Consider the following 288,358-nt stretch of genomic DNA (forward strand, 5'->3'; position numbering starts at 1 on the left):
CTTTATAAATTGCCACACAAAAAATGTAGTCTATGAAATAGAGTGCACTACATGTCAGAAATCCTATGTGGGCTGCACATCGCGCAAATTAAAAACTCGCATTACAGAGCACCTGAAAGATGTCAATATATGTAATATGACTAATAGAAATATATCAATGGCTGCAAAACATTTTCATACGATGCATAATGGTGATACTTCATCCTTTAAGGTGCATGGCATAGAAAAAATCTATCCGCCTAATCGAGGAGGAGACATAAAAAGACGTCTACTCACAAGAGAGGCGTTCTGGATTTTTAATCTCAACACTCGATTTCCATCAGGGTTAAACAAAAGAAACGAATTATTATACTACTATTGCTAATTGTTTAGTGTTATTGTTTTAAATTGTATATTATACTCACATATGTGTTTGTAGGACCTTGTAGGACCTTTCACTAGAGATCATGTGATGTGGAGAGGGCGGAACCTTCTGTCTAGGAACACTATATGTGTAGCTTTCACTTACAATGTAACACAGGCATGAGTAAGTCCGATTCAGGTTCGAAACGCGTAGCTTTATCTATTACAAACACCTGTCTGGTCCACCACATGTAAGGATTGTCTATTTTAACCATTTGGATTATTAAAGATTTCAAGTTTTTATCGGAGCTGGAGTATCTATTTTCTGTTGGATTTGCTGTTGCTGGACGTTGGGATCAAGACGGACTCTCGTGCTCCATTACTGCTGGTCTGGTTGGTGAGCTGGCTTAGGCTTTTTAAGCCGCTTTTCGTATATATGTGCTATTACTATTTTGATCCTGCCGATGTCTCCCAACCTACATCCTACTGTTGAATGAAGGTGGACTTAGGGTGTTTGTTTATTCGTTTCTTTTTATCATGTATTCCCAAGAAAGACTGGCCAAAGTGGCACAGGTGTTCAGAGATGCTGGATCTGACCCTATAGGGAATGGTGATTTCACTTCACATTTAAATGAATCTGAGAGACTTTTGAAAACTGAAATGAAAAGATGGTGGAATCTCACCACTCTACAAAATTATGTAGCGAAAGAGATGGTCCCAAGAGGTCTTAGGATCAAAAAAATCTCTCGTACAATTTACTCAAATGAGTTTACGAATGAATGGAATCAGATCCTAACCAATTGCTCTCTGAACCTAATGAAGCTTATAATAAAAAATGAGGAAAACAAGCTGAAGGAAATTCAGGAAAATGTGGAAAAAATAAAAAATACTTTGGAAGAATTTAAATCATTACCGAATTATGAGTTATCTATGGATAGAGTGAAAGGCAATGTCAGCACATTGGAAGATGACATAATGAATTGCAAAAGACGGAAATTTGAAAGAGATCTAAAAGATTACTCCACAGACAGTGTGTATGACTGGAGTCGATGGGAGAGGAATTACAAATCTCCGAAATCCATCTTAAAAAATAGCCATGCTCGTCATAAATCTAATACCAGACCTCAGGTGAATTTCTCATCCACGGAATTTGATTCATCCGATACTAATGCCAGTATGTCAGATACGTCTATACCAAATTATACATCGGAAAACAGAAGAAAATTTGGAAAAGTGTCAAAAAACGGAAGAGAAGAGCTGGGAGAAAACATAAAAAATCCATCAGGAATAATGACCCGCAACAAAAAGAAACACAAACAATAAAAGGAAGTAATGTGGTCAATTTATCTGCCCAAACATTGACACAAGATCAACTAGATGTATTGGCTCTGGGACTTAATTTTGTACCAGATACCGACTTTAATCTGTTTATGACCATTCTAGACATCAACAAATTTGTAAGAAATCTGACTCTAAAAAAAACATTTCTCTGCAGATGAAATAACAACTGTGAATCAAGATCATGATATGGAAATTAATGAATTTGAGAACCTTACCTTTAAGGAACAAGTTAAGGCCCCGTCACACATAGCGACGCTGCAGCGATACCGACAACGATCCGGATCGCTGCAGCGTCGCTGTTTGGTCGCTGGAGAGCTGTCACACAGACAGCTTTCCAGCGACCAACGATCCCGAGGTCCCCGGTAACCAGGGTAAACATCGGGTAACTAAGCGCAGGGCCGCGCTTAGTAACCCGATGTTTACCCTGGTTACCATCGTTAAAGTAAAAAAAAAAAAAAACGCTACATACTTACCTATCGCTCTGTCCTCGGTGCTCTGCTTCTCTGGTCTGGCTGTGAGCGGCAGGCAGCCGGAAAGCAGAGAGGTGACGTCACCGCTCTGCTTTCCGGCTGCCCGGCGCTCACAGCCAGACCAGAGAAACAGAGCGCCGAGGACAGACAGCGATAGGTAAGTATGTAGCGTTTGTTTTTTTACTTTTAGGATGGTAACCAGGGTAAACATCGGGTTACTAAGCGCGGCCCTGCGCTTAGTTACCCGATGTTTACCCTGGTTACCAGCGAAGACATCGCTGAATCGGCGTCACACACGCCGATTCAGCGATGTCAGCGGGACCTCAACGATCAAAAAATGGCCCAGGCCATTCCGACACGACCAGCGATCTCACAGCAGGGGCCTGATCGCTGGTACGTGTCACACATAGCGAGATCGCTACTGAGATCGCTGTTGCGTCACAAAACTTGTGACTCAGCAGCGATCTCGCTAGCGATCTCGCTATGTGTGACGGGGCCTTAACTCTGAACTGTCTAATGAAATTATCCAAAGAAAATGAGGATGAATCAATGGAAGGAACTACAAACGCATCTAAGAACTTTAAGACTAAAAACCCATACTTCTACCCTATACAGACTAGAGTGGAATGTATGGATAAATTTCAAGAACTAGTCGAAAAAGACCCAAAGAATTTAGAACATAGTTTGAATAGTAACAATAAAATGCAGAGGAACCTTTCTTATTGGCAGCGGAAAGCACTTAATGAACTAAAATCCTTTAAAAATATTATCATTAAAAGAAGTGATAAGGGGGGTCTAATAGTTATCTTAAATGAAAAGGATTACAAGGACAAAATGTATGAATTATTATCAAAAAATTAATTGAGGAGGGTGCATTTTTAGCAGTCCTAAGTAAAAAACAAGCCGAATATTTATATGTAGAAACCCCAAAACTGCCTATCATGTATGGCCTTCCTAAGGTACACAAAAGCACAGGTTTACCAGCCATGCGACCGATAATTTCGGGCATAGGCTCCATGTCAGAACACCTATGTGAATGGGTTGACTCATTATTGCAACCTTTGGTGAAAAAAATGCCAGGATATGTGAAAGATTCCAGAGAAATTTTAAAAACATTTAAAAATCGTAAATGGGAGGTTAATCACACCTGGCTCAGTTGTGATGTAATCTCGCTATACACAAGTATACCCCATAATGTAGCCATGAAAGCGCTAGAGTTCCATTTAAAAGATTATGGTCAATACTCTCAAAACCTGATAGATTTTCTACTGAGAGTAACGTACTTTCTTATGGAACATAATATTTTTTCATTTGATGGTGAAATATATATTCAGAAGTCGGGAGTCCCAATGGGGGCAAAATACTCACCATCTCTGGCAAATTTGACAATGGCTTATTGGGAACAAGAATTTATTTATGCTGTTGAGAACCCCTATGTTGACCACATCTCCTGGTATGGCAGATACATAGATGATACCCTCATTATTTGGGGAGGTGATGTGTCTGCCATACCGGGATTTGTGGAATGCATTAATTCTAATAATTTTGGTATAAAATTCACTTATGTTCAGGACAACAAATCCATTTCTTTTTTAGATCTGGAGCTGAGTGGTACTGTTGGCGAAGAAATTACTAGTCGAACTCATATAAAACCAATTAGCGGCAATACAATTCTACATGCTAGTAGCAGTCACCCATCTCACACTATAAAATCCATACCAGTGGGGGAGTTCACCAGGCTGAAACGAAATTGCAGCAAAAAAGAGGATCAATCAAAAGAGTTCCAGGAACTAAAAACCAAGCTAAAAGCTAGAAATTATCCAAATTGGACACTGAATAGGGCCATTAACCTTCGTCCGGCTGAGTAGGTACAATTGTAACTATTCCGTTTTAAAATTGTAATTATTTTTTTTTCCGAAAAGCCGTAGAGGGCTGAAATTTCGTGACATATCTGCAGTTTTGGTCCAGAATATTTTGGCCAAATTTCAATAAAATGTATATGAAGGTACAATTGCACCTCTGCAGCCTGTTAACGTTGTAAAATTATGCAGCCTGACGAAGGTTAATATAGTGGAGAAAAAACAAAGGGAGGACCTTCTAGTCCCTCCTAAAATTAAAAAAGGTGCTAATGACAATAAAAATAAAAACAGAAAATATGCAAATAATTTACATTTATGTTTACAATTTTCCCCACAGTTTAATTTAATCAGAAATATTATTAATAACAGATTACCTATTCTATATGAAGATGAAGGGCTATCACATTTATTAAAGGATGGTGTAAATATAGTTGCTATAAGGGCACAAACCATTGGTGATATAATTGCCCCTAATTCACTTCAATCTAAAACTAAATCTAAGTCCACTACTTGGTTAGACTGCAAGGGTTTCTTTAAATGCGGTACCGCAGCGTGCAGCACTTGTATTCATGCAAAGCTGGGAAATAAATTCTGGAACTCTGATAAATCTAAAAGCTATAATATAAATAGCTTTATAAATTGCCACACAAAAAATGTAGTCTATGAAATAGAGTGCACTACATGTCAGAAATCCTATGTGGGCTGCACATCGCGCAAATTAAAAACTCGCATTACAGAGCACCTGAAAGATGTCAATATATGTAATATGACTAATAGAAATATATCAATGGCTGCAAAACATTTTCGTACGATGCATAATGGTGATACTTCATCCTTTAAGGTGCATGGCATAGAAAAAATCTATCCGCCTAATCGAGGAGGAGACATAAAAAGACGTCTACTCACAAGAGAGGCGTTCTGGATTTTTAATCTCAACACTCGATTTCCATCAGGGTTAAACAAAAGAAACGAATTATTATACTACTATTGCTAATTGTTTAGTGTTATTGTTTTAAATTGTATATTATACTCACATATGTGTTTGTAGGACCTTGTAGGACCTTTCACTAGAGATCATGTGATGTGGAGAGGGCGGAACCTTCTGTCTAGGAACACTATATGTGTAGCTTTCACTTGCAATGTAACACAGGCATGAGTAAGACCGATTCAGGTCGAAACGCGTAGCCTTATCTATTACAAACACCTGTCTGGTCCACCACATGTAAGGATTGTCTATTTTAACCATTTGGATTATTAAAGATTTCAAGTTTTTATCGGAGCTGGAGTATCTATTTTCTGTTGGATTTCCAAGATCAGAAGCCAGGACGGTACATCATAAACAGAAGGAAGAGACAAAATCGACTCAGGTAGCGTTCCGAGGTCAGAGTACCGGGAGGATAACGGATTAGAGCTGAAGGGGTTTAAACAGGCAGATGGTCAAAACGAAGTCCAAGGTCAGGCAACAGATCAAGCATGCAGAACTAAAGGCACAGGAAAGCACAAACCTCATAAGCTGAATGTACATCTGTCAGAGTTTTGGGAGACACAGCTCAATTAAGAACAATGGCAATTACCTGGAATAATGAATACTTGGAGACAGTCGATGCCTCACAGTCTCAGATTGGATAGCCGTGCTTTCAATTGACACACTGACAGCTCAGCATGTCCCTGCACCAGATTGGATGGCCAAGCTGTCAGTAACTGCATCTCTGTAACACCCCAGGGTCCTGGTTGTTACAGTGGCATTGCTTTCCTCATGGGGAGAGTGATGTCACGCTTGGAAGCAAGGGAAGATCTCTTCTATCAGGTAACACAAACATGCAACATGTTCACACTCCAGGCCAGAGAGAGCAGTCAGACAGTGAGTGTCGGAAGGACTGAAGGGGCTATGCAGCCAAAGGTACTGCAGCTCCTGGAGAAAGAGAACACAGAAGGAAGAACAGATTGTAGAGAGCGTGCAGGAGACGGAAGCACAGGAGAGTGGCAACTGGGGAGGATAGCTGTGACTGGGCTACCTCCCTGCAGAACGCAGATTCCAGTAGCCGAAGACCGAAGTGTCGGACTCTAGGAGGCACAGCAGAAACTGGCAGGACAGCTGGACTACATGTAACCTGTCCGCCCTAATACCTAGGAGACACAGTGGCGCATAGAGCCCAGGTCGTGATAGAGACCCTGTAAAAAGGCTCGAGCCACCTGTCATATGGGTTTGTGTCCCACCTTTATGGAGGACAGAGAGAACTATGAGAACCTGAACAAAAGCCACAGTAAGGGACTACACCAAAGCACTGGTAGGAATTCTTCCATCTCCACCTGGTAAAGAGGACTCTGAACTTGCTTCCAAGCCGGCCGGACCCTGCCTGTACCTGTGATCTGGTGCCCTGGACTACGGATACCTGAAGTTTTCATTAAACCAGGTAAAGAGACTTCAAACCTGTGTCCTCCGTTTTGTTACCGCACCACCCACCATCTTCATCTATTTTTTTGTTTGGTCTACAAATGGTAATGAGACAGCAAAAGAGTAGACACAGAGCAGACACAGCTGTAGAGTACACATAGTGGCTTATGGCAAAGTACTCCCACAGATATGGGTTGCAGAGTACACACAGCGGCTTATGGCAAAGTACTCCCACAGATATGGGTTGCAGAGTACACACAGCGGCTTTTGGCACAGTACTCCCACAGGCGAGGTTGCAGAGTACACACAGTGGCTTTTGGCACAGTCGTCAAGTGCTGAGTACACACAGCAGATTTGTGGCAGAGTGCACTATCTAACACTGTCCCTCACTCCAGCCGCAACCTATCCCTACACTAAACAGAGCAGAATGGCAGTGGCAGCCATGATCCGGCATTTTTGCAGGCCGGTTCTCGTGCTGTGCCGGCCAATCAAAGCCATACCAATACTTTGTATGGCTGTGATGGCTTTGGAATTGTCCACAGCCTAAAAGCCTGTTGAATGGCTGTGCAGCAACCATTAAACAAACTATTCTGCAACCGAACCCGAACAGGAAACCAGACGTATATTAAAAAGTCCGTGTTTGGGGTTCGGTACAATACGGTACGGACCCCTAACTTTACAGTTCAGGTTTGCTCATCCCTACTCTTATTGAGTTAGACAATATACAAGTGCTTCTCACTAAATTAGAATATCATCAAAAAGTTAATTTATTTCAGTTCTTCAATACAAAAAGTGAAACTCATATATTATATAGTGTTATTACAAAAAACTGATCTATTTCAAGTGTTTATTTCTGTTAATGTTGATGATTATGGCTTACAGCCAACAAAACCTCAAAAGTCATTATCTCAGTAAATTAGAATAATTAAAAAAAAACACCTGAAAAGGCTTCCTAACCGTTTAAAAAGGTCCCTTAGTCTCTTTCAGTAGGCTCCACAATCATGGGGCAGACTGCTGACTAGACAGATGTCCAGAAGGCAGTCATTGACACCCTCCACAAGGAGGGTAAGCCACAAAAAGTCATTGCTAAAGAAGTTGGCTGTTCACAGAGTGCTCTATCCAAGCATATTAATGGAAAGTTGAGTGGAAGGAAAAAGGGTGGTAGAAAAAGGAGCACAAGCAACCGGGATAACCGCAGTCTTGAAAGGCTTGCTAGGAAAAGGCCATTCAAAAATTTGGGGGAGATTCAGGAGTGGACTGCTGCTGCAGTCATTGCTTCAAACCCACCACACACAAATGTAAGAAGCACATGGGCTACAAGTATCGCATTCTTTGTGTCAAGCCACTCATGACCAATAGACAATGCCAGAGGCGTCTAACCTAGGCCAATGAGAAAAAGAACTGGACTGTTGATCAGTAGTGATGAGCGAATATACTCGTTACTCGAGATTTCCCGAGCACGCTCGGGTGTCCTCCGAGTATTTTTTAGGGCTCGGAAATTTGGTTTTTATCGCCGCAGCTGAATGATTTACATCTGTTAGCCAGTATAAGTACATGTGGGGGTTGCCTGGTTGCTAGGGAATCCCCACATGTACTTATGCTGGCTAACAGATGTAAATCATTCAGCTGCAGCAATAAAAACTAAATCTCTGAGCACTCAAAAATACTCGGAGGACCCCGAGCGTGCTCAGGAAATCTCGAGTAACGAGTATATTCGCTCATCACTATTGCTCAGTGGTACAAGGTGTGGATTTCAAATGAAAGTAAATTTTGCATTTCATTTGGAAATCAAGGTTCCAGAGTCTGGAGGAAGAGTGGAGAGGCCACAAGCCAAGCTGCTTGAGGTCTATTGTGAAGTTTCCACAAACAGTGATGGTTTGGGGAGCCATGTCATCTGCTGATGTAGGTCCACTGTGTTTTATCAAGACCAAAATCAGCGCAGCCATCTACCAGGAAATTTTAGAGCACTTCATGAGTCCCTCTGCCAACAAGCTTTATGGAGATGGAAATTTCATTCTCCAGCAGGACTTGGCACCTGTCCACACTGCCAAAAGTACCAATACCGGGTTTAAAAACAACGGTATCACTGTGCTTGATTGGCCAGCAAATTCACCTGACCTTAACCCCATAGAGAATCTATGGGTTATTGTCAAGAGGAAGATGAGAGACACCAGACCCAACAATGCAGATGAGCTGAAGGCTGCTATCAAACCAACCTGGGCTTCCATAACACCTCAGCAGTTCCACAGGCTGATCGCCTTCATGCCACGCCGCATTGATGCAGTAAATGATGCAAAAGGAGCCCTGACCAAGTAATGAGTGCATTTACTGAACATACATTTCAGTAGGCCAACATTTCGGATCTTAAAATCATTTTTCAAGCTGGTGTTATAAAGCATTCTAATTTACTGAGACAATGACTTTTGGGTTTTCATTGACTGTAAGCCATAATCATCAACATTAACAGAAATAAACACTTGAAATAGATCACTCTGTTTGTAACGACTCTATATCATATGAGTTTCACTTTTTGTGTGAAGAACCGAAATAAATTAACTATTTGAAGATATTCTAATTTAGGCTATGTGCACACGTAGGAAATGTGGTGCAGAATTTTCTGCACAAAATCCGCATCTCCTGGCAGAATCCGCAGCTGCGGATTTACCACGGTTTTTATGCGGATTTTGTGCGGATTTTCTGCAGTGTTTGCCACTGCTGATTTTTATCATGGAGGGAGGGGTGCAGAAACGCTGCAGATCCGCACAAAAGGAGTGACATGCACTTCTTTTAAATCCGCAGTAATTCCGCACTGATTTTTCAGCACCATGTTAACAACTTTTTTTTTACCCATTGATTTACATTGTACTGTACATCACAGTGTGGATCTGCAAATCCGCTGCGGATCCACAGCAAATCCACCTCGTGTGCACATAGCCTTAGTGAGAAGCACTTGCATGTTTGAAGACTACATTTATTTAAAAAAATAAATCATTATTTATTTACTAATGAACAAATAAAAAAAATAAAAAAAAGGTGTCTATATGTGAAAAATTAGTAAATGTGTGTGTGGTGAAAGGTGGGCTAGAACTAATGATCGTAATTCTATATAGGAGAGAAGCAAAAATGTTAAATTTAGAGGTGAAATAAGTGAGACACAGGAACAGAGTTAATGTAGGGATTAAAAGACAGAGATGTACTAATATTGGTGAAGTTGGTAAGAGTACATAAATGGGATGCACCTCACATGCGTGTGTATAATTAGACAATGAAAATCTACTATATAAAGCTGAATGTGTGTGTGTATGTGTGTATGTCCGGGATTGGCATCTGCACCGTCGCAGCTACAGCCACAAAATTTTGCACAGTCACACGTCTGGACCCCGAGAGCGTCATAGGCTACGTTGTGATGCGAAATTTTAACCCCTCGCTTTCCAATTCACCAAACAATTTTGCCCCTATCTACATAATGGGGAAAAAAGTGAAAGGAAAAGTGTTGGAGGCGTCGCTGCTACAGAAACAAAATTTTGCACAGTCACACGTCTGGACCCTGAGAGCGTCATAGGCTATGTTGTGAGGTGAAATTTTAACCCCGCGCTTTCCAATTCACCAAACTATTTTTCCCCTATCTACATAATGGAGAAAAGTGAAAGGAAAAGTGTTGGAGGCAAATTGACAGCTGCCAGATGTGAACAAGGGGGACTTAAAGAATGAGAGCGATGGCGCAAAAGAGTATATACCGATCAGTTGCTAAGGTGGGGCCCCGACATGGGATACTCACCACACACGGGGATATGAACACACACACAAAATGCGCCACACACTACCACGTGCTTGAACACATAGACCACCCTCAGCACACATTTCACCACACATACACCAACCTCGCCACATAAAAGTCGAAACACAAAAGTCGCCGCTCAAAACTCGCCACGCGCAAAACTCGCCACATGCAAAAACTAGGCTCCCGCAAAACTCGCCACAAGTGCAAAACTCACCTATGGAAAACTCACCACACGCAAAACTTGCACACACGGAAAAATTGCCACATGCACAAAATTTGCAACACATGCAAAAGTTGCCTCACACAAAACTTGCACATACTCAAAAGGCACCAGATATAAAACTCACCACGCGCAAAACTCGCCATGCGCAAAACTTGCTGCACACAACTTGCTACACTAACCTGTCACATGCAACTCGACACACAAAAAGTTGCTACACGCATGTTGCCACACAAAACTCAGCTCACAAAAGTCGCTACATGCATGTCGCCACACACAACTCAACACACACAACTTGACAAACGAAACTCGCCCTAAAACACACACAAGTCTGGTATTAGCCTTCAAAAATAAAAATCTGATTAATAAGCAGACAAACTACAAGAGCAACAAATGTACCATATAGGAAATACAGCAGCTGTCAGTCACATGACTTGTCTATTATGTGTATGTGTGAGCTAATATATACTGCCAGGGGGAGGGCTTCCTGTTGGCTGGGGATTTATCAGGCTGCCAATTTATCTTACAAATACTGAGGTAAAAATACTGAGCAAATAACGTGTTAACGAGGTCTAATACAGGAGATCACACAGGTATATACTATATACAGGGGAGATGACACACAGATATATACTATATACAGGAGAGATGACACACAGGTATATACTATATAGAGGAGGAGATGACATACAGGTACATACTATATACAGGAGGAGATGACATACAGGTATATACTATATACAGGAGGAGATGACACACAGGTATATACTATATACAGGAGCAGATTACCTACAGGTATATACTATATACAGGAGGAGATGACATACAGGTATATACTATATATAGAAGGAGATGACATACAGGTATATACTATATATAGGAGGAGATGACATACAGGTATATACTATATATAGGAGGAGATGACATACAGGTATATACTATATACAGGGGAGATGACACACAGCAGGTATATACTATATACAGGGGAGATGACATACAGGTATATACTATATACAGGAGATGACATACAGGTGTATACTATATATAAGGGAGATGACAAACATGTATATACTGAGGTGAAAATGAGAGGTGTGAGGTGAAAATGAAAAGGTGTAAGTTCAAAATGAGAGGAGTGAGGGAAAATAGTGTAGTGATCGGAAAATGACAGATGTGAGGTCGAAATGACAAGTGTTAGGCGGGAATGAGAGGAGTGAGGGAGAAAATGAGAGGTGTGAGGGAGAAAATGAGAGATGTGAGGGGGAAAATTAAAGATGTGATTGGGAAAATGAGAGGCGTGATGGGAAAATAAGAGAAGTGACGTGCTATAACTAACCACAGATATTTACTATGCCCAGGCAACGCCGGGCTCTTCAGCTAGTAAAAATATAAAAATAAAGCTACGGTATTTAGAAAGTGAAACAGTTTATAACAGAAATAAATATACATTTTTTGTTAATTCCACTTCCCAAAAAGTGTAACAAAAATTGTTAAAAAGTTGTACCAATCACACAATGTTGAGTTTTATAGATTTATTATAATATGTATTTTATGCGACATACGCAAGACAAGTCATAGTTTAGAGGACATGGTATAGTCTGAAAGACTGAATTAGCTATATGCTGCCACCTCATGTGTATTAATGGTATTGCAGTTAGTGTTTGTAACTTAAAATTCAATTTTTTTAATAATTCAGGGTCAAAAGATTTGCAATTATGTGAAAAATAGAGCAGAAAGTAAACTATGAGCAAATATGTATCGTCCAGCTTGAAAATCCTGGGATATATTTATCAATACTGTCTAATTTCTACACAATGTAAACTACAGAGCCTTAAAATTCAGCAGATTTGTCACTTTCGCATATATTGGGTAATACATTTAATTTATCACTAGATTGTCTAGCCTAGGTGTATGCTTACTTTATGCCGAAGACTTGCACCCAACTGTTGGGGCATAATATTGCGTATTAGTCCACACCCTTGCCACACCGTATTTATGTACAGCCATGTCCCAACTGTAAGAGAAATCCCTTATTGATCGATGGAATCTGACCGTTGGAAACTGCACCAGTTGGAAATATGGGGAACTTTTGTCCCTGACAGGAAACTTTTATCCCCATTTTAAAATGGAGCAGCATGTGGGATGTCTGACTGCAGCTCCATTCATCCACTTTGAGGGCTTCCCGAAAAAGTCAAGTGCAGCCCTTTAGGGAATGAATGGATCAGTGGTCGAGTCGTACGTGCCGCTCCATTGTAATGGGGATAAAAATTGGACATTCTGCAGATCGGTGCAGCGCCCAGCAGTCAGACAGCCAACAATCAATAACTTATCATTTATCGTTTGGCCACGTTAATACGTTCAGTATTTGGTTAGTAATTTACATCAGAATGTGTCAGCCAAAACCAGGAATAGAACAATCAGAGAAAAAGTATAAGGCTATGTGCACACGTTGCGGATTGTATGTGTTTTTGCCATGTTTCTTTCGCCGTGAAATCGCGGCGAAAACACATGCACAACACGGCCCATTGAATTCAATGAGATTCCGCAATGCTGTGCTAATGCTGCGTATTTTTCCGCTGTGGAATCCCATTCTGGAAAAATATGCAGCATGCTCATTCTTTGTGTGGAATCGCGGAGATTCCGCACACATGGAAATGCATTGATCCGCTTCCTTTCTACATGGGGCTATGACCACCATGCAGGAAGTAAGCGGATCATGTGCGGTGGTACCCGGGTCTGGAGGAAAGGAGACTCTCCTCCGGGCTTTTGGGAACCATATTTCTGTTAAAAAAAGAATTAAAATAAAAAATATTGATATACTTACCTTCCGATGGCCCCCGGAGTCCTCCTGCCTCTCAACCATGCACGCTTCCGTTCCCAGGAATGCATTGCGCGAAGGACCTGGGATGACATCGTGGTCACGTGACCGTGACATCAGAAAGGTCCTTCGCTCAAAGCATCCCTGGGAATGGAAGCCGCCGCGTGCACTGCTGAGGAGATTGGGGGCCGTCGGAAGGTGAGAATAACCATTTTTTTTTTAAATCATTTTTAACATTAGATCTTTTTACTATTGATGCTGCATAGGCAGCATCAATAGTAAAAAGTTGGTCACACTTGTCAAGCACTACGTTTGACAAGTGTGACCAACCTGTCAATCAGTTATCCAAGCGATGCTACAGATTGTTGGATAACGCTAGCATTCTGCAAGCTAGTTACGCTAGCAAATCGCTAGTGTTTAGCGGGAATACGCATGCCAATTCCGCATGCGATATACCTGCGGCAGGGAGTTCCGGAATTGCCATGGAAATTTCAGCTGCAATTCTGCAACGTGTGCACATAGCCTTATAGAAACATGTGCACCACTTCTGTATTTATCACTCACTCCTGGTTTTAGCTTACAAATACTGAGGGAAAATACTGACCAAATACTGAACGTGTGAACATGACCTTAGGATAAGTGATTACTTGTTTTCACCGTATAACTCCTGTAAGTGCATATTTGCTACTGTGTAATAGCCAAAGGGCAGGGAGGGGTTAACCCCTTCACCCCCCGGAGCTTTTTTCAGTTTTGCGTTTTCGTTTTTCGCTCCCCTCCTTCCCATAGCCATAACTTTTTTATTTTTCCATCCATTTGGCCATGTGAGGGCTTATGTTTTGCGGGACAAGTTGTACTTTGGAACGACCCCATTGGTTTTACCATGTCATATACTAGAAAATGGGAAAAAAATTCCAAGTGAGCTGAAATTGCCAGAAAGTGCAATCCCACACTTGTTTTTTATTTGGCTTTTTTGCTAGGTTTACTACCGTATTTTCTGGTGTATAAGACGACTGGGCGTATAAGACGACCCCCAACTTTTCCATATAAAATATGGAATTTGGGATATGCCCGCCGTATAAGACGGGGGTCATCTTATACGAACAGTCATCTTATACAGCGTGTGGTTCCCAGGGTCTGGAGGAGAGGAGACTCTCCTTCAGGCCCTGGGATCCATATTCATGTAAAAAATAAAGAATAAAAATAAAAAACATGGATATACTCACCCTCGGACGGCCCCTGGCTCACAGCGTCTCCCTCCGTTCCTATGGAATGCAGTGAGTGAAGGACCTTCAATGACGTCGCGGTCACATGAGCGGTCAGGTGACCGGTCACCTGACCGCGACGTCATCGAAGGTCCTTCACTCACTGCATTCCTTAGGAACGGAGGGAGACGCTAGCAGCACTGTGAGCCAGGGGCCGTCCGAGGGTGAGTATATCCATGTTTTTTATTTTTATTCTTTATTTTTTACATGAATATGGATCCCAGGGCCTGAAGGAGAGTCTCCTCTCCTCCAGACCCTGGGAACCACACGCCGACATGCAGGATAGCTCCCTGCACACGCCGTACCCGGCGTATAAGACGACCCCCGACTTTTGGGACAATTTTTAGGGGTCAAAAAGTCGTCTTATACGCCGGAAAATACGGTAAATGCTAAAACTGACCTGCCATTATGATTCTCCAGGTCATTACAAGTTCATAGACACCAAACATGTCTAGGTTCTTTTTTATCTAAGTGGTGAAAAAAATTCCAAACTTTGCAAAAAAAAAATAAATAAATAAATAAATTGCGCAATTTTCCGATACCCGTAGAGCAGAGGCGTAGCTAGGGTTTTGGTTCTTGGGCGAAGCTTCTGGGTGGGCCCCTAACCAGGTAACCTTGGTTACAACTGGGTGATGCACCCTAATAGTGGAGGAGAACCTCAGCAGATGACCGCGCTGTTACTGAAAACAATCTCTATATAAAGACCAATATTGATATGACCGCCATATGGTTTGTGGTAGATACCAGCCCTACGGAACATATAAGAGAATACTGCATAGTTACAGATAATGACTTAGCGCTGACATTCTGTCTGATGGAATCGTTCACTTTGCCCGTCTTTTCCATCTGGCCCAGACCGACATGACAACTTCTTCCAGCCATTACTCAGCTGCAGAGAATACAATAAACACTCATTTCACTTCTCACATTTTCAGCCCCATCACCATCTATTCCCAGCCTGCACAAACACCTCATCCTGGTGATATCCCAATACTGAGCCGCTGCTGTCGTATGTGTCCCTATTACTGCCCCTGATACCCCAATACTGAGCATCTGCTGCCGTATGTGTCCCTATTACTGCACCTGCTGTGTGGTTGTCTGTGCCCTCCAAATTCTAAAGTAACCCTCTATAATATAGTAATGCTGGGTGCAAGTCCCCTAGAAAACAGTGCCCACATTTTGCTCCCTAGAAAGTAATAATGCCCTGTGTGCCCCTTTGATAGTCACAGTAACCTGAGTTCCCCTATAACAATAAGTGCCCACTTTACATTTAATAATGTCCTGAGTCTCCCCCTGTACAGCTCCCCTATACACAGTATGATGATCTCTTATACACAGTATAATGCCCCCTCACTGTATATATACTTACCCCTTAATATCCCCAAAACTATTTAATGGCTCCAATACTGTATGATGGCCCAATCACTATCATCTCCACACTGTATGATGGCCCCCTAGATAGCCTCCATATAACATAATACACCAGATACTCAATACAGCATAATGCACTCCTCATAGGCAGAATTTATAGTACAATGCACTCCCCATAGGTCTCCATATAGTATAATGCACTCCCCATAGGCCTCCATATAGTATAATGCACTCCCCATAGGCCTCCATATAGTATAATGCATTTCCTATAGGTCTCCATATAGTATAATGCACTCCCTATAGGCCTCCATATAGTATAATGCACGCCCTTTAGGTCTCCATATAGTATAATGCACTCCCTATAGGCCTCCATATAGTTAAATGCACTCCCTATAGGCCTCCATATAGTATAATTCACTCCCCATAGGTGTCCATATAGTATAATGCACTCCCCATAGGCAGTCTATAGTATAATGTACTCCCTATAGGCATTTACTATATTATAATGCATACTCCCTCTCATAAGCAGCCTCTGTAATATAATGTAGCCTCCCTCTCATAGGCAGCCTATATAGTATAATGCAACCCCCCTCTCATAAGCAGCCTTTGTATTATGATGCAGCCCCCATCTCATAGGCAGCCTCTGCATTGTAATGCAGCCCCCTTCTCATAGGCAGCCTCTGTATTGTAATGCAGCCCCCCTCTTATAGGCAGCTTCTGCATTATTTGTACCTGTATGAGCAGGATTCAGAAAAGGTTTTACTGTGCTTTTTTGTGTTTTCAAGTCTCTTGGTGGTGTGAACATGTCTCTACGGGCTTGTTCACTGTGCATGCAGCTCATGTGTTCTGGTTTCATATAATTGTTTTCTTGTCTCCACAAGACTGGGGAGGCCTCCACCCCTCTTTTTTTGAGCTGTGCGCTCAGGAGCCGTTCTGTCCAGCGTGTCCACATGGACATTCCTTTTCTGAATCCAGCTCATACAGGTATTGTACATATGACCAGGTTTTAAATACATCAGATAGGGATTACATACATTAGTTAGGACTGTTCTGATATGGGTATACCTTGACGTTTGGTAGAGCGGCTTAATATACATTTTTTGCAAAAAACGAATCAACCAAATACCCTGTTTTTTCCACCTTTTTACTAGCACTTGCTGTCCACTGTGATTTTTTTGCAACAGTGTGTTTTTGGTTTTACTGTGCTTTTTTGTGTTTTCAAGTCTCTTGGTGGTGTGAACATGTCTCTATGGGCTTGTTCACTGTGCGCGCAGCTCATGTGTTCTGGTTTCTTGTATGGAGCCTAGCAAAATTATGTACCTACCCTCTTTATCTGTGAAGGAGTTACTAATTTGGAGGGGGAAGCTGTTCTTAAGTAGGAAAGCCACTCCCTTTGTCTTGTTCAGCCCCGATGATGTATAGGCTCGAGTGTAAGTGGAGTCGAAATATTTTGGACATGAGGAGGTGGAAAAATTAGTCTCCTGAAGACAGATAATGTCAGGGTTCTATTATTTGTAGTCTAGAAAGGCTTTCTTACGTTTGATAAGGGAGTTGAATCCCCTCACATTGCGGGATAGCACTCTACACATCAAAAAAGTGGTTCAATTTGCTATAATAGGGCTCACCCTTGGTTCTTCCCCCATTCGTAGGTATCCCAGTACACGGTTCAGCATGAGCTCTCGGGACTTGGATGTTATGGACGAGATAGATAAGTACATTGCTGTGGTAAATAAGTATGAGAAATGGGGAGGGAAGGAAGACAAAAACATTCAACAAATAATAAACAATTACACTCATATGGGCACAAAAAACAATTAACATAATGAACTGGAAACCTATATTATGAAAGGAATCCAGGAGTCTCTAGGGTTAGAACTTTATGGTTGACCACGAGGATCATTAACTAAACACAGCTAATACCATTTGTTACAATTGGTCCCCATGGAAAATTATGCACTGACCGCACTTTTAAAATTATAACTTGATCAGTCAAAAACTAAAGCGCCGTATATTTCCTTTCCACCAGCCCATAAGCTGTAGGAGAAGAAAAAAAAAAGGGGGAGGGTGGCAGGAGGTCATATCCGCAAGTCCGACCCAAATAACTTGACTGGCAGACTCAGGAGTCACCAGCTATTCACTCAGAATTTCAGCCATCAAACCGGAGATCCATCAGGTGGTAGTCACACGTTGACTTCTTGTCGATCTAGGGACGTCTTTCCAATCTCTAGTTGGTCTCATCTTTCGCTGTGGTAACGATTGATCAGAATCTGGTAATGTAATGCCCGCCTGATCGAGAGCATGTTTCCCCTAATCCAAGGAGCGGCACATAAATGACTTATTATTATGGGAAAAGGATAGAACAAAGGGGAAACCCCATCAATATTTTATTTTGGCAGCTTGCAAAGCTGAAGTTATTGGTTTAAGAGCTCTCCTTCTATTAAGTGTGGCAGGAGCAATGTCGGCATATACAATTGGACAGAGACAACACTTTTCTAATTTTGGTTATAGACATTACCACAATGAATTTTAAACAAAACAATTCAGATGCAGTTGAAGTTCAGACTTTCAGCTTTCATTTGAGGGTATCCACATTAAAATTGGATGAAGGGCTTAGGAGTTTCAGCTCCTTAACATGTGCCACCCTATTTTGAAAGGGACCAAAAGTAATTGGACAATTGACTCAAAGGCTATTTAGTGGACAGGTGTGGGCAATCCCTTCATTTTGTCATTCTCAATTAAGCATATAAAAGGCCTGGAGTTGCCTCTGCGAGACCAGTTTTCATAGTCCTCGCATTTCAGTTCCAGATCATTAATGAGGTCCATATGGTGTTTCATAATCCCCATGTCCTCCTCTAAGGCGTCAGCCACTGAATCCATTTTTTCCTCTATTGTGGAGGTACGTTGCATGATATCCTGCAGCTGTTCTCTAACATTCTGCATAGCAGAGGTGAGCTCTGATTTCAAGGTCTCTTGGAGAGTTTTTATAAGTGCTGCGTTGGGCACCACAGTGTCTTCCTGAGAGGAGAGATCATCACTATCTGCTGTAGCGTTCATCTGCACAGCAGGAAAGGGAGAAGTGGCTGAAGTTGGTGTAGCAGCGGCCATTTTGAAGCAGGTGCCGTCGGTGAGGAGATCAACAATGGAGCGGCTTACCGGCTGTGCAGAGCCTCCTTTCTTCGGCATTTTGCAGCGTGGCAGTCTCGGGTGAGTGAGGAGGTCCCCGGTGTCAGCTGAAGCTCGGTCAGTGTGCTGCAAGGGGTTATTTTTAGCTCATCGGGGAGCGGAGCTCAGTGGCGCCAGACTGCCGACATCAAGCCCCGCGCATGTGCCCCAGAAGTGCTTGTTAAATGCCGCTGTCAGAGTTTAACAGCAGCATTTAATTAGTTAATAGGCGCGGATGGATCGAGATTCCGCCCGTGCCTATTGCGTGCACACGTCAGCTGTTCAAAACAGACCAAGACCAATAATGCCATATACCAGATCACATATTACCACCGCGCAGTGACTGAATAATAACAAATGCAAGGGACAAATACAGTCACACCATGACCAGACCACATACTACCACTACATAATGACCGAATAAAACCACATACAGGGGATTAATGCAGTCACATCATGACCGGACCACATAGTAACCAAATAAAACCACATACAGGGGATTAATGCAGTCACATCATGACCAGACCACATAGTGACTGAATAATACCACATACAAGAGAGAAATACCACCACATCATGACCAGATCCTATATTACCACCGCATAGTGATCGAGTACTACAATACTGACCATTGATAAGAAAACTACAATGCTAATAAAATAGCACTAATATTACCACTAGTGACATTATACACAGGAGCTGTATATATAGTTTCATTGCACAGATAATGTAGTAATCACCAGTGACATTATACACAGGAACGCTGTATATAGTATAGAGTATATAGTGTCAGTGTACAGGTAATACAGTGATCACCAGTGACATTTTACACAAGAGCTCTACATAATGTGTCAGTGTACAAATAATACAGTGATCACCAGTGACATTATACACATGAGCTCTGTATATAGTGTACAGGTAATATAGTGAACACTGGTAACATTATACACATGAGCTCTGTACACAGTATACACAGGGGCGGATTATCAGAGGATCAATGTGGGCGGTAGCCCAGGGCCCAGTGGTCTGGGGGGGCCCTGGGCTACCGCACAGATTAACCCTCTGATAATCGTCTGTGAATGCCCGCCGGGCGGCGTTTATGTGCCCCCGGACCCGGTGGGCAGAGAGAGGGGGCCCGCATTGGGCCCCTTCTCATCTGCTCACCGGGCCCCTTCCGGCGCTGCGGCGGTTTCCTATTGATGTGCGGGCGCGCGCCCGCACGTCAATAGTTAACAACAACAGCCGCCAGCCAATTGGAGGCTGGCAGCTGAAGTCGGCCACAGCACACACGTCGCCGGCATCTGACGCTGCTGAAGGGAGCTCGCCGCCGGGAGCGCGGACAGGTGAGGAGACTGCTTGTTTTTTTTTGATCAGTTAAATGGTGGACACACTGGGGGGCAATGCTGGAGGGAGGACACACTGGGGGGCAATGCTGGAGACACTGGGGCAGGTTGGAGGACACACTGGGGGGCAATGCTGGAGGACACACTGGGGGGCAATGCTGGAGGACACACTGGGGGGCAATGCTGGACACACTGGGGCATGTTGGAGGACACACTGGGGGCAATGCTGGAGGACACACTGGGGGCAATGCTTGAGACAGTGGGGCAGATTGCTGGAGACAGTGGGGCAGATTGCTGGAGACAGTGGGGCAATGCTGGAGACAGTGGGGCAATGCTGGAGACAGTGGGGCAATGCTGGAGACAGTGGGGCAATGCTGGGGACAGTGGGGCAATGCTGGGGACAGTGGGGCAATGCTGGAGACAGTGGGGCAATGCTGGGGACAGTGGGGCAATGCTGGGGACAGTGGGGCAATGCTGGAGACTGGGGCAATGCTGGGGACAGTGGGGCAATGCTGGGGACAGTGGGGCAATGCTGGAGACAGTGGGGCAATGCTGGAGACAGTGGGGCAGATTGCTGGAGGACACACTGGGGGGCAATGCTGGAGGACACACTGGGGGGCAATGCTGGAGACAGTGGGGCAGATTGCTGGAGGACACACTGGGGGGCAATGCTGGAGGACACATTGGGGCAATGCTGGAGACACTGGGGCAGATTGGAGGACACACTGGGGGAAATGCTGGAGACAGTGGGCAGATTGCTGGAGACAGTGGGGCAGATTGCTGGAGACAGTGGGGCAGATTGCTGGAGACAGTGGGGCAGATTGCTGGAGACAGTGGGGCAAATTGCTGGAGACAGTGGGGCAGATTGCTGGAGACAGTGGGGCAGATTGCTGGAGACAGTGGGGCAATGCTGGGGACAGTGGGGCAATGCTGGAGACAGTGGGGCAATGCTGGAGACAGTGGGGCAGATTGCTGGAGACAGTGGGGCAGATTGCTGGAGACAGTGGGGCAGATTGCTGGAGACAGTGGGGCAATGCTGGGGACAGTGGGGCAATGCTGGCGACAGTGGGGCAATGCTGGAGACAGTGGGGAAATGCTGGAGACAGTGGGGCAGATTGCTGGAGGACACACTGGGGGGCAGTGCTGGAGGACACACTGGGGGGCAATGCTGGAGACAGTGGGGCAGATTGCTGGAGGACACACTGGGAGGAAATGCTGGAGGACACATTGGGGGGCAATGCTGGAGACACTGGGGCAGATTGGAGGACACACTGGGGGCAATGCTGGAGACAGTGGGCAGATTGCTGGAGACAGTGGGGCAGATTGCTGCAGACAGTGGGGCAGATTGCTGGAGTCAGTGGGGCAGATTGCTGGAGACAGTGGGGCAATACTGGGGACAGTGGGGCAATGCTGGAGACAGTGGGGCAATGCTGGAGACAGTGGGGCAATGCTGGAGACAGTGGGGCAGATTGCTGGAGACACTGGGGGTAATATGCTGGACACACTGGGGCAGATTGCTGGACACACTGGGGGCAGGACTGGAGGCATGGGCAGAATGTAGACACGGGGCATGATTGGAGACACGGGGTAGAATGAAAGACATGGGGCAGGATTGGATCATGGGGCAGGATGGATACGATGGAGACAGATGGGGCAGGATGGGGAGATCATATGGGGCAGGATGGATACTCATGAGTGCAGGATGGGAGAACATATGGCTGGAGCGAGGAATGAGATACATGGGGTGGGGAATAGTATTACCATAGGGGCTAATTAAGGTATATTATTACTGCAGTGATGTATTTATTTTATTTTTTGAGTATACTGTTTTAAATGGGGGGCGGTCCTGTTACTGTGCAGAGTGACACTATATCGCCTTTTTTTCTCCATGTGGTGTAATGTAGAAGTTGTGAAAAATTAAGTAATGTGTTCTACAAGCGGAGCTCGAGATAACTGTGTTATTTCCTGCAGAAACGAGTCCTGGCTGGGAGAAATGATGGCGGTCTGTGCTGGATGAAAGATGAAGGACTTCACCTAGAGACGTCACTGGTGAGTCAGTGTTATCTATACACTGACACTATACACTGTACACTATATACAGAGGTCCTGTGTACAATGTCACCAGTGATCACTGTATTACCTCTACACAGACACTGCATACTAAGTACAGATCTCCTGTGAATACTGGCACTTATGGTGATAGTATTGTGTTTTTTTTTTACTGATCAGTATTGTAGTATTCAGTCACTATGTGGTGGTAATATGTGGTCTGGAAATGGTGTTGTGGTATTTGTCCCTTGTATGTGCTATTTGGTCACCAAGTGGTAATATGTGGTCTTGACATGGTGCGGTGGTATTTGTTCCTTGTATGTGATATTATTCGATCACTGTGGTTGTAATTTGTGGTCTGGTCATGGTACGGTGGTATTTGTTCCTTGTGTGTGATATTATTGGTCAAGATATACCTAAATTGTATTGCAGATTTTAACAAATATTGAATAGGTTACAGTAGAGTAGGGCCCGGCCATTTTTCTGGAATAATCTGGTTCGGGTATATCATGACCCCCGTTGTTATGTAGGCAATCCAGTGACACAGTGTGCCAGCAATCAGAGCACATACAGTGATCTGATAATAACCCAAAAACAATAGAACGAGCTCTGAGACGTGGAATCTCTGTAGACCGCAATACCTGAACCTATCCTAAACACAACTAAAGGCAGCTGTGGATTGCGCCTGACACTACCTATGCAACTCGGCACAGCCTGAGGAGCTGACTAGCCTGAAGAAAGAAAAACAAGCCTGACTTGCCTCAGAGAAATACCCCAAAGGAAAAGGCAGCCCCCCACATATAATGACTGTTAGCAAGATGAAAAGACAAACGTAGGGATGAAATAGATTCAGCAAAGTGAGGCCCGATATTCTAGATAGAGCGAGGATAGCAAAGAGAACTTTGCAGTCTACAAAAAACCCTAAAGCAAAAAACCACGCAAAGGGGGCAAAAAGACCCACCGTGCCGAACTAACGGCACGGCGGTACACCCTTTGCGTCTCAGAGCTTCCAGCAAAACGAATTAACAAGCTGGACAGAAAAAGTAGCAACAAAAGCAAAGAAGCACTTATCTAAGCAGAGCAGCAGGCCACAGGAAAGATCCAGAAGCTCAGATCCAACACTGGAACATTGACGAGGAGCAAGGAAGACAGAATCAGGTGGAGTTAAATAACAAAGCAGCCAACGAGCTCACCAGAACACCTGAGGGAGGAAGCTCAGAAGCTGCAGTACCACTTGTGACCACAGGAGTGAATTCAGCCACAGAATTCACAACACCCCGTCACATGACCCCCGTCACATGACCCCCGTCACATGACCGGGGGGCCCACAGTGTGTGAACAGCCCGGGGCCCTGGCTACCCTTAATCCACCCCTGAGTATACAGTATATAGTATCAGTGTGCATGTAATGCACTGACTCACCAGTGACATCTGTAGTTGAAGTCCTTCATCTTCATCCAGTGCAGACCGCCATCACTTCTTTCAGCCAGGACTCATCTCTGCAGAATATAAGACACAGTTATTTATAGCTAATCGCTTCCAGACCACATTCCCCACTTTTTACCCTGATTTCTACATGTCAGCTGAAGAAAAAAAGAGACATTGTACCGCCCTGCACAGTAAGGCTGGAGTCACACAACGTATAAAAATATGATATGTTTTTTACGGACCAAATACGCAGAAATGTTCCCTGAACAGTGATCCATATGTCATCCGTTGGCAAGGTGTGGCTGCGTATTTTGCACATGTAAAGCTCCGTATGGCATCCGATTTTCTCACCGGCTTGCAAAATGGACATAGAATGGATCCATGGGCTCAAATATTCATGAAAGCATATATACAGTCTATATATACAGTATATATATATATATATATATATATGTCAGTGAGACACATACAGTGTATATATATATATATATATATATATATATATATATATATATATATATATATATTTAATACAGAGCTAGATAGCAGAAAAGCTGGTAATTCAATTGCCGGCTTTTGCTATCTCCTTATCAAACCCAACATGATATGAAACATGGAACATATAAACCAGATCAAACAAAGCACCATAAATAAAAATAAAAAGTATCCAAGGTGCGTGGATATAAATCTAGGGTTCAGTGCAATAACCAATAACCATATAAACCAAAAGAGAGACAGCACTATGAAGAACCAAGTAAAACATGAATCAATCTTTATTAAAGTATAACTCCAGAGGGTAATAATAAAAAACAGTAAACAAAAAACAAGGAGAACAAAACCAGGCAAGGACAATGATCACCAAACTCCGACAGTGTGGTGGCAGCAGGTAATAACTATAATACAGACTGTTGTGATGCTATACCATATAGTAAATAATCCACCAGTAAATAACAGCACTGCCTGATAAAGTGCAAGGGTGCATACTAAAAAGAGTAGCCGAATAAGTGAATAGCGTTAGTGCAATGTATAGCACCTTAACCTGCACATCAGTGCCAGTGATAGTAAGTATCAACAAGTATAACACCTAAAATAAGTCTATCATGTTACCTGCAAATGAGACCACACTGCCAGGGACCCCAACGCGCGTTTCGGCGCGGTGCCTTCTTCCGGGGGTGTGGCGTGGATACAAACATAGGGATATTTAAATAAAATGTCCACCAATCAAGAAGCATCTCACATTGCGGTGCGTCGCTGAAAAAGGATCTGCGCATGCGTATAGCGTAGTGCGGTATGTATGAGCCGTTGGGATAGGTCAATCGGAACCCAGATGTCAAACTAATAAATCTGACCGCGCATGCGCAGTATGCCCATACAAGTAGCGGTAACCTGAATATATCAAGCATAGACCCCCCAGTGATACCGGTCACGTCATGAAAAGAGAGAAAAGACGGCACGAACCAAAATGGTTCAGTATAATACAGAAAAATACAACTAAGCCGCGCGTGCGCACTGAAACGTGTAAGTCACAGGCTTTTTTATTCTGTCTTTGCTTGGGGTACATGTATGTTTTTATCGCGCTACCTTACGGTGGTGTTTTCGTCCTCTTTGAGCTGTGTATGCGGGGTTGTTTTCCCGACTCGCGCCTTACCGGTGGGCGTGACCCGGGTTGCTCCTCGTGTCCTTCTCTGTTGACGTTTACATCGGTGTCTTGGTGACGACCAGCGCATGCGTGGTGTAGTCATTGTGACTTACACGTTTCAGTGCGCACGCACGGCTTAGTTGTATTTTTCTGTATTATACTGAACCATTTTGGTTTGTGCCGTCTTTTCTCTCTTTTCATGACGTGACCGGTATCACTGGGGGGTCTATGCTTGATATATTCAGGTTACCGCTACTTGTATGGGCATACTGCGCATGCGCGGTCAGATTTATTAGTTTGACATCTGGGTTCCGATTGACCTATCCCAACGGCTCATACATACCGCACTACGCTATACGCATGCGCAGATCCTTTTTCAGCGACGCACCGCAATGTGAGATGCTTCTTGATTGGTGGACATTTTATTTAAATATCCCTATGTTTGTATCCACGCCACACCCCCGGAAGAAGGCACCGCGCCGAAACGCGCGTTGGGGTCCCTGGCAGTGTGGTCTCATTTGCAGGTAACATGATAGACTTATTTTAGGTGTTATACTTGTTGATACTTACTATCACTGGCACTGATGTGCAGGTTAAGGTGCTATACATTGCACTAACGCTATTCACTTATTCGGCTACTCTTTTTAGTATGCACCCTTGCACTTTATCAGGCAGTGCTGTTATTTACTGGTGGATTATTTACTATATGGTATAGCATCACAACAGTCTGTATTATAGTTACTACCTGCTGCCACCACACTGTCGGAGTTTGGTGATCATTGTCCTTGCCTGGTTTTGTTCTCCTTGTTTTTTGTTTACTGTTTTTTATTATTACCCTCTGGAGTTATACTTTAATAAAGATTGATTCATGTTTTACTTGGTTCTTCATAGTGCTGTCTCTCTTTTGGTTTATATGATAGGAAACATGGTTTACATACAGTAAACCATTTCATATCCCTTATTCTTTTACATATTCCTCACTAATAATGTTAGAAGTGTCTGTGTGTAAAATTTGGGAGCTCTAGGTGTTAAAATAAAGGGTTAAATAACGGAAAAAAATGGCGTGGGCTTCCGCGCAATTTTCTCCGCCAGAGTGGGAAAGCCAGTGACTGAGGGCAGATATTAATAGCCTAGAGAGGGACCATGGTTATTGCCCCATCGGCTAAAAACATCTGCCCCAAGCCACCCCAGAAAAGGCACATCTGTAAAATGCGCCTATTCTGGCACTTAGTCACTCCCCACTCCCGAGTAGTGGTGGGATATGGGGTAATAAAGGGTTAATGTCAACTTGCTAATGTAAGGTGACATTAAGCCAGGTTAATAATGGAGAGATGTCAATAAAACACCTATCCATTATTAATCCAATAGTAATAAAGGGTTAAATAAACACACATATTATGAATAAAGTATTTTAACGAAATAAATACACATGGGGTTTTAATATTTTTATTGTACTCTCAATCCAACTGACGACCCTCGTCTTCTGAAAAAAAATGGAAAAATAAAAAAACACCAATATCCCATACCTGTCCACAGTACAGTCATGTCCCACGATGTAAATCCATCTGAAGGGGTTAAATAATTTTACAACCAGGAGCCTGCTAATGCAGCCACCCCTAGCTGTAAAAACTGGGGAATGAATGGAATGCAGCTTCGTTGACTTGTGGTGCTGCACCCCCTGGTGGCATAAACTCATATGAACTCTAGCGTGAGAAAATATTCAGAAAAATTCCCACTCTAGAGTTGACCAGGCTCCTGGTTGTAAAATTATGTGTTGTATATGTTGTATATCATGGGCTCCATATGATGCTCCTCCATGCAGTATATCACAGGCGCCATATAATGCTCCTCCATTCAGTGTATCATGGGCCCCATATAATGCTCCTCCATACAGTGTATCATGGGCCCCATATAATGCTCCTTTGTACAGTATATCATGGGCTCCATATAATGCTCCTCCATGCAGTATATCACGGACACCATATAATGCTCCTCTATACAATATATCAAGTGCTCCAAAGAATGCTCCTCCATACAGTGTATCATGGGCGCCATATAATGCTCCTCCATACAGTATATAATGGAACCCGTATAATGCTCCTCCATAAAGTATATCATAGGACCCATATAATGCTCATCCATTTAGTATATAACGGGACACAAATAATGTTCCTCCGTGCAATATATAATGGGCCCCATACAATGCTCCTCCATGCAGTATATCACGGGCCCCATATAATGCTCCTCCATACAGTGTATCATGGGTGCCATATAATGCTCCTCTATGCAGTGTATCATGGGCGCCATATAATGCTCCTCCATACAGTATATAATGGGCCCCATATAGTGCTCCTCCATACAGTGTATCATGGGACCCATATAATGCTCATTCATTTAGTATATAATAGGACCCAAATAATGCTCCTCCATACAGTGTATCATGGGCGCCGTAGAATGCTCCTCCTTACAGTATGTCATGGGCACAGTAGAATGTTCCTCCATACAGTATACTGGAGCGCCCCCAAGGGCTAGGGGAACTCGGTACCGGGCCCTTTGGTTCTCAAAGGGGGATGTCACGGTGGCTGACCCGGTCCGTGGCCCTAGGGACGTCCATATTAAAAGGGGGAAAGGTCTTTAAAGGGATAATGTTCATGACGCCACCTGTGGTATTTGGTCAGGGTGACCGACACTGCTTAGGGGTCCGCTGGGGTGATGTTATGGCAGCTAGATGGTATACCTTCCCACAGGTGAAGTATGTCCCCAGGGATTCCCAGAGTGTAGATGGTGGATGGTGAGAGGCGCAGTGAAGAACGAGGACACAAGGTTGCAGTCTCTTTACCTTTACTGAAGGCTTTAGCGTCCACAGTCCAAAGCACCAGATCACAGGGTAGGCAGAGTCTGGCCGGTCTGAAGGCAACTCCAGAGTCCCCTTATCCAGGAGGAAATCAGTAGCCTTCTTCTAGCGCCTGGGTGTTGTAGTACCTCCCTGCTGAGCTTCTCGGTAAGGTCCTCACAACTGGATAGGACAAACCCATATGACTGGTGGCCTCAGGCTTTTTACAGGGACTCTAGCACGCCCCGGCCCCCACAAGTTGCCACCATGCCTCCTGGGTATGGGTCGGGCAACTAATATGGAATTAGCTGTCCTGCCGGTCTCTGGAGCAAGGCTTGGAGACGACTCCCTCGGTGTTCCGGCTACCGGATCCTGCGCCTCAGAAAGGAGGCAGCCTTTTACAGGGCAGAACTCCTTCTGGTTTCCTCTCCTTTTGCTATGACCTCGTTTCTCACTCTCTGCAACACAATTCTCCTTCAATGTCTCTCTCTTAGGATGCTGCCGCACGTTGGGCCGATGCAGTTCCATGGCCTTCTGTCTAGGCCTCTGAAAGGATCTCACCCCTGTCAGGGACCCACTATCTGAGTCGAGCTCAGATAGCAGCTCACTGGGTGAAGCCCAGCTCGCTTCTGCCTAACTTCCTGTCCAGACCACCAGTTTTACCTAATTGTGAAGAATGCCCTAATAAATAGGAGCATAGCTCCCCCTGGTGGACTGGAGTGTGAAGTGTGTTGTGTGGTTTGTGATACCTGGTAAGGTGATCTCCTTTATTGCCTTGAGACGTAACAGCACTCCCCCTGGTGGAAGAATGACATTACTGCAACGACCAGGACCCTGGGGCGCTGCAATACCATGGGCACAGTAGAATGTTCCTCCACACAGTATATCACGGGCCCCATATAATGCTCCTCCATACAGTGTATTTTGGGCACCATATAGTGCTCCTCCACACATTATATAATGGGAACAATATAATGTTCCACCATACAGTATATCATGGGCACCATATAATGTTCCTCCATAGAGTATATAATGGGACCCATATAATGCTCCTCCGTACAGTATATCATGGGCCCAACGTAATGCTCCTCCATACAGTATATAATGGGCCCCATATAATGCTCCTCCATACAGTATATCATGGGCCCCATCTAATGCTTCTTCGTACAGAATATCATGGGCCCCATATAATGCTCCTTCGTACAGTATATCATGGGCTCCATATAATGCTCCTCCATACAGTTTATAATGGGCCCCATATAATGCTCCTCCATACAGTTTATCATGGGCCCCATGTAATGCTCCTCTATACAGTATGCCAACGGCCCTATATAATGCTCCTCCATACGGTATATGAGACCCATATAATGCTCCTTCATACAGTATATTATGGGCCCCATATAATGCTCCTCCATGCAGTATATAATGGACCCCCTAGACTGCTCCTCGATACAGTATATCATGAGCCCAACATAATGCTCCTCCATACAGTATATCATGGGTCTCATGTAATGCTCCTCCATACAGTATATCATGGGCCCCATATAATGCTCCTTCATACAGTATATAATAATAATCTTTATTTTTTATATAGCGCTAACATGTTCCGCAGCACTTTACAGTTTGAACACATTATCATCACTGTCCCCGATGAGGCTCACAATCTAATTTCCCTATCAGTATGTCTTTGGAATTTGGGAGGAAACCAGAGTACCAGGGGGAAACCCACGCAAACACGGGGAGAACATACAAACTCCTTGCAGATGTTGTCCTTGGTGGGATTTGAACCCAGGACTCCAGCGCTGCAAGGCTGCAGTGCTAACCACTGAGCCATATATGTATGGGGGAGCCTGTTATGTTTGCTAATGACAGGTGTTATGAAGGCAATCCAGAAACACAGTGTGCTTAGCGATCAGAGCGCACACAGTGATCTGACAAATACCCAAAAATACAAGAACGAGCTCTGAGACGTGGAAACTCTGTAGACTGCACACCTGATCCTATCCTAAACACAACTAAAAGCGGCTGTGGATTGCGCCTAACAACTACCTAGGCAACTCGGCACAGCCTAAGAAACTAGCTAGCCTGAAGATAGAAAAATAGGCCTGACTTGCCCCAGAGAAATTCCCCAAAGGAAAAGGCAGCCCCCCACATATAATGACTGTGAGTAAGATGAAAAGACAAAACGTAGGGATGAAATAGATTCAGCAAAGTGGGGCCCGATATTCTAGGACAGAGCGAGGACAGTAAAGCGAACTTTGCAGTCTACAAAAAACCCTAAAGCAAAACCACGCAAAGGGGGCAAAAAAAAACCACCGTGCCGAACTAACGGCACGGCGGTACACCCTTTGCGTCTCAGAGCTTCCAGCAAAACAAAAGACAAGCTGGACAGAAAAAAAGCAACCAAAAAGCAAAAAGCACTTAGCTATACAGAGCAGCAGGTCACAGGAACAATCAGGAGAAGCTCAGATCCAACACTGAAACATTGACAAGGAGCAAGGATAGCAGCATCAGGCGGAGTTAAGTAATGAAGCAGTTAACGAGCTCACCAGAACACCTGAGGGAGGAAGCTCAGAAGCTGCAGTACCACTTGTGACCACAGGAGTGAATTCAGCCACAGAATTCACAACAGGAGCCATAAAATGCTCCCCCATACAGTATATAATGGGCCCCATATACACCGTGTTCCAAATTATTATGCAAATTGGATTTAAGTGTCATAAAGATTTAATTGTTTTGTTTTTCAAATAAACTCATGGATGGTATTGTGTCTCAGGGCACAATGGATCACTGAAATCAATATTAAATACATGTGATAATTAGTTTTCCAGGTGATTCTAATTAAAGGAAAACTACTTAAAAATGATGTTCCACATTATTAAGCAGGCCAGTTTTCAAGTAACATGGGAAAGAAAAAGGATCTCTCTGCTGCCGAAAAGCATCAAATACTGCAATGCCTTGGTCAGGGGATGAAAACATTAGATATTTCCAGAAAACTTAAGCATGATCATTGTACTGTTAAGAGATTTATGGCTGAATATGAGCACAGACGTGTTTGTGCTGATAAAGGCATAATGAGGAAGGTTTCTGCCAGGCAAGTTCATCAGATTAAGATAGCAGCTGCTAAAAAGTGATTACAAACCAGCAAACAGATATTTGAAGCTACTGGTGCCTCTGGAGTCCCTCGAACCTCAAGGTGTAGGATCCTTCAAATGCTTGCTTTGGTTCATAAACCTACTACTCGGCCACCCCTAAACAGTGTTCACAAGCAAAAACGGTTGCAGTGGGCCCAGACATACATGAAGACTAATTTTCAAACAGTCTTGTTTACTGATGAGTGTCGAGCAACCCTGGATGGTCCAGATGGATGGAGTAGTGGATGGTTGGTGGATGGCCACCATGTCCCAACAAGGCTGCTACGTCAGCAAGGAGGTGGAGGAGTCATGTTTTGGGTCGGAATCATGGGGAAACAGCTGGTAGGGCCCTTTAAGGTTCCTGAAGGTGTGAAAATGACCTCTGCAAAGTATATAGAGTTTCTGACAGACAACTTTCTTCCATGGTCTAAAAAGCAGAAACGTGCCTTCAGGAGCAAAATCATCTTCATGCATGACAATGCACCATCTCATGCTGCAAAGAATACCTCTGAGTCATTGGCTGCTATGGGCATAAAAGGAGATAAACTCATGGTGTGGCCATCATCTTGCCCTGACCTCAACCCTATAGAGAACCTTTGGAGTATCATCAAGCAAAAGATCTATGAGGGTGGGAGGCAGTTCACATCAAAACAGACGCTCTGGGAGGATATTCTGACTTCATGCAAAGAAATACAAGCAGAAACTCTCCAAAAACTCACAAGTTCAATGGATGCAAGAATTGTGAAGGTGATATCAAAGAACGGTTCCTGTGTTGACATGTAACTTGGCCTGTTAGGAAGTTTTGGAGTTAAATATCTTTTTTGTTCAGTGAGTGTGACCTCCTAATGCTGCAAATTCAATAAATGAGCATTTTCAGTTCTTTAAAACATATCAAATGTTTAGAAATTCTACTGTGCCTAATAATTTGGAACAGTGCATTTTGAGTTTTTATTAATTTTGATTATACTGTTATCATTGGGAGGTTTCTTCAATAAAATTTGATGTATAACGGGTGATGACTTTTATTAGACTGACTGTCATTTGCACTGACCATTTAGGAAAATCCTAGAAAAATGTAATTTGCATAATAATTTGGAACATGGTGTACAACCGTTGGCCCATGTCCCAGTTTTTAAATGTCTGGGCGTCATTACCATGGCCAAAAGATCCAATGTCAACGGCGACAAACCTACAGTCCGCAGCTGCAATCGCCATGAGCACTATGAAAAAATATTTTTTCTTATTAAAGTACTCGGATCCAGAGGAGTATCTACGTTAGGAGGAACAAGACGGACCTCTTTGACAGGTTGTGGAACCCGTGGCTTGAATCAATGTGATCTAAAAGACCTTTTGCCCCATTGGGAGGATTATTGACAAGTCATCTTCCTTTTCTTGTACTTTTATATATGACAAAGTAGGGGGGGTCGACTCTTGACAGGTCTCTAGAGGGGGGAAGGGGGTGGGAGTTTGGTTTGGGACTAAATATGTTTTCTGTAAAAAAGTATTGTACACTGGTATATTGCTGATAACAAAGTATCCCTTTTATTGTTTATGTGCAACATTTATGGTTTAATAAAAAATATCTGATTTAAAAAAAAAAAAAAGTACTCGGATCCAGTTCCAGCCGGTTTGGTAATCCTGATATGTTTTCAATCCACTGCTCCCAAGCAGTTGGGGAAATTACAAACTTCAAAAAATTGGTCTGAAGTTTGCTGCCAGATTTCTTTGGTGGGTAGGGGGATAAATTCCGGACGGAGAACTTCCCACAAAGCCCGACAGGTGTCTGCAATAATCCCAGAGAGTGTGGAAATTCCTATCCTGAACTGGAAATGGAGCGATGATAGGCTCTCTCCGGTAGCCAGGAATCTTCCGAAAAGAGAAAGAAAAAAATAAATCAGAACAATAATTTTTATGACTGGGGTTTTGCAAAACAGAAAGAAAGAAAAAAAAAGAGAAAGAACATGGCTTTTATAACAATAATATTTAGGACAGTATTTTAGCAAAACAAAAAAAGGGAAAAGTATTAAGTACATTGCAGAACAATAATAATTATGACAGGCGTTAATGTTTAAATATTACATACCTTAATGTCACCAGCAGACGTTCCTCAGCAGGAATCGCTCTACGGAGCTGGGTGTCCTGCCTGCTGATGGCTCCTTGTACACGGTCCAGTAATTCCATAAAGCTATCTTTACACATCCTCGTGTACTTGAAATATTTCTCTGGGTTTTCACGGAGCTCACTGAATAAGGAGTAGTAGGCTCCACGGCTCTGTCGGAGTTCAAGAATCGAGTGCTGCCAAAAGCGACGACGCCAACTTCTCTGATTTTCTCTTTTCCGTTCTTGCTCACAAGCAAATGCAAAGGGACTAAACAAGATGACTTCCAAAAACAGATTCCGATAGAAACTCTCCATGCGAAGATTCATCTTGACACAGGATACAGGAGCAAAATGTGAGGATTTCATCTGTACAAGGGTCTATATACAGAAATCCCGTGGGACACACCCATTTGGCGTGTCTTGTTTCAAGGAAATTCTCCTTGAAAATTTTTTTACTATCAAACGCATGAGCATAAAAAACGTGAACGCATGCAAAAATGCATGCAAATGTGTGCAAGCGTTGCGTTTTTTATACGTCATGCAGATAAAATAACGCAGCGTTATCATGCATTTGCATGCGTTTTGCAATGCGTTAGAGGTTGCGGATGAGACGCTGCGGACTCAACCGCAAATCTGAATCTAGCCTTAGCTGGTTATTATAATAGGGGAGACCCCATGCTGTTTGTTAGAATTACCCTCTTCATCTATTTATGAAAGATAAAACTCCCACGCAGGTCCGCTGTAGTCCAAAGGATTTGCCATAGTCCACATTGATGTCCCACAGCGAGCCGCGTCTAAAATTCCAGCGTATGGAGCCACGTTCAGAGAAACTGAACAGTAACACAGATTTTTGTTTATAACTCCGTGTTTGGGGTTCGGTACCAGACACTAGGTGTCCTGTAGCAACCCCGAACTTTATCGTTTGGGCTCACTCATCCCTAATTACAGTACAGTCACCTATATACCGTATATACTCGAGTATAAGCCGAGATTTTCAGCCCAAATTTTTGGGCTGAAAGTGCCCCTCTCGGCTTATACTCGAGTCACGGTGGTCGGCAGGGTCGGCGGGTGAGGGGGAGAGGGCGCTGAGGCATACTTACCTAGTCCTGGCGCTCCTGACGCTGCCCCTGCCTGTCACACTGTCTCCGGGTGCCGCAGCTCTTCCTGTCAGCGGTCACGTGCGACCGCTCATTAGAGAAATGAATATGGACTCCACTCCCATAGGGGTGGAGCCACATATTCATTCCTCTGAGCGGTGCCAGTGACCGCTGACAGGAAGAGCTGCGGCACCGAAGACAGTGTGACAGGCAGGGGCAGCGTCAGGAGCGCCAGGACTAGGTGAGTATTTTATATTCACCTGTCCGCGTTCCACACGCTGGCCGTCGCTCCATCTTCCCGGCGCCGCTCTATCTTCCCGGCGCCGCTTCGCTCTGACTGCAGGTCAGAGGCCGCGATGACGCATATAGTGTGCGCGCCGCCCTCTGCCTGATCAGTCAGTGCGGAGAGACGCCGGGACCGGACGCTGGGAGCTGCAAGCAAGAGAGGTGAGTATGGCTTTTTTTTATTATTATTATTATTGCAGCAGCAGCAGCAGCAGCAATGGCACAGCTTTATAAGGAGCATATATGGGGCAAGAATGAACGGTGCACAGCTTTATAAGGAGCATATATGGGGCAAGAATGAACGGTGCACAGCTTTATACGGAGCATATATGGGGCAAGAATGAACGGTGCACAGCTTTATAAGGAGCATATATGGGGCAAGAATGAACGGTGCACAGCTTTATAAGAAGCTTATATGGGGCAAGAATGAACGGTGCACAGCTTTATAAGGAGCATATATGGGGCAAGAATGAACGGTGCACAGCTTTATAAGGAGCATATATGGGGCAAGAATGAACGGTGCACAGCTTTATAAGGAGCATATATGGGGCAAGAATGAACGGTGCACAGCTTTATAAGGAGCATATATGGGGCAAGAATGAACGGTGCAGAGCACTATATGGCACAGATATGGGGCAATAATGAACGGTGCAGAGCACTATATGGCACAGCTATGGGGCAAGAATGAACGGTGCAGAGCACTATATGGCACAGCTACGGGGCAATAATGAACGGTGCAGAGCACTATATGGCAGAGCTATGGGGCAAGAATGAACGGTGCAGAGCACTATATGGCACAGCTATGGGGCAAGAATGAACGGTGCAGAGCACTATGGCACAGCTATGGGACAATAATGAACTGTGCCGAGCACTGTATGGCACAGCTATGGGGCAATAATGAACTGTGCAGAGCACTATATGGCACAGCTATGGGGCAATAATGAACTGTGCAGAGCACTATATGGCACAGCTATGGGGCAATAATGAACGGTGCAGAGCACTATATGGCACAGCTATGGGGCAATAATGAACGGTGCAGAGCACTATATGGCACAGCTATGGGGCAATAATGAACGGTGCAGAGCACTATATGGCACACCTTTCTATGGTACATCTATGGGGCAATAATCAACGGTGCAGAGCACTATATGGCACAGCTATGGGGCCATAATGAACGGTATGGAGCATCTATTTTTATTTTAAAAAAAGCTGTGCACACTTTGCGGAAAATCCGCTGTGGAAAGTAGCATGTCACTTCTTTTTTGCAAATCTGCAGCATTTTTGTACCCATTCCATTATAGAAATCCGCAGGGGTAAAAAACGCAGCAAAAACGCACAAAAAACGCTGCGGATCCACACAAAAAACGCGATAAATCCGTAGCTGCGTTTTCTGCCAGGAGAGGCAGAATCCGATTCCTAAGGCCAATCCGCAACGTATGCACATAGCCTAAAGGCAAAAAAAAAAAAATTGCCAAATTTCCATTTTCTTCATAAATAAAAGCAAGTCATATTGAAGAAATTTTACCACTAACATGAAGTACAATACATCACAAAAAAACAATCTAAGGCTAGAGTCACATTGCGATAACAGCAGCCCGTTCAACACATGCGTTCAACACACACGGGCTGCTGTTAACGCAAGTGCCGATATGTCATACCGCTAGCGCAGATAGAGCTAGCAGATGCTCTATCTGGGCTAGCAGTGACGGACCCGGAAATGCTGCAGCCCGTGTCCCAGGGTCCGTCACTCAATGACGGCACATCGCTAGAGCACGCCCATTTTGGGCGTGCGATGCGCCCGAAATAGAGCTAAACAGGGTCTGACTATGGGGGTGCTGCCTCATTACAGGGTCTGCCTATAGGGGTGCTGCCTTATTACAGGGTCTGACTATGGGGGTGCTGCCTTATTACAGGGTCTGACTATGGGGGTGCTGCCTTATTACAGGGTCTGCCTATATGGGGGTGCTGCCTTATTACAGTGTCTGCCTATGGGGGCTGCCGTATGCTATAGAGTCTGCTTATGGGGAGTGCATTATACTATATTGTGGACTATTTGGTGCATTATGCTACTGTATATGGAGGCTATCTAGGGGGCCATCATACAGTATGGAGATTACAGTGTGGGGGTCATTATACATTGTTCGAGCCATCAAACAGTTTGAGGCCTACTAAGGGGTCGGTATACTGTGTATAAGAGAGCATCATGCTGTGTAAAGGGGAGCTGTACAGGGGGAGACTCAGGACTTTATTAAATGTAAAGTGGGTACTTACTGTTATAGGGGAACTCAGGTTACTCTGGCTATCAAAGGGGCACACAGGGCAATATTACTTTTTAGGGGCAAAATATGGGCACTGTTTTCTAGGGCACTTGCACCCTGAATTACTATATTATAGAGTGGTGCTTTAGAATTTAGAGGGCACAGAGAACCACACAGTAGGTGCAGTAACAGGGACACATACGGCAGCAGCAGCTCAGTATTGGGGTATCAGGGGCAGTAATAGGGACATATACGGCAGCAGCGGCTCAGTATTGGGTTATCAGGTGCAGTAATAGTGACACATACGGCAGCAGCGGCTCAGTATTGGGGTATCAGCAGGATGAGGAGTTTGTCCATGTTGGGAATAGATGGTGATGGCTGGAATATGAGAAGTGAAACGTGTCTTTGTTGTATTCTCTGCAGGTGAGTCGTTGCTGGAAGAAGTTGTCATGTCGGTCTGGGCCAGATGGAAAAGACTGGAAAAGTGAACGATTTCATCAGAAAGGACGTCAGCGGTAAGTCATTATCTGTAACTGTAGTTTGATCTCTTATATGTTCAGTAATAGTGCGGTCATCTGCTGAGGTTCTCCTTCAGTATTAGGGCGCGTCACCAAGTTGTAATCAAGGTTACCTGGTTAGAGGCCTGTTATGATCTGGTGGTTTAGGAGCAACATGGAACGAGCTCTGACAGAAGTGGTATCTGTACTGACCGCAGTCCCTAAGCTCAACTGTTGTGAATTCTGTTGTCGAGCTCCCTCCTGTGGTCGTGAATGGTACTTTGGTGAGTTCTGTCCGTGGGCTCCCTCTGGTGGCTGTGAGTGGAGCTGCTGCTTCTGAGGTTCCTTACACAGGTGACGGGGTTTATCCTTTGGTTTGCTGCTCTATTTAACTCCACTTAGATCGTTACTCCATGCCAGCTGTCAATGTTTCTGCATTGCTTCAGTTCGCTCTTGGATCTTTCTGAAACCTGTCTCTTCCTGCAAGAAGCTAAGTCCCCGTTTGTTATTTTCTATTCATGGTTTTCTAGTCCAGCTTGCTTTCATTATTTTGTCTTGCTAGCTGGAAGCTCTGGGATGCAGGGTGGCGCCTCCGCACCGTGAGTCGGTGCGGGGGTCTTTTTGCACACTCTGCGTGGTCTTTTTTAGTTTTTGTGCTGACCGCAAAGATACCTTTCCTATCCTCGGTCTATTTAGTTAGTCTGGCCTCCCTGTGCTAAAACCTGTTTCATTTCTGTGTTTGTGACTTTCATCTTAACTCACAGTTAATATTTGTGGGGGGCTGCCTTTTCCTTTGGGGTAATTTCTCTGAGGCAAGGTAGGCTTTATTTTCTATCTCTAGGGCTAGCTAGTTCTTAGGCTGTGACGAGGCACCTAGGGAGCGTCAGGAGCGCTCCACGGCTATTTCTAGTGTGTGTGATAGGATTAGGGATTGCGGTCAGCAGAGCTCCCACATCCCAGAGCTTGTCCTGTTTGAGGTTTAACTATCAGGTCATTCCTGGTGCTCCTAACCACCAGGTCATAACAGTACAGCTGGCCCAAAGTATTAATGCATCTCAATAGAGGGATAAGAGAAGTTCTGAGACCATTTTTTTTCTTTGCACTGTGTTTTGTCTTTCTTTTCCCCTATACCTTTGGGTGGTTCAGGACACAGGTGTAGACATGGACATTCAAGGTCTGTCCTCTTGTGTGGATCATCTCACTGCAAGGGTACAAAACATTCAAGATTTTGTGGTTCAGAATCTGATGTTAGAGCCTAGAATTCCTATTCCTGATTTATTTTCTGGGAATAGATCTAAGTTTCTGAATTTCAAAAATAATTATAAACTGTTTCTAGCTTTGAAACCCCGCTCCTCTGGTGACCCTGCTCAACAAGTAAAAATCATTATTTCTTTGTTGCGTGGTGACCCTCAAGACTGGGCATTTTCCCTTGCGCCAGGAGATCCTGCATTGCGTGATGTTGATGCGTTTTTTCTGGTGCTTGGAATGCTTTATGATGAACCAAATTCCGTGCATCAGGCAGAGAAAATCTTGCTGGCATTGTGTCAGGGTCAGGATGAGGCGGAGGTGTACTGTCAGAAGTTTAGAAAGTGGTCTGTGCTTACTCAGTGGAATGAATGTGCCCTGGCGGCAATTTTCAGAAAGGGTCTTTCTGAAGCCCTTAAGGATGTCATGGTGGGATTTCCTGTTGTGAATTCTGTGGCAGAGCTCCCTCCTGTGGTCACAAGTGGTACTTCGGCTGGTTCTCTCTGTGAGCTTCCGTTGGTGGAGGAAAGTGGTACTGCGGCTTCTGAGTTTCCTTCCTCAGGTGATGTGGTGAAGTCGGGTGCTGCTCTATTTAACTCCACCTAGTGCTTTGATCCTGGCCTCCAGTCAATGTTCTTGTATTGGACCTGTTTCCTCCTGGATCGTTCCTGTGGCCTGCTGCTCTGCATAGCTAAGTTCCTCTTTGCTATTTGTTTGCTGTTTTTTTTTGTCCAGCTTGTCAATTTGTTTTTTACTGCTTGCTGGAAGCTCTGGGACGCAGAGGGTGTACCTCCGTGCCGTTAGTTCGGTACGGAGGGTCTTTTTGCCCCCTTTGCGTGGTGTTTGTAGGGTTTTGTGTTGACCGCAAAGTTACCTTTCCTATCCTCGCTCTGTTCAGAAAGTTGGGCCTCACTTTGCTAAATCTATTTCATCTCTACGTTTGTCTTTTCATCTTAACTCACAGTCATTATATGTGGGGGCTGCCTTTTCCTTTGGGGTATTTCTCTGAGGCAAGGTAGGCTTATTTTCTATCTTCAGGCTAGCTAGTTTCTCAGGCCGTGCCGAGTTGCATACAACAACAACAGAGTTCCCACGTCTCAGAGCTCGTTCTTGTTTTTGGGGTTATTGCCAGGTCACTGTATGTGCGCTGACCTCTATGTCCATTGTGGTACTGAATTACCTTTCACAACAGTACTGGAGGCCTAAAGTACTAATCATTCCCAATAGAGGGAAAAAAGAAGTTCTGAGACCATTTTTTTTTTCTTTGCACTGTGTTTTGCCTTTTTTTTCCCCTAGACATTTGGGTGGTTCAGGACACAGGTGTAGCAATGGACATTAAAGGTCTGTCTTCATGTGTGGATCAGCTCACGGCAAGAGTACAAAGTATTCAAGACTTTGTGGTTCAGAATTCTATGTTAGAACCGAGAATTCCTACTCCTGATTTGTTTTTTGGAGATAGAACTAAATTTCTGAGTTTCAAAAATAATTGTAAACTATTTCTGGCTTTGAAACCTCGCTCCTCTGGTGACCCAGTTCAACAAGTTAGGATCATTATTTCTTTTTTGCGTGGTGACCCTCAGGACTGAGCATTTTCTCTTGCGTCAGGAGATCCTGCATTAAGTAATATCGATGCATTTTTCCTGGCGCTCGGATTGCTGTACGATGAGCCTAATTCTGTGGATCAGGCAGAGAAGAATTTGCTGGCTCTGTGTCAGGGTCAGGATGAAATAGAGGTATATTGTCAGAAATTTAGAAAGTGGTCCGTACTCACTCAGTGGAATGAAGGTGCGCTCGCAGCTATTTTCAGAAAAGGTCTCTCTGAAGCCCTTAAGGATGTCATGGTGGGATTTCCTATGCCTGCTGGTCTGAATGAGTCTATGTCTTTGGCCATTCAGATCGGTCGACGCTTGCGCGAGCGTAAATCTGTGCACCATTTGGCGGTATTACCTGAGCTTAAACCTGAGCCTATGCAGTGCGATAGGACTTTGACAGAGAGTTGAACGGCAAGAACACAGACGTCTCAATGGGCTGTGTTTCTACTGTGGTGATTCCACTTATGCTATCTCTGATTGTCCTAAGCGCACTAAGCGGTTCGCTAGGTCTGCCACCATTGGTACGGTACAGTCAAAATTTCTTTTGTCTGTTACCTTGATCTGCTCTTTGTCATCGTATTCTGTCATGGCATTTGTGGACTCAGGCGCTGCTCTGAATTTGATGGACTTGGAGTATGCTAGGCGTTGTGGGTTTATCTTGGAGCCCTTGCAGTGTCCTATTCCATTGAGAGGAATTGATGCTACGCCTTTGGCCAAGAATAAGCCTCAGTACTGGACCCAGCTGACCATGTGCATGGCTCCTGCACATCAGGAGGTTATTCGCTTTCTGGTGTTGCATAATCTGCATGATGTGGTCGTGTTGGGGTTGCCATGGCTACAAGTCCATAATCCAGTATTAGATTGGAAATCCATGTCTGTGTCCAGCTGGGGTTGTCAGGGGGTACATGGTGATGTCCCACTTCTGACTATTTCATCATCCACCCCTTCTGAGGTTCCTGAGTTCTTGTCTGATTACCGGGATTTATTTGATGAGCCCAAGTCCGATACCCTACCTCCGCATAGGGATTGTGATTGTACTATCGATTTGATTCCTGGTAGTAAATTCCCAAAAGGTCGACTGTTTAATTTATCTGTGCCTGAGCACGCCGCTATGCGGAGTTATGTGAAGGAGTCTTTGGAGAAGGGGCATATTCGCCCGTCATCGTCGCCATTAGGAGCAGGGTTCTTTTTTGTAGCCAAGAAGGATGGTTCACTGAGACCTTGTATAGATTACCGCCTTCTAAATAAGATCACGGTTAAATTTCAGTACCCCTTGCCATTGTTATCTGATTTGTTTGCTCGGATTAAGGGGGCTAGTTGGTTCACCAAGATAGATCTTCGTGGTGCGTATAATCTTGTGCGTATTAAGTGAGGCGATGAGTGGAAAACTGCATTTAATACGCCCGAGGGCCATTTTGAGTATCTAGTAATGCCATTCGGACTTGCCAATGCTCCATCAGTGTTTCAGTCCTTTATGCATGACATCTTCCGAGTGTACCTGGATAAATTCCTGATTGTGTACTTAGATGACATTTTGATCTTTTCGGATGATTGGGAGTCTCATGTGAAGCAGGTCAGAACGGTGTTTCAGGTCCTGCGTGCTAATTCTTTGTTTGTGAAGGGATCAAAGTGTCTCTTTGGTGTTCAGAAGGTTTCATTTTTGGGGTTCATCTTTTCCCCTTCTACTATCGAGATGGACCCTGTTAAGGTCCAAGCCATCCATAATTGGACTCAGCCGACATCTCTGAAAAGTCTGCAAAAGTTCCTGGGCTTTGCTAATTTTTATCGTCGCTTCATCTGCAATTTTTCTAGTATTGCTAAACCATTGACCGATTTGACCAAGAAAGGTGCTGATTTGGTCAATTGGTCTTCTGCTGCGGTGGAAGCTTTTCAAGAGTTGAAGCGTCGTTTTTCTTCTGCCCCTGTGTTGGGTCAACCAGATGTTTCGCTTCCGTTCCAGGTCGAGGTTGATGCTTCTGAGATTGGAGCAGGGGCTGTTTTGTCGCAGAGAAGTTTTGATTGCTCGGTGATGAAACCATGCGCCTTCTTTTCCAGGAAGTTTTCGCCTGCTGAGCGAATTTATGATGTGGGCAATCGAGAGTTGCTGGCCATGAAGTGGGCATTCGAGGAGTGGCGTCATTGGCTTGAAGGAGCTAAGCATCGCGTGGTAGTCTTGACTGATCATAAGAACTTGACTTATCTCGAGTCCGCCAAGCGGTTAAATCCTAGACAAGCTCGTTGGTCGTTGTTTTTTGCCTGTTTTGACTTTGTGATTTCATACCTTCCGGGCTCTAAAAATGTGAAGGCGGATGCTCTGTCTAGGAGTTTTGTGCCCGACTCTCCGGGTGTATCTGAGCCGGCGGGTATCCTCAAAGAGGGAGTAATTGTGTCTGCCATCTCCCCTGATTTGCGGCGGGTGCTGCAAAAATTTCAGGCTAATAAACCTGATCGTTGCCCAGCGGAGAAACTGTTTGTCCCTGATAGGTGGACGAATAAAGTTATCTCTGAGGTTCATTGTTCGGTGTTGGCTGGTCATCCTGGAATCTTTGGTACCAGAGAGTTAGTGGCTAGATCCTTTTGGTGGCCATCTCTGTCGCGGGATGTGCGTACTTTTGTGCAGCCCTTTGGGATTTGTGCTCGGGCTAAGCCCTGCTGTTCTCGTGCCAGTGGGTTGCTTTTGCCCTTGCCGGTCCCGAAGAGGCCTTGGACACATATCTCTATGGATTTTATTTCAGATCTTCCCGTCTCTCAAAAGATGTCAGTCATTTGGGTGGTCTGTGATCGCTTCTCTAAGATGGTCCATTTGGTACCCTTGTCTAAATTGCCTTCCTCCTCTGATTTGATGCCATTGCATTTTCCCTTGCGCCAGGAGATCCTGCATTGCGTGATGTTGATGCGTTTTTTCTGGCGCTTGGATTGCTTTATGATGAACCAAATTCCGTGCATCAGGCAGAGAAAATCTTGCTGGCATTGTGTCAGGGTCAGGATGAGGCGGAGGTGTACTGTCAGAAGTTTAGAAAGTGGTCTGTGCTTACTCAGTGGAATGAATGTGCCCTGGCGGCAATTTTCAGAAAGGGTCTTTCTGAAGCCCTTAAGGATGTCATGGTGGGATTTCCTGTTGTGAATTCTGTGGCAGAGCTCCCTCCTGTGGTCACAAGTGGTACTTCGGCTGGTTCTCTCTGTGAGCTTCCGTTGGTGGAGGAAAGTGGTACTGCGGCTTCTGAGTTTCCTTCCTCAGGTGATGTGGTGAAGTCGTTGGGTGCTGCTCTATTTAACTCCACCTAGTGCTTTGATCCTGGCCTCCAGTCAATGTTCTTGTATTGGACCTGTTTCCTCCTGGATCGTTACTGTGGCCTGCTGCTCTGCATAGCTAAGTTCCTCTTTGCTATTTGTTTGCTGTTTTTTTTTGTCCAGCTTGTCAATTTGTTTTTTACTGCTTGCTGGAAGCTCTGGGACGCAGAGGGTGTACCTCCGTGCCGTTAGTTCGGTACGGAGGGTCTTTTTGCCCCCTTTGCGTGGTGTTTGTAGGGTTTTGTGTTGACCGCAAAGTTACCTTTCCTATCCTCGCTCTGTTCAGAAAGTTGGGCCTCACTTTGCTAAATCTATTTCATCTCTACGTTTGTCTTTTCATCTTAACTCACAGTCATTATATGTGGGGGCTGCCTTTTCCTTTGGGGTATTTCTCTGAGGCAAGGTAGGCTTATTTTCTATCTTCAGGCTAGCTAGTTTCTCAGGCCGTGCCGAGTTGCATAGGGAGCGTTAGGCGCAATCCACGGCTGCCTTTAGTGTGGTTTGAGAGGATTAGGGATTGCGGTCAACAGAGTTCCCACGTCTCAGAGCTCGTTCTTGTTTTTTGGGTTATTGCCAGGTCACTGTATGTGCGCTGACCTCTATGTCCATTGTGGTACTGAATTACCTTTCACAACAATTTCCCACGCCTGCTGGTCTGAATGAGTCTATGTCCTTGGCCATTCAGTTCGATCGGCGCTTGTGTGAGCGCAAAGCTGTGCACCATTTGGCGGTGTTCTCTGAGAATAGGCCTGAGCCTATGCAGTGTGATAGGACTTTGACCAGAGCTGAACGGCAAGAACACAGACGTCGGAATGGACTGTGTTTTTACTGTGGTGAATCCACTCATGCTATCTCCGATTGTCCTAAGCGCACTAAGCGGTTCGCTAGGTCTGCCACCATTGGTACAGTACAGTCTAAATTTCTTTTGTCCGTTACTCTGATTTGCTCTCTGTCGTCCTATTCTGTTATGGCATTTGTGGATTCAGGCGCTGCCCTGAATTTGATGGACTTAGAGTTTGCCAGGCGCTGTGGTTTTTCCTTGGAGTCCTTGCAGTATCCTATTCCATTGAGAGGAATTGATGCTACACCTTTGGCCAAGAATAAACCTCAATACTGGACGCAATTGACCATGTGCATGGCTCCTGCACATCAGGAGGATATTCGCTTTTTTGTGTTGCATAATCTGCATGATGTGGTCGTTTTGGGGTTGCCATGGCTACAGGTCCATAATCCAGTATTGGATTGGAAATCTATGTCTGTGTCCGGCTGGGGTTGTCAAGGGGTACATGGTGATGTTCCATTGTTGTCAATTTTGCCTTCCACTCCTTCTGAAGTCCCTGAGTTTTTATCAGATTACCGGGATGTATTTGAGGAGCCCAAATCCGGTGCCCTACCTCCTCATAGGGATTGCGATTGTGCTATTAATTTGATTCCCGGTATTAACTTTCCTAAGGGCCGACTGTTTAATTTATCTGTGCCAGAGCACGCTGCTATGCGGAGTTATATAAAGGAATCCTTGGAGAAGGGTCATATTCGCCCGTCGTCGTCACCATTGGGAGCAGGGTTCTTTTTTGTGGCCAAGAAGGATGGCTCTTTAAGACCTTGTATTGATTACCGCCTTCTTAATAAGATCACAGTCAAATTTCAGTATCCTTTGCCGCTGATGTCTGATCTGTTTGCTCGGATTAAGGGGGCTAGTTGGTTCACCAAGATAGATCTTCGAGGGGCGTATAATCTTGTGCGAATTAAACAGGGCGATGAATGGAAAACAGCATTTAATACGCCCGAGGGCCATTTTGAGTACCTGGTTATGCCATTCGGGCTTTCTAATGCTCCATCTGTGTTTCAGTCCTTTATGCATGACATCTTCCGAGAGTACCTGGATAGATTCATGATTGTATATTTGGATGACATTTTGGTCTTTTCGGATGATTGGGAGTCTCATGTGAAGCAGGTCAGAATGGTGTTCCAGGTCCTTCGTGCGAATTCCTTGTTTGTGAAGGGGTCTAAGTGTCTCTAAGAGTTCAGAAGGTTTCGTTTTTGGGTTTCATTTTTTCCCCTTCTACTATCGAGATGGACCCTGTTAAGGTCCAGGCCATTTATGATTGGACTCAGCCGACATTGGTGAAGAGCCTACAGAAGTTCCTGGGCTTTGCTAATTTTTACCGTCGCTTCATCGCTAATTTTTCTAGTGTTGCTAAACCGTTGACTGATTTGACCAAGAAAGGTGCTGATGTGGTCAATTGGTCCTCTGCGGCTGTAGAGGCTTTTCAGGAGTTGAAGCGTCGTTTTTCTTCTGCCCCTGTGCTGTGCCAGCCAGATGTTTCGCTCCCGTTTCAGGTCGAGGTTGATGCTTCTGAGATTGGAGCAGGGGCTGTTTTGTCGCAAAGAAGTTCTGATGGCTCGGTGATGAAACCTTGTGCCTTCTTTTCTAGAAAATTCTCGCCTGCTGAGCGCAATTATGATGTTGGCAATCGAGAGTTGTTGGCCATGAAGTGGGCATTCGAGGAGTGGCGACATTGGCTTGAAGGAGCTAAACATCGCGTAGTGGTCTTGACGGATCAAAAGAATTTGACTTATCTCGAGTCTGCCAAACGGTTGAATCCTAGACAGGCTCGATGGTCGCTCTTTTTCTCCCGTTTTGATTTTGTGGTTTCATACCTTCCGGGATCTAAGAATGTGAAGACTGATGCCCTGTCGAGGAGTTTTGTGCCTGACTCTCCGGGTGTTCCGGAGCCGGCGGGTATTCTTAAAGAGGGGGTAATTTTGTCTGCCATCTCCCCTGATTTGCGGCGCGTGCTGCAGAAGTTTCAGGCTGATAGACCTGACCGTTGTCCTACGGAGAAACTGTTTGTCCCTGATAGATGGACTAGTAGAGTTATCTCTGAGGTTCATTGTTCGGTGTTGGCTGGTCATCCTGGAATCTTTGGTACCAGAGATTTGGTGGCTAGATCCTTTTGGTGGCCTTCTTTGTCGCGGGATGTGCGTTCTTTTGTGCAGTCCTGTGGGACTTGTGCTCGGGCTAAGCCTTGCTGACTCGTGCCAGTGGGTTGCTTTTGCCCTTGCCGGTCCCGAAGAGGCCCAGGACGCATATTTCCATGGATTTTATTTCTGATCTCCCTGTTTCTCAAAGGATGTCGGTCATTTGGGTGGTTTGTGATCGCTTCTCTAAGATGGTCCATTTGGTACCCTTGTCTAAATTACCTTCCTCCTCTGATTTGGTGCCATTGTTTTTCCAGCATGTGGTTCGTTTGCATGGCATTCCGGAGAACATCGTCTCGGACAGAGGTTCCTAGTTTGTTTCAAGGTTTTGGCGGTCCTTTTGTGCTAAGATGGGCATTGATTTGTCTTTTTCTTCGGCTTTCCATCCTCAGACTAATGGCCAAACCGAACGAACTAATCAGACTTTGGAAACATATCTGAGATGCTTTGTTTCTGCTGATCAGGATGCTTGGGTGTCCTTCTTGCCTTTGGCTGAGTTCGCCCTTAATAATCGGGCCAGCTCGGCTACTTTGGTTTCTCCTTTTTTCTGCAATTCTGGTTTCCATCCTCGTTTCTCTTCAGGGCAGGTTGAGCCTTCGGACTGTCCTGGTGTGGATACTGTGGTGGACAGGTTGCAGCAGATTTGGACTCATGTGGTGGACAATTTGACATTGTCCCAGGAGAAGGCTCAACGTTTCGCTAACCGCCGGCGCTGTGTTGGTCCCCGACTTCGGGTTCGGGATTTGGTTTGGTTGTCGTCTCGTCATGTTCCTATGAAGGTTTCCTCTCCTAAGTTTAAGCCTCGTTTCATTGGGCCATATAAGATTTCTGAAATTCTTAATCCTGTGTCATTTCGTTTGGACCTTCCAGCTTCTTTTGCCATCCATAATGTGTTCCATAGGTCGTTGTTGCGGAGATACGTGGCGCCTATGGTTCCCTCCGTTGATCCTCCAGCCCCGGTGTTGGTCGAGGGGGAGTTGGAGTATGTGGTGGAGAAGATTTTGGATTCTCGTGTTTCAAGACGGAAACTCCAGTACCTGGTCAAGTGGAAGGGTTATGGTCAGGAGGATAATTCCTGGGTTTTTGCCTCTGATGTTCATGCTGCCGATCTAGTTTGTGCCTTTCATTTGGCTCATCCTGATCGGCCTGGGGGCTCTGGTGAGGGTTCGGTGACCCCTCCTCAAGGGGGGGGTACTGTTGTGAATTCTGTTGTCGAGCTCCCTCCTGTGGTTGTGAATGGTACTTTGGTGAGTTCTGTCCGTGGGCTCCCTCTGGTGGCTGTGAGTGGAGCTGCTGCTTCTGAGGTTCCTTACACAGGTGACGGGGTTTATCCTTTGGTTTGCTGCTCTATTTAACTCCACTTAGATCGTTACTCCATGCCAGCTGTCAATGTTTCTGCATTGCTTCAGTTCGCTCTTGGATCTTTCTGAGACTTGTCTCTTCCTGCAAGAAGCTAAGTCCCCGTTTGTTATTTTCTATTCATGGTTTTCTAGTCCAGCTTGCTTTCATTATTTTGTCTTGCTAGCTGGAAGCTCTGGGATGCAGGGTGGCGCCTCCGCACCGTGAGTCGGTGCGGGGGTCTTTTTGCACACTCTGCGTGGTCTTTTTTAGTTTTTGTGCTGACCGCAAAGATACCTTTCCTATCCTCGGTCTATTTAGTTAGTCTGACCTCCCTGTGCTAAAAGGATAGATTAGCCCCCCCCCACAAATAATGACTGTGAGTGGAGAGGGAAAAGACATACACAGAATGAAACCAGGATGAGCACAGGAGGCCAGTCTAGCTAGATAGATAGGACAGGATGGAATACTGTGCGGTCAGTATAAAACACTGCAAAAATCCACGCAGAGATTACAAAAATCTCCACACCTTACTAAAGGTGTGGAGGGTAAATCTGCTTCCCAGAGCTTCCAGCAACACAGAGTTAATTCATACTGTTAAGCTGGACAAAATATAGAAAGCACAGAATGGATAAGTCCACAATCTGTGGACAGAAAAGAGCAAGCAAGAACTTAGCTTTGCTGAACTGGTCAGGATAACAGGGAAATCCAAAGAGATGTGAATCCAACCAGGAACCATCTACAAGTGGCACTGGCTGAAGGAAAGAGCCAGGCATAAATAGCCGAGCAGAAAAGACAATCAGTAGAAGCAGCTGCTGACAGCTAAATCCAAGGAGCAGCCATACCACTTGAAACCACAAGAGGGAGCCCAAGAGCAGAAATCACAAAAGTGCCACTTACAACCACCGGAGGGAGCCCAAGAGCGGAATTCACAACAGTACCCCCCCTTGAGGAGGGGTCACCGAACCCTCACCAGAGCCCCCAGGCCGATCAGGACGAGCCAAGTGAAAAGCACGAACCAAATCGGTGGCATGGACATCGGAGGCAACAACCCAAGAATTATCCTCCTGGCCATAACCCTTCCACTTGACAAGATACTGAAGCCTCCGCCTCGAAAAACGAGAATCCAAAATCTTCTCAACCTCATATTCCAACTCTCCCTCAACCAACACCGGAGCAGGAGGGTCAACCGAGGGAACAACGGGCACCACATATCTCCACAACAAAGATCTATGGAAAACATTATGAATGGCAAAAGAGGCTGGAAGAGCCAAACGAAAAGACACTGGATTAATACTTTCAGAAATTTTATAAGGACCAATAAACCGAGGCTTAAACTTAGGGGAAGAAACCTTCATAGGAACATGACGAGAAGACAACAAAACCAAATCCCCCACACGAAGCCGGGGGCCAACACACCGATGGCGGTTAGCAAAACGTTGAGCCCTTTCCTGAGACAACGTCAAATTGTCCACCACATGAGTCCAAATCTGCTGCAGCCTGTCCACCACAGAATCAACACCAGGGCAATCAGAAGGCTCAACCTTCCCAGAAGAAAAACGAGGATGAAAACCAAAATTACAAAAGAAAGGTGAAACCAAAGTAGCCGAACTAGCCCGATTATTAAGGGCAAACTCGGCCAACGGCAAGAAAGACACCCAATCATCCTGATCAGCAGACACAAAGCATCTCAAATAGGTCTCCAAGGTCTGATTAGTTCGCTCAGTTTGGCCATTAGTCTGAGGATGAAACGCCGAAGAAAAAGACAAATCAATGCCCATCCTAGCACAAAAGGCCCGCCAAAACCTAGAGACAAACTGAAAACCTCTGTCAGACACAATATTCTCCGGAATGCCATGCAAACGAACCACATGCTGAAAAAACAATGGAACCAGATCTGAGGAGGAAGGCAACTTAGGCAAAGGTACCAGATGGACCATTTTAGAGAACCGGTCACAAACAACCCAGATAACAGACATCTTCTGGGAAACAGGAAGATCCTAAATAAAATCCATGGAAATATGCGTCCAGGGCCTCTCAGGGACCGGCAAAGGCAAAAGCAACCCACTAGCGCGGGAACAGCAAGGCTTGGCTCGGGTGCAAGTCCCACAGGACTGCACAAAAGCACGCACATCGCGCGACAAGGAAGGCCACCAAAAGGACCTAGCAACCAAATCTCTGGTACCAAAAATCCCAGGATGACCAGCCAACACTGAACAATGAACCTCAGAAATCACCTTACTTGTCCATCCATCAGGAACAAACAGCTTCCCCACAGGACAGCGGTCAGGCCTATCAGCCTGAAATTCCTGAAGCACCCGCCGCAAATCAGGGGAGATGGCAGAAAGAATCACCCCTTCCTTAAGAATGCCAACCGGCTCAAGGACTCCAGGAGAATCAGGCGAAAAACTCCTAGAGAGGGCATCAGCCTTAACATTCTTAGATCCCGGAAGATACGAGACCACAAAATGAAAACGGGAGAAAAACAGGGACCATCAAGCCTGTCTAGGATTCAGCCGCTTGGCCGACTCGAGGTAAATCAGATTCTTATGATCAGTCAGGACCACAATGCGGTGCTTAGCTCCCTCAAGCCAATGTCGCCACTCCTCAAACGCCCACTTCATAGCCAACAACTCCTGATTGCCGACATCATAATTGCGTTCCGCAGGCGAAAACTTTCTAGAAAAAAAAGCACACGGTTTCATCAAAGAACCATCAGATTCCCTCTGAGACAAAACGGCCCCTGCCCCAATCTCAGAAGCGTCGACCTCAACCTGAAAAGGAAGAGAAACATCGGGCTGACGCAACACAGGGGCAGAAGTAAATCGGCGTTTAAGTTCCTGAAAGGCCTCAACAGGCGCAGAGGACCAATTCATCACATCAGCGCCTTTCTTCGTCAAATCAGTAAGGGGCTTAACCACACTGGAAAAGTTGGCAATGAAACGGCGATAGAAATTAGCAAAGCCGCAAAATTTTTGAAGGCCCTTCACAGATGTGGGTTGAATCCAGTCATGAATAGCTTGGACCTTAACTGGATCCATTTCTATAGACGAGGGAGAAAAAATAAAACCCAAAAAAGAGACCTTCTGAACTCCGAATAGGCACTTAGGTCCCTTCACAAACAAAGCATTATCACAAAGGATCTGGAACACCATCCTGACCTGCTTCACATGAGTCTCCCAATCATCGGAAAAAATCAAAATATCATCCAAATATACAACCATGAATTTATCAAGATAATTGCGGAAAATATCATGCATGAAGGACTGGAACACAGATGGAGCATTAGAGAGCCCAAATGGCATCACAAGGTATTCAAAATGGCCTTCGGGCGTATTAAATGCAGTTTTCCATTTGTCACCCTGTTTAATACGAACAAGATTATATGCCCCTCGGAGGTAAATCTTAGTAAATCAACTAGCCCCCTTAATCTGAGCAAACAAATCAGTAAGCAAAGGCAAGGGGTATTGGAATTTGACCGTGATCTTATTAAGAAGACGATAATCTATACAGGGTCTCAAGGAGCCATCCTTCTTAGCAACAAAAAGGAAACCCGCTCCCAATGGTGACGAAGACGGCCGAATATGCCCTTTCTGCAAAGATTCCTTAACATAGCTCCGCATGGCGGCATGCTCTGGCACAGACAGATTGAAAAGTCGGCCTTTAGGGAACTTACAACCTGGAATCAAGTTAATAGCACAATCACAGTCCCTATGTGGAGGAAGGGAACTGGACTTGGGCTCATCAAATACATCCTGGAAATCCGACAAAAACTCAGTGACCTCAGAAGAGGGGGAAGAGGAAATTGACATCAAAGGAACGTCACTATGTACCCCTTGACAACCCCAACTAGTCACAGACATAGTTTTCCAATCCAGCACCGGATTATGTTCCTGTAACCATGGAAAACCCAGTACAACAACATCATGCAGGTTATGCAACACCAGAAAACAGCAATTTTCCTGATGTGCAGGAGCCATGTACATGGTCATCTGCGTCCAGTACTGAGGTTTATCCTTGGCCAATGGAGTAGCATCAATGCCCCTCAAAGGAATAGGGTTCTGCAAAGGCTGCAAGGAAAAACCACAGCGCCTGGCGAATTCTAAGTCCATTAGGTTCAGGGCAGCGCCTGAATCCACAAATGCCATGACAGAAAAAAAACGACAATGAGCAAATCAGGGTCACAGATAAAAGAAATTTAGGCTGTACAGTATTAATGGTAACAGACCTAGTGACCCTCCTAGTACGCTTAGGGCAATCAGAAATAACATGAGCAGAATCACCACAGTAAAAACACAACCTATTCTGACGTCTGAATTCCTGCCGTCCTGTTTTAGTCAAAATCCTATCACATTGCATAGATTCAGGACTCTGCTCAGAGGGCACTGCCATATGGTGCACAGCTTTGCGCTCGCGCAAACGCCGATCAATCTGAATGGCTAGAGACATAGACTCGCTCAAACCAGTAGGCGTAGGGAAGCCCACCATAACATCTTTAAGGGCTTCAGAAAGACCCTTTCTGAAAATAGCAGCCAGAGCATCCTCATTCCATTTAGTAAGCACAGACCATTTCCTAAATTTCTGGCAGTATAATTCTGCCGCTTCCTGACCTTGACACAAGGCCAACAGGGTTTTTTCTGCATGATCCACAGAATTAGGTTCATCATACAATATTCCGAGCGCTTGAAAAAATGCATCTACATTCAGCAATGCCGGATCCCCTGATTCAAGGGAGAATGCCCAGTCCTGAGGGTCACCACGCAGCAAGGATATGATGATTTTTACTTGCTGAATGGGATCGCCAGAAGAACGGGGTTTCAAAGCAAAAAACAATTTGCAGTTATTTTTAAAGTTCAAAAACTTGGATCTGTCTCCAAAAAACAAATCAGGAGTAGGAATTTTAGGCTCCAATGCCGGAGTCTGGACAACATAATCTTGGATACTCTGTAATCTTGCAGCAAGTTGATCCACACGAGAAAACAAACCCTGAACATCCATGCCAGAGCACAAATCCTGCACCACCCAAAGGTCAAGAGGAAAAAAAAAAAGACAAAAAGAGAGCACAGAAAAAAAATGGCTCAGAATTTTTTCCTTCTTTTTGAGATGCATTTAATTCATTTATGGCCACTTGTACTGTTATGATCTGGTGGTTTAGGAGCAACATGGAACGAGCTCTGAAGGAAGTGGTATCTGTACTGACCGCAGTCCCTAAGCTCAACACAACACTAGAAGTAGCCGTGAAATGCTCCTAACTCTCCCTAGGCACCTCGACACAGCCTAAGAGCTAACTACCCCTAAAGATAGAAGCAGGAAAACTATCTTGCCTCAGAGAAAATCCCCAAAGGATAGATTAGCCCCCCACAAATAATGACTGTGAGTGGAGAGGGAAAAGACATACACAGAATGAAACCAGGATGAGCACAGGAGGCCAGTCTAGCTAGATAGATAGGACAGGATGGAATACTGTGCGGTCAGTATAAAACACTACAAAAATCCACGCAGAGATTACAAAAATCTCCACACCTGACTAAAGGTGTGGAGAGTAAATCTGCTTCCCAGAGCTTCCAGCAACACAGAGTTAATTCATACTGATAAGCTGGACAAAATATAGAAAGCACAGAACGGATAAGTCCACAATCTGTGGACAGAAAAGAGCAAGCAAGAACTTAGCTTTGCTGAACTGGTCAGGATAACAGGGAAATCCAAAGAGATGTGAATCCAACCAGGAACCATCTACAAGTGGCACTGGCTGAAGGAAAGAGCCAGGCATAAATAGCCAAGCAGAAAAGACAATCAGTAGAAGCAGCTGCTGACAGCTAAATCCAAGGAGCAGCCATACCACTTGAAACCACAAGAGGGAGCCCAAGAGCAGAACTCACAAAAGTGCCACTTACAACCACCGGAAGGAGCCCAAGAGCGGAATTCACAACAGAGGCCCACTCAGAAGCTTCGCCCCCTCTGGACCAAAACCCTAGCTACGCCTCTGGCGACCGCTCTCCAAGGGCTCTGGTGATACAGTGACAAGAGGTAATCCTAGGAAGATGACCCTTTTATTCAACTTAACATAGGATGATTTTTGTGACCATATGCAGGGCCGTATTTAGAGTTTCTGCTGCCCTAGGCACTTTTAGTGCTGCCTCCCCCTTTTCTGAGCATGACACTATCGGCAGTGACTTTGCAATAAATCACTGATGTGAAAGTAGCCTTTTGCAGCAGATCCGGCAGTTTTTCCGTGGATCGCCCCCAGACACAGGGCCACGAGTTCTCGGTACCGGTCCTCTCTGGTTCGGTTCTGAGGCTGTCACAGTGGCTAGACCTGGTCCGCGACCCTGCTAAGGATTCGTCCAATAAAGGTGGTACAGTCTGTCAGGGATTCGTGACGCCACCTGTGGTGTTCGGTCAGGGTGACCGATGCTGCTGTGGGGTCCGCTGGGGTGATGGAATGGCACCTGGATGGTATACCTTCCCACAGGTGAAGTATGTCCCCAGGGCTTCCCAGTAAGGTAGATGGTGATGGTGTGAGGTGCAGTCAATAACGAGGACACAAGGTTGCAGTGTCTTTACCTCTTTACTGAAGACTTCAGGATCCTCAATCCAGAGTACCCTTAACAGGGCTGTCTGAGACCGGCCGGTCCGATGGGCACATCCAGAGTTCCCTTTGCAGGTGGAAATCAGTGCCTACCACTAGCGCCCGTGTGTTGTAGTGCTACCCTGCTGAGCATTCAGAATAGTCCTCACAACTGCTGTTCTTGTTCGTTCGTACTTTCTAGTTCTCTTTATTTCTCTCTCGTTAGTTCCAGATGTTACTAGTTTCTCGTCCCCCAGGTATGTTATGGCTAGGACGCACCCGTATGACGGGAAGGCTCGGAGCTCTTCCGGGACCCTAGAGATGCCCCTCTCCACGCGTTGCCCCCTATGTCTTCGTAGGAAATTTAAGGTAGACAGCCAACCTATAATTAACTGTCCTGCGGAGTTCGAAGTAAGGCCTAGAGTCAGTTACTCCCACGGTGTTATGGCCACCGGCTACGCGCCTCAGTAGGATGTTGCCTCGGTCTCACGGCACGACTCCTACTGGCTCTCCTTTGTGCTTGATCTCGTTTCTCACTGTTCCACAATATCCTTCTCTTCGTGTCTCTCTCTTAGGATACCACCGCGGGGTGTGCAGGCGCGGTTCCGTAACGTTCTGCTCTGTTCGCTAGATACCTGCCAGGTTCCCACGCCTGACAGGGACCCCATGTGTCTTCAACCTGCAACACCCCCTGCCATGGGATGTTGCCTGAATCCAACCCAGTCAGCTTCTGACTAACTTCCTATCCAACCCCTAGTTTTACCAGTGTGAGGAGTGGCCCAATAAATAAAGCCTTTTTCTCCCCCTAGTGGCCGGAGTGGGAAGTGTAATGTGTGCTGGTGATACCTGGTCAGTAGAATTCCTTCAGTGCCATCAGAATTCCATCACTCCCCTTAGCGGCAGAGTGTCATACTGCAACGACCAGATCTCTGGGGCGCTGCATCCGCATCTGTGGTGTAATGGATCACTTACAGCAACACTGTGTTCGGCCTCTTTCATTCCCTATGGGACTTGTGGACATGTGCAGCACTTGCGGTTTTGCCGCGATCCGGCAAATGCGGTACTTGCAGCAATGGAAAAAACACTGCTAAGTGTTTTTTGTATCATCGCAAGTGCAAAACCACGAGTGCCGCACATGTCCGCAAGTAGCCATCACTACCTGTCCCTGCACCTTCCTAGCTCATCCCTAACCATCCCTTTCTGACCTAAAACTGCACTATAAAGCTTTAGGAAAACAATTTATTAACTGACATATTCCTATGATAATGAGGGCTCCAGGCTACAGCGTAGACTGGGACGGGCAGTCTCCGGGTCTCCACTCTCTCTGTGCACACCCTTAGTCCCTGCCTCACTGCCTGTGCACAGACATCCCTCCACCGGACCCGGTGATCACAGCTCGCAGTAGCATACCGGCAGAGGTGTATCTAGGGTTTCTGGCACCAGGGGCAAGAATTCATTTTGGTGCCCTCCCCCCACAGGACATATGTGATTGTGATTTGCACACTTAGTCATGTACCTGGAGCGCCACCAGACACACACAGGGCCACGGGGTACTCGGTACCGGGCCTCTTCTGCTTCTGTTCTGAGGATGTCACGGTTGCTAGACCCGGTCCGTGACCCTGCTAAGGGGCGTCCAATGAAAGGTGGTGGTTTCGTGCGTGGTGCAAGGTGCAATGAATAACGAGGACACAGGGTTGCAGTCTCTTTACCTCTTTACTGGAGACTTAGGGATCCGCAATCCAAAGCACTGCTAACACGGCTGGCTGAGACCGGCCGGTCCGAAGGCACATCCAGAGTTCCATTTGCAGGTGGAAATCAGTGCCTACCAACTAGCGCCTGTGTGTTGTAGTCCTTCCCTGCTGAGCACCACGGGATAGTCCTCACAACTGTCGTGTCTGCTTCTGATGTTCTTTCCTCTCTCCGTCCCCCAGATGATATGGCTAGGACGCACCCGTATGACGGGGTAGGCCTGGAGTTCTTCCGTGACCCTAGAGTCGCCCCTCTCCCACACTTGCCTCCTTTGTCTGCTTAGGTGTTTTAGGTGAGACAGCCAACCTAGAGTTAACTGTCCTGCCGTGGTTCAAAGTAATGCGTAGAGTCTCTTACTTTCTCGGTGCTCCGGCCACCGGCTACGCGCCTCAGAAGGATGTTGCCACGATCTCAGAGGCACGACTCCTTCTGGTTCTATCTTCTTTGTGCTGTGATCACGCTTCTCACTTCCCCACACTATACTTCGCTTCGTGCCCTTTCTTAAGATGCCGCTGCAAGGTAGTGCAGGCGCGGCTCCGTAACGATCTGTCCTCTTTCTAGGCCGCTGTCAGGATCCCACCCCTGACAGGTCCTCTCCCGAACTCTCTTTCTGCCAAACTTCCCGTCCAACCCCCAGTTTTACCAGAGTGTGAGGAGTGGCCTAGTAGATAGAACCACTCCCCCTGGTGACCGGAGTGTGAAGTGTAATGTGTGTTTGTGATACCTGGTCAGAGGAACTCCTTTAGTGCAATCAGACATAACATCGCTCCCTTTAGTGGCAGAGCGACATTACTGCAACGACCAGAACTCTGGGGCGCTGTATACCCACAAGCTGCTCTCCCTAATGCTTTCAATGTTCAGTGAAAAACAGAGAAGCAGAAGAGAAGTTCGTTGTCACAGGACCACAAGTATGAAAATCACATATGAGTGACGTGTCCATGTGATGACTACTGGAACCTGCAGAGCTGAATCCTGACATCGCAGGCTTCTGAATTCTCACAACTAATGCACTGCACACTTTTAGGATTCTTCCCTGCCGGTGGACAGTCATGTCAGCACAAGCATGCGATTTGTATACTTCTGACCACATTCTGACTAGACGAGCCCGGCCTCGCTCAGTTCATTTTCATTGATGGAGGCCACATATGTCTAGTCAGCATGTGACCGCATTAATGTAAATCCCCAGCACGAAAGAATCCTGACAGTGTGCAGTGTGCACTGTGAGAAGTCAGAAGTCTGCAGTCACAAAGATTGACTGCAGACTCATCACAAACCTGGACATCCCCTTTAATGCTCCTAACATAAATAAAAACATGAGAGTTAGTTAGTATCACAAATAACATTTACATACAGGTACCTTATAGTTGACGTCGTCTCTGGAGTCATTCTTTTTTTTCATCTTGTCCAGACCCCATAATGAGTTTTCTCATCCACAGCTGTCTCTGCAGACTTACAACTTCTCCGCTCTTTTGCAGAAAATCTCCACATGACGCCCTTAAAGATACAAGTGTCATTATAATGCTCCTCACTATATTGTCTGCACAAAATATGACCCCCACACTGTCCCTCTTATGGTACATGCTCTTCACACTGACCTCTCCTTTCCATACCGACCCCCTATTCACATTGTCCTCTCACACTGTGTCCCCCTATAGGGCTCAGTATTTATACTGTACTCTCTCATCACACTCCCCCTCCTTGGTATACTGTCCCCTCCTGGCTGTGCCCTTACACTGTCCCTCCATGCTACGCCCCCATTACTCCGTTTCTATTCTGTGTCCACTCACTTTTCTGCCCCCATACTGTCTCCTCACACTATTCCCCTCCCTCCTCATACTGTCTCCTCTCACATCCCCCCTGTTCACCATCCTGTCTCCTCATATATTTACCCCCACACTTTCTGTACTGCCTGCTCACCTGACTCCCCATACTTTGTCTGCACACATCCCACCACCCTCACTCCCCGTACTCTGTCCACATCCATTTTTCACATCGCTACTCATACTGTGTTCACACACATTCCCTTGTTCACTCACCATACTGTCTGCATCCATCCCCCCATATTGTTTCCTCACATATGCCCCCCATTCCCCAGTACTGTTTCCTCATACATGTCCCCCATCCTCCCATCATGTATGCATGGCTCGGCTCCCCCATCTTGTATGCATGGCTAGGTTCCCCCATCCTCCCATCTTGTATGCATGGCTCGGCTCCCCCATCCTCCCATCTTGTATGCATGGCTCGGCTCCCCCCATACTCCCATCTTGTATGCCTGGCTCAGCTCCCCCATACTCCCATCCTGTATGCATGGCTCGGCTCCCCCATACTCCCATCCTGTATGCATGGCTCGGCTCACCCATCCTCCCACCCTGTATGCATGGTTCCCCCATCCTGTATGCATGGCTCCCCCATCCTCCCATCCTGTGTGCATGGCTCGGCTCCCCCATCCTCCCACCATGTATGCATGGCTCCCCCATCCTCCCACCCTGTATGCATGGCTCCCCCATCCTCCCACCCTGTATGCATGGCTCCCCCATCCTACCATTTTGTATGCATGGCTCGGCTCCTCCATCCTCCCATCCTGTATGCATGGCTCGGCTCCCCCATCCTCCCACCCTGTATGCATGGCTCCCCCATTCTCCCATCCTGTATGCATGGCTCTCCCATCCTGTATGCATGGCTCCTCCATCCTCCCATCCTGTATGCATGGCTCCCCCATCCTCCCATCCTGTATGCATGGCTCGGCTCCCCCATCCTCCCGCCCTGTGTGCACGGCTCCTCCATCCACCCTGTGTGCATGGCTCCCCCATCCTCCCACCCTGTGTGTACGGCTCCTCCATCCTCCCACCCTGTGTGCATGGCTCCCCCATCCTCCCACCCTGTGTGCATGGCTCCCCCATCCTCCCACCCTGTGTGCACGGCTTCCCCATCCTCTCACCCTGTGTGCACGGCTCCCCCATCCTCCCACCCTGTGTGCACGGCTTCCCCATCCTCCCACCCTTTATGCACGGCTCCCCCATCCTCCCACCCTGTGTGCACAGCTTCCCCATCCTCCCACCCTGTGTGCACGGCTCCCCCATCCTGCCACCCTGTATGCACGGCTTCGCCATCCTCCCACCCTGTGTGCACGGCTTCCCCATCCTCCCACCCTGTGTGCACGGCTCCCCCATCCTGCCACCCTGTATGCACGGCTTCGCCATCCTCCCACCCTGTGTGCACGGCTCCCCCATCCTCCCACCCTGTGTGCACGGCTTCCCCATCCTCTCACCCTGTATGCATGGCTTCCCCATCCTCCCACCCTGAAAACATGACTCCTCCATCATCCTCCCCTGTCTTCCTCCGTCTTCCTCCATCCTCCCCCATCCTCCTCTTTCCTCCTCGTCCTCCTCTATCCTCCCCTGTCATACTCACCTTTCTCTCACCGTGCGGCGCTGAACTTCCTGGCATCTCTGTCCCCGCAGCGTCTTCCTTCCTGTATGAGCGGGCAGGTGGTACCGCTCATTAAGGTGATGAATATGCGTCCATATTCATCACCTTAATGAGCGGTACCACGTGACTGCTGAGGACAGGACGAGCTGCCGGCGCTGAGACGGAGTTGCAGCAGGCACCGCTTGAGGAGGGTGAGTATGAAGTCTTCAGGGAGGGGGCAGGCGCTTGACCCCGGACTTTATTAAAAAAGACAGAAAAAAAAAAACCTTGCTCAAGTGCACCCGCCCCCCCCCCCGCATCCTGCTGCCCTAGACACGTGCCCTCAAGTGCCTAGTGGCAAATACGGCCCTGACCATATGTATTAAAGGGGCAGTATGGGAGAGGAATACTCAGAGAAGATTCTACAACAGCCGCTGGGCTATATTGATTAATGTCCTCCCTCCATTAACCTTTGGGAGCAGGTGAATGGACATTGTAGGTGATGGGGTCCTTAAAATATCATGTTGATTGAAGCCCTTTAGTATTACATTTAGTACTAAGTGCGGCCAGTGTTGGTGTCCTTTTTAATCACGTCTTTTAAATCTTGTTTGTTAATATATGTTTGATGGTCTGTTTCAATAAAGGTTGTTATAGAAATTTTGTCAAAAACTCCAATGTTTCTCCTTTTTGAATACCTTTACTTTCAGTGCAGCAAACTCACTCCAGAAGTTCATTGTGGATCACTGAATGCAGGGCCGACTTCAGATATAACATGCTCTCTCCCCCCACAAAGTCACTGCTGGCTGCGTTCTCTTAACCCCTATGTGCCAGCTCTGACACAAGCATCTTCTCACTCAGTCAGTGCAGCCAGGCAGGCACACATAGGGGTTAACAGAAGGCAGCCAGTGTGACATTGTGGGCGGAGAGAGCACTTTCTCTGCTCTCCCCCCTTGGTGGCTGCAGACAGTGCTGAAGTTTATCAGGCAGATTCCAGAGGAGCTCTGTCCTACTAGTGCCTGAGTGAGTGCAAAGGTATCCAGCAGTGGTTGCAGTTGTGGCTCAGTCTGCTGCTGTCTCCGCTGCCTAAAAATGTGGGTGATGTCGGGAGGAGCAGCTGGTGGGGTGCAGCCTGCAGCCTGTAGCCGCTCAGCTCACCCAGAATACATGCATGCTGCACCAAACCTGCACCAGTGGGGTAAGGAAGAAGCTTAACCCCTTCCCATCTGTATGAAGGTTATTGCTGAACCTTAAAGATAACAATCCGACCTGCATAAATGGGGTTAACCAGATGCCAGGAGGAAGGGGAGCTGCTGCCATGGGTAATACTGAGCTGTGGGCTGTAGGTTGGGGCCCCGTGGCCCCAGGCTGGTGACTGGAGGGACTCTGCCCAGTGCTGGCATGTGGGTGATTTCTGCTCCGGAGTCTCAGCTTCTCTCCTCCAGGTCACACTGTGCAGTCACAGCAACATTGGTTGTCTCTGTCCAGGTCCCAGCAGCTGCCACTGCTCCCACCAAGGACATGGCATCACTTAACCCTTCCCCTGCAGCCACTGGCAACAAATCCACATTATTCCTTGATTAAATCAGGTTCCAACCCAATAGAGGAGCAGACATTTCCTGCTGCCATTAGGGTCCGGGAGGGGGTGACATTGGCTGCCCTGCTACTCTGTAGTGGGGGGTGACAAGTGTAACATGGGGTAACGATGACGGAGAAATGCACAGGATAATAGTGAGAGCGACAGAGGGCATTGTATGGTATGGAGCAGTCAGGGGGTGGGCTGCAGGATCCCCCCATACTGTACATGACTGCTCGGGACGGAGGCGTTTAATGAGCTTCTAATGACGGGGCACTAATTGGGTCATTAGGGTTTGAGGAAAGGATTCAGCATCAGGTCCCTCATTAATGCCCGAGCCGCCTGTTACTTTGTAGCACAGATCTGTTGGGGCCGCAAAACCAAACGTTGTTTATGTAGAAAAGTCTTTGTTTCATAGAAAAACTCAAAACAGAAAAGCACCTCTCCTGTATATATACACTGCACAGCACCTTTCCTCCTGTATATATACACTGCACAGCACCTCTCCTGTATATATACACTGCACAGCACCTTTCCTCCTGTATATATACACTGCAGAATTTACAATAGCTGTCACTCATGTAAGAAGTGAAATCTGGCATTGTACTATACATTTCTCTGCCGTATCTGTGCATCATAAATCGGGGTATGTGTTAAAGGGGGGGCCCACTGAGACTCTTTCGCCCGGGGCCCTCGAAAACCTGGAGCCGGCCCTGACTGAATGATCCAATGTTGTCCTAAATGCCTAATGATGATAAATATAATCTACCTGTGTGTAATCAAGTCTCCGTATAAATGCACACGCTCTGTGATTGTCTCAGGGTCCTGTTTGAAGCACAGAGAGCATCATGAAGATCAAGGACTACAACAGGCAGGTCCGTGATACTGTTTTGGAGAAGTTTAAAGCCAGATTTGGACACAAAATGATTTCCGAAACTTTAAACATCCCAAGGAGCACTGTGCAAGCGATCATATTGAAATGGAAGGAGAATACCACTGCAAATCTACCAAGACCTGGCTGTCCCTCTAAACTTTCATCTCAAACAAGAAGACTGATCAGAAATGCAGCCAAGAGGCCCATGATCACTCTGGATGAACTGCAGAGATCAACAGCTGAGGTGGAACAGTGTGTCCATAGGACAACAATCAGTTAGACACTGCACAAATCTGGCCTTTATGGAAGAGTGGCAAGAAGAAAGCCATTTCTCAAAGATATCCTTAAAAAGTGTCGCTTAAAGTTTGCAACAAGCCACCTGGGAGACACACCAAAATGTGGAAGAAGGTGCTCTGGTCAGATGAAACCAAAATCAAACTTTTTGCCAACAATGCGAAATGATATCTTTGGCGTAAAGGCAACACAGCTCATCACCCTGAACATACTATCCCCACTGTGAAACATAGTGGTGGCAGCATCATGGTATGGGCCTGCTTTTCTTCAGCAGGGACAGGGAAGATGGTTAAAATTGATGGGAAGATGGATGAAGCCAAATACAGGACCATTCTTGAAGAAAACTTGTTGGAGTCTGCAAAAGACCTGAGACTGGGACGGAGATTTGTCTTCCAACAATACAATGATCCCAAGCATAAAGCAAAATCTACAATGGAGTGGTTCACAAATAAATGTATCCAGGTGTTAGAATGGCCAAGTCAAAGTCCAGACCTCAATTCAATCGAGAATCTGTGGAAAGAGCTGAAAACTGCTGTTCACAAATGATCTCCATCAAACCTCACTGAGCTCGAGCTGCTTGCCAAGGAAGAATGGGCAAGAATTTCAGTCTCTCGATGTACAAAACTGATAGAGACATTCCCCAAGCGACTTGCAGCAAAAGGTGGCTCAACAAAGTATCAAGTTAAAGGGGCCGAATAATATTGCACGCCCCACTTTTCAGTTTTTGAATTTTCACAAAAATTTTAAATAGCCAATAAATTTCGTTTAACTTCACAATTGTTTTCCACTTGTTGTTGATTCTTCACCAAAAACTTACATTTGGTGACTTTATGTTTGAAGCATGATATGTGGGAAAAGGTTGAAAGGTTCCAGGGAGCCGAATACTTTTGCAAGGCACTGTACTGTATATCTATAGATCTATCTATCTATCTATAGATTTATCTATCTATCCATTATCTATTTTATTACACTACACAACAAATTTCAGGGAAGTTCTTGTCCCCTGAGATAATTGTATTGTGTCTTACAGATGTTGATATGCTGAACACGAATATGTGCTCCAAAAGACTGTATCACGTAAGGTTTTTAACCCCTTCATGACTGGAGCTTTTTTAGATTTTTCATTTTCGTTTTTCGCTCCCCTTCTTTCCAGAGCCATAACTTTTTATTTTTCCGTCAATATGGCCGGCTGAGGGCTTATTTTTTGTGGCACGAGCTGACGTTTTTAATGATACCACTTTTATGCAGCTACGTTCTTTTGACTGCCCATTATTGCATTTTAATGCAATGTCGCGGCAACCAAAAAAACGTAATTCTGGCGTTTTGATTTTTTTTATCTCTACGCTGTTTAGCGATCATGTTAATTATTTTATTTTATTGATAGATTGGGCGATTCTGAATGCGGTGATACCAAATATGTGTAGATTTGATTTTGTTTTATTGCTTTATTTTGATTGGAGCGAAAGGGGGTGATTTGAACTTTTATGATTTTTTATTTGGCGCTCATATCAATCTGCCATCAACAACCATAGAGGTCTCAAGGAGACCTCTGGTTGTGATGGCAACGAAGCGATGACCCCCGATCACGTGAGGGGGGTCGTCGCTGGGCACATTTCCCGTACGGCATCCGGAGGTGCATTTAAATGCCCGCTGTCAGAGTTTGACAGCGGAATTTAACTACTTAATATGCGCGGGTCCGGAAATACGCGCAGCGACGACCCCCGTCATGTGTTCGGGGGTCATCGCTTCGTTGCCATCACAACCAGAGGTCTCCTTGAGACCTCTATGGTTGTTGATGGCACATTGCTATGAGCGCCACCCTGTGGTCGGCGCTCATGGCAAGCCTGTAATTCTGCTGCATAGAGGTGATCTGAGCACTATGGAGGCTATTGCCAAAAGTTAAAAAAAAAGTGTTTAAAAATATATATAAAAAAAAAAGTTCAAATCACCCCCCTTTCGCCCTAATCAAAATAAAACAATAACAAAAAAAAATCAAACCTACACATATTTGGTATCGCCGAGTTCAGAATTGCCCGATCTATCAAAAAAAAAATTAACATGATCGCTAAACGGCGTAGCAATAAAAAAATCAAAACGACAGAATTACCTTTTTTTGGTCACCACAACATTGCATTAAAATGCTATAACGGGCTATCAAAAGATCATTTCTGCACAAAAGTGGTATCATTAAAAATGTCAGCTCATCCTGCAAAAAATAAGCCCTCACACGACCATATTGATGAAAAAATAAAAAAGTTATGGCTCTGGAAAGAAGGAGAGCGAAAAACAAAAATGAAAAATCGATCATGAAGGGGTTAAAAACCTGACATGATACAGACTTTTGGAGCACCTATTCGTGTTCAGCAAATCAAAATCTATAATATACAATAACATTTTCTCAGGGGACAAGAACTTCCCTGAAATTTGTTGCGCAGTGTAATCCGTGTTTTTTAGAATGATAACAGAATATTATAATGTTTTGTATCATTTCTCAAAAACTTTACGTGATAGGAAAAATCTGAAGTCATTTCTGAAATCAGCATGAAAAAATCTATCAGGCACACTCAAAATTGTCCAAGGGACAAAACCTTTGTAACACAGTGTTATCTCTCTATTATCTATCTATCTATCTATCTATCTATCTATCTATCTATCTATCTATCTATCTATCTATCATCTATCTATCTATCTATCATTCTGTGTGTTTAAACATTATTGTTCCATGGAGTTTGTAAATGAGGAGGTTGGACAAGAAAGGACACCACAATTCTTTTTTCTTCTGTTCAATAATTGATCTTTATTTAGCTTTCAAAAATGCATAAAAAATGCCGCAAAAACGCATCAAATTCGTGCAGATTTTTACCTGCGTTTTCTGCCAAGAGGTGCAGAATCTGCGCAGAAAATTTCACAGGCAAATCTGCAATGTGTGCACATACCCATAATATTCATCTTCTTTAACAGCACGCACACTGGCTTCCTGCTACTAAAGAAGATGAATATTAGCTGCTTCACATACCAAGGCATCAGAAAAGGATCCTGCGAGGGAGTGCAGGGAACGTACAGATGCATCTCACGAAATTAGAACATCATCAAAACGTTAATTTATTTCAGTTCTTCAATACCAAAAGTGAAACTCACATTTCATATAGAGTCATTGCAAACAGAGTGATCTATTTCAAGTGTTTATTTCTGTTAATGTTGATGATTATGGCTTGCAGCCAATGAAAACCCAAAAGTCATTATCTCAGTAAATTAGAATACTTTATAACACCAGCTTGAAAAATGATTTTAAGACTGCTGAGGTGTTATGGAAGTGTGCAGTTTCCACAATCAGTGATGGTTTGGGGAGCCATGTCATCTGCTGGTGTAGGTCCACTGTGTTTTATCAGTACCAAAGTTAGCGCACCTGTCTACTAGGAAATTTTAGAGCACTTCATGCTTCCCTCTGCAGACAAGCTTTTTGAAGATGTAAATTTCATTCTCCAGCAGGACTTGGTTCCTGTCCACACTGCCAAAAGTACCAATACCTGGTTTAAAAACAAAAGTATCACTATACTTGATTGGCCAGCAAACTAGCCTGACCTTAACCCCATAGAGAATCTATGGGGTATTGTCAAGAGGAAGATGTGAGACCCCAGATCCAACAATGCAGATGAGCAGAAGGCTGTTATCAAAGCAACCTGGGCTTCCATAACACCTCAGCAGTACCACAGCCTGATCACCTCCATGCCACGCCTCATTGATGCAGTAATTAATGCAAAAGGAGCCCCGACCAAGTATCGAGTGCATTTACTGAACATACATTTCAGCAGGCCAACATTTTGGATCTTAAAATCATTCATTTTTTAAGCTGGTGTTATAAAGTATTCTAATTTATTGAGATAATGACTTTTGGGTTTTCATTGGCTGTCAGCCATAATCATCAACATTAACAGAAATAAACACTTGAAATAGATCACTCTGATTGTAATGACTCTATATAATATACGAGTTTCACTTTTTGTATTGAAGAACTGAAATAAATTAATTTTTTGATGATATTCTAATTTTGTGAGATGCACCTGTAAGTAGAATGGTAGAACCCTGTGGCGGCTAATACAAGTAGGCAGAGCGGCTCAACAAGTGAGTACTTCCTGTTGACACAGAGAACAACTAATCTGAGAGAGGACTGGTGTCGGACCCGGCTGATCAGACATTGGTGACCTATCCTAAGTAGTGGTCAACCTCTTTAAACACTGTCAAGCCAAAAGCCTTCAAATCACGTATGGGAAAATTGCTCCAATGAGGGTATGTGCAGAGGATATGCAGCCATCAAGGTTTTCCTAGGCAAAACTATTTCAGGAAAAAGCTGCCAATCTTCATCCTGAAGTGATTTTGATAGAAGTTATGCCATCGCTTTGGCAGCAGCTCTGCTGTCGGCAGCAAACTTTATTTTACACTATGACTAGTAGGCGGCTTCCTAGCAGAAACTACCCAAAAAGTGAACAACACTCCTTTTAAGTGCTTCAAGCTTTTCGAACCCTGAAGCAGTTAAAAGAAATGGTAAAAAGGCTAAACGTACACAGCAATGTCGTTTTTACATTGCTGTGCGCTGTGTTCATTTGTTGCGGCTGTTTTGCAGCGGTTTTTCAGGTGAGTTCCAGATGGAATCCATTTGACAAAAACATTGTCTGAACTGTTCACAATGAATTTTTTTAGTTAAAAAACCATGAGTTTTTCAAGATGAAACAACTTTAGAAAACTCTCTTTTTTGGCTAGTTTTTGGAAGAGTTTTTCTTTTCCTGTTGAGGTTTTGGAAGAGTTTCTTTTTCCTGAAGCATTCTTTGCAGCCTTTTGATTAGACAGTGCCTTGTTTAGAGAGTTTTCCTTCAAAAAAGAAGTGACATGCACTTTTCCGCCATACATTTTTCAAAACCTCTTCAGGAAAAAAGATTAAAAAAACTCAAATGAACAACAAAGTGGAATACTCAGATAAATGAAATGGAAGAGTTTTCCAAGAGTTTTTGAAACGTTTTTTTGAGGAGACTTTTCACTGAGGATTTGCTAAGGCTCTGTGCACACTGAAGTCTTTGTGCAGTGTTTTGGGGGCAGATACTTAGCAGATCTACAAGTTTTATAGCAATTTTCAGGACAATTTTGAGTTTCCGCTTTGTTTATGCTCCAAAACCTCCTTGAAATACTCTGCGTGTACATTGCCAAAACGTTTTTAAAAACTCAGTGTGAACAAACGGGGATGCTGGCAGGTAGGAAGTGAACTGCTCCCATTCTGATTTGGCTGCCCGGGTGACAGACACTTTCTCGAAAAAAATCATTGTGGACGTAGACTATGGCTGGAGTCACACTATTTTAAAATCGGTCTGAATTTGATGCAGTCGAGTCGGACAAGTGTAATGCAAGTGTCATGCGAGCGTAATGCGTTTTTTATGCGAGTACAATCCGATTTTTCACACCCAGCATCCGATTTACATCCGAATGCAGTGCGATTGCTATCTGATTGCAACGCGATTTTAACATGAGCTTTTACATACAGCAATTCTCTATGTCATTTACACATCGCTTTGAAACTAAATATTCTTCAAAATACAGATAGATAGATAGATAATAGATAGATAGATAGATAGATAGATAGATAGATAGATAGATAGATAGATTAAAAGCCGGCAAATGATCTGCGGCGTACAGGTTAGAATAGGATATATACACATAGATGTATACATATATATATATACTAGATTGTGGCCCGATTCTAACGCATCGGGTATTCTAGAATATGCATGTCCCCGAAGTGTATGGACAATGATGATTCCAGAATTCGCGGCAGACTGTGCCCGTCGCTGATTGGTCGAGGCAACCTTTATGACATCATCGTCGCCATGGCAACCATTATGACATCTACGTCGATACTGTGCCTGTCGCTGATTGGTCGAGGCAAATTCGCGGCAGACTGTGCCCGTCGCTGATTGGTCGAGGCCTGGCCAATCAGAGACGCGGGATTTCCAGGACAGACAGAAAAACATCTACATCTATGACATCTACGTCGATACTGTGCCCGTCGCTGACTGGTCGAGGCGAATTCGCGGCAGACTGTGCCCGTCGCTGATTGGTCGAGGCAACCTTTATGACATCTTCGTCGCCATGCTGTGCCCGTCGCTGATTGGTCGAGGCCTGGCAGCATTGACCAATCAGAGACGCGGGATTTCCAGGACAGACAGACAGAAAAACCCTTAGACAATTATATATATAGATATGTCAGTGACACACACACACACACACACATATATATGTACCGTATTTTTTGGACTGTAAGATGCACTGGACCATAAGACGCACCTAGGTTTTAGAGGAAATTAGGAAAAAAAAACTGAAGCAAAAAATGTGATCAATTCTGTACTTAAGATTACCTATCCAGGTAAATATGGTCCCCTCATCCCCATCCTGGTATGCATGGCCCTCTTCCTCATCCTGGTATGCATGGTCCCATTCTTATTCTGATATGATTGATTGGCCCCATCCCATTCCTGGCATGATTGATTGGCCCCATCCCCTTGCTGGTATGATTGATTGGCCCCATCCAATTCCTAGTATGATTCATTGGCCCCGTCCCCTTGCTGGTATGATTGGCCCCACCCCAGTCCTGGCATCCATGGCCCCATCAGAAAAGATTAAAGAAAACAAACCTTTACTCTTACCTTCCTCCCTCGCAGTCATAGCGTCCTGCTCCGTGCCAGCAGCTGCTTAATGCTTGTAAGCAGTGCATGTCAGGGACATCATGCATTGCTCACAAGCAGGGCACAGCTGCCGGAATACTCACCAGGTGTTCATCAGAGATCGCAAGGGGATGGCCAATCAATCATACCAGGATGCCAGGAAGAAATGAATATTCATTGCCCTCCACGCCCATGGGCGTGGAATGCAGTGCATATTCATTTCTCTTTAGCAGCGGGCACAGGAGTTAGTCAGCCCACTGGCTCCTGTCCTCCGATACCGCTCCCCCACCTCCCCACCACAACCAGAGCCTATATATCCGAACTATAAGATGCATCCCCCATTTTCCTCCACATTTTGGGAGGAAAAAAAGGCGTCTTATAGTCCGAAAAATATGGTATTTATATTGCACAGAAAGATAGAAGAAAAGCCCGTAATTCATTTGTTGGCTTCTGTAAAATAACTGCAGGAGCTGACAGGATAGAAGACATGGTTTACATACAGTAAATAGATGCAGAGTAGGTAGATATATAGATGTCAGTGACCAATCCAATTAGTAGTGTGTGTTCAAATTAGGGGACATGTATGTAATTAATAAAAGTTTCTTTTGGGGGGAAAAAATGGCAATGGCTCCCCCACAATTTTCAAAACCAGCAGAGGGAAAGCAAACAACTGGAGGCAAATATTTATAGCCAGGGAAGAGGGTAATACCCATGGAGCTTCCCAGACTATTAATATCAGCTCATGACTGTATACTTAGCCTTTACTGGCTATTAAAATGGGGGACCCCCAAAACAATGACGTGGGGTCCCCCTATAATTAATAATCAGCAAAGGCTATGCAGAGAGCTGCGGGCTGATATTAATAGCCTAGGAAGGGGCCATGGATATTGCCCCCCAGGCTAAATACATTAGCACTCAGCCGCCCCAGAAAAGGTGCATCTCTAAGATGAGCCAATTCCGGCACTTAACCTCCCTCTTCCTACTTGCCCTGTATCGGTAGCAAGTGGGGTAATAGTTGAGGGGTTGATGTCACCTTTGTATTGTAAGGTGACATCAAGCCCACGGCTTAGTAATGGAGAGGTGTCAATAAGACACCTATCCATTACTAACCCTATAGTTGTTAAAATGTTAAAGACACAGCCAGAATAAAGTATTTTAATGAAATAAAACACAACACAGTTTTCCCATTTTATTGTTACTCCTAATCCATGCGACGCCCTAGATCTCCTGTAAAAAAATAAAATAATAAACCAACACTATACCATACCTGTCCATCGTTTTGTCCCACGCCGTAATCCATATCTAGGGTATACACAGTTTTCAACCAGGGCAGTGCCAAGATGCGACCTCCCCGACTGAAAACCATTGGTGAATGAGGAGGTGCAGCCAGCACAGCTTCACTGACTAGCGCTGCCTCACAGCCTGGGAAAATGAACTGGCATTTTCCCACGCTCCAGAGTTCAGCGCAGGTCAGGCTGTGAGGCAGCGCAGCATCCACTAGTCTCATCTGTTGGGTTTAGGCAGAACATGATGCTGGTTCCCACAGCTCTGAGCGCCTGCACCTGTCTGCGATGCACATAAGCGAAGGACCTAGTAATGGCTGCAACTTACAGATGTGACAGGACCAAGAATTGTAAAGTTTGGATGAATTTAGCCCAACACAGCACAGATGTAGCAGTTTTTAGTCTTGTTCTCTATAGTGAGGTTTTCCTCCTTGTCTCGTGGAAGTTCGTGTGGATTTTAACCATCTACATCCTCACCAGAACAGACAATAGGAGCATCTCAGCAACCAATCAGATTGCTTCTTCCATTTTGTACCATGTACTGTAAAGTTGAAAGCAGCGATCTTATTGGCTGCCATTTTCCCTTCACAATAGCAGCAGTATATAAAGTTCTGGCATGTAGAGCGCAGTTGGTAGCGCATTATTACTGCCCATCTGTAAGGGCACAGCCGTGTGCCGCTCAGTGCACCATGGCACAGACTGGGCAGCAGAGCCGTGCACCGCAGCATTATAATAACGTATAAGAGAGTGCATGTGAGCAGGCGGCGCGGTGCATTGTGGGTGTGCGGGAGCCTGCGGAGGGAGGCGGATGGAGAACCGGTAAGTGAGAGGGTGGGAGGAGGAGCGGAGGAATCACAGGGGAGGGCGCCCGCCACCGCCGCTTAAAGGGGAACCGTTAAGTAAAGAATCTGGATCTGGTGAGTAGGGTCGTCTCGCCCCCTACACGTGATCCGCGTGTCCGGCTGGTGGGCTGTGGAGGGTGGGGAGCAGGCCGTGCCTCCTTAAGGGACGGGAAGACTGGCAGCGGCGGGGTTAATGCTCGCCAAGTGGCGACATCTTCGCTCCTAGCAGCCTGTACCGTAGGCCTGGCAGACGGGACGAGGCGGTCCGGAGGGCTGGTGGCTCCCTGCGCCTTTAAGGCGGGTGGGGAGGAGGGAGCAGCCCGGGGCCTGGGGCCCAAGGCCACCACAGAGCAGGCTGTGCATGTATGGCCGGCAGTGGTCTGCCCGGGAGCCTCCCACCTCTGCGCCCATTGTGTCTGCTGTGGCCCCGGTGCTGGCACATGACTCGCTGGTCACCTGGCCTCACACTGCTGCCTGCGGAGATGCCAGCCTGCCCTGGTACATGCAGCCCATGTCCTGCCTGCAGCACTGCACACATGTGGGGCTGTCATGTCAGCTAGTGGCAGGCGTCTGTCTTGTGACCTCAGGTAACCTTACTGTTGGGGTTAGCATAAGGTCAGGAGGAAATGATCCCGCGCTGCCATCCACCTTGTGCAAAGTTCTGTATCCTCACCAGTGACGTGTTCTGGGGCGGCTGGTGCTGGTGGTAGCTGAGGGCACCCAGTGTGTAGCTCTGTTCACTGCAGGCTAGTGTTCCCTGTTGTCAGCCTGATGTGAGACTAGTCAGAGGCCCACCTTAAGCCCCCCATACACTTTAGCTGTCAGCTGAGCTATCTTAGCCAACTCTCCCATACATGGGCGCGCGCCAATACTCTCACTGAGGCCAGACGTGCCTAGTAGCGGCACAAAGGGATGGAAAGTCCGAAATGGGACCTGCTGGATCTCTATCCACACGACGTCATCTGTTGGGGACCGCCATGCGCCTCAGGGAGCAGTCAGACGTCCTTGCAAATGAGTCTGAGATCACACGGTCTGGCCGTGGGTCTCCCACCCAAGCGTGATGGTTTATACAGTCATCGTCAAAAGTATTAACACCCCTGCAATTCTGTCAGATAATACTCAGTTTCTTCCTGAAAATGATTGCAAACACAAATTCTTTGGTATTATTATCTTCATTTAATTTGTCTTAAATGAAAAAACACAAAAGAGAATGAAGCAAAACATTGATCATTTCACACAAAACTCCAAAAATGGTCCAGACAAAAGTATTGGCACCCTCAGCCTAATACTTGGTTGCACAACCTTTAGCCAAAATAACTGCGACTAACCGCTTCCGGTAACCATCAATGAGTTTCTTACAATGCTCTGCTGGAATTTTAGCCCATTCTTCTTTGGCAAACTGCTCCAGGTCCCTGATATTTGAAGGGTGCCTTCTCCAAACTGCCATTTTTAGATCTCTCCACAGGTGTTCTATGGGATTCAGGTCTGGACTCATTGCTTAGATGTCTCCTGTGCTTTCTCTCAAACCATTTTCTAGTGCTTTTTGAAGTGTGTTTTCGGTCATTGTCCTACTGGAAGACTCATGACCTCTGAGGGAGACCCAGCTTTCTCACACTGGGCCCTACATTATGCTACAAAATTTGTTGGTTGTCTTCAGACTTCATAATGCCATGCACACGGTCAAGCAGTCCAGTGCCAGCGGCAGCAAAGCAACCCCAAAACATCAGGGAACCTCTGCCATGTTTGACTGTAGGGACCGTGCTCTTTTCTTTGAATGCCTCTTTTTTTCCTCCTGTAAGCTCTATGTTGATGCCTTTGCCCAAAAAGCTCTACTTTTGTCTCATCTGACCAGAGAACATTCTTCAAAAACGTTTTAGGCTTTTTTAGGTAAGTTTTGGCAAACTCCAGCCTGGCTTTTTTGTCTCGGGGTAAAGGTACCGTCACACTTAGCGACGCTGCAGCGATACCGACAACGATCCGGGTCGCTGTTTGGTCGCTGGAGAGCTGTCACACAGACAGCTCTCCAGCGACCAACGATCCCGAGGTCCCCGGTAACCAGGGTAAACATCGGGTAACTAAGCGCAGGGCCGCGCTTAGTAACCCGATGTTTACCCTGGTTACCAGCGTAAAAAAACAAACAGTACATACTTACATTCAGCTGTCTGTCCCTTGCCGTCTGGTTCCTGCACTGACTGCTGGCCGTAAAGTGAAAGTGAAAGCACAGCACAGCGGTGAGTCACACAGCGGTGACTCACCGCTGTGGCTGTACTCTGCTTTCACTTTACGGCCAGCAGTCAGTGCAGGAACCAGACGGCAAGGGACAGACAGCTGAATGTAAGTATGTACTGTTTGTTTTTTTACGCTGGTAACCAGGGTAAACATCGGGTTACTAAGCGCGGCCCTGCGCTTAGTTACCCGATGTTTACCCTGGTTACCAGTGAAGACATCGCTGAATCGGTGTCACACACGCCGATTCAGCGATGTCTACGGGGAGTCCAGCGACGAAATAAAGTTCTGGACTTTCTTCCCCGACCAGCGATCTCCCAGCAGGGGCCTGATCGCTGCTGCCTGTCACACTGGACGATATCGCTAGCGAGGACGCTGCAACGTCACGGATCGCTAGCGATATCGTCTAGTGTGACAGTACCTTAAGAGGTGGGGTCTTCCTGGGTCTCCTACCATACAGTCCCTTTTCATTCAGACGCCGACAGATAGTACGGGTTGACACTGTTGTACCCTCGGACTGCAGGGCAGCTTGAACTTGTTTGGATGTTAGTCGAGGTTCTTTATCCCAGAGGTCCCCAACTCCAGTCCTCAAGGCCCACCAACAGGTCATGTTTTCAGGATTTCCTTTGCATTGCACAGGTGATGCAATTATTACCTGGGCAAGACTAAGGAAATCCTGAAAACATGACATGTTGGTGGGCCTTGAGGACTGGAGTTGGGGACCCCTGCTTTATCCAACATCTGCACAATCTTGCGTTGAAATCTCTTGTCAATTTTTCTTTTCCGTCCACATCTAGGGAGGTTAGACACAGTGCCATGGGCTGTAAACTTCTTGATGACACTGCGCACGGTAGACACAGGAACATTCAGGTCTTTGGAGATGGACTTGTAGCCTTGAGATTGCTCATGCTTCCTCACAATTTGGTTTCTCAAGTCCTCAGACGGTTCTTTGGTCTTCTTTCTTTTCTCCATGCTCAATGTGGTACACACAAGGACACAGGACAGAGGTTGAGTCAACTTTAATCCATGTCAACTGGCTGCAAGTGTGATTTAGTTATTGCCAACACATGTTCGGTGCCACAGGTAAGTTACAGGTGCTGTTAATTACACAAATTAGAGAAGCATCACGTGATTTTTCGATCAGTGCCAATACTTTTGTCCACCCTTTTTTATGTTTGGTGTGGAATTATATCCAATTTGGCTTTAGGACAATTTTTTGTGTTTTTTTTTTTTTTCATTTAAGACAAATGAAGATAATAACAAAGAATTTGTTTGCAATCATTTTCAGGAAGAAAATGAGTATTATCTGACAGAATTGCAGGTGTGTCAATACTTTTGGCCATGACTGTATTTCTATGGCGCTGTCCTGCTGGGGACAGGAAACCCGCAGCCAGACCGTGCATTGCAGTGCGGACATCTGTACGTGTCCTTAGGCTGTTGGCCAAACCCACTATCAGCAGGCTCAATGTGTAGACGGGCCTATAACTTTTTTAATAGGAGGGGAAGTTGCTGATAAAAGTAGCAATCACAGGGCGGGCATTCTACTATTCTCCAAGTCTGACTACCTGAAAGCTTTGGGCTACATTCACTCATCTGTCAGCTGTTACAGCTGTGGGAAACAGACCATTCTTATCTCTTGTCATCCGCTTTGACTCCATGTTGCGTCTGTTCTTGTTTTGCTGCTTGTGTTGTGGCTGTCTAACAAATAGGCAATCCCTGCTTGAGTTGCGGCTCTCTAACAAATAGGCAATCCCTGCTTGTGTTGTGGCTCTCTAACAAATAGGCAATCCCTGCTTGTGTTGCGGCTCTCTAACAAATAGGCAATCCCTGCTTGTGTTGCGGCTCTCTAACAAATAGGCAATCCCTGCTTGTGTTGCGGCTCTCTAACAAATAGGCAATCCCTGCTTGTGTTGGGGCTCTCTAACAAATAGGCAATCCCTGCTTGTGTTGCGGCTCTCTAACAAATAGGCAATCCCTGCTTGTGTTGCGGCTCTCTAACAAATAGGCAATCCCTGCTTGTGTTGCGGCTCTCTAACAAATAGGCAATCCCTGCTTGTGTTGGGGCTCTCTAACAAATAGGCAATCCCTGCTTGTGTTGGGGCTCTCTAACAAATAGGCAATCCCTGCTTGTGTTGGGGCTCTCTAACAAATAGGCAATCCCTGCTTGTGTTGGGGCTCTCTAACAAATAGGCAATCCCTGCTTGTGTTGGGGCTCTCTAACAAATAGGCAATCCCTGCTTGTGTTGGGGCTCTCTAACAAATAGGCAATCCCTGCTTGTGTTGGGGCTCTCTAATAAATAGGCAATCCCTGCTTGTGTTGCGGCTCTCTAACAAATAGGCAATCCCTGCTTGTGTTGCGGCTCTCTAACAAATAGGCAATCCCTGCTTGTGTTGGGGCTCTCTAACAAATAGGCAATCCCTGCTTGTGTTGGGGCTCTCTAACAAATAGGCAATTCCTGCTTGTGTTGGTGCTCTCTAACAAATAGGCAATCCAGGCATGTGTTTTGGCTGGGAACAGCCGTGGAGACTCAAACTTCTTTTTCGAGCACACCAAAGACACTCTGCATATGTGCGTGCTAGATAACGCCTTATCTGAGCACATTCGCTCATCACTAATCTTTTTCAGACATGCACAAAAAACACTGGACTAGATTTGTGTTGTGGCAGCAAATCCTGAATGTGTGAACAGTGCCTTAGTCTATGTGCACACGTCAGGAATCTTTGCAGAGATTTCCTGACCCAAACCGGACTTTTCCGCAGGAAATACACATGCTTTTTTTGCACTTTTTTTTTTTTTTTGCGAATTTTTCACGTTTTTTCTGGCGCTTCCCTAATGCAATATATAGCGGCAAAAACGTGAAAAATCTGCAAAATTAATGAACATGCTGCGTTTTTTACCACGATGTGTTTTGTTTCGTGGAAAAAAACGCATCATGTGCGCACAAATTGCAGATTGCGTTCTATTAATAGGATGCTTAATGGATGCGTTTTTTTCGCGAAAAATTTATACAAGGCACATTTCAAGGGAACTGGAAATAGTAGTTATCAAGACCAGTTTTGCAGCCATTTCTGTAGGAAATTCCATTGTAAGCAATTGGCTAATATTTATTTCCATCTCGAATCCCATTTCTAGTGGAAAACATTTTCTGATGGGGTTGAGGACTCCATGAGGTAGTTACCTTGTTTCGATGTCAACTTATCCAATACAGGCTTTATTAAATGTGGGGGAAATTTCTCTTCCTGCAGAGGCAGGTCCGGTCATGGGTAGATGCCACCTAATCTGAGGCTGGCGTGACCGATAAGGAGTTGCTGAGAAGATTGCTAATGGTTCTAACGTGAAGTGCTGATCACTAGTGGAGGCGGGCGAGCGGGCAGTATGTGCACGTTGGCAGGTCCTCTGTACAGTAGCTCCACATTTAGATGAGTGTTCTACAATGTTGACTCTTGAAATCGATGTAAATGTGTGCTAGCTCCTATTGTGACGTGACCATTAATAACCCGGCTGTGTAATAAATATGATTTGCCTTTGTTAGTGCTGTGGGGCATCAGCTTGGTTGAGTTATTTTCTTTCTGCAGACCTGGCATTGTGCAGATGCAGGTACCCGTGTGCTGTAGCGGGTGCCCACACAATCAAGGTCTTACTTTGCTGCATTAAAGGCAAGCTCTGAAATTTAAGGTGTTCCTGTTTCTGTCCAGTTCTCTTTTTCTTTCCATCGCTGCTTAATAATTCATCTGAAATGTTTCCCCAAATCTGTTCCTAATTATAGGCAAGATAAGGAGGGTCTGAGCTGGCTCGGTTATTTGGTCAGTATGTGTGGTTTCTCCTGTATGTATGGTTTGTTTAAAGACCCTCCTAGTATAAAAAGCTATACATCTTATTTTCCAGCAAATCCAGGGCCAGTTACTGTACGCACATCAGTCCTCATCCCACTTCTCACTTTTTGAGGATAATCAGGATTCAGGTATTGCAGGAAATGGAGGTAATTACATTATAGCAAACTTTTACATTGAGGTCCTGTCTCAATAATTTTTGGGTCACTTTATAGTTTTCTTGCAACCTGTTAGCAGTGGCTTGGTAAGATCCTTCATAGTAATAAACTGAAAATGACGGAGAAGTTTCTACTTGCTTTCTGGCCTTCGGGCTCATTTCCACTCGTGAGGAAAACGGATGAGTGCAATCCGATAAAAAAAATCGGATTGCACTCGGACCAATGTTCTTCAATAGGTGTCATCTCATTTGCGATTTTTTTTTAATTTTTTTTATATTTATTTATTTATTTTTTCTCAGCCGTAATTGGACTGAGAAAAAAATCGCAGCATGCTGCGTATTGCTGCAATGGTCGGACGAGACTCGCCAATGTAAGTCAATGGGTGCGAGAAAAAAATCGCACAGCACTCGCACCATGCGAGTTCTGTCCGATTTTTACCCACCGGTGTCCTTTTGAAAAGCCGGTAATTCAGCGCGGTGTACAGTAAAATCACACTGATAGGTTAGAATAGAATAGCTATATACACATAGAATAGGTATATATACATATATATATGTCAGTGAGATAGAGAGAGATATTATATATATATAATTAGATGGTAGCCCGATTCTAGCGCATCGGGTATTCTAGAATATGTATGCGTAGTGTATAGCACAGGCTACGTAGTACATTGCGCAGCCTGCGTTGTATATTACCGAGCCCACGTAATATATTGCACAGCCCACGCAGTATATAGCAATGTGGGCACCATATCCCTGTAAAAAAAAAAAAAAAAAAGAATTAAAATAAAAAATAGTGATAAACTCACCCTCCGTTGGCCCCCGGATCGAAGTGGTTACCGACGCTCGTCGCGCGCTCCGGTCTGAAGAGTGCATTGTGGTCTCGCGAGATGATGACGTTGCGGTCTTGCGAGACCGCTACGTCATCATCTCGCGAGATGGCAGCATGGACCGGTTACCGGAGCGTCGCGAGCGGGAAAGGCCTGTTGTGGATCCGAGGGGCCAACGGACGGTGAGTATATAACGATTTTTTATTTATTATTTTTAACAGATCTTTTTACTATTCATGTTGCATAGGCAGCATGAATAGTAAAAAGTTGGACAGACAGGGTTAATAGCAGCGTTAACCGAGTGCGTTACACCGCGGTCAACGCTGCCATTAACCCTGTGTGAGCGCTGACCGGAGGGGAGTATGCGGGCGTCGGGCACTGACTGCGGAGAGGAAGGAGCTGCCATTTTGTTCCGGACTGTGCCTGTCACTGATTGGTCGCGGCAAAACAGCCACGACCAATCAGCGACTTGGATTTCCATGACAGACAGAGGCCGCGACCAATGAAGATCAGACAGACAGACGGAAGTGACCCATAGACAATTATATAGTAGATACACTCACACACACTATATACGGTATATACACACACATATATATTCTCTTTTCCATCCTAATGTCATTGTGATTTTACTGTACACAGCGCTGTTTGCCAGCTTTTCAAAGGACAGTGGTGCGTAAAAATCGGACAGCAATACGGATGTCATAATTTTTCGGTCTGTAAATTGGACCGTTTTTTTTTTTCTCTCAAGTGGAAATGAGCCCTTAAAGGGGAAATCACATCTCCAAAATGTGTGCCATAAATGTCTCCCGGGTTCTGTTTTCAGGTGCGAAAAATGTGCTGCTTTTTGCATCACTGTTAGGCTATATTCACACTTTCAGTATTTTACATCAGTATTTATAAGCCACAATCATAGGAAAAGTATAATAGAAACACGTCACCACTTCTGTATTTATCACCCACTCCTGGTTTTGGGTTACAAATTCCGATGTAAAAACTGATCAAATACTGACAGTGTGAACGTGGCCTTAAAAGGAACTTGTTAGGTGATACAGGCTACCCAAACCATGAGCCGCAAGTATCACGTCGGGTTCCCTTTAAAGGTACCGTCACACTTAGCGACGCTGCAGCGATACTGACAACGATCCGGATCGCTGCAGCGTCGCTGTTTGGTCGCTGGAGAGCTGTCACACAGACCGCTCTCAAGCGACCAACGATGCCGGTAACCAGGGTAAACATCGGGTAACTAAGCGCAGGGCCGCGCTTAGTAACCCGATGTTTACCCTGGTTACCATCCTAAAAGTAAAAAAAACAAACACTACATACTTACCTACAGCCGTCTGTCCTCCAGCGCTGTGCTCTGCACTCCTCCTGTACTGTCTGTGAGCACAGCGGCCGGAAAGCAGAGCGGTGACGTCACCGCTCTGCTTTCCGGCTGACCGACGCTCACAGCCAGTACAGGAGGAGTGCAGAGCACAGCGCTGGAGGACAGACGGCTGTAGGTAAGTATGTAGTGTTTGTTTTTTTTACTTTTAGGATGGTAAACATCGGGTTACTAAGCGCGGCCCTGCGCTTAGTTACCCGATGTTTACCCTGGTTACCAGCGAAGACATCGCTGAATCGGTGTCACACACGCCGATTCAGCGATGTCTGCGGGGAGTCCAGCGACGAAATAAAGTTCTGGACTTTCTTCCCCGACCAGCGACAGCACAGCAGGGGCCTGATCGCTGCTGCCTGTCACACTGGACGATATCGCTAGCGAGGACGCTGCAACGTCACGGATCGCTAGCGATATCGTCTAGTGTGACGGTACCTTTAAAGAAGAGGTAATGCGTATCTACAGTAACTGAAGCTGCGTTGTGCATACTTCTACTATGTTGATCTTTTTACTTCCAGATGAATTGAGGAAACTAAGAACTTTGTATTTTTGGAGATATATTTTCAGTTCATTACATATGTAATTTGCAATTTTCTATGGTGTATTTTAAAGGGGTTGTGCAGTTTAAGGACACATGCACACAGTGTTTATTTTTATTTTTTTTGTTCCACCATTCTCAGTGCCTAAAGAGTTGTCAGGTCATCTGTTTTAGCTGCCTCATGGCTTTCTAAGCCTGGAGCAGTTTAAGAAAATAAAAAAATGCTGAATGTACACACAGCAATGGCAAAATGACCTGCTGTGTATGTTAATTATTTTCATTGTTGATTGAGTGCTTTTTCAGGCAGGTTCTAGGTGCTGTCAGCCTGAAAATGCTGGTTGCACATAACACCCTAAGAAACAAATTACAGTCACCGTGATTGCAGACCGCCAAATCACGGTCACCGTGCACTCGCTGCACATGTCTCGGATGTGTCTGTAGAGGGGTCACCCCTTCACCTATTGCAATAGCCTGACCATGTGCTAATCACATCCCACAGACAGTTCACATAGCGACTCTACACTTCATGCTGCTGCCACCCAGCCCAACGAGACGCCCGCCCTGTTAACACGCTAGTGCACACGCACACCCAGCTTTCCCAAGCTCCAGGCAGGTACACTGCTTGCACGCTGACATACTCAGGGAAATGCAGCCAGGCTATATTTTCCCTCTTCTAGGCTGTGGGTACGTTTACAGCAGCAAGGAACAAGCGTATAAAATTAAAGCACGAAAACAGTACAGTGCTTTAAAAAATGACAAAGTTGAAATATAAAGACGTATACACAAGGAAAATCATTCTAAAGCAAATATGGATTAAAAAGGTTGTCCACTACCAGGACAACTCCTTCTTAAACTAAATATTCTGCCTTGATAAAATAATAAATCCTACACTCGTCTCCAGTGCCGACTCCATTCCCGCGCTGTTGGCACCTGCTGTCCCGGGGCCGTGGTTCGGTGGAATGACACGTGACGCCGGTGCCCAATCAGTGCTGATGGTGCTGTCTCCGCCTTCAGTGAAACTGAACATGAAGGGGATCAGCTGCAGCCCTGGCTTCCTCTACTGTTCAGTTCATACAACGGCGGAGGCAGTGAGAGGAAGCCAGGGCTGCAGCTGATCCCGGACTTCCTCTTCATACTCAGTTTGTCCGAAGGTGAAGACGGTGACGTCAGCGCTGATTGGGTGCCCGGCATCATGTGTGATTCCACCGAACCGCAGCCCTGGGACAGCGAGTGCCGACACTGCTGGAACGGAGCCGGCATGGGAGGCGAGTACAGATTTTGTTATTTTATCAGGGTCGAACATTTCGTTTAAGAAGGGGTTCTCCTAGCAGTGGACAACCCTTTTAGGAAAGAAAGCTCTTGCAGATTTATATTGGGGAGCGATTCTTTGCAGCTGAGTCAGTGAAGACATTTTGACAGATCTACAATCCTATTTGTTTTCATGGGAACTGACAATAAGTGTTTTGTTTGTTTTTTAGGTGAGGTATTGAATACAGTTCCTTCCACAATCCTCACCCCCATCCTCTTGGTCAGGTGAGAAGAGGATGACTAATTGTATGTCAGGTGCAGGGCATTATTCAGATTTGTGATATTTTCTCACAGGAACCTTATGACTTCCGCATATCTGAGTCCACTTTCTCCATGCGACACCAAACACGACTGATACATCCACAATTTGGACTGATATTGCAGTTTTATGGTTTTCCTAGGCCAAAAATCTTCGAGATAAGAACCACTAAAGCAATTACCGGTATGTCCCCCAATCACAGATATGTCTCTGGGCATTGTGTTAACCTTATCGATATTGGGTGGAAATATTGCATTCCATTGTGCCATGTGATGTCCATGGTATGGTCTGGAGACATCCAATCTCTGTGTATTAGCAAGGAAACATGCAGAGAGCATTTGTTGTCCCTGTAAACTCTCTGACTCCTTGCTAACTTAATTATTACAGAGGAGATGCTGCCAGGTTATATTAGATTTTTATTTACCGTAATTAGTAACCGTAACAGTGTGTATGTAACTTGCATGCTTGCAGTCTCATGCCATCTAGACTCTTTTCCGTATCTGTGTTTTATCAGAAGAGAGATTAGTCCGCATGTGAATGCAAGAATGCAAATCACATAAATACAATCACTTGAATGCCCACCTGCTTGTGGAATACAAGGAAATAACTGCGTGGGCATCTCTCACTGTCTGCAGTCACATAGTGACCTGGGCCTTTTATTTTTACACTGGACAACTCCTTTAGGCTATGTGCACACGTTGCGGATTAGCCTTAGGAATTTCTGGTGCGGATTCTGCCTCTCCTGGCAGAAAATGCACCTACGGATTTTTTTTTTTTGTGCAATTCCGCAGCGTTTTTTCTGCGGATTTGCTGCGTTTTTTACCCCTGCGGTTTTCTGTAATGGAATGGGTACAAAAACGCTGCAGACTCGCAAAAAAGAAGTGACATGCTCCTTCTTTTAACCCCTTCCCGACCTTTGACGCACCGTATGAGTCATGAAAACCTGTGCCAATCTGACCTGTGACGCAGCATATGCGTCATGGTCGGATTGCGCTCCTGCAGGCCGGGTGAAAGGGTTAACTGTAATTTCACCCGGCCTGCAGGGGATTCGCAGCAGTGTTCCATCAGGTTTACAGTACCATGTAAACCTATGGAAAACCAAATCCGCTGTGCCCATAGTGCGGAAAATACAGCGCGGAAACGCTGTGTTGTATTTTCCGCAGCATTTCAATTCTTTGTGCGGATTCCGCAGCGTTTTACACCTGTTCCTCAATAGGAATCCACAGGTGAAATCCGCACAAAAAACACTGGAAATCCTCGGTAAATCCGCAGGTAAAATGCAGTGCCTTTTACCTGCGGATTTTTCAAAAATGGTGCGGAAAAATCTCACACGAATCCACAACGTGGGCACATAGCCTTAGGGTTAGGGTTGGAATTAGGGCTCGGGTTGGAAATAGGGTTAAGATTAGGCTGTGGTTAGGGTTAGGGGTGTGTTGGGGTTAGGGTTGGGATAAGGGTTAGGGTTGTGGTTAGGGGTGTGTTGGGGTTTTGGTTGTGATTAGGGTTATGGCTACAGTTGGGATTAAGGTTAGGGGTGTGTTGGGGATAGTGTTGGAGTTAGAATTGAGGGGTTTGCACTGTTACGGCACATCAGGGGTCTCCAAATGCAACATGGCACCACCATTGATTCCAGCCAATCTTGCATTCAAAAAGTCAAATGGTTCTCCCTCCCTTCCGAGCCCCGACGTGCGCCCAAACAGTGGCTTACCCCCACATATGGGGTACCAGGATACTCAGGACAAACTGGGCAACAATTATTGGGGTCCAATGTCTCCTGTTACCCTTGTGAAAATAAAAAATTACTTGCTAAAACATAATTTTTGAGGAAAGAAAAATGATTTTTTATTTTCACGGCTCTGCGTTGTAAACTTCTGTGAAGCATTTGGGGGTTCAAAGTGCTCACCACATATCTAGAGAAGTTCCTTGGGGGGTCTAGTTTCCAAAGTGGGGTCATTTGTGGGGGGTTTCTACTGTTTAGGCACATCAGGGGCTCTGCAAACGCAACGTGACGCCCGCAGACCATTACATCAAGTCTGCATTTCAAAAGTCACTACTTCCCTTCCGAGCCCCGACGTGTGCCCAAACAGTGGTTTACCCCCACATATGGGGTATCGGTGTACTCGGGACAAACTTGGCAACAACTATTGGGGTCCAATTTCTCCCGTTACCCTTGTGAAAATAAAAAATTGCTTGCTAAAACATAATTTTTGAGGAAAGAAAAATGATTTTTTTTATTTTCACGGCTCTGCGTTATAAACTTCTGTGAAGCACTTGAGGGTTTAAAGTGGTCACCGCACATCTAGATTAGTTCCTTGGGAGGTCTAGTTTCCAAAATGGGGTCACATGTGGGGGAGCTCAATGTTGAGGCACACAGGGGCTCTCCAAACGCGACATGGTGTCAGCTAACGATTGGAGCTAATTTTTAATTCAAAAGTCAAATGGCGCTCCTTCCCTTCCGAGCCCTGTCATGCGCCCAAACAGTGGTTCCCCCACCACATATGGGGTATCGGTGTACTCAGGACAAATTGTACAATAACTTTTGGTGTCCAGTTTCTCTTTTTACCCTTGGGAAAATAAAAAAAATTGTTGCTAAAACATCATTTTTGTGACTAAAAAGTTAAATGTTCATTTTTTCCTTCCATGTTGCTTCTGCTGCTGTGAAGCACCTGAAGGGTTAATAAACTTCTTGAATGTGGTTTTGAGCACCTTGAGGGGTGCAGTTTTTAGAATGGTGTCACTTTTGGGTATTTTCAGCCATATAGACCCCTCAAACTGACTTCAAATGTGAGGTGGTCCCTAAAAAAAATGGTTTTGTAAATTTTGGTGTAAAAATGAGAAATCACTGGTCAAATTTTAACCCTTATAACTTCCTAGCAAAAAAATTTGGTTCCAAAATTGTGCTGATGTAAAGTAGACGTGGGTAATGTTATTTATTAACTATTTTGTGTCACATAACTCTCTGGTTTAACAGAATAAAAATTCAAAATTTGAAAATTGCGAAATTTTCTAAATTTTAGCCAAATTTCCATTTTTTTCACAAATAAACGCAAATATTATCGACCTAAATTTACCACTAACATGAAGCCCAATATGTCACGAAAAAACAATCTCAGAACCGCTAGGATTTGTTGAAGCGTTCCTGAGTTATTACCTCATAAAGGGACACTGGTCAGAATTACAAAAAACGGCCAGGTTTTTAAGGCCAAAATAGGCTGGATCATGAAGGGGTTAAACAGCAGCGTTTCCGCAGCAGATTTTCCGCAAAGTGTGCACTGCTTTTTTTTCTCATTGATTTACATTGTACTGTAAATCATTTGCTGATCTGCAGCGTTTCGGCACCGCAAAAAACGCTGCGGATCCGCAGAGAATCCGCAACGTGTGCACTGTTGTGAATTCTGTGGCTGAGTTCACTTCTGTGGTCACAAGTGGTATTGCAGTCTCTGGGCTTCCTCCCTCAGGTGTTTTGGTGAGCTCGTTGGCTGCCTTGCTATTTAGCTCCACCTGAGTCTGTCTTCCTTGCTCCTTGTCAATGTTCCAGTGTTGGATCTGAGCTACTGCATCTTTCCTTGGGCCTGCTGCTCTGCTAGATAAGTGCTTCTAGTTTGTTTTCTGTTTTTTCTGTCCAGCTTGCTATTGTCTTTTGCTGGAAGCTCTGAGAAGCAGAGGGGTGCACCGCCGTGCTGTTAGTTCGGCACGGTGGGTCTTTTTGCCCCTTTGCGTGGTTTTCGTTTTAGGGTTTTTTGTAGACTGCATAGTTCTCTTTGCTATCCTCGCTCTGTCTAGAATATCGGGCCTCACTTTGCTGAATCTATTTCATTCCTACGTTTGTCTTTTCATCTTGCTAACAGTCATTATATGTGGGGGGCTGCCTATTCCTTTGGGGTATTTCTCTGAGGTAAGTCAGGCTTGTATTTCTATCTTCAGGCTAGTCAGCTCCTCAGGCAGTGCCGAGTTGCATAGGTAGTTGTTAGGCGCAATCCACTGCTGCTTATAGTTGTGTGAGGATAGATCAGGTACTGCAGTCTACAGAGATTCCACGTCTCAGAGCTCGTCCTATTGTTTTTGGTTATTGCCAGATCTCTGTATGTGCGCTGATTACTGCACGCTGTGTTGCCTGATTGCCAGCCATAACAGTACAAGGAGCCACACCAATGATTCCCAATAGAGGGAAAAAAGAAATCCTGACATCATTTTTTTTTCTTAGCTCTGTCTTCAGTCTTTTTTTTTCCCCTAGACATTAGAGTGCTTCAGGACACAGCTGTGGACATGGATATTCAGGCTCTGTGCTCCTCAATGGATAATCTCGTTGTAAATGTACAAAAGATTCAAGATACTATTGATCAGAAATCGATGCTAGAACCAAGAATTCCGATTCCTGATTTGTTTCTTGGTGACAGAACTAAGTTCCTGAGCTTCAGAAATAATTGTAAGCTATTTTTGGCCTTGAAACCTCATTCTTCTGGTAATCCTATTCAACAGGTTTTGATTATTATTTCTTTTTTGCGCGGCGACCCACAGGACTGGGCGTTTTCTCTTGCACCAGGAGATTCTGCATTGAGTAATGTTGATGCATTTTTCCTGGCGCTCGGATTGCTTTACGATGAGCCTAATTCAGTGGATCAGGCTGAGAAAAATCTGCTGGCTTTATGCCAGGGTCAGGATGATGTAGAAGTATATTGTCAGAAATTTAGGAAATGGTCAGTACTTACTCTGTGGAATGAATCTGCACTAGCGGCTTTGTTCAGAAAGGGTCTCTCTGAAGCTCTTAAGGATGTAATGGTGGGATTTCCTATGCCTGCTGGTTTGAATGAGTCTATGTCCTTGGCCATTCAGATCGGTCGTCGCTTGCGCGAGCGTAAATCTGTGCACCATCTGGCGGTACTGCCTGAGAGTAAACCTGAGCCTATGCAGTGCGACAGGACTATGACTAAAGTAGAACGGCAAGAACACAGACGTCTGAACAGACTGTGTTTCTATTGTGGTGATTCTACTCATGCTATTTCTAATTGTCCTAAACGCACTAGGTGGTTCGATAGCTCTGCCGTTATTGGTACTGTACAGTCCAAATTCCTTTTGTCCATTACCTTAATGTGCTCTTTGTCATCGTATTCTGTCATGGCGTTTGTGGATTCAGGCGCTGCCCTGAATCTGATGGATTTGGATTATGCTAAACGTTGTGGATTTTTCTTGGAGCCTTTGCGGTGTCCTATTCCGTTGAGAGGAATTGATGCTACACCTTTGGCCAAGAATAAGCCTCAGTACTGGGCCCAGCTGACCATGTGCATGGCTCCTGCACATCAGGAAGTTATTCGCTTTCTGGTACTGCATAATTTGCATGATGTGGTCGTGTTGGGGTTGCCATGGCTACAAACCCATAATCCAGTATTGGATTGGAACTCTATGTCGGTAACCAGCTGGGGTTGTCAGGGAGTACATGGTGATGTTCCATTTTTGTCTATTTCGTCATCCATTCCTTCTGACATCCCAGAGTTCTTGTCGGACTTTCAGGATGTATTTGAAGAGTCCAAGTCTGATGCCCTACCTCCGCATAGGAATTGTGATTGTGCTATCGATTTGATTCCTGGTAGTAAATTCCCTAAGGGTCGTTTATTTAATTTGTCCGTACCTGAACACACCGCTATGCGCAGTTATGTGAAGGAGTCCCTGGAGAAGGGACATATTCGCCCATCGTCGTCACCATTGGGAGCAGGGTTCTTTTTTGTAGCCAAGAAGGATGGTTCGCTAAGACCGTGTATTGATTACCGCCTTCTTAATAAGATCACTGTTAAATTTCAGTATCCCTTGCCATTGATTTCTGACTTGTTTGCTCGGATTAAGGGGGCTAGTTGGTTTACTAAGATTGATCTTCGTGGTGCGTATAATCTGGTGAGAATCAGGCAGGGAGATGAATGGAAAACGGCATTTAATACGCCCGAGGGTCATTTTGAGTATCTGGTGATGCCGTTCGGACTTGCCAATGCTCCATCTGTTTTTCAGTCTTTTATGCATGACATTTTCCGTGAGTATCTGGATAAATTCTTGATTGTTTACTTGGATGACATTTTGATCTTCTCAGATGATTGGGAGTCTCATGTGAAGCAAGTCAGAATGGTTTTCCAGGTACTGCGTGCTAATTCCTTGTTCGTGAAGGGATCAAAGTGTCTCTTCGGTGTGCAGAAAGTTTCATTTTTGGGGTTCATCTTTTCCCCTTCTACTATCGAGATGGATCCGGTTAAGGTTCAGGCCATCCAGGATTGGACTCAGCCGACATCTCTAAAAAGTCTGCAGAAATTCCTGGGCTTTGCTAATTTTTATCGTCGCTTCATCTGTAATTTTTCTAGCATTGCCAGACCATTGACCGATTTGACCAAGAAGGGTGCTGATTTGGTTAATTGGTCTTCTGCTGCCGTGGAAGCTTTTCAGGAGTTGAAGCGTCGTTTTTGCTGTGCCCCTGTGTTGTGTCAACCTGATGTTTCTCTTCCGTTCCAGGTCGAGGTTGATGCTTCTGAGATTGGTGCAGGGGCGGTTTTGTCACAGAGAGGTTCTGGTTGCTCAGTGTTCAAACCATGTGCTTTCTTTTCCAGGAAATTTTCTGCTGCTGAGCGTAATTATGATGTGGGCAACCGAGAGTTGCTGGCCATGAAATGGGCATTCGAGGAGTGGCGTCATTGGCTTGAGGGTGCTAAGCATCGCGTGGTGGTATTGACTGATCATAAGAACTTGACTTATCTCGAGTCTGCCAAGCGCTTGAATCCTAGACAGGCCCGTTAGTCGTTATTTTTTGCTCGTTTTGATTTTGTGATTTCATACCTTCCGGGCTCTAAAAATGTGAAGGCGGATGCTCTGTCTAGGAGTTTTGTGCCCGACTCTCCGGGGTTATCTGAGCCGGCGAGTATCCTCAAGGAAGGAGCCATTGTGTCTGCCATCTCCCCTGATTTGCGGAGAGTGTTGCAGAAATTTCAGGCTAATAAACCTGATCGTTGTCCGGCCGAGAAACTGTTCGTCCCTGATAGGTGGACTAGTAAAGTTATCTCTGAACTTCATTGTTCGGTGCTGGCCGGTCATCCAGGAATCTTTGGTACCAGGGAGTTGGTTGCTAGATCCTTCTGGTGGCCATCTCTGTCACGGGATGTGCGTGCTTTTGTGCAGTCCTGTGGAATTTGTGCTAGGGCTAAGCCCTGCTGTTCACGTGCCAGTGGGTTGCTTTTGCCCTTGCCGGTCCCGAAGAGGCCTTGGACACATATTTCGATGGATTTCATTTCTGACCTTCCCGTTTCTCAAAAAATGTCGGTCATTTGGGTGGTCTGTGATCGCTTTTCTAAAATGGTCCATCTGGTGCCCTTGGTTAAATTGCCTTCCTCCTCTGATTTGGTGCCTTTGTTCTTCCAGCATGTGGTTCGTTTACATGGCATTCCTGAGAATATTGTTTCTGACAGAGGTTCCCAGTTTGTCTCGAGGTTCTGGCGAGCCTTTTGTGGTAGGATGGGCATTGACCTATCTTTCTCCTCGGCCTTCCATCCTCAGACTAATGGCCAGACCGAACGAACCAATCAGACCTTGGAAACATATCTGAGATGTTTTGTTTCCGCTGACCAGGATGATTGGGTGTCATTTTTGCCGTTGGCTGAGTTCGCCCTTAATAATCGGGCCAGCTCGGCTACCTTGGTCTCTCCATTTTTCTGCAATTCTGGGTTCCATCCTCGTTTCTCTTCAGGACAGGTTGAGTCTTCGGACTGTCCTGGTGTGGATTCTGTGGTGGACAGGTTGCAGCAGATCTGGGCTCAGGTAGTGGACAATTTGACCTTGTCCCAGGAGAAGGCTCAGCTTTTCGCTAATCGCAGACGCCGTGTGGGACCCCGACTTCGTGTTGGGGATTTGGTTTGGTTATCTTCTCGTCATATTCCTATGAAGGTTTCCTCTCCTAAATTTAAACCTCGTTTTATTGGTCCGTATAGGATTTCTGAGATTCTCAATCCGGTGTCTTTTCGTCTGACCCTCCCAGACTCCTTTTCCATACATAATGTATTCCATAGGTCGTTGTTGAGGAGATACGTGGCACCTATGGTTCCATCTGTGGAGCCTCCTGCCCCTGTTTTGGTGGAGGGGGAATTGGAGTATATTGTGGAGAAGATTTTGGATTCTCGTGTCTCTAGACGGAAACTCCAGTATCTGGTCAAATGGAAGGGTTATGCTCAGGAAGATAATTCCTGGGTTTTTGCCTCTGATGTCCATGCCCCAGATCTTGTTCGTGCCTTTCATGTGGCTTATCCTGGTCGGCCTGGGGGTTCTGGTGAGGGTTCGGTGACCCCTCCTCAAGGGGGGGGGGTACTGTTGTGAATTCTGTGGCTGAGTTCACTTCTGTGGTCACAAGTGGTATTGCAGTCTCTGGGCTTCCTCCCTCAGGTGTTTTGGTGAGCTCGTTGGCTGCCTTGCTATTTAGCTCCACCTGAGTCTGTCTTCCTTGCTCCTTGTCAATGTTCCAGTGTTGGATCTGAGCTACTGCATCTTTCCTTGGGCCTGCTGCTCTGCTAGATAAGTGCTTCTAGTTTGTTTTCTGTTTTTTCTGTCCAGCTTGCTATTGTCTTTTGCTGGAAGCTCTGAGAAGCAGAGGGGTGCACCGCCGTGCTGTTAGTTCGGCACGGTGGGTCTTTTTGCCCCTTTGCGTGGTTTTCGTTTTAGGGTTTTTTGTAGACTGCATAGTTCTCTTTGCTATCCTCGCTCTGTCTAGAATATCGGGCCTCACTTTGCTGAATCTATTTCATTCCTACGTTTGTCTTTTCATCTTGCTAACAGTCATTATATGTGGGGGGCTGCCTATTCCTTTGGGGTATTTCTCTGAGGTAAGTCAGGCTTGTATTTCTATCTTCAGGCTAGTCAGCTCCTCAGGCAGTGCCGAGTTGCATAGGTAGTTGTTAGGCGCAATCCACTGCTGCTTATAGTTGTGTGAGGATAGATCAGGTACTGCAGTCTACAGAGATTCCACGTCTCAGAGCTCGTCCTATTGTTTTTGGTTATTGCCAGATCTCTGTATGTGCGCTGATTACTGCACGCTGTGTTGCCTGATTGCCAGCCATAACAGTGCACATACCCTAAAATGGCTTTTTAAAATACATTTTAATTACTAGATCTTGGAATAAAAGTAATTTTCACAATTGGATGTGTTAAATAAAAATGTTCCTGTGCTGAGATAATCTTATAAATGTGCCCCTGCTGTGTACTGTGTAATGGCCGTGTCTGACCGTGGTGGGACATGGTCTGATCATACCACAGCTCCTGGGCAGGGGAGGATGCAGAAGAGAGGATTCAGACATGACAGCACAGAATCACAGCTGATTCTTTCTGTGAGACCAAACAAAACATTTCCCCGCAAAGAAAGGACACTACTGCATCACAGCTGATTCTATCTGTGTACTCTTTTTGCATCTTCCCCTGCTCAGGAGCTGTGGTATGATCAGACTGTGTTACTTATTGGTCAGATACAGCCATTACACAGTACACAGCAGGGGCACATTTACACTGACAAGCGAAAAGGGTAACTAAGTTTTGAACTTTTGACTTTGTCTCCATATCTCACCATCCATGACTATTGCTTTGAACGTGAGAATACCATCAGTTTATATACAACTAGATGGTGGCCCGATTCTAACGTATCGGGTATTCTAGAATATGTAGGTAGTATATAGCACAGGCTACATACTATATTGCACAGTGACGTAGTATATAACACAACCGACGTAGTATGTAACAGCGTACGTAGTATATAGCAGAGCCACGTAGTATATAACATAGCCACGTAGTATATAACATAGCCACGTAGTGTATTGCATAGGCACGTAGTATATAGCAGAGCCACGTAGTATATAACATAGCCACGTCGGATATCGTAGTATATTGCACTGCCACGTAGTATGTAACAGAGCCACGTAGTATATTGCACAGTCGACGTCGTATATAACAGAACTGACACAGCCACATAGTATATAGCACAGAGCACGTTGTATATTGGACAGTCACGTTGTATATAGCATAGAGATGTAGTATATAACAGAGCCACACGTAGCATATAGCAATGTGGGCACTATATGCGTGGCTAAAAAAGACTTAAAAGAAAAAATAAACATATACTCACCTTCCGAGGGCCCCTTGTAGTCCTGGCGCCTGTGCGCAGTGCATGCGGTAGCTTCCGGTCCCAAGGTTGGTATGAGCGCAGGGACCTGTGATGACGTCGCGGTCACATGACCGTGACGTCATGGCAGGTCCTTCTCACATAGCATCCTTGGCACCGGAAACTGCCGCTTGCACTGCCGAGGACAGCGCGACATTGGAGGGTGAGAATAATTTTTTTTATTTTTTTATTATTTTTAACATTAGATCGTGTTACTATTGATGCTGCATGCGCAGCATCAATAGTAAAAAGTTGGTCACACAGGGTTAATCGCTGCGTTAACGGAGTGCATTACACCGCGGTCCATTGACTCATTAACCCTGTGTGACTGGTCAGCGCTGACTGCAGGGCAGTGAATCAGCGGCCATTTCGCTGCCAGACTCTGGCCGTCGCTGATTGGTCGTGGCAAAACGCCCACGGCCAATCAGCGACTTGGATTTCCATGACAGACAGAGGCCGCGACCAATGAATATCCGTGACAGACAGACAGACAGAAGTGACCCTTAGACAATTATATAGTAGATCATCTTGGCTATCTCATACACAAATTTGACTTTCAACTATTTATCATATGATTAGTTATATCTACATAAACACAAATTCGGACTAACATACTTGTACTATAGCCGAATGAAGAGATCCAGGAAATAAAACAAGCAATCTTTATTTAATCCCTTAAAGCGACGTAGACTAAAATGCAGATACAATGTAACAAAAACAGAGCGCCCAAAAGGGGGGACACTGTACTGTCCTATAAGGCTAAATATAGAGAAAAGACTGCAGTAAAGGATGTGGGACTTAAGTAAACAGTATATACATATATCAAGGTCTAGTGACCTCCCACCTAGTAATATCTCAGCTTGCTGACTGCAGTCGGACCAGGGATACCAGTAAAAATATCTCAAATATGTGAACTATAGATTACATGATCAGTAGTTGAAGCTAAAACCCTTAGGGTAGGTGCACATGGTCAGTAATCGGCAGAGCTTTGGACGCAGCACATGTCCACTGTGTCCAAAGCACTGCCGGCTATTGAATGCAGGTGATTCCGCATGTGTTCATTGAACCGTGCGGATTCACCACATTCAATACATTTTATGGGTGACATTTATCTTATGGAGGCTCACGTCAACGCAAGATAAATTGACATACTGCGGTCTGGAGAGACGTGCCGAATGTCAGTGTCCGCAGGTAAGCCGCAGTAGTCTGTGCACGCATAGTGGGCATGGAATTTTTTTTGAAATCCCATCCACTATGCTTTAACAGCTGGACGCTGTGGGTTGGATGCTGCGGATATACACAGCGTCCAACCCGCAGCATTTTCTGACCATGGGAACATATCCTAAGCAAGTGGGCCAATGGCATTATCCAAAAGTTGTCATGCTACTCTATGGCTACAGACCTCAAATAAATCAGTGGAGTAGCCGAATGGAGCACAGCTATGTGGACAGACGGCAGTCTCCCTCCTCACCCCGAAACGTACGTCCTTGATATAGATGTTGTTACGTTGTTTCTGTATTTTATTATATGTTTTTAAGGGATTAAATAAAGATTACTTGTTTTATTCTACAACCCCTGGCAAACATTATGTAATCACCGGCCTTGGAGGATTTTCATTCACTTGTTTTATTTTGTAGAAAAAAAGCAGATCACAGCCATGGCACAAAACTGTCATGTCAAATGGCAACTTTCTGGCTTTAAGAAACACAAAAAAATCAAGAACAAAAAATGTGGTAGTCAGTAATGGTTACTTTTTTTTAACCAAGCATAGGGGGAAAATTATGGAATCACTCAATTGTGAGGAAAAAAATTATGGAATCACCCTGTAAATTTTCAATCCCAAAACTAACACCTGCATCAAATTAGATCTGCTCATTAGTCTGCATCTAAAAAGGAGTGATCACACCTTGGAGACTGACCAAGAGGACTGACATGAATTATGGCTCCAACATGAGAGCTGTCAATTGAAACAAAGGAGAGGATTATCAAACTCTTAAATGAGGGTAAATCATCACGCAATGTTGCAAAAGATGTTGGCTTTCGTTTAGCTTTTCTGTATGTAAATCCCATTTCTTTTAGGCGGTTTCTTACAGTTTGTTCACAGTTGACTCCAGTTTCCACCCATTCTTTCCTCATTTGTTTTGGAGACCTATTGCTTTAAGTTTCCAATCTTGATGCTTTGATGTCTTCCTTGGTCTACCAGTATGTTTGCCTTTAACAACCTTCCCATGTTGTTTGTATTTGGTCCAGATTTTAGACAACCAACATCTTTTGCATTGCGTGATGATTTACCCTCTTTTAAGAGTTTGATAATCCTCTCCTTTGTTTCAATTGACATCTCTAGTGCTGGAGCCATGAAAATTTTGTTGAAAAAAAGAAATTGCTAGTCAACTTTTAACCCTCATAACCTCCTACCAAAAAACATTTGATTCAAAGATTGTGCTAATGTAAAGTAGACATGTTGGAATGGAAATGTTACTTATTAACTATTTTGTGTGACAAAACTCTTTGATATATGGGCATCAAAATTAAAAGTTTGAAAACTTGAATAAATGTCCATGTAACGGGGTCTACCAAGCTGGGGTACCTCTGTCAGTTCCACTCCGTGTTTCAGGAGGTCCACTCTGCTTTGACTGGAGTCTGAATGAAGGACGCTGGCTGGAATTGCTTGGTTACATGGGCGCATATAAAAGATCACTTCTTCTCCACGTATTTCCAGTCTGACAACACTTTACTCACAGGACATAGAATATATCACACAGATACAGAGGGCAGGCCAATAGAAAAGCGGCAGGCCAGACATACATTACAATAGCCGCAGGTGGCCGGAGCCTGCCGATATTTACTGTGGGAATTACAAAGGTGGGGGGCGGACAAAAGGGGAATATCGTGTCCCCTCTGCCCAGGGGCGCAGCCTGTGGGCTGATGCATTAGGGACATGTATCTCACATGGAACCTATTATACATACATATAACTGCACAACATATTCTGGGTGCTGAGTCGTTCCGTAACACGTAACAATCCATATTTTTACCAAATATCATTTTTTTTCCCCAAATAAATGCAAGTTATATCGAAGCAATTTTACCACTATCATGAAGTACAATGTCGTGAAAAAACAATTTTAGAATCAGTGGAGATTTATTGAAGCGTTCCAGAATTATTACCTCATAAAGTGATACTGGTCAGAATTGTAAAAATTGGCCTGGTCATTAACCCCTTCATGACCTTGGGATTTTCCATTTTTCCGTGTTCGTTTTTCGCTCCCCTCCTTCCCAGAGCCATAACTTTTTTATTTTTCAGTCAATTTGGCCATGTGAGGGCTTATTTTTTGCGGGACGAGTTGTACTTTTGAACGACATCATTGGTTTTACCATGTCGTGTACTAGAAAACGGGAAAAAAATTCCAAGTGCAGTGAAATTGCAAAAAAAGTGCAGTCCCACAATTGTTTTTTGTTTGGCTTTTTTGCTAGGTTTACTAAATGCTAAAACTGACCTGCCATTATGATTCTCCAGGTCACTACGAGTTCATAGACACCTAACATGACTAGGTTATTTTTTACCTAAGTGGTGAAAAAAAATTCCAAACTTTGCTAAAAAAAAATAAATTGCGCCATTTTCCGATACTCGTAGCGTCTCCATTTTTCATGATCTGGGGTCGGTTGAGGGCATATTTTTTGCGAGCCGAGCTGGCGTTTTTAATGATTCCAATTCGGTGCAGATACGTTCATTTGATCGCCCGTTATTGCATTTTAATGCAATGTTGCGGCGACCAAAAAAACGTAATTCTGGCGTTTTGATTGTTTTTCTCGTTACGCCGTTTAGCGATCAGGTTAATGCTTTTTTTTTATTGATAGATCGGGCGATTCTGAACGCGGCGATACCAAATATGTGTAGGTTTGATTTTTTTTTTTTTTTATTGATTTATTTTGATTGGGGCGAAAGGGGGGTGATTTAAACTTTTATATTTTTTTTTCTTTTTTTCACATTTTTTTTTTTACTTTTTTTTCTAACTTTTGCCATGCTTCAATAGCCTCCATGGGAGGCTAGAAGCAGGCACAACCCGATCGCCTCTGCTACATAGCAGCGATCTTATGTTCGCTGCTATGTAGCAGAAAATCAGGTGTGCTGTGAGCGCCGACCACAGGGTGGCGCTCACAGCCACCGGCGATCAGTAACCATAGAGGTCTCAAGGACCTCTATCGTTACAATGGAGAAGCATCGCCGACCCCCGATCATGTGACGGGGGTCGGCGATGCGCTCATATCTGGCCGCCCGGCCGCATGCGGTAGTTAAATGCCGCTCTCTGCGTTTGACAGCGGCATTTAACTAGTTAATAGCGGCGGGTGAATCGCGATTTCACCCTCCGCTATTGCGGGCACATGTCAGCTGTTCAAAACAGCTGACATGTCCCGGCTTTGATGCGGGCTCACCGCGGAGCCCTGCATCAAAGCAGGGGAGCTGACCTCGGACGTACTATCCCGTCCGAGGTCAGTAAGGGGTTAACGTGCAAGCCACCTTGGGGGGGTAAAGGGGTTAATCAAACAACTGAAAATGTTCAAAAATTACACTTGACATAGCTGCAAACGTCTGGTTTGTATTGCAATATCTTCATGTGTATAGAGGCCCTTTTCCAGCAACCATCACTCCAGTGTTCTTATGGTACTTTGTGTTTGCTAACTGTTTGAGAAGGCTAATGGATGGTTAGAATACCCTTAAACTCTTGTGCACGTATGTTAGAACAGCTGAAAACAGTTTGGCTGATTAGAGAAGCTATAAACCTGACCTTTCTTCGAGATAGTTGAGAATCTGGAGCATTACATTTGTTGGTTCCATAGAACTCTCAAAATGACCAGAAAAAATGAACTTTCATGTGAAACTCGACAGTTTGTTCTTGTTCTTAGAAATGAAGGCTATTCCATGCGAGAAATTGCCAAGAAACTGAAGATTTCCTACAACAGTGTGTAATACTCCCTTCAGAGGAGAGCACAAACGGGCTCTAATCAGAGTAGAAAGAAGTGGGAGGCCCCACTGCACAACTGAACAACAAGACAAGTACATTAGAGTCTGTAGTTTGAGAAATTAACGCCTCACAGATCTGCAACTGGCAACTTCATTAAATAGTACACGCAAAACGCCAGTGTCAACATCTACAGTGAAGAGTCTACTCCGGGATACTAGCCTTCAGTGTAGAGTGGCAAAGAAAAAGCCATATCTGAGACTGGCTAATGAAAGGAAAAGATTAATATGGGCAAAAAAACACAGACATTGGACAGAGGAAGATTGGAAAAAAGTGTTATGGACAGACGAATCCAAGTTTGAGGTGTTTGGATCACACAGAAGAACATTTGTGAGACGCAGAACAACTGAAAAGATGCTGGACAGTGCCTGACACCATCTGTCAAGCATGGTGGAGGTAATGTGATGGTCTGGGGTTGCTTTGGTGCTAATAAAGTGGGAGATTTGTATAAGGTAAAAGGGATTTTGAATAAGGAAGGCTATCGCTCCATTTTGCAACGCCATGCTATGCCCTGTGGACAGTACTTGATTGGAGACAATTTCATCCTACAACAGGACAATGACCCAAAGCACACCTCCAAATAATGAAAAAACTATTTAGAATACCAGCTGCCTGCTTCTTCCCTATCTGTAATGGAGTGGACAGTGCAATCACCAGATCTCAAGCCGTTTTTGCGGCCCCATAGAAATCTATTGGGGACGCAAAAATGGGACGCAAAACCACGGTAAGTGTAAGGCTAGTTTCACACATCAGTTTTTTGTTTTCAGGCTAAATCCGGCCAATTTCTTAAAAAAAAAAACAAAAAAAAAAACCCTGATCCGGCGCAAATTGTGAAAAAATGATGCGCCGAATCCGTTATTCAGCTGGATCCGGCTTTCTTTAATGCGCATGGATTTTTGACTTCCTGTTTCAGGGACGAGAGAGGGATCTGCATGATTTGTATAGAAAATGCTTTGAAAACCAGATCCGGGCGCCGGATTCATTGTTTCACACCTCCGTTTCAAGTGTTTTTGGCCGGTTCCGTCACTCTGCGGGTTTTTCGCCGGACAAAAAAAACTTTGCAGTTGACATATTCTCCGTCCGCCGGAAACGACCATTTGGACAGATCCGGAAAAAAACGGATGAAACATCTGGCCATCAGGCACTATCCGGTGCTAATACAACTCTATGGGAAAAAAAACGGATTCGGCGTTAAAACAAAAAACAAAAAAAAGGCTGTTTTTTCAAAAAATTGCCGGATTGTGCCTGAAACAAAAAGCCTGATGTGTGAAAGTAGCCTAAAAGAAGCCTAATAAAAGTACGAGTTTTCATGGAAAACACAATTGTCTGGGTGACCCCAAAATTTTGAACGATGGTGTAAATATAAAAAGCTAGGGCTCAATATAACCAGTATTCTTTTCAATAAAGGTACCTTCACACTGATCAACTTTCCAGCGATCACGACCAGCGATATACGACCTGGCCATGATCGTTGGTAAGTCCTTGTGTGGTTGCTGGAGAGCTGTCACACAGACAACTCTCCAGCGACCAACGATGCCGAAGTCCCCGGGTAACCAGGGTAAACATCGGGTTACTTAGCGCAGGGCCACGCTTAGTAACCCGATATTTATCCTGGTTACCATTGTAAATGAAAAAAAACAAAAACAGTACATACTCACATTCCGGTGTCTGTAACGTCCCTCGCGTCATCTTCCCGCACTGACTATCAGCGCCGGCCGGCCGTAAAGCAGAGCACAGAGGTGACGTCACCGCTGTGCTTTACGGCCGGCCGGCGCTCAGTCAGTGCCGGAAGCTGACGGTGAGGGACGTGACAGACACCGGAATGTGAGTATGTACTGTTTTTGTTTTTTTTTCATTTACAATGGTAACCAGGATAAATATCGGGTTACTAAGCGCGGCCCTGCGCTTAGTAACCTGATATTTACCCTGGTTACAAGTGAACACATCCCTGGATCGGCGTCACACGCCGATCCAGCGATGACAGCGGGTGATCCAGCGACGAAATAAAGTTCTGGCCTTCTAGCTCCAACCAGCGATGTCACAGCAGGATCCAGATCGCTGCTGCGTGTCAAACACAACGAGATCGCTATCCAGGACGCTGCAACGTCACGGATCGCTATCGTTATTGTTCAAAAGTTGCTGAGTGTGACGGTACCTTAAGTCAGAAACCTAATCAATGGAGTCGATCAGTTGCTTAATCTGTTGTCAATCAGCTTTTTGTGCAGCACAAATCACAGCCTCCCAGACGCTCACTGAGAAGTACTTTTTCGTTCCAGTAAAATTGTCCTGTATAAAAATAATGGTTTTCTTTTTCATGTACTACTGCATGAAGAAAGTGATTCCTAAATACTGGCAGTGAGTTTGAGGGTTTTTTTTTTTTTGAGTCCATATTCAAACCAAAAAGCATTTTACTCATAGAAAAAAAGGAGTTTGTCCAAAATAGTAAAAAAATATAAACAACTTTTATTTGTACAATATATCAATCCATAAACTGACGAAGCCGACGCGAAACGCGCGTTGGGGCTGTACTGTGTGATCCCCCTACATCTGCTACATGGGTAAGGAACCAAGCCTTAAGGTACCGTCACACATAACGATATCGTTATGGCAGCTGCCAAGGCAAACAGGATCATGGGGTGCATTAAAAGAGGTCTGGATACACATGATGAGAGCATTATACTGCCTCTGTACAAATCCCTAGTTAGACCGCACATGGAGTACTGTGTCCAGTTTTGGGCACCGGTGCTCAGGAAGGATATAATGGAACTAGAGAGAGTACAAAGGAGGGCAACAAAATTAATAAAGGGGATGGGAGAACTACAATACCCAGATAGATTAGCGAAATTAGGATTATTTAGTCTAGAAAAAAGACGACTGAGGGGCGATCTAATAACCATGTATAAGTATATAAGGGGACAATACAAATATCTCACTGAGGATCTGTGTATACCAAGGAAGGTGACGGGCACAAGGGGGCATTCTTTGCGTCTGGAGGAGAGAAGGTTTTTCCACCAACATAGAAGAGGATTCTTTACTGTTAGGGCAGTGAGAATCTGGAATTGCTTGCCTGAGGAGGTGGTGATGGCGAACTCAGTCGAGGGGTTCAAGAGAGGCCTGGATGTCTTCCTGGAGCAGAACAATATTGTATCATACAATATTAGGTTCTGTAGAAGGACGTAGATCTGGGGATTTATTATGATGGAATATAGTCTGAACTGGATGGACAACTGTCTTTTTTCGGCCTTATTAACTATGTTACTATGTTAACGATATCGTTGCTTTTTGTGACGTAGCAACGATATCGTTAATGAAATCGTTATGCGTGACAGCGACCAATGATCAGGCCCCTGCTGGGAGATCGTTGGTCGCTGGGGAATGATCAGGACTTTATTTCGTCGCTGGATCACCCGCTGACATCGCTGAATCACTGGTAACCAGGTTAAACACCGTGTTACTAAGCGCAGGGCCGCGCTTAGTAACCTGATGTTTACCCTGGTTACCATTGTAAAAGTAAAAAAAAAAACACTACATACTTACATTCCTGTCACGTCTTTTAGCGTCAGCTTCCCTGCGTCCCCCAGTGTCAGCGCCGGCCGGCCGTAAAGCAGAGCACAGCGGTGGCGTCACCGCTCTGGTTTCCGGCCAGCGCTTACACAGTGCAGGGAAGCTGACGGCGGGGGACGCGACAGGAATGTAAGTATGTAGTGTTTTTTTTTTTTTTTTACTTTTACAATGGTAACCAGGGTAAACATCGGGTTACTAAGAGCGGCCCTGCGCTTAGTAACCTGATGTTTACCCTGGTTACCCGGGGACTTTGGCATCGTTGGTCGCTGGAGCTGTCTGTGTGACACCTCTCCAGCAACCACACAACGACTTACCAACGATCACGGCCTGGTCGTATCGCTGGTCGTGATCGTTGGTAAATTGTTAAGTGTAACGGTACCTTTAGGCTCACTATTTGTATGACAATATGTTAATGAGATATCTTTAACTATGGACAAGTGATATGAGACACTGTGATTACCAGGTCCTAAGGGGTTTCTGTATCCCATGGTATTTATATTTTAGCACATAGCACTTTATTTTATATGTTTAGCAGTATGTAGTAGGACACACAGGTCTGGTCACAGTTGTGTTCCCTTGCTGAACATGTTATAAACTTCAGTGTATCTGATAGATCAGTTTATGGATTGATATATTGTACAAATAAAAGTTGTTTATATTTTATACTATTTTGGACTCAAACTCCTTTTTTTCTATGAGTAAAATGCATTGTCAATGGAGTGTCCTAGATTGTCGGTGTGATTCCTCTATCAACCGCTCCCCCACATGGAGATGAGCTGGTATGAGGATTATTGTTTTTCATTATGGATTATTATTATCTCATTCAAATCAAAAAGGTCCAACTAGACCATAGCAGTACCTCCCCTCCACCTTGTTAATGTTTCATTTGAAGCAAACGTCTGTGCCCGTTACTGATCCAGCCTCAAGCCCATACATCTCGTCCCTCGAGTCACCCTCCTCAGTCCATAAAACCTTTGAATATCTGTCTTCAGATAATTCTTGGGCCAGTCTTGACATTTCACCTTATTAGTCTTGATCAGTGGTGATTGGCTTTCAGCCTTCCCTACCTTGGCCATGTCTCTGAGTACTGAGCACCTACTTATGGGCACTCCGGGGAGGTTACAGTTCTGGGATATGGAGGATAATGTGTTCCGGGTCACTTCACGTTTTATTCTTAAATCTTTGACAGTTAATGTGCTTCTTTTTGACCAATTTTTCCTGATGAAAACAAGTTGCCTAATAAACACAGGTCTGCAAAAAAATTATTTTTTGTAATCCTCGCAGGTGACTTTGTACTTCTCTGAATCATCTTTTTGTCCCGATTTAAAAAAATGTATACAGTTTTTCTGTAGTGCATAGAGTTTCCTTGGAGCAGCATCAAATATACTGGCGACATTAAGAAAACAGTGATCTACATATCAGAAAAAAATACTTCACCTTACAAAACAGTTTTTAGTGAACCAAAATAATTTCACATGCAAAATAGAAACCAAAATATGAGCAGAAATGAAAAGTGCTTGACATTAGACTGTCTTTGATTTTTCAGGGATGTCCCTATAAAACATCCAACAGTAATCTGCCATCATTGAGTGATTCCAAAAACCCTGGTAGCGGTGTTCTATTACTTTAATGTCCTGGTGAAACCGCTCGCCTTGTTCATCACTTACATCCACGAGATTTTGAGGGAAGAAATCTAAATGTGAATGCAAAACGTGAAATTTCAGAGACATGCGACATCCAAGACACTGGTATGCATTTAGCAGTTCCTCAACACCTTCAACATATTCTGGAGATTTTTGTTTTCCTAAGAAGTTTTCACAGATCCACTTGAAAGTTTTCCAAGATCTCAATTCCTTATTTAGGCAATGTGCCCACGTTGCAGAACCCAAGCAGAATTTTCCTCAAAACCGGACTCCCTTGCCAGGAAATCCCCTCACGGTTTTGTAGCGTTTTTATCGCGTATTTGTTGCGTTTTTCATGCATTTTTTCCATGAGTCCAAATACAATTGTATAGCGGAAAAATCGTTGCAAAACCGCAAAATTAATGAACATGCTGCGTTTTTTCCACGATGCGTTTCCGCTGCGGAAAAAAAAGCAGCATGGGCACATATTGTGGAATGCCATTAAAAATAATGGTATGCATTTTGTTAGTGTTTCCGCAGCAGAAAAACGCTGTAAAAACGCAACGTGGGCACACAGCCTTGGAGTTCCTTCAAACACATAATCTCTCATAAGCTCTCTGATCTGAGGATCAACAAATACCCCTTCCTTCAGTTTTGCTGGTGAAATGCTGGATAATTTCTGTGAAATGTACTGGAACCCTTGTGAATTTGTCTTTGCCATGTCTTTCAAAAAGTTTTTAATCCAACTGTGGAGCAAGAAAGTTTTTGGTTGGAGCAACTAAAGGATTATGCTGAACATTGTCTCTACCTGGAGCATAGATGTTTCTCTGTCCTCAATCACGACGAACATAATGCTCTACTGTATTTCTACTGTCCCATAAACACAAGAAGCAACAATATTTTGTGAAACCTCCTTGCATTCCCATTAGCAGACCAATCACTTTCAAATCTCCACAGATATTCCATTGATGATGCTTATATTATATAGCATCCAAAACAACTGACAGATTTTCATAACTTTCCTATAGACGACATGAGTGAGCAATAGAGATTGATGGTTTCATATTTCCATTGCAAGCAGTGTGGCTTCACAAACTTCTCTGGGATGAGTCAATAAATAATCGCCAATCTGCAACAAAATAATTTTGATTCTGTTTTTCAAAGAGGCCATTCACATCGTTACAGTACACCATTGGTCCATCAACTGTGAAAAATTGTGTTAAAGTGTTACTTCTGTTTCGGTAACAACACATGTTGACATCATCATGAAGAAGATTCTTCTGTTGCAAGATGCAAGAAGTTCAGCTTTATCTTTGGACAATGAAAGTTCTCTGAGATCATTTAATTCACGTTGAGTAAAGAGTTCTGGCTGCTCGGCTGCTCCATCAGGTACATACTCATCTTGACTTGAGGTTTCCATGTCTTCGCCAGTAGCTTCAGCTCCATAGTCTTCATATTCTACTTCATTTTCATCCAATCCAGACAACGATGGTACAGGAACTGGCAAGGTACCAACATGTGGAACTGACCTAATCGCAGATTCAAATTCAGGGTAATTAATTTTATGTTAGTTCTTTGTAGAAATCCTTCAGTTTGACAAGACAAAAATAGCAGTCCTCACTATGGTTTTTGGGTTCTCTCCAAATCATGGGAACAGCAAATGGCATAGCCACTTTCCTCATTTTCAACCAGTCACGAAGACCATTTGAACAACTTGAGCATATCACATGAGGGGCAAAGCTTTTGTCTTGATCACAAAATGGACACTTTGATTAGTACATCTTTTCAATATCATGAGTGTTTTAAACGTACTTTGCCTTTTGGTGTAAAAGAACCACACACATAGCAGAATCTGTTCGGATGATTGATACACTGTGGGGCATTTTTCTCCATTAAATCAGATCAAACAGTAGAGTAAGTTCAGTTCAGTGGTGGTGACAAACTCATAAAAATGCGATGAGCCGACCGACTATATGCAGACATTTCCCCAGAGAGGACAGAGGTAGCTTGTATTTAGAACTGATTTCCTGGAGGTAATCTAGTAGAGAACTATATACAGTTGTGAGGGAAACTGGTCAGCCTATTGCTTACAGATGAACATTTGCAGAAAGGCAGTTTCTCGGTGTGATATTGTCTGCTTTCAGGTTCTCTCTCTGTGGAGACCCTCACTCAGTTACACCTCAGCGGCTGAGCTGTTTTCTTCCCTCTGAGGCAACTTGCCCTCCCAGAAATGCAGTGAAAATCCTCTCACAATGGTGGCTGTCCGCTTCCGTCCATTCTAGCTCCCTGTGGCAGGGCTCATATCCCTGTAGAGGCCTGTCTCCTGTCAGTCTAACATACCAGTCCTTGCTGCCATCACCATCCTTTTCTGACTGACTCAAATCTTGCCGCCTCAACAGTTAGTTCCTCCCCATAACATGTGACTTTCTGAGAAGCAGTCATTGGTTGACAGCACTGTCAATACTCCTTCCCATAAAACTCACTAAAACCTTTAGTGATATTGTCCCTGTAAGAAAATTAAGACAAGCAAAGAAATGGGAATAACATAGGAAAAACCACATACATTGAAAATGCAGAAATAATGTAATAACAAAAATACTATCTCAGAAACTTTGTGATAGAGCAAAACTAAGCATATTTTTAGAATCCGCACATCAAACTCCATAACACAGATATATTACCTTTGCTGATGATTTTTTTTTGTTGACCACTGTAATTTTTCACACCTTGATAAAGTCTGCTCATATCCTTAGGCCACATCCTCCTTCATTATACGAATACATATCACCTGATATGCTTCATCCAAAAAGTATTCACATTTATACAGCTTTTGGTTGGAAAATCTGCATAAAAATGGTGATTTGATTAACCCCTAAGGGTGGTTTGCATGCTAATAACAGGGCCAATTTTTACAATTCTGACCACTGTCCCTTTATGAGGTAATAACTCTGGAACGCTTCCATGGATCCCGGTGATTCTGACATTTTCTCATGAAATATTGTACTTCACGTTAGTGGTAAAATTTCTTTGATATCGATTGCGTTTATTTGTGAAAAAAAACAGAAATTTGGTGAAATTTAGCAATTTTCCTACTTTGAATTTCCATGCCTTTAAATCACAGAGGTACAGTACAGAGCAAAAGTTTAGACACATATTCTCATTTAAAGATTGTTCTGTATTTTCATGACTATGAAAATTGTAAATTCACACTGAAGGCATCAAAACTATGAATTAACACATGTGGAATTATATACTTAACAAAAAAGTGTGAAACAACTGAAAATATGTCTTATATTCTAGGTTCTTCAAAGTAGCCACATTTTGCTTTAATGACTGCTTTGCACACTCTTGGTGTTCTCTTGATGAGCTTCAAGAAGTAGTCACTGGGAATGGTCTTCCAACAATCTTGAAGGAGTTCCCAGAGATGCTTAGCACTTGTTGACCCTTTTGCCTTCACTCTGCGGTCCAGCTCACCCCAAACCATCTTGATTGGGTTCAGGTCTAGTGACTGTGGAGGCCAGGTCATCTGGGGTAGCACCCCATCACTCTCCTTCTTGGTCAAATATCCCTTACACAGCCTGGAGGTGTGTTTGGGGTCATTGTCCTGTTGAAAAATAAATGATGGTCCAACTAAACGCAAACCGGATGGAATAGTTTGCCGCTGCAAGATGCTGTGGTAGCCATGCTGGTTCAGTATGCCTTCAATTTTGAATAAATCCCCAACAGTGTCACCAGCAAAGCACCCCAACACCATCACACCTCCTCCTCTATGCTTCACGGTGGGAACCAGGCATGTAGACTCCATCCGTTCAGCTTTTCTTCGTCGCACAAAGACACGGTGGTTGGAACAATAGATCTCCAAGTTTGGACTCATCAGACCAAAGCAAAGATTTCCACTGATCTAATGTCCATTCCTTGTGTTCTTTAGCCCAAACAAGTCTCTTCTGCTTGTTGCCTGTCCTTAGCAGTGGTTTCCTAGCAGCTATTTTACCATGAAGGCCTGCTGCACAAAGTCTCCTCTTAACAGTTGTTCTAGAGATGTGTCTGCTGCTAGAACTCTGTGTGGCATTGATCTGGTCTCTAATCTGAGCTGCTGTTAACCTGCGATTTCTGAGGCTGGTGACTCGGATAAACGTATCCTCAGAAGCAGAGGTGACTCTTGGTCTTCCTTTCCTGGAGCAGTCCTCATGTGAGCCAGTTTCTTTGTAGCACTTGATGGTTTTTGCAACTGCACTTGGTGACACTTTCAAAGTTTTCCCAATTTTTCAGCCTGACTGACCTTCATTTCTTAAAGTAATGATGGCCACTCTTTTTTCTTTACTTAGGTGCTTTTTTTCTGACCATAATACTAATTCTAACAGTCTATTCAGTAGGATTATCAGCTGTGTATCCACCAGACTTCTGCTCAACACAATTGATGGTCCCAATTCCATTCATAAGGCAAGAAATCCCACTTATTAAACCCGACAGGGCACACCTGTGAAGTGAAAACCATTTCCGGCGACTACCTCTTGAAGCTCATCAAGAGAATGCCAAGAGTGTGCAAAGCAGTCATCAAAGCAAAAGGTGGCTCCTTTGAAGAACCTAGAATATAAGACATATTTTCAGTTGTTTCACACTTTTTTGTTAAGCATGTAATTCCACATGTGTCAATTCATAGTTTTGATGCCTTCAGTGTGAATTTACAAATTTCATAGTCAGGAAAATGCAGAAAAATCTTTAAATGAGAAGGTGTGTCCAAACTTTTGCTCTGTACTGTGTGTCACACAAAATACTTACCGTATATACTCGAGTATAAGCCCCCCAATAATTTTGCTACAAAAAACTAGGAATACTTAATGACTTGAGTATAAGTCTAGGGTGGAAAATGCAGCAGCTACTGGTAAATTTCTAACATAAAAAAAGATACCAATAAAAGTCAAGTTACATCTGTAGGTTATGTTTTTGAATATCCATAATCAGGAGCCCCATATAATGCTCCATACAGTTCATGATAGCCACATAAGATGCTCCATACAAAATATGCCCCATATGATGCTACAGTTTACGATGGGCCCCATAAGATGCTCCATACAAAATATGCCCCATATAATGCTGCACAAATGTTGATTATGACCCCATAAGATGCTCCATACAGACATTTGCCCCATACAGTGCTGCACGAATGCTAACTTATGGCCCCATAAGATGCTCCATAGACACATTTGCCCTGTATAATTCTGCACAAATTCAGATTATGGCCCCATAAGATGCTCCATAGAGATATTTGCCCCATATAATGCTGCACATGGCCCCATACAGATATTTGCCCCATATAATGCTGCACATGGCCCCATAAGATGCTCCATACAGATATTTGCCCCATATAATGCTGCACAAAGCCCCATACAGATATTTGCCCCATATAATGCTGCACATGACCCCATAAGATGCTCCATACAGATATTTGCCCCATATAATGCTGCACATGGCCCCATAAGATGCTCCATACAGATATTTGCCTCATATGCTGTTGCTGCGGTTAAAAAAATAAAAAAGGACATACTCACTTCTCAGGCCCCCCGGCACTTGCTATATTCACCTGCTCCCTGTTCCAGCGCCGACCGCCACTGTGTCTTCCCCGTCCTCTGCACTGACCAGGCAGAGGGCTGCGCGCACTAATCGCGTCATCGTGCCCTCTGACCTGAGCGTCACTGCAGAGGATGCGGAAGACGGAGCGGCGCCGACGGTGGAACAGGGAGCAGGTGAATATCGCGCACTGCCCCCGTCATACTCACCTGCTTCTGGCGCTGTCCCTTCACGTCTGAACCCCGGCGCCGGCAGCTTCTTCCTGTAGTGAGCGGTCACATAGTACCGTACATTACAGCAATGAATATGGACCAGACTCCACTCCCATAGGGGTGGAGCTGCATATTCATTACTGTAATGAGCGGTACCATGTGGAGTCTGGTCCATATTCATTGCTGTAATGTACGGTACTATGTGACCGCTTACTACAGGATGAAGCTGCCAGCGCCGGGGAACCAGGGACCTGCAGGGACCGCGCCAGGAGCAGGTGAGTATTATTACACAGCTGCCGCACTCCCTCCCCTGCCGACCCCTGGGTATGACTCGCGTATAAGCCGAGAGGGGCAATTTCAGCCTAAAAAAAGGGCTGAAATTCTCGGCTTATGCTCGAGTATACACGGTAATAAGTAACATTTCCCAAATGTCTACTTTAAATCAGCACACTGTTGGAACACAATTTTTTTTGGTTAGGAAGTTAAGGGTTTCATTACTCAGTTTTACAACACCATTTTGTTTTTTTTTAGGGACCACATCACATTTGAAGTCACTTTGAGGGGTCTATATGATAGAAAATACCCAAAAGTGACACCATTCTAAAAACTCCACCCCTTAAGGTGCTCAAAACCACATTCAAGAATTTTATTAACCCTTCAGGTGTTTCACAGGAATTTTTCGGAATGTTTTAAAAAAAATAAATGAATATTTAACTTTTTTTTTCACAAAAAAAATACATCAGATCCAATTTGTTTTATTTTACCAAGGGTAACAGGAGAAATTGGACCCCAAAAGTTGTTGTACAATTTGTCATGAGTACACCGATACCCCATATGTGGGGGTAAACCACTGTTTGGGCGTATGGCAGAGCTCGGAAGGGAAGGTGCGCTGTTTGACTTTTCAAATCAAAATTGGCTGGAATTGAGATCGGACACTATGTCGCGTTTGGAGAGTTCCTGCTGTGCCTAAACAGTGGAAATGCCCTACAAGTGACACCATTTTGGAAAGTAGACCCCCCTAAGGAACTTATCTAGATGTGTGATGAGCAATTTGACCCCCCAAGTGCTTCACAGTAGTTTATAATGTAGAGCCGTGAAAACAAAAAATCATCTTTTTTTTTCATAAAAATGATCTTTTCGCCCCCATTTTTATTTTCCCAAGGGTAACAGGAGAAATTGGACCCCAAAAATTGTTGTGCAATGCGTTCTGAGTACGCTGATACCCCATATGTGGGAGAAAACTACTGTTTTGGCACACGGGGCTAGGAAGGGGAGTAGTGGCGTTTTGGAACATGTTGCGTTTGCAGAGCCACTGATGTGCCTAAACAGTAGAAACCCCCAGAGGTGTGACCCCCCCCCCTCCAAGGAACTTTATCTAGATGTGTTGTGAGAACTTTGAACCCCCAAGTGTTTCACTAAAGTTTATAACGCAGAGCCGTGAAAGTGAAAAATCATTTTTTCCCACAAAAATGATTTTTTTAGCCCCCAAATTCTTATTTTCCCAATGGAAACAGGAGAAATTGGACCGCAAAAGTTGTCCAATTTGTCCTGAGTATGCTGATACCCCATACGTGGGGGTAAACCACTGTTTGGGCACACGCCAGAGCTCGGAAGGGAAGGAGCACCGTTTTACTTTTTCAACGCAGAATTGGCTGGAATTGAGTTCGGACGTGATGTTGCATTTGGAAAGCCTCTGATGTGCCTAAACAGTGGAAACCCCCAAATTCTAACTCCAACTCTAACCTGAACACACCCCTAACCCTAATCCCAACCTTAACCACACCCCTAACCCTAACTTTAGCCCCAATCCTAACTTTAGCTCTAACCCTAATGGGAAAATGTAAATAAATACATTTTTATATTTTATTTTTTTCCCCTAACCCTGGAGGTGATAAAGGGGGTTTGATTTACTATTTATAGCGGGTTTTTATGTTTGGCAGCTGTCACACACTAAAAGACGCTTTTTGCGGGACGAGTTGACGTTTTTATTGGTACCATTTTCGGGCACATGACATTTTTTGATCGCTTTTTATTACGATTTTTGGGAGGCAGAACGAACAAAAAACAGTTATTCATGAATTTCTTTTGGGTTGGGCATTAATATACCATTCCGCATGTGGTAAAATTGATAAAGCCGTTTTATTCTTTGGATTAGTATGATTACAGCGATGCCTCATTTTTATCGTTTTTAATTTTTTGGCGCTTTTATACAATAAAATCTAATTTATATAAAAAATAATTATGTCTTTTTGATCGCGTGTTCCATTTTTTGTGCTACGGTATGATAAAGCATTATTTTTTGCCTTTTTTTTACGGTGTTCACTGAAGGGGTTAACTAGTGGGACAGTTTTATAGGTCGAGCCGTTACGGACATGGCAATACTAAATGTGTACTATTATTATTATTATTATTATTATTATTTTATTTACATAAAGAAATGTATTTATTGGAACTATATATTTTCTTTATTTAAGAATTTAAAAAATATATATTTTTCCACAGTATAATTTTTTTTTTTTACATTGTCCCGGTGTGGGACATTACTGTATAAAGTCAGATCGCTGATCTGACACTTTGCACTGCACTGTATCAGATCAGCTATCTGACAGGCAGTGAAGGAGGCTTCTCAGGTCCTGCTCTCAGCAAGCACTGACAAGCCACCTCCCTGCAGGACCTGGAAGGACCCTGTGGCCATCTTGGATCTGGGGGTCTGCAGGCAGGGAGAACCTTAGAACAATGCGTTGGTCTGAGGGAAGCACGCAGGGAGCCCCCTCCCTGCACGATGCTTCTCTGTAGCTACTTTCACACATCCGTCACGCATAATCCGGCAGTGGGACAGATTGCTGGATCCGGCGCAAAAACTGATTGCGCCGGATCAGCTTTTCTTCCGGATCTGGGATAAAGATATGATGTAAAAAATTAATAAACAAAAATAAAAAATCGTGATATTCTCCCCTTCCGGCAGCCTTCCCACTCTTCGCGATGCTCCCGGTCCCAATAATGCATCGCGGCAATGACCTGTGATGATGTAGCGGTCTCGTGAGACCGCACGTCATCTGGGGTCATTGCTGCAATGCATTACTGGGACCGGGAGCATCGCGAAGAGCGGGAAGGCAGCGGGGGACGCCGAAAGGTGAGAATATCATGATTTTTCATTTTTGTTTTTTTACATTATATCTTTTTACTATTGATGCTGCATAGTGAAAAGAGAGAGAACAGGGCATGCGCAGTTTGGACTCCGTCGCCGGATATCGTCATGTGGCGCATCCGGCTCCCATAGGCGTCCATTGTCAGAAAAGCCGGACGGCGCCGATTCCGGCGCCATCAGGTTTGTCGCCGCAACAAAAAAAGTTCCTATGGATGTTTTCACCGGCTGCCGGATTGGCAATTTTTTCAAAAATCGGATGAAACATTGGGACATCAGGCACAATCTGGCACTAATACAACTCTGAGAAAAAAACGGATTCCGCGGGAAAAAAAAAAAATCCATTTTTTTTTGAAAATTCACCGGATTGTGCCTGATGCAAAAAACCTGATGTGTGAAAGTAGCATATTCCACCGGAACGCTGCAATCTTGTTTTATCGCAGTGTTACAGGGGTTAAAGTACTCTGTTGCCTTATAAATCTGCACCCAGTGTATGCTACAATATGAAAAAAGAAAGGATCGCTTGCACAATCAAGCAAAAAATAACTGAAATGTCCCCAACCAAAGATGCCTTTTTTTTTTTTTTAGTTAATTTAATGATACAACATAGCCACCATGTTTTGGCCAAGAATAAAACTATATAAATGTCAATTGAAAGCTATGGCCACAATTCATTAAAGCTGGCGTTTTGTATATCCATCTTAATGAAGGCAGCGTTGGAGTAAGATGCGCCAAATTCATTAAAGAGAACCTGTCAGCAGGATTTTGCTAAGTAACACACAGACACTGTCATGATTGCGCCACTATACTGAATAAAATGATACCTTGGTTGATGAAAGCCGTCTTGTGCTCTTTTAATCTTTATTTTCAGTTTTGAGTTAGTGAGATTCATGTGCTTCGGGGCGGCCTGGGGGGGATGGTTGCATTCTGCGCTGCAGCATGATCGGATCTTAATACATATATGTTTGGTATCTACGAACTCGTAATGACTTGGAGAATCATAATGGCAGGTCGGTTTTAGCACTTGGTGAACGTGGTAAAAACAAATCCTAAAAAACAATGGTGAAATTGCAGTTTTTTGCAATGTTACTTCACTTGTAATTTTTTTTCCCATTTTCCAGTACACTGGATGATAAAACCAATGGTTCAAAAGTACAACTCGCCCCGCAAAAAACAAGCTCTCACATGGCCATATTGACGGAAAGATAAAAAAGTTAGGGCTCTGGGAAGAAGGGGAGCAAAAAATGGAAATTCAAAAACAAAAATGCGCTGCGGCATGAAGGGGTTAATTGTGTAAATTGCTTGTAAAAGCAAGAAATTTTAACATTTACCTCTATATATGGATTTTAATTTAGATTGTTTTTTGAAAGTTTGTAAAGCCATCATAGCTTTCCATATTTCTGCATAAATTTAATGTAAAACTACCGTACATCAGATTTTAACAAAAGTCCTAAAAGCTATACAGTGAACCAAGTAAAACAAATGAGTTAAAAATATTAGATTTTATACTTTTGTTTTTTGGAGGAAAATGATCCAATATCACATGTCTGTGAGTATCAGAAGTATGCCAACGTAAGCTAATGTTCATGAATCCTCTATCAAAGCAAATGTGAGATTGGCCTTTAGATACTATGAAACTCACATGGGTTTCTTAGTTACCCTGCAGAATATTATACGTTTTGCTCTTGGAGTGATCATTGTTGGTCGACCAATGGTGGATTTGAATTTTCTCCATTTGTACCCAATTTGACTGATTACTGGAGTCCAAACTTTTTAAAGATGGTTTTTAAATCTTTTCTAAGCTTAGGAATATCAATTACTCATCTTAGGTTCTTAATAGTCTTCTTTTTTCGTGCCATAATTTACTTCCACAATGTAAATTGTCTCTTCGGAGAGGAAGAGGACTTGAACTCTTGTGCCACTTTTGGAAGTAACAATCCTAAAAGTCTATACCTCCAGATATCAAAGTGAAAACGTTATGGATCTTGGAAAATGGCAACCCAACTGCATTTTTTCACCGTTTAAATAAAAAAAAAAAACTATGCATATTTGGAATCTGTGCACTCCTTCTGACCTGGGGGAATTATATTTCCTGATAAGTTTTACCATATCATGAATTGTAAATAAAAAATAAAAAAAACAATTGTGGAATTGCATTTCTTTTGCAATTTTACTGCACTTGGAATTATTTTTCCCGTTTTCAAGTACACTATTTGGTAAAATGAATAGTGTCCTTCAAAACACAAGTCCTCATATGGCTATATTGGCAGAAAAATAAGAAAAAGTTATGGCTCTTGGAAGAAGGAGAGTAAAAAAATGAAAGTGCAAAAACATGCAAAATTGAAATGTCATGAAGGGGTTAAATACCCCACCCACTCACACTAATTGTTATCCCAATGTTTGAAAATACCAGAATCTAATTTTTCCTTCAAAATATCTGGTAGTCCATACTTTTGTCACTGATAAACGTGACATTGGACCATTTTCTATCCTACAAGACACAATCTATTGCAAGACTCGTTAAAGAGTTCATTGTGACTTGTAGGATATCAAGTCCCCTTTCTCTCTGAAGAGGCAATTTGCATATTAGATTTTCCATAGGAGCATTGCACGGTGAATAAGCCTTACCTTAAAGGGACACTGTCACCTGAATTTGGAGGGAACAATCTTCAGCCATGGAGGCGGGGTTTTTGGGTGTTTGATTCACCCTTTCCTTACCCACAGGCTGCATGCTGGCTGCAATATTGTATTGAAGTTCATTCTCTGTTCTTCATAGTACACGCCTGCGCAAGGCAAGATTGCCTTGTGCAGCGACGGGCACAGCGACGATGATGTCATAAAGGACGTAGACTTCCCGCGTCTCTGATTGGTCGAGGCCGCCAGGCCTCGATCAATCAGCAACGGGCACAGCGACGATGATGTCATAATGGTTGCCATGGCAAAGATGATGTCATAAAGGTTGCCTCGACCAATCAGCGACGGGCACAGTCTGCTGCGAATTCTGGAATCATCATTGTCCATATACTACTGGGACATGCATATTCTAGAATACCCGATGCGTTAGAATCGGGCCACAATCTAGTATATATATATAGTCATGGCCAGAAGTATTGACACCCCTGCAATTCTGTCAGATAATACTCAGTTTCTTCCTGAAAATGATTGCAATCACAAATTCTTTGGTATTATTATCTTCATTTAATTTGTCTTAAATGAAAAAACACAAAAGAGAATGAAGCAAAAAGCAAAACATTGATCATTTCACACAAAACTCCAAAAATGGTCCAGACAAAAGTATTGGCACCCTCAGCCTAATACTTGGTTGCACAACCTTTAGCCAAAATAACTGCGACCAACCACTTCCGGTAACCATCAATGAGTTTCTTACAATGCTCTGCTGGAATTTGAGACCATTCTTCTTTGGCAAACTGCTCCAGGTCCCTGATATTTGAAGGGTGCCTTCTCCAAACTGCCATTTTTAGATCTCTCCACAGGTGTTCTATGGGATTCAGGTCTGGACTCATTGCTGGCCACCTTAGAAGTCTCCAGTGCTTTCTCTCAAACCATTTTCTAGTGCTTTTGAAATGTGTTTTGGGTCATTGTCCTGCTGGAAGACCCATGACCATGAGGGAGACCCAGCTTTCTCACACTGGGCCCTACATTATGCTGCAAAATTTGTTGGTAGTCTTCAGACTTCATAATGCCATGCACACGGTCAAGCAGTTCAATGCCAGAGGCAGCAAATCAACCCCAAAACATCAGGGAACCTCCGCCATGTTTGACTGTAGGGACCGTGTTCTTTTCTTTGAATGCTTCTTTTTTTCCTCCTGTAAGCTCTATGTTGATGCCTTTGCCCAAAAAGCTCTACTTTTGTCTCATCTGACTAGAGAACATTCTTCCAAAACGTTTTAGGCCTTTTCAGGTAAGTTTTGGCAAACTCCAGCCTGGCTTTTTTATGTTTCTGGGTAAGAAGCGGGGTCTTCCTGGGTCTCCTACCATACAGTCCCTTTTCATTCAGACCCTGACAGATAGTACGGGTTGACACTGTTGTACCCTCGGACTGCAGGGCAGCTTGAACTTGTTTGGATGTTAGTCGAGGTTCTTTATCCAACATCTGCACAATCTTACGTTGAAATCTCTTGTCCATTTTTCTTTTCCGTCCACATCTAGGGAGGTTAGCCACAGTGCCATGGGCTTTACACTTCTTGATGACACTGTGCACAGTAGACACGGGAACATTCAGGTCTTTGGAGATGGACTTGTAGCCTTGAGATTGCTCATGCTTCCTCATAATTTGGTTTCTCAAGTCCTCAGACAGTTCTTTGGTCTTCTTTCTTTTCTCCATGCTCAATGTGGTACACACAAGGACACAGGAGAGAGGTTGAGTCAACTTTAATCCATGTCAACTGGCTGCAAGTGTGATTTAGTTATTGCCAACACCTGTTAGGTGCCACAAATAAGTTACAGGAGCTGTTAATTACACAAATTACAGAAGCATCACATGATTTTTCGAACAGCGCCAATACTTTTGTCCACCCCCTTTTTTATGTTTGGTGTGGAATTATATCCAATTTGTCTTTAGGACAATTCTTTTTGTGTTTTTTTTCATTTAAGACATTAAATGAAGATAATAATAACAAAGAATTTGTGATTGCAATCATTTTCAGCAAGAAACTGAGTATTATCTGACAGAATTGCAGGGGTGTGAATACTTTTGGCCATGACTGCGTGTGTGTGTATATATATCTATATATCTATATATATATATATAGATATATATATATATATATCTATATATATATATACACATCTATAATTGCCTAAGGGTCTTTCCGTCTGTCTGTCTGTCTGTCCTGGAAATCCCGCGTCTCTGATTTGCAACGGGCACAGCGACGATGATGTCATAATGGTTGCCATGGCGACAATGATGTCATAAAGGTTGCCTCGACCAACCAGCGACGGGCACAGTCTGCCGCGAATTCTGGAATCATCATTGTCCATATACTACGGGGACATGCATATTCTAGAATACCCAATGCGTTAGAATCGGGCCACAGTCTAGTATATACAGTAGGGCAAAAAAGTATTTAGTCAGTCAGCAATAGTGCAAGTTCCACCACTTAAAAAGATGAGAGGCGTCTGTAATTTACATCATAGGTAGACCTCAACTATGGGAGACAAACTGAGAAAAAAAAATCCAGAAAATCACATTGTCTGTTTTTTTAACAATTTGTTTGCATATTATGGTGGAAAATAAGTATTTGGTCAGAAACAAACAATCAAGATTTCTGGCTCTCACAGACCTGTAACTTCTTCTTTAAGAGTCTCCTCTTTCCTCCACTCATTACCTGCAGTAATGGCACCTGTTTAAACTTGTTATCAGTATAAAAAGACACCTGTGCACACCCTCAAACAGTCTGACTCCAAACTCCACTATGGTGAAGACCAAAGAGCTGTCAAAGAACACCAGAAACAAAATTGTAGCCCTGCACCAGGCTGGGAAGACTGAATCTGCAATAGCCAACCAGCTTGGAGTGAAGAAATCAACAGTGGGAGCAATAATTAGAAAATCGAAGACATACAAGACCACTGATAATCTCCCTCGATCTGGGGCTCCACGTAAAATCCCACCCCGTGGGGTCAGAATGATCACAAGAACGGTGAGCAAAAATCCCAGAACCACGCGGGGGGACCTAGTGAATGAACTGCAGGGAGCTGGGACCAATGTAACAAGGCCTACCATAAGTAACACACTACGCCACCATGGACTCAGATCCTGCAGTGCCAGACGTGTCCCACTGCTTAAGCCAGTACATGTCCGGGCCCGTCTGAAGTTTGCTAGAGAGCATTTGGATGATCCGTAGGAGTTTTGGGAGAATGTCCTATGGTCTGATGAAACCAAACTGGAACTGTTTGGTAGAAACACAACTTGTCGTGTTTGGAGGAAAAAGAATACTGAGTTGCATCCATCAAACACCATACCTACTGTAAAGCATGGTGGTGGAAACATCATGCTTTGGGGCTGTTTCTCTGCAAAGGGGCCAGGACGACTGATCCGGGTACATGAAAGAATGAATGGGGCCATGTATCGTGAGATTTTGAGTGTAAACCTCCTTCCATCAGCAAGGGCATTGAAGATGAAACGTGGCTGGGTCTTTCAACATGACAATGATCCAAAGCACACCGCCAGGGCAACGAAGGAGTGGCTTCGTAAGAAGCATTTCAAGGTCCTGGAGTGGCCTAGCCAGTCTCCAGATCTCAACCCTATAGAAAACCTTTGGAGGGAGTTGAAAGTCCGTGTTGCCAAGCGAAAAGCCAAAAACATCACTGCTCTAGAGGAGATCTGCATGGAGGAATGGGCCAACATACCAAGAACAGTGTGTGGCAACCTTGTGAAGACTTACAGAAAACGTTTGACCTCTGTCATTGCCAACAAAGGATATATTACAAAGTATTGAGATGAAATTTTGTTTCTGACCAAATACTTATTTTCCACCATAATATGCAAATAAAATGATAAAAAAAACAGACAATGTGATTTTCTGGATTTTTTTTTCTCAGTTTGTCTCCCATAGTTGAGGTCTACCTATGATGTAAATTACAGACGCCTCTCATCTTTTTAAGTGGTGGAACTTGCACTATTGCTGACTGACTAAATACTTTTTTGCCCCACTGTATATAATTGTCTAAGGGTTTTTCCGTCTGTCTGTCTGTCTGTCCTGGAAATCCCGGCTCTTTGATTGGTCGAGGCCGCCAGGCCTCGACCAATCAGCAACGGGCACAGCGACGATGATGTCATAAAGGACGTAGAAATCCCGCGTCTGATTGGTCGAGGCCGCCAGGCACGGGCACAGCGACGATGATGTCATAAAGGACGTAGACATCCCGCGTCTGATTGGTCGAGGCCGCCAGGCACGGGCACAGCGACGATGATGTCATAAAGGACGTAGAAATCCCGCGTCTGATTGGTCGAGGCCGCCAGGCACGGGCACAGCGACGATGATGTCATAAAGGACGTAGACATCCCGCGTCTGATTGGTCGAGGCCGCCAGGCACGGGCACAGCGACGATGATGTCATAAAGGACGTAGACATCTCATGTTTCTGATTCAGCGACGGGCACAGTATCGAAGTAGATGTCATAATGGTTGCCATGGCGACGATGATGTCATAAAGGTTGCCTCGACCAATCAGCGACGGGCACAGTGTGCCGCGAATTCTGGAATCATCATTGTCCATATACTACTGGGACATGCATATTCTAGAATACCCGATGCGTTAGAATCGGGCCACAATCTAGTATATCTATATTTGTCTAAGGGTTTTTCCGTCTGTCTGTCTGTCCTGGAAATCCCGCGTCTCTGATTGCTCGAGGCCGCCAGGCCTCGACCAATCAGCGACGGGCACAGCATGGCGACGATGATGTCATAAAGGTTGCCTCGACCAATCAGCGACGGGCACAGTCTGCCACGAATTCGCCTCGACCAATCAGCGACGGGCACAGTATCGACGTAGATGTCATAATGGTTGCCATAGCGACGATGATGTCGTCATAAAGGTTGCCTCGACCAATCAGCGACGGGCACAGCATGGCGACGATGATGTCATAAAGGTTGCCTCGACCAATCAGCGACGGGCACAGTATCGACGTAGATGTCATAATGGTTGCCATAGCGACGATGATGTCATAAAGGTTGCCTCGACCAATCAGCGACGGGCACAGTCTGCCGCGAATTCTGGAATCATCATTGTCAATATACTACGGGGACATGCATATTCTAGAATACCCGATGCGTTAGAATCGTGCCACCATCTAAAAAAAAATATATATATATATATATTAGATGGTGTCCCGATTCTAACGCATCGGGTATTCTAGAATATGCATGCCCACGTAGTATATTGCACAGCCCATGTAGTATATTGCCCAGCCACGTAGTATATTGCCCAGTTACGTAGTATACTGCACAGCGACGTAGTAAATTGCCCAGTCACGTAGTATATTGCCCAGCTACGTAGTATATTGCCCTGCCACATATGTCACAGGTTAAAAAATAAACATATACTCACCTTCCGAAGGCCCCTTGTAGTTCGGTCACATGACCGTGACGTCACGGCAGGTCATTCTCGCGCAGGCACTGTGATGACGTTGTGGTCACATGACCATGACGCCATGGCAGGTCCTTCTCGCACAGGCGCGCAGGACCTGTAATGACGTCGCGGTCACATGACCGTGATGTCATGTCAGGTCCTTCTCCCATACTATCCTTGGCACCGGAACCTGCCGGAGGTCACCGGAGCATTGCTAAGCATCTCTGGGAACTCCTTCAAGATTGTTGGAAGACCATTCCAGGTGACTACCTCTTGAAGCTCATCAAGAGAATGCCAAGAGTGTGCAAAGCAGTCTGTCGTGAATTCTGCCCTCCGGTGGTTGTAGGTGGTAATGCAGTTGTCTCTGGGCTGCAGTCCTGGACAGGTGTATCTGCTGATTGCAATTCTGACTGGGGTATTTAGGTTTGCAGGACTCATTAGTCCTTTCCAGTTGTCAATGTTTCTTGGGAAGTGTTGGATCTCTGTCTGGCTTCTCCTGTTTAGCTGCCAATTCAGCAAAGATAAGTGTCTGTTTCTTTTTCTATGGCACACAAGCTGTGTGCTTGTTTTTTGATTGTATTCCTGCTCTGAGTTTAGGAGTCTCTGGAGTTGCAGATATACGTTCCACGTCTTTAGTTAGATGGAGGAATTTTTTGTATAATCTGCTGTGGATATTTTTGGAAGGGTTTTAATACTGACCGCACAGAACTCTGTCCTATCCTTTCCTATTTTAGCTAGAGTGGCCTCTTGTGCTAAATCCTGTTTTCTGCCTGTGTTTGTCTTTCCTCTCCTACTCACAGCCAATATTTGTGGGGGGCTGCCTATCCTTTGGGGTTCTGCTCTGAGGCAAGGTAGTATTCCTATTTCCATCTATAGGGGTATTTAATCCTCCGGCTGTGACGAGGTGTCTAGGGTTTGTTAGGTACACCCCACGGCTACTTCTAGTTGCGGTGTTAAGATCAGGATTTGCGGTCAGTATAGTTACCACTTACTCCAGTGAAAGTTTTCATGCTGCTCCAAGGTCACCGGATCATAACAGCAGTCATCAAAGCAAAAGGTGGCTACTTTGAAGAACCTAGAATATAAGACATAATTTCAGTAGTTTCACACTTTTTTGTTAAGTATATAATTCCACATGTGTTAATTCATAGTTTTAATGCCTTCAGTGTGAATGTACAATTTTCACAGTCATGAAAATACAGAAAAATCTTTTAATGAAAATATGTCTTATAGTCTAGGTTCTTCAAAGTAGCCACCTTTTGCTTTGATGACTGCTTTGCACACTCTTGGCATTCTCTTGATGAATTTCAAGAGGTAGTCACCGGGAATGGTTTTCACTTCACAGGTGTGCCCTGTCAGGGGTAATATGTGGGATTTCTTGCCTTATAAAAGGGGTTGGGACCATCAGTTGTGTTGTGCAGAAGTCTGGTGGATACACAGCTGATAGTCCTACTGAATAGACTGTTAGAATTTGTATTATGGATAGAAAAAAGCAGATAAGTAAAGAAAAACGAGTGGCCATCATGAAGGTCAGTCAGTCCAAAAAATTGGGCAAACTTTGAAAGTGTCCCCAAGTGCAGTGGCAAAAACCATCAAGTGCTACAAAGAAACTGGCTCACATGAGGACCTCCCCAGGAAAGGGAAGACCAAGAGTCACCTCTGCTTCTGAGGATAAGTTTATCCGAGTCACCAGCCTTAGAAATCGCAGGTTAACAGCAGCTCAGATTAGAAACGAGGTCAATGCCACACAGAGTTTTAGCAGCAGACACATCTCTACAACAACTGTTAAGAGGAGACTTTGTGCAGCATGCCTTCATGGTAAAATAGCTGCTAGGAAACCACTGCTAAGGACAGGCAACAAGCAGAAGAGACTTGTTTGGGCTAAAGAACACAAGGAATGGACATTAAACCAGTGGAAATCTGTGCTTTGGTCTGATGAGTCCAAATTTGAGATCTTTGGGTCCAACCACCGTGTCTTTGTGCGACGCAGAAAAGGTGAACGGATGGACTCTACATGCCTGGTTCCCACAGTGACGCATGGAGGATGAGGTGTGATGGTGTGGGGGTGCTTTGCTGGTGACACTGTTGGGGATTTATTCAAAATTGAAGACATACTGAACGAACATGGCTACCACAGCCTCTTGCATCGGCATGCTGTTTTATCCGGTTTGCATTTAGTTGGACCGTCATTTATTTTTCAACAGGACAATTACCCCAAACACACCTCCAGGCTGTGTAAGGGCTATTTGACCAAGAAGGAGAGTGATGGGGTGCTACGCCAGATAACCTGGCCTCCACAGTCACCAGACCTGAACCCAATCAAGTTGGTTTGGGGTGAGCTGGACCGCAGTGTGAAGGCAAAAGGGCCAAAAAGTGCTAAGCATCTCTGGGAACTCCTTCAAGATTGTTGGAAGACCTTTCCCAGTGACTACATCTTGAAGCTCATCAAGAGAATGCCAAGAGTGTGCAAAGCAGTCATCAAAGCAAAAGGTGGCTACTTTAAAGATCCTAGAATATAAGATATATTTTCACTTGTTTCACACTTTTTTGTTAAGTATATAATTCCACATGGGTTAATTCATGGTTTTGATGCCTTCATTGTGAATGTACAATTTTCATAGTCATGAAAATACAGAAAAATCTTTAAATGGGAAGGTGTGTACAAACTTTAGGTCTGTACTGTATATGTATATGTGTGTGTATATATATATATATATATATATATATATATATATATATATATATATATATATATATATATATATATATATATTATAGCAAAAAAGAGGCAGCACTCCATGTAGTTAGTATTTAGTCTTGCAGGATTTAATCAACCCACTGTTCAGGGCGACGGTTCGGCTCAGACTGAGCCTTTCTGCTGCCTCTTTTTTGCCTTATATTGAACTACTTGGATACATGGACTGCTATCCTGGGGCCCTGCACCCGAAGATAAGTTTGCATTGTGCTGTTCCTTTTTATATATATATATATATATATATATATATATATATATATATATATATATATCTAATTGTCTAAGGGTCACTTTCATCTTTCTGTCTGTCACGGATATTCATTGGTCGCGGCCTCTGTCTGTCATGGATATCCAAGTCGCTGTGTAGTGGTAGCATATCTACACCACCAAGGGGCGCCAGATCTCAGCCACTAATGGACGTGACAAGGTCCATTTTTCAACTAGCCGAAGTCAACTTGGGTTCCTTGTCAGCACTTCACATAGAGGGTACAGAGAATCAGAAGGAAGATTTTTTTAAGTCGAACTCAGTTGAGACATGGCAACTGGGAGCTGAATCATTGAGTGTTCGATCTGATCGCAGAACATTGGGGACGGCCAGCAAAAGACCTGTTCGCCAACAGTCAGATCCGGAAGGTAGATGCCTTCTGCTCGATAGATCCCTTGGGGAACCCAGTTGCTCTAGACTCCTTTATGATCCCTTGGAATTACCATCTAGCTTACACCTTCCCGCCTATAGCCCTGATTCCATCAGTTATGAGTAAAATTCGAGAGGACGAGGCGAGGATGATCTTAATAGCCCCCTTCTGGCTGAGGGGAACATGGTTTTCTTGGCTGAGGGTGATGTCCATCTCCGACCCTTGGGTTTTTCCGGATACCCCTGACCTTTTTTTCTAAGGGCCGGTGGTTCATCTGCAGGTAAAAAACTTGCATATGACAGTCTGGAGCTTGAAAGGTCACTTCTGAGCAATAGGGGGTTCTCTCCAAATTTAGTCGCCACTTTGTTACAGAGTAGGAAACCTGTAACTACCAATCTGTATGGGAGAATCTGGGAAAAAATTATTTCAGTTTCAGGTGCCAAATTAGATGGAGAGGTTCCACTGAAGGCAATCTTAAGGTACCGTCACATTAAGCGACGCTGCAGCGATATAGACAACGATACCAATCGCTGCAGCGTCGCTGTTTAGTCGTTGTGTGGTCACTGGGGACCTGTCACACAGACAGCTCTCCAGCGACCAACGATGCCGAAGTCTCCGGTTAACCAGGGTAAACATCGGGTTACGAAGCGCAGGGCTGCGCTTAGTAACCCTATGTTTACCCTGGTTACTATTGTATATGTAAAAAAACACTACATACTTACATTCCGGTGTCTGTCGCGTCCCTCGCCGTCAGCTTCCCGCACTGACTGTGAGGGCCGGCCGTAATGCAGAGCACAGCGGTGACGTCACCGCTAGTAGGACCAGGAGTAGCTTTAATGATATTTTCAGAGGAGAATCTACCAGCATGACTAGGCTGCAAGTTCCAAATTACATCCTTGTTTTTAGAATGGATTTCTTGCATCCAACTAGTTGTCTGGGTATCATGTTCTACTTCATTTTACACTTCAGAATCAGAATTTTCAGCATTGCTTTCCCATCACTCATGTGGTCCTCCTCTTCGGACACATTTTCCTGTGGGATATCATCTTCTGAATCAGAGGCGTAGACAAGCTCTTTCAATTCAGCGTCAGTCAACGTTTTCAAAACCTTTTAATCTAAATTTGGAAATTATAAACAGTCACAACTTGCACGGGGTAGAGTCAACACTATGAAATAAAAAAAAAAAAAAACTATATAAATAACAATAAAAGAGAAAAAATATATAGCCAGTTTCACAACAAAAAGAGCTTACTACAGTAAGGGCCCCATCACTCTCCCAGCGATGAAAGTGCAGTGTGACCTCTGCGTTTGTGATGCTGGAGCCTCGCATTTGAGATGTTGCAGCATTGCAATCGCAGGGTGTGTGTGTGTGTGTGTGTGTGTGTGTGTGTGAGTGTGTGTGTGTGAGATGGGGCCCTAAAACAGACCCTGTTCAAACCTGTACTCAATGCTCATCTATGCAATCAATGTATCGCAGCAGTGAGAATACACCCCCCTCCTAGGCAAACATTCAAGTCTACACAAGCCTAAGGGTACCTTTAGATGGGCACACATTAGCTTACATCATGACACAGTAATCAAAAAATGGCTTTACAATATGCAATCTAAGGCCGGTTTCACATTTGCGGTTGTGTCCACAGCGTTTCTTCCGCAATTATCCGCATGCGTTGTATTTTCCTATATTTAACATTAGGGACGCATTTGTCTGCGTATTGCTGCTTTTGACGATGCATGCGCCGTTTCGTCGTCTGCGGTTTGGCGCGGTAAACGCATGTAGTAATTTTAGAGGCGTCAATTTGCCGCCTAGAAACGTATGTGGTTGTAATAATCTACAAGGTCTCAGATTTCATTTTGGGTCATATGTGCCTGAACAGAACAGCAGGGTTAAGGAAGAGGCACCACTAACCAAACAAGACCATGAAGACCAAAGAGATCTCCAAACAAGTCAGGGACAAAGTTGCTGAGGAGTACAAGTCCGGCTTGGATTATAAGAAAATATATATTACTTACTGCGTGCACCCGCGGGATCTCGGGCCGCGCATGCACGCAGGCGCAGTAAACAAGACATCAAGTGATGTCAGTTGTCGGGCAGTGCGAACTGCGCATGCCCAAGGCAGAATATGACCACGCAGGCGCCTGGACAAGTGAATAACGCCGAGGAGGCGGCACCCTTCTCGCAAAGTGATGGCTGGGAGGCGTCTGGATGAGGGGGGAAAGTCCTGCCTCCCTAGCGATTTCACAGTTATGAGGGACCAAATTCAAAAGTGATTATTTCTGCAGTGCAACGAACAATAACTAAAAGAGCCACCTTGTCAGAATGCAGCATTAGTGCTGCACAAGATGGCTCTTTTAGTTACAAATGCCTGTGGGGGGGAGACAGGTTCCCTTTAACAGCAGCTCAGACATGGTGGGGGACATCAGTTGTGTATAGAAAATAAAATTAGGAAACATCCCACCAAAAACAGGTTAGTAGAGAATATCAGTACATACCGTAGCTGTTCTCATTTCAGCAACCAGGTTTACATTCCTCTTGACATAAAGTAATGTACAATTCTATCAAGAAAACAGAAACCTGATGGATTCTTTAATGAGTCCAAGAAATTCCTAGATATAACTTACAAAACAGGTCATGCTGGTTCTATAATGGCTCCTATAAGGCTATGCAGGGCTGTGGGAGCCGGTAAGCCAAACCTCTGACTCCTCAATTTCCCTGACTTCACAGTACTGGCCACTACTGAGCATGTACATGAAGTGCAGCACAGATTCATCTCCGCTAAAAGCCAAGATCCTTAGATCAGGAACAGAACAGACATTTATAGGACATTTCATAACTTTCCCAAATTCTTATGAAAACATATACAGCACTGTAATACTGTGCCCAATGTATTATAGATTTTAGGAGTTGGTCCATTTTATATGGACAACACTAAAATGGACACCGACTCCACAGCTTCTTTTTCATGAGGAAATCCACCCAGAATCGACCTTTAAAAAGTGCCCCATAAACTGAAAATAAAGCACATTGTTGTTCACATGTTCGCTCTCGTGTCACTTTTAACCATTTCAGGATTTCCAAACCCTAAAGCTCAAAATCAAATTGGGCATTTTCTTGCAAATGGAGAGGCGAGAGGCAGTGGGAATGACCTGGTGGAGGTGTGAATTGTATCCATGTAGTGACTCCTAAATCCAGATGTTAAATTGATTCCTAGTGTCAAAGAATTTAACATCTTTATCAGTTGAAATTCCCAAATTTTTCTTTCTCTGTCGTCCTTAAAATGACCTTTTAGTATTAAGACTTTTAAGTCTGTCATACTGTGTCCAGTTCCAGAGAAATGTTTTAACACACGCGTGTCCATTTCATGCTGATTGTGTGTCTGTGTAGATTCATCCTAGTTTGTAGTTTTTGCTTGGTTTCCCCAATATAGATACCTCCAGGGCACCTCGTACATTGTATCATGTACACCACGTTGGAGGATGTACATGAAAAGGAACCAATGACCTTATAGTCCTGATTTGTTTGGTATGCGGACTATATCTGTTGGTAATATGTGGGTACACGTTTTGCATTTTTTTATTGTTACATGGAAATGTGCCAGTCACTGATGGTGATGAGAGGACACTTCTGACAAAGAGATAACTTAAGTTTGGGGGCTGTTTGTAGGAGAAAAGTGTTATTTCTGGAAATATGTCTTTCAATTTGTGGTCCCTGTGGAATATGGGTTGGAGATCAGCACTACTTTTCCTTAGGCTGCTCATGTGGGGGATGTATGTGACCACAAGAGGTACCCTGTTGTTATCCTGTCTGTAATCCAAGAGGCTGCTTCTTGGGATCCTTGTAGCTCTGTATTTTCTGCCCTTAAAAATACAACTGCATTTTTTCACGCTCCCTAAAGAAGATTATTTAGAAAAATTGTACCCCAAAAAAAAAACCCAGATGAGATTTCATGAAATCATTCACTCTGCAAATTTTCTGCACCAAAAAACGTAGCTAAAAAAACAAAAAGTTACACTGTGTGGTAACACAACCTGAGAGTACTTTGCCAAAGATGCAGCAAGTGAGCACTAATGGCTCCGATCAGAGGTGCCCTACAGAGACCACTCCATCTAGATTCCTTAAAAACTCGCAGCTACCAAAGGATCTATAGGGACACATTTATTAGTCATTTGGTGCAAGGAATGTGGAATCCATTTTGGACAGAATAGTGAATCACAAAATTTACACTGTGTGGTAACACAACCTGAGAGTACTTTGCCAAAGATGCAGCAAGTGAGCACTAATGGCTCCGATCAGAGGTGCCCTACAGAGACCACTCCATCTAGATTCCTTAAAAACTCGCAGCTACCAAAGGATCTATAGGGACACATTTATTAGTCATTTGGTGCAAGGAATGTGGAATCCATTTTGGACAGAATAGTGAATCACAAAATTTACACTGTGTGGTAACACAACCTGAGAGTACTTTGCCAAAGATGCAGCAAGTGAGCACTAATGGCTCCGATCAGAGGTGCCCTACAGAGACCACTCCATCTAGATTCCTTAAAAACTCGCAGCTACCAAAGGATCTATAGGGACACATTTATTAGTCATTTGGTGCAAGGAATGTGGAATCCATTTTGGACAGAATAGTGAATCACAAAATTTACACTGTGTGGTAACACAACCTGAGAGTACTTTGCCAAAGATGCAGCAAGTGAGCACTAATGGCTCCGATCAGAGGTGCCCTACAGAGACCACTCCATCTAGATTCCTTAAAAACTCGCAGCTACCAAAGGATCTATAGGGACACATTTATTAGAGTCATTTGGTGCAAGGAATGTGGAATCCATTTTGGACAGAATAGTGAATCACAAAATTTACACTGTGTGGTAACACAACCTGAGAGTACTTTGCCAAAGATGCAGCAAGTGAGCACTAATGGCTCCGATCAGAGGTGCCCTACAGAGACAGCTCCATCTAGATTCCTTAAAAACTCGCAGCTACCAAAGGATCTGTAGGGACACATTTATTAGAGTCATTTGGTGCAAGGAATGTGGAATCCATTTTGGACAGAATAGTGAAACATCTGTGAATGTTGTAATTTTTTATTAACCATTATATATTTTCGGCCAAGTGAATGCTTGTCTTGTCCTATGGATTCTACAACTATAGCAGTTTTACATGAAATTTCTTCTGAATTTGTTTTCATAGGTTAATCCGGAACGGAGCCAGCCCATTTGTTCAATAAACAGAAACTGACATTAATCAGTCTGTAAAACATGTCTGTCCGGGAGTCCTTCAATCCAGAAAGTTATGAGCTTGATAAAAACTTCCGGCTGACTCGCTTTGCAGAGCTTAAAGGCACTGGTTGCAAAGTCCCCCAAGATGTTTTGCAAAAACTGCTGGAGTCCTTGCAAGAGAATCACTTTCAGGAAGATGAGCAATTTCTTGGGGCAGTTATGCCAAGGTTGGGTAAGTAGTGATGATGATATGTGTTTTGTATCCTCCTTAAGTGCTCCATTACTTTTATTTTGTACTATCCGTGGGTACATACAGTTGCTAAGATAATAACAGCTGATGGGTCGCGGTCCTGGGTGTCGAACCCCCATCAATCCTAAGTATTGGCCCTCAGTACCTAAGCAGTGGACACCCCATTTAAGTTTAAGCATTTTATGTATCTTGTGTATTGTCACATAGTATTTTCCATGTTGCTGTTTGATAGCATTGCTCCATGCAAAAAATAAAAATTCAGAAGTTACTAGTCAACTTGATAATTTTTTAAAAGTAATCCCCTAACATTTAATAGGATGTGGACTGAATGGATTTAAACTCCCAGCGAGTGGCTGGCATCTAAGATGTATTCCCACAGGTGTTGTCTGAGATAAATAGTTTCTTTTTTTTTTTTACTTGGGAGCTTATTCGCTCGTATTGAGTGTTGAGCAGTCTCTAAAAAAAAAAAAGATGGAAATCTTTTCTGTTGCTTATGAACTTTGTTTGCTGGCTTTGTGCTCCGACGAGTGATCTGCTCCCCAAAAAGTATTTTGTGACTTTATATCTGGTGTTTTATGTAATTTTTATGTCCTTTTAATTCTGTACCTTTGTTTATTGTCCTGTTTACCCCCTGTGTGTTTCTGGTTGTAGAATATTTGGGTAATTTGAAATCATAAGGATATGTCACTTTCAGGGGTCCAGGAGCATTGGTATGAAGGTTCGAGACCTCTTAAAGCAGGGGTCCCCATCTCCAGGCCTCGAGGGCCGCCAACAGTGCAGGTTTTCAGGATTTCTTTAGTATTGCATCGGTGGTAATGTGATCATCTGCACAGGTGATGATTCCAACCCCTGTGCAATACTAAGGAAATCCTGAAAACCTGCACTGTTGGCGGCCCTCGAGGCCTGGAGTTGGGGACCACTGTCTTAAAGGGAACCTGTCACCCCCCAAAATCGATGGTGAAGTAAGCTCACCGTCATCAGGGGCTTATCTACAGCATTCTGTAATGCTGTAGATAAGCCCCGATGTTACCTAAAAGAGGAGAAAAAGAGGTTAGATTATACTCACCCAGGGGCGTTCCCGCTGCGGTCCGGTCCGATGGGTGTTGAGGTCCGGCCCAGGGCTTCCCATCTTCATTCCATGACGTCTTCTTCTGGTCTTCACGCCGTGGCTGCGGTGCAGGCGTACTTTGTCTGCCCTGTTGTGGGCAGCACAAACTACTGCAGTGCGCAGGCGCGGGGCCTCTTTGACCTGTCTCGGCACCTGCGCAATGCAGTACTTTGCACTGCCCTCTTTTAGGTAACATCGGGGGCTTATCTACAGCATTACAGAATGCTGAAGATAAGTCCCTGATGACGATGGGCTTACCTCACCATCGATTTTGGGGGTGACAGGTTCCCTGTAACTCTGAACAGTAAATTGTGGGCACTTTTGTTTTTTTTTCTTTTTCAATTACTACCAACGAGATGGAGATCTTCTTATTTTAAGTCAACAAATCTGTAATAGATAAATCTGTTTCCAAAAGGTCTTTCAGATAATATAGTTTTTTGCTCCACAGCCTTAAGTTACTGTTTTGTAGGAGTCTAGAGGAATTGCAACTTCAGAATGATTCCTCTGTAATTACCGTATGCCTGATGTGCACAACCAAAAGAGTAAAAGCTGAAATTCCTCATGTCATCTTGTTCTTGTTGCCAGGCTTTAAGCCATCACAATCTCCTTTTTAAGATCTGCAATTCTACTTCAAAGGAAAAGTCGTATATGCTGATCTCCTAGACCAAAAGACCCTTAAGGTACCTTCACACTAAGCGACGCTGCAGCGATACCGACAACGATGTCGATCGCTGCAGCGTCGCTGTTTGGTCGCTGGAGAGCTGTCACACAGACAGCTCTCCAGCGACCAACGATGCCGGTAACCAGGGTAAACATCGGGTTACTAAGCGCAGGGCCGCGCATAGTAACCCGATGTTTACCATGGTTACCATCGTAAAAGTAAAAAAAAAAAAAACACTACATACTTACCTTCTGCTGTCTGTCCCTTGCGCACTGCTTTCCTGCACTGACTGTGAGCACAGCGGCCGGAAAGCAGAGCGGTGACGTCACCGCTGTGTTTTCCGGCTGGCCGACGCTGACACAGGATGCAGGAGGAGTGCAGAGAAGCAGAGCGCCGGGGACAGACAGCAGAAGTTAAGTATGTAGTGTTTGTTTTTTTTACTTTTACGATGGTAACCAGGGTAAACATCGGGTTACTAAGCGCGGCCCTGCGCTTAGTAACCCGATGTTTACCCTGGTTACCAGTGAAGACATCGCTGAATCGGCGTCACACACGCCGATTCAGCGATGTCTGCAGGGAGTCCAGCGACGAAATAAAGTTCTGGACTTTCTGCAGCGACCAACGACATCACAGCAGGATCTTGATCGCTGCTGCGTGTCAAACACAACGATATCGCTAGCCAGGACGCTGCAACGTCACGGATCGCTAGCGATATCGTTGTGAAGTTGTTTAGTGTGAAGGTACCTTAAGAGAAATGCCTTGTTATCAAATGTAGTATTTGCATTGCTTTTCATAACCAGTGTTTTAACTTTAGAATCGTCTCTGAAAACGTATACTTTTCTAATAAGTGTCAGTAGCAAGCAGTGAGATCACATCTTGCACATCATTCCTTTACTCCGCAGGAATGAATTTGGAAAACTATTAGGTTGCCATGAGTTTTAGCTTAAAGCCCAAAGTCTCTGGGTTAGGCCGGGGTCACACTTGCAAGTGTGATGCGAGAAACTCGCGCCTCAATACCCGGCGCCGGCACTCGGGACTGGAGCGTGCGGATGCATGTATTTCTATGTAGTTGCACCCACCGGTCCCGAGTGCCACCGGCAGTGCCGGGTATTGATGCTAGAGACTCGCGCGAGCCTTAGGGCCAGGCTACGACAGAGCATAGGGACGTTTGTGATAGAGAGATATAGATAGATAGAGACATATATATACATAGCTATAGAATATATATCTATATATATAATTGTCTAAGGGTTTTTCCGTCTGTCTGTCTGTCTGTCTGTCTGTCTGTCTGTCTGTCTGTCTGTCTGTCTGTCTGTCTGTCTGTCTGTCTTTCTGTCTGTCTGTCTGTCCTGGAAATCCTGGCACAGCATCGACGTAGAAATCCCGCGTCTCTGATTGGTCGAGGCCGCCAGGCCTCGACCAATCAGCAACGGGCACAGCGATGATGATGTCATAAAGGACGTAGACATCCCGCGTCTCTGATTGGTCGAGGCCGCCAGCCCTCGACCAATCAGCAACGAGCACAGCGACAATGATGTCATAAAGGACGTAGACATCTCACGTTTCTGATTCAGCGACGGGCACAGTATCGACGTAGATGTCATAATGGTTGCCATGGCGACGATGATGTCATAAAGGTTGCCTCGACCAATCAGCGACGGGCACAGTCTGCCGCGAATTCTGGAATCATCATTGTCCATATACTACGGGGACATGCATATTCTAGAATACCCGATGCGTTAGAATCGGGCCACAATCTAGTATATATATATATATATATATATATATATATATATATATATATATATATATATATATATATATATATATATATATATATTTGTCTAAGGGTCACTTCCGTCTTTCTGTCTGTCTGTCCTTCTGTCTGTCACAGATATTCATTGGTCGCGGCCTCTGTCTGTCATGGAATCCAAGTCGCTGATTAGTCTCGCCAGCTGCCTGTCATGGCTGCCGCGACCAATCAGCGATGGCCACAGTCCGATTAGTCCCTCCCTACTCCCCTGCAGTCAGTGCCCAGCGCCCGCTCCATACTCCCCTCCAGTCACCGCTCACACAAGGTTAATGCCAGCGGTAACGGACCGCGTTATGCCGCGGGTAACTCACTCCGTTACTGCCGCTATTAACCCTGTGTGACCAAGTTTTTACTATTGATGCTGCCTATGCAGCATCAGTAGTAAAAAGATCTAATGTTAAAAATAATAAAAAAAATAAAACATCATTATATACTCACCTTTCGCTGCCTTTCCCACTCCTCGCGACGCTCCGGTGGCAAGGATGGTATGCGAGAAGGACCTGCAATGACGTCACGGTCATGTGACCGCGACGTCATCACAGGTCCTGCGAGAAGGACCTGCCATGATGTCACGGTCATGTGACCGCGACGTCATCACTGGTCCTTTGCTCATACCAACCCTGGGACCAGAAGCTGCCACGTGCACCGCACATAGGGCCAGGACTTCAATGGAGGGTGAGTATATGTTTATTTTTTATTTTAAGTCTGTATACTATGTGGCTCTGCTGTATACTCCGTCGCTGTGCAATATACTACATGGCTGGGCAATATACTACGTGGCTGGGCAATATACTACGTGGCTGGGCAATATACTACGTGGCTGGGCAATATACTACGTGGCTGGGCAATATACTACGTGGCTGGGCAATATACTACGTGGCTGGGCAATATACTACGTGGCTGGGCAATATACTACGTGGCTGGGCAATATACTACGTGGCTGGTCAATATACTACGTGGCTGGTCAATATGCTACGTAACTGGGCAATATACTACGTGACTTGGCAATATACTATGTGACTGGGCAATATACTACGTGGCTGGGCAATATACTACGTCGCTGGGCAATATACTACGTCGCTGGGCAATATACTACGTCGCTGGGCAATATACTACGTCGCTGGGCAATATACTACGTGGCTGGGCAATATACTACGTGGCTGGGCAATATACTACGTGGCTGGGCAATATACTACGTGACTGGCCAATATACTATGTGACTGGCCAATATACTACGTGGTTGGGCAATACACTACGTGGTTGGGCAATATACTACATGGTTGGGCAATCTACTACGTGGCTGGGCAATATACTACGTGGACATGCATATTCTAGAATACCCAATGCGTTTATATATATATATATATATATATAGAACCAGAAACACATGGGCTACATGCACATTGAACAAGTTTGTAGGAACCTGTATATGTATGTATATGTTTCGTTTTGATTGCCTTGTGAGTCTTTTTCTGCAGAAATGAGAGCCAGCTGTCTATGCAGGAACTTTATGCAGGTCAGACCTCTCCGAGGTATTTGCACAGCGATGCAAACAAAGTAAAGATTACCTGACCAGCAGTCTTGAAAAGAAACAGGATATGTGTGGCTTCATGCCAAGAGGTTAGCGCAGCCTGATGTGGATTAGAGAACCTGTTCATCCGTGTACTCCATGTACAAAAGACAGAAACCAACATGGTTAAAGAAGTTCTCCAGTAGATTGTATTTTTATACAAATATGTTTACTACAAACGAGAAGGAGATTGCCGTATAAGTCTTGCCAACACCTTTGTCCTCTTTGTACCCTCAGTTCTGTGCCAATTTTAACGACCAGAGTAGCGCTGGGTTCATACCTCATTGTGTTTTCCACATTGCACTATTTTGAGGGGTATGTTGGAATCCCTGAAAAACTGTATTCTGACGGGAATGTCAACAGAGCCAATCACATGAATGAGGCAAAACCGCGGAAACTGTCTGATCTCTCCGCCCTGGCAGGATGCATGGTTTGCCACGTATTTGTGCATGCCTGGAAAAGACAAATACTGCTTGGACAAAGGCCGGACAGTGGACACATTGACTCTTGTTGGCTTCATTCAAGTGAATGGCTTTGTAGCGGTTCCTGTCTGAGATCAGTTTTTTGAGGATTCTGGTAGAAACCCTGACATAGTGCTCCCAGACATAGAGCACAGTATTAATGTGAACCTAGTTTAATGGGGAAAAGTTTGGCTTAGGCCACAGTATCTGAAAACCCAGTTAGAGGGTTTGGGTTATATCCATCTTAGCAAATGCTTGTTGCTGGATCCCCACCAATCTAGAGAATAGCGTGATAAAATCTTTTGGAAAGGTACCTTCACACATAACGATATCGTTGCTTTTTGTGACGTAGCAACGATCTAGTTAAGGAAATCGTTCTGTGTGACAGCGACCAACGATCAGGCCCCTGCTGGGAGATCGTTGGTCGCTGAGGAAAGTCCAGAACTTTATTTCGTCGCTGGACTCCCTGCAGACATCGCTGGATCGGCGTGTGTGACACCGATCCAGCGATGTCTTCACTGGTAACCAGGGTAAACATCGGGTTACTAAGCGCAGGGCCGCGCTTAGTAACCCGATATTTACCCTGGTTACCAGCGTAAAAGTAAAAAAAACAAACACTACATACCTACCGCTGTCTGTCCCCGGCGCTCTGCTTCTCTGCACTCCTCCTGCACTGGCTGTGAGCGTCGGTCAGCCGGAAAGCAGAGCGGTGACGTCACCACTCTGCTTTCCGGCCGCTGTGCTGCTCAGTCAGTGCAGGAGGAGTGCAGAGAAGCTGAGCGCCGGGGACAGACAGCGGTAGGTAAGTATGTAGTGTTTGTTTTTTTTACTTTTACGCTGGAAACCAGGGTAAACATCGGGTTACTAAGCGCGGCCCTGCGCTTAGTAACCCGATGGTTACCCGGGGACCTCGGGATCGCTGTCACACTCAGCAACGCTGCAGCAATATAGACAACGAGCCGATCGCTGGAGCGTCGCGGTTTAGGTCGCTGTAGAGACGTCAAACACAGCAACTCCAGAACGATGCAGGAGCGATCCAGTGACGTAACGGCGACTCACTTATCGTTCTCGCTGGTTGTTAGCTCCATGAAAAACATTGCTGGCATCGTTGCTTTTAATGTCAAACATGACGATACACGCCGACCTGACGACCAAATAAAGTTCTAGACTTCTAGCTCTGACCAGCGTTGGCACAGCGGGATCCAGATCGCTGCTGCGTGTCAAATACAACGAGATCGCTATCCAGGATGCTGCAACGTCACGGATCGTTGTTGTTCTCGTTGTAAAGTTGCTGAGTGTGACGGTACCTTAAGCCCAGTGCCATTCTCAGGATCGTAGGGTCTCAATGGCCTCCTCCCACCCCACAAATAGCAAATTATTACCTATCTTGTAGGTTTATCCCTTTTAAGGTCTTTATCACGCCATGTTTTGGTTTGTAAATCTAGTGCATATGCCAGAAGTAGTCCTTTCTACTACCCTTTCCAATACAGCTGAATAATGGTGCGTCAACACACATGGTCAGTCATATATACCAGAAGGAGACAATTTGGTATTTATCTTGTCCATAGAAGTGTGGCAGATTTTCACCAGATGTGGTATAATGGTAAATGGTATTCTGATTTTAGTCACCTTTTACTAGTGTCTGTAAAGACTCTCGTATACATAGTGATTATAATGGAATAAAAATCACTTTTTCTTCCTTTTTATTTTTTAAATAACTTTGGTCATTTTCTCTATGATATCAATGATGTAAAACATCTATAACGGGTAGATGAGCTGTTTGATGGCAGTGGCACAGTTGTTTCTCTTCTCTACCGGTATTAAAGGGATCTCTGTAACAAAGAATGAAAAAGTGGTTCCCAATTGATAGGACTTCAGTAAAATAAGAAAATCAGAAGGTACTCACACTCACTGCGTCCTGCCCTGGTTCTTCTGTCTCAGGACTTTGGCTACAATCATTGCCTATGGGACTGCCAAGCTCTGTATTTGGTATTCAGACAGTGTCGTAGACTGGAGCACCCTGCATTTCAGAGCCACATTCTCAGAAGCTGTGGGGTCCCTGCTGCCGTCCCCACAGTCAGCAAGTAATCACCTATGTTGTAGGCTTAACCTTTTTAAGCTCTAGTTTCTTCTACATTTGGTTTGTAAGTCCAACCTTAGGTTCTGTGCCGGCTCTCCGCTACTTTTTCTGTCTGTTTTGGCCTCGGGTGGGTGATGTCATGTCGACAGCACACGTTACCACTGCAGCCAATCGCTGAACTGAGCAACTCATGCCATCTACATTGGTAGAGCCACTGAGCTCCATGATCAACTGGGGATGTGAGCCATCAACGCTGCAGGCAAAACACTGAGACTGAAACAGCAGTGGAGAATCGGGACGGAGAGTACGATCTGATGACCAGAACATTTATCAAGGTGGAAAACATGTCCTCTATAGTCAATGACTCTAACTCTTCTATTAACTCATAAATCGGCTATATAAAATGTTGGGGTTTTTTTAATTGGAAACCCTTTTTGAATTGGTACACTGACTGTTATGGGGAACCTGTCAGATGATTCATGCTTAAACCATAAACCGCATGAATCTGGGACGAGGTGAATAAGAAGACTAGCCATGGACCTATGTCCCACATAGCTTCTCCCCGCACTGCATGGTTACCCGGTTCCCTCTAGTTACCTTGTCCACTGGCCCTTTTTTAACCCCTTAATGACCGCCAATACGTCTTCTTACTGACCTGAGATATAAAAGACTAGTATCCCCATACAGGTGACAATCCAGCAGCTGTCGGCTGTACACTATAGGTGACAACTTGCTGTATCAGCCACGATCAGTGTTTGCACCATCCAAATCTGTTTAACCCCTTAGATGCTGCTGTCAATAGTGACTACATCATATAAATGGTTAACAGAGTGTAGGGGCTTCTTCTTTATCCCCATCGGCACCCAGAGATCATGATTGTGTGGTCCTGATGTTTGCCATGGCAATTCACAACCAAATAGCCGCCTTATAGTACCGTCACATTTAGCGACGCTGCAGCGATATAGACAACGATGCCGATCGCTGCAGCGTTGCTGTTAGATCGTTGTGTGGTCGCTGGAGAGCTGTCACACAGACAGCTCTCCAGCGACTAACGATGCCGAAGTCCCCGGGTAACCAGGGTAAACATCGGGTTACTAAGCGCAGTGTGCAAGCTACCAGTGTGCAAGCTTTTTTTTTTTTTCTTAAAGTAACAAACCTGCAACGTGTGCACAGAGCCTTAGGTGATTTTTAAGTTTGAAGTACCGTATATAACCTGTATACTTGAATAGGTAATCTGTAGTCCATTGCAGAAGCTACACGGTGTATGGAGCTATGCAATTCTGCTACTTACATCCATCTACTGGAGAAGATAACAGCTGTTCAGTGTGGGTGCCATGTGTCTGACCCCATCAATCTGATATTGATGACTTCTCCTAAACATTGGTCATCACTATCAAAGACCAGGACAACTCCTTTAATGCACAAATGTTATGACCGTTAAAGGGATTCTGTTATTAGATTTTTGCTACCCCATCTAAAAGTAGCATAACGTAGGGGCAGAAACCCTGATATGTGTTTCATTTACTGGGTTGTCATGATCCCAATGGCAGGGGATCACTAAAGGACAAGCACGGATACAAACAAGCTCTAGGGCGATGGAACCTGAGCTGACCGCGACCCTGAACCTAACACACAAATAAAAGTAGCCGGGGAACGTGCCTACGATGATCCTAGACGTCTCGCTCCAGCCGAAGATCTAACTTCCCCTATTAGAAGAAACACAGACCTCTCTTGCCTCCAGAGAAATACCCCACAGAAATAGCAGCCCCCCACATATAATGACGGTGAAATGAGAGGAAAGTACATACGCAGTATGAAAACAGTTTCAGCAAAATGAGGCCCGCTAAAGCTAGATAGCAGAGGATACAAAAGTGAACTGCGCGGTCAGCGAAAAACCCTTCAAAAAACCATCCTGAAATTACTTGAACTCATGTGCCAACTCATGGTACATGAGGAGCAATTTCAGCCCACTAGAGCAACCAGCAGCAATAATCAAATATCTGCAGGCTGGACTAAAAACCAAATAAAGCAAAACACCAAAACAGGAAAATCCAAACTTAGCTTGACCAGAAGGTTCTAGGAGCAGGGAGCAGAGGTAACAAGACACACTGGATACATTGATAACCGGCGAGGAAATGCCAGCAAAGCCAGGTTAAATAGGAAACTCCCATATCCTGATGGAACAGGTGGAACCCAGAGACCCAGGAAAGACAAGTCACCCAGTACCATCAGTAACCACCAGAGGGAGCCCAAAAACAGAACTCACAACACTGGGTGCTTGCTGCAGAGCTCATGAATATGGAAGACTATATAGGAGCAGATCTACTAGTCCTCTAGTGATATCCTCCTGCTGATTTAAAGTGAATTTATCAAAACTACAGCAAGCAGCCCAGTAGGTGAAAGATCACTGGAATCCGGGTCTCTGCCACTACATTATGCTGCTCTCAGATTAGGTGGCAAAAATCTGGTTACAGTTTCCTTTCAAACCTTTCAGGACATGTGCCGTATAAATCCGTTGCAAGTCGGAAGCAGGTGTATGAAACGGGCTTACACAGCGAGCCCGCACCATACCAGTCAGGCGATGGCTGAGTATTACAGCCAGGACCTGCCGCTAGCAATCGCGGATGGATTGGACCCTGTGGCAGAGCTTCAAAGGAGACTGTGATTTCTGCTATATGCAGCGATGTTGTGGCATCGCTGCATATAGCACAAGCGATCGGATGATCACAAGCCCCCTTAGGGGCTAACATAAGTAGTGAAAAGTAAAAATATAAATGTTTTTTTAAAAAATCTGAAAAAAAAAGTTCAAATCGCCCCCCTTTCCCACCAGTGAAATTAAAGATAATAAAATACCACATCAGAGATTAGGAGAAATATATATATATATATATATATATATATATATATATATATATATATATATATATATATATATATATATATATATATATATATATATATATATATATATATATATATATATGTATGTATATTACACTCAAAAGTTTACACTCCCTGGCAGAAATTTTCCTTTCTTGGCCTTTTTTCAGAAAATATGAATGATAACACCAAAACTTTTTCTCCACTCATGGTTACTGGTTGGGTTAAGCCATTTGTTGTCATACTGTGTTTTCTCTTTTTAAATCATAATGACATCCCAAAAAATGACCCCTCTAACATCAATGACAGCTTGAAGTCTTTTGTGGTAGTTGTGAATGAGGTTCTTTATTTTCTCAGATGGTAAAGCTGGCCACTCTTTTTGGCAAAAAGCCCCCAGTTTCTGTAAATTCCTGGGCTGTCTAGCATGAACTGCGCGCTTGAGATCTTCCCAGAGTGGCTCAATGATATTGAGGTCAGGAGACTGAGATGGCCACTCCAGAACCTTCACTTTGTTCTGCTGTAGCCAATGACAGGTCGACTTGGCCTTGTGTTTTGGATTGTTGTCATGTTGGAACGTCCAAGTATGTCCTATGTGCAACTTCCCGGCTGATGAGTACAAATGTACCTCCAGTATTTGCTGATAACGCGCTGCATTCATCTTTACTTCATATTTGACCAAGTTTCCTGTGCCTTTGTTGCTCACACATCCCCAAAACATCAGCGATCCACCTCCATGCTTTACAGTAGGAATGGTGTTCCTTTCATCATCGGCCTTGTTGACCTCTCTCCAAGTGTAACGTTTATGGTTGTGGCCACAAAGTTCAATTTTGGTCTCATCACTCCAAATTACCTTGTTGCAGAAATTTTGAGGATTGTCTCTATGCTATTTTGCGTATTATAGGTGAGCTACCTTGTGGCATTTGTTCAGTAATGGCTTTCTTCTGGCGACTCGACCATGCAGCCCATTTTTCTTCAAGTGCCTCCTTATTGTGCATCTTGAATCAGCCACACGGCTAGTTTTTAGAGAGTTCAGTATTTCAGCTGATGTTATTTGTGGATTTTTCTTTGCATCCCGAACAATTTTCCTGACGGTTGTGGACAAAATTTTTGTTGGTCTACCTGACCTTGGTTTTGCTTTTACAGAGCCCCTGATTTTCCATTTGTTCACAGTTTGAATGCTGCTGACTGGCATTATTAATTCCTTGGATATCTTTTTGTATCCCTTTCCTGTTTTATACAGTTCAACTACTTTTCCCGTAGATCAGACAGTTCTTTTGCTTTCTCCATGACTCGCAATCCAGAAACGTCAGTGGCTGGATGAAAGATGCAAGAGTCTGTCTGGATCCCAGAAACTCACTCAGCTTTTATGCACACACACTGATTACCAGCAAACAGGTCACAGGTGAGGATGTTACCTTTTGTAGCCATTCAAAGCCATTTGTGTTAACTTCTGTGCATGTTATCAGGCCCAAATCACCAGGGTATGTGAACATTTGATTAGGGTCATTTGGATGTTTTGGTTGTCATTATGATATAAAAAGAGAAAACACAGTAGTTTGACAATAAATGGCTTCACCCAACCACTAACCATGAGTGGAGAAAAGTTTTGGTGTTATCATTCATATTCTCTGGAAAAAGGCCAAGAAAGCAAAAATTCTGCTGGGGTATGTAAACTTTTGAGCACAACTGTATTTGGTATCGCTGCTGTAAGCAAAGTAAAATCTATCAAAATATAAAAACAGTTAACCCTATCGGTGAACACCGTAAACTGAGACAATTCAGGAGTTCCAAAATTAGGTTTATTTGGTCGCCACAATACCACATAAAATGCTGTAATGATCTATCAAAAAGTCAAACCTATCCCAAAATGGTACTAATAAAAACGTTGTCTTGCCCCACAAAAAAATAAGCTATCGTTCAGCTCCATCTGACTAAAAATAATTACTGGTCTTAGAAAATGGAGTCAAAACTACCAAAAATTCAGATTTTTTTTTTCCCCCTCTAAAATGAAAAAAGGATATGTTTTTGGTATCGCCATAATCGTAGAATCCTATTTCACATGTAAAGCGCCGTAGAGTAAATAGCGCTATAATAATAAATAATAATAATATTGCACATGATCATTTTTACCACAAAATGTACACCGTAAAAATAATTCCCCCCCCCAAAATGTCACAATTCTGGGGGGGGGGTGTTCAGTTTCACCGCTCTTGGAATTTTTTTTCCCATTTTTGAGTACACTATGTGGTAAAATGAATGTTGTCTTTCAAAAGTACAGTTCGTCGCGCAAAAAACAAGCCCTCATATTTCTATGTGGACAGTAAAATAAGCGTTATGGCTCTGGGAAGGAGGGGAAGAAAAAACGAAAATGGGCTGCGGTGTGACGTTGAGCTATTAATGGGTTTTCCTACGAGCATATTACATTTTTAACCCCTTAACGACCGCCGATACGCCTTTTAACAGCGATAGTTAAAGTTATTTATGCCTCAGCAACGCTTTTTAACGGTGATGAGAAATAAATGTATAGCGCCCCCCAGCGTCAGAATTTCTCTGGGGTCTCGGCTACCGGAGGTCGCTGAGACCCCGGAGAACATGATTCGGGTCGGTTTTTATCGACCCCAGTGCTGCGATCACCGATATTAACAGAATAATGGCGACCACAAAAAAAAAATCTGATTTCCCATTTAATTTCTCCTGTGATGTGATCGCACATCAGAGAAGAGAAATGGAGTCCTCTGATTCCCCAGTACCTCCTGTGTCCCTGCATCCCCCCGTGAAGTCCCCAGGGTGGCGGCGTCTTCTTCCGGGAAGAAAATGGTCAGCGAATGCACAGTGCACCCACAAAGATTTGCCATCCGGCAACAATAGGAAATTTTTCCTATTGATTCATTTTGATCACTGTGATAGGGTTTATCACAGTGATCAAAATGAAAAAATAGTAACTCAAACCCACCTTATCACCCCCTTAGTTAGGTAAAAATAATAAAATAAAAAAAAGTGTTTATTTCCATTTTTCCGTTAGGGTTGCGACTAGGGTTAGTGTTGGGGCTAGGTTTAGGTTTCAAGCTAGGGTTAGGGTTGGGCTAAAGTTAGTGTTGTGCTAAAGTTAGGGTTATGGTTAGGATTACGGTTAGGGTTGGGATTAGGGTTAGGGGTGTGTGAGGATTGGAGGTAGATTTGGGTGGTTCCACTGTTTAGGTACATCAGGGGGTTCCAAACGCAACATGGCGCCGCCATTGATTCCAGCCAATTTTACGTTCAAAAAGTCAAACTGTGCTCCCTCAGTTCTGAGCCCTGCCGTGTGCCCAAATAGTGGATTTCCCCCACATACAGGGTGTGGGCATACTCCAGAGAAATTGCCCAACAAATTTTGTGGTTCATTTTCTCCTAATACCCTTGTGAAAATAAAAAAAAATTGGTTCCATAATAATTTTTTTGTGAAAAAAGTAAAATATTCATTTTTTTTTTCTTCCACGTTGCTTTAGTTCTCGTGAAGCAACTGAAGGGTTAATGAACTTCTTGATTGTGGTTTTGCGCATCTTGAGGGGTGCAGTTTTTAGAATGGTGTCACTTTTGGGTATTTTCTGTTATATTGACCCCCCCCATCCCTCCAAACTCACTTAAAATGTGAGGTGGTCCCTAAAAAAATGGTTTTGTAAATTTTGTTGGAAGACCGCTAGTAAACTTTTAACCCTTATAACGTCCTAACAAAAAAAAAAAAAAAATTTTCCAAAATTGTCCTGATGTAAAGTAGACATGTGGGAAATGTTATTTAATAGTCATTTTGTGTGACACAACTCTCTGATTTAAGGGTACAAAAATTAAAAAGTTTGAAGATTGCTACATTTTCAAACTTTCTGCCAAATTTCCGTTTTTTCCATAAATAAACGCAAGTCATATCGAAGAAATTTTACCACTAACATGAAGTACAATATGTCACGAGAAAACAAACCCAGAATCCATGGGATACGTTGAACCGTTCCAGAGCTATAACTTTATAAAGGGACAGTGGTCAGAATTGTAAAAATTGGCTTGGTCATTAAGTACCAAATTGGCTCTGTCACAAAGGGGTTATTTAATAAATCTTGGAATAAGTAGTCCCACAAGTAGATGTTTTAATAAAATGTTACTGTGCTGGGAGAATCTTATAAATGTCCCCCTGCTGTGTACTGTGTAATGGCTGTGTCTGACCCTGCTGGGAGATGGTCTGGTCATACCACAGCTCCTGGGCAGGAGAAGCACAATTCACATATGCTAAGTAGTGTAGGGACACTTCTGATACAGAAGTGAGTGTTGTTGTCTTGTTCGTACATTTATAAACGACGAACAAAACACATATGTCTACTAGGCAACAAAATGTTAGCTGACCTACAGCTGAGTAGCACCACAATAGGAAGGGGAGGCAGTATCTAGTTCACCTTAATGTCCCATGATTAGACCCTGCCTACCAGCGGAGGTTGGCACCCTTCCTTGATCGCAAATTGGCGCCCCCGGGCCCCCCTTCCTATTGTTGTGCTAGTCCGCTGTAGGTCTGCTAACGTTTTGTTGGTCATTTATAAATATTCTAATAAAAGTTTATTTTTTATGGTATTAGTCTTTTGGTGACCACATGTTATTGTCTCGTCACTAGTATTGTGAGCGCATTATAAATCAAGTCACACAAACTCTGCAGCCTTTGGCGCTCTTGCATCAGGGACTTGATTTGTAAATGGCTCAGAGGGGCAGTTGCATGGCAGAAACACTCCTGTGTTAACTCAGAAAGCAGTAGGTGTGATCCCCTTGCTGTAATAAGTCTTTATACTCTTGTTCAGGAGCTGTGGTATGATTAGACCATGTCCCTGCACGGTCAGACACAGCCTTTGCACAGTACACAGCAGGGGCACATTTATAAGATTATCTCAGCACAGGAACATTTTTATTTAACACATCCAATTATGGAAAGATCTATTGATTGAAATGAACTTTGTTCAAGGGAAAACCCCTTTAACCTGCCATTTTCATGAAGGGTAAAAACCAGCACTTGGAAAAAAGTTTGTAGACATATTAACCCCTTTCAGCAGTACCCCCGCTTGGATGTGGACTCCGGGGGTGAGCCCGCATCAAAGCCAGGACATGTCGGCTGTTTTGAACAGCTGACATGTGCCCGCAATAGGCACGGGTGGAATCGCGATCCACCCGCACCTATTAACTAGTTAAATGCAGCTGTAAAACTTCGACAGCGGCATTTAACAAGCAATTCCGGTCGGAAATGCGTGCATCGGTGTCCCCTGACATGTTATCAGGGATCATCAGCGCATCGGCATGACAACCAGAGGTCTCCTTGAGACCTCTATGGTTGTTGATGCAAGATTGCTGTGAGTGCCACCCTGTGGTCGGCGCTCATAGCGATGCTGTAATTCTGCTACATAGAGGCGATCTGAGCATTGCCCTATGTAGCAGAGCCAATCAACTTGTGCCAGCTTCTTGCCACCCACAGAGGCTATTGAAGCATGGCAAAAGTAAAAAAAAAAAAAAAGTTTTTAAAAATATGAAAAAAATATAAACAACACTGCATTAAAATGCAATAACAGGCGATCAAGATCGTATCTGCACCAAAATGGTATAATTAAAAATGTCAGCTTGGCACGCAAAAAATAAGCCCTCACCCAACCCGAGATCACAAAAAATGGAGATGGTACTGGTATCGAAAATAGCGTAATGTTTGTTTTTATCAAAGTTTGGAAATTTTGTTGACCACTTAGATAAAAAATAACCTAGACATTTTTGGTGTCTATGAACTCGTAATGACCTGGAGAATCATAATGGTAGGTCAGTTATAGCAATCAGTGCAGCGAAAGTTGGTCTTCCAAAATAATTTTTTTTTATCACCAATTGTGCAAGTTCTCCCACTTAAAAAGATGAGAGAGACCTGTAATTTACATCATAGGTAGACCACAACTATGAGAGTCAAAATGAGAAAACAAATCCAGAAAATCACCTTGTCTGATTTGGCAAGATTTATTTTGACAAATATGGTGGAAAATAAGTATTTAGTAACCTAAAAACATGCAAGATTTCTGTTTCTCACAGACCTGTAACGTCTTCAAGAGGCTCCTCTGTCCTCCACTCATTACCTGTAGTAATGGCACCTGTTTGAACTTGCTATCAGTATAAAAGACATGTTTCTTTTACTATGGTGCTGGACCTATTTACTGCATACCAGGGATCATGGACCAATTTGCCTACTTGGAGAGATCATGTTGCCTTACGCCGAAGAGGATATGCCCTTGAAATGGGTGTTTCAACAAGACAATGACACTAAACACACCAGTAAACATGCAAAATCTTGGTTCTAGTCCAACAAAATTGAGGTTACAGAGTGGCCCAATTCCCGGACCTTAATCCGACAGAAAACGTGTGGTAACATTTAAAATGCCATTTCTGAGGCAAAGCCAACAAATGCCAAAACATTGTGGGATGTAGTACTCGAAGCATCTTGGGCTGGAATAACAGCTGACCGGTGTCAGAAGTTGGTTGACTCTATGCAACATAGATGTGAAGCAGTTCGAAAAAAACCTGTGGGTATACAACGAAATATTATGTTAGTGGAATGCTAAATTCCTAAAAAAAGTACATACTGTGAGTTTGTAAAGACAAATGCAGACACTGCTATTAACGGCCCAATGTTAATTTTTTGTTATTTTCTGTAAAGTAGTTAAAAATTGTGTAAATTTCTCTTCATGTTTTGAATTAGAAAACCATATGCAATATTCCCAATGCATGAAAATAAATACTAGTTTAACAATTTTGTGATTAACTCATGTTTTTGAACACCCTGCTATTATTTTGAAAACTACTGTAAATTCCCAGATGAGTGTAATTTCCAAATGGGGTCACTTTAGGGGGGATTCTGCTCTTCTGTATATGGAGTCCACAAACTATTCTAAAATAATTTGTCCTCCAAGAGTAAGATAGCGTTCATTCCCTCTTCAGCCTCGTCATGTGGCTAAGCAGTACTGTACAGCCACATATGGGATATTTCCAAGTTAAGATGAAATTGTATGACTAATTTTGGTTCAATTTTTACCTATTTTCCTTGTCACGATGTCAAATCTGGGGCTAAAACAAAATTTTTGTGGCAAAAATGTAATTATTTTTTCATCACTGCCCAATGGTATAAGGTTCTGTGACACAGCTATGGTGTCAATATGATTACTGCACCCCTAGATGAATTCATTGAGCTGTGTAGTTTGTAAAATGGGGCCACTTATGGGGGGTTCTGCTGTTTTAGCACCTCAGGGGGGCTCTGCCAATGTGACATTGCACCTTCGAACCATTCCAGTAAAATGTGCACTACATTATGGCGCTCCTTCCCTCCTGAGCTTTGCACTGTCCCTCAAATGTAGTTTTCCACCACATATGGAGTATTGATGTACCCAGGAGAAATTGCGTAGCATATTTTGTGGTCTATTTTCTCCTCTAATCCCTCCTGAAAATTGAAAACTTGGAACCAAAGTAATATTTTAGCAGCAAAAATGGTAATTTTCCATTGACTCAATGTTGTACAATTCTGTGAATTGCTTGTGTTCAAAATGCTCACTACCTACAACCCTAGATGAATTCTTCAAGAGCTATCATTTCCAAAGTGGTTTTTTTTCTATTTTGCCGGTATCATTTGAAATCTGTGCCAGCCAAAATTGAGCTCCAGAATTCAATTGTTGCTCCTTCTTTTCCAAGCCCTGCCTTGTTTTTTCATGTTCACAGATCAACATTATGAAATTCTGTGAAGCACCTGTGGGTTCAAGGTGTTCTATACAAATCTAAATAAATTAAGGGGTCTAGTTTTCAAAATGGGGTCACTTGTGGGGAGTTCCACTGTTGAGTCACACTAGGGGATTAGCAAAATGCGACATGGCGCCACTATTTATTCTAGACAATTTTGCGCTCCAAAAGTCAGTTGGCGTTTCTTCCCTTCCGAGCCCTGCCGTGTGCCCAAACAGTGCTCAGGAGAAATTGCATAACAAATTGCGCTGTTCATTTTCTCTTGTTACCCTTGTAAAAATGCAAAATTTGGGGCTAAAATAACATTTTTGTGGGAAAAATTAATATGTTCATTTTTTTTCTTCCACATTCCTTTAAATTATGTGAAGCACCTAAAAGGTTAACAAACTTCTTGAATGTGGTTTTACACGCTTTGAGGGTGCAGTCTTTAAATTGGGGTCACCTACTGCTATTTTCTGTCATATAGGCCTCTCAAACTCACTTCAAATGTGATGTGGTCTGTTAAGAATATTGGAAATATAATGTCAATCATTTGTTCCTATTTTGACGGGATTATACAACCCCCTTCCCACGTTCAGCTGTAACAGGACACGCAGTGGGCCGCTCACCACCTGCCTGTCCCCCCAGCCAGGAAGGCTCGAATACTCTCTTCCAAGCTGTCCAGGCAAGATTCTAGGAAGGAGACAAGGCCTCCAATGAGACCCTCCTTAGCAGCAGCAGAACGTCACGATGCAGCTGCAGGAGCTGCAGAGCGGGAATGCGAGCACCAGCAACAAATGCTCCAGCTGCAATCCCCTGAGATTCAGGTCCCGAAGTTATGAGCAGAGGAATACAGCCTGCTGGAGGAAGGAGGGTACTTGGACACTTTCTTGCTGCCATTTGAAAAAACTTGTCATCCGTACCATCTGCCTGTGTCCTGTTCGTAACCCATCGCCTCAGGGGCAAGACCCTCGAATTCTTTGGATACCTGCCCAGCGAGACCACCCTGAGCTATGAGGACATCAAGCAGGCTCTGGTCCGGCAGTATGACTTGACCCCTGGGACATACCCGAAGAAGCTCCCGAGTATGCAGCGGTGTCCTGCAGGCAGCTGGGCCAATCACTTGCTTGCCCTACTGAGATATATTATATATAACATATATATATATATAATATATGTACATATATGTATATATATACATATAATATATGTAACTATTGTGTATTGTTTAGTGTGCCTTTAAGCCGATTAAATATAGTAACGTAGTTATTAAGGTTGATGGAAGACTTTAAGTCCATCTAGTTTAACCCATAGCCTAATCTAACATGCCCTAACATGTTGATCCAGAGGAAGGCAAAAAAAAACCCATGTGGCAAAGAGTAAGCTCCACCTTGGGGAAAAAAATTCCTTCCCGACTCCACATACGGCAATCAGACTAGTTCCCTGGATCAACGCCCTATCAAGGAATCTTGTGTATATACCCTGTAACATTATACTTTTCAAGAAAGGCATCCAGTCCCCTGTTACATTTTAGTAGGGAATCACTCATTACAACATCATACGGCAGAGAGTTCCATAGTCTCACTGCTCTTACAGTAAAGAATACGTGTCTGTGATTATGCTTAAACCTTCTTTCCTCCAGACATAGAGGATGCCTCCTTGTCCCTGTCTCAGGTCTATGAGTAAAAAGGTAATTAGAAAGGTCTTTGTACTGTCCCCTCATATATTTATACATTAAAATAAGATCACCCGTTAGGCTTTGTTTTTCCAAACTAAATAGCCCCAAGTGTAATAACCTATCTTGGTATTGCAGACCCCCCAGTCCTCTAATAACCTTGGTCGCTCTTCTCTGCACCCGCTCTAGTTCAGCTATGTCTTTCTTATACACCGGAGACCAGAACTGTGCACAGTATTCTAAGTGTGGTCGAACTAGTGACTTGTATAGAGGTAAAATTATGTTCTCCTCATGAGCATCTATGCCTCTTTTAATGCATCCCATTATTTTATTTGCCTTTGTAGCAGCTGCCTGACACTGGCCACTGAATATGAGTTTGTCATCTACCCATACTCCCAGGTCTTTTTCATTGAATTAAGCACATAGTGTGGAACGTCACCTTGGTGAAAGTGTGCAGACTCCATAATAGTGACGTCAGGCGGGGTGGCTAGGTGCAGGTTCATCACATGGTCCCTAAAAAAAACTAAAATTTTTTTGGGGGAAAAATTAGAAATTGCTGATCAGCTTCTAACTTCCTAAAAAAAATTGCAGATGTAAAGTAGGCATGTGGGTAATATTATTAATTTTATGTGACATAACTCTCTCTGATTTAACCCCTTAGTGGCCAGGCCAAATTTTTGAAATCTGATCAATGTGGTAAGAACTCTGGAATGCTTCAACAAATCCCAGTGTATTTGAGACTGTTTTTTTTTTGTGCCGCATTATAATTTAAGATAATGGTAAATTTAGGTTGATATTTTTTATAAATAAGCAAAAAATATATCAGAAATTTGACAAACGTGTAAAAAAAGATGCAGCTTTCAAAATTTGTGATTATCTCTTTGATCTAGATAGTCACAGAAAAACATAAATATTTCCCTCATGTCTGCTTTACATCACTATCATTTGTAAAATGTTATTTTATTTTGTTAGCCTTTTAGGAGGTTTAAAAATGTAGCTGCAATTTTTCATTTTTTCAAGGAAATTTGCAAAAAAATTTTTTTTTTTGAGGGACCTTTCCAGGTTTGAAGTGACTTTGGAGGTCTTTCATATTGGAACAACCCCAAAATTGATACCATTTTAAAAACAGCACCCCCTGACATACTGAAAACTGTTGTCAGGTAGTTTTTTTACCCTCCAGGTGCTTTGCAGGAATGAATGCGAATTGACATGACAGGAATGAAAAAGTTTATTTTTACCACCTAAATGGCCCTAACTTCTGAACAGGCCACTGTAGCTGTCAGACTCTAAGGCTGCTATATGCTCGTGAATTGCCATGGTAAACATCAGGACCACATGATCATGATCTCAGGGTGCTGATAGAGTAAAGGTACCGTCACACTTAGCTACGCTGCAGCGATACCGACAACGATCCGGATCGCTGCAGCGTCGCTGTTTGGTCGCTGGAGAGCTGTCACACAGACCGCTCTCCAGCGACCAACGATCCCGAGGTCCCCGGTAACCAGGGTAAACATCGGGTAACTAAGCGCAGGGCCGCGCTTAGTAACCCGATGTTTACCCTGGTTACCATCGTAAAAAAACAAACAGTACATACTTACATTCAGCTGTCTGTCCCTTGCCGTCTGTTTGCTGCACTGACTGCTGGCCGCAAAGTGAAAGCAGAGCACAGCCACAGCGGTGAGTCACCGCTGTGTGACTCACTGCTGTGCTGTGCTTTCACTTTCACTTTGCGGCCAGCAGTCAGTGCAGCAAACAGACGGCAAGGGACAGACAGCTGAATGTAAGTATGTACTGTTTGTTTTATTACGATGGTAACCAGGGTAAACATCGGGTTACTAAGCGCGGCCCTGCGCTTAGTTACCCGATGTTTACCCTGGTTACCAGTGAAGACATCGCTGAATCGGTGTCACACACACCGATTCAGCGATGTCTGCGGGGAGTCCAGCGACGAAATAAAGTTCTGGACTTTCTTCCCCGACCAGCGACAGCACAGCAGGGGCCTGATCGCTGCTGCCTGTCACACTGGACGATATCGCTAGCGATGACGCTGCAACGTCACGGATCGCTAGCGATATCGTCTAGTGTGACGGTACCTTTAAAGAAGAAGCCCCCACACTCTGTTAACCATTTTAAAAATGTAGTCACTATTGACAGCTTCTTCTAAGGGGTTGAACAGATATGGAGAATGCCAACACTGATCATGGCTGATGCAGCAAGTTGCCAGCTATAGTGTACAGCCCACAGTTGCTGGATTGTCACCAGTCGGGGGATACTAGTCTCTTATATCTCAGGTCAGTAAAAAGATTTATTGGCGGTCATTTAAAGTTAACCTTTTACCCCCAAAATCGAGGGTGAGCTAAGCCCACCAGCATCAGGGGCTTATCTACAGAATTCTGGAATAGTAACATAGTAACATAGTTAGTAAGGCCGAAAAAAGACATTTGTCCATCCAGTTCAGCCTATATTCCATCATAATAAATACCCAGATCTACGTCCTTCTACAGAACCTAATAATTGTATGATACAATATTGTTCTGCTCCAGGAAGACATCCAGGCCTCTCTTGAACCCCTCGACTGAGTTCGCCATCACCACCTCCTCAGGCAAGCAATTCCAGATTCTCACTGCCCTAACAGTAAAGAATCCTCTTCTATGTTGGTGGAAAAACCTTCTCTCCTCCAGACGCAAAGAATGCCCCCTTGTGCCCGTCACCTTCCTTGGTATAAACAGATCCTCAGCGAGATATTTGTATTGTCCCCTTATATACTTATACATGGTTATTAGATCGCCCCTCAGTCGTCTTTTTTCTAGACTAAATAATCCTAATTTCGCTAATCTATCTGGGTATTGTAGTTCTCCCATCCCCTTTATTAATTTTGTTGCCCTCCTTTGTACTCTCTCTAGTTCCATTATATCCTTCCTGAGCACCGGTGCCCAAAACTGGACACAGTACTCCATGTGCGGTCTAACTAGGGATTTGTACAGAGGCAGTATAATGCTCTCATCATGTGTATCCAGACCTCTTTTAATGCACCCCATGATCCTGTTTGCCTTAGCAGCTGCTGCCTGGCACTGGCTGCTCCAGGTAAGTTTATCATTAACTAGGATCCCAAAGTCCTTCTCCCTGTCAGATTTACCCAGTGGTTTCCCGTTCAGTGTGTAATGGTGATATTGATTCCCTCTTCCCATGTGTATAACCTTACATTTATCATTGTTAAACCTCATCTGCCACCTTTCAGCCCAAGTTTCCAACTTATCCAGATCCATCTGTAGCAGAATACTATCTTCTCTTGTATTAACTGCTTTACATAGTTTTGTATCATCTGCAAATATCGATATTTTACTGTGTAAACCTTTTACCAGATCATTAATGAATATGTTGAAGAGAACAGGTCCCAATACTGACCCCTGCGGTACCCCACTGGTCACAGCGACCCAGTTAGAGACTATACCATTTATAACCACCCTCTGCTTTCTATCACTAAGCCAGTTACTAACCCATTTACACACATGTTCCCCCAGACCAAGCATTCTCATTTTGTGTACCAACCTCTTGTGCGGCACGGTATCAAACGCTTTGGAAAAATCGAGATATACCACGTCCAATGACTCACCGTGGTCCAGCCTATAGCTTACCTCTTCATAAAAACTGATTAGATTGGTTTGACAGGAGCGATTTCTCATAAACCCATGCTGATATGGAGTTAAACAGTTATTCTCATTGAGATAATCCAGAATAACATCCCTCAGAAACCCTTCAAATATTTTACCAACAATAGAGGTTAGACTTACTGGCCTATAATTTCCAGGTTCACTTTTAGAGCCCTTTTTGAATATTGGCACCACATTTGCTATGCGCCAGTCCTGCGGAACAGACCCTGTCGCTATAGAGTCACTAAAAATAAGAAATAATGGTTTATCTATTACATTACTTAGTTCTCTTAGTACTCGTGGGTGTATGCCATCCGGACCCGGAGATTTATCTATTTTAATCTTATTTAGCCGGTTTCGCACCTCTTCTTGGGTTAGATTGGTGACCCTTAATATAGGGTTTTCATTGTTTCTTGGGATTTCACCTAGCATTTCATTTTCCACCGTGAATACCGTGGAGAAGAAGGTGTTTAATATGTTAGCTTTTTCCTCGTCATCTACAACCATTCTTTCCTCACTATTTTTTAAGGGGCCTACATTTTCAGTTTTTATTCTTTTACTATTGATATAGTTGAAGAACAGTTTGGGATTAGTTTTACTCTCCTTAGCAATGTGCTTCTCTGTTTCCTTTTTGGCAGCTTTAATTAGTTTTTTAGATAAAGTATTTTTCTCCCTATAGTTTTTTAGAGATTCAATGGTGCCATCCTGCTTTAGTAGTGCAAATGCTTTCTTTTTACTGTTAATTGCCTGTCTTACTTCTTTGTTTAGCCACATTGGGTTTTTCCTATTTCTAGTCCTTTTATTCCCGCAAGGTATAAACCGCTTACACTGCCTATTTAGGATGTTCTTAAACATTTCCCATTTATTATCTGTATTCTTATTTCTGAGTATATTGTCCCAGTCTACCAGATTAAGGGCATCTCTAAGCTGTTCAAACTTTGCCTTCCTAAAGTTCAATGTTTTTGTGACTCCCTGACAAGTCCCCCTAGTGAAAGACAGGTGAAACTGCACAATATTGTGGTCGCTATTTCCTAAATGCCCGACCACCTGCAGATTTGTTATTCTGTCAGGTCTATTAGATAGTATTAGGTCTAAAAGTGCTGCTCCTCTGGTTGGATTCTGCACCAATTGTGAAAGATAATTTTTCTTGGTTATTAGCAGAAACCTGTTGCCTTTATGGGTTTCACAGGTTTCTGTTTCCCAGTTAATATCCGGGTAGTTAAAGTCCCCAATAACCAGGACCTCATTATGGGTTGCAGCTTCATCTATCTGCTTTAGAAGTAGACTTTCCATGCTTTCTGTTATATTTGGGGGTTTGTAACAGACCCCAATGAGAATTTTGTTACCATTTTTCCCTCCATGAATTTCAACCCATATGGACTCGACATCCTCATTCCCTTCGCTAATATCCTCCCTTAAAGTGGACTTTAGACAAGACTTTACATAGAGACAAACCCCTCCTCCTCTCCGATTTTTACGATCCTTTCTAAACAGACTGTAACCCTGTAAGTTGACTGCCCAGTCATAGCTTTCATCTAGCCATGTCTCGGTTATTCCCACTATGTCAAAGTTACCTGTAGATATTTCTGCTTCTAGTTCTTCCATCTTGTTTGTCAGGCTTCTGGCGTTTGCGAGCATGCAGTTTAGAGGATTTTGTTTTGTTCCAATCTCCTCACTGTGGATTGTTTTAGAAATGTTCTTACCTCCCTTCAGAGTATGTTTTCCTGGGTCGTCTTTGTTCGAGTCTAATGTTTTTCTTCCTAATGCTGTAGATAAGCCCCCCCCATGTATCCTAAAAGATAAGCAAAAGAGGTTAGATTATACTCACCCAGGGGCGGTCCGGCGCCTCCCATCTTCATCAGATGAAGTCCTCTTCTTGTCTTCACGCTCTGGTGAAGGCATACTTTGTCTGCTCTGTTGAGGGCAGAGCAAAGTACTGCAGTGCGCAGGCGCCGGGAAAGGTCAGAGAGGCCCAGCACCTGAGCACTGCAGTACTTTGCTCTGGCCTCAACAGGGCAGACAAAGTACACCTGCGCCGGAGCCGCAGCGTGAAGACCAGAAGAGGACGCCATCCTATGAAGATGGGAGGCCCTGGACAGGACCGCGACGCACATTGAACCGGACCGCAGCGGGACCACCCCTGGGTGAGTATAATATAACCTCAAGAGACACACTGGCGCTAAAAGGATTCTGAAGCTGCTGATACCACGACAAATGCTGTGCCAACTTTGTCAGAGTGAAGAAAAACGTACATGAAAAGTGGTATGGATATCGCGCTACAGCTATGACCTAAAAAATACCTAATACCAAAAGAACCAGCTTTAGTAGAATGTCTAATTGATACTACTGCTTAATACTGTACTAAATAATTCGCTCCAAATTGTGAATCTTAGCCCTGATTCAGCAAATGAGGTATCCAGACCAAGGTTGGTTTCTTACCTAGGTTGACTCTTTTGGTCCCTGCGAGGCTCCTTAGCCTAGTGACGTCACACGCTGCAGCGACCACTAGCGGCCGCTTTTTTCTCTTGTTTTTTCCCCGCACATCCAGTCATGCTGCCGGCTGGGGCGTCTTCTGGCTCTGCACGGCAGACACCGGTCACATTGGGACCAGAGCACCAAGCGGTAGTATTCACCCACCACCTGTGCTTGTGAACCGAACAGCTTATTAACGCCAATTAGGTAAGAAACCAACCTTGGTCTGGATACCTCATTGACTGACCAACATGCATTGCTAATAAGCGTATACATTTTATGCTATCCTATCCAGAACGTAATAGCACTCTTTGGAGAGATGATGACTCCTGTATCCTATAACACTGGTGCCTGATACTCAGTCTCTAGTGTGTATAGTTGTACCTACACTCGCCCATTACACACCATCAGGTACGATTCAGCAATAGCACAGGACACCTACATTCTTTAGTGTGTGTGTAAGGTGGAATTGATACCTGGTACTATATACCACACAAACTCTCTGGCGGGTGCAGTGGGACTAACATCTATTTTGTGCACAGCGTCAGGGCTAAGATTCACAATTTGGAGCTAATTGTTTAGTACAGTATTAAGCAGTAGTATCAATTAGACATTCTACTAAAGGCGGTTCTTATGGTATTGGGTATTTTTTAGGTCATAGCTGTAGCACGATATCCATACCACTTTTCAAATATAATCTAACCTCTTTTTCTCATCTTTTAGGATACATCGGGGGGCTTATCTACAGCATTCCAGAATGCTGTAGATAAGCCCCTGATGCCGGTGGGCTTAGCTCACCTTCGATTTTGGGGGTGACAGGTTCCTTTAAGGGGTTAAGGGCACAACAATTAAAAGTGTAGAAATTTAGAAATTCTCAACACTTTCCCCAAATTTCCGACATTGCCACAAATAAATGCAAGTCATATCAAACAAATTTTACCACTATCATGAAGTATAATATAGTGTGTCACAAAAAAAGTCTCCTGATGACTGGGATACCTTGAAGCATTCCAGATTTATCACCACATAAAGTAATCCTGATCAGAATTGAAAAAAATTGTCCTGGTTAGGAAGGTGACTTCGGGGTGAAGGGTTTAACCCTTTCCCGAAATCGGGCGTAATAGTACGCCGATGTTGGACACCCTCCTCTTGATGTGGGCTCCGGAGTTGAGACCACATCTTTTCCGGCACATGTCAGCTGTTTCACATGACTGCGGGTCACAGATGGGTTGGCATGACAACCAGAGGTCTCCAGCAGACCTCTATGGTTGTCACTTCCGGATTGCTAGAAGCGCCACCTGGTGGTCAGCGGTCATAGCAAGTCAGTAATTCTGCTGCATACAGGCAATCTGATTATCGCCTGTATGTAGCAGAGGCGATGGGGTTTATGGCAGCTTCTAGTCTCCCATGGAGACTATTGAAGCATGCAAAAAGTAAAAAAAAAAGGTTTTTTAAAATAACTTAACCGTTCAATCACCTTCCCCCCCCCTTTTGCTCCATTCAAAACAAACCAATAAAAATAAATCAAGGCTACACATACACGTTCAGAATCTCCCGATCTATCAATTTATAAAATAAAAAATTAACCTGATCGCTATATGACATAACAAGAAGAGAAGTCAAAACTTCAGAATTACTCTTTTTTTGGTCGCCACAACATTGCATTAAAATGCAATAACGGGAAATCAAAAGATCATATCTGCATCAAAATGGTATCATTAAAAATGTCAGTTCGGCGTGCAAAAAATTATCCCTCGTCCAACCAGATCAAGAAAAATGAAGACACTATGGATATCAGAATATGGCGCATTTATTTTAAAACAAATTTTGGAATTTTTTTTCACCTTTTAGATAAAGAACCTAGACATGTGTGGTGTCTATGAATTCGTAACGACCTAGAGAATCATAATGGCAGGTCAGTTTTTGCATTTAGTGAACCTAGTAAAAAAGGAAAACAGAAAACAATTGTTGATTTGCACTTTTTTTGCAATTTCACCGCATTTTGATTTATTTATTTTTTTTCCAGTACACGATATGGTAAAACCAATGGTGTCGTTCAATAGTACAACTTGCCCCGCAAAAAATAAGCCATATTGACTGAAAAATAAAAAAGTTATGGCTCTGGGCAGAAGGGGAGCGAAAAACGAAAACGCAAAAACTAAAATACCTCTGGGGGTTAAGGGGTTTAGGTATGGCTCTTCGTGTTCCACACAAGGACCTATGCTTACTTAAAGGCTACATGCACGCATTGAGTATTTTGAGTTATTTACCTCAATATTTGTGAGCCAAAACCAAGAGTGCATGAAAAAATACAGAAGTAAAAAACTCCGTAAATACTCCAATGTGTGCACGTGGCCTGATACAAGAAATCTTTGAGGCTGGCCTTACACATCACATGTTTTTTTGTCCCTCCACCAGTAATCCACATACAGCTGTTTTTAAAAGGGGTTTTTCATCATTTTCTTTTACTGTACATATAGGCCAAGTATGCTATAAAACGAATAAATGGCACATACTCTTACTTTTTCCCTGTTGCTCCTCCATCTCCTTTTTCCACCGGTCTCATCTTCTTTTGGTGCATAACTGCTGCCGCAGCCAAGCCCTTTAATGGCATTCATAGCAGTGTGGGCCCTTTTTTTTTTCTTCTCTATGGTCCCCCACTTTCCCTCATTATCACTGCAACTTCACCCCAGTTATAAGACAAAGCAGCCCCCTAAACATTAGTGACATTAGGTTCCCCCTAAGGGGAACACAGCAGATCGAACGCCAATCCCAGCTCCATTTCCTTAGCAATCTGTGAAAGTAAATGAAGTTGTCATTTCCAGGTATTAGCACAGTACATAATCATTCTCTATGATGTTATATCGATGTGTGCTGGAGGGCGCAGGTACTTCAGTATAAACTTCAGCAAAGATATCTCCAGTTAGTGAATATGGACAGTGAAAGCATATACCGTGAATGTATTTTAATAATGAATGTAACATCAGTTTTCCCTTTTTTGTAGGTATTGGTATGGACACATGCGTCATCCCATTAAGACATGGCGGCCTTTCTCTGGTTCAAACTACAGACTACATATATCCTATCGTAGATGACCCCTACATGATGGTAGGCTATGCGCACATACCTATATTTATAGACTTATTGGGGGCTATTCTTATAAACTGTCCAGAAGAGTAACTGGAATTGTTGACCAACAGAACCAAGTATCTCAGTCCTTAATCCAAGCCGCTTTAAACCTGTTGTCTGATTACATTAAATCCAAGAATTTTGTGTCCTCCCCTGCCCAGGAGCTGTGGTATGATCAGACCATATCCCTGTACAGTCAGACACAGCCATTACACAGTACACAGCAGGGGCACAGGAATAAGATTATCTCAGCACAGGAACATCTATATACGGTATATAATTGTCTAAGGGTCACTTCCGTCTGTCTTTCTTTCTGTCACGGATACTCATTGGTCGCGGCCTCTGTCTGTCAAGGAAATCCAAGTCGCTGATTGGTCGTGGCAAAACAGCCACGACCAATCAGCGACGGGCACAGTCCGGCGGCAACATAGCCGCTCCTTCCTCCCCGCAGTCGGTGCCTCCTCCATACTCCCCTCCGTCAGCGCTCACACAGGGTTAATGGCAACGTTAACCGACTGCGCTATGCCTTGGTGTAACTTACTCGGTTAATGCTGCTATTACCCCTGTGTGACCAATATTGATGCTGCCTATGCGGCATCAATAGTAAAAAGATCTAATGTTAAAAATAATTAAAAAAATAAAAAATCGTTATATACTCACCGTCCGTCGGCCCCTTGGATCCACAACAGGCCTTTCCCGCTCGCGACGCTCCGGTAACCGGTCCATGCTGCGATCTTGCGAGATGATGACGTAGCGGTCTCGCGAGACCGCTACGTCATCATCTCGCGAGACCGCAATGCACTCTTCAGACCGGAGCGCGCGAGGACTCAGCGTCGGTAACCGCTTCGCTTGGATCCGGGGGCTCCGGAAGGTGAGTATATAACTATTTTTTATTTTAATTCTTTTTTTTTTTTTTTTTACAGGCATATGATGTCCACATTGCTATATACTACGTGGGCTGGGCAATATACTACATGGGCTGTACTTTATACTACGTGGGCTGTACAATATACTACGTGGGCTGTACAATAGACTACATGGGCTGTGCTATATACTGCGTGGGTTGCACAATATACTACGTGACTGGGCAATATACTACGTGGCTGGGCAATATACTACGTGGCTGGCCAATATAGTACGTAACTGGGCAATATACTACGTGGCTGGGCAATATACTACGTGACTGGGCAATATAGTACGTAGCTGGGCAATATAGTACGTAACTGGGCAATATACTGCGTGGCTGGGCAATATACTACATACTACGTGACTGGGCAATATACTACGTGACTGGGCAATATACTACGTAGCTGGCCAATATACTACGTCACTGGGCAATATAGTACGTGACTGGGCAACATAGTACGTGACTGGGCAATATAGTACGTGACTGGGCAATATAGTACGTGACTGGGCAATATAGTACGTGACTGGGCAATATAGTACGTGGCTGGGCAATATACTACGTGGCTGGGCAATATACTACGTGACTGGGCAATATACTATGTGACTGGGCAATATACTATGTGACTGGGCAATATAGTACGTGACTGGGCAATATAGTACGTGACTGGGCAATATACTACGTCACTGGGCAATATACTACGTGACTGGGCAATATACTACGTGACTGGGCAATATACTATGTGACTGGGCAATATACTACGTGGCTGGGCAATATACTACATGGCTGGGCAATATACTACGTGGCTGTGCTATATACTACGTGGACATGCATATTCTAGAATACCCGATGCTTTAGAATCGGGCCACCATCTAGTTTTATATAAACACATCCAATTGTGGAACTTGGCATTATTCCAAGATGTATTGATTAAACTGAACTTTTGTTCATGGGAAAACCACTTTAAGCTCTGTTCATATCGTGTTACATGGCTCAGTTTGATAAATGTATTTGATAAATGACGGCCTCTGATGAATGCTAAGCTGTGATACTGTAACATCGAACAACCTTGCGCTCCAATCTTTAAAAGATAAGTATACAGCATGGCATACATATTCTGCTGTGTATTAATGTCATGTGTAACAAGCAATATGCAAACACGCTTTCTGATTATATTTTTTTCCAGTCTATGATGTATGATGATAATAACAAGAGATTCTTATTATTTGGTTATATACTCGAGCTCTAAAAATGCCTAATAAAATAAAACTTGCTCTATTATTTTAGGGCCCTCTCCCTCTCTGTCCCAGTCTGTCATTTTTAGTTTTATCATTGTAATTTAGATCTGTAGTTTGTATGTGACCCCCTTTTCACATCTAGAGCACCATGTGATCAATGGTGCTCTAAAAATCAATAATATTAATGTACATCTTTTTTTTTTCTTTTTAGGGGCGAATAGCATGTGCAAATGTATTAAGTGACCTATATGCAATGGGGGTAACTGAATGTGACAACATGCTGATGCTTCTTGGTGTTAGTAATAAACTGACTGATCGGGTACGTATTACTTCCCACGTGCAAACATTTATGCCTTGTATTTGTCCGAAGAAGAATTAGTGGCAATGTGAAAACTCCAAAATAACTGCAAAGGAAATCTATCGAAATAAATTGATGAATATCTTGTTTGTGTGCATATGATCGCCTTAAGGCTATAGACATTGGGCCTGAGGCTACACCGTGGGCAGGTTCTGGTAAGTATAACCCTCCTCTTTTGGAGATACAGCTCTTATACTGATTATCTGCTTTACCTTTACTTATTAGCCCCCCAAAAGCTAACTAAATGGTACACTATAATCCATTTAGTTTGGTACATAATTGTGCACTTATAGTCCCTATTAATGACACAGAAAATATATAGTCTGTTGAGATCCGCTAGTCAGCTTCATTAAGGGGCTGTCCGCTTCAGGGATAACCCCTTCAAGAATATAACTGGGCCACATTTAGAATAAAATGCCATATACTCGCCTTCCATTCTGGTGCTGTTCCTATGATGTCACTGCCATGTCTGTCATTCATTTCATGATAACTTTATCACGTGAGCGCTGTAGCCTAACAACGTTGAAGAGTTTACACTTCCCCTTTTCTGAAATGGTTTCGCCCAAGGAAAGTGTGAACACTGACGCCTATTGGCAGCTGCTGATTGGCTGCAGTGCTCATGTGACATAATAATGACACATGACTGCTGGCAAACACAGCATCAACATCGCCAGAACAATGCTGTTTTATGTTACATGGGGTATTATTTTCTTTAAGTAGGGATTGTCGAAGTAGTGCACAACCTTTTTAATGATTTCTATGAAGAATGGATGTTATATATACTGTTGTGCTCAAAAATGTATATACCCCTGCAGAATTTTTGCTTTTTTGGCCTTTTTTCAGAGAATATGATAACACCAAAAGTTTTTCTCCACTTTGGTTAGTGGTTGGGTGAAGCTATTTATTGTCAACCTACTGTGTTTTCTCTTTTTAAATCATAATGACAAAATATCCAAATGACCCTGATCAAAAGATCACATACCCTGGTGATTTTGGCCTGATAACATGCACAGAAGTTGACACAAAAGGGTTTGAGTGGCTACTAAAGGGAATATCCTCACCTGTGACCTGTATGCTTGTAATACGTGTGTGTGCATAAAAGCTGTGTGAGTTTCTGGAATCCAGACAGACTCTTGCATCTTTCATCCAGACACTGACGTTTCTGGATTGTAAGTCAAGGGGAAAGCAAAAGAATTGTCAACGGATCTACGGGAAAAGGTAGTTGAAGTGTATAAAAATGGAAAGGGATCTAAAAAGATATGAAAGGAATTAATAATGCCAGACAGCTGCATTCAAACTGTAATTAACTAATGGAAAATCAGGGGCTCTGTAAAAACAAAACCACGGTCAGGTAGACCAACAAAATTGTCGTCCACAACTGCCAGGAAAATTGTTCGGGATGCAAAGATAAACCCACTAATAACATCAGCTGAAATACAGGACTCTCTGAAAACTAGCGTTGTGCCTGTTTCAAGATGCACAATAAGGAGGCACTTGAATAAAAATGGGCTGCATGGTCGAGTCGCCAGAAGAAAGCCATTACTGTGCAAATGCCACAAAGTATCTCCCCTACAATATGCAAACAGCAGAGAGACCAGCTTCAAAACTTCTGGAACAAGATAATTTGGAGTGATGAGACCAAAATTGAACTTTTTGGCCAAAACCATTAACGTTACATTTGGAAAGAGGTCAACAAGGCCTACGATGAAAGGAACACCATTCCTATTGTAAATCATGGAGGTGGATCGCTGATGTTGTGGGATGTGTGAGCTACAAAGCACAGGAAACTAGGTGAAAGTTGAAGGAAAGATGAATGCAGCACATTATTAGCAAATACTGGTGGCAAATTTGCACTCATCAGCCCGGAAGCTGCGCATGGGACGTACTTGAACATTCCAACATGACAAGGATCCAAAAGACAAGGCCAAGTAGACCGCTCATTGGCTACAGCAGAACAAAGTGAAGGTTCTGGAGTGGCCATCAGTCTCCTGAACTCAATATCATTGAGCCATTCTGGGGAGATCTCAAGTGCGCAGTTCATGCTGGACAGCCGAGGAATTTACAGGAACTGGAGGCTTTTATCAAGAAGAGTGGGTAGCTTTTCCATCCGAGAAAATAAAGAACCTCATCTACAAAAGACTTCAAGCTGTCATTGATGTTAGAGGGGGTAATACACGGTATTAAGAAATGGGGGACGTGAACTTTTGAACAGGGTCATTTGGATTGTCATTATGATTTAAATAGAGAAAGCACAGTAGTTTGACAACAAATAGCTTCACCCAACCACTAACCATGAGTGAAGAAAAAGTTTTGGTGTCATCATTCATATTCTCTGAAGAAAGGCCAAGAAAGCAAAATTTCTGCCTGGGTATGTAAACTCTTGAGCACAACAGTATAAATGGAAAATTCTGTGATTTTAAGGCTTAAAAGGAATCTGTCACTCTCTGGGACTATTTTTTACCTATTAAGATGGGCCTACAGGTAATAGAATGGTTAAAATGGTCCTACCTGTGTGCCTCATATCTGTGGTCTTGATGTGCAGAGAGAGTCTTTTATTCTGCTATGGTAATGATTTCTTCCAGGCTCCAGGACATGCGGTACCTGGAAGAAAACTGTCTCCTGTCTTTGTTTGAATCAGGGCTGTGGAGTCGGAGTCGTGGAGTCGGAGTTAGTTTTGGTTGGAGTCGGAGTCAGTAGAAATCTTCCGACTCCAGATTTAAAAAAATGTATTAATATTTCATAATTGAACTTTCATATGAATTTTATAAATGTTACTCAAATATATATGTTCTATCAAACTATGAACAACAGTGATAAGCAGTTCTGCTGGAGATAGAGACATTTCTTAAGGTACCTTCACACTAAACGATATCGCTAGTGATCCGTGACGTTGCAGCGTCCTCGCTAGCGATATCGTTCAGTGTGACACGCAGCAGCGATCAGAATCCTGCTGTGATGTCGTTGGTCGGGGCTAGAAGGCCAGCCCTTTCTTTGGTCGCTGGATCTCCCGCAGACATCGCTGAATCGGCGTGTGTGACACCGATTTAGCGATGTCTTCGCTGGTAACCAGGGTAAACATCGGGTTACTAAGCGCAGGGCCGCGCTTAGTAACCCGATGTTTACCCTGGATACCATCGTAAAAGTAAAAAAAACAAACGCTTCATACTTACCTTCGGCTGTCTGTCCCCGGCGCTCTGCTTTCCTGCACTCACTGTGAGCACAGCGGCCGGAAAGCAGAGCGGTGACGTCGCCGCTCTGCTTTCCGGCCGCTGTGCTCACAGCCAGTACAGAGAAACACAGCGCCGGGGACAGACAGCTGAAGGTAAGTATGAAGCGTTTGTTTTTTTTACTTTTAGGATGGTAACCAGGGAAAACATCGGGTTACTAAGCGCGGCCCTGCGCTTAGTAACCCGATGTTTACCCTGGTTACCGGCATCGTTGGTCGCTGGAGAGCTGTCTGTGTGACAGCTCTCCAGCGACCAAACAGCGACGCTGCAGCGATCCGGATCGTTGTCTGGATCGCTGCAGCGTCGTTTAGTGTGAAGGTACCTTTATGTCTTGTGTGTCACTGTTCTCCACTGCCCTTATCTAATCTTATACTTGGTTAACCTCATGCTGCCCCAACCCCCCTACTTACAATGTATGCAACTGAAAGTGAAAATGTGTTGCAAATTCTTAGTAGTAAAGCTCCTCCACTAGACTAGATGTTTGGTGTGCGTCTTCCAAGCATCTCAAAGCTGCTACTCAGAAGAGGAAGACTGTAAGAAGTATTATCCTTTCAACAAACTTTGCATCAGTTAACTGTGAGTACATGAGGAATAACAGTATTACTGACCACTATATCAGTTGTACGACCTGGCAATAATTTTGTACAATTGTTTTTAGGAAAAACAATTGTCATTTGGATTGTGAAGGCAGAATTAAAAACCTGAGAATGTCAAAGAAGCGTCGCATTAAATCAGCTGTATTTGAACATTTCACCATCACTCATGATAGAAAACATTATGTCTGTCAGTGTATGACAAATGATCCAGACGAAAACAAATGCTGTGAAGGCAAGGCATATTCAGGCAAAGATAACAATGCTCCTACCAGAGCTTCTAATCTAAAGAGACATTTACAGCGCTTTCATCCAGAAGTACTGAAAGCAGTGGATGAGAAAGACTACATCCAAACCAATGAACCAGTGCCCAGCTCTTCCAGCCAAACAAAGGAGCAGAGAACTTTGCAGCCATCAGTTGCAAGATATTTTGTCAGTGACAAAGTTACTGTGACAATGACAGTAAATACATTTAAAAAACAGATCATAGAGCTTGTTGTAAAGGATAGTGTGCCTATTTCATTATTTTCATGATCAGCTTTTATGTGTCTGAATGGGGAAATGGCCCGCAAGCTTGGTGTTTCTCTGGAGAGAGAGAGCATTAGAAAATTAGTAATCGAAGAAGCTTTTAAACAAAAGGAAGAACTTTAAAAAAAAACTCTCAAGGGACGCTTTCTGTTTCTTAAAATGGATGCCTGCACACGTCACAGAGTGAACTATTTTGCCATCAATGTCCGATTTGTTTGTGACAAAAATGAAATAGTTACCACGACATTGGCAGTAAAAGACACCAAAGCTCATCACACCAGTGAGTTTCTCCAGGTCTTGGTGGAAAAGGTTCTGCAAGACTGAGCTTAAAAAAGAGCAAGTTCTTTCTGTCGTATCTGACAATGCTTCAAATATGAGAAGTACTATTAAGCTAATGAAAGAGAGTAATGATTGTGACCAGCAGCTAGAAGAACATTCTGGGTCCACAGACACAGAAATGTTTGAAATAGAGGAACACAGTATTGTAACTGAGGAGCAAACTGAAGTTGCTTCAGATGAACAGCAACATGATAGTTTAGATGATCTTGTTGAAACTGTGTCAATACGTTCTTTCATTCATCACGTGCGCTGTGTTGTGCATATGTTACAGCTGGCTATAAGAGACAGTCTGCAAGAAGGACATGCTGCTACACTGATTGGCAAGGTGAGAAAATTGGCTACTGTTGCCAGAACCCCTAAAGTTGACTCAATTTTGAAGAAACGTGCTGGAAAAGGGGCAATTATTGATCAAGCCACACGATGGTGCAGTACTTACTTAATGATTCAGCGCTTGGTTGAACTGAAAACGTTTCTTGTAGACATGGCTAACCCTCAACTGATGCAAAATGAAAGTCAGTGGAATCAGGTGACTGAGCTGGAAAAATTGCTACAGTGACTAAATTTACAGTGACTAAAAAATTACAAGCAGAGGACTTAACTCCAGGTATTTTCTTAAAGGAGTGGAAGAACCTGATGTTTCGCCTGTCCCAAAGAGGAGGGTTAACTGCAAGTGGCATTGCTGCATCAATGAAATGGAGAGAGGAGCTACTATTACAAAATAACATTCTTTTGGCAGCTGTTTATGTAGACCCAATGCATCGGATTCTTCTAGATGATCAACAGCTAACTAAAGGAAAAGAAGGTCTGTTTGAAATAGCAGTAAGGATGAAAGAGTTGCAGAACAGTCAGGAGGAACAAGAAGAATTTGGTCGTCCTGCCACATCTTCACCCTCATCAACTGATTAAGAATTTAATTTCGAAAAATATTTCGATCACAAGGACCGTGCAAAGCGTTCCCGCATAGAAGAGTCATCCCCATCAAAGAACACAGCCAGTACATTTCAGCAGAATTTTTCATTTGCACTAAAAGAAATTGAGAAATTTGACCGTTCATCAAAAATAACAGTGCAACAAGCGATTCCTCTGTATCCTGACATTGTCAGAGATGTTGCCCGAGTGGTTACTGCTTCGCCACCAACCCAAGTTAGTATAGAGAGGTTGTTCTCTGCTCTCAAAATAATTAGATCAGATTTGAGGGCATCCATGAAGGAGGATCTGACAGAGGCAATACTTTTTCTGAGGACAAATTTATAGATTTCTTCTTATTAACTGCTTAAGTGTTTATTGCATATTTACTTACAAGAGTTTAGAAAAGTTTATACAAGTTATTTGCTATATTCTAATTGTATTCTAATAAATATAGTTTTTGCTCTAAGTGGTCTGATTACTTATATGATGGTGAGAAACAGAATAAGTGCGATATATAATAATAATAATAATAATAATTTTTATTTATATAGCGCCAACATATTCCGCAGCGCTTTACAAATTATAGAGGGGACTTGTACAGACAATAGACATTACAGCATAACAGAAATACAGTTCAAAACAGATACCAGGAGGAGTGAGGGCCCTGCTCGCAAGCTTACAAACTATGGGGAAAAGGGGAGACACGAGAGGTGGATGGTAACAATTGCTTTAGTTATTCGGACCAGCTATAGTGTAAGGCTCAGGTGTTCATGTAAAGCTGCATGAACCAGTATGTAGCAGTACAGACACAGAGGGCTAATACTGCATAAAGTGTATGAGAACATGATGCGAGGAACCTTTTTTTTTTTTTTTTTTTATTATAAATAGGCCACACAGGGATCGTTAGGTTAATGCATTGAGGCGGTAGGCCAGTCTGAACAAATGAGTTTTTAGGGTACGCTTAAAACTGTGGGGATTGGGGATTAATCGTATTAACCTAGGTAGTGCGATGTTAATATTTGACAACAGTAAATTTATTGTTACGAATTGGCCATTTATGAAGGAGTCAGAGTCGGAACCTGATAAAATCCAGGAGTCGGAGTCGCAACTGTGGCTTACCGACTCCACAGCCCTGGTTTGAATACCACCCTCTCCCATCAGCGTCACACTGCCATGTGTCGTGTTTGCTGGCCCCGGGATCTCGCGTCTGCTTATCACGCAATTATATTTACCTTTTCTGCCCTGCTATGGGCATTGGCATCTTCTGTGCAGGCGCTGGTGAGCGGAGCTTTACTTCAGTAGCAGTGACCTGCCTGCGCAGAAGAACAATGCTGCCAATGTCCATGGTAGGGCAGAAAAGGTAAGTATAATTGCAAGACTGCAGGGCACAGGCGTGGGATTCCAGGGCCAGCAAACACGTCACAGAGCACTGATGCTGATGGGAGGGGGTGATTATCAAATGAACACTGGAGCCCGAGATTACTTTCAGGCACCGCACGCCCCAGAGCCTGGAAGAAATCATTACCATAACAGAATAAAAGATGATTTCTGCACATCAAGACCACTGATATGAGGCATACATGTAGGACTATTTTAACCATTCTATTACCTGTATGCTCATATTAATAGGTAAAAAAAAATCCCAGGTGGTGACGGATTCCATTTAATGCAAACTTTAAGTGTGATGCTTTATTTTTAATTTGCTTCCTTTCAAGACAAAAAAGTAGAGGAAAAGATATATCATAGAAATACAAATATACAAAGGGAGAAGTGGGTGTAAACATTAGCTTCAGTGTGCAGAATAAGGGTATGTTAACACAGAGTTTGGAATGGATTCTGTTCCAAATTCCTCTTCAAGTACTCTTTACATAAGCTTCCTATTGATTTAAATTGAAAAATGACATTTATGAGGTCTTAAAACCATATTGCATGGGGGGGGGGGGGGGGAAGAACTGACATGTCCCTTCTGTAATGCAAATTTCCTGTGGACTCTGCACCAAACTTGACATTAAAGTCAAGAAGATGCAAAAAATCCCCCCTTCCTCATCTGAAAATTGCCTTGTAAAACTGCATGGATTTCTGACATGAATTGCTCATGAAATCCATGTCAATTTTTTCTACCTCAAAGTCAAACTGTATGCGTACCTTAACTGATGATAGTGAGGGAAAGATGAGAATGGACAAACACAGGGGCATGGGAAAAAAGATAGGGGTAATCTTGTGGGTAGAAGGTGAAACCTAGAGGAAACCATCAGTTCAGCGTCTGTATACCATGTATACTATGTATACAGTATCCTCTAAGGAGCTCTATTAATTTTAGCATCATATTTTGCATATTTCTTATTTTGCAGGAAAGAGACAAGGTAATGCCCCTCATCATTCAGGGATTCAAGGATGCTGCAGAAGAAGCTGGGACTTCAGTTACGGGAGGACAGACTGTATTAAATCCTTGGGTAGTTCTAGGAGGAGTTGCCACCACTGTATGTCAGCCTAATGAGTTCATAATGTGAGTTGCTAAACATATGGTATCCCAGGGCTGTATATACAGCACCCTGTGCCGAGATACAATCAGGTTTATCTACAGCGGCATCACATTCCGAAGCTTTTCAGATATTCATTTCTTGTCTTTAATAGAAAAGACCAAGAACGAAAAAACTGTAATAATTTACTGGTGACTTAGTTTAGTGTAATTACGAAGAATTGCTGTGTAGACACCATTTTTTTTTTTTTTTCTCATCGTTGCCTTTTAGCACTGGGGTCTTGAACTTGAACCCAAGCAAGGACAACATCTGCATGGAGCTTTTACATGTTCTCCCCCAGTTTCTCTAGGTGGCCTCACCCAGAGTTAAAAAAAACCTTAGAGAGGTTCTCCAATACTGGACAACCTATTAATCACTTCATGTAAAATAAAACAATGGACACTCGTCTCCCTAAGCGGCGCTGTTCCAGTGGTGGAGGTACCGCTATTCTGCAGCCAATCAGCCTTTACTATTTCATCAGAGCAGATGTCTTATTTGACGGAATATTAATGAGGTACATCTTATCGGCCGCTTATCAGCTCTAGCTCGTCATTATTCCATCAGTCTAGATGTCCACTGTGGCAAAATTTTAAAGATTGCAGCTCGTCATTTGCCACTGATTGTCTGCAGTGGTCAGATGACACAATAATGGAAATAGCGGTGCTGACATCACTAGAATGGCGCTGCTGTTGGAGGAGAGAATCCATTGTTTTTGCTTTACAAAGGGCACTGAAGAGATTAAAAACCAAAAAGGAAGAACAAACCTTAAAATTTCACTTTTAATGCAATAGGATTAAAAAAACAAACAAATGCAAATCGCACCTCCCATAGGTTTAGATCAATGGAATATTACCAGGGAATAATGGACAGTGTAATGATACAGTGTTCACGCTGCCCCTATACATGCCATAATAAGCTGATAGCCTGCCTGACAGCGGAGGTTGGCAACCTAAAATTCGATATGGCACCCCCACTCAACGTCGGCTGTCCCTTGAAATCCCTGTAAGCCCCTATTACTAAACCCGTACCAATGTTACCCAACATGCACACAAATTAAACAAAATATCTATGATCTTGCTGATAGTCTCTAGACTATAGGTACCGTCACATTTAGCGACGCTGCAGCGATCTAGACAACGATCCCGATCGCTGCAGCGTCGCTGTGTGGTCGCTGGAGAGCTGTCACACAGACAGCTCTCCAGTGACCAACGATGCCGGTCCCCTGGCAACCAGGGTAAACATCGGGTTACTAAGCGCAGGGCCGTGCTTAGTAACCCGATGTTTACCCTGGTTACCAGTGCTAATGTAAAAAAAAAAACCAAACACTACATACTTACATTCTGGTGACTGTCCCCCGTCGCTGTGCTTTCCTGCACTGACTGTGAGCACCGGCTGGCCGTTAAGCACAGCGGTGACGTCACCGCTGTAATCTGCTTTACGGCTGGCCGGCGCTGACAGTGCAGGGAAGCAGAACGCCGAGGGACGCGACAGACACCGGAATGTAAGTATGAAGTGTTTTTTTTTTTACATTTACACTGGTAACCAGGGTAAACATCGGGTTACTAAGCGCGGTCCTGTGCTTAGTAACCCGATGTTTACCCTGGTTACCAGTGAAGACATCGCTGAATCGGCGTCACACACGCCGATTCAGCGATGTCTGCGGGAGATCCAGCAACGAAATAAAGTTCTGGACTTTCTGCTCCGACCAACGATGGCACAGCAGGATCCTGATCGCTGCTACCTGTCAAACTGAACGATATCGCTATCCAGGACGCTGCAACATCACGGATCGCTAGCGATATCGTTTTATAATACTGAAGGGTTTTTTGACATATGGTAATGTAACTATATAAACCCTTTCAAGATCAGGATGGTTATCTTCACCTCTAATGCATAGCCAAATGTTCAGTAAAGTGCATATGTAAACAATAGAGCTCCACGCCTATACTTGCACCCTCTCTTATAGGAGGCTGTCAGTGCGACGTTGAGTGGGGGCACCACATCGAATTTTAGGGTGCCAACCTCCGCTGTCAGGCAGGCTATCGGCTTATTAGGGCATATTCCCTTGATCTAAACCTTTGGGAGGTGCGATTTGCATTTGTTAAGAATTAAAGGGAAGGTGCCACCAGTTTTCTTGTATTTTGTTTTTTTGTGAAATTAAGCTTAAAATAGTAATTAAAATGTATTAATGCAACGTTTGCACTGTTTGCAAACATTTCTATATGAAAAATATTATATATTTTTCTACAAATATACATATTTACCACTAGGGGGAGCATTTTCCGTTTTAGACCTCAAGCAGCTATAGTAAGATTTAGCAGCTCTGCCCCAGGGATATTAGACCACCCAAAAGGGGAGGGAAATGGTGATGTCAGCAGTTACTGCCCCAACAGTAAGAATGAAGAGCAGCTTCACAGGGCAGAGCCATTTTGTGTGTGACTGCCCTGTGACCTGCTATCACCAGCAGTTACTGCATCAGAGGCACAGCTAGTTTACAGAGGAGCAGAACACAGTGGGCTCAGCAGCATCTGGACCCAAGAAGAGTGAAGACATGTGGTGTGCATGGAGCAGCATTGGGAGCTGTCTGGGACTCATCCCTCAAGAAGATAAGAAGGAGCTCCAGCTCTGCAGTGAATAACCAGGCATTATGGAGGGAGGGGAGAGATGCATTGTATGGCTAAGGCCGGGGTCACACTAGACCGTAATACGGACGAGTGCAATGCGATAAAAAATCGCATAGCACTCGTCCCAATGTTAATCTATGGGGCAGCTCCCATCATCCGATATTTTCTCGGCCGTATTCAGGATCCGAGTGAAATCGCAGCATGCTGCGATTGTCAGCGTATCTCAGCCGAGAATCGCCAATGAAAGTCTATGGGGGTGAGAAAAAATAGCACAGCACATGGACCATCAGTGTGACTTGCGAGAAATTCTCAGGCATTGGGCAGGTGACAGGAAAGACTCAGCCATTATTTGCTCATTTTGCAAGTGTGTGAGAAAATCTCGCCATACGGATGTCACACGGATGCCAAACGGATCATTGGATGCGAGAAAATCGCATCCTCGCACTGCACACAGATCACTGTTTTGGTAACATTTGTGCGATTCTCGTCCGTCAAAAACGGACCTTTTTTTATACGTTGTGTGTGTCCCCGGCCTAAGAGTGACTGATGGGAGAGAAAGAGACGTGAAGTATGATGAGTGAGACACATATGGAGTGTGATGGGGAGATACACCTTGAGGCTGTGTGCACACGTTCAGGATTTTTCGCATTTTTTTGCGTTTGTTCGCTATAAAAATGCGATAAAAACTATTTAAAAATGCATACATATGCATCCCATCATTTATAATGTATTCCGCAATTTTTGTGCATATGTTGCGTTTTTTCTGGGGAAAAAACGCATCGCAGTAAAAAACGCAACATGTTCTGCGCATGTCGTGTCTCCTCCTTTGATGTGGGCTCCGGCGCTGAGCCCACATCAAAGTCACGACATGTCGGCTGTTTTGTACAGCTGACATGTGCGCGCAATAGCGTCAGGATGGTCACCATAGAGGTCCTTGAGACCTCTATAGTTACTGATGCCGGTTTGCTGTGAGCGCCACCCTATGGTCGGCACTCATAGCAAGCCTGTAATTCAGCTACAGAGCAGCAATCTGATGATCGCTGCTATGTAGCTGAGCCGATCGAGTTGTGCCAGGTTAAAACAATAAAAAAAATCAAACCTACACATATTTAGTATCGCCGCATTCAGAATCACCCGATCTGTCAATAAAAAAAAACATGACTGACGTGCCCGCAATAGCGGCGGGTGAAATCGCGATTCAACCGTTCCTCTGTATGTGTTTTCCGTCCGGCGGAAACAGCTGTTTTGACGGATCCTGCAAAAAACGGATGAAACGTGTGGCCATCTGGCGCTAATACAACTCAATGAGAAAATAACGGATCCGGCGAAAAAAACCTGATCTGGCAGAAAAAAAGGAACTTGTGGAAAAAAACGTATCTGGCGGGAAATAACGGATCCGGCGGAAAAAACTGATCTGGCAGAAAAAAAGGAACTTGTGGAAAAAAAACGGATCCGGCGGAAAAAAACGGATCAGGCGGGAAAAAAAGGATCCGATGGAAAAAAAACCTGATCTGGCAGAAAAAAAGGAAATTGTGGAAAAAAAACGGATCAGGCGGGAAAAAAAAGGATCCGGTGGAAAAAACGGATCTGGCGGAAAAAAACAGATTCTGCAAATGTGCTCGCAGGATGAGTTTTTTTCCCATAAACTTGTATTAGCGACGGATCGTGACGGATGGCCACACGTCGCGTCTGTCGTGCAACGGATCCGTCGTGTTTTGGCGGACCGTCGGCACGAAAAAACGTTCAAGTGAACTTTTTTTGTCCAGCGCGTCCGCCATTTTCTACCGCGCATGCGCTGCCAAAACTCCGCCCCCTCTTTCCAGACTTCAGAATGGGCAGTGGATTTGTTGAAAAACTGCATCCGCTGCCCACGTCGGGCACAAATTTCACAACGTGCGTCGGTATGTCGGCCCGACGCATAGCGACGGACTCGTACAGACGCAAGTGTGAAAGAGGCCTTTATGAGGGTTGAATTAAAACAAAACAAAAAAAACCGCGTGGGCGCCCGTGCAATTTTCTGCGCCAGAGGGGGAAAGCCGACGGCCGGGGGCCAATATCTGTAGCCTGCTATGAATATCAGCCCGCAGCTGTCTGTATAGCCTTTACTGGCTATTAAAATAGGGGGACCCCAAAAAAAAAAAAATTGCGTGGGGTCCCCCTATATTTTATAGCCAGAAAGGCTACGCAGACAGCTGCAGGCTGATATTCATAGCCTAGAGAGGGGCCATGGATATTGCCCCCCCCCCCCCCGGGCTACAAATACCAGTCCGCAGCCGCCCCAGAAATGGGGTGGGATATGGGGTAATGAAGGGTTAATGTCACCTTGCTATTGTAAGGTGACATTAAGCCGGGTTAATAACGGAGAGGTGTCAATAAGACGCCTATCCGTTATTAATCCAATAGTAAGAAAGGGTTAAAAAAAACACGCACACATTAGGAAAAAAGTATTTTAATATTCTTCATTTCACCATACTTACCATACTTCAGCGCCTGCAAAAAACGTAAAATAATAAACCGTATACTACCTGTCCGCCGTAGTCCAATTAATATCGAGTGTCCCACGACGATCTCCCCTATAGAACAGTGACATCGGGTGATGTCACTGCTCTATAGGACCCTCAGTGACACACTGACAGGAGACAATGGCTCCTGCAGTGCATCACTGAGAGGTTACCTTAGGACAAGGTCTCACTTTATGGCAATTGCTGCCTGGGAAAAATTCTCATACAGCAATGGCATAAAGTGAGACTAGGGACTTTTTTTTTACAGCGGCGGAGGAATACAGTGGTGGAAGGATACCTTCCTGCTGTCATTGTGTTCCTGGAGCCCCTAGAGAGCAGTCGCATTATCTGATGCTGCTGCTCTCCACGGGAGATCGTCGTGGGACACTCATGGATTTCTGCGGACAGTGAGTATATTGGTTGTTTGTTTTTTTCATTTTTTTTTACAGATGACACTGGCTTCGAGGATCAAAATGACAAGTAATGGTGAGTATGAAATCTATGTTTAATGTACTGTATGTCTATATGTATGTAATGTATTGTATGTAGCATGTATGTAGCATGCATGGAGTATGTATGCAGCATGTATGTAGCATGTATGTATGGAGTATATATGGAGTATGTATGGAGTATTTTTTTTTTTTTTTTTTTTCATTCAACACATTAGCCGGATGATGGGACTATTACTGTCCCATAATCGGCTAATGTGTCAATCACTGTCATTGTAGCAGGCATCGTCCGATGGGACTTGTAGTCCCATCGGACGATGCTTGCATACACGCATAGAGACCCCCCCACGCCGCACTGAGACCCCCCACGCCGCACAGAGACCCCCCCAAGCCGCAGAGACCCCCATGCCGCACAGAGACCCCCCCACGCCGCAGAGAGACCCCCCGCACAGAGACCCCCCCCAAGCCGCAGAGACCCCCCCACGCCGCACAGAGACCCCCCCACGCCGCACAGAGACCCCCCCACGCCGCACAGAGACCCCCCACAGAGAGGGAGAGCGACACAGGGGAGAGTGCAGTTTACCGGAGATCACTGGGATTGTGGGGAGGCGGAGACAGAGCAGAGGGAAGCACACAGGGCAGCATGTGAGAGCAGAGGATGTCTGCCCAGAACCTGCAGTGCCTGGAGTACAGAGGAGCAGTCAGTGCTTCTGTCCTGCGATAGAGAGCAAGTGGAGCTGGGCAGATAGCACAGGGCTCTAATAAAATGGCAGCTAGTCACACCTACAGCAGTGAGTTGTGCAGCCCACAGAGGCGTGCCCAGCTCACTGCTAATGCTGCTGCAATGTTACAGATGGGGTCCGAGCCGGTCTATTATCTCCTATGTCCATGGGGTGCCGTAATCTGACACTGATAGTGACGTGCTACTGCTGCAAAACCAAGATGTCAGCCCCCAGTGCCTTCTTTCTCCTCATATAACACACAAAATCTGTTTTACATGCATTCAAATCTGGGTTCTAGCAGCATGTTATGCTACATTACATTAATTAATAATCTACAAACGCGGTACCTTCCCTTTAAGAATTTTTCTAGGGAATTTTTTTTAATCCTATTGCATTAAAAGTTAAATTTTAAGGGTTGGTTCGCTTTTTTTTTTTTTTTTAGCTTAATTACACCTATCACAATTGTTTTTGGTTGAATCACTGAGAGATTAAGAAGCGGTTGCTCCTTAGTGGACAAACTCCCTTTAATATGTTGGCTCTAGTGTTTGAGACTACTGTGATCCCCATTTGGGACAGAACTGTGTACTCTGCATCAGAATATGTTGGGATTACAAGCAACAGGAATTGTACAGACTTTCTAGTCACTTAAATGGTTTACTGGCTAAAATAGTATTTTTCATGAAAAAAAAGACAAAAATGTTTTCCCAAATTTTTAAATTGAGGTTTATTGAAGTTGTAATACAGCATTTACATAGAAGCGAATGTATGAATTCTTTACCAGAAGAGGGCAGTGTAGCACACTTTAAAAAAGACTTTCATTAGGTAGAAATTGCATTCTCCTATAGGTTCACTCTTGTTTTCCTCTGTTTGCTCATAAAAACCTTTATGTGAGAAGCGCAGAATAAGGATAAAGTCAGCAATGTGTTTAGAAGTTACAGAGACATGTAATTATGTAATGTTGTAAAGCATTATCAGCCTCATCATTTTTATTACCAGCACTTGGCTTTGGGTGGAGAGGAAAGTCGTTCCTTTACCTTTGCACTTTTTACCTTTATATCTATTTTAGATATGCATTGGTCAGACACAAACTAAGTTGTGTAAAGCGTTACACTGTTGTAACAAAATAAATAAGTAACTTGCATGTATGTATGTTTAGGGAAAAAAGGAAATTGGTGAAAGTAAAAGGCACTCGCATGTAACTAGTTTAATACATTCACATGTCTAGGTATTAGAAACACAACAAAAAGGAAAATGTGTATAAAGGCTTTTGCATCAGTTTTCTGGAATCAAAAACTCTCACATTTAGACATGCCATTTTTTTTAAAATAACAATTTGCAACTTTTTCCAATTTTATGCCACTTGGCCACTTTGGGAAAAGTGTGTCCGGTTAGCTTTGTAAATGAGCTGCAAGCAAGAGTTATGAATAGCAACTTTTAAAAAGTCATACGTCATGTGAGACTGTAATACATTTACACGAATAACAGCAATGCAGCCAAAAGGAGAAGTGACCTGGAAGAGTTCCCTCATAATACCGTCCCAACAAACTGTTCTTACCAAATTGCTCTTGAAGGATGTTGTACCAAATATAGGACCATCAATCACTTATAGCACATTGCATATTTATGTATTTTTTGTGAAAAATGTAACAATTTGTTTGGTATCATCCATGATATAGGTTTATCTACAGGTTAAAGCTGTGTGGCTACCGCACTTAATGCCGAGCTGCCAGGAGGAAAAGAACTGTATTCCTCCCGGCAGCCTCTGGCTTTCAGTCATGGAGGCTTCAGTCTCCACTCAGTACATAGAGATCACTGTAACTATGCCACAGCACTCGAACACCCTGCTGTACAGTTCATCATTGTACAGCCTGCTGTCAGTCGCTGCTCACTGTGTACTGAGTGGTGATTGAGGCCACACCTCTGACTGAAAGCCCACGGCTGCTGGGAGGAATAGAGTGCATTTCCTCCCGGCAGCGGGGCTTTCAATGCAGAGGCAGCATGGCTTAGGGACTCTATTAATCTACAGGTTAACCCTGTAGCTGCAGGTTAACAGCATTTTGGGACATGACCGGTTCCCTTTAATATTGTGCCTTTTGAAAGCTTCCTGCCCATGTTGCTTGCGGAGAGTCACGGGTGTGTCCTTGTGGATTGCCCCATGGACAGGCTTGTCTCAATAGACTTAGCCATCTTTCATGCAATGGCTCACACAGCGCGTAAACTTTTTATAGAAACAGAATCTTAACCCATCGTATCACACAAAATGTTACAAAGTGTTGTGCTGACAACAAAAAACACTTTTTTTTTCCTTAGCAAGGAACCTCTTAATATGAACTTGTAATATGGGCTTGTCCACGTTTATCTTTATATTTCCCAATGTGTTGGGGACATTATTTTGTAGCACTTACTAGTATATCAGGATTGCAGGTTCTCCTCCTCGACTTGTCAGTGCAGCCTTCATAAACAGTGCAGTTCTGTTCTCACAATGGCTGCCGATAGAGGAGCATGTTACCATACCTGTCCATCAGCCTCCTTCAAGTGAAGTACAACTTTTCCAAGTGTTGGAAGAGACTGATGGACAGGTCTCCTACATCAGAAGACATTTTGGAGACCAGATTGCTGTAGGCTGTGTAAGCAAAGCTACGTTAAAAAGCAGGATACAAATTTAGAATTTGACAGATAAATTTATATGCATGGCATACATTGTCTGCTCGTGTATCCACACAGGCCAGACAATGCAGTACCTGGGGATGTCCTTGTATTGACCAAGCCTTTGGGGACCCAAGTTGCAGTAGCAGTTCATCAATGGCTAGATATTGTAAGTAAGCTTCTCTATACCCTCATTCTTATACAAAATAATAATTTATAGGTGTTATATTACTGTGGTCATTCAGTTCATTTCACTGCCCTGCTAAGATACAGGACTATGTAGTATGGTAATAATCTCTGTATACTACTGCGCTGCTAAAGAACTATTCCATTTTTAAATTGAACTACAGGACGTATACAGTATACCACAGTGCTAAGTCTGCAGACCATAAATACAATAACCCCCACATAAAGTGATTTTCCCAAGAGTCTAAGTTATAACTTATTCATAGGATAAGGCATACCTTTCTGATTGCTGGCCCAACAGCTGAGCCCACCAATGATCCTGAGAACAGCGCTCCAGGACCCCAAAAATACCTGGTCTTGAACAGAGCATAGGTTCGCATGCTTGCCCTCCAGTCCATTCTAGAGTACAGCACTCTATCTCCGACAATCCCATTGACAGTGAATGGAGGGGAAGCCAAACATGGGCACCTATGCTTCATTCAAGGAGAGCTCTAAAGAGATAAATCCTGAAGGTTCCCGCGGTCTGTATAATTTACATTACAAGTAATTTCCCACCAACTTACTGTTCTATGTGAAAAATATTTAGAATTGAGTCCTCAGTGGTTGATACCTTTTAATGGCTAACTGAAAAGATGGTAACAAATTGCAAGCTTTCGAGACTACACAGGTCTCTCCATCAGGCAAAGACTAAAACAAATTCTGAAGAATCACATATTTATGCACAACATAGTATAGGAAAAAAAAGGGGAAAAAAACCATGGATAAGCCAGGTGACATGAAGCAGAATTACCATGAGTGATAAACAGTTACGTCCATAAACATTGGGACAGCTCTTAGATAAGGATTGTTTTATTGTCCTCTGATTAGGGTCTCTGATGTGATGACCCCTCATAGTCTGAGGGGCAAGTTCCTTAGTTGATGTAAAAAGACATAAATCCGTGCGACACATTCATTCCTTCATTAAGAGTGTCGAAGGTCGTCATCAGTTTATATTCCCAGACTCTTCTGTCTCTCTGGGATTTGAAGTTCCCCTTTTAACACAAGTAATTTCATGTCCATAATGTTATGATTTGGGAGACAAAAATGTATTGCCACAGGTAAATCCATTCTTTTTTCTCTTATTGTATGGCGATGAGAGTTCATTCTTGTTCTAAGCTTTTGCCCTGTCTCCCCCACATACAGACCCCCAGTTGGACATTTAGTACAAATAATTAGGTACACCACATTGGAAGTGACGCAGCTGAAAGTACCTGGGATCTTGTAGTCCTGATGTGAATTGGGGATCTTTATCTTGTCCGTGGTCATTATAAATGGACAGGTTTTACATTTTTTCTGATTGCAAGGAAAGGTTCCTGCAGCTGTTGGAGAGGACAGGGAGCTCTTGACAATGATGCTTCTTAGATTTGGGGGCTGCCTAAAACACAGTAGTGGTGGGTCTGGAAAAATGGATTGTAAGCGGGCATCTCTAAGGTTGTAATTTCCGTGCAGCTCCCCTTAATCCAAATCTGGATTCATGTCACCTGTCTTATCCATGGTTTTCCCCCTCCTTTTTTTTTTCTCTGTGCTATGGTGTGCATAAATATGTGATTCTTCAGAATTTGTTTTAGTCTTTGCCTGATGAAGAGACCTGTGTAGTCTCGAAAGCTTGCAATTTGTTACTATCTTTTCAGTTAGCCATTAAAAGGTATCAACCACTGAGGACTCTCAATTCTAAATTTTCTATCTACTGGCTAACACAGTACCAAGATATATATCTTTCCTGTTCTATGTGAAACATACAAAGATTGAGACACAATGTAATATTTTGCATGAATTTTCTAACTATATATTCTTTCAACACTACCAGCCAGAAAAATGGAATAAAATAAAGCTGGTCGTTACACAAGAAGATGTGGAGTTGGCATATCAGGAGGCAATGATGAACATGGCACGGCTAAACCGAACAGGTACTGCTTATTTTATTTGTTCCCAATCTGTTGCTATTTTCTAAATTTAACATTGACAAGATGAGAACCGTGAGAAAAATGAAAATAAAATATATCTGCACTTAACAAATGAAGTTGGATGAAAAAAACTTGTGTGTAGCAACCATGGTAACTGCAGCCGTAGACTTAGGCTACTTTCACACTGGCGGTTTTTGCCAGACGTCGCAATGCGTCGTTAATGGCAAAAAACGCATCCTGCAAAGTTGTTTGCAGGATGCGTTTTTGCCCCATAGATTAACATTAGCGACACATTGCGATGCTTTGCCACCCGTCGCAACCGTCGTGCGATGGTTTCGCCGTGTTGTGGCTGACCGCCGGGAGCAAAAAAACGTTAAATGTAACGTTTTTTGCTCCTGACGGACCGCTTTTTCCGACCGCGCATGCCCCCACCTCCCCGCACCTCACAATGGGGCAGCGGATGCGCCGGAGAAATGCATCCGCTGCACCCGTTGTGCAGTGCGTCAAACGCTAGCGTCAGAATCTCTGCCCGACGCATTGCGACGGGGAGATTCCGACACTAGTGTGAAAGTAGCCTTAAAGACCTTTCGGTTATGGGAAATACATAAGTGACAGTGAATTCCAATGGTTTTCACCCACTCATTGACATGCATGGCCAAGTGCAATCCGAATATAGTGCATTATAATTGAACAAAGAGAAAAGAACACGCTATAATGGACATCACCAAGAATATAAATAATTAAATGCTTTATTCAACTGTGCAAAAACCCAAATTTCTTCAAAAACATTTAAAACCAGAAAATATCCACAAGAGGTGGGTTCTGCCCCATGGACCGCAATGTTATAGCAATTATATGTCACAATGTTATAACAATTATATATCATTCAAATATACACTGGACAGAGGAAAAATGCCAAAATAGATATATTTGTTTGTTTTGACACCTGGTAGGGAAGGTTACTCATAGGTTTGGTAGGGCTGGTTGTACAAGAGACCTATTGGTATGGATTCATTAGTAACGATAAACCTGCATCCTATAATTAGATTACAAAGCTACAAACGCTCAAAAGTAGGTGCACCAAATTCTCCCAGGTGGAGAGACTGCATTCACAATCAAAATATTATTTGACAGAGTCAGATGTCACAGATCCTTTAATACACCACCCATCATGAAGCCAGCCATGAATAAAATATATAATATATACCCATATATCAAATAGGGGAAGCAAAGATTGAGCCTAGAAAAATTATATATATATATATATAATTATATATATATATAATATACACATACACACACACACACACACACACACACACACACACACGTAATACCTATTGAACACGACAAGCATGGATGTGCTGTATATATGGAGGATTCCTATAGCAGCAAAATCCACTCAGCCTTCCTTCACAGTGAAGTAATTTCAAGCGAAGAGCACGAGACAATTGCCAGTGAAGTCCAAGACTGGTCCATGGGGCAAAAAAAAAAAACATGGTGGCTTTGTCAGGGACAGATACAGTGCATTATAGTGTTGTTCATGACCTGGCAGTTTTCTTTCCTGCCCTACACCAATCAGATAAATCCGTGTCTGGCAGGAGGAGAGAGCAGTTCTCTCACTGATCAGGATGGGCACTGTGTCAGAGTTTGGAGGGTGATCTATGATCAAGGAAAATGCTAAGACTCACAAATACTTAAGCTATATATTTTTTCTTTCTAAAAAGTGTAGTTTTAAAAATACAGTATGTCATTAGCAAATGATATGATTTCTCTCCGTATTGCAGGAGTAGAAGTATTACTTGTCTAGAGCTCAAAATCTGGAGAGATACTCATAAGTGTGAGTGGGAAGCTGACTATATACAGCACCTGAATGGTAAAGTGGACCATTGCGATCGGGTGTAGCAGTTTTTTGCCATTTTGTGAACTTGCTCGTGCATAGAATACAGTGAGGGACCCGATTTCCTTAATTTTTGTCAAATTCACAAAAATGGTTAATTAATCCTCTAATACATTTCAATGAGGTGAGAGTTAAACACAAATTGAGCTAAAATTTTCTTTGCCTCCTGCCTGGAGCCAGAACTTTACTTCACACTGAATATTGTATATGTATTAGGCAGCCCAGATAGAGGAGGAGGATACAGCCATGTCTAAAGGGTTAATCTGCAAGAGGACGACATTGCTGCATCTCAAGGGTTATTCTGTAACAAGAGGACATGGCCGCTTGTAAATTGATAATTTGCAAAAGAAGAAATCCGCATCCTGTAAAGGTTTACTCAGTCTCTCACTATATACTGTAGACTGACCATAGGAGTCTGTGCCAGGATCTACCTCAGTTACTTTTCTAGCCACTGTGACAGCCTCCTCGTCCTCCTGCTGCTCTATGATACACAAGAATCCATCTTCCACTGCTTCTTTATAGTGACATTCAGCATACAGTAAGAGACCGAAACCCAAATCTTCCACTCCAGAAGGGTGAGGTCTCACACAGCTGTCAAAATAGTGAGACCGTGGAGTGCACGACGTCAGTCTCCTTTTTTTCAGAGAGAAAGATCTATTATTAAATTAGACAGGACAGGTTTTTTTTTCAGTTTTTAGAACTATATTTATTTAAAAGAGTTTTTTTGTTAGTTTTGCTTCTCTCGTTTTACTTCATGAAGTTTTCCAGGAGGTTATAGGCCTTCATAAATTCTATACCTCTTTTCCTATCTTTCCAGCATTTGGGCTGTAAAATAGAAACTACTGTTATCCCAGATATAGCATTAAACAGTATATTACCCTATTGTAACCCGTAGTCTATGCTGCTATCCTGAAATGAGTTATTAATGCTCTATTCTTTGTTGTGCCTTTCACCCATAATTGATCTCAACAAAGGGAGGGGGTAGCAACGTAGCATAGTAAAATATGCCAAGTGATGAATGGTCTTAATAAAAGCTCCCTATTTCCACCTTTGTTAGACCAATGCCACTAATCAACCAATCAGAAAAGAGGGTTCATCCTAAGCCAAACCTCCCAGCAAACCATACAGTGCTGTCCCTGTGTACAACACGGTTACACTGGTTGTTAGGGGCATATATATTGGGTGATCCCTATGTGCTACCTGAATAACTGGGTTTAGAGGCAAATCATTCTTACAAATATCATCAAACACACAGCTATTTTCTGTTACATATGATTGGAAACTATTTAACTTCCCAAAGATGAAACTTATTTATTTTACTCTCTTATAGAACGCCATTACATTCCACAGCATTTTTACAGACATAATCATCACTGTCCACATTGGGGCTCACAGTCTGAATTCCTTATCTGTAGGTTTTTGGTTCCCCCTCCATACTTTAGAGTACTCGACGGAATCTCACGCAAACATGTGGAAAACATACAATCTCCTTGTAGATGTCCTTGAAAAGATTTTAACCCAGAACCCTAGAGCTGAAAAACACCAACCACAGATCCACCATGCTGTACAACTGCAGCCTTTGTACATTACAGGGAATTAGTGATTTGTTTCCTTTTACCCGTCTATAGGTTTATTTTAAAGGGAACCTGTCACCAGGTTTTTCGTATATGAAGTAGTGCTGGCACCTGTAAACACTAATATACAGCATTCTAGAAAGCTGCACATATGTCCCTAATGCCCTCTGCATAACACAAAAAAGAGCTATTATACTCTCCTACGGCGTCTCTGGTCTTGGTCCGGTGCCTCCTCTCTTCTTGCGATCTCTGTTTTTCATTCTTGCTTTGTGTAGATGACGCGTAATACGTCCATCGCTTTCCTCTGCAGGTGTATTTTTCTCTACCCTGCTAAGGACAGAACAAAGTACTGTAATGCGCATGTGCGGGGAAAGAAGAGAGAGTGCCGGCACATGAACACTATTCTACTTTGCGCTGCCCTTGGCAGGGCTGAAAGAAATACGCCCGCACAGGAGCTCAGTGGAGAACACTGTGTGGAAGACATGGTACACGTCATCCACACGAAGCAGGAAGGAGAATGGCAGTCGTAAGGAAAGAGGAGGCACCGGATCAAGGCCAGAGACGCCAACCACACCGTGCCGTCGGTGAGTATAATAGCTCTTTTTTGTGTTATGCAGAGCGCATTAGGGACATAAAGGCTTCATTCTAGAATACTGTATATGAGGGCTTACAGGTGCTTGCCCTACTTTATAGGTTCCATCTAATTTAGTTATTGACATGCATAAGACATTAACTATGAGATCTTATTTTTATTATTATTATTATTATTATTATTAATAATAATTTATATAGCACCATTAAATTCCATGGTGCTGTACATAAAAATGGGTTACATACAAAGTTAGAGATTTTTTTTACAGTAAACAAATTTACGATGACAGACTGGTACAGAGAGGAGAGAACCCTGTCCTTGCGGACTTGCATTCTATGGGATAATGGGGAAGAGACAGAAGGTCAGGTGTGCAGCAGCTCCGGTGGTGGTGAGGCGGCGGCTCAGGCGGTGGTGAGGCGGCAGAATGGTTATTGCAGGCTGTAAGCTTTCCTTAAGAGATGGGTTTTCAGGTTCCAAACAACAAAATGGCGGCAGACAGCACTCTGTAGTATACAATGGTTGCTCGTCCTAACTCCACAGGATCCAAGTGGAGGAGTACATACCAAAGTTTCAGAAGTGAAGGACGGCATCCAATCCAGGTGCACCTTTGGCACAATAAAGTGTTTACTTCTTTCACCTGGATTGGATGCCGTCCTTCACTTCTGAAACTTGGGTTTTCAGGTTCCGTCTGAAGGATCTGAAGGTGGTGGGTAATCGGACGTGTTGAGGCGTGGAATTCCAGAGGATGGGGGATATTCGGGAGAAATCTTGGAGGCGGTTGTGTGAGGAACGAATAAGTGTGGAGTGTAAGAGGTCTTGTGAGTATCGAAGATTACGTGAGGGAAGATATCGGGAGATTAGTTCAGAGATATAGGGAGGGGACAGGTTGTGGATGGCTTTGTAGGTCAGTGTCAGTAGTTGGAACTGGATTTGTTGGGGAAATGGGAGCCATTGGAGGAATTTGCAGAGGGGAGAAGCAGGGGAGTAGCGAGGAGAGAGGTGGATTAGTGGGGTAGCAGAGTTGAGGACAGACTGGAGTTGTGCAAGAGAGGTAGCAGGGAGGCTGCAGAGGAGGGTGTTGCAGTAATCGAGGCAGGAGATGATGAGGGCATGCACAAGAGTTTTAGTAGATTGAGGGCTGATGGAGGGACGGATTCTGGAAATATTTTTGAGTTGGAGGTGACAGGAGGTGGCAAGAGTTTGGATGTGCGGTTTGAAGGACAGGGCAGAATGGAGAGTTACTCCGAGGCAGCGGATATCAGGTGAAGGAGAGCGTGATGGCGTTTACCATAATAGATAGGTCGGGTAGGGGAGGTACGTGAGATGGAGGAAAAATGATGAGTTCAGTTTTGTCTACATTGAGTTTTAGGAAGCGAGAGGTGAAGGAGGAGGATATGGCTGATAGACACTCCGGGATTCTGGACAGCAGAGAGGTGACATCTGGGCCAGAGAGGTAGATCTGAGTGTCGTCTGCATACTAGTGATACTGGAAGCCATGGGACTTTGAGTTGTCCTAGGCCAAGGGTATAGATGGAAAAAAGTAGGGGCCCTAGCACAGAGCCTTGAGGGACTCCAACAGTGAGAGGGCAGGATGAGGAAGGAGTCTGGGAGTGGGAAACGCTAAATGTGCGGTCGGAAAGGTATGAGGCAATCCAGGACAGGGCAAGGTCTTTGATGCCAAGAGAAGAAAGAATCTGTAGCAGTAGGCAGTGGTCGACTGTGTCGAAGGCAGAGGACAGGTCGAGAAGGAGAAGGATGGAGAACTGTCTGTTAGCTGTGGCTGTGAGTAAGTCATTAGTAATTTTGGTCAGGGCAGTTTCGGTGGAGTGGTGGGGGCGGGAGCCAGATTGGAACTTATCAAGGAGAGAGTTAGAGAGGTGGGACGAAACATGCTGCTCAAGGAGTTTGGAAGCAAATGGGAGCAGTGATATGGGGCAATAGCTGGGCATAGCAGTTGGGTCAAGGTTAGGTTTTTTGAGGATGGGTATGATGGTGGCATGTTTGAAGGCAGAGGGGAAGGTACCAGAAGTTAGCGATAGGTTGAAGAGATGGGTTAGGGCTGGAATGAGCGCGTTGGTGAGGTTGGGGAGCAGGTGGAAAGGGATGGGGTCAAGTGCACACGTTGTGAGGTGTGATTTGGAAAGGAGATGAGTAAGCTCTCCTTCAGTGATGTTGGAGAGGGAGGTTATTAGGGAAGGGCAGAAGTCTGGTATATGGGGTGGTGGACCAGTAAAGGTTTGCTTTGTTTGGTTGATCTTATTTTTGAAGTAGGTGGCAAAGTCCTCGGCAGAGGTGAGGGGAGTTGGAGGTGGTAGTGGTGGGTGGAGGAGAGAGTTGAATGTGCTGAACAGTTGTTTTGGGTTGTAGGATAATGAAGATACAAGGTTTGTGAAATATGTCTGTTTAGCAGAGGTGAGGGCTAATTTGAAAGCAAGTGTAGCTTGTTTGAAGGCAGTGAAGTCGTCTGGCAGGCGCATTTTCTTCCAACGCCGCTCCGTGACCCTGGATGCTTGTCGAAGATTTTTGGGGAGATTGTTATGCCAGGGTTGCATATTGATATGTCACACTTTGCCCTGCATGAGAGGGGTAACGGAGTCTATGGCTGATGTGAGGGTAGCGTTATAGAAAACTGTGGCGCTGTCCATGTCGTGGAGTGAAGATATGGGGGACAGGTAGAAGAGAGTCTGAATGTCTAGGTGTGCAAGGTTTCTGCAAGGATGTACTAGTGGCTGGACATGGGGGGCAGGTGAGGAGGACAAGGATGAGAAGGTGAGTAGATGGTGGTCAGATAGGGGGAAGGGAGAGGTTGTGAGATTAGATATGGAACAGAGGTGGGTAAAGATGAGGTCTAGTGTATGTCTGTGTGGGTGGCTGTGGAGGACTACTGAGTAAGTCCAAAGGATGAGGTAAGGGACAGGAGTTTGGAGGCTGCAGGCTGGCAGGTGTCAATAGGGATATTAAAGTCGCCCATGATGATTGTGGGGATGTCAGCAGAGAGAAAGTTAAGAAGTCAGGTGGAGAATTGGTCAATGAAGGCAGTGGCTGAGCCTGGTGGTCGGTATGACAGCCATTTGGAGATTACAGGGAGAGTAGATACGGACGGAGTGAACCTCGAAAGAAGGGAGGATAAAGGAGGGTGGGGATTGGATAGGGCTGAAGGAACAGTTTTTGGAAAGAAGGAAACCCACTCCTCCGCCATGTCTGTTGCCAGAGCGAGGAGTGTGGGTAAAGTGGAGGCCACCGTAACTCAGTGCAGCAGGGGAGGCAGTGTCGGGGGGCATCAGCCAGGTCTCAGTGAGGGCCAGGAAGGAAAGGTTGCGGGAAGTAAAAAGATCATGGATCACGTGGAGCTTGTTGCCGACGGAGCGGGCATTCCAAAGTGCTCCAGAGAGAGGAAGCAGGGGGTGGGGGTCAGTGGCACAGATTTTAAGTGTGAGGGAATGCTGTATTGTGAGAAGTAAAGGGGTGAGGATTAGTGGGATGTATGAGGATGAGGGGGCCAGAATTGGGGGATATATCCAGCAGTGAGAAGACTCAGAGAAAGGGAAAGCAGATGGGTGAAGTAGAGTGATCGGCTTATATTATATTTTAGTAGGAGAGGTCTGAGGTTAAGGAGCAGGTCTGCAGATGAAGTGAGGTAGGGGGATAAGAGAGAGGAGGAGATAATATTTGGTTCGACGGTGCAGGGGTTTGGGGATAACGAAGGAGGGTGAGGATTAGTGGAGCAAAGATGGTGGCGGCAAATGTGAACATGGTTTAAAGAGCTGGGTAAGAAAAGGTACGGTAAGTAAAATTAGAAGACAGTGATTAGTTTAACTTCTGGACTATTTCGGGTATATTTCTGATGTTACACTTAAAAGATGTCACTTCAAATTATGTCACATCTAACCAATGTCATATCTGATCTGCTCCATTCAACTTATACCATTCAAGTGTCCAAGAAATGAAGCCAGGTGAGAGAGGCAGAGAGGGAGCAGGACAGTTCGCAGCAGGGAGCAATTAACAGATTGCAGTTGATAGAACATTTACTAGCATCAAAGATGAAGACAGAGGCAGGATAAGATCGAAAGATGGGGCTAGGTGTCAGGAGCACAGACATGTCAATATGCATTCAGTAAATTTCCAATATGATACATGGAGTTAAAGTCGGGGATAAAGCAGCAGCGTACCAGTTAGAACAGAGGGAGAGAAGTACATGGGATTCTGGGGTGCAGTGGGTATTCCAGGTTGCCTTTCTGTCCGATTTTCTTGCAATCTAATACATGTGGAGACTACCAGTTCTCTGATGGCAGGATCCATGAGGCTGTTTATTTCTATCTCTCCAGTGAGCTCAGTGGTGTAACACACTAGTGACCAGTGTGGGTCATCATAGTGGACAACAATGTTCTCAAATGTAATGTCCAAAGGAGAACAATCCCATTTAAGCAAAATATTTAAATATGTATCGAGTCATTATGTGTCTACCTTACAGTATTATTTGGAAGTCTTTCCAGCAATCAATCAGCATTTGTTTATGTAATGGTTTAATGATTAAGTATGTTCTACTGTATGTATAAAGATCAGTTTCTCCTTCACCTCATTGGGGGACACAGGACTGTGGGTGTATGCTTCTGCCGCCAGGAGGCTGACACTAAGTAAACTTGAAAAAAGTTAGCTCTTCCTCCGTCGTATACACCCTGACACTGGCTACTGGAGACTCCAGTTCATGCTTAGTGTCTCAAGGAGGCACACCTTTGGGTCCCGGATCCTCTGGACCCTGTTTCTTCATCACTTTCTATGGATTGAGGGAGCGATGAACCCTTTTGAGGGTCCGATCTCCCCAAACCAACAACGGGCAAACACGTGCGAGTTCCTTCACGTATCCTTTCCCGCGACGTGGGATCCCTCACTGGACTTGGCCTTGACCACCCTGAGGTATTTAGACCCTAGGCTGTACAGGTGCCCGTTTGATGTCCGTGTGACCCCCCCTATTCCTACACCTCTGCTCCGCTGCGGTGATAGATGGGGTGATAGACGGTCCCTCTCCTTATCCTGGGCAGATAATGGAGCTAGGGTGCCTGCACCGTCGTTTGTCTCCACCCGCTGGATTTATGCTGGGGGTACTTAGCCTGCAATATGGGGGGAGTGGCAAAAAAGGGGGGCTCCTTTCAAGGTGCACAAGGCATGTTTAAAGATGCTGATTTACCTGGCATCCCTCTGGCTTTTTTTTTTCTATGTGACGGTGTTCCGTTGTTTCGGCGGCACTGTGCGGCATCTCCTGCTGTAATTGTCCTGCGCCGCAGCTGTGTGCCCGATGCCGCGGTGTCTCCGGCACTGTGGTCGATACTACCGGCGCCGCAACCTTCCAGAGGCTTCAGGCTCTGGCCTGGCCCCCAGCAAACACTTCCGGGTCGCTCTGACCCGGGCTTCCGCCCAGCAGACCGCGCCTTGAGGCCCCGCCCCCTCCGGCGCATCTATTTCCGTTTCGGTTTCCTTTTTGCTCAAAGGAGAAATTGAGGCCCCGGTTTCTGGCCTACTACAGGCCGCACTGCATGATGGCGGCCCCGCCTCCCTAGGTCTGCTGGGGATAAAGGTGAGCTCTTTTTGGCTCCGCATCGCGCGTTCGTTTCATCGCGGTATTCGTGGGGACACAGGACATGGGGTAAGTGCTTCGCCCTCCAGCTGGCAGAAGCATTATTTTTTTCCCAGTCTCAGGCCCTGGGTATAGCTTTTTACAGATCACTATGTCTAGAAGGGTTCAAACTCACACGGTCTCATATACCATTTGTGTGGCTTGTCGTGCTGAATTCCCGCATGCCCAAAGCAATCGTCTCTGCGAGGCCTGCGACTCTGAACGCGCCCAGGAGACCCCCTCGCCAGCTCTCCAGCAATCTCTCGGGCTCCTGCCCCTCAAGCAGATGCTGGGGCAGCTCCGCCAGAATGGGTCGCGTCCTTGTCGCAATTCATGGCGTCCCTAACTGAAGCAATCAATTTCCTTCAGTCCCCGGCGGTCAGGGCCAGCAGTCCTTCTGTCTCGGAGAGGGCCTCAGGGTCTCAGGAGCCTTCGGCCTGCAGGGGTCATGCCCGCACTAGACAAACGCGTGGAAAGCGGATTCGCACAGCGTCGCCCGGGCCGTTAGGTGCTTTGGCATCCTGGAGCTCTGTATCACCTCCTTCCCCAGCAGAGAGCGGGGAAGTTGAGACAGACTGAGTCAGAGGAGTCCCTTAACTTTGAGAATCCTGGGTTTCAGGAGTCTGTAGATAGCCTGATTGAGGCTGTCAATCAGTCCCTGGGGATAGAGGACGAGCTCGCCTCATCCTCAGATCATAAGATCTCATTTAAACGGGTCAAACGGGCTCATAGGGTTTTTTTCCTCTCACCCTGAGTTTGAGGACTTGATTCGGCGTAATTGGGAGCACCCGGACAAGCGTTTTTCAGGGCAAAAAGCCTTGAAGGTTAGGTACCCCGTTGCTACTGAGCTGTGTAGTAAATGGGCAGAAAATCCTTCCTCCGGTGTCCCGTTTAGCCTCCAACACGTTGCTATCTCTCCCTAATGGCTCATCAATTAAGGACCCTACGGATCGTCTTATAGATAGCTTGGCTCGCTCCGTTTTTGAGGCTTCAAGTTCGGCACTTTTTCCTTCTTTTGCGGCAACCTGGGTTGCTAAGGCTATGATCTCTTGGTCAGAGTCTTTAACAAAGGCTCTTCAAGAAGGTGATTTGCCAGCAGAGTTGGCGGAAATGTCATCTCAGATAGCTCTTGCTGGTAGCTATCTGATCAATGCATCCTTAGATGCTGCAGACTGTGCCTCTTCGGCTGCGGCTAACGCTATCGCTATTAGAAGGGCTCTCTGGTTAAGAACATGGCGGGCAGACTCTACCTCTAAAAAGTCTCTTACAACCCTACCGTATCAGGGGGTCGCTTATTCGGAGAGAAGCTGGATCAGCTTATCTCTGACTCCACAGGAGGGAATAGTAAGTTCCTTCCTCAGCAGAGGATTAGACAGCTTTTTCGTCGCCAATTTCAGGCTCGTTTCAGACCCTTTCGCAATGCTAGGTGGGCCCCAGCATCAGGCTCTGCTGCGCAGGGTCAACCCAATCAGGACCGAGACATTCGGGTCTCTTATACGACCAATCAGGGGAGAATGCGTTCCCAGTCAACTAGATCCAGAGGAGCTAGGACTCAAAGGTTTTCGGCCAAGTGACTGGAGGCCTCCTCGAAGTGCCTCCAACAGAGTAGGCGGACGTCTACTTTTGTTTTGTCAGGTCTGGCTTCAAGTAATCCACGACCGGTGGGTGGGGGAGCTCATATCTTCAGGTTACAAGGTAGAGCTGGTCTGTCAGCCTCCTCCCAGGTTCTTCCCATCCCGTCTTCCCAGGTCCGAGTCCCATCGACAAGACCTGTACAAATCCACAGAGTCCCTTCGTCTCAGCGGAGTCATTTCTCCTGTTCCAAGGGAGGAAAGGTTTCAAGGGTTTTATTCCAATCTTTTTGTAGTACCCAAAAAGGACGGAACAGTAAGACCTATCCTAGATCTGAAACTCTTAAACAGGTTTGTCCGCGTTCGTCACTTTCGGATGGAATCTCTTCGGTCCCTGAAAAGGGAGAGTTCTTGGCCTCAATAGACATTCAGGATGCCTACCTACATATTCCCATTTTTCCTCATCAAAGGTTTCTCAGGTTTGCTTTAAACAACCTACATTTCTCTTACCCCCATCACGGCACCACGGAGAGAGAGGGATCCGCCCTCAGGGACAGGAAACCCACAGGTTAAAAAGGCGGGACCTCTCCTCCACCTCAGTTCGGTTTCCTGTCCCTGACGGGGAACCCACAGCCAAAAATAAAGTGTGCCCACTCTGCTTGGCAGATTCACCAGCTACATGGGCAAAAAAGCTCTGTGCCTTATGCATACAGAATACCATAAATGAAGAAACCCCAAGATTTGCATCTGAGCTCAAAGACTTAATAAAAACCCAAGTAGAAGATGCGCTAAAGGGTGTAAAAAGCAGTAAGAGGAAAAGCAGAAATCAATCCCCAAATTACAGTTCCAGTGAGGAAGATAGTGTCCATTATAGTTCGGATAGCTCTACGTCCTCCTCCTCATCATCCTCTACATCCTCAGAAGGTGGCCATAACTGTTTCCCTATTGAGGAAACAGATGTGTTAGTTAAAATGGTTAGGACAACCATGGGGCTGACAGATACTCGTGCTAAAAAAAAACGCACAAGACCTTATGTTTGGGGGTCTGGAACAAAAGAGGCATAGGGTGTTCCCGTTAAATGAAAAAATACAGGCACTAATAGAGAAAAAGTGGAAGAGACCACATAAAAAAGTCCTGTTAACCCCTAAAATGAAGTATCCCTTTGATGATCCAGCCTGTACCTCATGGGGAAAAGCACCAAAATTGGATGTCGCTATTGCGAAAACCTCTTAAGATATTCGCTCTACCCTTTGAGGATATGGGAACCCTCAAAGATCCCATGGATAAGAGAGCTGACGTGTTCTTAAAAGGATGCTGGGAAGCAGCTAGCGGAGGGTTAAAACCTGAGATAGCTGCCACATGCACGGCCAGAGCATTAATGGTATGGCTGGATCACCTGGAGACCCAATAAAAAAATAAAACACCAAGGGAGTCTATATTGAACTCTGTGTCAGTTATGAGGGGAGCTGCAGCATACTTAACAGACGCCTCCATAGATTCAGTAAGGCTGACAGCGAGATCAGCTTCGTTTTCAAATGCAGCCAGAAGAGCACTATGGCTGAAGTGCTGGCCAGGTGATTTGCAAACAAAAGCAAAACTATGCTCTATACCGTGTGAAGGGGAATTTTTGTTTGGACCTACCCTGGATGATATCCTCGAAAAAGCCGTGGACAAGATAAAAGCTTTTCCGGGTTTTCCCAACCAATCCTATAGGCGGCCCTTTCGAGGGAGGAAATTTATGCGAAGACTCCCCCCAAAAAATCAAAAAGATGGATGGGAAGATAAAAAATTCAAAGGGAGAGGCTTCATGTTGAACAAGCCAGATAATAAGAAACCGCGCCAATGAAGGTGCGCCCCAGGTAGGAGGGAGACTGACATACTTTCTCCAAGCCTGGGAAAAAATATCAGGGAGCAATTGGACTTTGAACATAATAGAGACAGGCCTGAAGCTGAAATTTCATACAAGGCCACACCATCAATTCATTATAACATCACAAAGCAAATCCGAGACCGAACAGCTGAGCATCCAGAAAGAAGTCCACAGTCTCCTAACAAAGAATGTCCTTCAGGAAGTTCCACAACAGGAGGAAGTAACAGGTTTCTACTCTCCTCTTTTTCTTTGGACGAAGCCGGACGGGACTTTCAGAGTAATAATAAACCTGAAGAGGTTAAACAAATACCTAGTGACAGAAAGTTTCAAGATGGAAACAATAAAGTCATGTGTCAGAACCCTTCATCCGTCTTGTTTTATGACTGTCATAGACTTGAAAGACGCATACTACCATGTGTTGATCCATCCAGATTATCGAAAATATCTCAGGGTGGCAGTAATGATGCAAGGGGAGCTGAAACATTATCAATACCAGGCGCTTCCGTTCGGCTTTGCCATAGCCCCAAGGGTGTTTACAATACTAATGGCAGAAGTAATGGCCCACATAAGGGAGCAAGCTGTATTGATTGTCCCTTATCTGGACGACCTCCTAGTGATGGGCAGATCTCCTCTCCATTGCAGTCAGCAGCTAGACAAAGTAATGGCAGCCCTATCAAATCTGGGGTGGTTATTGAATCTGGAAAAATCCAGAATTATCTCAACACAAACACAACAATACTTGGGGATAATAATAGATTCAACAAAACAAGAATGTCGTCTTCCAGAAGTAAAAGTGTCCAACATGACACAACTAGTGGACCGTTTAAGACATTCCCCAGTCGTTACTTTGAGGAAAGCAATGTCCATACTAGGGTCAATGACGGCCTGCATTCCAGTGGTCCAATGGGCTCAGGGTCATTCCAGAGATCTCCAGTGGGAAATATTAGAAGCAGAATGCCGCTTAAAGGGAGATTTAGAGAAGCAATTAAAAATATCTTCACAAACAATAGCTTCCCTAGCTTGGTGGACAGACCCGGCCAATCTCATCAAAGGAGTGCCTTGGGTATGGCCGGTTTCAATAACCCTGACCATGGATGCAAGCCCATGGGGTTGGGGAGCTCACCTAAATGGTCAAATTGCTCAGGGTGCCTGGTCAGGGGAAGAAAAACTCCTTACTCCAAATATGAAAGAACTTTTGGCAGTAAAGTATGCCCTCAACCACTTTTTAGCCTCCCTCCGTTCCCATCACGTGAGAGTTCTGACAGACAACATGGTAGTAGTGGCGTATTTGAACCATCAGGGGGGAACAAGGTCACAACCTCTGATGAAAGTGACGAAATCCATTCTGCCACAAGTAGAAGCCAACCTGCTCTCCCTGACAGCCCTTCACATCAAAGGGACAGAGAATCAGACGGCAGATTTTTTAAGCAGAACACAACTAAAACAGGGAGAATGTGAGTTAAACCAGGAGATATTCAATCTCATAGTAGATCGTTGGGGGGCCCGGATATAGATCTGTTCGCGAACAGTCAAAACCGGAAAACACAGGCATTCTGTTCAATAGATCCACGGGGGAATCCAGTGACCCTGGACGCCTTTCTAATTCCCTGGAATTTCCAACTGGCTTACGCCTTTCCTCCGTTAGCTCTAGTTCCACTAGTTCTAAAGAAGATCAGGGAGGACAGAGCAAGAGTGATCATGATAGCCCCGTTTTGGCCAAAAAACGTGGTTTCCATGGCTGCGTCTAATGTCCATATCAGAGCCTTGGGTCCTCCCAGATATCCCAAATCTCCTGCGCCAGAGACCAGTAAATCATCCACAAATAAAAATCTTGCATATGACAGCCTGGAATTTGAGAGGGAACTTTTAACTGGGAGGGGGTTTTCTCCAAATCTAGTTTCGACTCAGTTGGCCAGTAGAAAACCGGTAAATACGAGAGCATATGGCAAAGTCTGGAAAAAATTCCTCTTTAGTTCAGGTATCAGTTTATCAGAGGAGATCCCAATTCAGGAAATTCTGGAATTCCTCTAAAAAGGGCTAGAAAAAGGCTTGGCAACAAGCACTCTAAAAGTTCAAATCGCAGCATTAGGCGCCCTTTACAACCACGACCTGGCAGGAAACCACTGGGTAAAGAGGTTCATTAAGGCTTCAACTAGATCTAGACCTGTCCCTGGGATCTGAACCTGGTGCTTTCGGCACTAACTAAAGCGCCTTTTGAACCCTTATCGCAAGCGTCCTTAAAGGGCCACTGTCACCCCCTCCAGCCGTTATAAAGTAAAAGAGCCACCTTGTGCAGCAGTAATGCTGCATTCTAACAAGGTGGCTCTTTTAGTTTTTGTTTCTGTTATTCCCACAATAAATGTATTTATAATTCTGCTGAAATACCTATCTTTGTCCATGGAGGCAGGTCTGAAGCCTCCTCTTAGAAGCGCCCAACTGCCGTCAGTCATCTCTTGTGTAGATTTTCGCCACCCCCTCAGCGCTGTTATTGTGTGAATTCCGGCGCATGCGCTCTGCTCTTCTGCCTTGCGCAGGCGCATAGAGCATTATCCGTCCGAGCGCTGGTGCCGGGTTCCGTTCTGCGCCTGTGCGGGCAGTGCAGCCACCCTGTTACTGAATCCCCGCCCCGCACTGTGTTATGCATTATGCACAGTGCGGGGCTGGGATTCCTGGGCATGCGCACTGCACTTCTCAGACGCTCCCCAGGTCCCCCGCCTTTCAGCGTTGCCGGAATATACAGGTATCCTTGCCGGCGTTTGGAACAGCCGCACAGAACAACGCTGGAAGGCGGGGGACCTGTGGAGCGTCTGACAAGCGCAGTGCGCATGCCCTGGAATCCCAGCCCCACACTGTGCATACTGCATAACACAGTGCGGGGCGGGGATTCAGTAACAGGCTGGCCGCACTGACCGCACAGGTGCAGAAAGGAACCCGGCACCAGCGCTTGGACGGATAATGCTCTATGCGCCTGCGCAAGGCAGAAGAGCAGAGCGCAGGCGCCGGAATTCTTGTTAGAATGCAGCATTACTGCTGCACAAGGTGGCTCTTTTAGTTTATAACGGCTGGAGAGGGGTGACAGTGGCCCTTTAAAAATAATTTCCCTGAAAACTTGTCTACTTGTAGCACTGACCTCAGCTCGCAGGATCAGTGACTTACAGGCTCTATCAGCTTGTCGGGGTCGTCACGACAATACCCTTCATCCACCAGTCATTCCAAATCAATATAAGAGCAGTGGTACCGGATAAGAATGAGTCAGACACAATGCTGGTTCAAACTCATAGCATGCTCGTGTGTCCACACGTAGTGGGAACGTCACAGCAACAACTGATTTTATTTTCTAATACACAGCATTATATGATCTATTGGGGGAAGGTGTGCAGAGGGCGGGGATAGGCAGGGGTTAAGCAATGTATCTAGTATTCAGTCCTTCTGATTGGCTCTGGCATCTTCTGATGAATCTTCCTTTGTCTACATCTTGTCCAGTTTCGAATTCCAGAGAAATGTTACTTGTCCTTCTGGAATGTGCAACTTGTTCCTTCAGCCTGAAAGTGGGGCAAAGGTGAATACTGGCAGCCATCTTAAATACAGTTAAATTTGCATTAGCAAGCGAAGGGGAAAAACTTATTGTTTCACAGCATAAGAATATATAAGAGTACAAAAAGTATAAAGATAAATATATTTTCACCTTGACAATCCCCCCTAAACACTAAGTTTTTCCCTAAAAAGAAAGATCCTTCGAGACTGTCCATGTGATGGGGAAAAGGGAGGTGGATTTCTTCATCCAGACACCTCAGAAGCTCTCCCCTTGTGAGAGGCCTCCAGGCAGCTGAACCCTTCACTAGCTTCACATGGAGTTCTCCTGCTGTCCCTAAACTAAATCTCTTAACATCATCTGAGACTAAAGGGTATTGTCTATCTTCTTGAGGGGGACGTACTTGGGGATCTCCCCTGGATCAGTACCATCGTACTCAGGTGAGTCTACTTCTTGGTTGAGGAAGGTGCCAGTCGGAGTTGCCTCAGTGATAACCTTTTTATACAGGGGAATAACACAACAGAGGATTATCGATCCAATTACAAGAAAAGCAATCAGTACTAGACAAGCTTGTTGAAGGAATCCTTTGAACCCACCCAACCAACTAGAAAAGAAAGATGTGTCTACTCCAGCATTTTAATTCTGCTGCTAACCCATTTATCTTTTTAAGGGCTATCATGGTCTTTCCATTTACCCCAGAGTTCTGAGGGATATAGGTACAACATTCCTCTCCCACCATCCCACAGACTCCTCCTTTCTCAGCTAAGATCATATCAAGGGCTAGTTGGTTTTGGAGGGTCATTCTAGTGTTAGGGCCCAATTCCTCAACTATACCTTGGAAAGCATCACAGGTAAAATTGACAAACCTTTGTTCACTGTAATATATGTAATTGATCCCATCAACATTTTTATTAATCTGCACCTGTGGGATTAAAGAAGCAAAGCCAGCATAGATCTGGTTCTCGGCTTTAAATTGGTCAGGCACCCCCCTTGGCACTCCAATGCCATCGACATATACTAATGGATCTTCTTCATAACTCATGTGGAGCTGATCGAGACTTCTCCTCTTTCTGGTATATTCATCAGGTGTCTCCGGATCCCAAGGTAAAATCTTGAAATGCATAGCTAGTTTAACAAGGGTACATTGACCTGTCCAGGTATTAGGCAACCTAGGATGGAGCTTACCATCTCCACATAACCAATAAATATCGTACATATACTGTGTATGATTAGCTAGCAAGTCAGTATCTAGGGAACTGTTCTCTTTGCAGAAACCTGTCTCGAAGACCCCTACTGGTGTACCTGTAGTGTCGTGGGAATTATAGCAGGTATAATTATCAGCTAATACGGTTATCCCTCCTGGGACCTTTAGTTTAGGTGCTTCATGAATTAGTGGGACATAATCTCAGCAATTAGTGGGCTTTAGACCCTTCAACAGATTCATAACACAGGCAGTAGTATTGTCATCAGGAAAAAAACAATGCATGTGTGTGTATAGATGTGTATTCGCTGCAGCACAAGCAATACATCCTACAGAGATATTCTGGACTCGTACATTGTATCTTACCCATTCTAACCATAAATTTGTCCTTGGGGCTGTTTGTGTTTCTATGGAGAAGACTTCTTGCCAACTAAAACCTGGAATGGGGATTACTTTGTTAACTATATTTTGCAAACGTTCACCTGGGCCTGGTTTAGCTGTACTGGTAACGGGGGCCTTGGTTGGTCTGAAGCTAATATCCTGGAGCTGTATATGGCCTAAATTCCCATAGTATCCACCATTAAACACATTATGAAAATATCTTCCCAGCACAATTGTTATCTCTGGTAACACATATATAATACTGGATAATTCCCTCTACCTCTTGCTGAGTCTCGGGGCACTTGACTACATCGCAGAAATCAAATCACCAGATATTTACCGGGGCTGTTAGATTTACCCAGAGAATAGTGGCACCGGAATTCTTATTTACAATAGGGGCCGGGGAGGTAGGGGCGAGGATGGCCCCCAGCCTCAGGACCAAAAACAACAGCAACATTTTCCTTCGATCATCACTGTGAGTAAGCGCTGGTTCGGTCTCTTTTGCAGTGTGAAGCATGGATCCAGGTGCTCTTTCCTTCAAGTTTTACTGACATAGCTTTTCACGACCATAAAACCACTAGGCATCAAATTGTGACAAATATCGGTTTCTGTTGAATCTGGAAGGGAAAAAGAAACTAAAACATGGGTGTTAGCAACATTTTTTACTAAGCTGAATAACATATTGAACAGCACGGTCAGTTTCTTCTGACAACTACTGAGACTGAAAATTTACAACTGAGAACCTAGCACCAAACAATATCTCATATGGGGACAGGCCATGTTTTGCAATAGGGGTAGTACGAATGTGTAAGAGCCCTGGCCATGGAGCCGTAGTCTCCTGCATCATTTTGGTCAATTGTCCCCTCAGTGTGCCGTTCAGCCTCTTAACTTTCCCACTAGACTGTGGATGGTACAGAGTATGGAGGGCTACAGTGGATCCAAGCATTGTCAGAACCTCCTGATACACATGAGAAGAAAAGACCGGGCCTTGGTCACTTTCAGCAACTTCTGGAACACCATATCTGCATATAACTTCCATCACCAGTTTCTTTGCTGTGGTCTTTGCAGTCACGTTGGTAACGGAGAATGCTTCTGGCCAACTGGAGAACATGTCGACAACCACCAGACAATATTCATACCTTCCAGACTTAGGCAACGTAATGAGGTCCGCCTGGAGCCTTTGGAAAGGATAGTCGGGCTTAGCAAGATACTTCGGGGGTATACGTTGAAGTTGACCGGGATTGCAGATCTGACAGATACCTCGATGTGTGGGCCCATGCGCCCACGTGGCAATAGCAGGGTACATCCGCTTAGGGAGACACACAAGTTGGTCCTTTTTCCAGCGACCATGTCCATACGTGCTCCATCAGCTTTCCACTGCTTCACTTCTTCCTTTGGAGACATTCTCTGCATCGTCATTAAGCGGTCTTGCGGGGTCCGGCAGAAAACCTCAGTCTGGCATAGATCATCAGGTTCCTGTAGAGTCAGTGTTTCTTGTAACTGTTTACGCTGAGGGCGTGTGGTCACCATAGCTGGTATGGTCAGTTCAACGGGTAGAAGAGCAGCGGCTTTTGCTTGCATATCCGCAAAGGCATTACCAACAGTCTGTGGCCTGTTCCATGGTACCGTGCTCCTTAACTTTGATAATGGCCACCTGAGTAGGTAATTCGATTGAGTCCATGAGGGTTTTTAACAGCTTCAGCATTCTTCACTGAGTCCCGGCGGTAGTAACAAACCCTCGATTGGCCCATAGGGCTCCGAAATCATGAGCAATACCAAATGCATACTGTGAGTCCGTGTATATATCAGCACGCCTGTCTTTGGCTAGAACACATGCAGTAGACAGATCCCGAAATTCTGCTTCTTGTGCTGACAGGGAGGGAGGGAGTGCAGCTCCGTGCACTACAGTGTCTTCCATAGTAACAGCGTATCCTGTGTGGAGTCTGCCAAAATCATCAGCATATCTTGAACAGTCTTTCAGGGCTTTGTAGAGAGGTAGCATTATGCGGGATGCGTCCGGTATCCGCTGACAACAATAAGTACATAGTCCAAGAAAACGTTGGAGTTCAGTCTCATCTTTTGTAGCTGACGGCTATTTCTCTTCTTTCTTCTGTGAGGTGTCTGGCACCCTGAAGGAGACAGTGACCCAAAAATATCACTTGACCAAGGCAGAACCGAAGTTTCAAGGCCGAAACCCGACAGTTCAGATCTGCCAGATACTTGCGAAAACTAACAGTGGCAACAATGGCTTCCGGCTCTGTCCGTGCACACAACAAAAAACAAAGAAAATTACCCACATACTAAAGCAGTGTGACATAGGCATATTCTAACTGACAGGGTTAAACACACTATCCCCCCTTTTTTTTTTTTTATAACACATCTCATTATACTCATCTATATAGGGGTTATATAACATAAATACCATCTGACCATCATCTTGGCTCACCAACTCTCTAGGTCTGCTCAGGTGCACTTATACATCCATCATATTGTCTTTGTCTGTATAATGGGAAAGGTTTGTTCTCAGGGTCAGCCAATTATTTTTAGCGTAGCTAGCTAGTCAGAGGGCTTCCAGGGATAATACTCCTGTATCTGTCTTACACTACCTGATGTGGTTGGTTCTCTGGCGGTGGGGGTGACTAGATGACCGGTTGGGGGTGACATGACATGCTGGTCTACAGCTCCTTCCCAAAAGGATTACTGTCAGCCTACTCCCAAAGTTAATGTCCCCACTACCCACTATCCTGTGTCAGCTTCTTATATCACTACATCACTACACGTGATCTTATCTGGACAGGAATCAGTGTAATTCACTTAGGTCGAGTTGCAGCACAGATTATACAAGCATTTCTCCAGTCTGGGTTTGCCTGACCACAATATTTACAAATCCATCTGTCCTGTCTTGGTCTGAGAATTAACATGGCGAGGGAGATTTCCAGACACAGGGTTAAAATGAATATTGGAGCGTAAGACTGGATTTGTGTAAGGGAGGGGGAGCTGGAGCTGAAGTCTTCTGCTTCTTGGGCCACTGATAAGGAACCGAGCTGCGAGCCGTGTGTCCTTGAAGCTGCGGGGGCTAGAGAGCGGTGGGGGCTGAGAGCAGTGGGGCTGAGGATCGCTGCAGCTGCTGATACAGACTGGGTTAAGTTCTTCTGAAAACTTTGGCCCCCCTTTCTCTGGCCCGCAGCACAAAGAGGAGAAGTCAAAAAAAAAAAAAAAATTCGCGCAGGGGTTCACCCCTCCCATCGGCTTTAAACACAGAAATAAGAATTTACAGCATTCCTCAACACAAAATAAAACAATAACGCAGCTATTTGACTCCCCCCTCCCATGGGGTGTTTTGGAAAACCACAGTGACGGAATACAGCAATTCTCAGACTCAATTAATTTCTACAAAACCTTCACACAACTCATTTGCCAGAACACCCTAGAAAAACTAATAATTGAGGTATTTTATAGCCAAACACGGGCTCTGCATCCTTTCATCTTTCCTCTCCATCAACCTTTTTGCTCGTTCTTTAAACTTTGCGCAACTCGCAGATGAGCTTGCACTTGTTCTAACAGTCCTTTATCTTTCAACATTCTTGACTGCCTTCTTGCCCTCCCGTGACTCTACTATTGTCTTGACTTCCACAGCATCCTCATCTAATTCGTGGGGCACGGACTTTTTCTGCCATAAGAGACGCAACATGACTCACAGAATACTATGCCCTGCTGCAGCCCAGGATCACTGACAGCGGTAACAACACGTGTGTCGGTAACACGGAGCTTCTCGTTCGACGTGTCACGAATAAAGAGCCTCGCGCTCGATATCCTGTCCCTAACCTGAACACCCGTGATTAACAGTCTACCCTGTCACGATATTCTAACCAGTCGGGAGGCGGTCTCCTAGTGAGAGCCCTCCACAGAAAAACAGGTGGTCCCCTCTCGGGACGTCTTAATTACCTAGTTGGTACAATATCACAGAGGCTGCGTCTCCTATCCCTTCTCTCAGCCGCCCCCAATCCACAAACTTCCTCAATCTTTCACTCTATCACTACTAGGCAACAGTCACGGGTAGGGTGGTTGAATGGAGTACATGACCGGTGGAGGAGGTGTGGTGTACACGAGGACGCGCAGAGTGCGACGTCTCTCAGTTGCTGGTTCGAAGCGTGGCACGGGATCGCGCTCGGTCTCACCACTCGACCGGTCACTCCCCAGACCCAAGGAGACCACAGACTAACCAATAATGGCTGAAACACTAGCAAGTGTGACACATACATAGTATGTGATCTCCACTTACCGTGCTTGGAGGGTGATCAGTCCTCGAGGTCAGCCACTACGGGTGTCGTCCACGGACGTCCAGGCATGGGTCCAGGGGGTCTCGGATCGCGGGCCACGCCCCACGTTGGTTGCGCCAAATTGTCGGGGTCGTCACGACAATACCCTTCATCCACCAGTCATTCCAAATCAATAGAAGAGCAGTGGTACCGGATAAGAATGAGTCAGACACAATGCTGGTTCAAACTCATAGCATGCTCGTGTGTCCACACGTAGTGGGAACGTCACAGCAACAACTGATTTTATTTTCTAATACACAGCATTATATGATCTATTGGGGGAAGGTGTGCAGAGGGCGGGGATAGGCAGGGGTTAAGCAATGTATCTAGTATTCAGTCCTTCTGATTGGCTCTGGCATCTTCTGATGAATCTTCCTTTGTCTACATCTTGTCCAGTTTCGAATTCCAGAGAAATGTTACTTGTCCTTCTGGAATGTGCAACTTGTTCCTTCAGCCTGAAAGTGGGGCAAAGGTGAATACTGGCAGCCATCTTAAATACAGTTAAATTTGCATTAGCAAGCGAAGGGGAAAAACTTATTGTTTCACAGCATAAGAATATATAAGAGTACAAAAAGTATAAAGATAAATATATTTTCACCTTGACAAGCTTACCCACCTTTAACCCAGATATTTGAAGACAGAGTAGTCCTCTGAACCGATCCAGCCTACCTTCCTAATGTTGCGTCAAAATTTCATAGAACCCAAGAAATATCCTTACCATCCTTTTGCCCAAATCCCAAAAATGAAACAGAAAAGACACTGCACACTCTAGATGTGAAGAGGTGTCTGACCCATTATATATCAGCCATGAGGGAGTGTAGGAAAGGGAGGGCTTTGTTTGTCTGTTTTCAGGGGCCAAACAAGGGGCATAAAGCATCAAAAGCCACCTTGGCGAGATGAGTAAGGGATGCCATCACCCTGTCATATACCTCATCCGAGGAAGCGGTTCCATACACAATTAAGGCTCATTCAACCAGATCGGTGGCAACCTCTTGGGCAGAGCGAGCTGGAGCATCTATTGACCAGCTATGTAGAGAAGCCACTTGGTCCTCTCCTTCTACATTTTTTAAGCACTACCAACTTGACCTATCTTCCTCTTCAGACTTCACCTTCGGTAGAAGAGTTCTGGAGGCAGTAATCCCACCCTAAATACACATTCTTTGAAATTGTCTCCGTGGTGCCGTCATGCGGGTAAGAGAATATCGTAGTTACTCACTGATAACAGTATTTCTCTAATCCCATGACGGCACCCGTATATTCCCTCCCTTCACATATGGGTGTGCACGCTACTAATGTTTTAGTCACGCAGTGAAGAAAAAAATAAATAAATATATATATATATATAAAGAAAAAAATAAATATATATATATATGTATATTATGATTTCTGTGCGTGTAAATAACCAATTAAATTACAGCTGAAGTCCTGTTAAGGCTCTGTAAACCAACTGAGGTGGAGGAGAGGTCCCGCCTTTTTAACCTGTGGGTTTCCTGTCCCTGAGGGCGGATCCCTCTCTCTCCGTGGTGCCGTCATGGGATCAAAGAAATACTGTTATCGGTGAGTAAATACGATATTCCAGTTCACGGCTTTACCCTCCGGGCTGGCCTCCGCCCCCAGGGTGTTCATGAAAGTCATGTCAGCTGTGGTGTCCATTGTGCACTCCCGAGGCATAGTAGTCTTGCCATATCTGGACGATCTCTTGATCAAGGGGCCGACATTTCAAGCTTGCAGGGAAAATGTCAGCATTACTCTGGACACCCTTGCTCGTTTGGGTTAGCTAGTAAATTTAAGAAAGTCATCCCTACAACCTTCTCGGAGGATCTCTTTTCTAGGCATGATTTTCGATACCTCTCAAGCCCTATTAATCCTTCCCCAGGACAAGGTCCTAGCCCTTCGGCGGGAAGTGAAGAACCTTCAGCAACCGTACCCTCATACGATCCGGTCTTGCATGATGGTGTTAGGAAGGATGGTGGCAACTTTATAAGCAGTACCATTCGCACAGCTTCATCTTCGACCTCTCCAACAGGTGATCCTAGCAGTATGGAACAGGAATCCTCTCTCCCTAAACTGCAGATTTCAGTTGTCTCCCCAGGTCAGACAGGCTCTCTCATGGTGGCTAGACAGCTCATCCCTTCTCGGGGGGAAGCTCTTTTCCCCAATCAATTGGCTGGAAAACAGACGCCAGTCGCCTGGGTTGGGGAGCAGTGTTTTTTCACCACACAACTCAGGGGTGCTGGTCTCCTCTGGAATCAGATCTCCCCATCAATCTCTTAGAAAACTTGGGCGGTTCGACTAGCCTTGCAGCATTTTCACCATCTTCTGGCGGGTCGCCCTGTCCGAATTCAATCAGACAACGCCACAGCCGTGGCATACATAAATCATCAAGGGGGCACCCGCAGCAAGGCAGCCATGCAGGAGGTAAAACAAATGCTGTTCTGGGCCGAGAGAAATCACTCTGTGATTTCAGCAGTCCACATTCCGGGCCCAGAAAACTGGGCGGCAGATTTTCTAAGCCATCAGGGTCTATTGTTCGGGGAATGGTCTCCCCATCCCGAAGTATTTCAGCAGATATACCATCTATGGGGGACGTGGATCTAAAGGCGTCCAGGGGGAATGTCAAGGTACCCAGGTTTGTCTCCCAGTACCGAGACCCACAGGCAAACGCCGTGGATGCGCTTGTACTAACTTGGAACCAGTTCCATCTCTCTTATCTGTTCCCTCCTCTGGCACTACTCCCGAGGGTTATCAAGAAGATCAAGTCAGAAGGAGTACCTACTATTCTAATCGCCGCGTCGGACCTGGTATGCGAACCTAGTACAGCTTCTCACCGGGGTTCCATGGCAGCTCCCCGATCTGCCAGATCTTCTATCTCAAGGGCCGATCTACCACCAGAACTTAGAGGTCCTACGTTTGACGGCCTGGCCGTTGAATCTTGGGTTTTAACTCAGGCAGGGTTCTCCCAAGAGGTAGCACATACCATGATCAGCGCACGTAAACCCGTTTCGGCCAGAATTTATCATCACACTTGGAAAGTTTTTTTTCTCTTGGTGTAGAGAGCGTGGGCTGCCTCCTTTTTGTTTCTCCGTACCAAATATTCTAGCCTTCCTCCAAGCGGGCCTGGATTCAGGGCTTGCTCCAAGTACTCTTAAAAGGCAGATTTCAGCCTTATCGGTCCTTTTTCAGCGTAGGATTGCTACTAACCGTCAGGTTAGGACTTTTTTTCAGGGAGTCGCTCATAAGGTCCCTCCTTATAAAACTCCTTTGGAAGCTTGGGACCTTAATTTGCGGGCCTTGCAGAAGGCTCCTTTTGAGCCTCTTCAAGATATTTCCTTAACTTTCCTTTCTTGGAAAGTCGTATTTTTAGTGGCCATAACTTCCATAAGGCGGGTATCAGAGCTGGCAGCCCTCTCCTGTCATACTCCCTTTCTACGTTTTCATCAGGACAAGGTAGTGCTCAGACCAGCACCTTCCTTTCTTCCGAAGGTTGTTTCCTCTTTCCACATTAATGAGTATATAGTTCTTCCCTCTTTTTGTCCAGCGCCTATGCACCGTGTAGAAAAAGCTCTCCATACGTTGGACCTAGTGAGAGCTCTGAGGAGATACATTTCCTGGACGGCTCCTTTCCGCCAGACAGATGCTCTGTTTGTCCTTCCGGAAGGTTGCAGGAAGGGATGTGCGGCCTCGAAATCTACCCTGGCCAGGTGGATACGAGCGGCCATTCAGGAGGCCTATAGCGCCAAGGGCATGATAGTTCGGCTGGAATCAAAGCTCACTCCACAAGAGCAGTGGGGGCTTCCTGGGAGATTCGGGAGAACCTGGTCTAGTTTGCATACTTTTGTCAAACATTATAATGTCCACTCCCAGATCTCTGCAGATGCAAGTCTGGGTAGAAAGATTCTTCAAGCGGCGGTGACGCACTTATAAGCCAACCATTATCTGGATAATTTTTACTGGTGAGATAATTTCCCTCCCAGGGACTGCTTTGGGACATCCCACAGTCCTGTGTCCCCCAATGAGGCGAAGGAGAAATAGGGATTTTTGTGTTACTCACCGTAAAATCTGTTATGATCTGGTGGCCTAGGAGCAGCATGAGACGTACTCTGGAGAAGGTGGTACCTGTACTGACCGCAGACCCTGAACTTAGCACCGCAACTAGAAGTAGCCGAGGGATGTACCGAACACTCCCTAGACACCTCGACACAGCCTAAGAACTAACTTCCCCTAAAGATAGAAACGGGAAAACTATCTTGCCTCAGAGAAAATCCCCAAAGGATAGACAGCCCCCCACAAATATTGACTGTGAGAGGAGAGGGAAATGACATACGCAGACTGAAATCAGGATTTAGCAAAGGAGGCCTTTCTAGCTAAAAAGAAAGAATAGGACAGAGTACTATGCGGTCAGTATTAAAACACTAGAAAATATCCACCACAGAAAATACAAATCTCCACATCTGACTAAAGACATGGAGGGTATATCTGCATCTCCAGAGATACAGCTTGGCTGCAAAAAATCCCTACACAGACAAAGCTGGATAAGACAAAACATGAAAATGCACTGAACTATAAGGCCCACAGCATGTGGACAGCAAAAACAAAGCCAGAACTTATCTTTGTAGAATAGAACAGCAAAACAGGAGAGACCAGGTAGGGACGTGAATCCTCCAAAAACAATGGACAACTGGCACTGACTAAAGGATCAAGCAAGACTAAATAGCCCAGTCCAAATTGCAATAAGTGGACACACCTGATAAATGCTGCGATCCAAAGACAGCAGCACTACCACTCATAACCACCGGAGGGAGCCCAAGAGCAGAATTCACAACAAAAATCCTTTTCTCTGAGACGCTCATTGGGGGACCCAGCTCCCTTCCTTGTAGCCTGTGGCTGCTTTGGCTATATCTGATTTTGTCAGTCAGTAGGACTTTTTCTAGACATAAGTTTTCTGTATTTATGCTGTTATAATATTTCTCGTGTTTTGTTCTCCTACTGCTTTTGCACCGAACTAGAGTCTCCAGTAGCCAGTGTCAGGGTGTATACGACGGAGGAGGAGCTAACTTTTTTTCAAGTTTACTTAGTGTCAGCCTCCTGGCGGCAGAAGCATACACCCACAGTCCTGTGTCCCCCAATTAGCGTCTCAGAGAAAAGGATTTTATGGTGAGTAACACAAAAATCCCTATTTTAACAGCTAACCTTTACTCCAGTTACGTGGGATAATAAAGATACTTAATCTTATCAGTACTTTGGGCTTGGGTGATGACTGTAGATTCTTATGGTTTTAAATGCTGATTTTATTTTATTTTTGTTGAACATAATATTATGTTATTTCAGTGGAAGTACATTGTCAATATTCACTATTCCTATGACTCCATGGCAATTTATGGGTGCAGTGAAATTACAAATTACTGTGGCAGTTGCTGCTTTATTTTGGGGAGAAATAAATCACACCAACTTGAGAATTCTAAATTAATTCTGAAATGATCATGGAAATAAGATTTACACAGAGGAAAATTGTTTAAAAAGTTCTAGAGCAATTCCATCGGTTACTGCCAAAAGATTCACAGCGGAAAATCCACAAATGCAAATTTTAGAGCAGAGCTGTCTGGGAATTTGCTTCTGCAGATATTGCACCTTCACTTGTCCAGAAAGAATCAGCGTAGGGTATTTAATACTGATTTAAAAATTGCCGATGGCAAATAGACCCTATCTAAAGATTCTATAATGTGACTAAAAATTAACTTTTATTTAACAACTAGCTGAAGAGCCCGGCGTTGCCTGGGCATAGTAAAAATATCTGTGGTTAGTTATAACACCTCACTTCTCTTATTTTCCCATCACGCCTCTCATTTTCCCCCTCACATCTCTCATTTTCTCCCTTACACCTCTCATTTTCCCCCTCACTCCTCTCATTCCCCCTAGCACTTGTCATTTCAACCTCACATCTGTCATTTTCCGATCACTCCACTATTTTCCCTCACTCCTCTCATTTTGCACTCACACCTTTTCATTTTTACCTTACACCCCTCATTTTCACCTCACACCTCTCATTTTCCCCTCAGTATATACAGGTTTAGCCTCGACCAATCAGCGACGCAGGATTTCCAGGACAGACAGACAATTAAACCCTTAGACAATTATATATATAGATACCTGTGTGTCATCTCCCCTGTATATAGTATATACCTGTATGTCATCTCCTGTATATAGTATATACCTGTGTGTCATCTTCCCTGTACATAGTATATATGTGTGTGTCATCTCCCCTGTATATAGTATATACGTGTGTCATCTCCTCCTGTATATAGTATATATCTGTGTGTCATCTCCGCCTGATAAATCCCCAGCCAACAGGAAGCCCTCCCCCCTGGCAGTATATATTAGCTCACACATACACATAATAGACAGGTCATGTGACTGACAGCTGCTGTATTTCCTATATGGTACAGTTGTTGCTCTTGTAGTTTGTCTGCTTATTAATCAGATTTTAATTTTTGAAGGATAATACCAGACTTGTGTGTGTTTAAGGGCGAGTTTCATGTGTCAAGTTGTGTGTTGAGTTTTGTGTGGCGACATGCGTGTAGCAACTTTTTGTGTCGTATTGCATGTGACAGGTTAGTGTAGCAAGTTGTGTGCAGCAACTTTTGCGCATGGTGAGTTTTGCGCGTGGCGAGTTTTATGTGTGGTGCGTTTTGAGTATGTGCAAGTTTTGTGTGAGGCAACTTTTGCATGTGTTGCAACTTTTGTGCATGTGGCAATTTTTCCGCGTGTGCAAGTTTTGTGTGGCGAGTTTTCAATGAGGTGAGTTTTGCACGTGTGGCAAGTTTTGCGTGAGCCTAGTTTTGCATGTGGCGATTTTTGCGCGTGGTGAGTTTTGAGCGGCGACAATGTGTTTCGACTTTTATGTGGCGAGGTTGGTGTATGCGTGGTGAAATGGGTGCTGAGGGTGATATGTGTTCCAGCACGTGGTAGTGTGTGGCGCATTTTGTGTATGTGTTCCTATCCCCCGTGTGTGGTGAGTATCCCATGTCGGGGCCCCACCTTACCAACTGTACGGTATATAAGAGTACTCTTTGGCGCCATCGCTCTCATTCTTTAAGTCCCCCTTGTTCACATCTGGCAGCTGTCAATTTGCCTCCAACACTTTTCCTTTCACTTTTTCTCCATTATGTAGATAGAAGCAAAATTGTTTGGTGAATTGGAACACGTGGGGTTAAAATTTCGCCTCACACCATAGCCTATGACGCTCTCGGGGTCCAGACGTGTGACTGCAAAATTTTGTGGCTGTAGCTGCGACTGTGCAGATGCCAATCCCGGACATACATACATACACACATAAACGCACACATTCAGCTTTAGATATTAGATTTAATATAATTGAGTGCATTTCTAAAACCACAAGGTTTGTGTTGATCACTATATAAGTTCCTATTGGTCTTGATGGTTACAGTCATCCCCCTTATCGCTTTTCATGTTGTAAGACCATTAATACTGATTATAAACCACTGTCTTCAATTTCAGATTTTCAGTTAAAACATATACCCAACTCATTTGAATCCATTATATAGTATTGGTAGATATTATCCTGTTATTTTAATCTATTGCTGTTGATCTTTACATATATTTTTGGACAGTTGTTTTAGGATCCCCTACTGTGGGATTACTAGTCTAATATCTATTATCCCCCTTTATGTTTTTGTGTAATAGTACTGTAGCTCTCAAGCCTATAGATTCATTCTAATGTCTCTAGCACTGAGTGGCCACAGACCATCAGTTATTGCTTGTCATGGCCGCTATAACAACTTGCTATTTAAAATCTATAACCAGCTGCTTCCCCAAATTTTGGACAGTAGTTTATAATCAATTTTAATGGTCTTACAAAATGATGGTTAGACTGATCCCAGTTATCGCTTTTCAAGACCAATAGGAACTCAAGTAGTGACCATCACAAACCTTGTGGTTTTATAAATTCACTCAGTTATATTAAACTGTTAAGTAAAAGTTAATTTTTAGTCACATAGAATATTTAGCTAGGGTCTATTGCCATTGGCATTTTGTAAATACTGTTCTGCTGATAGGCACTTTCATGCCTCCCTCTACTAGTCTCTGTATAAACCATCCTCTTGCAATAATGTCTTGTTCCCTGGCCGCTGAGGCTAGGTTACACAGATCAGTTGGGTAAACATTTGTCTTATTGTTTTTTCGCTGATCTATGCGTAATCATAGACTGTAAGTCCAAAAGGACAGGGTCCTCTCCCCTCTGTACCAGTCTGTCATTGTAAACTTGTTTACTGTTAACGATATCTATAACTCTGTATGTAACCCCTTTCTCATGTACAGCACCATGAAAATAATGGTGCTATATAAAAAATAATAATAATAATAATAATCTGCATCAAAGTCCACAACATATATTATTGTTTATTAGGCTTATATAGCGCCATCATATTCAAAGCGCTTTCCAGACTTTATTACCACTGTGCCCCAATTGGGGCTCACAATCTAAATTCCCTATCAGTATGTCTTTGGAATGTGGGAGGAAACCAAAATGTATAAAAAAGGAAATTTGGGCTTGACGCCCTAGCCAGCTCACCGACTGCCCCGGGGTGCACGGAACTCCGTCAGTCAGACGTGGATTAGCAAAATACGAAGGTAGGCGTTCCAGATTCTAAAACAATTTATTTTATTCTTCCAAAATTTAAAACATGTCAGACGGCAGTGTCCTCTTTACATGTGGATAGGCACACCAGGCACTGGCGGCCAAGCGACGCGATCTCTTCAAGATATTTCCTTAACTTTCCTTTCTTGGAAAGTCGTATTTTTAGTGGCCATAACTTCCATAAGGCGGGTATCAGAGCTGGTAGCCCTCTCCTGTCATACTCCCTTTCTACGTTTTCATCAGGACAAGGTAGTGCTCAGACCAGCACCTTCCTTTCTTCCGAAGGTTGTTTCCTCTTTCCACATTAATGAGTATATAGTTCTTCCCTCTTTTTGTCCAGCGCCTATGCACCGTGTAGAAAAAGCTCTCCATACGTTGGACCTAGTGAAAGCTCTGAGGAGATACATTTCCTGGATGGCTCCTTTCCGCCAGACAGATGCTCTGTTTGTCCTTCCAGAAGGTTGCAGGAAGGGATGTGCGGCCTCGAAATCTACCCTGGCCAGGTGGATACGAGCGGCCATTCAGGAGGCCTATAGCGCCAAGGGCATGATAGTTCGGCTGGAATCAAAGCTCACTCCACAAGAGCAGTGGGGGCTTCCTGGGAGATTCGGGAGAACCTGGTCTAGTTTGCATACTTTTGTCAAACATTATAATGTCCACTCCCAGATCTCTGCAGATGCAAGTCTGGGTAGAAAGATTCTTCAAGCGGCGGTGACGCACTTATAAGCCAACCATTATCTGGATAATTTTTACTGGTGAGTTAATTTCCCTCCCAGGGACTGCTTTGGGACATCCCACAGTCCTGTGTCCCCCAATGAGGCGAAGGAGAAATAGGGATTTTTGTGTTACTCACCGTAAAATCTGTTATGATCTGGTGGCCTAGGAGCAGCATGAGACATACTCTGGAGAAGGTGGTACCTGTACTGACCGCAGACCCTGAACTTAGCACCGCAACTAGAAGTAGCCGAGGGATGTACCGAACACTCCCTAGACACCTCGACACAGCCTAAGAACTAACTTCCCCTAAAGATAGAAACGGGAAAACTATCTTGCCTCAGAGAAAATCCCCAAAGGATAGACAGCCCCCCACAAATATTGACTGTGAGAGGAGAGGGAAATGACATATGCAGACTGAAATCAGGATTTAGCAAAGGAGGCCTTTCTAGCTAAAAAGAAAGAATAGGACAGAGTACTATGCGGTCAGTATTAAAACACTAGAAAATATCCACCACAGAAAATACAAATCTCCACATCTGACTAAAGACATGGAGGGTGTATCTGCATCTCCAGAGATACAGCTTGGCTGCAAAAAATCCCTACACAGACAAAGCTGGACAAGACAAAACATGAAAATGCACTGAACTATAAGGCCCACAGCATGTGAACAGCAAAAACAAAGCCAGAACTTATCTTTGTAGAATAGAACAGCAAAACAGGAGAGACCAGGTAGGGATCTGAATCCTCCAAAAACAATGGACAACTGGCACTGACTAAAGGATCAAGCAAGACTAAATAGCCCAGTCCAAATTGCAATAAGTGGACACACCTGATAAATGCTGCGATCCAAAGACAGCAGCACTACCACTCATAACCACCGGAGGGAGCCCAAGAGCAGAATTCACAACAGTACCCCCCCCTTGAGGAGGGGTCACCGAACCCTCACCAGAGCCCCCAGGACGAGCCAAATGAAAGGCACGAACCAAATCGTCAACATGAACATCGGAGGCAACAACCCAAGAATTATCCTCCTGGCCATAACCCTTCCATTTGACAAGATACTGAAGCTTCCGCCTCGAAAAACGAGAATCCAAAATTTTCTCAACCACATACTCCAACTCCCCATCAATCAACACCGGGGCCGGAGGATCAACAGAGGGAACAACGGGCACCACATACTTCCGCAACAAAGATCTATGGAAAACATTATGGATGGAAAAAGAGGCTGGAAGGGCCAAACGAAAAGACACTGGATTGATAATCTCAGAAATCCTATAAGGACCAATAAACCGAGGCTTGAACTTAGGGTAAGAAACCTTCATAGGAACATGACGGGAAGACAACCAGACCAAATCCCCAACCCGAAGCCGGGAACCAACACACCGACGACGGTTAGCAAAACGCTGAGCCGCCTCCTGAGACAACACCAAATTGTCCACCACATGAGCCCAAATTTGCTGCAGCCTGTCAACCACAGAATCCACACCAGGACAATCCGAAGGCTCAACCTGCCCTGAATAAAAACGAGGATGAAAACCAAAATTACAAAAAAAGGCGAAACAAAGGTAGCAGAACTAGCCCAATTATTAAAGGCAAACTCGGCCAGTGGCAAGAAAGCCACCCAATCATCCTGATCAGCAGACACAAAGCATCTCAAATAAGTTTCCAAAGTCTTTTTAGTTCGCTCGGTTTGGCCATTTGTCTGAGGATGAAATGCGGAAGAAAAAGACAAATCAATGCCCAGCCTAGCACAAAAGGCCCGCCAAAACCTGAAAACAAACTGGGAACCTCTATCGGACACAATATTCTCCGGAATGCCATGCAAACGAACCACATGCTGAAAAAACAACGGAACCAAATCAGAAGAGGAAGGCAATTTAGGCAAAGGTACCAAATGAACCATCTTAGAAAACCGATCACAAACCACCCAGATAACCGACATCCTCTGGGAAACCGGAAGATCTGAAATAAAATCCATGGAAATATGCGTCCAAGGCCTCTCAGGGACCGGCAAAGGCAGAAGCAACTCACTAGCACGGGAACAACAAGGCTTGGCCCGCGCACAAGTCCCACAGGACTGCACAAAAGAACGCACATCCCGCGACAAAGAAGGCCACCAAAAGGACCAGGATGGCCAGCCAACACAGAACAATGAACCTCAGAAATCACTTTACTAGTCCATCTATCAGGAACAAACCGTTTCCCTACTGGACAGCGGTCAGGTTTATCAGCCTGAAATTCCTGAAGAGCCCATCGTAAATCAGGGGAGATGGCAGAAAGAATCACCCCTTCCTTCAGAATGCCGACCGGCTCAAGGACCCCAGGAGAATCAGGCAAAAAACTCCTAGAGAGGGCATCAGCCTTAACATTCTTAGAACCCGGAAGATACGAGACCACAAAATCAAAACGGGAGAAAAACAGGGACCATCGAGCCTGTCTAGGATTCAGTCATTTGGCAGACTCGAGGTAAATCAGATTCTTATGATCGGTCAGGACCACAATATGGTGCTTGGCCCCCTCAAGCCAATGTCGCCACTCCTCAAATGCCCACTTCATAGCCAACAACTCCCGATTGCCGACATCATAATTGCGTTCCGCAGGCGAAAACTTCCGAGAAGAGAAGGCACACGGTTTCATCAAGGAACCATCAGAATTCCTCTGAGACAAAACGGCCCCTGCCCCAATCTCAGACGCGTCAACCTCAACCTGAAATGGAAGAGAAACATCCGGCTGATGCAACACAGGGGCAGAAGTAAATTGGCGTTTAAGCTCCTGAAAGGCAGAAACAGCCGCCATGGACCAATTAGTCACATCAGCGCCTTTCTTCGTCAAATCGGTCAGAGGTTTAACCACACTGGAGAAGTTGGCAATGAAACGACGGTAAAAATTAGCAAAGCCCAAGAATTTCTGAAGGCTCTTCACAGATGTGGGCTGAATCCAATCATGAATGGCCTGAACTTTAACCGGATCCATTTCTATAGATGAGGGAGAAAAAATGAAGCCCAAAAAAGAAACCTTCTGCACTCCAAAGAGGCACTTAGACCCCTTCACAAATAAAGCATTATCACGGAGGATCTGAAATACCATCCTGACCTGTTTCACATGAGACTCCCAATCATCGGAAAAAATCAAAATATCATCCAAATATACAATCATGAATTTATCAAGATAACTCCGAAAGATATCATGCATGAAAGACTGGAACACAAATGGGGCATTAGAGAGTCCGAATGGCATCACAAGGTATTCAAAATGGCCTTCGAGCGTATTAAATGCAGTTTTCCATTCGTCACCCTGCTTAATACGAACAAGATTATATGCCCCTCGAAGGTCAATCTTAGTAAACCAACTAGCCCCCTTAATCCTAGCAAACAAATCAGTAAGCAAAGGGTATTGAAACTTGACCGTGATCTTATTCAAGAGGCGATAATCAATGCAGGGTCTCAAGGAGCCATCCTTCTTGGCAACAAAAAATAAACCTGCTCCCAATGGTGAAGAAGATGGCTGAATATGCCCCTTCTCCAAAGACTCCTTAATATAGCTCCGCATGGCGGCATGTTCTGGCACAGACAGGTTGAAAAGTCGGCCCTTAGGAAACTTACAACCTGGAATCAAGTCAATAGCGCAATCACAATCCCTATGCGGTGGAAGGGAACTGGATTTGGGCTCATCGAATACATCCTGGAAATCTGACAAAAACTCAGGAATTTCAGAAGAGGGGCAAGAGGAAATTGACATCAAAGGAACGTGACCATGAACCCCCTGACAACCCCAACTAGTCACAGACATAGATCTCCAATCTAACACTTTGTTATGTACCTGTAACCATGGAAAACCCAGCACAATAGCATCATGCAAATTATGCAACACCAGAAAATGACAATCTTCCTGATGGGCTGGCGCCGTGCACATGGTCAGCTGTGTCCAAAACTGAGGTTTATTTTTAGCCAACGGTGTAGCATCAATGCCCCTTAAAAGAATAGGGTTCTGCAAAGGCTGCAAGGGGAAACCACAACGTCTGGCAAATTCTAAGTCCATTAAGTTCAGAGCGGCGCCTGAATCCACAAATGCCATGACAGAAAATGACGATAATGAGCAGATCAAGGTCACAGATAACAGAAATTTAGGTTGTACAGTACTGATGGTAACAGAACTAGCGATTCCCTTAGTACGCTTAGGGCAATCAGAAATAACATGAGCAGAATCGCCGCAATAAAAACACAACCTATTCTGACGCCTGAATCTTTGTCGTTCAGCTCTAGACAAAATCCTATCACACTGCATAAGCTCAGAGCTCCGCTCGGAGGACAACGCCACAGTGTGCACAACTCTGCGCTCGCGCAATCGCCGATCAATCTGAATGGCCAGAGACATAGAATCACTCAGGCCAGCAGGCGTGGGGAACCCCACCATAACATCTTTAACGGATTCAGAAAGACCCTTTCTGAAAATTGCCGCCAAGGCATCCTCATTCCATTTAGTCAATACAGACCATTTTCTAAATTTCTGGCAGTACGATTCTGCCGCTTCTTGACCCTGACACAGGGCCAACAAGGTCTTCTCTGCATGATCCACTGAATTATCTTCATCATACAATAACCCTAGCGCCTGAAAAAAGGTGTCTACATTAAGCAAAGCAGGATTGCCAGATTCCAGGGAAAATGCCCAATCCTGAGGATCACCACGCAGCAGGGAAATAACAATTTTAACCTGCCGAATGGGATCACCAGAAGAAAGGGGTTTTAGAGCAAAAAACAGTTTACAGGTTTTTTTAAAGCTCAAAAATTTGGACCTGTCCCCAAAAAACAAATCAGGAGTTGGAATTCTAGGCTCTAAAACCGGAGTCTGAACGATATACTCGGAAATACCCTGAACTCTAGCAGCAAGTTGGTCCACACGAGAAACCAATTCCTGAACCTCCATGCCAGCACCAAACTCCTGAGCCACCACCGAGAGGGAAAGAGGGAAGAAAAGACAAAACAGGCTACAGAAAAAAAAATGGCTCAGCACTTTTCTTCCCTTCTTTTGAGATGCGTTTAACTCATTGTTGGCCAGTTGTACTGTTATGATCTGGTGGCCTAGGAGCAGCATGAGACGTACTCTGGAGAAGATGGTACCTGTACTGACCGCAGACCCTGAACTTAGCACAGCAACTAGAAGTAGCCGTGGGATGTACCTAACACTCCCTAGACACCTCGACACAGCCTAAGAACTAACTTCCCCTAAAGATAGAAACGGGAAAACTATCTTGCCTCAGAGAAAATCCCCAAAGGATAGACAGCCCCCCACAAATATTGACTGTGAGAGGAGAGGGAAATGACATACGCAGACTGAAATCAGGATTTAGCAAAGGAGGCCTTTCTAGCTAAAAAGAAAGAATAGGACAGAGTACTATGCGGTCAGTATTAAAACACTAGAAAATATCCACCACAGAAAATACAAATCTCCACATCTGACTAAAGACATGGAGGGTATATCTCCATCTCCAGAGATACAGCTTGGCTGCAAAAAATCCCTACACAGACAAAGCTGGACAAGACAAAACATGAAAATGCACTGAACTATAAGGCCCACAGCATGTGGACAGCAAAAACAAAGCCAGAACTTATCTTTGTAGAATAGAACAGCAAAACAGGAGAGACCAGGTAGGGACGTGAATCCTCCAAAAACAATGGACAACTGGCACTGACTAAAGGATCAAGCAAGACTAAATAGCCCAGTCCAAATTGCAATAAGTGGACACACCTGATAAATGCTGCGATCCAAAGACAGCAGCACTACCACTCATAACCACCGGAGGGAGCCCAAGAGCAGAATTCACAACAAAAATCCTTTTCTCTGAGACGCTCATTGGGGGACCCAGCTCTCTTCCTGGTAGCCTGTGGCTGCTTTGGCTATATCTGATTTTGTCAGTCAGTAGGACTTTTTCTAGACATAAGTTTTCTGTATTTGTGCTGTTATATTTCTCGTGTTTTGTTCTCCTACTGCTTTTGCACCGAACTGGAGTCTCCAGTAGCCAGTGTCAGGGTGTATACGACGGAGGAGGAGCTAACTTTTTTTCAAGTTTACTTAGTGTCAGCCTCCTGGCGGCAGAAGCATACACCCACAGTCCTGTGTCCCCCAATTAGCTTCTCGGAGAAAAGGATTTTATGGTGAGTAACACAAAAATCCCTATTTTAACAGCTAACCTTTACTCCAGTTACGTGGGATAATAAAGATACTTAATCTTATCAGTACTTTAGGCTTGGGTGATGACTGTAGATTCTTATGGGTTTTAAATGCTGATTTTATTTTTGTTGAACATAATATTGTTATTTCAGTGGATGTACATTGTCAATATCCACTATTCCTATGACTCCATGGCAATTTATGGGTGCAGTGAAATTACAAATTACTGTGGCAGTTGCTGATACATTTTGGGGAGAAATAAATCACACACCAACTTGAGAATTCTAAATTAATTCTGAAATGATCATGGAAATAAGATTTACACAGAGGAAAATTGTTTAAAAAGTTCTAGAGCAATTCCATCGGTTACTGCCAAAAGATTCACAGCGGAAAATCCACAAATGCAAATTTTAGAGCAGAGCTGTCTGGGAATTTGCTTCTGCAGATATTGCACCTTCACTTGTCCAGAAAGAATCAGCGTAGGGTATTTAATACTGATTTAAAAATTGCCGATGGCAAATAGACCCTATCTAAAGATTCTATAATGTGACTAAAAATTAACTTTTATTTAACAACTAGCTGAAGAGCCCGGCGTTGCCTGGGCATAGTAAAAATATCTGTGGTTAGTTATAACACCTCACTTCTCTTATTTTCCCATCACGCCTCTCATTTTCCCCCTCACATCTCTCATTTTCTCCCTTACACCTCTCATTTTCCCCCTCACTCCTCTCATTCCCCCTAGCACTTGTCATTTCAACCTCACATCTGTCATTTTCCGATCACTCCACTATTTTCCCTCACTCCTCTCATTTTGCACTCACACCTTTTCATTTTTACCTTACACCCCTCATTTTCACCTCACACCTCTCATTTTCCCCTCACACCTCATTTTCCCCTCAGTATATACAGGTTTGTCATCTCCCTTATATATAGTATACACCTGTATGTCATCTCCCCTGTAAATAGTATATACCTGCTGTATGTCATCTCCTCCTGTATATTGTATATACCTATGTGTCATCTCCTCCTGCATATAGTATTTACCTGTATGTCATCTCTTCTGTACATACTACATACCTGTATGTCATCTCCTCCTATTATAGTATATACCTGTATGTCATCTCCTCCTATACATAGTATATACCTGTATGTCATCTCCTCCCATATATTGTATATACCTGTATGTCATCTCCTGTATATAGTATATACCTGCTGTATGTCATCTCCTCCTCTATATACCTATGTGTCATCTTCTCCTGTATATAGTATATACCTGTAAGTCATCTCCTGTATATAGTATATACCTGTGACATCTCCTGTATATAGTATGTACCTGTGTGTTATCTCCTCCTGTATATAGTATATACCTGTGTCATCTCCTCCTGTATATAGTATACTAGATGGTGGCCTGATTCTAACGCATCGGGTATTCTAGAATATGCATGTCCACGTAGTATATTGCCCAGTCACGTAGTATTTTGCCCAGTTACGTATTATAATGCTCCATGCAGTTATGGCCCTATAGAGGCTGGCTGGCCTCGACCAATCAGCAAGGCGGGATTTCCTAGACAGACAGACAATTAGACCCTTAGACAACACAATGGCGGCACTTGACAGCAGTGGAGGACAATGATGAATCCAGAATTCGCGGCAGACTGTGCCCGTCGCTCATTGGTCGAGGCCTGGCGGCCTCCACCATTCAGCGACGCAGGATTTCCAGGACAGACAGACAATTAAACCCTTAGACAATTATATATATATATAGATACCTGTGTGTCATCTCCCCTGTATATAGTATATACCTGTGTGTCATCTCCCCTGTATATAGTATATACGTGTCATCTCCCCTGTAAATAGTATGTACCTGTATGTCATCTCCCCTGAATATAGTATATACCAGTGTGTCATCTCCCCTGTATATAGTATATACCTGTATGTCATCTCCTGTATATAGTATATACCTATGTGTCATCTTCCCTGTACATAGTATATATGTGTGTGTCATCTCCTCCTGTATATAGTATATATCTGTGTGTCATCTCCGCCTGATAAATCCCCAGCCAACAGGAAGCCCTCCCCCCTGGCAGTATATATTAGCTCACACATACACATAATAGACAGGTCATGTGACTGACAGCTGCTGTATTTCCTATATGGTACAGTTGTTGCTCTTGTAGTTTGTCTGCTTATTAATCAGATTTTAATTTTTGAAGGATAATACCAGACTTGTGTGTGTTTTAGGGCGAGTTTCATGTGTCAAGTTGTGTGTTGAGTTTTGTGTGGCGACATGCGTGTAGCAACTTTTTGTGTTGTATTGCATGTGACAGGTTAGTGTAGCAAGTTGTGTGCAGCAAGTTTTGCGCATGGTGAGTTTTGCGCGTGGCGAGTTTTATGTGTGGTGCGTTTTGAGTATGTGCAAGTTTTGTGTGAGGCAACTTTTGCATGTGTTGCAACTTTTGTGCATGTGGAAATTTTTCCGCGTGTGCAAGTTTTGTGTGTGGCGAGTTTTCAATGAGGTGAGTTTTGCACGTGTGGCGAGTTTTGCGTGAGCCTAGTTTTGCATGTGGCGATTTTTGCGCATGGCGAGTTTTGAGCGGCGACAATGTGTTTCGACTTGTATGTGGCGAGGTTGGTGTATGCGTGGTGAAATGGGTGCTGAGGGTGATATGTGTTCCAGCACGTGGTAGTGTGTGGCGCATTTTGTGTATGTGTTCTGTTATGGCTGGCAATCAGGCAACACAGCGTGCAGTAATCAGCGCACATACAGAGATCTGGCAATAACCCAAAACAATAGGACGAGCTCTGAGACGTGGAATCTCTGTAGACTGCAGTACCTGATCTATCCTCACACAACTGGAAGCAGCAGTGGATTGCGCCTATCCACTACCTATGCAACTCGGCACTGCCTGAGGAGCTGACTAGCCTGAAGATAGAAATACAAGCCTGACTTACCTCAGAGAAATACCCCAAAGGAATAGGCAGCCCCCACATATAATGACTGTTAGCAAGATGAAAAGACAAACGTAGGAATGAAATAGATTCAGCAAAGTGAGGCCCGATATTCTAGACAGAGCGAGGATAGCAAAGAGAACTATGCAGTCTACAAAAAAACCCTAAAACGAAAACCACGCAAAGGGGCAAAAAGACCCACCGTGCCGAACTAACAGCACGGCGGTGCACCCCTTTGCTTCTCAGAGCTTCCAGCAAAAGATAATAACAAGCTGGACAGAAAAAACAGAAAACAAACTAGAAGCACTTATCTAGCAGAGCAGCAGGCCCAAGGAAAGATGCAGTAGCTCAGATCCAACACTGGAACATTGACAAGGAGCAAGGAAGACAGACTCAGGTGGAGCTAAATAGCAAGGCAGCCAACGAGCTCACCAAAACACCTGAGGGAGGAAGCCCAGAGACTGCAATACCACTTGTGACCACAGAAGTGAACTCAGCCACAGAATTCACAACAGTACCCCCCCCTTGAGGAGGGGTCACCGAACCCTCACCAGAACCCCCAGGCCGACCAGGATGAGCCACATGAAAGGCACGAACAAGATCTGGGGCATGGACATCAGAGGCAAAAACCCAGGAATTATCTTCCTGAGCATAACCCTTCCATTTGACCAGATACTGGAGTTTCCGTCTAGAGACACGAGAATCCAAAATCTTCTCCACAATATACTCCAATTCCCCCTCCACCAAAACAGGGGCAGGAGGCTCCACAGATGGAACCATAGGTGCCACGTATCTCCTCAACAACGACCTATGGAATACATTATGTATGGAAAAGGAGTCTGGGAGGGTCAGACGAAAAGACACCGGATTGAGAATCTCAGAAATCCTATACGGACCAATAAAACGAGGTTTAAATTTAGGAGAGGAAACCTTCATAGGTATATGACGAGAAGATAACCAAACCAGATCCCCAACACGAAGTCGGGGTCCCACACGGCGTCTGCGATTAGCGAAAAGCTGAGCCTTCTCCTGGGACAAGGTCAAATTGTCCACTACCTGAGTCCAGATCTGCTGCAACCTGTCCACCACATTATCCACACCAGGACAGTCCGAAGACTCAACCTGTCCTGAAGAGAAACGAGGATGGAACCCAGAATTGCAGAAAAATGGAGAGACCAAGGTAGCCGAGCTGGCCCGATTATTAAGGGCGAACTCAGCCAACGGCAAAAATGACACCCAATCATCCTGGTCAGCGGAAACAAAACATCTCAGATATGTTTCCAAGGTCTGATTGGTTCGTTCGGTCTGGCCATTAGTCTGAGGATGGAAGGCCGAGGAAAAAGATAGGTCAATGCCCATCCTACCACAAAAGGCTCGCCAGAACCTCGAGACAAACTGGGAACCTCTGTCAGAAACAATATTCTCAGGAATGCCATGTAAACGAACCACATGCTGGAAGAACAAAGGCACCAAATCAGAGGAGGAAGGCAATTTAACCAAGGGCACCAGATGGACCATTTTAGAAAAGCGATCACAGACCACCCAAATGACAGACATCTTTTGAGAAACGGGAAGGTCAGAAATGAAATCCATCGAAATATGTGTCCAAGGCCTCTTCGGGACCGGCAAGGGCAAAAGCAACCCACTGGCACGTGAACAGCAGGGCTTAGCCCTAGCACAAATTCCACAGGACTGCACAAAAGCACGCACATCCCGTGACAGAGATGGCCACCAGAAGGATCTAGCAACCAACTCCCTGGTACCAAAGATTCCTGGATGACCGGCCAGCACCGAACCATGAAGTTCAGAGATAACTTTACTAGTCCACCTATCAGGGACGAACAGTTTCTCGGCCGGACAACGATCAGGTTTATTAGCCTGAAATTTCTGCAACACTCTCCGCAAATCAGGGGAGATGGCAGACACAATGACTCCTTCCTTGAGGATACTCGCCGGCTCAGATAACCCCGGAGAGTCGGGCACAAAACTCCTAGACAGAGCATCCGCCTTCACATTTTTAGAGCCCGGAAGGTATGAAATCACAAAATCAAAACGAGCAAAAAACAACGACCAACGGGCCTGTCTAGGATTCAAGCGCTTGGCAGACTCAAGATAAGTAAGGTTCTTATGATCAGTCAAAACCACCACGCGATGCTTAGCACCCTCAAGCCAATGACGCCACTCCTCGAATGCCCACTTCATGGCCAGCAACTCTCGGTTGCCCACATCATAATTACGCTCAGCAGCAGAAAATTTCCTGGAAAAGAAAGCACATGGTTTGAACACTGAGCAACCAGAACCTCTCTGTGACAAAACCGCCCCTGCACCAATCTCAGAAGCATCAACCTCGACCTGGAACGGAAGAGAAACATCAGGTTGACACAACACAGGGGCACAGCAAAAACGACGCTTCAACTCCTGAAAAGCTTCCACGGCAGCAGAAGACCAATTAACCAAATCAGCACCCTTCTTGGTCAAATCGGTCAATGGTCTGGCAATGCTAGAAAAATTACAGATGAAGCGACGATAAAAATTAGCAAAGCCCAGGAATTTCTGCAGACTTTTTAGAGATGTCGGCTGAGTCCAATCCTGGATGGCCTGAACCTTAACCGGATCCATCTCGATAGTAGAAGGGGAAAAGATGAACCCCAAAAATGAAACTTTCTGCACACCGAAGAGACACTTTGATCCCTTCACGAACAAGGAATTAGCACGCAGTACCTGGAAAACCATTCTGACTTGCTTCACATGAGACTCCCAATCATCTGAGAAGATCAAAATGTCATCCAAGTAAACAATCAAGAATTTATCCAGATACTCACGGAAAATGTCATGCATAAAAGACTGAAGAACAGATGGAGCATTGGCAAGTCCGAACGGCATCACCAGATACTCAAAATGACCCTCGGGCGTATTAAATGCCGTTTTCCATTCATCTCCCTGCCTGATTCTCACCAAATTATACGCACCACGAAGATCAATCTTAGTAAACCAACTAGCCCCCTTAATCCGAGCAAACAAGTCAGAAATCAATGGCAAGGGATACTGAAACTTAACAGTGATCTTATTAAGAAGGCGGTAATCAATACACGGTCTTAGCGAACCATCCTTCTTGGCTACAAAAAAGAACCCTGCTCCCAATGGTGACGACGATGGGCGAATATGTCCCTTCTCCAGGGACTCCTTCACATAACTGCGCATAGCGGTGTGTTCAGGTACGGACAAATTAAATAAACGACCCTTAGGGAATTTACTACCAGGAATCAAATCGATAGCACAATCACAATTCCTATGCGGAGGAAGGGCATCAGACTTGGACTCTTCAAATACATCCTGAAAGTCCGACAAGAACTCTGGGATGTCAGAAGGAATGGATGACGAAATAGACAAAAATGGAACATCACCATGTACTCCCTGACAACCCCAGCTGGTTACCGACATAGAGTTCCAATCCAATACTGGATTATGGGTTTGTAGCCATGGCAACCCCAACACGACCACATCATGCAAATTATGCAGTACCAAAAAGCGAATAACTTCCTGATGTGCAGGAGCCATGCACATGGTCAGCTGGGCCCAGTACTGAGGCTTATTCTTGGCCAGAGGTGTAGCATCAATTCCTCTCAACGGAATAGGACACCGCAAAGGCTCCAAGAAAAATCCACAACGTTTAGCATAATCCAAATCCATCAGATTCAGGGCAGCGCCTGAATCCACAAACGCCATGACAGAATATGATGACAAAGAGCACATTAAGGTAATGGACAAAAGGAATTTGGACTGTACAGTACCAATAACGGCAGAGCTATCGAACCGCCTAGTGCGTTTAGGACAATTAGAAATAGCATGAGTAGAATCACCACAATAGAAACACAGTCTGTTCAGACGTCTGTGTTCGTGCCGTTCTACTTTAGTCATAGTCCTGTCGCACTGCATAGGCTCAGGTTTACTCTCAGACAATACCGCCAGATGGTGCACAGATTTACGCTCGCGCAAGCGACGACCGATCTGAATGGCCAAGGACATAGACTCATTCAAACCAGCAGGCATAGGAAATCCCACCATTACAGCCTTAAGAGCTTCAGAGAGACCCTTTCTGAACAAAGCCGCTAGTGCAGATTCATTCCACAGAGTGAGTACTGACCATTTTCTAAATTTCTGACAATATACTTCTACATCATCCTGACCCTGGCATAAAGCCAGCAGATTTTTCTCAGCTTGATCCACTGAATTAGGCTCATCGTAAAGCAATCCCAGCGCCTGGAAAAATGCATCAACATTACTCAATGCAGAATCTCCTGGTGCAAGAGAAAACGCCCAGTCCTGTGGGTCGCCGCGCAAAAAAGAAATAATAATCAAAACCTGTTGAATAGGATTACCAGAAGAATGAGGTTTCAAGGCCAAAAATAGCTTACAATTATTTCTGAAGCTCAGGAACTTAGTTCTGTCACCAAAAAACAAATCAGGAATCGGAATTCTTGGTTCTAGCATCGATTTCTGATCAATAGTATCTTGAATCTTTTGTACATTTACAACGAGATTATCCATTGAGGAGCACAGAGCCTGAATATCCATGTCCACAGCTGTGTCCTGAAGCACTCTAATGTCTAGGGGAAAAAAAAGACTGAAGACAGAGCTAAGAAAAAAAAATGATGTCAGGATTTCTTTTTTCCCTCTATTGGAAATCATTGAATGGCTCCTTGTACTGTTATGGCTGGCAATCAGGCAACACAGCGTGCAGTAATCAGCGCACATACAGAGATCTGGCAATAACCCAAAACAATAGGACGAGCTCTGAGACGTGGAATCTCTGTAGACTGCAGTACCTGATCTATCCTCACACAACTGGAAGCAGCAGTGGATTGCGCCTATCCACTACCTATGCAACTCGGCACTGCCTGAGGAGCTGACTAGCCTGAAGATAGAAATACAAGCCTGACTTACCTCAGAGAAATACCCCAAAGGAATAGGCAGCCCCCACATATAATGACTGTTAGCAAGATGAAAAGACAAACGTAGGAATGAAATAGATTCAGCAAAGTGAGGCCCGATATTCTAGACAGAGCGAGGATAGCAAAGAGAACTATGCAGTCTACAAAAAAACCCTAAAACGAAAACCACGCAAAGGGGCAAAAAGACCCACCGTGCCGAACTAACAGCACGGCGGTGCACCCCTTTGCTTCTCAGAGCTTCCAGCAAAAGATAATAACAAGCTGGACAGAAAAAACAGAAAACAAACTAGAAGCACTTATCTAGCAGAGCAGCAGGCCCAAGGAAAGATGCAGTAGCTCAGATCCAACACTGGAACATTGACAAGGAGCAAGGAAGACAGACTCAGGTGGAGCTAAATAGCAAGGCAGCCAACGAGCTCACCAAAACACCTGAGGGAGGAAGCCCAGAGACTGCAATACCACTTGTGACCACAGACGTGAACTCAGCCACAGAATTCACAACAGTGTTCATATCCCCGTGTGTGGTGAGTATCCCATGTCGGGGCCCCACCTTACCAATTGTACGGTATATAAGAGTACTCTTTGGCGCCATCGCTCTCATTCTTTAAGTCCCCCTTGTTCACATCTGGCAGCTGTCAATTTGCCGCCAACACTTTTCCTTTCACTTTTTCCCCATTATGTAGATAGGGGCAGAATTGTTTGGTGAATTGGAACGCGCAGGGTTAAAATTTCGCCTCACAACATAGTCTATGACGCTCTCGGGGTCCAGATGTATGACTGTGCAAAATTTTGTGGCTGTAGCTGCGACGGTGCAGATGCCAATCCTGGACATACACACAGACACACACACATTCAGCTTTATATATTAGACTATTTGAAGAGCCCGGCATTGCCTGGGCATAGTAAATATCTGTGGTTAGTTATAGCACCTCACTTCTCTTATTTTCCTCACTCCTCTCATTTTGCACTCACACCTTTTCATTTTCACCTCACACCACCTGCATGTCATCTCCCCTGTAAATAGTATATACCTGCTGTATGTCATCTCCTCCTATATATAGTATATACCTGTATGTCATCTCCCCTGTATATAGTATATACGTGTGTCATCTGCTCCTGTATATAGTATATACCTGTGTCATCTCCTCCTGTATATAGTATATACCTGTGTGTCATCTGTTCCTGTATATAGTATATATCTGTGTCATCTCCTCCTGTATATAGTATATATCTGTGTCATCACCTCCTGTATATAGTATGTCCCTGTATGTCATCTCCTCCTGTATATAGTATATACCTGTGTCATCACCTCCTGTATAAAGTATATACCTGTGTCATCTCCTCCTGTTTATAGTATATAATGTGTCATCTCCTCCTGTATATAGTATATACGTGTCATCTCCCCTGTATATAGTAGATATGTGTGTGTCATCTCCTGTATATAGTATATACCTGTGTCATCTCCCATGTATATAGTATGTACCTGTATGTCATCTCCCCTGTATTTAGTATATACCTGTGTCATATCCTCCTGTATATAGTATATACCTGTGTGTCATCTCCCCTGTATATAGTATATATGTGTGTGTCATCTCCTCTATATAGTATATACCTATGTGTCATCTCTCCTGTATATATTATATATCTGTATGTCATCTCCTCCTGTATTAGACCGTATTCACACGTTATTTGGTCAGTATTTTTACCTTTGTATTTGTAAGCTAAATTGGCAGCCTGATAAATCCCCAGCCAACAGGAAGCCCTCCTCCCTGCCAGTATATATTAGCTCACACATACACATAATAGACAGGTCATGTGCCTGACAGCTGCCGTATTTCCTATATGGTTCATTTGTTGCTCTTGTAGTTTGTCTGCTTATTAATCTGATTTTTATTTTTGAAGGATAATACCAGACTTGTGTGTGTTTTAGGGCGAGTTTCATGTGTCAAGTTGTGTGTGTTGAGTTGCATGTGGCGACATGCATGTAGCGAGTTTTGTGAGAAGAGTTTTGTTTGGCGACATGCGTGTAGCAACTTTTTGTGTGTCGAGTTGCATGTGACAGGTTAGTGTAGCAAGTTGTGAGCAGGAAGTTTTGCGCATGGTGAGTTTTGCGCGTTGCGAATTTTATGTGTGGTGCGTTTTGAGTATGTGCAAGTTTTGTGTGAAGCAACTTTTGCATGTGTTGCAACTTTTGTGCATGTGGCAATTTTTCCGCGTGTGGAAGTTTTGCATGTGGCGAATTTTCCATGAGGTGAGTTTTGCACGTGTGGCGAGTTTTGCGTGAGCCTAGTTTTGCATGTGGCGAGTTTTGCGCGTGGCGAGTTTTGAGCGGCGACAATGTGTTTCGACTTTTATGTGGCGAGGATGGTGTATGTGTGGTGAAATGTGTGCTGAGGGTGGTATATGTATTCAAGCACGTGGTAGTGTGTGGCGCATTTTGTGTGTGTGTTCATATCCCCGTGTGTGGTGAGTATCCCATGTCGGGGCCCCACCTTACCAACTGTACGGTATATAAGAGTACTCTTTGGCGCCATCGCTCTCATTCTTTAAGTCCCCCTTGTTCACATCTGGCAGCTGTCAATTTGCCTCCAACACTTTTCCTTTCACTTTTTCTCCATTATGTAGATAGAAGCAAAATTGTTTGGTGAATTGGAACACGTGGGGTTAAAATTTCGCCTCACACCATAGCCTATGACGCTCTCGGGGTCCAGACGTGTGACTGTGCAAAATTTTGTGGCTGTAGCTGCGACGGTGCAGATGCCAATCCCGGACATACACACACACATACATACACACATACACGCACACATTCAGCTTTAGATATTAGATTTAATATAATTGAGTGCATTTCTAAAACCACAAGGTTTGTGTTGATCACTATATAAGTTCCTATTGGTCTTGATGGTTACAGTCATCCCCCTTATCGCTTTTCATGTTGTAAGACCATTAATACTGATTATAAACCACTGTCTTCAATTTCAGATTTTCAGTTAAAACATATACCCAACTCATTTGAATCCATTATATAGTATAGTATTGGTAGATATTATCCTGTTATTTTAATCTATTGCTGTTGATCTTTACATATATTTTTGGACAGTTGGTTTAGGATCCCCTACTGTGGGATTACTAGTCTAATATCTATTATCCCCCTCTATCTTTATGTTTTTGTGTAATACTACTGTAGCTCTCAAGCCTATAGATTCATTCTAATGTCTCTTGCACTGAGTGGCCACAGACCATCAGTTATTGCTTGTCATGACCGCCATAACAACTTGCTATTTAAAATCTATAACCAGCTGCTTCCCCAAATTTTGGACAGTAGTTTATAATCAATTTTAACGGTCTTACAAAATGATGGTTAGACTGATCCCAGTTATCGCTTTTCAAGACCAATAGGAACTCAAGTAGTGACCATCACAAACCTTGTGGTTTTATAAATTCACTCAGTTATATTAAACTGTTAAATAAAAGTTAATTTTTAGTCACATAGAATATTTAGCTAGGGTCTATTGCCATTGGCATTTTGTAAATACTGTTCTGCTGATAGGCACTTTCATGCCTCCCTCTACTAGTCTCTGTATAAACCATCCTCTTGCAATAATGTCTTGTTCCCTGGCCGCTGAGGCTAGGTTACACAGATCAGTTGGGTAAACATTTGTCTTATTGTTTTTTCGCTGATATATGCGTAATCATAGTGTAAGTCCAAAGGGCAGGGTCCTCTCCCCTCTGTACCAGTCTGTCATTGTAAACTTGTTTACTGTTAACGATATCTATAACTCTGTATGTAACCCCTTTCTCATGTACAGCACCATGAAATTAATGGTGCTATATAAATAAATAATAATAATCTGCATCAAAATCCACAACATATACTATTGTTTATTAGGCTTATATAGCGCCATCATATTCAAAGCGCTTTCCAGACTTTATTACCACTGTGCCCCAATTGGGGCTCACAATCTAAATTCCCTATCAGTATGTCTTTGGAATGTGGGAGGAAACCAAAATGTATAAAAAAGGAAATTTGGGCTTGACGCCCTAGCCAGCTCACCGACTGCCCCGGGGTGCACGGAACTCCGTCAGTCAGACGTGGATTAGCAAAATACGAAGGTAGGCGTTCCAGATCCTAAAACAATTTATTTTATTCTTCCAAAATGTATAACATGTCAGACGGCAGTGTCCTCTTTACATGTGGATAGGCACACCAGGCACTGGTGGCCAAGTGACGCGTTTCGATCCTAGTGTGGATCTTTGTCACAGCCTATCCATGTGTAAAGAGGACACTGCCGTCTGTCATGTTTTAAATTTTGGAAGAATAAAAGAAATTGTTTTAGGAGCTGGAACGCCTACCTTCGTATTTAGGAAACCAGAATACCTGGAGGAAACTTACAAACTTCTTGCAGATGTTGTCTTTAGTGGGATTTCACCCCAGCATTTTAAATCAACCGAGCGAACCACTGAGCTACCACACTGCTACATAGACATACTATGTTTTATACAGATGTGTTTAGTATGTGTTTACTAAGCCATATTTACCAGGACAAGGTTATACTTTTGTTGGCACTTGCTAAAATGTGTTCTGTTGCCAGGCTTTATTTGGAAACCAGTAAGAAAGAGAAACAAATTAGTTCTTGAGGAGATTGGTAACCCCAAATGGATCCTGATGCCCAATTATCACTGGTGTTGTAGTAGAATATACTGTAAAAATGACGCACTAAGATGTATTAACCTTTAGTATGTCCATGTTTCTGGTTTCTAATTACGTTTTTAATGATCGTGAGTTATTAATATTGTTGTCTTTTCTCTCCAGCTGCCGGTCTTATGCACACGTTTAACGCACATGCTGCTACTGATATAACCGGATTCGGGATTTTAGGACATGCACAAAACTTGGCCAAACAGCAGCGGAATGAAGTTTCTTTTGTTATCCATAATCTTCCTGTCTTAGCCAAAATGGCTGCTGTTAGCAAGGCTTGTGGGAATATGTTTGGTCTTATGCATGGATCTTGCCCTGAGACGTCAGGTAAGTCACTCACAGCCCCTCTCCACTACAAGAGGCTGGCTGATACAAATAAGTACGAAGAATATATAGATTTTCAGATTTAAAGTACTTACAGGAAAATGTCTCCATACTCCTGAATATTGATTCAGCTTGTCTCTTCAAACGCTCTTGGTTTTGTTTTTTCCCCTTCCATGTAATTTCTACACTGTGTGGGAATTTCAAAGTAAAATGTGGCTCAAATTTGACAATATTCTGTAGTAGTGAAAAACAATTTAACTCCTTCAGGACCGCCAATGGTAAATATACCTCTGTGCAGCGACGACCTTTCTCTACGGTCAGTGGTCTTGCAGCATTTGGGTCTCCCAGAGTCCTGCAAGTGCTAGTATTCCAGTGCAGAGTGATCAACGACATTATTGGGACCTGATTGGCTCTGTTTAGACTTGGCTAACAGCAGGATGTAACAGGCTTTCTGACAGTTCTCCTATGTGCAGTGGCGGTGGCAGGAGTGGGGCGGTGGCAGGAGTGGGGCGATGCTGCGGAAACTGTGCTGGGAGGAGGGGGTTTCTTGAGCCCTTGGCTTTCATAAAATATCGGCGGTGAGTGGAGTCCCCTTCCCACTGACTTATTCTCTGCAGTGGGCTACAGAAAAATGGTCGCTGGAAATTGAGTTCTCGGCAGGTAAGATCTCTGCTCCCGAGATCTCAATATGTGCACTGACCACCGATATTTTATAAAAGCCCACAGCCTTTCACCGCTGAGACACCCCATCCTCCCAGCCCAGGGCCCACAGCATTACCCCATTCCTGCTGCCATTAGCCTCCTGCAGCAGGAACCATGCCTCCTGTGATCCCGCTACACCACAGCCGGTAAGCTACATTTGGATTATAAGGCGCACCCCTCTATAATCCGAAAAGCATGACAACCTTCTGAGTTTTTTTGCTGCCTCAAAAATGCAGCATCTTCCAATTCCAGCAAAGTGGAATGATTTATAGAAATCTCATGCCTTTTTGTGCTTTTACTCAGCATAAACTGACCTGTGAAGCATGTTTCAAATTCGCAACATGACAATCTCTATTACAGGTACGATGAGTTTTATGTGCATTATTCCTATAGAACTGCATTAGATGTGGAAAATCTGCAGGTAAAAAAGCACATGCATTTTTATTGTCTGTCCGCTGCAGAAATGCAACAAAAACCGATGTATCTCGCACATGAATGTATCAATAAAGCTGTGTCCGAGCCAAATACCAGGAAGTATCAAAAACAAAGCAGATTTAAAAACCTGACATATAAAAAAAACCTCAGCGATAAAACCGCGTGTGAAAAAAATGCACTCAATACCACAGTGAAAAAAAAAGCTAATTTACTTAATGCAATGAAGGAAATAACAACAGCACTCCCCCAAATTTTTTTTTCATATTTAACAAGGAATCTGACACTGAATTAATTCACTTAAAGGTGTTGTCCACTACTAGGACAACCCCTTCTTAATCAAAATGTTTGTCCCCCATAAAATAATAAAGCTTACACTCACCATCTGTGGCGGTGTCGTTCCCACAGTGTCGGGACTCACTCTTGCATGGCTCCCGTGCGGTTGTTGTGACACCGGCGCCCTATCAGAGCTAGCGTCACTGTTCCCGTCTTTGGACAAATCGAACATGAAGAAGAAGTCTGAGCTGCAGCTGATCTTCGACTTCTTGCTCAATTCAACTAGAGGCGGGAACAGTGATGCCAGTGCTGTTTGGACGCCTGCGTCACGTGTAACAGCATGGGAGCCCCAAAAGAGCGAGTGCAGACACCGTGTGACCGGCGCCAGCATGAGAGGTGAGTATAAGCTTTATTATTTTATCAGGGTCAAGCTAGGGGTATGACAAGAAGTTGTCCAAGTACTGGACAACTTCTTTAATTAGGTCAACATCAAAAATTCACCAAATGCTCGTTGTGGGAATGTAGCCTAATAATGTTTCTTTTCTGATTATGGCCATGTAAACATGATTGTGTTATGCAGGCCTAAAATCACACTATTGTTGGTTGGCAGTATATCACCTCAGGTAAGCAATATGCAAACTGTGTGGGGGTTAATTGCCATAGTAACGACTGTTTGTCTCCATACAGGTGGCATGTGTTGATGATTGACGCATTTAGGAGAAAGTGTAAAGAGCGCTGTTCTATATCCTCAATCATTGCTCCTTAAAAAAATATTATCTGCCTGTAGAAAAGGACCCTAAGCCACTTTTGTTCAAAAATCCATTAAAGGGAACCTGTCACCCCCAAAATCGAAGGTGAGCTAAGCCCACTGGCATCAGGGGCTTATCGATAGCATTTTGTAATACTGTAGATAAGCCCCGGATTTATCCTGAAAAATGAGAAAAAGAGGTTAGATTATACACACCCAGGGGCAGTCCCGTCCGATGGGCGTCACGGTCCGGTCTGGGGCCTCCCATCTTCTTACGATAACGTCCTCTTCTTGTCTTCACGCTGCGGCTCTGGTGAAGGCGTACTTTGTCTGCTCTGTTGAGGGCAGAGTAAAGTACTGCAGTGCGCAGGCGCCGGTAAAGGTCAGAGAGGCCCAGCGTCTGCACACTGCAGTACTTTGCTCTGCCCTCAACAGGGAAGACAAAGTACGCCTGCGCCGGAGCGTGAAGACAAGAAGAGGACGTCATCCTATGAAGATGGGAGGCCCCAGACTGGACCGCCCGCCCAGGTGAGTATAATCTAACCTCTTTTTCTCATCTTTCAGGTTACATCGGAGTCTTATGTACAGCATTACAGAATGCTGTAGATAAGCCCCTGATACCGGTGGGCTTAACTCACCTTTGATTTTGGGGGTGACAGGTTCCCTTTAATCTTGTCCAGGAGACCTCTGTTCCTGTGGAATCTACAGTGTAGATGCTTGCAGGATTGTGAATGTATTAAATTGGGTGATTCTTTCAGAAATGCTGACATGATGTTACTTGCAGTAAGCAGGGTAATTCTGTAATATGGGTATAGCCAGGTAGACCATGTTAAAATAAGCAAGTTTGCAATTAACATGTTTTTTTCTAATAGCTACTGTTCTCCTTTTGACTCTACAAGAGATCAATCACTGCTCCAAGATGGCAGTGGTAGTCGATCTCCTTGGTAACAGGCATCAAACAAAAAAATCCAATTGCTAGACTCATTTTTTGCAGAAACTTATGACTCCCACAGGGAAAGTAGACCTCCTGCTTTTACATAACGCTTAGAGGGATTCGGCTAGTCAGGTTTTAATCACTTGATGTCATAGGCCTAATGATAAATGGAAGAATTACAGTAGCTGGGTAAAAAGGCAAAGTGAGCAATTGTAAGTACACAGTGCTATATAATATGATTGCAATATATTAACCCTGCTGTTCTGTTCGCATTTGCTATACACTTGTACTGTTCCCGGGTTAATATGACCTATTAATTCTTGATTTTTAGCTACTCTAAGTGTTTTATTTGAATACTTTTTTCATTATTATACTGTATGTGAACATGGTTGATCATAAACAAATGAAAAATTTAAATTTAAACTTAATAATTTATTTTTTTTCATAAAAAGGATACACAGGCTTTTTACAATTATCTTTGATTGTTGGCATTCTGCACACAAATAACAAAGAAGCTTTACATTACTATTACTAAAACATGAAATTTAACTTTCTGAAAACAATATTTATAAATCAACAAATGAAAAATCTTAAAAACTTCAACCTTTTTAGAAAGAAAAAAGAAAAACTGAACAATGTTCATGCGTTTTTACACTGAACACAATAATTAGACACGTCCTTTACACAGATATTTTGATCATCCAGCACATGTCAGATTAGTCTTATTGTCACAGGAAGATGGACAGAAGCTACATCTCTTCCATTTTTTGCTGGTAGCTGTGCTGCTGGTAGCTGTGCTGGTGGAGGCCGTGGATGTGGAGTCTCTTTCTTGAGCATGCTGGACACTTTTTACAATGGCTGTTGCTCCTTCACTTTTGGGGGTCACTTTTCTGCTCTCAATATATGGCCTAACCAGGGATTTGCCCAATTCCTCAAGAAATAATCTTCTTTTATGCAGCTTATTTCGGTTCCAATCGGGGTCGATTTCTCTCCATAAGACAAATGCATTGTATGCAGAAACGTCCAGTATGTTATAAAATAAAATCATTGGCCACCGATTTGGTTTTGCGTTTGCATGTATATGTTGATATTGCTTGGTCTAAAGTATCAACTGCTCCCTTTGTGGCATTATAATCCAAAATAATGTCAGGCTTTCTGTCTTCTCTATCACTTACGTCATTGTCATGGTGCATTGTGCTCATTAGAATTATCTAGGTTTGGAAAAGAAAAGAATAGTTGTAAAGATATGTATTCACAGCGTCAGTCAATAGACATTTTAGAAACATTGTTATCCAAGTTTTGAAAAAAAAAAGAATACCTGTAAAGATGTGTATTCACAGCTCAGTGCTCTCTCTCTCACAGATTCCAGTGTCTCTTTCACAGGACTTAGCTTCAGGGTGTAAGTCAAATGACTGGTGTCTAATTTATAAGACAACAGTGTCTTCTCTCACAAACTGAAAATGCATTTGACTAAATAAATACTTGATTACTGATGACAGTGAAACCCCCAGCCTTTGGATGATAGACAACCAATTTCCTCTCTCACAAACAGCAAATGGATAATACTAGATAATTACTTGTTTACTGATAAGAACAGTGAAACCACCACCATTTTGAGATGAAGTACACCTAAAAAAACATAACTTTTGCAGTCAGAAATAATCAGAGACCTGTAGAACAGTATAAAATGCTATCGGGTCATATTGACCCAAACAGTACAAGTATAACAATCAGCGTGTAGCAAAAAAGTAAACAAAACAAAAACAACAAAAAAAATATAGAGCTCCACAAATGAGGAGAAGTCAAGATACCACTAGTTTCAAATCCTCATATAAAAAAATCTACAGGGTCTCAAAAATCATTTCGGGTCATATTGACCCGAACAGTACAGCAGGGTTAAGAGGATACAAACTTAGATGGGAGTTTGTTTTTTGTGGTTGTTCAGCCTTGAGGTACAATTCTGCTGTCACTCTGTGTGACTGCAGACTTGAATTGTCACATGGGGCAAGCTGACATGCTGATGGCACCAAATGCGTGACTATAAGTATGTGATTTGCATACATGTGCTCACATGCCGACTGGACGTGCGTAGCCTTGCTTAATATAAGTGTATTGAGCAAGGCTGGACACATCTAGTCGAAATGTGGCCGGAGCTATGCAAATTGCATACTTGCGGTTACATGACCGCCCGCTCTCGGCACCAGAGAATCTTCCCAGCGTGCACGATACAGAAGTTTGCAGTCACTCTAAGGCTGGCAACTTCTTAGGTAGATTGAGAAAACCCCTTTTACACTGAGAATGTAGCCTGATGGTTCAACATTTTGGCAGATATGATATTTCCATGGTTGATTGATTATAAGTTTATTTATACTTGTGGGAAACCGACACTTTGAATCCATTGATAATCTCTCAAATGTGTAAATTTTAGTAATAAAAGGGTAAATATGTGCTCATTAAGGAACAATGATATATTATTTAATTGTGTCTGTTTTTAAAACCATGCAAATGGTAAGTAGTTACCCTGCAGTATTCACAATTTCTTCTCTTTGCAGGTGGTCTCCTAATCTGTCTACCACGGGAGCAGGCTGCACGGTTTTGTGCTGAGATAAAGTCACCAAAGTATGGAGAAGGTCATCAAGCATGGATCATTGGAATCGTAGAAAAGGGCAACCGCACTGCCAGAATCATAGATAAGCCACGGATCATAGAAGTTGCCCCCCAAGTTGCTACTCAAAATGTAAACCCAACGCCCGGCGCCACCTCTTAATTTAGGCTTACCTAGCTTTTTTTTGTTTTGTTTTTAAATAGACCTTATACTTTACCATCATACAATTTAAATAATTGTAAAGAAAAATATATATATAAATATATATCATTGTGTCTGCCCATTTTGTGGCCTTGAGTCAGTTATGCGAATGGGTAGGATTGAAGAAGTAAAGAAAAAAATCATTGCCTTTTGTTCGTTTCTGTTTTGTTTTTGTTTGTAATTTTTTTTTTTTATATAATCTGTCTGTTTTTCCCTCCTTCCTGTTACATTAACTGAAGATGCACCTAATATTGAGGCAGCTTCTAAGTTGAAGAATTGTTATCCGATACAGTTGATTCATTTTGAATCTATAGACACTTATCTCTTGCCGCATAGGCTCTTTTTTTAAAGGTGCTTTCACTCAGCACAGACATTGCCATTAGTAGTGTCAAAGAAGCAGTTAGTGTCTTCATTTATATATGTGTATTTATCACTATTGGTCTGACAATGTTGGATGGCTTTGGAGGTTATTATGGAGAGGCAATAAATAAATTAGCTGTGGATCATAGCAGGAGGGTGCATGATTTTTTTTTTTAATTATTAAAAAGACTAGACTTATTTAGGCTTGCGCTCTTCTAGCCTTGTACCCTCCACTTCTCCTTAATGTAGTGCTCTCTTAGCATTTCTATGCCATGTACACGTTATTGTGGCATTGAGTGGGGTCTTAAGAGTGCACCATTAGCTTAAAGCACTTCTGTTTAAGAAGATTTTTTTTTCTCCTCTGTAAATCTCATATTTACCATATTAACAAAGTTCTTTCTTATTAGTAGCACATAAAATTTCCGCGTGGTTAGATCTGTTTAAAGTACAACATTATTGCAGACAACATGCAAAGAAATCTAAAGGTAACTTAAGTCACTTCAGTAATTCTAAATGTGCGCACACATACAGCAAGTACACAACACTTAAAGTATAATCAATAACTCTTCTGTTCTGTGGTTGATAGTGTTTCATACATTTTTATATTTTGTATAGTGATTACATGCCTTTATATTTTTTCTTTATAAATCAGCAGCTGTTAAGTAGTTGGTAGCTCTTTCCTTTTCCAATTTGGTGCATGAGTTTGTGATCTAATAAAAAGAAAATTGACATTGCCAACATTGCAGCTTGAACTCCAAACTTGTTATTCAAATAAATATTTAATTTTTTTTATTGCTCTTGTACAACCTGTGTTTGTTTTTTCTTTTCTTGCCGTTGAAATTGTTTCCAGTCTTTAATGCAATCTGTTGCTAAGTTTGTGTCACCCCAACCCCCCATCTGTGGTAGTGTGGCAATAGATCACTTTTACGCTGCTCGCTGCAGTTTCGATAAAATCCCTGATTTATCTGTTGCAGATCTAGCAGTTCTCTGAATGCTGAGCTCTGTATGATGCCACCCACACCACTGGCTGTTTTCTGTGTACAGTGTGTATAGGCTGCAAACTTCCAATCAGTAGTGTGGGTGGGATTATACAGAGCTAATGACAGTAGGTTTACTAGTCCTCTAGAGATAATTGCCTGCTGATAAAACTGACTGCAGGAAACTGCAACCACCCGAGTAAGTGAAGCTTCACTGGAATCTGAGTCTCTGCCGTACATTATACTGTTTTCAGATTAGATGGCGAAACCCTGGTGACAGATTCCCTTTGAAAGGTTATTTCCATCTCAGACATTTATGGCCATACATACTAAAGAAAAGGGGTCCTTGGACTATTGTCTCGCATCCACTGTTGCTCAGCTATTTTTGGGACTCCATGAAAGCGAAAAGAGATGTTTCCATTTCTCCATTGAAAGGGGTCAAGACTACCCAATTTTAATTTGAGATGTGGGTCTCCAAAGTGTGTTTGCATATACCAAAAATGTTTGAGGCGAGAATACCTCTTTAGGTGGTACTTGATAGGTAGGATGGATCTGTTTTGAAAATTACTTTGAATGCAACCTGTGAGGTTTCCATTAGAATTCTGGTGGTTCAGCACTAGTTCTGCAAACTACCGTATCACCTTCAAAATCTAAGGAGAATCACTGATTTTCCCCTTCTCCTATGACAGCACCACCTGAGGGAGGGTATCCGCTCATCAAGGACAGGAAACCTACTGAATAAAAGGGTGGTACCTCTCCTCCACATCATTTTTTGTTTCCTGTCCTTGAGGGAACCTAAAATGGAGCTGTATGTCGGACTTACTGAGGTCAGGAGGGTTTTCTGGATAGATGCCTTCCGGAGGGATAAGACCTCACTAGCCAGGAGGTCTGTGCATCTCCTTGCAGGCAGAGACCTCTTGGTAAATGTCTGTTGCAGACACAAGGCCCTGAATCTGCACACGCTGGGGCCACAGGAGCACCATGTGCCGAGACATGTTTCCGGGCTGCCCACGTGCGGGGTGTGCTGGTGAAAGATCCGATGCACATCATTGATGAGTGCGCAGGAAAGCTTAGCCGCCTGGGTCCGCGCATGCGCAGGACGAATATACGGTGCGTCCCGATGACCCAGCGCTCCGTTAGCTAGAGCGGCCATCCGGATCTGTGCAGGGCTGGCTGAGATTCTCTGCGCACAGCGTGCCGGATTCAAATGAGCATTGACCCTGGAAATGAGGGAGGGGCCGGATGGAGGTGTGCCTGGACCATCCCAGTATGTATGGGGGTGGTTCCAGGAGTATGGTGGTGTTTTTGCAGTAATCCCAAGATGGATATACAGCAGCAGCCACCAGATTGGCTATTGCAGGAGCCACTACAGCAGCAACCACGCCAGCTGCGCCATCGCCAGGGGCGCAGCAGTCAGACAAGCAACAAGACTGGCCAGAGGAGGACAGGTCATGAGTCCACCACCTCCAGGGGAGAACATTTGTGCGAACTGATCCAACCTTCATCTCTGACACCTTAGATTAACAACATAATGGTGAGTGATCTACGTTAAAGTTCACCATATTAAATAGGTCCCTTTTCTCTATGTATTTTTTTTTTTTTTTTTTTACTAGGAAAGGCCTATGAAATGTAGCACCAAGCAAAATAATAAAGAATGCGCTCTGTGCACGGACGAGTTCCCCAGCACATATACAAAGAAGCTATGTCCTGCATACAAAAAAACATCTTGGAAGAAACCCCTGGGTTTGCTATGTAACAACCCTTTAAAGGGAACCGGTCACCACTTTTTTGCTCTATCAGCTAAAAATATCATTTAATGCGCCATACTGCTTTTCGGCTTTGCTCGCAATTGGGCAAAGCATACTGCACACGCGCGAGGTCACATTGCAATGTGCACGCGCAAAATCTGTACGCGCTCTGCGAGATTCACGGCGAAGAATGCGTACAGCAAGCCAAGGAGGGGTGGAGTGAGGGAACAGAAGCAACGCCCATCGGACCGGACTGAACAGATTAACATACAGCGTGGGACAAATAAGAAAGGTTTTTATGGGTGATGCATGGGGTGTCGGGGGGTTTCAAATGTAGATGTGGAATGCATACCTGACAATTAAATTATATTTCCAGTTCACCACCTGACAGCACACTGGAGGACGTCCTTCTTATCCTTGATGGGACAGGAACACGAGAGGTTAAAAGGACCCTTCCCCTACCACCCTTCAGTGTTTTTCCTGTCCCATCAGGGATAGGAACGGACGAGAGGATCTGCCGTTCTGTGCGGGAGGATGTGGATCGGGGGGGCTCAGCCTCACCCTTCCCTCCTGAGACACCCGTTGGCTGACACCCGCCTGAAGGGTCCCTCAGCCAACCAGTGTAGCGCTGCTCCCGGGTTGGAGATCGCTTCCTCCTGGCGGGGGCTCTCGATCCCTCCGTCCGTCCCCTGGTGTGTGCGGCTCAGCGGCGGCCTCTGCTGGCGTCGGCGTCTCCATGCGGCCGCTGGGGGAACCAGTTCAACGCCGCACCTTCCTCTCTTTTCGGCTGCACGTCACTTCCGGTTTGCGGCTGAGGGGGATGGACGGCGTCTCTGCTACAGGAAGTGCAGAGGAAAGAGCGGTGGAGCACACTGGAGCTCAAGATCTTCTATTCCCTAAACCCTTGGGAGAGTCCAGCCGCGATCGATGCCTTTTCACAACCCTGGAACCACGGGTTTCTGTATGCATTCCCTCCTCTAGCAATGATCCCGAGGGCACTCAGAAAGATCTGCGAGGACGGGGCCAAAGTCATACTCATAGCTCCTCACTGGCCGAAACGGAGTTGGTTTCCATTGCTAAGGAAACTGTCAGTGGAAGAACCCCTCCTGTTACCAGAAAGAGAGGATCTTCTTCTGCAAGGTCCAGTTCTACACCAGAATCCGGGAACACTTCAGCTGGCGGCCTGGATCCTGAACGGAAGGTCTTAAGAGCAAAAGGGATTTCGGATGATGTCATTTCTACCCTTCAAGCCAGCCGGAAGCCGGTGACATCGGCTATCTATACCAAGATATGGAAGCGATTCTGTGGGTTTTGCGGAGAGACGACAGTTGACACTGACCATCCAAACATCCCCAAGATTCTTCACTTTCTGCAGTCAGGGTTTCAAAAAGGTCTTAGACCAATTACATTAAGGGTCCAGATAGCGGCCCTGAGTGTATTCTTTGATTCTTCCCTGTCTGCCCATCCCTGGATTAGTAGATTCTCTAAAGCAGTCCAGAGATTAAAACCATTGATTAGAAAGTCAGTCCCACCGTGGGATCTGAACTTGGTCCTAAATTTCCTATGTGAACAGGAGTGGGATGTAACAGGGGATATAGAAATTGATAAACTCTCCCTTAAAACTGCATTTTTAGTTGCGATCACGTCGGCAAAAAGATTGGGGGAACTACAGGCTCTGTCGGTGCAGAATCCATATTTGCAGATATTCGAGGACAAATTAGTACTCAGACTCGATCCGGCGTTTCTCCCTAAAGTTGTGTCAGATTCCAATATGAATCAAGAGATTGTCTTACCATCATTTTGCCAGTTCCCTAAAAATCAGAAGGAGAGTTTTTACCACAACTTAGACGTAAGAGACTCGGTGCTCAGGTACCTCGATTTATCCAGACCCTGGAGACGGGACAACAATTTGTTCGTCCAGTTCAGGGGTCCGAATAAAGGTAGAAAAGCGTCTAAAGCGACTATCGCACGGTGGATAAAGTCCACAATCAGTTTAGCTTATAAAGCTAGAGGACAAGATTCCCCGGTTAACATTAAAGCCCATTCATCTAGGGCCATGGCCACGTCATGGGCGGAGAAAGGGGGGGGCGACGCCAGATCAGATCTGCAGAGCTGCATCATGGTCTAGCCTTAGTACCTTCTCTAAACACTATAAGTTAGATGTAGTGTCACCACAGTTGGCTTTCGGTAGAAAGGTACTGCAAGCAGTGGTCCCTCCCTAAATACCATTCTCCTTTGGTATTTCTCCAGGTGCTGTCAGGTGGTGAACTGGAAAACCGTAATTAGACCTACTGGTAATTGTATTTCCAGGAATCCATCCTGACAGCACTATTAGTTCCCTCCCTAATGTATGATCTTTATACTCATGTGATGTAACATTTGTATGATTGATTATTTTTTTGGAATAAACCTGTGTTTTTTGCATCCATCCAGATGTGTTACTTTGGAAAAGCACTGAAGGGTGGTAGGGGGAGGGTCCTTTTAACCTCTCGTGATCCTGTCCCATCAAGGATAAGAAGGACGTCCTCCAGTGTGCTGTCAGGATGGATTCCTGGAAATACAATTACCAGTAGGTCTAATTACTGTTTTTTAGCTGATAGAGCAAAAAAGTGGTGACAGGTTCCCTTTAACGACCAGAGATATTTTTGGTTTTGCATTTTCATTTTTTGCTCCCCTTGTTCCCAGAGCCATAACTTTTTTTTATTTTTTGGTCAAAATGGCCATGTGAGGGCTTGCTTTTTGCGGGATGAGTTGTACTTTAGAACGGTTTTAACCCCTTCCCGACCTGTGACACAGCGTATGCGTCATGAAAGTCGGTGCCAATCCGACCTGTGACGCATATGCTGTGTCACAGAAAGATCGCATCCCTGCAGATCGGGTGAAAGGGTTAACTCCCATTTCACCCGATCTGCAGGGACAGGGGGAGTGGTAGTTTAGCCCAGGGGGGGTGGCTTCACCCCCTCGTGGCTACGATCGCTCTGATTGGCTGTTGAAAGTGAAACTGCCAATCAGAGCGATTTGTAATATTTCACCTAAAAAAATGGTGAAATATTACAATCCAGCCATGGCCGATGCTGCAATATCATCGGCCATGGCTGGAAATACTAATGTGCCCCCACCCCACCCCACCGATCGCCCCCCCAGCCCCCCGATCTGTGGCCCGCTCCCCTCCGTCCTGTGCTCCGCTCCCCCGTCCTCCTGTCCGCTCCCCCCGTGCTCCAATCACACCCCCCCGTGCTCCAATCAAACCCCCCCGCACTCCGATCCCCCCCCGTGCTCCGATCCACCCCCCCTGCACACCGATCCACCCGCCCGCACACCGATCACTCTCCCCCATGCTCCGATCCCTCCCCCCCGTGCTCCGACGCCCCCCCGTGCCCTGATCTCCCCCCCCCTGTGCCCTGATCTCCCCCCCTTATACTTACTGATCCTGGCGGGGTCCGTCCGTCTTCTTCCCCGGGCGCCGCCATGTTCCAAAATGGCGGGCGCATGCGCAGTGCGCCCGCCGAATCTGCCGGCCGGCAGATTCGTTCCAATGTGAATTTTGATCACTGTGATATAATCTATCACAGTGGTCAAAATAAAAAAACAGTAAATGACCCCCCCCATTTGTCCCCCATAGATAGGGACAATAATAAAATAAAGAATTTTTTTTTTTTTCACTAAGGTTGGAGTTAGAACTAGGGTTAGGGGTAGGGTTAGGGGTAGGGTTAGGGGTAGGGGTAGGGTTAGGGTTAGGGGTAGGGTTAGGGGTAGGGGTAGGGTTAGGGGTAGGGGTAGGGTTAGGGGTAGGGTTAGGGTTTCGGTATGTGCACACGTATTCTGGTCCTCTGCGGATTTTTCCGCAGCGGATTTGATAAATCCGCAGTGCTAAACCGCTGCGGATTTATGGCAGATTTACCGCGGTTTTTCTGCGCATTTCACTGCGGTTTTACAACTGCGATTTTCTATTGGAGCAGTTGTAAAACCGCTGTGGCATCCGCAGAAAGAAGTGACATGCGGCGGAATGTAAACCGCTGCGTTTCCGTGCAGTTTTTCCGCAGCATGTGTACAGCGATTTTTGTTTCCCATAGGTTTACATTGAACTGTAAACTCATGGGAAACTGCTGCGGATCCGCAGCGTTTTCCGAAGCGTGTGCACATACCTTTAGAATTAGGCTATGTGCACACGGTGCGGATTTGGCTGCGGATCCGCAGCGGATTGGCCGCTGCGGATCCGCAGCAGTGTTCCATCAGGTTTACAGTACCATGTAAACCTATGGAAAACCAAATCCGCTGTGCCCATGGTGCGGAAAATACCGCACGGAAACGCTGCGTTGTATTTTCCGCAGCATGTCAATTCTTTGTGCGGATTCCGCAGCGTTTTACACCTATTCCTCAATAGGAATCCGCAGGTGAAATCCGCAGTAAATCCGCAGGTAAAACGCAGTGCCTTTTACCCGCGGATTTTTCAAAAATGGTGCGGAAAAATCTCACACGAATCCGCAACGTGGGTACATAGCCTTAGGGTTAGGGTTGGGTTGGAATTAGGGTTGTGGTTAGGGTTAGGGGTGTGTTGGGGTTAGGGTTGTGGTTAGGGGTGTGTTGCGGTTAGGGTTGTGGTTAGGGTTACGGCTACAGTTGGGATAAGGGTTAGGGGTGTGTTGGCGTTAGAATTGAGGGGTTTCCACTGTTTAGGCACATCAGGGGGTCTCCAAACGCAACATGGCGCCACCATTGATTCCAGCCAATCTTTTATTCAAAAAGTCAAATGGTGCTCCTTCCCTTCCGAGCCCCGACGTGTGCCCAAACAGTGGTTTACCCCCACATATGGGGTATCAGTGTACTCAGGACAAACTGGGCAACAATTACTGGGGTCCAATTTCTCCTGTTACCCTTGAGAAAATAAAAAATTGCTTGCTAAAACATCATTTTTGAGGAAAGAAAAATGATTTTTTATTTTCACGGCTCTGCGTTGTAAACGTCTGTGAAGCACTTGGGGGTTCAAAGTGCTCACCACATATCTAGATAAGTTCCTTGGGGGGTCTAGTTTCCAAAATGGGGTCACTTGTGGGGGGTTTCTACTGTTTAGGCACACCAGGGGCTCTGCAAACGCAACGTGACGCCCGCAGACCATTCCATCAAAGTCTGCATTTCAAAACGTCACTACTTGACTTCCGAGCCCCGACATGTGCCCAAACAGTGGTTTACCCCCACATATGGGGTATCAGCGTACTCAGGACAAACTGGGCAACAATTACTGGGGTCCAATTTCTCCTGTTACCCTTGAGAAAATAAAAAATTGCTTGCTAAAACATCATTTTTGAGGAAAGAAAAATGATTTTTTATTTTCACGGCTCTGCGTTGTAAACGTCTGTGAAGCACTTGGGGGTTCAAAGTGCTCACCACATATCTAGATAAGTTCCTTGGGGGGTCTAGTTTCCAAAATGGGGTCACTTGTGGGGGGTTTCTACTGTTTAGGCACACCAGGGGCTCTGCAAACGCAACGTGACGCCCGCAGACCATTCCATCAAAGTCTGCATTTCAAAAGTCACTACTTCCCTTCTGAGCCCCGACGTGTGCCCAAACAGTGGTTTACCCCCACATATGGGGTATCAGCGTACTCAGGAGAAACTGGACAACAACTTTTGGGGTCCAATTTCTCCTGTAACCCTTGGGAAAATAAAAAATTCTGGGCTAAAAAATTATTTTTGAGGAAAGAAAACGTATTTATTATTTTCACTGCTCTGTGTTATAAACTTCTGTGAAGCACTTGGGGGTTCAAAGTGCTCACCTCACATCTAGATAAGTTCCTTTCGGGGTCTAGTTTCTAAAATGGGGTCACTTGTGGGGGGTTTCTACTGTTTAGCCACATCAGGGGCTCTGCAAACGCAACGTAACGCCCGCAGAGCATTCCATCAAAGTCTGCATTTCAAAATGTCACTACTTGACTTTCGAGCCCCGACATGTGCCCAAACTGTGGTTTACCCCCACATATGGGGTATCAGCGTACTCAGGAGAAACTGTACAACAACTTTTGGGGTCAAATTTCTCCTGTTACCCTTGGGAAAATAATAAATTGCAGGCTAAAAAATCATTTTAGAGAAAATAAAATTTTTATTTTATTTTCATGGCTCTGCGTTATAAACTTCTGTGAAGCACTTGGAAGTTCAAAGTCCTCACCACACATCTAGATTAGTTCCTTTGGGGGTCTAGTTTCCAAAATGGGGTCATATGTGGGGGATCTCCAATGTTTAGGCACACAGGGGCTCTCCAAACGTGACATGGTGTCCGCTAATGATTGGAGCTAATTTTCCATTTAAAAAGCCAATTGGCGTGCCTTCCCTTCCGAGCCCTGCCGTGCGCCCAAACAGTGGTTTACCCCCACATATGGGGTATCAGCGTACTCAGGACAAACTGGACAACAACATTTGCGGTCCAATTTCTCCTATTACCCTTGGCAAAATAGGAAATTCCAGGCTAAAAATCATTTTTGAGGAAAGAAAAATTATTTTTTATTTTCATGGCTCTGCATTATAAACTTCTGTGAAGCACCTGGGGGTTTAAAGTGCTCAATATGCATCTAGATAAGTTCCTTGGGGGGTCTAGTTTCCAAAATGGGGTCACTTGTGGGGGAGCTCCAATGCATAGGCACACAGGGGCTCTCTAAACGCGACATGGTGTCCGCCAACAATTGGAGCTAATTTTCCATTCAAAAAGTCAAATGGCGCGCCTTCCCTTCCGAGCCCTGCCGTGTGCCCAAACAGTGGTTTACCCCCACATATGAGGTATCGGCGTACTCGGGAGAAATTGCCCAACAAATTTTAGGATTCATTTTATCCTATTGCCCATGTGAAAATGAAAAACTGAGGCGAAAAGAATTTTTTTGTGAAAAAAAAAGTATTTTTTCATTTTTACAGATCAATTTGTGAAGCACCTGAGGGTTTAAAGTGCTCAATATGCATCTAGATAAGTTCCTTGGGGGGTCTAGTTTCCAAAATGGGGTCATTTGTGGGGGAGCTCCAATGTTTAGGCACACGGGGGCTCTCCAAACACGACATGGTGTCCGCTAACGATGGAGATAATTTTTCATTCAAAAAGTCAAATGGCGCTCCTTCCCTTCCGAACCTTACCATGTGCCCAAACAGTGGTTTACCCCCACATGTGAGGTATCGGTGTACTCATGAGAAATTGCCCAACAAATTTTAGGATCCATTTTATCCTGTTGCCCATGTGAAAATGAAAAAAATTGAGGCTAAAAGAATTTTTTTGTGAAAAAAAAGTACTTTTTCATTTTTACGGATCAATTTGTGAAGCCCCCGGGGGTTCAAAGTTCTCACTATGCATCTAGATAAGTTCCTTGGGGCGTCTAGCTTCCAAAATGGGGTCACGTGTGGGGGAGCTCCAATTTTTAGGCACACGGGGGCTCTCCAAACGTGACATGGTGTCCGCTAAAGAGTGGAGCCAATTTTTCATTCAAAAAGTCAAATGGCGCTCCTTCCCTTCCAAGCCCTGCCGTGCGCCCAAACAGTGGATTACCCCCACATATGAGGTATCAGCGTACTCAGGACAAATTGGACAACAACTTTCGTGGTTCAGTTTCTCCTTGTACCATTGGGAAAATAAAAAAAATGTTGCTAAAAGATAATTTTTGTGACTAAAAAGTTAAATGTTCATTTTTTCCTTCCATGTTGCTTCTGCTGCTGTGAAGCACCTGAAGGGTTAAAAAACTTCTTGAATGTGGTTTTGAGCACCTTGAGGGGTGCAATTTTTAGAATGGTGTCACTTTTGGGTATTTTCAGCCATATAGACCCCTCAAACTGACTTCAAATGTGAGGTGGTCCCTAAAAAAAATGGTTTTGTAAATTTCGTTGTAAAAATGAGAAATCGCTGGTCAAATTTTAACTCTTATAACTTCCTAGCAAAAAAAAATTTTGTTTCCAAAATTGTGCTGGTGTAAAGTAGACATGTGGGAAATGTTATTTATTAACTATTTTGTGTCACATAACTCTCTGGTTTAACAGAATAAAAATTCAAAATGTGAAAATTGCGAAATTTTCAAAATTTTCGCCAAATTTCCGTTTTTATCACAAATAAACGCAGAATTTATTGACCTAAATTTACCACTAACATGAAGCCCAATATGTCACGAAAAAACAATCTCAGAACCGCTAGGATCCGTTGAAGCGTTCCTGAGTTATTACCTCATAAAGGGACACTGGTCAGAATTGCAAAAAACGGCCAGGTCATTAAGGTCAAAATAGGCTGGGTCATGAAGGGGTTAACATGTCTCGTACTAGAAAATGGGAAAAAAATTCCAAGTGCGGTGAAATTGCAAAAAAAAGTGCAATCCCACACTTCTTTTTTTGCTTTTTTAATAGGTTCACTAAATGCTTAAACGGACCTGCCATTATGCTTCTCCAGGTCATTACGAGTTCATAGACACCAATCATGTCTAGGTTCTTTTTTATCTATATGGAGAACAAAAATTCCAAATTTTGTTAAAAAAAATAAAAAAACGCGCCAAGTTCCGATACCCGTAGCTTCTCCATTTTTCGTGATCTTGGGTTGGGTGAGGGATTATTTTTTGTATGCCGAGCTGAAATTTTTAATGATGCCATTTTGGTGCATTTTAATGTAATGTTGCAAGCGCATAGTTGTGATTTATGTGAATGGCGAACCGAGATCTCGCACCTCTGCAGTAGCCTCATTCAAATGATGTCGCAATGTGCTTGCGCAATGCTGTTTAATGCTCTGCTCACAGTAGGGCAGAGCAGAGTGCGCCTGTGCGGTCCTGTGAGGCTACTGCGCAGGTACGAGCTCTAGGTTTGCTATGTGGATGATGCATCACATCAATCAAAGCAGATTTTGAGTAGAGAGGAGGGATGTACGGCGCAACAAAGACGCCCATCGGACCACTCTTATTTACATACAGCGCGGGAGCATATCAAATGGTATTTTGGGGGGCATACACGGGGAGTCAGGAGCTGACAGACACGTTTGTGGAATGCAGCACAGGAGCAGTTAAAGGTGATGGCATTTATTCATAGACTCAAAAACTGGTGACAGGTTCCCTTTAAATCTGAAATTAAGGATTCATTAAAACATCTCATGAAGCAGAAGGGGTAAAAAAGACTGAAAAAGAAGTCATCTGAATCCGAGGGTTCGGTAGTATTAAAGGTTAGGGAAGATTCTGATTTGTCTTCTGGCTCCTGATTGTGACACAGGGTGTAGACCATGTTTTCCGGCGTAAGACACGGACAGGTTAGTGAGAGCAATCAGGTCTACTATGAGAAGAAAAAATAATCCATGCTCATTTAATTATACAGTATATTAGGTGAGGACAATAGAAAAGGATACAGAATATGTGCACGTATCAAGATATACATAAAATATAGTTTAAAAAAAGGAAAAATTTTGTATAGAAAAAAGGACCAATTTCACATTTGGCGGATAAGGTATATTTACTAAAATAGATATATATATATATATATATATTTATTTATATAGCTTCATTAATTCCATGCTACTGTACATGAGAAAAGGGGTTACAGATAACGTTTACAGTATTTACAATGACAGACTGGTGCAGAGGGGAGAGGACCCTGTCCTTACGGACTTACCGTACATTCAACGGGATAATGGGGAGGAGACAGAAGGTCGGGGGAACGGCAGCTCTGGCGGTGGTGAGGCAGCAGCTCTGTCGGTTGGTGACGCGGAAGCTCCGGCAGTTGGTGACACTGCAGAATGGTTATTGCAGGCTGTAGGCTTTCCTGAAGAGATGGGTTTTCAGGTTCTGCCTGAAGGATCTGAGGGAGATGGATAATCGGACGTGTTGAGGCATGGAGATCCAGAGGATGGGGGATATTAGGGAGAAATCTTGGAGGTGGTTGTATGAGGAACGAATAAGTGTGGAGGAGGGTAGGAGGTCTTGGGAGGATCAAAGATTACGTGAGGGAAGATCTTGGGAGATTAGTTCAGAGATATAGGGAGGGGACAGGTTGTGGATGGTTTTGTAGATCAGTGTTAGTAAATAAATAAAATAACAGTGTATACTGTATGTATAATAACTCCAATACACAAACCAGAAAAAAAGTGGGTCACACCCGTGGGCTAAAACAGCAGTGTAGAAATTAAATTATTATATATCCATATATTAAGAACATCATCATAAAGCACACCAAATAAAGTGCATAAGTGTTAGAATAAGCAAAGTGCTATATGGTATGCATTGTAAAGTGACGTGTGCATGATGCTTAAAAATAATTAAAAAGGGGATTATACCTTTAAATATCGCCAGGTCCAGATACTGCGCACCCCGACGCGCATTTCGGAATATAGATTCCTTTGTCGGGGTAGTTCTAAGTAAGATCAGTGGGCTTTTATACACAAAAAGATTGAAAATGGGCGTCGATGCCAGTGACCTCTGATGTAGACGGTGCATGCGTCGTCCGGAAAACCCGGAAGTCAAAGCCGCCGTGTAATGTCACCTGACGCACGGGATCAGTCCCCGGCATTGCGGGTACAAAGACACCACAGCCCAGATGACAGGGCACCGAACGCGAATGCACACCACCAGAGATATGGTATGGGCGATGATGGGTATCAAGTGCAGCAAAGAGGACGGGCATGAAAGGAAGTGTTATATATATCCCAGTACCTTACCAAATGGGAAGAGACCGTATTCTGTGTGACAAGGGATATGAACATAAATTGAATAACAATTGCAGAAGAGTTATTATTAAAGGGGCACATGTTTGAATACATGAATATATAATAAGTGAAACGAAAGGTACTAATATCATATGATAATAAGTATATATACATCTCAACATCCAATTATACATATAATAATTATGGTAAAGTTATAATTTAGATAATGCTTAATAAATAATATAAACAATAATTAATAAAAAAGAAAGAGAACCAGTGTATAAAGATTATTAATATTGTTAAAAGTGCGGTAAACATGAAAAAAATTATAAATTAAAATAAATATAAATATATAACACTTTTTTATAATGAATAATAATTAATCATTAATAACGTAAAAAAACCTTATTACTCTATAAAAAAGTTAAGAGAAAAATATGTGAAATAAATGAATGAAAAAAATGTATAAAAAATACATAATATATAATACACAATACATAGTACATAATCTAATATATAAAGCTGAATGTGTATATGTGTGTGTGTGTGTATGTCCGGGATTGGCATCTGCACCGTCGCAGCTACAGCCACAAAATTTGGCACAGTCACACGTCTGGAACCTGAGAGCATCATAGGCTGTTGTGAGGCGAAATTTTAACCCCACGTGTTCCAATTCACCAAACAATTTTGCCCCTATCTCCATAATGGGGAAAAAGTGAAAGGAAAAGTGTTGGAGGCAAATTGACAGCTGCCAGATGTGAACAAGGGGGACTTAAAGAATGAGACCGATGGCGCCAAAGAGTATATACCGTACAGTTGGTAAGGTGGGGCCCCGACATGGGATACTCACCACACACGGGGATATGAACACACACACAAAATGCGCCACACACTACCACGTGCTTGAACACATATACCAATCTCAGCACACATTTCACCACACATACACCAACCTCGCCACATAAAAGTCGAAACACAAAAGTCGCCACTCAAAACTCACCACGCGCAAAATTTGCCACATGCAAAATTCGCCACATGCAAAACTCGCCACACGTGCAAAACTCACCTCATGGAAAACTCGCCAAACGCAAAACTTGCACCCGCGGAAAAATTGCTACATGCACAAAAGTTGCAACACACGCAAAAGTTGCCTCACACAAAACTTGCACATACTCAAAACACACCACACATAAAACTCGCCACACGCAAAACTCGCCATGCGCAAAACTTGCTGCACACAACTTGCTACACTAACCTGTCACATGCAATTCGACACAAAAAGTTGCTACATGCATGTTGCCACACAAAACTCAACACACACAACTTGACACATGAAACTCGCCCTAAAACACACAAGTCTGGTATTATCCTTCAAAATTAAAAATCTGATTAATATCATTGATGGCCTTATATCGTCTATATTGTTTATATCGTTTACTGTTCATGCATTCTATACAGAAACTAAATGCTTGTAAGACCCTGTTTTGTTCTAAAATGTTTAATAAAATAAAAATTTTATGGTTAAAAAAAAAAAAAATCTGATTAACCCCTCTGTGACCTTAGACGTACTATCCCGTCGAGGTGCCCTGGGCTTATCTGACCCTGGACGGGATAGTACGTCATAGCCGATCGGCCGCGCTCACGGGGGGAGCGCCGCCGATCGCGGCCGGGTGTCAGCTGCTTATCGCAGCTGACATCCGGCACTATGTGCCAGGAGCGGTCACGGACCGCCCCCGGCACATTAACCCCTGGCACACCGCGATCAAAGATGATCGCGATGTGCCGGCGGTGCAGGGAAGCACCGCGCAGGGAGGGGGCTCCCTGCGGGCTTCCCTGAGCCCCCCGCAGCAACGCGATGTGATCGCGTTGCTGCGAGGGTCTCCTCACCTCCCTCCCTGCTCGAGCCCCGGATCCAAGATGGCCACGGATCCGGGTCCTGCAGGGAGGGAGGTGTCTTCACAGAAGCCTGCTCAGAGCAGGCACTGTGAAGCAGCCTGCACTCCTATCAGATCAGTGATCTGACAGAGTGCTGTGCAAACTGTCAGATCACTGATCTGTGATGTCCCCCCCTGGGACAAAGTAAAAAAGTAAAAAAAAAAATTTCCAAATGTGTAAAAAAAATAAAAAAAAATATTCCAAAATAATGAAAAAAAAAAAAAAATATTATTCCCATAAATACATTTCTTCATCTAAATAAAAAAAACAAAACAATAAAAGTACACATATTTAGTATCGCCGCGTCCGTAACGACCCGACCTATAAAACTGTCCCACTAGTTAACCCCTTCAGTAAACACCGTAAGAAAAAAAAAAAAAAAACGAGGCAAAAAACAACGCTTTATTATCATACCGCCGAACAAAAAGTGGAATAGCACGCGATCAAAAGGACAGATATAAATAACCATGGTACCGCTGAAAGCGTCATATTGTCCCGCAAAAAAAGAGCCGCCATACAGCATCATCAGCAAAAAAATAAAGTTATAGTCCTGAGAATAAAGCGATGCAAAAATAATTATTTTTTCTGTAAAATAGTTTTTATCGTATAAAAGCACCAAACCATAAAAAAATGATATAAATGAGGTATCGCTGTAATCGCACTGACCCGAAGAATAAAACTGATTTATCAATTTTACCAAACGCGGAACGGTATAAACGCCTCCCCCAATAGAAATTCATGAATAGCTGGCTTTTGGTCATTCTTCCTCACAAAAATCGGAATAAAAAGCGATAAAAAAATGTCACGTGCCCAAAAATGTTTTCAATAAAAACGTCAACTCGTCCCGCAAAAAACAAGACCTCACATGACTCTGTGGACCAAAATATGGAAAAATTATAGCTCTCAAAATGTGGTATTGCAAAAAATATTTTTTGCAATAAAAAGGGTCTTTCAGTGTGTGACGGCTGCCAATCATAAAAATCCGCTAAAAAACCCGCTATAAAAGTAAATCAAACCCCCCTTCATCACCCCCTTAGTTAGGGAAAAATAAAAAAAAATGTATTTATTTCCATTTTCCCATTAGGGCTAGGGTTAGGGCTAGGATTAGGGTTAGGGCTAGGGCTAGGGTTAGGGCTAGGGCTAGGGTTAGGGCTAGGGCTAGGGTTAGGGTTAGGGTTGGGGCTACAGTTAGGGTTGGGGCTAAAGTTAGGGTTAGGGTTTAGATTACATTTACAGTTGGGAATAGGGTTGGGATTAGGGTTAGTGGTGTGTCAGGGTTAGAAGTGTGGTTAGGGTTACCGTTGGAATTAGGGTTAGGGGTGTGTTTAGATTAGGGTTTCAGTTATAATTGGGGGGTTTCCACTGTTTCGGCACATCAGGGGCTCTCCAAACACGACATGGCGTCCGATCTCAATTCCAGCCAATTCTGCGTTGAAAAAGTAAAACAGTGCTCCTTCCCTTCCGAGCTCTCCTGTGTGCCCAAACAGGGGTTTACCCCAACATATGGGGTATCAGCGTACTCAGGACAAATTGGACAACAACTTTTGTGGACCAATTTCTCCTGTTACCCTTGGGAAAATACAAAACTGGGGGCTAAAAAATAATTTTTGTGGGAAAACAAAAAGATTTTTTATTTTCACGGCTCTGCGTTATAAACTGTAGTGAAACACTTGGGGGTTCAAAGTTCTCACAACACATCTAGATAAGTTCATTGAGGGGTCTAGTTTCCAATATGGGGTCACTTGTGGGGGGTTTCTACTGTTTAGGTACATTAGGGGCTCTGCAAACGCAATGTGACGCCTGCAGACCAATCCATCTAAGTCTGCATTCCAAATGATGCTCCTTCCCTTCCGAGCCCTCCCATGCGCCCAAACGGTGGTTCCCCCCCACATATCGGGTATCAGCGTACTCAGGACAAATTGGACAACAACATTTAGGGTCCAATTTCTCCTGCTAACCTTGGAAAAATACAAAACTGGGGGCTAAAATATAATTTTTGTGGAAAAAAAAATATTTTTTATTTGCATGGCTCTGCGTTATAAACTGTAGTGAAATACTTGGGGGTTCAAAGCTCTCATAACACATCAAGATGAGTTCCTTAGGGGGTCTACTTTCCAAAATGGTGTCACTTGTGGGGGGTTTCTACTGTTTAGGTACATTAGGGGCTCTGCAAACGCAATGTGACGCCTGCAGACCATTCCATCTAAGTCTGCATTCCAAATGATGCTCCTTCCCTTCCGAGCCCTCCCATGCGCCCAAACGGTGGTTCCCCCCCACATATCGGGTATCAGCGTACTCAGGACAAATTGGACAACAACATTTAGGGTCCAATTTCTCCTGCTAACCTTGGAAAAATACAAAACTGGGGGCTAAAATATAATTTTTGTGGGAAAACAAAAATATTTTTTATTTGCATGGCTCTGCGTTATAAACTGTAGTGAAATACTTGGGGGTTCAAAGCTCTCACAACACATCAAGATGAGTTCCTTAGGGGGTCTACTTTCCAAAATGGTGTCACTTGTGGGGGGTTTCTACTGTTTAGGTACATTAGGGGCTCTGCAAACGCAATGTGACGCCTGCAGACCATTCCATCTAAGTCTGCATTCCAAATGGCGCTCCTTCCCTTCCGAACCCTCCCATGCGCCCAAACGGTGGTTCCCCCCCACATATGGGGTATCAGCGTACTCAGGACAAATTGGACAACAACTTTTGGGGTCCAATTTCTCCTGTTACCCTAGGGAAAATACAAAACTGGGGGCTAAAAAATAATTTTTGTGGGAAAAAAATTTTGTTTTATTTTTATGGCTCTGCATTATAAACTTCTGTGAAGCCCTTGGTGGGTCAAAGTGCTCACCACACCTCTAGATAAGTTCCTTAGGGGGTCTACTTTCCAAAATGGTGTCACTTGTGGGGGGTTTCAATGTTTAGGCACATCAGTGGCTCTCCAAACGCAACATGGCGTCCCATCTCAATTCCTGTCAATTTTGCATTGAAAAGTCAAATAGCGCTCCTTCCCTTCCGAGCTCTCCCATGCGCCCAAACAGTGGTTTACTGCCACATATGGGGTATTGGCGTACTCAGGACAAATTGGACAACAACTTTTTGGGTCCAATTTCTCCTGTTACCCTTGGTAAAATAAAACAAATTGGAGCTGAAGTAAATTTTTTGTGTAGAAAAGTTAAATGTTCATTTTTATTTAAACATTCCAAAAATTCCTATTAAACACCTGAAGGGTTAATAAACTTCTTGAATGTGGTTTTGAGCACCTTGAGGGGTGCAGTTTGTAGAATGGTGTCACACTTGGGCATTTTCTATCATATAGACCCCTCAAAATGACTTCAAATGAGACGTGGTCCCTAAAAAAAAATGGTGTTGTAAAAATGAGAAATTGCTGGTCAACTTTTAACCCTTATAACTCCCTAACAAAAAAAAAAATTGGTTCCAAAATTATGCTGATGTAAAGGAGACATGTGGGAAATGTTACTTATTAAGTATTTTGTGTGACATATCTCTGTGATTTAATTGGAAAAAAATTTTCAAAGTTTGAAAATTGCGAAATTTTCAAAATTTTCGCCAAATTTCCGTTTTTTTCACAAATAAACGCAGGTACTATCAAAGAAATTTTACCACTATCATGAAGTACAATATGTCACGAGAAAACAATGTCAGAATCACCAGGATCCGTTGAAGCGTTTCGGAGTTATAACCTCATAAAGGGACAGTGGTCAGAATTGTAAAAATTGGCCTGGTCATTAACGTGCAAACCACCCTTGGGGGTAAAGGGGTTAATAAGCAGACAAACTACAAGCGCAACAAATGTACCATATAGGAAATACGGCATATAGGAAATAATAATCTATACTGCCAGGGGGGAGGGCTTCCTGTTGGCTGGGGATTTATCAGGCTGCAAATAGCAACCAATCACAGCTCAGCTTCTGTTTTGCTACAGTTAATCTGAGCTCTGATTGGTTAATATAGGCAACAAAGGACATTCTCAGTATAACAAAACTAATATATGTTGTGAAATGCTTCTATTAGCTTAGTTTTTGCCTTTTAATAATTACATTTCTGTTTGTTTTGTGGTTTTTGTGTGCTGAATACATTTTTGTTAACACATTCTATTTTGTTAACAGCAGTTATTAACCCGGGCGAAGCCGGGTAGTACAGCTAGTAAAAAATCAATGACATCTTTTTAATTTGGCAGGGATCAGTGGCATCTCTTCGCTTCTTTATGCATCAACTTAACCAAAATCCTTACAATATACATCTAACATATAAATGTGATGCTAATCAGATTAAATTCCTGGATGTGAGCATAAATAGGGGAGAGGATAACTATCTACAGACTGATCTTTATCAAAAAACCACATCCGTCAACTCATTCCTACATGCGACATAATCACATCATCCATGATACAGTATATACCCATAGGTCAATTCCTATGTCTCCGTAGAGTTTGCTCCAGTGAAGGAGATTTTGAAAGACAGTCCGAGGAATTGAGAGATTCCTTGATCGGGGTTATAGCCGACGTTCAATTAAGAAGGCATATAACCGTGTGAAACACCACACAACATCAAGCCTTGTATTCTACAACAGCTCCAACTACGAAACAACCGATTAGATAGATTACTCAACATCATAGTCATATGGACCTAATGCGCCACTATTTGGCTAAGTCTTGGTCGATTCTACAGACGGACCCTATATTGGCGCAATATATTGGTGAACATCCCAACATTACATTCAGGAGAACGCAAAATTTGGGTGACCTCCTTGTAAATAGCCACTATGTTAGTGACCCTATCCCCTCTTGTCGAAAACAAAAACCCCATTAGGTTGTAAACCATGTGGGAAGTGTGTTGCCTGCCCCAACATTGTAGAGACCTCACTAATACAAAGGGAACTGTTACTTATAAAATCAAACATTCCAACACATGCACATCCAAGGCAGTAATTTATTACGCCATGTGCCCATGTTCCCTCATTTATGTGGGAATGACGACTAGTCAACTACAGGTCCATACTCAGGAACGCGTGTTGGGCATACAAGCAGCAAGGGACATTGAGGATATCTCTATACTCAAAACCATACCCAAACACTAAGACACATTACAACTGTTATGCTTCACTCTTGAAGGTGTTTGGGATAGATATGATTGAGCCAAATGAGAGGGGAGGAAGGATCAGTATACCTTTGGCAAGACTAGAAACCAAATGGATAGGGATGTTGGAGACAGTTTCTCCAAATGGGAATAATGAAAATTTGAGTTTTACTCAGTTTCTGTGAATTTTTATTAAATCGAAATCTGATCTCCTTTCTTATGTACCTCCATTTTAGTTTTAGTTTTTAAAGTTAGTTATGATCGTATTGGGTACATTTATATTATTTTAATATTTTATTATTTTTTTATTTATCGATTACGTTTTATATATAAATTCTTTTATATACATGTTCTTGATAGTTCTCTCCTTACTATAGTTGACAGCGTTGCAACTTACTATTGACAGGTGTGTGAATTGTTGCAGGATTATCCTGTGGCTTGACTTGGACGTTGCAGTGGACGAGATGTTTTGTCTGTTCTTGGTCCTGATTGTGGTTCGTGGGATCCGGCCGCTGCGCCGCACTCTCTTTGGACACGGAATATAATGATGAAGACTATAATTGAACAAATGCCATATTTTGAATAACTTGAATATTATAAAAATGTGTGCTATATATGCATTTTATATGTATACTAGCTGAAGAGCCCAGTGTTGTCTGGGCATAGTGACTAACTGTGGTTAGTTAAAACACCTCACTTCTCTCATTTTCCCATCACGCCTCTCATTTTCGCCCTCACATCTCTCATTTTCCCCTCACTCCTCTCATTTTCCCCTCACTCCTCTCATTTTCCCCTCACTCCCCTCATTTTCACCCTCACACCTCTCATTTCCCCCCTAACACCTGTCATTTTGACCTCACACTTGTCATTTTTCTATCCCTCCACTATTTTCTCCTCACTCCTCTCATTTTGCACTCACACATTCTCATTTTCACCTCACTCCTCTCATGTTCACTTCACACCTCTAATTTTTCCTTCAGTATATACCTATATGTCATCTCCCCTGTATATAGTATATAGATGTATTTCATCTCCTGTATAAAGTATATAGGGTACTTGTATGTCATCTCCCCTATATATAGTATATACCGCCGACACGGTGGTGCACTGGTTAGCACTGGTTCTAATCCCACCAAGGACAACATCTGCAAAGAGTTTGTATGTTCTCTCCGTGTTTGCGCGGGTTTCCTCCGGGCACTCCGGTTTCCTCCCACATTCCAAAGACATACTGATAGGGAGTCTAGATTGTGAGCCCCATTGGGTACAGTGATGATAATGTCTGCAAAACTGTAAAGCGCTGCGGCAAATAAATGGCGGGTGCATGCGCAGTGCGCCGGCCGGCACCGGGAGAATCTTTGGGGTCTCGGCTGCCAGGGGTAGCCGAGACCCCAAAGAACATGATAAAAAACAAACAAAAAAGGAATGTGTAAGAACATGATCGGGATCGCCGACCCCTGTTTTGCGATCGCCAGTAATTAACTGTTTACCGGCGACCGCAAAAAAAAAAAGTAATGTGTAATTCTATGTCCTCTGATGTGATCGCACATCAGAGGACAGAGAAATAGGAGGATTCGGGGACCCTGCCATACTTACCGGTGTCCCTGGGTCCTCCTGCTGCTCTTCCTGGCCGCCGGCGTCTTCATTGCAAAAGAAAATGGCGGGCGCATGCGCAGTGCGCCCACCATCTGTCGCCATCTGCTGGCCGGCAGGAGAAGAGCAGTTGGGGCTTAAATTACAGTTAGGGCTAGGGTTACGGATAGGGTTAGAGTTGGGGCTAAATTTAGGGTTAGGGTTGGGGCTAAATTTAGGGTGAGGGTTGGGGCTAAATTTAGGGTTAGGCATCTTTCACACTTACGTTGGTACGAGGCCGTCGCAATGCGTCGGCCCGACATATCGACGCACGTTGTGAAAATTGTGCACAACGTGGGCAGCAGATGTAGTTTTTCAACGCATCCGCTGCCCAATCTATGTCCTGGGGAGGAGGGGGCGGAGTTACGGCCACGCATGCGCGGTCAGAAATGGCGGACGCGACGTACAAAAAAACGTTACATTGAACATTTTTTTGTGCCGACGGTCCGCCAAAACTGATCCAGTGCACGACGGATGCAATGTGTGGCCATCCGTCACGATCCGACGGCAATACAAGTCTATGGGCACATTTGCAGGAACCGTTTTTTGTCCAAAGCGACGGATGCCAAATGACGCAAGTGTGAAAGTAGCCTTAGGGTTAGGGTTGGGGCTAAAGTTAGGGCTAGGGTTGGGGCTAAAGTTAGGGTTAGAGTTGGTATTAGGGTTAGGGTTTGGATTAGGGTTGGTATTAGGGTTAGGGTTGGCATTAGGGTTACGCTTGGAATTAGGGTTAGGTTTGGGATTAGGGTTAAGGTTAGGGTTGTGATTAGGGGTGTATTGGGATTAGGGTTAGGTTTGAGGTTAGGGTTGAGATTAGGATTTGAGGTATGTTAGATTTAGGGTTTTGATTAGGGCTATGGTTAGGGTTGACATTAGGGTTGTTTTGGGGTAAGGGTTGTGATTATCGTTAGGGTTGTGATTAGGATTATGGATCGGGGTGGGATTCGGGTTAGGGGTGTGTTGGGGTTAGGGTTGGAGCTAGAATTGGGGGGTTTCCACTGTTTAGGTACATCAGGGGGTCTCCAAACACGACAGCCAATTTTGCGCTCAAAATGTCAAATGGTGCTCCCTCCCTTCTGAGCTCTGCCGTGCGCCCAAACAGTGGGTTACCCCCACATATGGGGCATCAGCGTACTCGGGATAAATTGGACAACAACTTTAGTGGTCCAATTTCTCCTGTTACCCTTGTGAAAATAAAAACTTGGGGGCTACAATATCTTTTTTGTGGAAAAAAAAAATATTTTTTATTTTCACGACTCTGCATTCTAAACTTCTGTGAAGCACTTGGGCATTCAAAGTTCTCACCACACATCTAGATAAGTTCCTTGGGGGGTCTAGTTTCCAAAATGGGGTCACTTGTGGAGGGTTTCTACTGTTTAGGTACATCAGGGGCTCTGCAAATGCAACATAACGCCCGCAGACCATTCTATCAAAGTCTGCACATTCCAAAACGGCGCTCCTTCCTTCCGAGCTCTGCCGTGCGCCCAAACAGTGGTTTAGCCCCACATATGGGGTACCAGCATACTCAGGACAAATTGGACAACAACTTTTGGGGTCCAATTTCTCTTGTTACCCTTGTGAAAATAAAAACTTGGGGGCTACAATATCTTTTTTGTGGAAAAAAAAACATTTTTTATTTTCACGACTTTGCATTCTAAACTTCTGTAAAGCACTTGGGCATTCAAAGTTCTCACCACACATCTAGATAAGTTCCATGGGGGGTCTAGTTTCCAAAATGGGGTCACTTGTTGGGGGTTTCTACTGTGGTTTATTGTATTGACGTACTCAGGAGAAATTGCACAACAACTTTTGTGGTCTAATTTCTCCTGTTACCCTTGTGAAAATAAAAATTTGGGGGCAAAAAGATAATTTTTGTAGAAAAAATGCGATTTTTTTATTTTTTTTATTTTCATGGCTCTACGTTATAAACTTCTGTGAAGCACCTGGGGGTTTAAAGTGCTCACCACACATCTAGATAAGTTCCTTAAGGGGTCTAGTTTCCAAAATGGTGTCACTTGTGGGGGGTTTGCACTGTTTAGGCACATCAGGGGCACAAAAGCTGTTCTACCCTGTATGCACACATGGATTTTTCCTCTCTGAACCCTGTTCACACAGGTAATATACAGATGATCAGGTTTTTAAATACATCAGATAGGGATTGCATACATTAGTTAGGACTGCTCTGATATGGGTATACCGTGAAGATTGGTAGAGCAGCTTAGTATACATTTTTTGCAAAAAACGTATCAACCAAATACCCTGTTATTTACATCTTTTACTAGCACTTGCGGATTACTGCAAACATTTTTTCAAACTGAGTGTTTTTGGTTTTACCATTCTCTTTTGTGTCTTCAGGTTTCTTGGTGGTGTGTGAACATGTTCTTACAGACTTGTTCACTGTGCAAGTAGCCCATGTGTTCCTGTTTCCATGATTGTTCTCTTGTGTCTACAAGACTGGGGAGTTCCACCACTCCTCTTGGGCTAGCTGCACAAAAGCTGTTCTACCCTGTATGCACACATGGATTTTTCCTCTCTGAACCCTGTTCACACAGGTAATATACAGATGATCAGGTTTTTAAATACATCAGATAGGGATTGCATACATTAGTTAGGACTGCTCTGATATGGGTATACCGTGAAGATTGGTAGAGCAGCTTAGTATACATTTTTTGCAAAAAACGTATCAACCAAATACCCTGTTATTTACATCTTTTACTAGCACTTGCGGATTACTGCAAACATTTTTTCAAACTGAGTGTTTTTGGTTTTACCATTCTCTTTTGTGTCTTCAGGTTTCTTGGTGGTGTGTGAACATGTTCTTACAGACTTGTTCACTGTGCAAGTAGCCCATGTGTTCCTGTTTCCATGATTGTTCTCTTGTGTCTACAAGACTGGGGAGTTCCACCACTCCTCTTGGGCTAGCTGCACAAAAGCTGTTCTACCCTGTATGCACACATGGATTTTTCCTCTCTGAACCCTGTTCACACAGGTAATATACAGATGATCAGGTTTTTAAATACATCAGATAGGGATTGCATACATTAGTTAGGACTGCTCTGATATGGGTATACCGTGAAGATTGGTAGAGCAGCTTAGTATACATTTTTTGCAAAAAACGTATCAACCAAATACCCTGTTATTTACATCTTTTACTAGCACTTGCGGATTACTGCAAACATTTTTTCAAACTGAGTGTTTTTGGTTTTACCATTCTCTTTTGTGTCTTCAGGTTTCTTGGTGGTGTGTGAACATGTTCTTACAGACTTGTTCACTGTGCAAGTAGCCCATGTGTTCCTGTTTCCATGATTGTTCTCTTGTGTCTACAAGACTGGGGAGTTCCACCACTCCTCTTGGGCTAGCTGCACAAAAGCTGTTCTACCCTGTATGCACACATGGATTTTTCCTCTCTGAACCCTGTTCACACAGGTAATATACAGATGATCAGGTTTTTAAATACATCAGATAGGGATTGCATACATTAGTTAGGACTGCTCTGATATGGGTATACCGTGAAGATTGGTAGAGCAGCTTAGTATACATTTTTTGCAAAAAACGTATCAACCAAATACCCTGTTATTTACATCTTTTACTAGCACTTGCGGATTACTGCAAACATTTTTTCAAACTGAGTGTTTTTGGTTTTACCATTCTCTTTTGTGTCTTCAGGTTTCTTGGTGGTGTGTGAACATGTTCTTACAGACTTGTTCACTGTGCAAGTAGCCCATGTGTTCCTGTTTCCATGATTGTTCTCTTGTGTCTACAAGACTGGGGAGTTCCACCACTCCTCTTGGGCTAGCTGCACAAAAGCTGTTCTACCCTGTATGCACACATGGATTTTTCCTCTCTGAACCCTGTTCACACAGGTAATATACAGATGATCAGGTTTTTAAATACATCAGATAGGGATTGCATACATTAGTTAGGACTGCTCTGATATGGGTATACCGTGAAGATTGGTAGAGCAGCTTAGTATACATTTTTTGCAAAAAACGTATCAACCAAATACCCTGTTATTTACATCTTTTACTAGCACTTGCGGATTACTGCAAACATTTTTTCAAACTGAGTGTTTTTGGTTTTACCATTCTCTTTTGTGTCTTCAGGTTTCTTGGTGGTGTGTGAACATGTTCTTACAGACTTGTTCACTGTGCAAGTAGCCCATGTGTTCCTGTTTCCATGATTGTTCTCTTGTGTCTACAAGACTGGGGAGTTCCACCACTCCTCTTGGGCTAGCTGCACAAAAGCTGTTCTACCCTGTATGCACACATGGATTTTTCCTCTCTGAACCCTGTTCACACAGGTAATATACAGATGATCAGGTTTTTAAATACATCAGATAGGGATTGCATACATTAGTTAGGACTGCTCTGATATGGGTATACCATGAAGATTGGTAGAGCAGCTTAGTATACATTTTTTGCAAAAAACGTATCAACCAAATACCCTGTTATTTACATCTTTTACTAGCACTTGCGGATTACTGCAAACATTTTTTCAAACTGAGTGTTTTTGGTTTTACCATTCTCTTTTGTGTCTTCAGGTTTCTTGGTGGTGTGTGAACATGTTCTTACAGACTTGTTCACTGTGCAAGTAGCCCATGTGTTCCTGTTTCCATGATTGTTCTCTTGTGTCTACAAGACTGGGGAGTTCCACCACTCCTCTTGGGCTAGCTGCACAAAAGCTGTTCTACCCTGTATGCACACATGGATTTTTCCTCTCTGAACCCTGTTCACACAGGTAATATACAGATGATCAGGTTTTTAAATACATCAGATAGGGATTGCATACATTAGTTAGGACTGCTCTGATATGGGTATACCGTGAAGATTGGTAGAGCAGCTTAGTATACATTTTTTGCAAAAAACGTATCAACCAAATACCCTGTTATTTACATCTTTTACTAGCACTTGCGGATTACTGCAAACATTTTTTCAAACTGAGTGTTTTTGGTTTTACCATTCTCTTTTGTGTCTTCAGGTTTCTTGGTGGTGTGTGAACATGTTCTTACAGACTTGTTCACTGTGCAAGTAGCCCATGTGTTCCTGTTTCCATGATTGTTCTCTTGTGTCTACAAGACTGGGGAGTTCCACCACTCCTCTTGGGCTAGCTGCACAAAAGCTGTTCTACCCTGTATGCACACATGGATTTTTCCTCTCTGAACCCTGTTCACACAGGTAATATACAGATGATCAGGTTTTTAAATACATCAGATAGGGATTGCATACATTAGTTAGGACTGCTCTGATATGGGTATACCGTGAAGATTGGTAGAGCAGCTTAGTATACATTTTTTGCAAAAAACGTATCAACCAAATACCCTGTTATTTACATCTTTTACTAGCACTTGCGGATTACTGCAAACATTTTTTCAAACTGAGTGTTTTTGGTTTTACCATTCTCTTTTGTGTCTTCAGGTTTCTTGGTGGTGTGTGAACATGTTCTTACAGACTTGTTCACTGTGCAAGTAGCCCATGTGTTCCTGTTTCCAGAATTCTTTTTATCCACATCCAATTGTTCCCATGACTTTCGGGGTTTCCTCCTGGATATACTGAGGTTTTCATTGACGCACAATTTCTTCACGTTTAGGGGGTCCTTCTTCCTGCAGCTCCAGGGAACAGCCATGGGAGCGGCCTTTGCGCCCTCCTATGCTAATCTGTTCCTGGGGCTGTGGGAGAGGGACCTCCTATGGTCAGATAGTCTGTTGTCTATGGAGCGCGTCCTTCTTTGGACGCGCTACATAGACGACATTCTTATAATCTGGCAGGGCGACCAGGGGACTTTCTCGGAGTTCGTGGCTGCTCTTAATGACAATGACAGGAACATTAAATTGACAGCTACATCCAATGTCTCCAGTATTGACTTCTTTGATGTGAGGCTAACTAGGGATAGGGCCCACACTATTCAAACTACTATTTATAGAAAGCCCACTGCCACCAATATGCTCCTTCATGCTTCCTCCTCCCATCCAGCTCATATGGTCCGTTCAGTCCCAGTTGGACAATTCTTACGTATACGTCGTATTTGCTCCACCAACGTTGAATTTGAGGCACAGGCTGAGGTTCTCAAGTCTCGCTTTCGAGAACGTGGGTATAGCAACCGTACCATCAAAAGGGCATACCTTCGTGCGAAGCACAGTGATAGAGACACATTACTTTATGGGAGCCAAGAAAGGGGTGACAGGTCTGATGTCATCAGATTTGTGACCAATTTTAACTCACGGGCGGGAGCCATTCGTACTGCCCTAGAGCGTGCTTGGCCTATCTTGAGAACTGATCCAACACTAGCCAAAATTATATCTGATCGGCCAATGATTACATATCGCAGGGCAAGGAATATACGTGATCACTTGGTACGAAGCCATTACGTAGGGAATCCACCCATAACATTTTTAAATGATCCTAGTAATAGACTGAGAAGCGGCTGCCATTTTTGTGGGAAGTGTATAGCATGTAAAAACATCGTGAGAGAAGACACGTTTATAGACTCTACTGGACAAAAAAGTTTTAAAATTAAGAAATGCATTACATGCACGTCCAGGAATGTTATATACTACGCATCCTGCCCGTGCCCCTTGATTTACGTAGGGCTGACAACACGGCAATTAAAAACAAGGGTGAGAGAGCACGTTCGGGGCATTGAGGCAGCTGCACAGGAAACGGAGAATCACTTACTCAAAACGATACCCCGACATTTCAAGGCACACCACAATTGTGACAGCAGTGTTTTGCATGTCAAGGGTATCGATATGATCAAGATGAATATAAGAGGAGGTAACATCTCGCAACTGTTGGCACAGCTTGAGACTCTGTGGATATGGACGCTAAATAGCGTCCATCATCATGGACTTAATGAGACCATAAGTTTTGCGTCGGTCCTGTGATCCTGTTTACGCCACAGGAGGTTGTTGGGCACATGATCGGGTACATCCGTGTTTGTTTTTAAGTTTGTTTTTAACTTTGCTTCTATAACCTTTTTAGATTCATACATTGTTTGGAGATGGCGGATGACATTCTGCCTGGACCCATGTTCCATTTCGTCCACCACATGAAGTTTCATGCAAGACAGCTTTTGGAGTATAACTACCCATCTCTCTTCATGTCACCGATGGTCATATCCACTCGCTTTGTCTTTCCTTTTTCTCTTTCTTCTTTTTTGTTTATAGTATGTATGGCAATATGGTATTTTGTGAACTACGGGTATCCTTTGCGTATTTGAGTTGGTGCACCCGTGGCTATGTATGCTCTTTGTTAGGCGGCAGTGACAGGTTCGTGATATCATGGGTTGCCATATACATTTTGCTAGGTGACACAATTATGCCCAGTGTGGCCACACATAAGTATTATATTGGCACCACATTTGGTTGCTTTTGCCTCCCCATGTTATTCCTCAGTGGGTTCCCCCCCTTTTTCGTAAGGCTTATAGGCTACGATCATCCCAGCCGCTGTCCTTTACCTGCCGCTGCTCTGCCTGCACGCATGCGCAACGTTTACTCGCCTTTTCATGCGTTTTGCATGCGTTTACGTTTTCTGTGCACATGCTGGAAAATTTAACAGGAGAAAAATCTAGATAAACAGACAACGCCAATGGGACTCCAGTGGGCGTGTATTATGGGATATCTATATATAGACCCTTGGACTGCTGAAATCTTCACAGTTTGCTACCGTATTCTGTGTCATGATGGATCTTCGTATGGAGAGCTTTTATTTTAACCTGGATTTACGTATCAAGCTGTTTCTTGCCTGTGCGTTTGCTTGGGAGCAACAAAGAAATAGAGAATGACAGAGAAAGACACGGCGTAGGGGTTTTTGGAGACACCCCATTATTGAACTCCGGGAGAGCCATGGAGCCTACCACACGCTATATGGCAAGCTTAATGCCAACCCGGACAAATTCCTGGAATATACCAGGATGTCTCGAGTCTTTTCGGGATTTGCTTCGTCGTGTCCAATGAGCCATCCGGAGACAGGACACCCAGCTCTGTAGAGCGATTCCTGCAGAGGAACGTCTCCTGGTCACATTAAGGTACGTAATAATTCTAAATAAATGCCAGTCATAATTATTGTTGGTCTGCCATGTATTATTTGTATTTACCTTTATGTCTTAAGCTAAACACCGCCATTAATGGAATTGATTGTAATTTTATTTTTTTATTTTATTTCAGATTTCTGGCTACCGGAGAGAGCTTATCATCGCTCCACTTTCAGTACCGGCTTGGAATTTCCACCTTGTCTGGAATAGTTGCGGACACCTGCCGGGCTTTGTGGAACATTCTCCGGGATGAATTTAACCCCCTACCCAGCGTGGAAATGTGGCAGGAAATTGCAGAAAAATTCTGGTGTCTGATTTCCCCAACTGTTTGGGAGCGGTGGATGGAAAGCACATACGCATTATCAAACCCGCCAGAACTGGATCGGACTACTTCAACTACAAAAAATATTTTTCTGTTGTGCTCATGGCAATAGCAGATGCGGACTGTCGCTTCATCACCGTGGACATTGGAGCTTTTGGCTGTGGCAATGACTCACAGACTTTCAAGAACTCTTATGGGCCGACGTGTGTATGGCAAAAATTTTAATTTTTCACTGCCACGACCTCTCCCCAACACTCAAGGCCCACCGATGCCATGTGTTATGGTTGAGGATGAGGCCTTTCAGATGTGTGAAAACCTACTGAAGCCATATTCCAGTCGGGACTTGAACCACACTATAAGGATTTTTAACTACAGACTGACCAGGGCCGAAGAACAGTAGAGTGTTCCTTTGGGATTCTTGTCTCAAAATGGCGCATTCTTGGGACAGCCATTAATCTAAAAATGGAGACAGTCGTTAAGGTGGTCAAAGCCTGTGTGGTTGTCCATAATTTCATAATGGCTAAGGAGCGACCCAACATTGAACTGGATGGACCAGTTGCAAACCCATTGCCAGATTACCAGCATCACCCGCTGTGGTCAACTGTTGAAGTTGGCCACATGCGGGACCAATTTGCTGCCTATTTTGATTCTGATATTGAACGTGTGGCATGGTAAGACAATATTGTGTAAAATGTGCTGTTGGGTTTGGGTCTGTACCAGTTATGTTTTAAATGTTCTTAATATTTTTTTTTTGTTAATAAACTTCGTGTTTTGATATCTTTTCCGAGTCTATGTATTTCCTCTAAAAACCACTTAGGTTGCTAGTGGTAAGGTAGTTGACGTTATTACATCTTGATTCTGTTCTGCAGCATCTATTGGACGCAGACTGAAGAGACGATGGAGGTATAACACAAATTAGATCTATACTCATCAAGTCATGTGTGAGAAATAATGACTTCATGAGCACAAAACCCAGCCTCATGAGTTCACTATCTCTGACACCTGTCCAGGTGAGTATAGATATGCCTTGTATGACCTCCATCGTCTCTTCAGTTTGTGTGAAATAAATCACGTAGCCTGAAGCGAAAATGGAGGTTATACAAGGCAGTTATCTACTCACCAGGTCAGGTGTCATAATTAATGAGTTTTTGACACATGACCTGTTGAGTATAGTTCTGCTTTGTATTACCGCCATTGTCTATTCAGTCTGCGACACAGATTAAGCAGACTGAATAGATTCTGGAGAAAATACGAGTAATATTATTTTTTGACACCTCATAGCTCCATACCAAACACACAAAGATTCAGTGTTGTACTTAATAATTACTGTAGCTATGAGGTGGCAAGAAAACAGTGTACGGCGCAGTGTGTTTTTTAAGCGCATGGTGTGTGTTGCCGCGGCAAAATACTGTTAGGGCTAGCGGAACGCACCAAATAATAGAGGTAGATATGAGGTGTGTTCGCAACCTGGGGTCCACCGTGCAGAGATGGTACCTGCTGCTGAGTAATGGCGGATGGACACTTGTTCACACGTGGGTTAGACTTCACCTCGTGTGAATAGTAGCGAACTGTTGCTTCACAGAGCCACCAAAATACGCTGCACCCTGTTAACAGACACAGGGTGCAGCTGCAAGACACTAGTGGGATCCCTATGAATCACCCCCACTAATCTGGTGATTGGACTCGCTCGCTTTTGAGCCCACGCCTGAGGACGCCCCGAGTCAGACGCAGAGTCCAAGTGGGAATTCCCACCCTACACTGACAGGCTGTCAGAAAAGCACACTGATTGCGCACGGTGCCGTATAAGCAGGCACTGCAAAAGGCACTGTAACGTGTGCTAGGTGTGCAGGTAGCACTGTCGGGCGCTAGATAGCGTCTACCATTTGCAGACAACAACACTAGAAATGGGAATGATTAAGGAGCTTTCATCCATCGACAGTCATTCATCTACACACACATTATCAAGTTTATACTAGCGCATGGCCATGTGAACCTTTTATACAGGAAGCTCTCCGGGACCCTTCTAGTGGTCCAATAGGGGCTGCTACAGGACCTGAGCATGTGACCCCTGAACTCCAATGAGAGGTCTTCCCTTGGGCTTGCTCAGTAGAGTAGAGCTCGCCGCTGAACAGTCCTGGTTACAATGGCTGAGCCTGGAAGGGCAGCAGTAACCAAGCGCACAGTATCTGCCTGAGCCAGATGCTGGGACCGACGTCTCTGCTGAGCAGGCTCCACTGCGGCTGGAGAACAATAGGAGACCGCAGAAGAGGTGGTTCAAGACTTCCCCCGTGCAGCGGCAGGAACTCAACACCTAACAAATACACAAATAACCAAACAGTATTGGGGGCAAAAAACATTAACATTTATTTTTAACAAAAAATTAACTGTGCCTGCTTGGGGTAGAATGATGGAACTGTGAGGTGTGTAGTTGTGAGGCCAGGCTAACTGTGGATGACGCAGGGGTGGCAGGAGAAGGGGCAATTAAAGTAGTGGGGTCTGGGAGTTCGGGGATGGAGCTTGACGCATGAGAGGGCAGAGATACACTGGAAGGGTGAGACAAACCTAACATTACAGACACATTGTGAGGTGAGGGGGGAGTGATTGAGATCGTCCTTTGATTTTTATTTTGTTTCCCTTTTTGGGATCGGCGCTGCGGTCTGGGGAGCCTCGGTGTGCTCATTTGTTGCGGCCTGGTCCTGGTAGCCAACCTGTCAGGGTCCGTGTGCCGCTACATGGTTGTGGTGGTCGGGAGGCCATGCCAGGGTCTGGCTGCTGCATGGTGGTGGGGAAGGCCATACCAGAGTCCTGCTGCATCGTGGTGGTAGAGCGGAAGGCCATGCCAGGGTCCTGCTGCTGCATCGTGGTGGCGGGGAAGGCCATGCCAGGGTCCTGCTGCTGCGTTGTGGTGGCAGGGAAGGCCATGCCAGGGTCCTGCTGCTGCATAGAGGTGGCAGTGGAGGAGGTCCAAGCAGGAGCAGCAGTTGTCATGGTGTTGGCGGTGGGCTGTCCAACAGCACTCGGCGTGGTGGTGCTGTAGTGGTGTCCGGCAGTGCTTGGAATGGTGGTGGCCGTGCAGTGGTATGCAGCAGAGGTCGGCATTGAAGTGAAGTGTGACAGTGTTGGCACAGGTGGAAATGCCGCTATTGTCTGCTGAAAATACCGACTCTGCTGCATAGCCTGCACGTAAGCAGCATTGCAGGCCTGCATGACACTAAGCTGGAGATCAGGAGTAAGGTGTTCAGACATGCCCTTCTCTATTTGATTGAAAAAATGATGTGCAGGCCGCTGAAGGTCGGCTTTCACTTGGTCAAGGCTTCTGGTGACATTCTGGATAAGTGTATTCATATGGTTTATGGCACTATCCAGTCGGTCACCCATCGCCTTGAGTCCATCATGAAAGACCGAGCTCAAGTGCAAAAACTCGGGCATAAGTGACCTGTCAGAGGCCCTCTGACGCTGCCGGTAAGAACCCCAAAAAATAGAGGCAGAGGACTGGGACAGGGGAACACCTGACGGGCCAGCTTCCTGGTGTCCTGTCTGTGTTGCAGGTCCACTTGTTGCAGCGCTGCTGGATGACTGGGACGGGTCCGTGGCGGTTTGATGAAGGACCGCTCCAGAACCAGGGTCAAGAGTGCTGCTCCATGTGCTGTGAAAAAAAAAAAAAAAAAATGAGTACCAAACATTTACAACAGTAAAGCGCCAACTCCTGTGGAATAGAAAAATACAGATTAGGCAATACAACACAACCCATTACACCACAAAAAATACGTTCTCTGGGCAAGGACCAGTCTCAAAAATGCAAGGATGCGGTGAGATTTATATTTGCGGATCCTTGCTCCAGAACCACTAGGAACCCTGCTCTCTTGACGAAGGTCCTTGTTGAAGTGATCCTTCATCGAACGCCAACGTGTTTTGACTTTGAGCACTGTTGAAAAATAAAAATAATGATTAGACAATGCACTTTTGACCGTGATCACACAACTGTGTGTGATGAGCGAAACTCTCAGAAGTTTCTCTCATCACACACAGTTGTGCGATCCCAGCCCAGGTCACTGCTGCAGCACCCCACATTGCACTACTTACAAAATGCATTTTGGACCCGAGTCGGAGCATTGTCCCAGCCATCCCACATCGCTTTGGCCACCTCATTCTTGGAAGCCTACATAATCAGAGACGACGTATCCCCTTACAGTGACCTGAGCGAGCAGCCCCAGTGACTGCACTAACAAGCCACAACCCCTGAGTGTGACTAAGGAAATTGCTCAGTGTGTGTGTGTTCCTGCTGCAGAGAAAGAGACTGTCAGCCTAATATCCAGAGACTCGCAGCAGAGGGCTTCCAGCTGCACAGGGAGAACAGGCTGCAGAGGCTTAACCTCGGAGTTTCCAGGAGACAGTTGTTAGAGAAGGGATTTCCAACCTACTCAGGTGTTCTGTCTATTAGGTACCTACGCAATGAAGCAATAATCAGAGAGACACACGCTCGTTGTCTGTCCAAATAGTCTCTGGTCTTTTATTTTTAGGGCTGGGCTTATAAAGGCCCAAGATCAAAAGGAAATGTAGAGTTACATAATAAATTGGCACGAATGAATGTCTTATACAATACGTTGAAAAAAACATCCTGGGATATAAGATGGATGAGGTGAAAGAATGCGGGGAGTTGTTGTGCATGTCTGCGGTTTTATTAGATTTTGGCTGAACACTCTGGATTTTGGGAAATTCTGACCACTACTATGTAAGATAAATCCGGGAAATGAGACTCAGATGATAATCTTGTGCAATACTTGTTTTGCTGTAATTCTGTTATATAAAAGTGAAGATTAACCATTTCTTTAACAATTCCCCTCTTTTTATCATCTGATCTACCTTGCCCTAGCTGATCCCTTCCTGTTACTCAGGTCTGCAAGATAACCCTACTTCACGAAATACATGGCTTATCCAGTGTATATCATGGGATACCGACATGCTGTGTATCCATTCAAATTATACTTGTGGGTCAGACCTTCTGTTCCTTCTTCCTATTTCTATTGAGGGATTATTATAAGGGGATGATATAGATAAATTTTTATGACAGAGAAATATAGACATTTTAATATATTAAAATATGTGTTAGAAAATAGAATATAGTTTTTGGTTTTTAGTATAATTCATAAAGTCCATATTGTCAATGAGTCTTTGTAAGCTGTCTGTGGGCTCTTTGTCTTCTATCAGACCTTTGGTCTTCTGAAATACAATCCGCCAAGTCTACTGAAGTTTGCTTGTTGCAGAATATGCATTCAGGTTGGAGTGCAGTTATTGAGGTAGTCATCACTTGGGTTTACTTTATTATCATGGTAATGATCACTTGAGTTTGCCTTATCTCAGAGTCAGTATCGATTTTAGCTTTACGTTTACCTGGAAAACATTTGCAATTAAAACTAAGAATTTTCTATATTTCATAACAACTTTATCATCCCTGCAATGATTAGTATCACTAAAACTGCTTGAATTAGGACATGAATTACACCCGATATCCATCCACCTATTCCTTTGAACAGGTTCACAGGGTTTACCAATAAGAGCCATTCATGGAGGGGTAAATCATTCAGTGAGTTAGCTTTTCGCACCCTTCCCTTTATCATTTCAAGTTATTCTATATCAGGAGTAACTCTCTTTAGTCCAGGATCTACATGACGGCAACAGGCAGGTCCTACCACCTGACAGAAGCCTCCTTGAGAGGCCGTGAGATAATTATGTACTATAGAATGATGATTAATAATAATTGCTGTTTCATCGAACACCTAGACAAAAAATGCCCTCTCGGCCAGCAGGGGGTATACCTCTAAGCCAAAACATATCTATAATATAACGCTGGGGGCGTCACTCTGTCCGAAGCCTCTATAGACTGCGCAAGCGCCGGCGCAGTCTGGGCCTCACAGAGCGACGCTCCCGGGAGATCGCGGTATGCGTAAGCACTGAACGCATACCGCGATCTCCACCGGAGAGTCAGGGACCGCCAGGAGGGAGGGTAAGTATACTCACCTTTCCCGGTTCCAGCGCTGCTTGCGGCTCCGTCTCCCGGCTCCTCTGCTCCCGGCTCCGGAGGGCGCGGACTGCGCAGGCGCCGATTCCTGCTGCCGGAATCGGCGCCTGCGCAGTCCGCGCTTTCCGGCGCCATTTTCTTGAAGACACACTCCGGCTCCACTGCAGGTGTGTCTTCAAGAAAATGGCGCCGGAAAGCGCGGACTGCGCAGGCGCCGATTCCTGCTGCCGGAATCGGCGCCTGCGCAGTCCCCGCTTTCCGGCGCCATTTTCTTGAAGACATACCTGCAGTGGAGCCGGACGATAGGTGAGTATGGTATTTTTTTTTTTTTATATGGCAGCAGCATTCGGGGGCATACACACTGGAGCGGGGGGCATATAATACAATGGTGGCACAGGATAGGAGCAGCACATGACAGAACGGGCGCAGGATGGCAGCAGCACATGACAGAACGGGCGCAGGATGGCCGCAGCACATGACAGAACGGGCGCAGGATGGCCGCAGCACATGACAGAACGGGCGCAGGATGGCCGCAGCACATGACAGAACAGGCGCAGGATGGCAGCAGCACATGACAGAACGGGCGCAGGATGGCAGCAGCACATGACAGAACGGGCGCAGGATGGCAGCAGCACATGACAGAACGGGCGCAGGATGGCAGCAGCACATGACAGAACGGGCGCAGGATGGCAGCAGCACATGACAGAACGGGCGCAGGATGACAGCAGCACATGTCAGAACGGGCGCAGGATGGCCGCAGCACATGACAGAACGGGCGCAGGATGGCAGCAGCACATGACAGAACGGGCGCAGGATGGCCGCAACACATGACAGAACGGGCGCAGGATGGCAGCAGCACATGACAGAACGGGCGCAGGATGGCCGCAGCACATGACAGAACGGGCGCAGGATGGCAGCAGCACATGACAGAACGGGCGAAGGATGGCAGCAGCACATGACAGAAAGGGCGAAGGATGGCAGCAGCACATGACAGAACGGGCGCAGGATGGCAGCAGCACATGACAGAACGGGCGCAGGATGGCAGCAGCACATGACAGAACGGGCGCAGGATGGGAGCAGCACATGACAGAACGGGCGCAGGATGGCAGCAGCACATGACAGAACGGGCGCAGGATGGCAGCAGCACATGACAGAACGGGCGCAGGATGGCAGCAGCAGCCTCGAAGGCGAAGCCCGCGACGGCGAAATGCGCGTCGAGGCCTCTTCCTGCTCCCACCACGCCGGCGTTCTGTCACCAGCATGTCTCAAGGTAATAGCATTACATCAGTTATAGCATGCACATTTCTTTCCTAGGACTTGGGCTTGCTGGTGCCAGTTACATCCCTATGCTATGGAGTTGATTATAGCTGCACATCTCTTTTGAGACTTATTTTTTACTTTACTGGGCTATTCCCTTGGGCATGATATTTATTTTTATTTTGTATACTGATGCCCTCCTGTAGGATGGTCCAGTTGTGATTCTTTGTATATTTTTCACTCATGAGCATATTCCGGTGTGCTGGTGTAGCTAGGACGCCTGGATTTCCTGTGTCTTTTTCCAGCAGTTAGGTTAATATCTTGTATGCTGGTGTTATTCTTCTTTTTCTTTCCAAATCATTTTTTGTCCACATGTATTTATTGTGATATTTTTTGTATTTACACTTTAATAAAATTACCTTTTGATACCTCTATCGCTTGGTTCTGGATTTTAGGATATTTATAGTTTTGATGAGTTTTATATCCTCTAATCCTTACCTTACCCTACAACTTAGAGTGCTTTTATAGGTTTATAAATTGCTGTTTCATGTAGGCTGATTCAACATTTAGAGCATCAAATAATCAGTTATACTATCAAAAATGTCACCTAGTCGATACATACCAACACATATTCATAGATGCCTACCTCTAGAAGCTGTATGAAATTAATTTGAGGTAGCTGGAGCAGGTACAATGGTCAGGCGGTGCACTTTTCCCACATTTAGGCATACACAGGCTACGCATCCCTACACGAATCTAGCAGCAGCACAATGGAATTCTGGGGTCACCCAATTAGCTTTTACCTGACTTACCATTGCGTCTTTAGACTGATGCACCAGTCCATGAGAGAGAGCGCACATCATGGGGAACAGTGCCCTAGGAAGGCAGTACTTACTGTCCCTCAGTCTATCTTCTTCCTTTGCACCTAAGTGCCTTTGCCATCCTTCTTTTTCCGCTGCAGAGGCCTGATCTACAGGCTCTGGAGTTGTTGTAGGTCCATCCCCCCGGACACCTGCACAGTGTATATTTCTGCGGGGAGAGGTAGTAGTGCAGCAGTCTTTGCCGCAATGTCAGCTCTATTATTGCCTTCAGCTTCTCTAGTGCGCTCCTTAGTATAAGCCTGCACTTTAATTATTGCAACTCTCTTGGGCAGTTCCAGTGCTCTCAGAAGCTGAGCTACCAACTCTGCTTTTTTTAACGGGTTTTACCAGAAGAACCAATAAACTTTCTGCTCTTCCACATGGGACCGCAATCATGGAAAATGCCGAATGTGTAGCACTATCAGTAAATGCTCTGCCATTATACATGCCTCAGCGAGTGCTTTCAATTCAGCTTCCCGAGCAGACATCCTAGAAGGTATAGCTTCACTTTTTACCACCTCATGTTGATCAACTATTGCACAACCTCTATGAGGTACTATGTCTTTGAAAAAAAAACCTGTGATCCATTTACATAAAGCTCTAGATTTACATTAGGGATTGGTGGCTCTTGCATATTGGCAAGTATTTGTGTTAAAACAGTAGACCCATAACATGTCCCCCCGGATTTATGACAGTACAAACGGAAAGGGAGGTCATAACATGGGATTCCTAGTGCTGGGGCTGAGAGAATGGCTTCCTTCCGGTCCTTAAACCCCTCCTTTTCTTCTGTGGTCAGTTGGTATGGCTGACCCTTGTTTCACATTGACAACACATCAAATAGAGGGTGCATGATTTGTGATGCAGAGGGAATCCATTCTCTACCGTAGCTGATCAGCCCTAGGAATGTTCCAGTGTACTTACGGAAGTGGGCACAATTACTTAGCTTACGGCCTTTTACCCTTTCTGGTGTTACGTGTTTCAGCTGAGGTGAAATGCAGCGACCTAAGAAAACAACTTGTTCCCCCCTTTTTTTTTTTTCTTTTTTTTTTTCGCTGATTATCTCTTGAAACCTTACATCCATCATGGTACAAAAAGATTAACAAATAATCTATTTTCAATTAGACATACCTGATTGCTCTCTGCTCAGGGGATATTGTCTAATACACACCGGTACAGTACCTGGCTTCAATTTGATGGATACTTGTGTTATCCTTAACAAACCAACATCTCTCTTATCCTTTACCCATACTGCAGCTGTTTGCTCGATCATTTGCTGATTGTCCTCATCTTTGTCAATTGGCAGTCTTTCATCATGTAGCTAAATTAGCAACATCATAGTGGAGAGGGTTGCTCCAGACAATGGGCCTGTAACAGTAATACTTTTCTTCCAAACAATTAATAACTGCATTCATTGCACTCAGGATATCAGCACCTATCAAGCTTAGGACATTTATCTGAGACTGGCAATTGGGCACACAAGTCTGTGGTCCATGCTATTCACACATTCTTAGGTTCTGTTTCATGCAAGAGATAGACTGCCCGTCTGTCCCTACACCCTGGACTGTTTTCACTGTCCTGAATCGTGGCATATCCATTTTCTTATATCAGTACGACTCTCCCATGTATCAATCAGGCATTATAATTGTGTGAAAGTGATAGCCACCCTGTGGGGACCACTATTTTTGTTTACACTTCTCTTGGCAAACTCCCATCTTTCCTTTTCTTTTCTCCCCCTGTAATATATCTGTCCCCTGCACCACAGTTTTCACAGCATTATTAAATACATCCGGAGGTATATTCACCATCACATGGGAAGGGACTGATTGAGTGTAGCATAGATACATTCTGGCCTCACTCTTCTCTTAATCCTGTCAGGAACATATTTTTAAGAAACCTAACTTCCCTAAATTCTTCAGGTCATAATCATGATTAGGGTTGAGCGAAACGGGTCGGCCATTTTCAGAAGTCGCCGACTTTTGGCAAAGTCGGGTTTCATGAATCCCGACCCGACACCTGTGTGGGGTCGGCCATGAGGTCGGCGATCTTCTGAATCTGGTATCGTAATTCCGATCCCGAGTTCCGATATGTTTGCAATATCGGAAATCGTATCGGAATCCATATTTAAGTGTAAAATAAAGAATTAATATAAAAAATATTGCTATACTCACCCTCTGACGCGCCCTGGTACTAACCGGCAGCCTTCCTTCCTTAGAATCAGTGCATGAAGGGCCTTAGATGACGTCGCGGCTTGTGATTGGTCGCGCGACCGCCCATGTGACCGCTCGCGCGACCAATAACAAGCCGCGATGTCACCGAAGGCCCTTCACGCGCTGATTCTAAGGAAGGAAGGCTGCCGGTTAGTACCAGGGCGTGTCCGAGGGTGAGAATAGCAATATTTTTTATTTTAATTCTTTATTTTAAACTTAAATATGGATCCCAGGGCCTGAAGGAGAGTTTCCTCTCCTTCAGACCTTGGGAACCATTGGAAACCCAATGCACTGCATTGGGTTTCGTGTTTTGGCCGACCCCGACCCCGACTTTTTTATAGGATCGGCCAATTTCACTCAACCTGACTTTGAAAAAGTCGGGTTTCGTGAAACCCGACCCGATCCTATAAAAGTAAAAGTCGCTCAACCCTAATCATGATCTGTGAGACTGTGAACAATGCTGTACATCTAGCATAAAATCTGTCAATAGGCTCCTCTGAACCCTAAAATACTTCTGGTAATCCTGAAGCTAAGTCTTCTGTCTGCTTTCTGGCAACCACAAGTAACCTGGCTAGAAATTACTGTCCCGACTCCCTAGTTTTCTTGTCTGCTGGTATCTCCTGTATTATGGCATTCACCTGAACTGCTTTTATTTTCTCAGCTAGCGACACCCCATCAGAGATGCAGCATAATGGTTTTCTGTAGCCCCCATCAACCCTTCACTGGACTGGTCCAATCCTATACACCTCCATTCGCTGTCTACTCTGCTTTATTGTCACCCGGAGGAGTTGTAGGGGTAGTCTGTAAGTGAAACCTGTCCTCACTTCCTTAGGTAAGGGCTTCCTGCTGCTGTCTAGGACTATTTACTGGAGTGGAAAAACTATCCAGGGATCCTTTTGGCAACCCAGGTTATTTGTTTGTAGTTAAATGCATAGGAGGAGAGGAAACGTATGCTGGGAAGCCTGCCTGCATTTACATTGCGACTGACGCTGGAATCAACCTTCCTTTTCCCATGCAGTCTCACTCTTTACTGGGCTGCTGCTGGAAGGGGGCTGATCTCATCCCCCCCTGTTACAGGGGTGGAGGGAGCTGCACAGACACTGAACTCAGTAAGGGGGGCTGCTTGTGCCTGCGTGCCTGCTGAATTTGTGAAGGAGGGGCTGCCTGTTCCGAGGGAGGCGAAGCTGCAGATTTCTTTACATACATCCTGCTTCTCAAGTGTGCTTCATCACTATCATCCTCATCATCCTTCTCAGTATTAAAATACAGATCATGTCGTTCAGAGGTTCTGATCCATACTGCAACTTGCATCCCATAGTCATATTTATCAATCCATGTGGCATGCTTCTTACTTAAATGCTTCTATCTCTCAGCATCCAAACATCCATTCCTTTGGCATATTCCTGCCTTTCTAGAACTATTAGCGGTATCCTTATCTGCTTTATTTCCCACCAGGTCCTTTATCTTATATCTCGGATCCGTAATCTGTCCTAACCTGGTTAATCTATCACCCATAACAGCTGTCAAAGGTAGCGACCCCTATCTTCAGCCCTGTTATGTATAAGCTGGATCCCACTGGTCTACTATGATAGCCAGCAATCCTGCTTCCAAAGCAATAAGCTGAACCGCAACTCACTGTTCTGTCCTGATGCACACTGTCCTGTAAAAGTAGATCACTATGAACAACGCAGTTCCAACCACAAGCGCTATATACTCCTCATACATCTGGATCTGAGTCCTCACTAGACTCTGAATATGCTAAGTCTATTCCTGAACCTACTCCGGGTTCAATAAGATAATATTCGTCCGTGACATTATCTTCCCACCTTGGCATATACCATCTAGAGTATAATATATCTACCCAGCTTCTCATCAATCCATGAGGATGAGTTACTTTATGACAAGTGTATTCTCTGCGCCTAAACTGGTGAACTCAACATAGACACTTTTCACACAGCATGTGCTGCACTCATGGGAAGCATTTGTCTGATTTTTCAATTACATCCATACACACATTACTTAGTACTTTCTCGCTCCTCACATTTTATCAAAATGATCTAGTGCCAATGCACAAAAACATAAATCACATCTATTTATGGAATCTCTTACTTGGTTCACTATATCCTCTAATTCATTTCCTATCTGAGTACGGGATTGCATACAAAAATGAGCATTCATGTTCACATAGATTGTCTTCACGTGCTCTCTCCCACTTCACTACAAACTCCCACCTGGGACCTTCCTGTAAGTTTTTTCAAGAAGCAACTAACCGGAAAGTTTTATCTTACTCACTGCTTTTAATGAGGAGGCTATTTATATACTGAGCACACATCATTTAGTATCCATACATCATATCATGAGCGCTGCTCCATACCCCACAACATAGATTCAGCAATATATTAGAAAGAAACACAGTATAATCAGAACAGTTCAGCACAGCTCTATCAGTACTACTTATCAATTAACAACTGACAAGGCACCAATAAACTCAACTAATATAATTAACTAACCAAAAGCAGAATAAGAGTGATAAAGAAGGAAAGAAATATAGAACAATCATAGTACTAGTATAGCAGAGCAGAATCAAGACACTTCTATTACAATGTTTACAGTATTAACAAACATTGACATCGTTACAGACAGACAGACAGAAACCCTTATTATAGATAGAGACAAAACAAATGATGGAAAATCATCGTACTTCATAATGAAACAAAACAATTGTTAACAGCACTTAAACAAACAACAAACAAAACACAAAAACAAGCAAGAGACAACAAAAGAAATAACATACTTTCTTTTATCTGAGGGCTTTGCCGTTAGAAATCCCCAAAGACTGACTCTAGAAAGCCTCCTTTCTCGGAGAGAAAACTGTATGAGTAATAAATCTACTCACTTACCCGGGATTTGGTTTTCTGTTCAGGACGGAGGCAGTCAATTGTTCAGTCTAAGATGAATGTCGAAGGAGAAATATCTCGCTGGGGCCTCCAAGTTGTTAGAGAAGGGATTTCCAACCTACTCAGGTGTTCTGTCTATTAGGTACCTACGCAATGAAGCAATAATCAGAGAGACACACGCTCGTTGTCTGTCCAAATAGTCTCTGGTCTTTTATTTTTAGGGCTGGGCTTATAAAGGCCCAAGATCAAAAGGAAATGTAGAGTTACATAATAAATTGGCACAAATGAATATCTTATACAATAAGTTGAAAAAAACATCCTAGGATATAAGATGGATGAGGTGAAAGAATGCGGGGAGTTGTTGTGCATGGCTGCGGTTTTATTAGATTTTGGCTGAACATTCTGGATTTTGGGAAATTCTGACCACTACTATGTAAGATAAATCTGGGAAATGAGACTCAGATGATAATCTTGTGCAATACTTGTTTTTCTGTAATTCTGTTATATAAAAGTGAAGATTAACCATTTCTTTAACACAGAGAAGAGACTTCAGGATCTCAAGCCCTGCTGGTGGCTGTACCCATGTTGGAAAAAGGACCCTCCAGTCAGGACCTCCCTGGACTGATAAGTTACAAGAACACTCGTTAACCCTTTTGATTCCGCTTAACTGTTTACTGTTTGATTTGTCTCTATTAACCCCCTGTTTACTCCCTGCGAGGAGAATTTTACCTATGTTAATAAATCCCCTTCAACAGTTGGTCTGTCTGTTCCGTGATGAAATACTCAACCCTGCACTCTATTACACAGCGGACCCAAAATAAGATGGCAAATGCCCAGGTGCAATAATACTGATAATGCAGCCAGCCTACAATCAGGAATTGGCCGCTTGGTGCACCTGTGCAAACAAATAATCTGTATGTGGCAATTTTCACACAGAAATGCAGAGCATATGGCTCAAAGCCTATTAATGACGCCATATGGCGGGCTCAAAGTCACCAATGACCTATTAACCACCAAAGCCAAGCGACACTACTCTGTCCTCTTCCTCCTGGACCTGTCCTCTGCCTTTGGCACAGTGCACCATTCCCTATTACTACATACCCTCATCTGGCATCACAGACTTGGCCCTATCCTGGATTGCGTCATACCTAACAGAGCAGACATCCCACTCGCACACCACCTCCTCATCTCGCCCCGTCAGAATTCCGCAAGGTTCAGTCCTAAGGCCCCTGCTCTTCTCCATATACACCTTCAGCCTGGGACAGCTCACAGAATCTCACGGCTTGCAGTATCACCTCTATGCTGATGACAAACAGATCTACATCTCTGGACCAGATATCTATATACTTCACTCTTATAATACTGCGTGACAGAAAAAAATCAGTCTCTGACGTCCAGCGTCGGCTGTGTACAAGGCGGCTGCTCCGCCATGCAGTGTACGTGTATGGCGGATGGTGGGAAGAGTGGACTCACCGTTTACAGCAGCTCCTGATATCCTGTAGGACAAGGATAACACTGTTTGGGTTCAGAGGCTCTCAGGAGTCTGCCAGCCACTTTCCAGTTTCCATTGGGAGAATGGAGAGTTCTTCCAACGGAAACCAAATGAATGTGTGGCCGAACTTTCATGCGAGTTCGGAGCATTTGGCCGATGGCTATGGAGGCCTAAGGATATGTTCCCACAGTCAGTAAACGCTGCAGATTGGATGCTGCGCACATCCTCAGAGTCCAACCCACAGCAGCCAGATATTACAGCATAGTGGATAGCATTTCAAGAAATCCCATCTCCACTATGTGTGTACAGACACCTGCGGAGACGGACATGCGGCGCATCTTTCCAGACAGCAGCATATCTATTTATCTTGTGGAGACGCTCAGACTCCACAAGATAAATATCACGTCCAATGTATAGGACACGGTGATTCCGCACGGATCAATGAACACATGCGGAATCCATAGCGGCAGCACTTTGAATGGAGCGGACGTGTGCTGCATCCATAGCGCTGCCAATTACTGACCGTGGGCACCTACCCTTAGGGCCAGTTTTCTACACTGAACATTGTGAGTTGATTTCAGTTCCCACTAGTATTAAAAAAAAAAATCCATTCACTGGAAGCAAGCAGCGCTCCTGAAAATGGGGAGGCAGAGAAACAAATGACACCTGGGAGTTGTGTGCCCGTTTCTTTCTACACTAAATACCAGCCTTCAGCGCCAGAGCACCTTCCACTGCCCCATCACGTAACAGGTTAATGGTGTGTGCACCGGCAGCACTGGGCATGGGAACTAGCACTGATGGCTGCCATCACCAGCTACCAGGGGCAGCTGTGTCTCACATTGTGTGCTCGGGTGGCGGTTGAGCCTAGACTGTACGGGCTCCTTCCAGGTCACCTGACTTAAGCCCATACAGTCTAGCTGGCTCACTACTGAAGATGCTAGACTGTATGGACTCCTGTCAGGTATATATTATTGTAGATACAGACTGTATGGGCTCCTTCCTGGTTTCCTGACTGCAGCTCATACAGTGTAGCCGGCTCAGCACTGAAGACGCTAGACTGTATGGGCTCCTTCCAGGTACCTATATATTCTTGAAGATAGCAGACTTTATGGGCTGCTGCCTGGCCCTGACTGCAGCCTATACATGACACTAGAATGTATGTGCTCCTTCAAGGTATAAATTATTAAAGCCAGCAGAATATATGGGCTCCTGCCAAGTCCTGACTGCAGCCCATACAGTCTAGTCAGCTCACCGGTGAAGACACTAGACTGTACGGGCTCCTGTCAGGTATATCTTATTGTAGATACAGACTGTACGGACTCCTGTCAGGTATGTATTATTGTAGATATAGACTGTACGGGCTCCTGTCAGGTATATATTATTGTAGATATAGACTGTACGGGCTCCTTTCAGGTATATATTATTGTAGATATAGACTGTACGGGCTCCTGTCAGGTATATATTATCGTAGATATAGACTGTATGGACTCCTGTCAGGTATATATTATTAAGAAAACACATAATTCCCATCCATGGACACGGGAAAAAATAAAGGCAAACAAGGAAAATAAAATATAATATTTTATTTGAATATAATAAACAATAATACTAATGAGTATGACCACAACACCTACATAAAACAGAAAGAATCTCTATTAAAAACAAAAAATGGCGGCTACTGAGCGATAATAATGAAACATCACATTTCCCTAGCAAAAGGTATTATGCTTGTACAAATTTAATAAATATACCTAGTGCCAAAAAATGACAAATGCACAAAGCAAGGAATGCCAAAAAAGGAAGGCAACCATGATGGAAAAATATATATAGGGCAAATATATAGGGCAACCAAAAAGGCCACAATAAAAGGTCACAAATACAGAGACAGCGGCTAAGGTGCAAAAGTGCTAAAGACTATTAGCTATATGAAGACTAAATAGTCACCAAAGACTTGAGCTCTCTGTGAGTACTCCTATAACAGCAGCCCTAGAACAACATATGCTATTGTGCAAACATGAATGCAATAAAGGCACTGACACAAGCTTGAAATAAAGCAAAACAACCCAAATTGCACTTACATCATAAAAGACTGTCAATATCACCCGTGCCGGCACCCCGACAGCGCCGTTTCGCCTACCAGGCTTCTTCCAAGTGGGGGCAAGTGTGGTGTATCCAAAACCAGCTCCCTATATATGCTATCCCAATTACCGCAAAATCCTAACAGCTGAAGACAGCGTACACGTCATGTATCCCTAACGGCGCATGTATTATTCAATAACCACTCCTCCAAAAAAGTGACTTCCGGTCCTCCGCATCCGGGTGAGCGGGGTCGGAAGCCACAGAGCGAGTACAAAGAAGACATGCGCACTGGATACCTAAAATTCCAGCGATACAGCTCCAAACTAGGACGGAGCTTGCAAGGGGCGTAGACCAACCGGCTCACCAAGAACCAGACGCCACAGAGTAAGTGCGAGAAGACATGCGCACTGGATACTGGGATTCTAAAAATATCGCTGTCAGCATAGAGCGGAGTTTGCAGGGGGCGTTCCCAGATCAGCTCAGGGAATCAGAAAACAGCATTTAGAATAAACTATCAAATATAATGAATTACATACGATCAAAAAACAACCAACCCACATAATAAGTGTGGAAACTAACCCAAATATAAATAAGACCTTACCAATTAGCAAGATAAATAACTACATAGAAAAAAATATATCCATATATCAAAATACACGATACAAATACATAAATATACATAATAGTATGAAATATCACTATCAATATTGCAATACCCCTAACAAGTAAATAATACAAAGCTAACAACAATATATACATAATCACATAAGACAATACAAAAAATATAATAAATACAATAAATGCATACAAAGCAGAATAATTATGTAATATATAATATCAATATGTAATAAGTTTAATATAAATTATGGGTTGTTGCTTGAGTTCATGCTGAAGACTTGTTCCCAAGAAGACCAACGGACAAACTTCATGTGAAATACTGGAGACTAAAAACAATAATCGATAGAGACAATATTAAAATATGCACAAACAAACACACTAAAAACTGCAAAGATGGACTGGAAAAAAGGAATAAGTAGGGAGGACAAGAAAAAGAAAAGGAAAAGTTGGGCAAAAGGACGGGAAATATATTATTGTAGATACAGACTGTATGGGCTCCTGTCAGGTATATATTATTGTAGATATAGACTGTACGGACTCCTGTCAGGTATATATTATTGTAGATGCAGACTGTATGGGCTCCTGTCAGCAGGGCCGTATTTGCCACTAGGCACTTGAGGGCACGTGCCTAGGGCGGGGACAATGCAGGGGGCGGCACCTGACCAAGTTTACAAAAAATATATATATATTTTTTTTTTAAGTCCGGAGTCGCCCCGCCCACCCAACTCAGTCCCAGCTGCTGCGGGGGGAGGGGGTCTCGGGCGCAAGGCCGCCATCAGGGCATTGCTGCCCTGACTACTGTATGGGGCAGAAATGGGTGCTGTACCTTTAAGCAGCAGCAGCCCAAGTGCATCATGGTCCTCCTGACGCCGGTCATGTGACACGCTGCGCGCTCTTCTTAATGTAAGAGCACTGGAGCAGACTGCAGAGAAGCAGCTAATGTTTGTGGGAGAAGATACTGAAGTCGGCGGTGAGCAGGGAGAGGAGGCGGGTAGTGTGTGAGGACTCAGAGGAAGCTGCAGAGAGGAGTGAGGTGAGAGAGGAGACGGGAGTCTGCTGATGTGAGTGAGTGAGGAGAGGGGAGGCTGCTAAGGGGAGGAGATGAGAGGCTAGTAAGGAGAGGAGAGGCTGGAAAGGAGAGGAGATGAGAGGCTGGTAAGGAGAGGAGAGGCTGGTAAGGAGAGGAGAGGCTGGAAAGGAGAGATGAGAGGCTGGAAAGGAGAGGAGAGGCTGGTAAGGAGAGGAGAGGCTGGTGAGGAGATGAGAGGCTGGTGAGGAGATGAGAGGCTGGTAAGGAGAGGAGATGAGAGTCTGGAAAGGAGAGATGAGAGGCTGGAAAGGAGAGGAGATGCTGGTAAGGAGAGGAGATGAGAGGCTGGTAAGGAGAGGAGATGAGAGGCTGGTAAGGAGAGGAGATGAGAGGCTGATAAGGAGAGGAGATGAGAGGCTGGTAAGGAGAGGAGATGAGAGGCTGGAAAGGAGAGGAGAGGCTGGAAAGGAGAGGAGATGAGAGGCTGGAAAGGAGAGGAGAGGCTGGAAAGGAGAGATGAGAGGCTGGTAAGGAGAGGAGAGGCTGGTAAGGAGAGGAGAGGCTGAAAAGGAGAGGAGAGGCTGGAAAGGAGAGGAGAGGCTGGTAAGGAGAGGAGATGAGAGGCTGGAAAGGAGAGAAGAGAGGCTGGAAAGGAGAGGAGATGAGAGGCTGGAAAGGAGAGAAGAGAGGCTGGAAAGGAGAGGCTGGAAAGGAGAGGCTGGTAAGGAGAGGAGATGAGAGGCTGGTATGGAGAGGAGATGAGAGGCTGGTAAGGAGAGGAGATGAGAGGCTAGAAAGGAGATGAGAGGCTGGAAGGGAGATGAGAGGCTGGAAAGGAGATGAGAGGCTGGAAAGGAGAGGAGATGAGAGGCTGGAGAGGAGAGGCTGGTAAGGAGAGGAGAGGCTGGTAAGGAGAGGAGAGGAGAGGCTGGTAAGGAGAGGAGATGAGAGGCTGGAAAGGAGAGATGAGAGGCTGGAAAGGAGAGGAGAGGCTGGAAAGGAGATGAGAGGCTGGAAAGGAGAGGAGATGATAGGCTGGAAAGGAGATGAGAGGCTGGAAAGAAGATGAGAGGCTGGTAAGGAGAGGAGATGAGAGGCTGGTAAGGAGAGGAGATGAGAGGCTGGAAAGGAGAGGAGATGATAGGCTGGAAAGGAGAAGAGAGGCTGGAAAGGAGAGGAGAGGCTGGAAAGGAGAGGCTGGAAAGGAGAGGAGAGGCTGGTAAGGAGAGGAGATGAGAGGTTGGTAAGGAGAGGAGATGAGAGGCTGGTAAGGAGAGGAGATGAGAAGCTGGAAAGGAGATGATAGGCTGGAAAGGAGATGATAGGCTGGAAAGGAGAGGAGAGGCTGGAAAGAAGATGAGAGGCTGGTAAGGAGAGGAGATGAGAGGCTGGTAAGGAGAGGAGATGAGAGGCTGGAAAGGAGAGGAGATGATAGGCTGGAAAGGAGATGAGAGGCTCGTGAGGGGAGGCTGCTGAGGAGAGGAGATGAGAGGCTGGTGAGGGGAGGCTGCTGAGGAGAGGAGATGAGAGGCTGGTGAGGGGAGGCTGCTAATGGGAGGATGTGAGAGGCTGGTGAGGAGAGGGGAGACTGCTGAGGATAGGAGATGAGAGGCTGGTCTCATACAGTATATGGGGAGGCTGTGTGGGGCTCATGCAGTATATGGGGAGGCTGTGTGGGGCTCATGCTGTATATAAGGGGCTGTGGGGGGTTTAAAGATATATAGGGGGTGTCAGCATACTTAATTCTGCTCAATATTAAGTGATACAATTAATGTTAATTAATATTGAGTAGAATTATTTTCATGCTATTGGTTCGGCCTCCACAACAGTCATGGTCTTTCATCTGGCCCCTCTGGAAAATTGCCCACCCCTGATCTAGAGACATGGAGTGAGGAGCCCACAGACGATAGCAACAGATTAGTCCGCTCTCTCACTAAATTACCCATCCAGCTCTTCAAACTATTCTCTCTGAAACGTCCCAGCATTGCAGAGATAAACTTCCCTGTTTGCAGTCTGAGTGATGCTGCCCGTGGTTTTGGTAGTATGAATCGTCTGACAAGTTCCCCTTAAAAACCTGTCAGCTAAACCTTGCAACCTTGGCAGAATCAACTGACCATGTACTGTGTATGAGATCCACTAGATTCTCACATGACAACTAATGGAAAGGCTACTTTCACATCAGCGATTTTCTCCGTTCGCGGCAGATACTGCAGTTTTTCCGCATCTGTTGCGTAACATATCACTTACAGGCCGGCAACTCTGCGTTCGGCCTCATTCATTCCCTATGGGACTTGCGGACATGTGCGGCACTTGAGGTGAGACGAAAAAAAACACTGCTAGCAGCATTTTTTTTCCTGTTGCTGCAAGTACCGCATTTGCCGGATTGCAGCAAAACCGCAAGTCCCATAGGGAATGAATGAAGCCGAACACAGTTTTGCCATAAGTGATCCATTATGGATGCAGAAAAACTGCCGGATCTGCCGCAAATGTGAAAAATCGCTGATGTGAAAGTAGCCTAAGTCACTGCCGATAGTGTCTGCATTAGTCATACTGACCAATGGGGGAGGCAACATGAAAAGTGCCTAGGGCAGCAGAAATTCTAAATACGGCCCTGCCTGTCAGGTATATCTTATTGTGGATTTAGACTGTACGGACTCTTTCCAGGTATATATTATTGTAGATATAGACTGTACGGGCTCCTGTCAGGTATATATTATTATAGATACAGACTGTATGGGCTCCTGTCAGGTATATATTATTGTAGATATAGACTGTACGGACTCCTGTCAGGTATATCTTATTGTAGATATGGACTGTACGGGCTCCTGTCAGGTATATATTATTGTAGATACAGACTGTATGGGCTCCTCTCTGGTATATATTATTGTAGATATAGACTGTACGGGCTCCTGTCATTTATATATTATTGTAGATACAGACTGTATGGCCTCCTGTCAGGTATATATTATTGTAGATATAGACTGTACAGGCTCCTGTCAGGTATATATTATTGTAGATACAGACTGTACAGGCTCCTGTCAGGTATATATTATTGTAGATATAGACTGTACGGACTCCTGTCAGGTATATCTTATTGTAGATATAGACTGTACGGGCTCCTGTCAGGTATAT

General features: G+C 44.2%; 1 protein-coding gene across 8 annotated transcripts; it reads left to right on the forward strand.

Moving 5' to 3' along the window:
• The first annotated feature begins 71,215 nt into the window (after positions 1-71,215).
• SEPHS1 (selenophosphate synthetase 1) lies at positions 71,216-237,199 on the forward strand. Of its 8 annotated transcripts, XM_069765192.1 has the most exons (11): positions 71,414-71,501; positions 77,539-77,632; positions 81,865-81,919; positions 127,919-128,179; positions 157,312-157,415; positions 159,790-159,897; positions 167,884-168,038; positions 177,072-177,162; positions 179,026-179,125; positions 229,926-230,138; positions 235,780-237,199. In XM_069765192.1, exons 4-11 carry the CDS (start codon positions 127,987-127,989, stop codon positions 235,992-235,994), a joined length of 1,179 nt encoding a protein of 392 aa, XP_069621293.1. In that variant the 5' UTR covers positions 71,414-71,501; positions 77,539-77,632; positions 81,865-81,919; positions 127,919-127,986; the 3' UTR covers positions 235,995-237,199. The 8 variants fall into 8 exon arrangements, with proteins under 8 accessions (XP_069621290.1, XP_069621294.1, XP_069621289.1 ...); XM_069765193.1 differs by lacking the exons at positions 71,414-71,501; positions 81,865-81,919 and adding an exon at positions 71,384-71,403; XM_069765190.1 differs by lacking the exon at positions 81,865-81,919.
• The last annotated feature ends 51,159 nt before the right edge of the window (positions 237,200-288,358 follow it).

This window comes from Ranitomeya imitator, chromosome 4, assembly GCF_032444005.1.
Source record: "Ranitomeya imitator isolate aRanImi1 chromosome 4, aRanImi1.pri, whole genome shotgun sequence".
NCBI classification, from domain to species: Eukaryota; Metazoa; Chordata; class Amphibia; order Anura; family Dendrobatidae; genus Ranitomeya; species Ranitomeya imitator.

Excerpts from the sequence above, each read along its gene's own strand:
- SEPHS1 (XM_069765189.1), top strand. The coding sequence starts at position 127,987 with ATGTCTGTCCGGGAGTCCTTCAATCCAGAAAGTTATGAGCTTGATAAA. Across the intron at positions 177,163-179,025 it reads TTCATCAATGGCTAGATATT|CCAGAAAAATGGAATAAAAT; the intron begins GTAAGTAAGCTT and ends CAACACTACCAG. Across the intron at positions 179,126-229,925 it reads GGCACGGCTAAACCGAACAG|CTGCCGGTCTTATGCACACG; the intron begins GTACTGCTTATT and ends TTTTCTCTCCAG.